This window comes from Centruroides vittatus, unplaced genomic scaffold, assembly GCF_030686945.1.
Source record: "Centruroides vittatus isolate TY-2023 unplaced genomic scaffold, ASM3068694v2 contig_391, whole genome shotgun sequence".
Taxonomy (NCBI): Eukaryota; Metazoa; Arthropoda; class Arachnida; order Scorpiones; family Buthidae; genus Centruroides; species Centruroides vittatus.
The window spans coordinates 23,312-311,669 of NW_027122207.1; the positions used below are offsets into that span (position 1 = coordinate 23,312).

The 288,358-nt window shown below is 29.6% G+C and overlaps 7 protein-coding genes across 8 annotated transcripts; 4 read left to right on the forward strand and 3 right to left on the reverse strand.

Annotated features, from left to right (window-relative positions):
* Window positions 1–7,510: 7,510 nt before the first annotated feature.
* On the forward strand, window positions 7,511–8,590 carry LOC136975914 (uncharacterized). Its single transcript, XM_067271080.1, has one exon. It carries the CDS (start codon window positions 7,511–7,513, stop codon window positions 8,588–8,590), a length of 1,080 nt encoding a protein of 359 aa, XP_067127181.1.
* A 2,528-nt stretch (window positions 8,591–11,118) lies between these two features.
* LOC136975915 (myosin-14-like) lies at window positions 11,119–12,705 on the reverse strand. Its single transcript, XM_067271081.1, has one exon. It carries the CDS (start codon window positions 12,703–12,705, stop codon window positions 11,119–11,121), a length of 1,587 nt encoding a protein of 528 aa, XP_067127182.1.
* Window positions 12,706–68,495: 55,790 nt separating this feature from the next.
* On the reverse strand, window positions 68,496–69,736 carry LOC136975881 (uncharacterized). Its single transcript, XM_067271034.1, has 6 exons — window positions 69,552–69,736; window positions 69,396–69,470; window positions 69,177–69,233; window positions 69,040–69,102; window positions 68,909–68,947; window positions 68,496–68,835 (listed from the first exon to the last, which is right to left on the reverse strand). Exons 1-6 carry the CDS (start codon window positions 69,558–69,560, stop codon window positions 68,578–68,580), a joined length of 501 nt encoding a protein of 166 aa, XP_067127135.1. The 5' UTR covers window positions 69,561–69,736; the 3' UTR covers window positions 68,496–68,577.
* Window positions 69,737–73,912: 4,176 nt separating this feature from the next.
* On the forward strand, window positions 73,913–74,359 carry LOC136975917 (uncharacterized). Its single transcript, XM_067271082.1, has one exon. It carries the CDS (start codon window positions 73,913–73,915, stop codon window positions 74,357–74,359), a length of 447 nt encoding a protein of 148 aa, XP_067127183.1.
* A 30,188-nt stretch (window positions 74,360–104,547) lies between these two features.
* LOC136975872 (guanine nucleotide exchange factor subunit RIC1-like) lies at window positions 104,548–201,642 on the forward strand. Its single transcript, XM_067271017.1, has 33 exons — window positions 104,548–104,816; window positions 118,926–119,033; window positions 131,171–131,250; window positions 135,041–135,148; window positions 137,287–137,429; window positions 137,646–137,779; window positions 139,753–139,844; window positions 145,871–145,959; window positions 147,684–147,828; window positions 147,902–147,947; window positions 151,033–151,179; window positions 152,086–152,313; window positions 157,839–157,877; window positions 158,035–158,145; window positions 158,365–158,454; window positions 162,609–162,774; window positions 164,439–164,546; window positions 166,732–166,844; window positions 166,927–167,061; window positions 167,140–167,242; window positions 168,534–168,637; window positions 168,704–168,750; window positions 168,892–169,016; window positions 169,961–170,103; window positions 184,640–184,774; window positions 186,791–186,827; window positions 187,158–187,428; window positions 188,972–189,130; window positions 192,171–192,292; window positions 197,451–197,687; window positions 198,108–198,282; window positions 200,315–200,503; window positions 200,582–201,642. Exons 1-33 carry the CDS (start codon window positions 104,682–104,684, stop codon window positions 200,829–200,831), a joined length of 4,314 nt encoding a protein of 1,437 aa, XP_067127118.1. The 5' UTR covers window positions 104,548–104,681; the 3' UTR covers window positions 200,832–201,642.
* Window positions 201,643–202,780: 1,138 nt separating this feature from the next.
* LOC136975883 (DNA-binding protein RFX6-like) lies at window positions 202,781–210,961 on the reverse strand. The gene is made up of 19 exons (XM_067271036.1): window positions 210,890–210,961; window positions 207,782–207,917; window positions 207,405–207,528; window positions 207,264–207,325; window positions 207,102–207,179; window positions 206,574–206,601; window positions 205,829–205,936; window positions 205,673–205,750; window positions 205,491–205,604; window positions 205,147–205,196; window positions 204,834–204,993; window positions 204,613–204,748; window positions 204,437–204,531; window positions 204,260–204,371; window positions 204,056–204,178; window positions 203,496–203,765; window positions 203,271–203,423; window positions 203,001–203,162; window positions 202,781–202,938 (listed from the first exon to the last, which is right to left on the reverse strand). The coding sequence occupies exons 2-19, from the start codon at window positions 207,859–207,861 to the stop codon at window positions 202,820–202,822; spliced, it is 2,052 nt and encodes a 683-aa protein (XP_067127137.1). The 5' UTR covers window positions 207,862–207,917; window positions 210,890–210,961; the 3' UTR covers window positions 202,781–202,819.
* A 17,282-nt stretch (window positions 210,962–228,243) lies between these two features.
* Not11 (CCR4-NOT transcription complex subunit 11) lies at window positions 228,244–282,890 on the forward strand. Of its 2 annotated transcripts, none has more exons than XM_067271025.1 (14): window positions 228,244–228,377; window positions 232,897–233,062; window positions 241,562–241,667; window positions 250,087–250,221; window positions 252,602–252,724; window positions 252,796–252,849; window positions 256,373–256,491; window positions 256,583–256,844; window positions 261,977–262,186; window positions 264,981–265,060; window positions 267,389–267,458; window positions 273,702–273,857; window positions 274,834–275,012; window positions 282,620–282,890. In XM_067271025.1, exons 2-13 carry the CDS (start codon window positions 233,025–233,027, stop codon window positions 274,978–274,980), a joined length of 1,500 nt encoding a protein of 499 aa, XP_067127126.1. In that variant the 5' UTR covers window positions 228,244–228,377; window positions 232,897–233,024; the 3' UTR covers window positions 274,981–275,012; window positions 282,620–282,890. The 2 variants fall into 2 exon arrangements, with proteins under 2 accessions (XP_067127126.1, XP_067127127.1); XM_067271026.1 differs by lacking the exon at window positions 228,244–228,377 and adding an exon at window positions 231,713–231,725 and having other exon boundaries at window positions 232,896–233,062.
* The last annotated feature ends 5,468 nt before the right edge of the window (window positions 282,891–288,358 follow it).

Genomic DNA, 288,358 nt, shown 5'->3' on the forward strand with positions numbered 1-288,358 from the left:
ATTTTATTTAAGGCAAATAAACCTTTTTGTAAATTATCTTCACAGTTAGCAATGAGTCATCATCATCTGATCATCAGCAAATAGCATGTATTGAATTTTACGTTGTTTGGAAGCTGAATTCCTAATGTATATTCTTCCTGCCATTGATGTATTATGTTATCTATATAGATGTTAAAAAGTGTTGGTGACAGTGGCTATCCTTGTCTTACTCCTTGATTTATTTTTCTATATTCTGTAGTGGCATTGTTGAACTTAAGTTGCATGGTATTATTTTCATAAATATTGCATATATTTTGAAGTAGAATATTTGGCATGTTTATGTTTTGTAGGATGTCAAAAAGTTTGGGTCATTTTATCGTGTGAAAAGCTTTGGTATAATCTATGGAAGCTAAATGTGTATTCAGATTAAATTCTCTTCATTTCTCCAGTAATAATTTAATGAAGAAAGCTGAGTCTATACAAGATTTACTTCCTCGGAATCCGTTTTGATATTCCAAAAGGAATTTTTCACCTTCTTGTTTTAATCGTTCATTTAGAATTCTAGCATAGATTTTATAACAGGTATTTAACAGGCTAATGCTTCTGTAGTTATCTAATTTTCGTTTATGTCCTTTTTTGTGAATAGGCAGTATAATACTCTTCTTCCATTCAAGTGGTATACAGGCTTGTTCATATATATTATTGAAGAATGTTAATAATCTCTTTTGGAATTTATCACCAGCATATTTGTATAACTCTCCATTTATGCCATCATCTCCTGTTGCTTTTCCATTTTTTGTTTTGGTTAAATTGCAAGCAATAAACTTTGGTTAAATTCGTTTGGTAATTCAGTTCTATTTTGATTGTTGCTTTCAAAAATCTTGTTAGTATATGTAGGATCTGTCCAAAGTGATTGATAATAGTTAAGAAACTGGTCGTTTGTCACACCACAATTAATCTTTATGAGTTCTTTAATTTCTTGATTCATAAATTTTAATATTTTGAAGGCATTTGGTCTTATTTTGTAAAGATCTAATTCTAGTTGTGAAATAAATTTTGTCCATGATTCTCGTTGTCTTTTCTTTATTTTTCTTTTTGCAATTGCTTTGCAGCGTTTGTATTCTATTGCATCTTCAGCTTTTTGGTGCTTAAAAATTTCATTATTTTTATTTAATTATTGGTGTCAAATCGGCACTAGGGTGCGCATTATCTCGGATTTTAATTTTCAAATTTTCCGCCAGTCGTTGTTACTAAAAATAGCCGCAGCGGTGGCACGCGCGCTTCTTTGTTTATAATCGCGTTATTTCAAAGTGAATTACTTCTAATAAACTGAAATTTGACCGGAAATTATTTAAATTTTTTACAATAATATTTTAAAATTATTTTATAAAGTTTTATTACACCATCACAATATTTCCCTGAGTGGAAGTAAACAATTTATTAGCCATTCGACCCTCAGCTGACAGAGAGGGGAGTTTTTGAAATCTGAAGTAATAAAACGATCAGCAGTTTGTTGTATTTTACAGTGGAGGACTAGCGAGTCTATTATTTTCGCTGGAAACAATGATCAAGCTTTATTATTCTGAAATTGAAAAATAATACAATCCTGTGAGATTTAACAAATTTCATGTTAATAAATGAAAGTAGAAATCATTTATAGAAAGTTGATAGTTTATAAGGTTAGTTTCTGCATTTTCATATCAAACTACAAAAAATATAAATAGAAATTTCATTTTTTATTACATCAGCAAGTATTTTATACTGTTAGATAGAAGAGAAAACGTAGAAATCGAGGATGTAATCATAGTCAACTATATACTGTATATAAGCATGACTACGATTACATCCTCGATTTCTACGTTTTCTCTACTATCTAACAGTATAAAATACTTGCTGGTGTAATAAAAAATGAAATTTTTATTTATATTTTTTGTAATTTGATTTGAAAATGCAAAAACTAAACTTATAAAGTTTCAACTGACTATGAATAATTTCAACTTTTATTTATTAACATCAGATTTGTTAAATTTCACGGGATGGTATTATTTTACAACTTCAGAGTAGTAAAGCTTGCTAGTTTTTACCAGCGAATATAATAGACTTGCTAGACCTCCTTTGTGAAAAACAACAAACTGCTAATAGTTTTATTACTTTGTTATAAAAATTGAATTAATTTGCTTTATAAATCCTGCCGTTACATTGCGAGTAGGGATTGCAATCCAGCGGTGTTTTGAATCCAGCTGGATTTTTGTTGGATTGAAATCATTCCAGCTGGATCCAGCGCGGATCCAGCGTAGACAAGGGCGTCGCCAGCCAATGGGCCAGGGGGGGCAAGATGATATAAATTGATAGAGGATATGAATTGTATGTAGGTAAAATAAAAACGATTCATTAATTTTAAGAAGCTTAAGAAGATTATTTTAATTAAAACATAATCTTCTTGGGTTTTTCGCGCTGGAATTATAAATCGGGCAATAAATGACTTAGCATTTAAATAATTTTTTTCGCATGTCTAGGGAGGGGCAACTGCCCCTCTGCCCCCCCTCTGGCGACGCCCTTGAGCGTGGATGTATTATTGGTGCAATAGTGTTATCTGTCTATCTATCTATCCTGCAATTTATGTTTTTTTAATGAAATAAAACATTTTAAAAAAATACTTAAGAAGCTTTTATTATTTAGACTGGTCACTATAAATCAGTAAAACTTCTTACACATTTAGATAGTAAACTTATCTTTGGTTCGGTTTAACACTTGAGATAGAGATAATTAACTTTAAATGTTTAGTTAGATTATAATTATAATGTAATCTATAAGGTAAATAATAGCAAAGGCAATTCTACTGATTAATTTATATTAATATATTATAATAATATAAGGACGGATAATAAGTGGCTAAGTGGCTATCAGTCTTACCAGTTTCATATATAGGCTCTACATATTAGTCTGTAGTTATTTATAAGTATATAAAACTATGTACTGAAAGTAGAATAAGTTAAATAAACTACACCTTTATCAATCCAGCAAAATTTAATAAAATAGTAACGTTTTCAATTGTTTTTAACGATCTTTTTCGGTTACAAAAAAAAAAAAAAAAAAAAAAATAGAACATTAAATATAGAACATAAAATGTGTTCGGAATAAATATAAAAATCAACGGAAAACGCCCAAACGGACAAAATGTAGATAAATAAATAAAATAAATAGCGGAACAAATATATACAGGGTGTTTTTTTAAAACTGACAGTACTCAGAAACATCTGTAGAGCAATCTAACAGCCGGACTGTCGCCAAATTTGGGAGAGTGACTAAGGACGACACGGAAAAGAGATTCCGCGAAGAAAAAAGTAATACCTAAATTCGCCGGTAGAGGAAAATTTGGCGCTGTTGTAGCGAAAAAGCTACCAGCACTTCACTGAAGAAAGGGTCATCAGTCGCTTTTTTCCACTTGCATGGCCGCCTCGCTCCCCGGATCTAACCCCATGTTACTTTTTCCTGTGGGGTTACTTAAAGTCCAAGGTCTATCTTGGTAGTGTCCCAAACTTGATGACTTTGAAGGACAACATTTCTCGAACTGTGATGAACATTCCTGCGGACATGTTACGTTCGGCCATAGAGAACACGGTGTTCAGGATGCAATGCCTTTTCCAGCAGGACGGTGATCACATTGAAGAAGGGAGAAGGTTATTTGCTGATTAATTAAAGTTTCGTTATTACACTGAAACCTCTGTCTGATTATTCATTCGTGTGTTTGTTAATTGCAGCTAGATTTTATGCAGATTCTTAGCTGTTTCGCTACAACAGCGCCAAATCCACCCCTACCGGCAAATTTGGGTACTACTGTTTTCTTTGCAGAATCTCTTTCCCATGTCGTCCTTAGTCACTCTTCCAAATTTGGCGACAGTCCGGCTGTTAGATGGCTCTACAGATGTCTCTGAGTACCGTCAGTTTAAAAAAAACACCCTGTACAGTAATATCTCGACTTACGCTACCCCGACTTACGCGAACCCGGAGTTACGCGATTTTCAAATCTCGACGATTTGTCTTTTGTTTGAGCGCCACGCAACCCTTGATTACTCACTCCCCCCAAACTATTGTTCAGCTTACAGGTTCGGATGTGTCGCGCGGAATTGACGCATAGCTACAATTTATTTTGTCTTATTTATTTCTGTGTTTGTTATATCTACGGAGACTTGAGACTCTACTGTGTCATCCAAACGAAGTAGAACTGATTCTTCTGCATCAAACAAGAAAAGAAAAACTTCATCTTTAATAATGTTAACTTTACATTCCAAAGACTTCGATACAAAAATGAAAATTTGTAAATTGGCAAAACTTGATCCTTTAGACCCAGTTCAATTAGATGATCGAATAACGGTTGGAAACTTGACAGAAGGCCTCAGTTGAATTAAAAAGAGTTTACAAATTTTAGAAAATATAGACTTCAACGAAGAGCGCATTTCTTCTACAAAACGAAAAATAAAAAAATTATTAGCATGCTACGAGGAAATTTTGCGGGAAAAAAAATCTTTGAGCCGTCAGACGAATTTGTTAGATTTTAGGAAGCTTTCTATAACCAAAATAACTTCGATTTACGATTTTAATAATATAATTTGTTATACATATATATTATCTAAGATTTTATTAAACATTTTTTTCTAAATTTTTGTTTTCTTTAGTCTCCGGCTCCAATTAAAAATAATTTGTATGTGTTTATATGCGAAGTTATACCCCGACTTATGGGAATTCGACTTACACGGTTATCGCTCGGTCCCACCTATCGCGTAAGTTCGGGGTATTACTGTATATAAGATATAACAACAAAACCAGCATTGTCCGTTAATAACATTAATTAATGTAAAAGGATCTCCACATGGTAGACAATGAGTCCGCATCTCTATGGTTTATACAACCAGTTGTCATGTGGGCCTTGCAGATTTCCAATCTCTCGAGATGTTTGACCGTTTGCCTATTCGTCGTCGTTTTTATAATTGCCACTTGATCCCATTGGACGATGACATCCTTCTGTCTTGTGTATGATGTCAGCGCAGTGTTGTCAAGGTTCTTACTGATTGTATATTTATGCTCTTGAGCCTTTGTTTTAAACTACGCATCGTTGCACCCACATAAACAAGCTTGGAATTGAAACGTTGATTGTGTAAAGGCACCGAATATATACCCGTTGTTGAATTCCGATCCTCTTTCTTTTTATCGTTTCTTAAAAGTTTGAAAACAGTGGGATTACGTCGGTATACAATACGAAAATTATCAGACCTGGCAGTACATCTATGTATCTTGTTTAAAAAAATAAGATGTAATTAAGCACTATTCTTTTTCTATTTATTCGAAACACATTTTATGTTCTATAGTTAATGTTGTATTTTTTCATAACTGAGAAAGATCGTTAAAAGCGATTGAATACGTTATTATTTTATTAAATTTTGCTGGATTGATTAAGGCAGTGATTCTCAAAGTGGGGGTCGCGACCCCTAAGGGGGTCGTGAAAAATATTTGGGGGGTCGCTAAAAATTGATGCCAAATCAATTTTTTTTCAAATATTTTATAAATTCACTATAGATTCATGTTTAGAAATACAGTATAGCGTCGAAAAGTGGAACCAATTGGGGACTGGGGTCCTTCCAGTTAATGATTTGTTCCAGTTTCCGACTTTGTATGAAAAAATACATTAACCTGTCCGATGTTCAAATTTTTCTCCGTTGCGTATCGCTTCCTGTTGAATTTTTCTCCGTTGCGTGTCGCTTCGTGTTGAATTTTCGTCGATTTTAAGCCTAACGAAAATTTTTATAATAATCATCGAGGCTATCGTATCGTTAAAAATTATTTCTGCATTTTGTACAAACAAAATAAATATATTAAAGAATATAAAAAACATGAAAATTATACTTTAGAAGTAAATTTAGTATCAAAAACATTCGATTCAGCACGACACAGTCCGACTGAAAATCGTTCCACTTTCCGGCCATTCCACTTACCGACGTTCCACTTATTGACGCTCTACTGTAGTAGAAATAAAAAATATATAAAATAATTTTTACTTAAATAAATTGCACATATAAATAATAAAAACAATATAAATATTTAAATACGAGCCTAAATATAATATTCATAAATTTGTGCGCTATTGGAGAATCCCCCGAGTTCCACTCTCCGCCTAAACTATGATAGAACAGCGTTGTCATTTGGAACGATGGTCGCTAGCAGCGTTGCGTCTGTAGGCAAGTCGACTTAGGTAGAGCGTCGATTATCCGAAAACCAATCAACCGAAAGCGTTTCAGTAGGCAAATTTGAATTTCCGCTAGTGCTGTGGTGCTGCAATATTTGGCTGTGTCTTGGGATACTCCGATGTTATTTTAGTTGATATGCGTTTTTAGCTGGCAGCCTGGCGCGACCATGAGAGAATACTTAAGGACGCGCCAGTATTTGAACGAGACTTTTTCCCATCGTGAATGGTAAGTTATGCTTGTTTTTCTGAGGAATGTGTTGTGCTGAATCGGAACGTTTTGAGACTAAATAAACTTCCGAAATATAATGTTTTTTGTTTTTATATTTTTCAATATATTTATTTTGTTTGTGAAAAATAAACAAATAATTTTTTAAAACATTTCGTTAGTCTTAACATTGACAAAAATTCAACGCAAAGCGACACGCGACGGAGAGTAATTTCAACATGGAATAGATTAATTAAACAAAAGAAATTAACTCGTCCTGAATTTAAATTAACCCCCCTCCCTCCGGGATGTTTTTCTACACATACTCATTCTTCGGGGGTCCTTTGAAATTTCAAAGTGCAAAAGGGGGTCGCGGACCAAAAAATTTGAGAAACACTGGATTAAGGTATAGTTTATTTATAAGTAATTTAATTATTAGTGTTAGTAAAGTAGTGAGTAAATAATTAGTGAGTAATTAGTAGCAGTCTAGTAGTTAGCAAAGCAGCAACGCGACAACGTAGACTTTTGCGCAATTATTTAGAAAGTTAATTAAGTATTTGCGGATCCAGCAGGCCGAAGAATGCGCTGGATCCAGCAATCGCAATCCCTAATTGCGAGTAAGCTTTTACAATTGAAATCATAAAATTTCGGTTACAAACGGCCGAGATGCAAAGCACGGTTTATTTTGAAAGTAGAATAGATGGTTAATATTACCTATGGTATCGAAGATGGAGACGGGGAAATTTTTTTCCCTAGCGACTCGTCGGCGATGGGGAAATTTCTCCCCTCTCTACTTTCAAGATGGCCGCGTTTCCGGTAATCTCGAATCAGATTCTCGAGTGATAATCTCTACTGGGGGCGTACCCGTACTATCTGTCGCATTATGCAAATTAATACTAATTTTTCGACAAGAGGAAAGTTTCGACATGCGGAACGTCTATCGAAAACCGAAAATTTATTCGTAAGAGAAGTCTTTTTTTTTTTGTGATTTTGGTTTGTATATTTCGAGATAATTCGCATTTTGTGTGATAATATTATTAACGATAGCTTTGTTATTTAATTTGTAGTTTTTTTTAACTCAAGATATGAGTGATATAGATATTAATTCCGAAGAATTTTGGGCGGGATGTACTTCCCAGACTTTTTTCCAATTGTTGGAACACGATTATACTGAACTTGGACTTGACTCGCGAATAGACAGAGGGTTTAAATTAGCTGTCAAATTGGGGTTACAGCACACTGTAGACATTTGTTCGAAATGTTCCAAACCGTGCAAAGTAGTATATCGCAACGACAGAAAATCGTGTGCGATGAGATGCCACAAATGTTGGAACTTCAGCTCTGCCTTCGACGGTACGTTTAAAGGTAAATGTGGAAACTTACCGTGGAATTCGATTTTGTCGTTTATATGGCATCACCTTGCGCTCGATTGCTCTACAAATATTTCTGCTAATGCCGCCGGAATATCTAACAAAGCTGCAGTCGATTGGTCGAACCATATCAGATTTGTAATGCTAGTAGCACTACATAATATTCTATCGTTCAAAATAGGAGGACCAAATAAAACTGTCGAAATAGACGAGACCGTTATTTGTAAAAGAAAATACGAAAAAGGTAGAAAGCTTAAAAGCACAAAATGGGTCGTCGGAGGCATTTGCCGAGAAGATAAAAGCTGTTTCGTTTGCCAAGTAAACGACAGGTCAGAAAATACTCTGAATTGGATTATATCGAAATTTATTAATTCGGGCACTACTGTATTGACTGACGAATGGAAAGGCTACTACAATATCGACAAATTGGAAGGAATTGAAATATCACACAGGACGGTTAATCACTCTGAAAATTTCGTCGATCCAAAAACGGGAGTCCACACCCAAAATATCGAAAGACTGTGGGGATATTTGAAAAATAAAAAAAAACCTTCCAAAACACTATACAGAAGACCTTTCCGATTCTTACATGTACAGTACGCATTTATGTATAGAAAATACCTGAATTGGCCTTCAAAAAAACTAGGAGATCGTTTTTTTTACCTTCGTTCGACATTTACGGAATATATATCCCGGACGTGGAAAGGAACCAATATGGAAGGAACCCGCGACAGTCCCAGCAGCCCCTATAGCGGAAAAACGTTCGGAAAAAAAGGAATGCGGGGGGGCAACTAAGAAGATTGCAGAGAAAAGTACTACTAAAAAGAAACAGAAAAGAACGACGACATCAAGTATTTCCGAGTCTTCAACATCGATTTCAACAAAGCGTCGAAGGACCGCGAAGGACCAACGCTAATGTAAGTTTATTTATACCATCTATATATATATATATATATATATGTTTAAAATAGTTTAAAATATCTTTTAACATCTAGTTAAGTATAATTTATTGTCGTCGTCGTCGTCGTCGTCGTCGTCGACGACGGTCGCCATCTTGTTTGCACGTTAGCTTGCGTGAAGACAAGACGGCGACCGGAAACGCGGCCATCTCGAACGTAGGGAAAAAAATTTCCCTGTCGGCGTCTAGTATCTAGAGGGAAAAATTTCCCCGTCGCCATCTTCGATACCACGGGTAACATTAACCGAATAGATTTAGAACATTTTAGTATTGTATAAACATATTGTTTTTCTAATACATTTTTGTTCGGTTTTTCTAGTTTTTAAATACAGTCAGTAATATGTATTACTCCTATATAGACTTATTGACTATAATAGACATGCACTATGTCTAAAATTACATTAAAATAACGCTCTGTAATTAATGCATGACATAAAGAAGTAATTGAATCGAGTCCTGTTGCCATCTTAAATAACGAGCGACAGTAATTAATTGATTCGGCGCGCGTCACGATGCAACAATTTAAATAATTTATAAAAATTAAAATAATAAGTACAGTACGTTTACAAAATAACTGACTACATCTGTTCGCAATAATACTGTAAAACACACTGTACTTATAGTTTAGCATTTCCGATAACATTTAATTAATTTTTGAATTTTATTATATTTTATAAATAAAAATCAATATATATATATAAATGGTTTTTTGAGGGGAGTCGTGGACGGTGTTGGTGACTTCATTCGAGGTTAGAAGTGACGTTCTATTGTAGTGTTGTGGAAAGTAATTGAATATGGTGTATCAGAAAGTTCACGAATACGCAAATATTTTAAGAATAAGTTTAATAAGTTGCTTATTGCAAATTGCGGGGATAGAGTCGAACCCTGGGCCTTTGGCTAGATCTCCTCAGGAGATTGATCGTGCAGATATGCAGGATCAGAAGGTAGTGCGAAAGAATTAAAGAGAAGAGATGAGTTATTGAATCTGATGCATGGTGAACAAGAACAAATTCTATAGCTAAAAGTGGGATAGTGAGAGACTAAAACATTCAAGACTACTTTGGATTGGCAGCGGAACGAAACAGAAGAGACTCAATATACTTTAAAAGGAATATGGCACAATTCTAGATGTGTGTGAGGGGGTCTGGACCTTGACAGGGCTGTAGAACATATTAATAGAGTAATGTTCAAAATAACCACTCAGTCGGTTTAACGAAACCCAAAGTCTATATTTATAATACAAATGTACAAAATAATACAAATTAGAGTCACAATTAAATATGCACAAACACTAATCCAACGACAACCCGATTCCCGTACAAATTCGTCGAAAGAACTCCTTACGATCAAACAGACTTGTAATTAACAAAACCTCCGAGTCAGGAACAAGTTCGTACTAAACCACTGGGGTTTACTTTCCCCAGATTTCCGCAGCATCCAACGAGAGCGACAGTTAGAACTTCGATAACGACGATCGATCCGATCCGATCCGATCTTCCCGATACGAACCGATACGAGCTCAGCCGATCCCGATACGAACTCATGTTCCCGCCGAAACTACTGATTAAATAGTGTCCGGCGTTTGAATCGTCACCAATCAAATTTGAATGTTTCCACAACGTCTGGCCAACGGTCATTTCTCGCCAGCCAATCGTCTGTCTGTCATCGACTTGAAACTCAACAGTTCTTCTAACGGTCGTTTCTAACGGCCGTTTCTAACGGTTTTCCGTTCCGAAAGTTCGTTATATTAAAACAGGCGGAAATCGCTTCCCTAGGCGATTCCAAACCCTACACCTCCGCGGCCAAGGATCAAACTGCGCTTAGCTCAAGCCTGTTTGATCCAACAGCACTCAGCAATTTTACAAATGTCCGTTAGTGCAGACTGACCCTTTTCCTCCGGTACAACCGGCAAACCCGCTATAACCCGCGCACAGAGATGCCTCGCGATAGTGTAGGACCCCTGCAATCCCCGAGACCTATCCGCGCGGGTCCCCCTACGAGGAGGTTGTCCCCGTCGCTATTGGCGCGTCATCCGGTTTTGTTGGTCACTGGATGTCGCTCGGCCCTTCTCACGGAATTTGGGTTTCTTACCGCGAGCTCGGTTGTGACCGTTGTCCGTCGTTTTCCGGACCGGCGATATGCCTCCCTCAGAAAATAGCACATGTATGGGTTGTTTCGACTGGCCACTGGCCACGCCCGTCGTGGCCCGAGACCTCCGGGTCTCTTCACCGCTGTGCTTTCCCTGAACCAGTGACGGTCGCCAAGATCACGTCCGTCTGTTGCCTGATCAATCCGGCCAAGTCGTCCGCGGCATGACACTCCTTCGTAGCATCCAGAGGCTCATCCTGTGTCGTATTTGGTAACCCTAGCAGCGGTTCGCTAGTTTCTCCGATTGCACGTCTTTGGTCATCGGCGTGCTGCGCCAACTAAGTCGCGGGTTCCGGCCGATATCTCCCAAGTCGAGTATTTCCCCGACGTCACAATTTTGACCCTGAGGAATTCCAGCTACCCCATTCTTTACTGCTCTGACTTCTGGTCCCCCTTCATCAGCGTCCTCGCACTTCAGTTTCCTGTTCGCGGTGGTCCGTTTGCTTCGGCTATCCAATTCGCTACCAGAATATCTCCTCGCAATCGGAGTCGCGTCCCCTGCTTTATTTTGCTCGGGCTGCGCCCTCCACTCACACTGGGCCGTGCGCTGCCGCTCTTGTGTCTGGTCCAGCGGTCCTATGACCATCCCCCAATTTTTGTCGTCGGGCGGCTCTCGTTTAACCCCTTCGCTTGCTTCTACGAACATCCCCGCTACCGCACTTAATATACTCTGCTCTTCAGCTAATTCCCATTCTCTTGCCTCGGAATCCGCTTTCTCTCTCGCTTCTACCAGCGCTCGGAAGTCCCTTTCCGTTAAGAGAGCGTCTGTCGCTCTCCCTAACCTATTGGTGATCGCACACGTCACTCGTGCCGATCCTGGCGTTTCTTCGCGTCCTTCCTCCCACAATCCAAGCGGTACTGACGCTAAGCCTGTCTCTACCCGGTGACCGAAGGGCCCAATGAGTTGGCTTTTCTCCTTCGTTCCCGTCACCACTTTAGGGACCCATGACTCCCTTAAACCTGATGCTTCCGTTCCCGAAACGTCCTTAGCTGAGGGACCACTTTCGCCGCCTACTATCTCAGTTCCCTTCAGCGACCTTTCGACTTCGAGTTGGGTATTGCGAACTTCCTCCTCTCGTCTTGCCGCGACTCCACTAGACTCTCTAATGTCCCGGTCTCCCTGTGAGTCGCGCCTCCTTTCTACTATTAGCATGGGAACCTTTGCTACCCTGACCCCAGGGGTTTCTGTCCTCGATTCGGCTATGAGCATGGGCCTTCCTTCTCCCCGCCTTGCCTCGACCCGATCCCTTGCTTCCCTGCTGCCCGGTGGCCCAGAGAGTTTGGACGCTCTGACCTCCGCCACCACCTGGTCCACTGCCTTGGGTCGCCTGCGTTCGGCTTCGTCGTCTACCCGCCTATCAGGACACCCTCTTCTCTGCCGGTCAGTTTCCCTTGGCCTATCCAATTCCCCCTGCGGCTTGTTTCCCGACGAGCTAGTTCTATCCCCAAAGTCGCGGTTCCCCTCGACTTTAAGTCCTTCGGATCGTGTTTGCCGTTCCTGCCGCCTCGTATCGTCTAATTTCCCGGTGATCCCCAGCTGTAACTTAAGCCGTTCTAACTCTATCTCTGCCCTCCTCGTCGCTTCCGCCTCTGCTTTTGCTTTGCTCGCCGCCTCAATTTCCGCTCTTCTCGCCTTGCTCGCCGCCTTGATTTCCGCTCTTCTGGTCTCTTCTTTCGCGAGCTCGAGCCGTATCTTAAGCGCTTCGAGGTCGTCTCCCGACCCGCTTGTCCTACGCGACATTCCCGGTTGGTCATTTTCCCAATCTCTAGCCTCTAGCTGCCGCGATTTCGCGTGTCTAGGCATCTCTGTGCTAGCGAGAAACAAATAATTTACCTGGGTCTAATTGCTGGTGATGCTCTGTACGTACGTCTGCTTCTCTGTCGTAGCTCAGTTCTTCTGATTCTTTGGAGTTTAATTTAGAATAATCCGACGTAATCAAACGTAATCCAAGGTATCCTGTCGAGACTGCGCCAATAATGTTCAAAATAACCACTCAGTCGGTTTAACGAAACCCAAAGTTTATATTTATAATACAAATGTACAAAATAATACAAATTAGAGTCACAATTAAATATGCACAAACACTAATTCAACGACAACCGACTATTCCCGTACAAATTCGTCGAAAGAACTCCTTACGATCAAACAGACTTGTAATTAACAAAACCTCCGAGTCAGGAACAAGTTCGTACTAAACCACTGGGGTTTACTTTCCCCAGATTTCCGCAGCATCCAACGAGAGCGACAGTTAGAACTTCGATAACGACGATCGATCCGATCCGATCCGATCTTCCCGATACGAACCGATACGAGCTCAGCCGATCCCGATACGAACTCATGTTCCCGCCGAAACTACTGATTAAATAGTGTCCGGCGTTTGAATCGTCACCAATCAAATTTGAATGTTTCCACAACGTCTGGCCAACGGTCATTTCTCGCCAGCCAATCGTCTGTCTGTCATCGACTTGAAACTCAACAGTTCTTCTAACGGTCGTTTCTAACGGCCGTTTCTAACGGTTTTCTGTCTCGAAAGTTCGTTATATTAAAACAGGGCGGAAATCGCTTCCCTAGGCGATTCCAAACCCTACAAATAGGAACAAAAAAAGTCTAATAAACCATGGGTGTACGGGCGACTCTTTGCGAGGCCCCCCAAAATGACTATCGACGTCAGAACTGACACGCTTTCTCCGCTAAGCCTATCGCGCGTTTAACAGGCAGCAAGCCCTATTGGGTGTACTATAGATTATTCCCTATGGAAGTTCAGGACTTTGATTATATATTTGAACTCAGGGGACCGAGACGAGTTCAACGGTACCCTATTTTTGGACCGGAGACGAAAAATAAATGTTACTTATGGCAGCAAACATGGCCCGACTGACCTCTCGTACGGGTGCCACTACACGCCGCCATGTGCTAAACTAGTGATCGATTCATGGTAGTTCTTGAACGAAGTAAAAAAGGGGGGAAACGTCTTCTAAAGGCAATTTTAACGGCAAGCGACGCGACTCCCGATCGCGATAGCGAGGCCGGAACTGACGTAGGTGCATCTTTCGAGGGCTATATCTCGCGAAGGGTCGCCCGTACACCCATAGTTTATTAGACTTTTTTGTTTCTATTAATATGCTCTACAGCCCTGTCAAGGTCCCGATCCCCTCACAAACATCTAGAATCTTGCTAGGTATATACGATTTGATTCAGGAAAAGTTTACGCAGTTAAGTTCAGATTTAAGTATGATAAAAGCAGAAGTAACGTCACTAAAGAAAGATAATAGAGAATTGAAAGAGGAATTGGATAAAGCCTTCCAGAGAGTGACCGATCTGGACCAGATAGTTAAGTCTGGTAAACAACTGCAAGGTAAGCTGGAGTTTCAAATTGATTCTTTGAGAAACGAGAAGGTAAAGAACAATATTATAGTCCTGAACTTCCCGTTTAAGACAAACGATCTCACAAATGAAATTAATTATTATGTTAAGAACGAACTAGGATTGCCTGATTGTTTGTCTGATAGTTCGGTCAGAGTGTCAGGTGGGAACGATAAATGCATTGTGAAAATTATACTAAACTCTATCTATGAGAGAAACTCGATTTTGCGAGAGTTTTGGGAAAAGAAGTCAAAATGATCAAGTATAGGAAAGGGAAAGTTTTTATTTATAGCAGATCTATGTAAGAGATCCAGGATCAGACGGAAAAAATTAACTTTAAGATAAGTCAAGAAAAGGCAAAGGGACATAAAATAATGGTCAGAGACGATTATTTCATAAAAGATGGTAATATCTTCACGTACAATTTAAATTTGGAAGAAGTAATTCAGATTAATTATTTTTTATGAGTCGCCAGCCTGCTGATACAGATAGTCGTGAGCAGGAAAGGTTGGAAATTAAGGTTAAAAAGCTGACTAATGTTAAGGAAAATTGTAATCTCCACCAGGAGAGTTCATTAAACTCGTTACCTCCAGACCAAGTCGAAGAAAATATTCAGCCTATCCTAAACAAAATAAGCATAAACTTTTGGAATATCCAAGGTCTATTTAAAAAAATCTATAAAGACCCTGTTATACAGTTTTTACAATCGCATGAAGTAATAGGATTTACAGAGACTTGGATATCAGATATAAATAAGATAGGAAAGAGATCCCTAGAAGATACGTTTTGGATTTTATATAGCAATGCTCAAAAGCCACAAAGATTTGGTCGGCCAGCTGGAGGTTTGTTACTATTAATTTGAAAATCGTTTGGTCATCTAGTGCAATCACATACTACTTCCAGTTGTATATTCACCTTGATGGAATTAAACCAGAGTTTACAATTGTTGTGGGGAGAAGCGAGATTGTGTATTGTTATAGTATATATATCCCCATCATCAACTGCTCTAAGGCACATTGAAGAGATACAAGAAAAAATCAACCAATGGTTAATATATTCTGACCTTTTGGGTGTTAGGTGGAGATTTCAATGGCCGTATAGGCGACAAACTGGATACGACATATAAAGGAGAAAGTCTGAGAATTGATGGTAATACGAGGATATCGAAGGATAGTGTCGAACAATAATGGAGAAATACTGTTAAATTTTACACGTGATAATAATTTCTTTATGCTAAATGGGATATTTACCGGAGATATTCCAGCGGAATATACGTTTATAAGTCACACTGGCAAGTCAGTCATAGATTACATCATCTGTTCAGAGGAGTTGCTTTGTATGTGTATAAAGATGTCGATTCTTGACTTTGATCACTCAGATCATTTTCCAGTACAGTTGTTGTTGTAGGGAGATAGTTCGAGAACGGATTTCTGCCAGAACAAACTACAGAAACATAAAGAGGCGGGATCGTTAGGAAGTAAAAGGTTTGATAAACAGAAATTGTCAGAAGATTTGCCAGAAAAATTTGAGGAGATATTATTCCAAGAATCACTCCACAAACCGATTGATAATTATGAGAATCTTATTGCGATAATAGATGCTTGTCGTGTAAAGTATAGGCAGGGATGTGAACCACGGAGATTCAAACAGATCTGGTATGACAATAAATGTTACTACTACAAGATAAGGAAACAAGAGAGTTTAGCTCAGTTTAGGAAAACAAATCAAGAATCAGCCTGGAAGAAATATGTACAGAACAAAAGATGGTACAGGAATTTTGTGAAGGCAAAAAAGGAAAAATATTTATCTGAACTTAATGATAGACTGATAGAAGCTAAGGACTCGAAAGCATTCTGGGATATTATAAATGATTTTCGTCGACCCATTGGTTTTTTACGAGAGTCAAGTCGTGTATCGTTCACTAGTTGGTTCCAGTATTATGAAAGGTTCTCAGCCGATTATCGTAACAAAATGGATCAAGTTTATGTGGAAGAATCTTATACTGAGATAAAAACTAGTGAAGAAGTGTTTAGTGTCCAGGATTTACAACGTAGCATTGCAAAACTCAAAGTGAAATCAGCACCAGGTATAGATAATATTCCTAATAAATTAATGAAAAGTCTACCAGCATCTATACTTAGTTATCTTGCAAGACAATACAATGGCTTTTATACAAGAGTAGTAGTTCCAGTTGACTGGAACAAAGTAATATTCTTCATGTTATACAAGAAAGGGAAAAGGTTAGTACCTGGCAACTACCGTCCCATAGCATTATTACTGACGCTTCGTAAGCTGTTTACACCAGTGCTGCTTTCCAGGTTTATTGCATGAATTGATAGAGAAAATCTTAGGAATCCCACGCAGTTTGACTTTGTCAAAAAATGTGGGACTCAGTTAGCTCTATTTGTGTTAATGGCCATTGTACAAATTCAGTTGTATAAGAAGAGACAGAAAATTTTCGTATTATTCCTAGATATAGAGAAGGCATATGATGCAGTTAATATTAAAGATCTTCAAAATAAAATGTGATACTATCAAGCTGTGACTTTAATGGTAGAAATGATAGGATTGTTATTTGGTAACTATGAAGTGACTATTAAACAAGATGATATGCAGTGGGCGCTGTTTAGGATAGACCGTTGGCTGTTACAGGGTGACTCATGGTCCCCCCACCTTTTTTAATTTTTACACTTTTAATTTAAATAACAGTTTTGAAAGGGAAGAGGATAGGTTCCTGATTGATGATAATATTGTTCACTCCATTGTCTATGCAGACGATATTGTGATAATCGCCCCCACTGCTGCTGCTCTACGGAGGAAAATCCAGCAAACAACGTTATATTTTAATAAATTAAAATTGAATATTAATCCGAAGAAATCGGCTATCATGGTGTTTAGAAATGGTTCTAGGATTTCAAAGAAGAACATGTCATTTTATATTAATAAACAGGAAAAAAAAATGGTCAACGAAATTAAGTTTTTAGGGGTAATCTTAACCCCTATGCTGTCCTTTGAAAAACAAGTCAAGACGTCACTGGTCAAGGCAAATATGTTACTAGGAAGTATAGTAATGCTATTTTCAAAAATTAAATTAAACAATTTAAATTGAATTTGGATGTTTTTTAATTCAATAATTGTTAACGCAACAAGCTATGCAGCCCCAATTTGGTGTTTGCCAAAATATCAGAAGTTAGAGGCGATTCAAAATAAGTTCATGCAAAGAGTATTTTTACTGGACTATAAAATTTCTGGAAGAATTTTAAGACTAGAGTTGAATAGATTCAGAATGACGTCAATGTTGGTTAAGAGATGCGTAAAATTTTTAATGAAGGTGAGAGACAGTGGTCAGCTGTTATTTAGTCTTTTGAACCAATTATATCGGTTCAAAAGACTAAATAACAATCATTACAAACAGAATCGAGAAAGAACTGGGTAAGTCAGCTGACCAGAGTAATTAACAATTTTGGATTTTCGATGGGTTCGTTTATACACCTTCTGGAGATTAGTGAAGAATTATGTAAACAACTAACTAGAAATGTAATGGAGAATTCATTGATACTTAATGTGGAGGATATCCTGACACGAAATCTGCCGAATTGATATAATATAATACTGGACTACCCTAATATTAAAAATTATATGTTGCTTAATCTTCCCTTTGAAGTTAAGAGGTTCTTCATCCAGCTTCGCCTTAATAATGACGTAATAACGATTGAAAACAAGATTTATATCTATTCTAAAATTGTATGTCCAATGTGTCCAGAAAACTTCTCTAAATTTCATCTGGTTTGTGGATGCGAAAAAGCAATATTCCTAAGACAAAGTTTCGATTTAAATATTTTAAACGAGTGTTCCTCGGTAAAAGAAATGTATATTTTTTTCCATGTAGCTAAGTTAAAATCTATTTATAACTTGTATAATTTTGTTTAAAAATTTGTAACTACATGACTGCTTATTTAATGAATGTTGAACAAAACTCCCCTTGTAACAGACCAAGGCATAATACAAATAAAGATGAATTGATTGAAAAAATATATATATATATGCGTAAAACTTAATTTAAAAATACCTGCAACTTCACAACACACATAAATATGAGAATCCATCAAAAAAGATAGTTAATAATAACTGAAATACAGAAAAAAATAAAACTTTCAAGGTAAGGAAATTTCTGTAGTGAAATGTGAGGTCAGCGATTACGTGACGCCCTGTCTCCCCATCTTCTGTAACCAAAACAGACAAGAATGAAATAAAAGCCTAGTCACCAGTAGAAGTAAAAACAAACATCGGCGCGTGTCTAGAAAAATAAACTTGAACGGGAGGAAAGATGAAACACGACACTTTGTAATTTATGCTAATTACCTTCTAATATTAAAAATTAAAATCTTCAATAAATTATAAAGAAATTAAAATTTTTTGACTGAATTCTATTACATACGAATAAACTGGATTTAAGTAAAAATACCCGTTTTCCGACGCTAAATTTTTGTTAATTAATTTTTTAACTTGGTGCCGAATTACCGAGTGCGCGTGATTTCTATTTCACTGCGCACGCGCGTGACGACAGGGTTAAGGATTGTGAGACGAATTGAATTTGTTGTTCCAAATGTTCGAAGGTGAGTTCCGTAACTAGGGTCCAGTGACTCACAGTCATCAAAAAATTTCCTTTGTGGATGAAAATGACTTCTTTCGTGAACTCCATTCGTGCTTGCAGGGATTCCATTGTCATAAGCTTGATGCTTAGGAGAAGAAAGATAATTTGGGGATAATTCATCTTGGGTTCGTTGATGAGGTGTACGTTACAAATAAGGTCGTTTAAGTTCACGATCTACCACCTATGTTAGATTTTTCTGTCACTGCAACAGAAAAATATTCTTTAGTAATGTGTGAGCCCCTCGAATTGATGATGTAAGTTAGGTTCAATAAGAAAATAACTTAGTTTGGTTATAACTCCTCCTATGTCTCCTCTATTAAAAATAACTTAAGAGCAGGATGGCTGACTGGCGGCAGGAAAAATGAATTGCAGTATGCGATTGCAAGTGGGTCAAGACATCACCCAGGGTTTACCAGCAACTAGCCCTTGGCATTGAAGGGCATAAGGAGGAGTGGTCTCTTGTTCTCTCTCAGTTTCCGTTTCGGAAACATCGCTTTCTGACTGTTTTATTACTTGAATTAGGTTGTTCTTCCGATAATGGAGGAAGTATGGAGGACAAAGTGAAGTCATCTTTGGTAGGGGAATAAGCACTCGGTTGTGGCATGTCCATTAATGTGTCTTCTCCCGGTGATATGATAGGTTGCTTGACATCATGTCAGGATTATTCTGCTGTTACCTAGGTCTCTTAACCTTTCTGTGCTGCAGTTTTTCTTCTTGCGCTCCGTTTTTTTTTTTTTTTTTTTTTTTTGTTTCCTCTCTTTTCCTTCTTTTCGAGTTATTCCGTTCGGAGGATGTCTGAGAGGTTTATCTCTCTTTTATTGCAATCTTTCCACCACTTCTTTGTTCTGCGCGGATGGCTGGGTGTGCAAAAATGGATGGTCTTCCTATTAGGTAGAACTATTTGAGCATTCGCAAAGTCTAGGGTTAATCGTGCACCTTTGATGATGTCTTGTGCCAAGATCCCTTCAGAGGGTTTCGTGACTTCGACTCATATGATAGCACATCGCATATCAACTTTCTTTACTCAGAATTTAAATGTAAGTATCGCTGTTCCTATGGCGATGGTTGGCTTCCATATGGAAACATTTCCTAATTTTTGTCTACATCCAAACTTTATAGGAGCTTTTTCCCTTTTAATCTATTTGCTAGTTTATTTGATAAGAGCGCGTGCTCTACTCTAGGGTCAATTTGCATTTTCACAGGAATATTCTTAACATAGACTAATATGATATGGTTAGGTCTTGAAAAGGTTCTCATTAGTCCTATTCTGCCTTTCCACCTCGTCTGGTCCTCATAGGAGGGCGTGGGTTCGAACCCCACTTCTGATACCAATTTGTGAACTGCCGGGGAGGTAGAGGAAGTCATATCTCCCCTTTCCAGCAACAGGTCGTAAACCTGCTCACTTGTCAAGATGGCATGTTTACGTTATTAGTCCCAAGGGGACGGGATTGTTTTGTCCAGTCGAATGGAAGGAGAGAGAGATATCTGTCGATTCGGCACAGGTGATATCTGAGTAAAGGACGACACCATTTAACAATGAAATAACAATTGATTGGTAAACTAAATAGATTTTACAAACATCTAACATCGAGGGAATTGAATATTTCATCACTAAATTAGTACTAATTTACCAATGCGTGGAGGGGCTGAGGGAGAGTTCACAAGATGGTTCCATACCTCTTTGATAATCTGTATATATATTCTGTAGGTAAATAGGCACAAGGGAAAAAAATATAACTCCACTGGGACTCGGTCCTGGTCGACGATTGTCTACCCTGAAGGGAAAGAAAAGCGGCTTTTATAATTTTTTGGTGGGAAAATCGGCCATGTGATCGATTGTTAGACAATAAAGGTTATAGGTGTTCCCAGGACCCGAAACATATAACAAAATTTGGATGTTAACTATATATTATCGTGCGATTCAAGCAGCATGCTCTGTGGGACTGATACAATATTGCTAGTTATTTGAAGAGGGTTTCAATTTGTCCCCACTGAAGAATTTTTTTCTACTGATCCGTTATAAAAGGGAAAGAAAATTAATTAAAATTTCTTTAAAAAATTTTTGGATTTCACAAGATGCACTGTGCATATATATTGCAATACAAAAATAAAAAAATACTTTAAATGATATATATATTTAAAGCTTGTGTGTATAAATTACATTTTATGATGCTCTATAAATGAAATATAATTTATTATTATTGTAGTAATTTTTATTCACCATTTATACTTATAATAGTCTTATAAAGTGACTTTAAATAATTTTCTTGAACAGCTAAAATTAATAATTCGATCAGAAAGATTCATTCAAAACGTTTAATTTATTAAATACATTTTTTAACATTAAAATATTACATATTCATTGTTTAGTTAAAAATTCACAAAACAAAAAGAAGAAATAAACTTTTTTTAAATAAAAACAGACAAAAAACAAAAAACAATGAATTTTCTTAAATAAAAGCAAATAATAAATAAACAAAATATAAACATATCTTTAAATACAAACAAACAATAAATAACAAACATGATTTTTTTTAAATACAAGCAAATAATGAATAACATAAATATAAAATTATTTTTATATACAAACAAACAATAAATAGGAAGATGAGTTTTTAAATACAAGCGAATAATGAATAAAATAAACATAAAATTATTTTTAAATACAAACAAACAATAAATAAAAAACATGATTTTTTTAAATACAAGCGAATAGTGAATAAAATAAACATAAACTTATTTTTAAATACAAACAACAATAAATAAAAAACATGATTTTTTTAAATACAAGCGAATAATGAATAAAATAAATATAAAATTATTTTTATATACAAACAAAATAAATAAAAAACATGATTTTTTTTGAATACAAGCAAATAATGAATAACATAAATATAAAATTATTTTTATATACAAACAAACAATAAATAAAAAACATGATTTTTTTTAAATACAAGCGAATAATGAATAAAATAAACATAAACTTATTTTTAAATACAAACAAACAATAAATAAAAAACATGATTTTTTTAAATACAAGCGAATAATGAATAAAATAAATATAAAATTATTTTTATATACAAACAAAATAAATAAAAAACATGATTTTTTTAAATACAAGCGAATAATGAATAAAATAAATATAAAATTATTTTTATATACAAACAAAATAAATAAAAAACATGATTTTTTTTGAATACAAGCAAATAATGAATAACATAAATATAAAATTATTTTTATATACAAACAAACAATAAATAAAAAACATGATTTTTTTTAAATACAAGCGAATAATGAATAAAATAAACATAAACTTATTTTTAAATACAAACAAACAATAAATAAAAAACATGATTTTTTTAAATACAAGCGAATAATGAATAAAATAAATATAAAATTATTTTTATATACAAACAAAATAAATAAAAAACATGATTTTTTTAAATACAAGCGAATAATGAATAAAATAAATATAAAATTATTTTTATATACAAACAAAATAAATAAAAAACATGATTTTTTTTGAATACAAGCAAATAATGAATAACATAAATATAAACTTATTTTTAAATACAAACAAACAAAAAATAAAAAACAATCATGTTTTTTAAAATACAAGCGAACTATAAATAAGCAAAATATAAACTTATCTTTACTTTCAACAAACAATAAATTTAAACATAAATAAAATTAAAAAACAAAATTCTTTTTTCCTTCGCTATTATAAACGGAAATTGAAATAAATTTGAAGAACAAAAAACTTTTTTTATCCGCTATTACAAACGAAAATTTAAAATAAATTTAAAGAACTAAATCTTTTTTTATCCGCTATTATAAACGGAAATTGAAAATAAATTTGAAGAACAAAAAAATTTTTTTATCCGCTATTACAAACGAAAATTTAAAATAAATTTAAAGAACTAAATCTTTTTTTATCCGCTATTATAAACGGAAATTGAAAATAAATTTGAAGAACAAAAAAATTTTTTTATCCGCTATTACAAACGAAAATTTAAAATAAATTTAAAGAACTAAATCTTTTTTTATCCGCTATTATAAACGGAAATTGAAAATAAATTTGAAGAACAAAAAAATTTTTTTATCCGCTATTACAAACGAAAATTTAAAATAAATTTAAAGAACTAAATCTTTTTTTATCCGCTATTATAAACGGAAATTGAAAATAAATTTGAAGAACAAAAAAATTTTTTTATCCGCTATTACAAACGAAAATTTAAAATAAATTTAAAGAACTAAATCTTTTTTTATCCGCTATTATAAACGGAAATTGAAAATAAATTTGAAGAACAAAAAAATTTTTTTATCCGCTATTACAAACGAAAATTTAAAATAAATTTAAAGAACTAAATCTTTTTTTATCCGCTATTATAAACGGAAATTGAAAATAAATTTGAAGAACAAAAAAATTTTTTTATCCGCTATTACAAACGAAAATTTAAAATAAATTTAAAGAACTAAATCTTTTTTTATCCGCTATTATAAACGGAAATTGAAAATAAATTTGAAGAACAAAAAAATTTTTTTATCCGCTATTACAAACGAAAATTTAAAATAAATTTAAAGAACTAAATCTTTTTTTATCCGCTATTACAAACGGAAATTGAAAATAAATTTAACGAAAAAAGCTTCAGATTTCAGCATGAAGCCACCGATTCAGTCACCGATATGGACTGTTTTGAAGCCACTTTTCTTTTAATCACCGTTATTGTGATCCTCCATCAAATGCCTCCTTTCTAAGTATGTTCCGTGAATGCTCTGATGACGTGTGCATTGAAATATTGCCAAATAAATCCATCAAAATTCTCGTTCAGATTGGTAAAAATAAAATGCAATGATTTTACTCAAAATGTTGAGCAGATTATTCACAAGTATGTGCTCAATGAATATTCAATAATTTTGCAGCAGCAACTTTGACAGAAAAATTTTTACAATGTGCCTGTAACTTATAATAATAAATACAATTAATCCTCAGACTAATGCTGCAATTATTAAAGAAGTAATCTAAAATGTAAGTTTAATTTTTATATGAATAAAAAAATACTATTTAATTGAAACTTTTATAAAATAAATACGAAAATAATCACCTGAATAATTACCAAAAATCCATCTTAAAATCAAATTTTCACAAAATTTATATATAAACAAGAAAAAAAAGCCGCAACTGCTCAATTTCCTCTGTAAAAAAGTTTTAAAAAAGTGTTAAATTTATTTTTAATTACAAGACTTATTATTAGAATCTTAGATGTTTCACATTTGTCCACATTTTAAGTTTATTTAATAAGTACTTTTGCTGCAAATAATAGTCATTCCATAGCAGAAAGACACACATTAATTTAGTAAAATTGCTTCTTATCTAATCTAATATTTTAAGAATCAACGGTGTTTAAAGGGTGGTGATATGAGTTTCTTCTTATAATATATTTTATTTTATTCTGTCTCTTATGCAAAACTTTACACTTTGTTTTTAGAAACTTAGCATAAACGCTTGTATTTACAGACACACAGACTTGTAAATATATACAGAAACATACAAGTCGGGCAACAGAGGAAAGTGAACTTCGTATAAAACAAGAACAGCGCGATAGAGAAGAACCCAGCTATTACACGCAATGATAAAACTGGCATAACTATGTTGTAAGTCACAAACATCAACAAACAAAATGGAAGTTTTGGTTAGAAATAAACATTTTCTCTTGACATATATCTAGTAATAAACAGATGTCTTTTTATTTCTCTGTAGACAGCCCGACATCTTGTACATTCTCGCGAGTGTGAAATTTTGACAACTCTGTTATGACTAGTTCTACTTTCCAGAACTCTCTTGAGTCGATCGCGATTGAACTTCGTTTCAGTCGAGAGAGGTCGCACTACGGCATAGTCGCCGCCCATGATCACAATCTAGATTGAAATACTCAGTGCAAACGGGATATAACAAACTAAGATGACTAAGATGGGGCCTTACCATGAAACCAGTTTTGGTTATAACATAGTTTTTTTTATAATCAAGAGAGTAAAGCCAGTTAAAACTGAAGGCTAAAATATTCTGTTTTCGTATTAACTGTTTTATTAACTTGTCTGGACTTTAGAAGTAACAGCAGTGTGTTGTATTGTGACAGGTACTTCATACACAATGAAAGTACAGTGATAGCAAGATAGAAAAAATTATTTTAGACATAACTGTTATTCAGACGTTGATCCGAACAGACAAACGACGGTTTAAATTGGGATTCACAGCTACGGTATTATATTCTAAGTAAATTATTTACTAGTAGAATGACTTGGTGTTAAAGTAAATTGAATTTTATGTGAATTTTTATTTTTGCATAATTATCGTAACCTTTATTCTTTGTTTCGTTAATTATCATGAGCATGCCTAATCTTACACCGATTAACTTTTATTAAATAAAAGTCATGTTATAATTAAAATTTACGTAATCATTTACCTACCTTCCCGCCTTTGAGCCTTCTACTTCCTTCTTTTCCAACAGGAAAAGATCATGCAAGGAAGTTTGCAAAATAAATATTTAAAAACTCCACACTTTGTTGTTTTCTGCAAAGAGTATAAATATATTTGTTAACTAGCAGATAACAATTAAGATTATTACATTATTTAGTATTTCTGACTTTTCTATTATATTATATAATAGCATTTGATTTATAATTACATAAGTTACGTCAGGTAAAGTTTTATCACACCGAGTGACATTCTACAAAATTGTTTAAATTGTGTACAGTAGGAAAATAAAGAATTTTTATAATGTGTTAAATTGGTCACCCGTTGAATTAAATCCTTACGTAAATATAAAAATCAATCAGAACGATATAATGAACATTAAAATGAAAAACATATATAGAGTAATTATTTTATTTATCCCTGTATTATTAAACACTAGTTCTATAGTTTATTTCGAAAACACTTGGCAAGTTTTTTATCAACTAAATGAAGATAATCGATGAAAAACTTGCCAAGTGTTTTCGAAATGCACTATAAAACCAATGATTAATAATTCAGAATACGGAAAAAGACACGGTTTCATAATATACAATATTTTATTTATTATGCCTATCACAATTTAAAATTTATCTTATATACTATTATTTTTTTTAATCAATTAACAAGAGTCATGATAAGGGAATTATGGATGCAGATATTTAATCTTACAGATTAGAAATAATATATGTTTTCAGGTGAACTAAATAAAAAATATTTCTAATCTTTACAATTAAATATCTGCATCCATAAATCTTGAAATACCAAAATACTATTGAAAGTGAATGTTTAGCAGGGAACGAAAATGGGTTTATAAGTGTAAAGTAAGGAAAATTAGAAAATATTATCTTACTTTATCATTATCGTCATCTTCTGTCGTGGATTCACATTCGCTTGAAAATAAATTATCAACTTTTTTCCTTTTATCAAATTCAATTATTACTCTTGACACTTCCGCTGTGTCGATTAATTCTCCACACCCTTTACTGTTATCATCTAAAACATAACAATTTTATAATTTACATTTCAATTTTTTGTAATTTAATATCATAATGCTGCCATTAACTATTAAAAAGTTTATGGAAAAAATATACAAATTTAAGATTGTAAAATATCTGTGTTACTCTGAAATATTTCCACGTATTCAAATATTCATTTATTGTCACAAATTAAGCCAGGATAAAACGTTTTTTAATATACATACACATATAATGTTTAAAGTATAAAAGAAATGACAAAGCAGTACACATGTGTAAACGGTAAGTTAAAAAAACAATCACTGCGAATATGAATATAAACTCAGGATTTTCCCATTCTGAACGAATCTAAAACTCAAACATATAATAAACGGAATATTAAGAGTAAAGTGCACAGTGTTTTTCTGTTTGTGTTTCACGGATTGTCTTGTGTTTTAAAGTTAATTTCAATGTTTCATTTTATGCTTATATACCGGATGTTACTTTTAATAAGCTCATTGACTTTATATACACGTAATTAAATTGACTTTTCGTTTAACATCGCGTGGAATTGAGATGTCAATATTCAAAAATGGAAATTTTGTCGATAATAAAAAGGCAGAGTTTCTTGTTTCCGGTAATCGAAAACACTCGCGAGTCTTTACGAAAAGTAGAAAAACAAAAGGCTGCACCAAAGAATGTTTATTAGAAATTAGTGTTATTTTTTAAATATTAAACAAGCTAAGTTGTAAGCAGCAAAGATATTGTGATGCCACAATGCCGGACTGCAATTATTCATCATAATCTTTACGTATTTAATTTAAAATATGCGTTATTCATCTCAAATTAGTAGCGTCTTTCCCCAGTACATAATACGTTTCCTAATAACTACAGAATCGTGCCGTTTATCTATGAAATTGCGTTGGGAGGAAAATATTTCAATTGAAATCACTCGATTTCCGGTCTAGACCGGAAGTTTGTGTACTCTTATTAGAGCGTTTGTTAAAACCATAAAAGATTCCAGAACACAACAATTCGATTTTAATTTTCGAGTAACACAAGAGTTTCTTTCATATTTATTCATATTTTCGTGTAAAATCGTCATTAAATCCGACCCTTCTGAAAATCTTATGCACGTACTACGTCTATTTCTCCACCTCTCGACTGTTAGTTACCAAAATTGAATAGTGTCGATTCTCCTTACATAGAAGTTATCGTGCAAAATTTTTCTCTTAATGTTAGCGTATTCTGAGATATTTAACGAAATAGACGTGAACACAGAGGACACGTATTACTGTTTAAGGAACAAAAATAATTATCTAAAGTATGTTTGAGGAAATAAATGAAATCTTTGTAGAAATAAACATTTTAAAATTAATACTATATTTTGAATCGTTTCGAATATAATAAACTACGACATCCAACTCGCCTGAAAGACTGCTGATGGATAATTAATGTTAAGTTACTTAATTTAAACAAATTTGAACACAATAAGTCTAACATAAAATTATTTCTTAATGGTATTAAAACAAATTATTTTTTGAATCGGTAAATTTTTTATAATCTCTCTGCGATCTCACCTTCAAGCAACACGTTTACTGTTTTATTTATTCCCAATGAATCTTGTTCTATGCCGAGTTTCACAGCGGAATTCTGTAAAAAGTGAAAAATTTTGATTCCTGATATAATAATTTTACACTAATCGTAGTGTTTTTTATTAACTCAATGAATATTTTTATAATAATAAATAAACAATTTGCGGTCATTCTATATAACACATTTTATAAGATTGTGCATTGTTGTCAGGGTTTCTCAGTTGTAAAGCTTTAAATGATAAGAATTATGAAACTAGTTTAAATCATTTCCATTGAATTGTAACTTACAGAAGAAGAGGATTTTGCTTCTTCTCTCCTCTTTTGTGCTGCTAGATCTAAAATGATATGTACAATCATATCAACAGAATCCTGCACGGTGTCTCTTTTCCGTTCACAGGAGATATGTTCCATTGAAATATTACTTTCTACTTCTTCCTCACAATCTAGAAAATAAAAGTAAACACAATAAATAAAGAAATTCCTAGCACTTTCTTCTCCTGAGTTGAAAAATTATATAGGAATTTGAAAAAGACAAACAAAGCAAATGACAAACAGTTTATACCAAATAAACGCATGAAATTTTATTCGAGAAAGATATTTGAAAAAAATCAGTTAATTTCTACGTAGAAATTTCTTAATTTAAACGTGATATAAAAGCATAAATTTTGCATTGTGATTTGACTTTATTAATTGCTTAAAAAGTGTAAATTGTTCCAATTTGTAAAGTCAACTGAAAATGTAATATTACTGAAGAGTTACTCTCGGTGGAAGTAAATGAACGGGTATTTATTAGCGTAAACTCAGAAGCGTACTTTATTTTCATTGATACAATTTAATAAAAAGTCTGAGTAGAATGAGTCTTAAATATTCAGTTTGTAGATTAACTTCAAAAATATAAATAATACAATTTATAATTTTATACTCGAGAAACAACGATAAAAAGTAAAGGGAAATCGATGAATAATTTTAACCAATTATAAATAATTGCCACATTTGTTATTCTTTTTTATAAATGAGCATTGTTTTCATTTATCTAGCAGTGAAGATCGATTTATTTGCTGTATCTGTAATCAGTAATATCGATAAATAATGTAACAGATTAAAACATTTTGTAAATATAAAATATAGCCTCGTTCAATGACCAAAACCAGAAATGTACTGGACATCAAGTCGTAAGTATACATTAAACACTAGTACATTAGCTTTTAGATTACAGTTGTGACAACATTTTATAGGTTTATTTTAAATTAACAAGAGAGTTGAATTTTATTTTTGAATAAATTATTTTATTGGAAAAATGTTGTTGTAATTTCGGTATTCATCTTAATGGACCGAATATTTAAATATTAGAAAAGATGCAGAAATAAAATAATAAATTGTTATTCATTTGCCGAAAATATGTTTAAAGCAATAATTGTCTCCAGCAGAAAATGAATGCAAAGTTAAACATCATTTCACCGTATAACATTTTTATTGGGATTTTAAAACATTACGTAGAAAATTACTATTAAATGCATGTCTTTGTATTGATTGACAACCCGTTATTAAAGATTTAATATAATTACACAATAAAAACAATTTAACTTACTCATAAAATCCATTTTTCTCAAAAAAATTCGCATTCGCTAACCTTATTCAATCGAATAAACAACTTCAACAATACTTGAAAAATTATTCTTAAAATTTATTGTTTATGCAACAATAAAAAACGAGCTTGTAAAAAGATAATCACAGCGCATGTCAATCAATTATATTTTGGGTTTTTTTGGGGGGTGTGTAACTATAAAGAATGACCTGTGCAATTATAAATGAGGATGTTTGTTTTCTTGTTATCTATACACTTATAGGCCGTTCGTTCAATTGCTAAGAATCTCGTTACTTAGTTTCAAATACTTCTAACATACATCATGTCGTACATTGCTCTCCGAAATATCGATTGCGTTTCTATACATGAATGAATTTTTGTTTTCGTTTCGATTCGTTTTTGTTTGTTAAGTTATGGCAAGCCACACTTGGGCGATTTCGCTGCGGGTCTTTTAAAGGGAAACTGTTTTTTATTTCGGCGTTACAGATGTGGAGATAACCCGGAAAACTTCACGTAGCTAGCATGTCCGAGCGCGGCCAGAACCCACGACCGAACTCCCAGTTTTCAGGGAATAGTCCATTCAATGTCCGGGGTCCAAGTTTTCTTGGCTACGGGGCGGCCCCCGTTAGAAAAACCCTATTTAAAAGGAACAGAGTCGAGTCCAAAGATGAAGATGGTTTTTTATCGTTCACTGGACACTGCATTCTATGTCCAGTTCTCGAACTGGAAAAGATGTCTGATGAATGCAGCTCGGAATTTCCGAAGTTTCTCTCAACGAAGGTTATACCTTTTGGAGGATATATCGGCAAAGAACGAAGATGAAAGCTTGCGTAAAACACCCTAGCGAGGGTCATAGCCTCGTGGGACGCCGTGGCAAAGTACGCAGTGTCCTTGTAGCTTGGGTTTAAATAGTTTGTGGACTCGAAAGTCGTTACTTTATTGGTTAGTAATTTGTTTTCTCGATCCCAACCGTTCTTTTTTTATTACCAGGTGAAATTAAACCAAATTGGTTCCTGAGAATATCGATTCTTTATTAAGGCAATTCGACATTGTAATTATTTTTACCTATATGCCAAATGCTTTATGTCATTCTCGAATAATTCGAATTAGCGATTTTTTCGTCTTTTTAATTTGGAAATAACGACTAGCTCTTGTGAAAAGGCTTGTAGTTTTTCCTAATTTGTGCTTTTGCAATTTTGAATAATATTTTCGATACATTTCATTTCTTTCGTTACAATTTTATCCTTATAAGCATGAAAGCAATAAAACTAACACAGCTCAATGGGAAACACGAAAGTTTTCCCTGCTCCTCAGTGGCAAAGCGAAAGTCTTAAGTTTGAAATTTTCACTTTCTAGACTCAGTACTTTCTTTTCTACCACAGACTGCACCGCCGGATTAAAAAAAATTAATACAGTTTGTTGGCTATTTTTTCTTTTTTCTGTTGTTTATATTTCGGCAACTGCTTTATAAATTATTTTGAAATTTTTCTCGCTTTGAAAAAAATAAGATATTTTCACCTCTCTGGGTGTGGGATTGTAAACATTATGTGATATACTGAAAACCATCGTTATTCTACGACGCTTTCATACGACTAGAAAACGTTATAGTTAAACAAACATTCAACGATTTTATTAATTTCGTTATGATGAATATTCTGGACTATTGGGAAAAAGTTTGCAGTATATTCGATAATAGTAAAAAACTTTTCGGCGAAAAGTATCAAGGACATTATACGTATTAGGAAAACTTTGTAAGTATTGCCATGTTTTGTCATGTTGATGATGGATTATTTATAATGGGTCATAGTAAAGCTGAAGTGATAAATAAAAGAATATGTAAAACTTCATTATATACGTTAAAGATTACAGTGAACAAAAATTGTATTCTGTATCAACTAAAAAGCTACAATTGTGGCATTCGCCACAACTTCACAACCTGATCTTATAAAACCGTAACACTGTTGTTAGCAAAACAGAGAAAACACAGGAGAAATTTAGTGTAATTGATGTAGACTCTAATTCATTAAATTCTATACCAATCACTCACTACACCGTTCATAAGAAAAACTGGTTTCCTAAGACCTGAATTCAGTGCACCCAAAGTATGAGAAGTAGGGTTTGTGACAAGTCCATGTTATTTATATTTATCAGCTTCACCATACGAAGTAATTTCTTGGAAAGAAACAGTGCAATTATTAGAAAGAAAATGCGCATTTAATCCACAAAGATTTTATTTAAAAAAACTTAACATAGATGCATTTTATGCTTCAAAACATCCAGTGGTAAATGGAACTAAAGAAAACACGCAAATATCATTAGCAAATGCGGAGAAATTTATTTAACTGAGTGTAAATTTCTTTTTTCTAAGACTTATCTAACCAGATCTGTTCAGACATTATATATTTCAATAAGGATTTTTCGTTATAAGTAAATTTAATGTTGTGTAGTTAATACATTAAGTATTGTTTATCTTTGATCATGTCAAAAAGAACTTGAATACATGCACACAAAAAATTTAATAAGTTTTAATGTAATACTTATATATGATTGTTATTTCATCATTAGTTTTATCATATATATTTATTTCAATTTAGTTTAAAGAAATCCTGTATGTACAAACATACAACAAAAAACATATTACAATCACCAAATCAATTATAACATAAAATACAATTATGTTAATAATACAGCACAGAATAACAAGCCTCTTAATGCAATGTAGTGATAATAACAATAACAAACTAAACCGACAACAATTATAATTATAACCAAAAAATATAAAATATACACAAAAGTGGCAACGATCAAAATTTGTGTATACGCCTGTATATATATATATATAAGAAATTCATCGTGTCACAATGTTAGTTACCTTACTCCTCCGAAACGGCTTTACCGATTTTTACCAAATTTCATATGCATATTCAGTAGGTCTGAGAATCGGTTACTATCTATTTTTCATACCCCTACACCATTTCCCCCTTTCAAAAATATATTTATATATGGATTAAGGCTTTTATGTCCAACAGATGGCGCTACCTTCCGACGACCTAAGTTTGCTTTTCTGTGAGAATGGACTGAAGCAGATCATTTTCTATCTATCTATATAAATAAAATATTTAATATAACGTATAATACGTATAATATAAGTATAAATAAAATATAACGTTCGTTTGTTCCTACCGATTCCTTTGAAATTTTGACACAACATTGCATTCTAATACGCACGTGTTTTTATATAATATACATGTCGAAATTCCCCCCAGTGGGGGGAGATGGACGGGATTAAGGCTTACTGTGAAGAACTCGGCTTCTATTTATACTATTTTACATGCGGTTTTTTGCGTTTTTAATTGTGTTTTAATAGGTTACGTCAACAGAATATATACTAAAAAGGGATTTTTCGATATTCCCCAGCGGGAAAAGTGACGGGATTAAGGCTTACTGTGAAGAACTCGGCTTTTATTATACTATTTTAGATGCGTTTTTGATTGCGTTTTAATAGGGTACGTCAAGAGAATGTAGACTAAGAAGGGATTTTTTGAAATTCCCCTCACGGGGAAGTGTTATACATTTATAATAGATACATTTTGAGCCACAACAACGCGTGGCCGGGTCAGCTAGAAATTACCTAGAAATAATTTATATGGCAAAACAACGTTTGCCGGGTCAGCTAGTATATATATATATAAGAAATTAAACAATTAAATTCTTTGATAAATTAAATAAATTGTTAAATTTAATATTTCCAAAAACTGTCAGAAAACGCTGCCAACTCTAAAACACTGAAACGGCCACTAATATACTATATCCCAGTGGCGTGCCGTGACATTTGATGATAGGGAAGCTGTGTTTCTGTAAGAAGCCGACTTACAGGAGCAATCAATTAATTGCGCGTCAGGGCCCGTTCGTATTCGTTTGTTCGATAAGCCAGTAAAACCCGTATACTTCTTTAAATGTATTTTTAATAGATTATCCGACGTACTTAATAAATAAAAAAGTTCAATATAATTACCTCCGTTATTAGATTCAATAAATTCCCTATGCCCTCTAAATGCCAATTCTTGCTTTGAGAAAAAACATATAACGTCTATTAATTTAGATATATCTATTAATCGTAATTATCTTGTTATTATTTTCAATATTTATTTTATATTGTCTACCAGTGTTAAATTCTATTCCGCTTTGATTTCCGAATTGCTTCAATTTTACGAAAGAATCGTCATTCGTCATAAATTTTATCTCAAAATGTCGAAATTTTTTTGTTGACGTATTTATATTTAATTTAGGCATTGGTCTTTCTCTTTTAATAATGTTTTCATTTTCATTATACGATCTTGAACCAAAACTTTTTTAAAATAAATTTTTGAATCACTAGTCACGATATAAGGGCTAAAATTAAAATTATAAAAAAAAACTTACTTGGTAAAACGAAATGTGTGATGAATATACATACCTAGTACAAAAAATTCTTAAATTGTACGAATATACTTTTAAAGAAACTTATAATTAAATATAACTTTGTGAAGAAACGTACATAAAAATAACAAAATATTATTTACTTTTTAAATCTTAAAACAATCCACTTAGTGAAATAGCTCACTACGAGTGGCTAATGAATGGAATCAGAGATGGTCCAGGTAGGCGTGTGCGTGCCAAATCCCGAGGGTGCCGATACCGGTCAATGTCAAATGCCTCTTTTGTCGCATCACTAGTATATCTCAAAGGACGCCACAGGGCTGTTGTAAATTTTAAACGTTTCTCACCATAGATGTAAAAATCTAAATATGTTAAACTTAACAGATTGTTCGTCGTTCGTTTTCTAACTAATTCGTTTTAGAACCAAGTGTTCACGGAAATTTCCAAAATTTACAACTTTTCGGTCACTCTCATTGAACTGGAAAAATTTCTGTCTTTATTACATCTAATATTACGAAGAGATCAGACCCCACTGTACTCGGCAAGAGATTGGTTCAGTTAAGCTTCTGTTTAAGTAAAATTTTGGCTCTTTCATCGGGGTTTTATTTATGTCCCCATTCCCTAATCTCTTAATTATTTAACTACTTCTTAAGCAGAAATAAGTTGAAACCGGGTACTTTGTACTCGAATATCTGTAGTCTTGAATAAGAAGTGAAAAGAAATTTTTATGACAACCAATACATAAATCGTAAATTTAAGGAAAATAAATTCTAGAGCTTTTTTGTACCATTGTACAAAAAAGCTCTAGAATTTATTTTCCTTAAATTTACGATTTAAGTAATTTACGATTTATGTTTAATGAAATGAATGATAATAATTTTAAGAGAATTTAATGAATGAGACGTCTACCAGTACGTCTTATTCATTAAATTTGGTTGTAAATGATGCTGCCAAAGTAACAGTTAATTTTTTAACACTGTACTAGAATTGTACGTGTTTTTTCTCCATCCCCTTACAGCTGGGACATACTGGTAACATAAGGGTAAGAAAGAAAGACTTGCAAAGCTTCAGACATTATATTTACGTCTACAATTAACAGTTGACATCTCAATTTTAATCTTAGTTTCTATACAAGTATTTAATGTTTTGAAGCGTGGAGAATACGGACTGGCAGAATTTGTATTTTGTGATTTTTACATAATGTTTGGTGAAATTTATTTATTTATGCCAATAATTTCGCTACCTATGTTTCTTTCATTTTTTGGTATTTGTATATTTTGGAGATATAAATCATTGTCTGAGGAACTGCAATGTCTTCTCCGTGAACATCAAAATCATGTTCAGTTATATAATAAAATACAGAAGCTGATGTTAAAACACAGAGAATTATTGGAACAAACTGGGCATTTTAACGATGTTTTTCAAGATGTTGTATTCCTGTTTTATAATGCAGAAATTTGGATATTAGCACTGGGATTGTGCATAATATTATACCTTGGACATAACTCGTTATTTACCAGAATTATCAAAATACTAGTTGTCATTGCAATGTTAATAGGTTTAATTTTCAGCATGTTCATGTCCAAAATATCATCAATAGTAAGTAAATAGAGTACAACTAACTTAAAAAGAATTATAGAAAAATCATAATTTATCGAAATTATTACAGAAGTTGCTTTTAGCCCTTGGTATAATTAAATTAATTAAAATATCTACAAACGTGAGGCAGATAATAGTAAGGGCTTATCACACAAATATATTTAATTAATTTAATTATAATTTATGTTTAAATTTTCATTTCTATTTTTATTGATAGCTTTTATTTTTTACAACTGTACATTAGTTTTCTATTATAATTGTAAAAAGTGAAATAAAAATATATTGTAGTTAATTTTTTAAAATTGATTTATATATTAAAAGCAATTTAGTAAAGTAATAAACATTAGATCTTTAAGCAAAGCGTTAATACGTAATAAATTTTTTCTTTTAGGCTTGTGGATCCTATCAAGAGATAAGAATATTTAGTTCTTTAAAGATATGTGTTTTAAAGAAATTAAAAGTAAAGGGAAAATTTATATATTTTTTTGCTATATTGTATACGAATACACATATTTATAAATATATACGTTATTTTTACACCGGTTTTTGTTATTAGATGTTGAATTTCATGAAGAGATTCGGGAAAATTCCAATTGGTATATCTTGTGAAGGATTTTTCGTAATGACTAAGAACATACCCATTAAAGTAGGTATATTTATTTGATTTTATTACGTAAAACAATAAATAGATTCATTGATAAGTTTTGCAGTAGTTTCTAAATATTAATTTAAATAATAATATTTCAGATGGCTGAAGCAATTGAATCAAGTTTTTCTTTGATTCTTCAACTACAAAAAGAAAAGGCAACAAAAAATTGCTTTTCATCTAATTCTACAATTACTTAACTGTATTTAATATAATAGAAATAATTTTCATTACATCGTTCGCCTATTAAGATGTGGTAATGTTTTAATTGTTGTGAATTGTATAATACTGCTAATAACTCTGATTATAGAAGAATTGAAACTGAGACCGGCAAAATTGTAATGTTCCATAATTTTATCGTCTAATATCACCTGCATTAGTATAGATCGAAAAAAAAAAACACTTAACACAGAAGAGCTATAGTTAATTACACTTCGATCTGAAATGCATATGTTATGTTTTTCTGAAAAAAATAAAGATGTTTGGTCAGTTGTGACTAAATTTTTTTTGAGTGATCCGAGTCACCTCACAGACATGCAGAATTTGGCTATTAGAGAATATTACATATAAAATGAAATTTTAAAAAGAAATCGAATGAGCTAGCATGATATTTATAATTGAACTGTTGAGTTCAAAACGGTCCCAAGTCCACAGACCTCTAATTTAATATATTCAGAAATGCTATTTTATTTTAGTATTTTAATTACTGTAACCGAAAGTTGTATTAATATACTATTTTAATACAAAGTTAATTAATTTTTGATGAAATGATAATAAATTGAAAAATAAGCAAAAGGTTATTTTTTTATTACCTAAAATATAATTTTCATATTTTTCTGATAGTCTTTAAAGTTTCTCAAAGTAAAATTTAAATTTATTTTTGCATTTAACTTAATACAGATATATGGATTTGTTATATAATGAATTATTCTCTTGCTGCACTCACATGCTTTTAATTTTATAAATTTCAGAAGTAGAGTAATATTATTTATTTAAATAATACTACTCTACTTCTGAATTTTTATTTAAAAATTTTTCTAAAACAAACATTTTTAAATCGTAAATTTGCTACTTACTTTTTCCCCATCTTTCGGTTACTTTTCCTACTCTTGGACCAGAAACGAAAAATAAAGTTATCATACTACCTATAAATTCAATGGATGTATGGACAAAGTGAATTGCGAGATTCTATACATCAGTGGTTCGAAAAAAATTTGCCTGTATTGTACATAAATTTTACTCCTCTTAAGAACTGCAGTCTTACGATTCACATCTCTCGCCTTTTCATTTACGATAGGCAGCGTCTCCGTAGAAGGTTCGACTTGTGTACTGGTGTACTCGAAGAATTCACACTCAACAACCTTTTTAAAAAAACCAGTAATATGTCAACAACACGTATGATTCCATGTCAACACGAACGCGCAACTGTTCTATTCGAAAATTTGAATACGTTCTGAAAGAGTTTTGAACTTGTAACGAATCTCAATATTTGGAACCTGGGGAATATCGAGTTAACGGTCGAAAACGTTTGTTTTCAATTACTATTACTGGTTTTTTTTAAAAAGGTTGTTGAGTGTGAAGTCTCCATAGAAGATGGCACCTGCGACCCACGGCCACCTAGCCTTCCACGTGTCGTTCACGTTGTCTTTCGAAATCACTATTACATATCCTTGGTTATGACAAATTTAACACGTTTAACATACATTTACACACTTTAAATGCATATTCAAACCACATTTAACACACATTTGCACACTTTTAAACACTTTAAATGAGCGTTTAAACACATTTAAAACATTTACAAAATTTTTACCTCATTTACACACTATTAGCACACTTTTAATACACTATTTTCACATTTAACACACGTTAAACACATTAAGGGCACGTTTAACATGATATTTACCATTAACGTTTTCGAGGAGGAAAGTGTGTCAAAGACTTCGAGTAAATTGTACAAATTTTAAGAAAACACAGACACATTTAAAAAATTAACAATGTGCATAATCCGTCTACATCGTAACCAAAATTCGAAATTCACATTATTCCTCATGTTTCCAGAACGGAATTTTTTGATGGATATTTGCATAAGAAGGCATCATTACTATCAGCGCCATCTGCCTTTATTTTCTAAAACTACTTGCCATCCAGGTTACCGGAAGCGCCGCCATTTTGTACACCTAGGTTCACATTAACCGAAAGAAGATATGAATTTGGCATTTACTTTGAAATATTTAAGCATAAGATCATATTTATACTTAAGAAATCAAATGAATATCCCATTGCCTGCAGTTTCGACACTTCAACCATGGGCTTCAAAAATAAATCTTTTCAAGGCATATTAAATGATGTTATAAACATCATGAAAATTAAAGGCTTTGAACTTTCAGAAGAGAAAAAACTTACAGTTCTTCAGTTTGATGAGATAAAGGTAAATACTGTATATACTGTACTCATATTGATAAAACCACATAATTCAATAATAATTTTAATTTTCTGTTTTAACATTTTAGTGATATTTCAGGTAAAGCATATATATGAATATGATAAAGTGAGGGATAAAGTTATTGGACCCAATAATCAAGCTTTAGTAATGATTGCAAGAGGACTATTTGCATCATGGAAACGACTTGGATTTTGATGTTAAAATGAAAAAGAAACTTTTATATACTGTTATTTCAAAACTTTTTGATGCAGGATATACTGTTGTTGCTGTTGTTAGTGACTGTGGTGGACAACATATAGGATTATGGAAGGAATTATGAGTAAATATATTCAATACTAAATTTATACATCCATCTAGTGGAAATAATATATACTATTTTCCAGATGCACCTGATTTGTTAAAACTCATTAGAAATTGGTTTTTAGATACAGGTTTTCTAACTTCAGATCAAATATTAATAAACAAGGACTCATTATAACAGTGACTTCTAATAGATTCTAATGAAATAAAAGTTTGCCATAAATTAAAAGAAGAGCATATTACGTGTCAAAAATTTCAACGACAAAATGTTAGATTAGCTTGTGAATTATTTTCTCACTCTACAGCTATCGCTATTGAAAGATATATTAAAACTGAAAATGTCTTAGCAGCTTCTGAATTTATATCACCAATTAATGCATGATTTGATGTTATGAATAGTTCAACACCCAATTTTCATTACAAAATTGATTATCCCTCCAAATGTGCTTATGGCATTAACATAACTGAACAAAATAATATACTTGATAATACTTACAGAATAATTGAAAGTATGAGATGTGTATCTAAACAATCACTTCAAACATTTCAAAAAGGAATGCTTATTTCTATTAAATCTATTAAAGAGCACAGAACAGTCAATCACTCCGAGAATTTCGTTAACCCCAGAACAGGAGACCATACGCAAAATATAGAAAGGCTATGGGGGTATTTAAAACACAAAAAAAATCTACCAAAGCATTACACCGAGGATCTGTCAGACTCGTACATGTATTCCTTTATGTATAAAAAGTTTTGTGGTTGGCCTTCAAAAAAACCCAGGGAAAAGTTCTACACATTTGTGAACCATTTAAGTAAAATATATCCCAGTTCAGGACGAATTCCTTTGTGGAAATAACCCGAGACAGTCCCTGAAGCCCCAGTTTCTAATATTAAGAAAAAAGTAAAAAAGGTGGTCGAAGAAAAGGTGAAGAAAAGAGAGGAATGCAATATTACTGATGATGATAACGATAAAAGTAGGAACGAGGGCGGAAAAAAGAACAACAGAAAAACAAGTAGTCAAACGGTATCAATTCCTGTCCAAACCAAGCGTCGGAAAAAAACAGCAGCATGCACAATGACGTAAATAATAACATTATATAATTATCGTTATTTTTTTATTTTTTATTTTTTAATATTTCGAAATAGTAATTATTTTAACAAAATCTTTAAATTCTAAAATCGGGATTTAGTATTTAATAAATCGCGGAGCAAATCACGTGATCACATCTGCTCCATCGTAAATCGCAGTCAAGATGGCCGCCATCTTGACGTCACTAAGTAACCTGGACCGAGATTACGGAAGGTCCGCCATCTTGGCTACCTAGGGTAAGCTTAACCTAAAATAGCATTTCTGAATATATTAAATTACAGGTCTGTGGACTTGGGACCGTTTTGAACTCAACAGTTCAATTATAAATATCATGCTAGCTCATTCGATTTCTTTTTAAAATTTCATTTTTTATGTAATATTCTCTAATAGCCAAATTCAGCGTGTCTGTGAGGTGACTCGGATCACTCAAAAAAAATTTAGTCACAACTGACCAAACATCTTTATTTTTTTCAGAAAAACATAACATATGCATTTCAGATCGAAGTGTAATTAACTATAGCTCTTCTGTGTTAAGTGTTTTTTTTTTTCGATCTATACTAATGCAGGTGATATTAGACGATAAAATTATGGAACATTACAATTTTGCCGGTCTCAGTTTCAATTCTTCTATAATCAGAGTTATTAGCAGTATTATACAATTCACAACAATTAAAACATTACCACATCTTAATAGGCGAACGATGTAATGAAAATTATTTCTATTATATTAAATACAGTTAAGTAATTGTAGAATTAGATGAAAAGCAATTTTTTGTTGCCTTTTCTTTTTGTAGTTGAAGAATCAAAGAAAAACTTGATTCAATTGCTTCAGCCATCTGAAATATTATTATTTAAATTAATATTTAGAAACTACTGCAAAACTTATCAATGAATCTATTTATTGTTTTACGTAATAAAATCAAATAAATATACCTACTTTAATGGGTATGTTCTTAGTCATTACGAAAAATCCTCCACAAGATATACCAATTGGAATTTTCCCAAATCTCTTCATGAAATTCAACATCTAATAACAAAAACCGGTGTAAAAATAACGTATATATTTATAAATATGTGTATTCGTATACAATATAGCAAAAAAATATATAAATTTTCCCTTTACTTTTAATTTCTTTAAAACACATATCTTTAAAGAACTAAATATTCTTATCTCTTGATAGGATCCACAAGCCTAAAAGAAAAAATTTATTACGTATTAACGCTTTGCTTAAAGATCTAATGTTTATTACTTTACTAAATTGCTTTTAATATATAAATCAATTTTAAAAAATTAACTACAATATATTTTTATTTCACTTTTTACAATTATAATAGAAAACTAATGTACAGTTGTAAAAAATAAAAGCTATCAATAAAAATAGAAATGAAAATTTAAACATAAATTATAATTAAATTAATTAAATATATTTGTGTGATAAGCCCTTACTATTATCTGCCTCACGTTTGTAGATATTTTAATTAATTTAATTATACCAAGGGCTAAAAGCAACTTCTGTAATAATTTCGATAAATTATGATTTTTCTATAATTCTTTTTAAGTTAGTTGTACTCTATTTACTTACTATTGATGATATTTTGGACATGAACATGCTGAAAATTAAACCTATTAACATTGCAATGACAACTAGTATTTTGATAATTCTGGTAAATAACGAGTTATGTCCAAGGTATAATATTATGCACAATCCCAATGCCAATATCCAAATTTCTGCATTATAAAACAGGAATACAACATCTTGAAAAACATCGTTAAAATGCCCAGTTTGTTCCAATAATTCTCTGTGTTTTAACATCAGCTTCTGTATTTTATTATATAACTGAACATGATTTTGATGTTCACGGAGAAGACATTGCAGTTCCTCAGACAATGATTTATATCTCCAAAATATACAAATACCAAAAAATGAAAGAAACATAGGTAGCGAAATTATTGGCATAAATAAATAAATTTCACCAAACATTATGTAAAAATCACAAAATACAAATTCTGTCAGTCCGTATTCTCCACGCTTCAAAACATTAAATACTTGTATAGAAACTAAGATTAAAATTGAGATGTCAACTGTTAATTGTAGACGCAAATATAATGTCTGAAGCTTTGCAAGTCTTTCTTTCTCACCCTTATAACTCGACAGATTTAAAGACAATGTTAATTTTTTCTTTCTGATTAGTGACATTACACTCATAAGTGAAAAGGACAAAATAAATTTAGTAAGCGGTCCAAGTTTATTTTCATTTTCAAATCGATTAACCCACGAATAACAAGGCAAATCTATTTCGTTCTTGACAAATATTGTCATTAATGCTGTCAAAACTACATAGATCCAGTCGTGAATTTCTATTATATACACATATATGACGTATAATTTCTCCACAAAATTTCTTCGGTATTTTTTATGAGAGCAATCTTTAATGAAGTCTATTCCCAAGTACTTAAGCATTTGACAAGAAGGATTAATGAAACAAGTTAGACAAGCAATTTCTGAATACTTTTCCATATTTGGATATATCTGCATTTTATTTCAAACTACTGCGTTAATATTTCTTCATTCTACAACACAGTTTAGATAGTTGCTGGTGGAATTATTGATTTAAACAATAATGTAACTGTACGTAGCTTATGCACATTTAAATATGAAAAATATGTTATCTATATATATAAATATGTATAAGCAAGTAAATAATACGTTGTATAAATTATGACTTTATGTTAAACATTAAAATTCCGTAAATGTAAAGAATTTTTAAATAAAAATTCAGAAGTAGAGTAGTATTATTTAAATAAATAATACTACTCTACTTCTGAAATTTGTAAAATTAAAAGCATGTGAGTGCAGCAAGAGAATAATTCATTATATAACAAATCCATATATCTGTATTAAGTTAAATGCAAAAATAAATTTAAATTTTACTTTGAGAAACTTTAAAGACTATCAGAAAAATATGAAAATTATATTTTAGGTAATAAAAAAATAACCTTTTGCTTATTTTTCAATTTATTATCATTTCATCAAAAATTAATTAACTTTATATTAAAATAGTATATTATTACAACTTTCGGTTACAGTAATTAAAATACTAAAATAAAATAGCATTTCTGAATATATTAAATTACAGGTCTGTGGACTTGGGACCGTTTTGAACTCAACAGTTCAATTATAAATATCATGCTAGCTCATTCGATTTCTTTTTAAAATTTCATTTTATATGTAATATTCTCTAATAGCCAAATTCAGCGTGTCTGTGAGGTGACTCGGATCACTCAAAAAAATCCAGTCACAACTGACCAAATATCTTTATTTTTTTTCAGAAAAACATAACATATGCGTTTCGGACCGAAGTGTAATTAACGATAGCTCTTCTGTGTTAAGTGTTTTTTTTTTTCGATCTATACTAATGCAGGTGATATTAGACGATAAAATTATGGAACATTACAATTTTGCCGGTCTCAGTTTCAATTCTTCTACAATCAGAGTTATTAGCAGTATTATACAATTCACAACAATTAAAACATTACTACATCTTAATAGGCGAACGATGTAATAAAAACAGACAAGTACAAAATTACAATACTTAATGAACTATTATAAAATCTCTATTTTTTCTTTTCAGAAAAAAAATAAAGATATTTGATCAGTTGTATCTGGATTTGTCTGAATGTCCAGAGAGACTTTGCAGGCAAGTAGATTTAAGCTTATAGAGGATATTACACATTAATATTACGGTTCTCCATTTATAAGTTTTTCATTTTATGTCATTCAAAATGAATGACATTATAAATGACATATTTTCCTCAGAATAGTAAAAAGATTATTTGTTACCATTCTATGACAAAAAGGAGAAGCCTATTACATGAAGGCATAAATCAATCACTTTGTCATAAACTAGATCTACTTCGTTTATTTTAAATAGTTATTCTATTATTAAGACATATTTTTCTATATTAATATGGATGTCTATTTTATGAAGGAAAGATAAAGATAAACAAGCAATTATTTATTGTGACATCGTCACAATACCGAGATGCAATTTTTACTCGTGTTTTAATTTTAAAAAATCATGTGACTTTCGATCCAGACAGGAATTTCCCTTATATTTAATCGGGATTTTCACCTTTCCCTCTCTGGCCTTGATGTTAGTAATATCTTGCCCCTGTACATCATATCTTTTCTAGAAAAAATTTTTGAATTAAAATTACGTGATTTCCGATCTAAACTGGAACTTCGTATATGGTTTAGATCGTAATCCGATCTAAACTGGAACTTCGTAATTCGGTCTTCCTGTTCCTAATTTTTATATATGTGATCTCGACTTTCATTTATCTAACTCCGTTCTTGATATTTAAGGAAGGACACAGACAACAGACCGATGCCAATGGAAATTCATAGGCTGCAATTTTCAAATTGCACCCCAATAAAATAGACATGTTTCTGTAGATAAGTTAATTTGGTGACATCTAGTTACTTAAACCTTTTATCGCGCATTGATTACCAGCTTGTTTCATTTTATTTGTTTATTTATTGACGTGAATAACGTCTATTATCGAGAATCATTGGGGAAATACGAATACATATTCAATCAGAATCAAAATTTCATCTATGGCACGTAATCTATATTTTTCTAATCATTCAAATCTAACTTAATCTAACTTAATACTTAACAAATCGGAAGTCTAGCTGTTATTTGTTCTCCTTCTTTGAGGATCCTTTTTATTACTTACAGTATATTTTTTAATTCAACAGTTTGTCATAAGCCTCATATATTTTGATAGTTCCGGTAGTTGCATATTTATTAAGTATATCCTAATTAGTTCGTGTTTATACAGTAGATGTATGAGGAAGCGATTCCTATTCCGACAATAATAATGACGGTGCATTTGGTTTCCTTACGACGAGGTTCTATTTTATCTTTACATTTTATTTTCTTAACTTTTTCAAGTAAAGTCCTTCTAATTCAAAATCTGTCAACTCAGATTTCAAATAGCTCGGACAGATTTTTTCGAATACTTGTATAGTAATTTATAATTTCTTGACAGAAGGAAAATAATAATTAACGAATAATTATAATTATAATGAAATAATAATTAATGAGTGTTTTCAATATCTGAAACTCTTTGCGGTTTCATGCATTATACTACTGTAGTCGGCAAATTATTAAAGATTGTACTGTACAGTACATTGCTATGTATTGTACTGTCATAAAATTTCTGAGTTCATTTTCTGTGTTAATAATTCAGTAGTGAATAGACTACTACTAAACCCCAGTAAAGTTCTGTATAGAGCTGAACATAATAAATTACTATACTGTATATTCATTTTCTCGTTTTCTATGTCGTCGGAGTAAATACTCCGATAACTCAGTCCTTCCTAAACCTGAACAACCGTCACCCCTAATAATCTGATTTAGCGAGGGCTTACTAAAATTATTTAATTAAGATTTTTACAATACATAAATAATTTTTCTAAATATCCTACATTGGATATGCTAGAACGAACGTAATTGGTTCCAGAACCTCGTTCGCTATACCATCTATTCGTTGTAGCATACATTGAATACATTGAACAAATGAATTTTAACTGTAATCTGTTCCAAGTCCACAAACTACAGCAAGTTAACATCTAACATAACCATTTAAACAGGAAAAAAAATACAATACAAAGTCAAATCCAAAAAAAAATCAGAAATGTAAAAATAATATAAAATTTATTTAACTTTTATACACTATATATCATAAGTTTCCATCTTTTCCGTGATTACCTGAATTACAACGTGAACTGCTTAATCTAGAGATTCCCTTCGAAACCTGTGCACTTTCTATTTCTTTCTTGGTTTTTTTTTTGTTTTTTAAATCCTAATGATCGTTGATTTAGTCTTACCATATTCATCGCTCAGATCTCTTACACTTTTCCACTTTCTAGCTTGGAAATTATTTCTTTATTAATGTCTCGAGTTAATTAGCTGTCTCGCTCTATTTAGGCAGCTCATAGATAAAATTACACAGCAAAATAATTTTATTGAGAAAGATGCAAATAACAGATATTTTAACCTTGAAAACTATAATAAAGACAATGACTGAGGCTATTATCAAAGCGGAAAAACCTCGACAAGTAATGCCGATACGCTTACTATGTGTGCGTGTGAGTGAGAAACAACGATTTTGTTCATTCTCTTTGAAGCTTAATAAATCTTGTGCTTTTTGTCAAAAATTTCTGAAATTTGCAGAGAGGTTTGATTATTAAGAAAATTGATTAAATTTTGGTGGTTAAAGGTCGAGGGGTGGGGAGATAAAGGGGTCGTGTCATATCTCGAGTAGGGTTGGACTTAATGATAATTTTATTCGTTATTAGTATTTACAATATTTTACAAAACCCATCTGTACCCTCAAAATTAAGCTTTTTGCCATTCTATAATAACTAAAACTATTAAATTTTTAATAATAAAATATCATAAAAGATGGCGCCAAATACGCAGTTTTAAATATTGTCGGGAAAGTTAAGCAACTCGTTACTGGATTTTTTTAAATTTTAGTTTTTATTATTTACTATTCAAATTAAAATAATAATAAATTTTAATATAGCCAAAAATGAAATATTACGGTTATTTTTAATAAATAAATAAAATGTTCGAATTAAAGTACTTGCTACAATAATGTAGTGGAAATAATAATAAGCTTATAACATCTATATCCACACTATCAACGTCTAGAAGTGGTGACGATGTCGAAAAATCAAAATTATCTTGTCCTAGTATTTGGATAGCTGACATGTGAACCGAGGAAAAAAGGACTTTTCCATGGATTACTTACTATTCAGAAAATTAGGATGTTCGATCCGTGCTACGGTAAAAATGTTGGGAGTATCTAAAATACAAGCAATGTTTCAAAACCATGAAGTTCAACATTAATGTCTTATTACGATAAGGATAGAAATGCACAGTTGACATCTTTTCAGAAAATAAAACAAGATTGGACAAGCCAGTCTGATAGCATGCTACACAAAAGCGAATCAAATATTAATTTTGCTTAAAATATATTTTATAAATTCTTGGAATCAAGTAGTTGTTCAGAAGAATTTTTCACTGAATATACAGTAAAGCATGTGGTTTAGAGACGTAAACGTTTAAATATTACGTTCTAAACTAACGGTTTAGAACATAATATTTATACTATAAAGAATTCTATTCAAAGTGTCCGATCCTGACGATGGCTACACAGATAGTCGAAAGCGTTAGATAAAATTAAGAATAGTTGCTGAAATTGGTTTTTGCTTTAATTTACAATAATCCAGTTAAAGTTCAATATATAAAATAAAAGAATTGAATGTGAAGAAATGTTATCATTTATACAAAGACTTTAATTGAGTTATTTTGATTCTTAGAAGAAATACAAGTCTGTTTTTACAGGTGAAGTCATTGCGCACGCGCGGGGAAATTCACAGATAGACAAAAGTCCTAACATAAGCACTTCACCACTACAGTGGAGCGTGCTAAAAATACGAACATTTCAAAACAACAGCACACATTAATGCTAAACAAATTTTTAAAAATCTAGCAACGAGTTCCGTAACTTTTCCGAATAAATAAAATTATTTGTGGCACCATCTGTTACGAAATTTTGTTTTAGGAATTTTATATAATTTTAATTATTATAAAATATCAAAGAAGTTAATTTTCAGAGTAGAAAAGAGTTTTATAAAGATTTGTAAATGCTAACAAGTAAAATCGTCAGTAAGTCCAACCCCAGGCGAGATATCACACATGATACTGTCGTGGTCGGAATCGCAAGACGGGCGATTTCCGCCCTTTTGTGTTATAACTTATAACGTATTTCGGTAAATTCAAATTGATAGCCGTTGGAGAGGAGTCCGTTGGAGAGCGACCGTTGGAACGACGGTTAGGATAACGGCCGTAGATTAAATCGAAGAGCGGCGACTAGTCGACGATATTGTCCGTTGGGCCGGCGAGCCAAAGACTTCGCAGCGCTGATTGGAGGACGGCGATGGACTCCGACCAGTATAAAAGGAGGAACTTTCGGCGGGTAAAAGGGCTCCCGTTTCGAAGACCGTAAAGCGTGGACTCAGGTTAGACTGTGACTTGCTGTTATATAGGGCTCGAGAGTTCTACGATTGATACGTTCGTAAGCAGAAGTCGCAAGGTGCTTTTCCAACGGACCTGTTACGAAATTACTGTCGGTTATAACTTTGATATGGTGCTTACGTGGAAATCTAGTCTGTAAACGTTGTTTTATTTGGTGTCATCGAGTGCTGCTGTATATCTATTTTCTGTATTTTTGTTTTGTCAATATAAACGTTTGTGAATTGTCAACCCGATTTGGTGTTTGAACTTTACGACCACTCTCTATCTCCCCTCTCCCTCGATTTTTCACTATCAAAATTTAATAGCATCAATCCGCATTACATCGAAGATATTGTGCAAAACTTCGTTTTTTGATCTTCACCCCATCCTGAGATATTAAACGAAATAGACGCCAACACATATACACGAAATTTTTTATGCCGTTTATTTGACTTTTTTGGATTCATGGGTCTCAAAACGTTGAGATTTGCAAAAAACTCGGAGGGTCAAATTTAACACGATTTTAATACTTTTCCTTGTTACGTATACATAATAGCCAGGAAAGTAAAACTGAAGAAAAATAACCAATAAGAACATTAATTGTTCTCAATAATTTTTCAGTTTGACAGTACTGTACATGAAAAGTTTTAGCACATCTGATTACGACGCAAAAGATGATCGGTTATTTTCTAATTACTTTGATTTATTATAACTTTGGAAATTGAATGGAACAGCTATTGATCTTGGACTGCAGTCGAGATCAACATGTACTAATATAGTAAATCATATTGCAAAGGTATGAAATTAAGAGCATGTGAAGTAATTACTAAAATCAGTTGAAAATATCAATTCTCATTGATGTCTTCGACACTGAGTAAAAAATTCACTTTAATAATTTTTGTTGAAATACGAGGAAAATAAAATAAAATATTTCCATGTTATCGAATTAGCATATCAAATATCGGTCACCACGACAGAATGCCTTTTAAAAAGCTTTGCAAACTTTGGATTCAATGACAATAATTTAACACATAATTTAATTTCATTTACGAGCGATGGAACAAGCATTATGTTAAAAAAAAATCAAATGTACTAAACAATTGTTAAATAATCGGGGCTAAGGTTTCTACTTCTGGTCTCGACATCCATCTATCTAACTCCTTTCCCGAGATTAAGGAAAGATAGATGTACAGACTTAGGACGAAAGTGGGAATTTATAATATTTTTCAAATTGCAGCTTAATTAATTATAATAGTTGTGAAATTTAACACATTATTCTTAATCTGACATCGTGTTCTTTGTTTAAAAGCTTATTTTATGGCATACAATATTGTGTTAATCAATCAATCAAAAACGTTAATCTCAGTTTATCACACAGAGTTTATTCGTGTTTACTGGCTCGCTTTACAACATTTCTCAAATAATTGCATTTCAAGAAATAGTCAAATCATAAAAGTAAGTTTTTTTCTATAGGCCTAATAATTAGGCCTAATTCTTTCAAAAAGAAAAAAACTTTATTTATAATTATTATATAGCTCAAATCAGTATTACATAAATTAAAATTTTATGAATAGCCATTGTTTATCATTAACATACATGAACGAATTTCAAAATATTCTTCAGAAAACATTCTATATTTCAAAGAGAAAAAAAAAAATTAAAGAAAACTATATTTTTCTACGAATTTAATTATTGTTCACGTTAAATCACGTTGTTTTTAACAAAAAATATAAAATTACGGTTAAGATTATATTTTAATTTCAATATGATGATTATAATAATGATAAAGCAAATAGTTCGCTTTAAAAAACCTTCTAAAAATAATCCTAATATTACAGGTTTATTCACAAGTTTAAATTTTACGAAAAAAATCGAATATCTCAAATATATTTCATTCCTGTATTTTTTTTTTTACTTTAGCTTTCAGCTATAGGCCTGTTATTTAGAATTAATGACTCACGACAGAATTATACTATGAAAATTGTATTTATATTTTTATACCAAATGAACCAGGTCGTTACAATTCTATCAAAAATGTTTAATATATTAAAATATAATTAATATATAAGTTTTCGTTTTCGATACGTTATAATTCACATTGATGACATAAAGCTGTATATTAAATAATAATGATTAATTTATTTTAAATATACATTATACTAGCAAATAAATGAAGTTTTCGTCTAAACATTCAGAACTCACAACATAATTAATGCTTTACATTAAAATTTGTAAAGAACATTAAAATACATTTATTTAAATTTCATTTTATCATATAATATATATATATATATATAAAGCATATATACACATAAAAAACAGTACAGTAGAGCGTCGATAAGTGGAACCAATTGGAGACTGGGGTCCTTCCAGTTAATGATTTGTTCCAGTTTCCGACTTTGTACGAAAAAATACATTAACCTGTCCGATGTTCAAATTTTTCTCCGTTGCGTATCGCTTCCTGTTGAATTTTTCTCCGTTGCGTGTCGCTTCGTGTTGAATTTTCGTCGATTTTAAGCCTAACGAAAATTTTTATAATAATCATCGAGGCTATCGTATCGTTAAAAATTATTTTTGCATTTTGTACAAACAAAATAAATATATTAAAGAATATAAAAAACATGAAATTATACTTTAGAAGTAAATTTAGTATCAAAAACATTCGATTCAGCACGACACAGTCCGACTGAAAATCGTTCCACTTTCCGGCCATTCCACTTACCGACGTTCCACTTATCGACGCTCTACTGTACTTAAATTAATTATCTTTCTTTAACATATCACTTTACTTTAGAACAATATCAATTATTTTAATTATCATATTTCATGTACTTTGCTTGTTGTGTGTCTTATGCTTTGCTCGTCAGTGTTAATACTACGTAACTGATTCACTACCAACGTGTAAGTTACAGCCATACTGATAATAGTCAATATAAGACTGCGATTCACGTGAAACATTTCCCATCCAGTGAATCGAGGCAAATTTTGTATACTGCTAAAATAAAACTGAAATGCAAACGTTCTGACACAGTTATTATATGACTGAGCTTTAGCGTGAATAAGATATGTCGTTTTCTTGGCCGCTTCGGAAATATGCGAAACAGAGAAACAGGCATCTATAAACAACACGAACGGGCAACAAAACACTGATATCATTAAAGTTAAAAACCCTACGAAACGATAAAAGTTTAAGAAATGACTCAAAGCAAAAATCATATTACCAGCAAAGAAAAGTGTCCAAAGAAATAATATTCTCGAATAAATTTTATGTATTTTATTTGCAACTTCTGTAATTTTATTATAATCCGTTGCAATACCAAAAATGTCTTTGCCCGAATCCTGACATTTCACAATTCTGTATTGCAAAGAAAAATAGGCATTTTTTATTTCTTTGCAATTCTCGATGAAAAATAAAAGCAAAAATTCGTGCGGTGTCAAAAAGAAATAATAATATGCGAAGAAAATTAAAAACGAAATTATAATTGAAATGTTTTTGGAAGCAGTTGGACACATGATATAACACGCATCAAAAAATATAGGAACATTTTCCAATTCTATTGTGATGATAAAAAATGATGTTGAATACATCAAAAGATTTAACCAGATAAATATTATTTTCATAAAAAGAAATTTTGATCTGTAACTTCTAATTTTTGTCAATTTTGAAACCGGATATAGTTTATTCATAATTCTAAATATTTTTTGTTTGTTGAAATGAAAATGATACAAAATTATCAAGGATGTCAAAAGAGTAGAGATTGTATATGCTATTAAAAATAAATCGACCATATTTAGTTTTGTTTTGATAAAAACAACAGCTTTTGAGTAAATATTAAAAATAATTAACAATTTAGTACATACAAGGAGGAAAATGTCGTACGAAGTAAATTTCTTTTTTCTTAACTTTAAATTCCAAAGAGACATATTCTTGAACAAAACCATCCATTCGTATTCGAGGAATATGTTCCATTTACCAACTGACTCCTCTTCGCTGGCGGACACGGTCTTCATGTTCAAAATGACTAAAAATACGATGAAATAATATGTTATTGAAATTAGAGCATTATGAAAACATAGTTATATCGTAATGTAGAATAATAACTGAAGCTAAGATACTCACGAACGAACAGCTACGAAATTATGTTACTTCTACTTTCATCAGCTTCAACTGCGGGTGTTAAGAAAACAAACATACTTTAATAACTGTTTGTTTGCTTTTCGTAATTATCAAGAATATCTCAAAAATAACATAATTAGTATGTAAACATTATACACTAAGTTGTTTGCATTAAACTAATTGTTCCTTTTTATTCATAATAATACACTCTAATAACAAATAAAGAATAATCGATGTAAGATTAAAATGAAATATTGCTATTAAAAAAATAATGCGAGTATATTAAAAATAAAAATAGTAATAATTATAATAATAACGTTTATAGTAGATGTGACTCTTAAATTAATCATCCAACAAATGTCACGTTGTCGAAGGCAAAGTTTCCTAATTGGGCTAAAAATTACCGATTTGATATTTTTGATGACGTTACTGTGACCAGGAAATGTTTCGACGATGGTTGCCAATTGGGAGATTTTACTTTATAGTTTTTGTAACAATCTGTAGTACATAATTGCCATTTTATAGGTCAAGTATTTCTGAATATTATCGATCCTTATATACCATCCATGTCTGAAATTTTTGATTGTTTTTATTCATAGTTATTAATACCGATTACTTACAGGGTTCACAATACTGTATCAACCACAGTGTAATAAGAAAAGGTGAAGCAGCTCTGTTTGAAAACTGTCCAAGACTATTATTTGTTCACTTATTAACTACCTGAAGGCTCAATAATCATAGTTGGATATTTTACATATATCGGTGAGTTCTATTAGATTCATATGCATTAAAAAATAGTTGTTTCGTTTATTTATGATTTATGACTATTTAAGAAAAATATTTGGGCACCAATATTTGTTTCATTTGTTAATGGCTAAATGCTTTTCTCAGTGAAATTAGTTCGAAACATGCTGTTTAACGATGGGCAAAACATGTTTTGTGACTGGATGTAATGTTGGATATGCCACATGTTTAGAAAAAGCAAGTTTATATAAAGGACCTAAAGATATGGTATTATTACTGAAGTTGTAGCGAATGATTCTTGAGAAGACAGGCGTTACAAATCAAAATATTTCGTTTGTTAAAGACACTTTGCACCCACTTTATTATTAATGGCTGAAATGCTGCTAACAGAAGTATTTATTTCATGTCAGGCCCTTGATTGCTCCAACTGAATAAAAGATGAATAATTTGCCTAGTGTTTGAAAATTGTCACTACATTGTGTCTGTGTGAACAATAAAAAGATAATTTATTTATTGAAGCTGTTTTACATAGTTTTGTGATGTTTTATTTTACGTGATGCTAAACATTACTTCATGCATCCTTCAAATGACAACAGACGAATTTAAATATTTTCTGATACTCTTCATCTTATAAAAACAGTCATGAATCGGCTTCTTGATGGACATAATTTACATGTAGTTTAATTTTTTACAAACTTATTTAAATGCTACATTTTTGAACAGTAACCCTTTTTATTTACTTGGAATAATTAAATGGGAAAATTATCAAGTTTTGCTTGCCCTGGATTCCAGAATAGAAAGGTTAAAAGTTTGTCCTAAAGTAATCACTAAGCACATTTATCCAAACTTTTTACAAACTTTTTACAAAACAAAAATTTTACCATAAATTTCCAAAATAAATATTTATCATATTTATTTTGGATATTTATGGTAATGATACATAAAAAGTAAATGTAAAAATATACATGTTAAGCTTTATAATTTAGAAAGATATGTTAGAATTAATAATGATGTATTTTAGATGTAATAGCAATTTGTTAACAATTTTGAAATGAAATAATAATTTCAAATTTAACAATTTTCACATATTAAAATGAAGTTGAACAACGTTGAGCGATAGAAATAAAATGAGGCATACCTTCGATTGTATTTGCATCATTAATACAAGATTCATTTTCTCTAGATACGCTGTTTGTATCATCTTTCAATGAATTATTCTCGAATTCGTCTTCTTCATCAATTGTTTCGCTCACCAAAGAATATTTTTCTAAATACAAAAATTGCCATTTCAAAAGCCTGTGAGCATAAGCTTCGAGGAGCACGGCTCGTATTTGTTCTGGAGCCAATCCTAAATAATACTCCTGTCAAAATTATAAAGTATTATATTTACATTTAAAAATTTATTTTCAAATATTTTCTTTTAAAGAATTTACTAGTCTGTTTCGTACAGATGTATTTTAATTAATTAACATTATTTTAGCTGAGAAACAAATTTTAAAAATGAATATTAAGATATATTTTATTCCATATAATTCATTAAAAATTCAATACTATATATTTATTAAAATAATGTGTAATACATTATTTTAAGACTGAAGACATTTAAGTTTATACTCAAATCCCTAATATATCAAACGTTAGAATTTGTAAATTATCGTGTGTTGATTGTATTTTTCATTCATACAATGGGAGAAAGCAAATAACAAATGACAAGTACAACATATAAAAAATATTAAACAATACGTAGTTACAGTTACAAATAAATTAAGAAAAAGGAATATAAGTTAAAAAGAGTCATTTTAGATAAATTGCCAATGTAAACAAAATTAAATATTTCACCTAGAATACTACTTTTTATCTGGGAAAACACGATACCCAAAACGAAAATATGGCTGAATACACACTCAACAGTACTTTTGCAGTAATTTCCATTATTAGAAATATCCGAGCGATGGCCCCTTATCATCATTCGGAATTTATTCAAACGTAACTGAATAATCGCGCTTTTAACAGAATAACCCAAATTATAATTTAGGTATTTTCCCACCCAAATGTTGTATTATAAACAGTTCTTTAATTCTTTAACATGTAAGACGAATCGTAGTTCATTATCTCATTTAAATAAGTTCTCGGTTGTGAGGTGATTGATACCGAAATATAAAGGAATGACCCAATTCATTCAATATTTAATGAAAAAAGTAACCCAGTTTTTCTAAGCAAATTTTTCAGTCTTTAATAATTAATTGAAAACACTACAACGTAACTCTTCAGAAGGTAAAGCTATTGTTTTAGACAAGAATATTAAAATATTTCGTGTAATATTAATTTCCCAATCCAAGACTTAAAATCGGTCCAGGGGTCGATCGTTCTAATTTGTATAGGCGTTTAAAATACCTTAATTGCATTTTTTTTTAAAGTTCTACAAGATCAAGACTCCAAACAGGAATCAAATAACATAAATGGATTTTTTATTAAATTCAGTTTTCATTTTTATTTAATTTCGATATTTTACTTGATTCAGTATTAAATTATCCTGAAGAAAAAAAGTTAAGTCCTAAATATTTTAAGCTAAATGAGAAACAAATTCTTCTTCAGAATTTGTAAATATACAGACAAAAAGAGTATATTAATCTAAAAATTAATGATTTGCCAATAGGATAGTTGTTGTTCACTTTATTAAATATGTAAATGGAGATTGATAACAATTTCTTTATGCATAGTTTCTGAAGGCAAAGTATAATCGATGCATTTCTTTGTATTCGAAAGAATATGTTGACAGTTTAATTTCTCACACTAAAAAGTCAAAATGCATTTGTATAAGCATTAAAATAAATTTTTTTTCTTGTTTTCAAAATGTTTTAAATGTAAGTCTATTAGAACAATATTGTTAATTTATTCATTTTTCTCAAAATCAATACTTTTTCATTTGTATCAAATTTTATTAATAGACAAATTCGTGAACTAATTTAAAGCCAAAAACTGAGAATTGAATGTTAAGGGGGTTGAAGAAATACAGTCTAATCCTTTAAAATATTTGTAGGAAAACAGAATGGCAGTTAATTTTATATGATGTTATGTTTACAAAATGTCTGAATGTTTTTAAAGAAAAGTACCAGCTTTGAAATCATATTTAAGTAAAAAGAAATCTCAAAATGTCGTTACATATTTATCTATATATTTCACTTCTATTCCTATCTGAATATTGTTTGCTCTATTTTAATTAAAACATACATCAGTTTCCTGATAACTACTGGAGGACGCCTGTTTACAATTATTGCGTTCTGTTTTACATTAATAGCATTTTTTTCTTGTCGCTGTTTCATATGACTAGCACAACTAATCCGATCTTCGATCCGTTTTTAACAATGAGGGTTTTTTCTAGTTTCGTTTTAACAATTTTCTAATATAAATAATTAATTTCAACCTGTCTTTGGGACTTCACATAAATGACGTACGGATTTGTAAAGTTATTTTTTATTTTCTTGCATATATATATATATATATATATATATATATATTTCAAATAGAATGATACTACCACTATGGCAATTCTCTGTTGAGACTGGAAGAGTCAAGCCTACAATATAGAGACAAAGATGAAAAATTATAGCAAATTTATTTGACCTCTCTAAAGTACTCGTAAAGTATTCTGCTTGCTCCTTCCTGTTCGGCTGATCAGAGTAGAGCAGTTATTTGAATCACTCACCTTCTGCGATTAGTTGATTACTCTCCGAGTGATGGCGTCAATAATCTACTCGGTAGAGTAGCCAGCCTAATTCGCCATTATACAACGTACTGCAATGACGCAATAGTTTAATTTACTTCCCCCATGCTCATTTTTGATGCCCAATTTTACAGTTTCTAGGTAATCACATGGTGAAAATGGTGAAAATGGGTTGTCAAATTTTTCATTGGTTAGTTGTACAACGTAGTTAAAACCAGCTGTATTCAGTCAAACGTCAAAGCGGTTCTGTATATAATACTTTGAATAGAATGGTTTGTTTTTGATTTGTTTATAAAGATATCTAAAAGTTTTTGAACATGTTTTACAATAGGTAAATATTTTAATTATGACATTTCATTTTTTACGTTTATGTTAATATTTAGCTGTAATATACAGCAAAAAATTCGAAAGTTGTTTAGATCAGTCCTGCATATACTATGTTATTAAAACCAAAACTTACACATACTATTGCATAAATAAATTATATAATTTAATGTAATTTGAATTCACGAAAAGCACAGAAGCTTCAAAGAGGGTGAACAAAATCATGCCCTCCCCACACACAAACTAACATTTATACATACAGAAATAAATCCCGAATTTTTTTGCATTTTTCGACGTTTCAAGGTGTCCTATGTCCAAAAATGTAAAAATCTTTGAGATTCATTTTCGACTGATTGCCATACTTTCCCTCTGTCATATATAAAAGAGACGAGAAAGTAAACTCCTAAAAAGTTTGACTGTTATTTAAATTATCATAATGTGTTACATGTTTGCTATTACATTTTTATTTTTAATTTTGTTTGTTTTCATTGATGTACTTTTATTGAACTGCAATTTGAAAAAAATTGTAGACCTATAAATTCCCACTGTCGTCCGCCTGTCCGTTGTCTTTCCTTAATCTCGAGAACAGAGTTATACAGATAGACGTCAAGGCCAGATATGGAAACGATGGGTGCTAGAGGTCCCGATTAACCATATAATAACTTACGAAAACCAGAAGTTACGTTATTTTAATTTAAAAATTTTTCCCTAAAGCGTGTTAGATAGACCACTGACACGACTCTATTGTTAAATGAAAAGTATGATGTACAGGGGCAAGCCACTACTAATTTGAGGTGGAGAGCATATATTTTAAATTAAATAAATTCAAAATATAATTAAAAATTGCAGCCCGGTATTGTGACGACGTCATAATAAATAATTGTTCGTATTTCTTATTTTGCAATAGTTTACACATTCCACTAGAAATATATGTCTTGATCATTCAAATTCGAGAACGGAGTAAAATCTCCACTCCAGAATAGCCATGAATACAAAAATTACGGGAAAAAATTTTAGCGGGAGCCAGCTAGCTTAAAAGTGATATTAAATTAAATTTATCTATTCATTAAGCTCTGAAAGTCCCCTATATTATTTTTCACACATAGAAAACCTAAATAAATGTATACGATTACTTGTTTACATATACTGTATGTATGTAAATGCTTGTGTTTCGGATTTTGTTTTAAACTTCTTTGATTTTTTAGCAAGGGAAAAACGTGGCTGGGCATATTCAGCAACCCGGTTCCGGAAACTCTACGAAAAAAATGATAATTGTCCATATTCGTTGAATTTAATAGTTAAATTTTAGACTATTTTTCTGCCACTCGTATAGTATAGTGGAATTTAAATGTTCGTAAAGAATAGCATTTTTATCGTCTATGGCTGCTTACTTCTTTCTTAAAAATCTTATCAATACATCTCACTTGAAAATAAAATTATATTGAAATAATATTTACTCAATGTTAATAACAATTTTCTATAGGTACAGTACATTAGAAATATGTTATTCAATATGCTAATTTTGAATGGCATCTGTAATAAATAAAAAGCGAAATGTATATAATTTTCATGTATAAGCGTTAATTTTAAAATTGAATTTTGAAGTGAATTCAACTTTTATATACAGTCAAACCTGTTTTTGTACGGTGGATAGGAACCGCATAAAAAATCGCATAAAAAATCGCACAAATAAAAAATCGCACAAAAAAGACCGCATAAAAACAGGTTTGACTGTATTACATAAAATACTCGATTAATATCGCCAACTCTTTCTCCCGGACTCGCAGGAATATTCCTGAAATTTAGCAAAAAATTTTTGAAGTATAGGATTTTTTGAATTATGACTTATTCTTCCCGTATTTACTCTACCAGATGAGCATCTTTAAAGTTAAAAGTTATATTAAAATAGGCTAAAGAATAGGCGGCACCATTTTGATATCGCTAAGAGTAAGAAACGTCAAATCGCCCGTAATATTTTTCTCCTGGAATGGATTTTCACCAATCAATAATTCGAGAGATAGTAAGCTTATACACGATAAAGAATCATTTAATATCATACATCACAGCATAGATGCCAAACTACGGTACCGAACCAAAACTTGGACCTCAGCGTTGATTCGATCCTCGAACATATTTGACACATCATTTATAAATTACAGAATAGGCCAACTTTAATATATAAAATATATAAAATGTTTGCGGTTCCTCTATCTAAGAATTATGAACAGTTTGGCCCTCCACTCGAAAAGTTTGGTCTATAAAGTATTATATTAATAATAATTTGAAAAATATTGAATTGCATTTACTTTAAATAAATGAATAATATTTATTATAACAATATTTATGGAATAGTTAAATGTTTCATATTGAAATGTCAGTAGTAAATAATTATCATCGGTTTTGAATCGATGTTATCATGATTACATTATATTATTACTAAAATGTTTCTTAAAATTTCATGTTAAAAATAAAATTTATAAAATAAAAATTTTTTGTTATAATAACAAATTTTTTAATAACAAAATTTCGAGGTATTGAGTACAAATTACAAAGTATAAAGAATAAACCATTAAGCTATATATGACAACTTTGTTTTAAAGATGTCTTATCATTTTAACTTAAGAATTCTTTCAAAAAAAACGCATACCAATCAAATCCACATTCCTGTAAGCCTTTATGGTAATACCACAAAATATAATCACGATACCTGCAGCGATAATCACACTATGATTCGTATATAGTTTTAAATACATACGGTTCACTTGAAGATAAAACTGAAAAATTAAAAAAATTATTTTTTGACCTATTAATTGATTCATTTATTATTATTATTATATAAATGGATTAAGTCCATTCCTAAAAATAACAAAAAAATTATAAAAACGGCAAATAATTTAATTGTTCTATAAAGAAATGTTTCACTATTAGATTTATATTAAATTGTATGAAAAATATAAGTTCAGGATTAGAATTTATCAGTTATGTGCGATTATAAGATTTTACTCTAGTACTCACCTAACATAGAAAATAATAAAATGAAAATTAACATTTTCATTTTTAAAAGAACCTGCAAGCAGTAGATTGCATCATTATCAATAAAAATATAAAATAAATAATTTCATCTCTTTCAAAAATTTTATAGGCAAATAAACATAATATTCTTTTTAGTGATATACATGAATTCAAATATTCAATATCTAAAAACTCTAACTTAATAACAAATTTAACATATAATAGAAGCTACAACTTACGTGATGTGTGTGCTTCACTTGCTAGTTTTATGTAAACATACAAAACAGATTATAAATTTAATTTTATAATATCTCCTAAATTACATATCCTATGTAATATTTCAGATGATTCATCAATGACTTTAGTAAAGTAAATTAAAATTTTTATTATCATCTTATCGATAATTTGCTTATTAATCTGTCATACGCATTTTCTGAAATATTTTGAACTTAGAAATTGAATCTCTGGATTCAAAAAAGTCGCAAATCCAATTTTGGGAAAAATGGTTTACTAAAGATTTACAGTAAACTTTTAGGTGCTAATCTAGATGCTGGTAAAAGTCGCCAAAATTCGGTTTTCCAATGTAAAACAGTATAAAAACCTGCTTTTGTTGACTTTAAGAAAGGCAGAAGTCAAAGTGTTGTGTTCACGCATCAACCTAAATAAATATCGTGTCTAGTTTGACTCGTGACCATTATTACAAACCTATAGAAGTGAAATGCAGAACGTTTGCAGATGTTGAAACCTATTCCCGTATTTGAGTCTCAATAGTTTGCCCAGGAGAGAAAAAGGATAATGAAAATTAATTTTCAAATTGACCAATAAAGGGAAGAGAAACTATGATTTCCCTACTAAAGATATTTTCAGTTGTAAGAGATTGAAGAAATCTCAATTAACCTTTCACTGCTCGATTAATTAAGCAGAGTCGTTTACCATTTTGAAAGCCCTCTCCTTCATTCTGGAAAATGCTAGTAAGCTTCGTGGTTTTATCCAGGACTGTTTCGATATCAGCCAAGGTGCGGCACTGTATCCAGATCAACATTTTCTGGATCAGGGGACATAATGGCAGCCCTGGCATGAAAAGGCAAACTTTCTAGCCAAAAAAGCAGCTACATTCTCTTACAAGTCGATACCAAAAACCTGTATACAGGACATCCTCCAGGCCTTCTCAAGTGTAACCTGGCAAAAGGACTGGAATGGTAATAAAATCAGCCGCATCTTTCACAAGTTTATATTCCATTGCAGGCTCGACTTCTATACCACGCACCATCTGTTCCATATGCTAACGGCCCATAGTAACTTTGGGGAATACCTGCTCAGGTTTCTGGATAAGGGGAATGGAATCTGTAGTTGTGATTGCAACGAGGTACAATATCCATGCACTTGCTCTTCACTTGCCCATACCATCTATACTACCGGATCCGGATTATATAGGTTTGTTTCTTTAGTTAAGTTACTGCGACGCAACACATGGGCGATCTATCTAGTGGAATGCATTTCGGGAGGTCTTTTTAAGGGTATTTGGCTCCTATTCAGGTGTTACAGACGTGGAGAAAACCCGGAAAAATGTCTAGTGGCATCATCTAGTGTTTACGTCCTTTACTACATCACACGGACTTCCTGTATATACGTTTTATTTTATGCTCTCATAACGGTTTCCAGCAACCCTTCTCCCTCTCCTTTCTCTTCCAATCTCCCCTCCCCACTTCGCCCACTCTCCCCCTTTTTTCTTAAGGATATGCCTCCGAGTCCATCTTTTATCTTTCCTTCTCATACTTATACATATGTGCTATCATAAATGTACGATCAATAGCTTTATAACTTTTTCTTTTATGACAAGTAAATTTCACAGTTTGAGTAAATGAAGCGTCTTATTTAAATGTAGTACTTTTGGTTGGCCATCTCTGTGTGACATTGTTTAGTTAGAATTCATTCCATAAAAGGTTTGCTGTATAGATAAATCTCAGATTACATTTATAGAGAAATCGGTATTCTAACTCAGTCCAATCTCGATTAAAAAAATTACAATCTCTGTTATCATCACAAATACAGAAAAGAGTATTATTTTCATTCGAACACAATTATCAATTATCACAATTATCAATTATTTGAAAAAATTGTAAACCTATAAATTTCCACTGTCGTTCGTCCGTGCGTCTGCTGTCTTTCCTGAATCTCATGAACGGTATTAGATAAATGAATTTCAAGATGAGAAATCGAAATCTTAGGGGCAGAAGTTCGTTTATAGTTAATCGCCCTGATTAACTATATACGAACTTCTGATGCAAAGCAGAAGTCAAGTTATTTCAATTCAAAAATTTCTCCCTGAAAAGTGTTAGATAGATGAGCGGCACGACTCTATTTCTAGAAAGAAAGTATGATGTACAGAGGCAAATCACTAGTAATTTGAAGTGAATAGGATGTATTTTAAATCAAATAAATTAAAAATGTGATTAAAAATTGCAGCTTGGCATTGTGACAATGTCACAATAAATAATTGCTCGTTAACATTTGAGTTACGATAACTTACAAACTTTCGAAACTATTTCACTTCATTAATTAAATACATTTTTACGTATAAAACCTAATATAGGTAGAATTGAAACACAAATTATCAAATTAAAATTTATGATAATAAAATAAATATAAAATAGAAAGGCTTCTGTTTGGAGCAGTCAATTTTGCAATATTTGATTACTTTATATTTCTCTATCGTATTGGTTTACGAGGTTCCTTTTTTCTTTGCGTTTAGCATGCAGAAAATCAACTTTGTCTACAGGAAGACAGAGGATTCATCAGTTTTTCTGACAAAACTAGATACTCATTAAAAATATGCTACCAAAATGATACAAAATTTTGAACATATTTACTTTCGAAAAGTCAGTTGAATTCATTTCTAACAGCTATTGTTTTCTGGTGTAAATGATTTTTACAGATACTGATAATAGGTTTTCTTCTAATGTCTTAAATATTTATTTAAGCTTTAATGCAATCATTTCGAACTAATTGGAACATGTTGGAATGATATCGTGTTGTCAAGTAGACGTAGCGTTAAAAGGAGAGTCAACTGATACTGGAGAGATATGTTGTTTAATTTAAGAACTTCAGAGTTTTCAATAACTGACAAAATTAATTAGAGCATAGAGTGGTATCCAGGGCCGAATTTACATAAGGGCATTTGGGGCCTGTGCCCAGGGCCCCCACAAAACTAAAACTTTTCTATTACCGCGACAGCCCAGTGTGGCCTAATCATGAGGGCAACAGGCAGAGAGAACCAAACCCGAGAAAAAGTCTATGAAACATCGGAAAATTTCGGGAAAAAATTTCACATAGGTATTTTCAGTTAAATTAAAATAATTAGTTTTACACAATAATATATATGTATGTTTACAATAATCTTATTTTAAAATGAAATTTACAACTTCCTAGTTGAAATCTAATTGAAAGTACAGTATTTTGTGTAAATTTTCTAAATCATCAAATTTGCCTACTCTTAAAGGGGGGATCCCCACCGAATTTGTGCCCAGGGCCCCTGGATTGGTAAATCCGGCCCTGGTGGTATCTACTCTATGCTCTCTATATTATTGTGTTCGTGTGATGACACAAACACAATAATATAAAAGTAAAAAAACGAATGAAAATTTTTAAAAAAAGTACTTCATATCCCTAAAGACTTGTTTAATATCCCTAGAAATCGTGGCTACAATCACTCAATAAAAATGTTAATTTCAGTTTATCACACAGAGTTTATCAGTTTATAGGAAATATAAAGACTCGTTTTACGACAACTCGCTGAATCACGATTTTCCACAAATCTGTTAGATCATGAGAGTAAGAGTATATGGTAATAATTAATTGTTTTAAAAGGAAAAAATTAACTATAATTATTACGTAGCGCAAATCAATATTTCATAGATTAAAACTTTACGGACAGTCATTGTTTTTCATTAAAAAATATGAAAGAATTCCAAATTAGCTTTTAGAAAACATTCAATTTTCTCAAAAACCTTTGTTTTGAAGCGAAATTAAATTACGACAGGTTTTAATTAAATTCTTACTTAAATGTTTTTAATTTAAAATATAAAGTCAATGTTAAGCTTATTTTTCAATTCCAAAATAATGATTATTACAATGACAAGCAAATAGAGCACTTAATAAAGAAAATACTAAAAATATAGTTTCTATAACGCGTGATGAAAGGCCACTAAAAAGGTAAATATCTCCCATTCCTCGTATTTTATTCACAATTAGGTTTATTATTTGGAATTAATAACTCACGACAGAATTATTCTATGTAAATTGTGTTTATAAGTACTGTATATTATTGTAAATAAATTAAGTCGTTTGTAATTTTATCAAAAACTTTAATAAGCAATTAATATATATTTTTGTTTTCGATATGTTATAACTGATATTGATGACATAAAACCGTATATACGTAATAATGATTCATTTATCTCAAACATACGGTAATATACATACATTATACTAGTAAATAAATGAGTTTTTCTCTTAAACATTCATAATATAATTAATGCTTTACATTAACATTTCAAAACAACAAAACATATTTATTTAAATTTTATTATATAATTATACATATGAAAAGCAATAGTTAATTAACTTTATTTAAGATATCACTTTACTTTAAAACAATATCAATTATTTTAATTATTATCATATTTGATGTATCTGTACTGTCTTTATGCTTTGCTCGTCAGTGTTAATACTACGTAACTGATTCATTAACAACGTATAAGTTACAGCCATACTGATAATAGTCAATATAAGACTGCGATTCACGTGAAACATTTCCCATCCAGTGAATCGAGGCAAATTTTGTGTACTGCTAAAATAAAACTGAAATGCAAACGTTCTGACACAGTTATTATATGACTGAGCTTTAGCGTGAATAAGATATGTCGTTTTCTTGGCCGCTTCGGAAATATGCGAAACAGAGAAACAGGCATCTATAAACAACACGAACGGGCAACAAAACACTGATATCATTAAAGTTAAAAACCCTACGAAACGATAAAAGTTTAAGAAATGACTCAGAGCAAAAATCATATTACCAGCAAAGAAAAGTGTCCAAAGAAATAATATTCTCGAATAAATTTTATGTATTTTATTTGCAACTTCTGTAATTTTATTATAATCCGTTGCAATACCAAAAATGTTTTTGCCCGAATCCTGACATTTCACAATTCTGTATTGCAAAGAAAAATAGGCATTTTTTATTTCTTTGCAATTCTCGATGAAAAATAAAAGCAAAAATTCGTGCGGTGTCAAAAAGAAATAATTATATGCGAAGAAAATTAAAAACGAAATTATAATTGAAATGTTTTTGGAAGCAGTTGGACACATGATATAACACGCATCAAAAAATATAGGAACATTTTCCAATTCTATTGTGATGATAAAAAATGATGTTGAATACATCAAAAGATTTAACCAGATAAATATTATTTTCATAAAAAGAAATTTTGATCTGTAACTTCTATTTTTTGTCAATTTTGAAACCGGATATAGTTTATTCATAATTCTAAATATTTTTTGTTTGTTGAAATGAAAATGATACAAAATGATCAAAGATGTCAAAAAAGTAGAGATTGTATATGCTACTAACAATAAATCGACCACATTTACTTTTGTTTTAATAAGAACAACAGCTTTTGAGTAAATATTAAGAATAATTAACAATTTAGTACATACAAGCAGGAAAATGTCGTACGAAGTAAATTTCTTTTTTCTTAACTTTAAATTCCAAAGAGACATATTCTTAAACAAAACCATCCATTTGTATTCGAGGAATATGTTCCATTTACCAATTGACTCCTCTTCGCTAGCGGACACGGTCTTCATGTTCAAAATGACTATTTAAAAATACGATGAGAAAATATGTTATTGAACTTAGAGCATTATGAAAACATAGTTATATGGTAATGTAGAATAATAACTGAAACTAAGATACTCACGAACGAACAGCTACGAAATTATGTTACTTCTACTTTCATCAGCTTCAACTGCGGGTGTTAAGAAAACAAACATACTTTAATAACTGTTTGTTTGCTTTTCGTAATTATCAAGAATATCTCAAAAATAATATAATTAGTATGTAAACATTATACACTAAGTTGTTTGCATTAGACTAATTGTTCCTTTTTATTCATAATAATACACTCTAATAACAAATAAAGAATAATCGATGTAAGAGTAATATGAAATACTGCTATTAGAAACGAGAAAAAGTTATCACAATGCTAGGCTGCCATTTTAAATCATATTTTTATTTACCTTACTTTTCCTTTTTCTGATAATAACAGTGTCATATCGGTCATCTAACTCTGTCCGGGAGAAAATTTTTGAATTCAAATCGCTTGACTTCCGTTTCAGACTGTATGTTCGGTCTGGTCCTCCTGCACTTAATCTTTTCGTATCTGTTCTCATCTTTTATCTATCTAACTCTGTTTTCGAGATTAAGGACGGACAGGTACACAAACGAACGCTGGTGGAAAATTATAAGTCTGCAATTTTAAAATTGCAACCCAATAATGAAAGCAAATTAAAAATAAAAAAACTGGCAACTACTATTAACAGACTTTCCCTGCACTTGAACAGGAGGAAATGGGGTACTTTTCAATTATGCTACGATATAAGATTTAAACGAACAGTTATTTATTGTGAGATCGTCACAATGCCAGGCTTCAATTTTTAATCATAATTTTAATTAATTTAATTTAAAATATATCTCTCCATTTCAAATTAGTAGTATCTTTTTCCTGTACATTATATGTTTCCTTTAACAATAGAGTCATCTATTAACTGCTTTCAGGGAAAACATTTAAATTAAAAGAACGTGACTTGAGGTGAAAAGTGGAATTTCATATATAGGCAATCGCGGCCTCCTGCCCATAAGATTTCGAAACCTTGTCTCGGATTTCATCTATCTAATTCCGTTCTCGAGATTAAGGAACAACAGTTGGACGGACGGACAAACGAACAGATGAGAGTGAGAATTTATAGGTCTAATATTTTTTTTTGAAATTGCAGCTCAATAATAACTAAAGGTTAAGTGGGGTAATTCTGTTGATTTATTATAAATTTTTCTACTTAATAGAATATTTAAGTTAAAAAAAAAACTAAGACATACTTGAAAAAGGAAAATTGTGGGTGGCGCTGTTATGAGATTTTACTTTAAAATAATTTTTGTTATTAATCACTGTATTATAAAAACGCAGAAGGCTTAATTTTGATGGTTCAAATGAGTTTCTAAAAAATTGTAAATGTCAATAACATGTAAAATTTTCATAAGTCTGATCCCACTGGAAATATGACACTCTCCACTCTATTCTCACACCTTGATTTTTAGCCACTAAAATTTAATAGCATCAATGATTCATATGTAGAAATAACTCTGCCAAGTTTCAAGATTAGGATTCATTCTATCCTGAAATATAATGCAAAATTGTGTATATATATTGATATGAAATGAAATTATGATTGAAATGAAAAAATATATATACATATACAGTAAATACATTTGGGGTTTTTTAACAGTCAAAACATAGAGAAATGCAGAAACACCAGGGAGTCAAAATTTGACTGATCATCATACTTTCCCTAAGTTTCCCAGCAAAGTAATAGCAATAATTTTTTTTAATATTTATTAGTATCATAATTATTTATTATAAATTTACCGCTGATATTTATTCCAAATATTTCTCTTTTAATCGTAAAATAAGGTTTAAAATCCATTCACTACACAGGTGAATTGTGACTATATAGTTTAGATTTTTTTTTTCTTTGAACTTCTTTTTTTTAACATTGTAATATTGTTATTACTGATTTGTTCACCTAGTCTACCAGTATAGAATGCATTAAAAAACAATTCGGCAATTATCCAAAACGTCTCTTCCGTCAATATAGATGTAGCAAACTACATATCACCAAACGCCATTTTTGTTGTGACGTATTATTGTGACGTACTATGAATGAGCGCTGGTCTGAGTTAAATGTTCAAGAATTCGGACGCCATCTTTCTGAAAGGTCACGTTACCGCTCAATTTTCGCATAAGCATCTGCTGAAGAAACAAATGCGATTCAATTTCTTTATCGTTGTTTTCTTTTTGCTTTTTGAATTTTAATGAAAAATATATATAAGCGTTTTGTAATCATTTGTTGTATTTGTGTATACTGTATAACTATCAATTTAGTTCAAATTTCCCGCCAGCGGATAAATGTCTGTTCTGATTATCAGCACATGCACAGAATACTCCAGGTGCACACTTAACAAGACTCGATATAGACAGTCACCTAGAGTGGCAAAATCTGAGGAATAGACCAAACAGACATTTTCAAGTTTCCTACTACAAGATGATTGAGATAAACGCAATTTACATTATGACAATTTCTTGCTTAAAAAAATTTATTTTATTTTAATTTTTAACGAGATAACAATCTATGATACAGCAATTAAACCTAATGTTACGTTAATTATTTTGGTGCGCCGTCATTTCCTACTAAAATTTTATGCTTTACGTTATATCCGTGTTCTCTAAATCTCGAAACATTGCGTTTTCCTAAACTTTCATGTAAAGCAGGTTTAACAGGTATAAAGTGATCATCATCGTCGTCATCAGAATCAGTTAATTCTATTTTATAACGAATGAAAGGTAATTTTTCGGGAGGAGGCTCTGGAATAAATTGTTTTTTCTTTGGGCGATGCGCTCTGGGATAAAATACAGTTCCTTCCTGTTATAATAAAAAAAGTATTCAAAATCTTCATAGTATATCAATGAATAAGAATAATGGATGTACTACTTACATCTTCAGATTCAGTTGTGCCATCTGAGCCATATTTGCCCTATTAAATTTTAAGATTTTGTTTTACATTTGTAAGATTATATACATGTGTATGTGTGTATCTATATGCTACTTAAACAATAAAGATCTTACATCGGGAGAATCATCAATGTTGATTGTAGTTCTAACTGACAGCTGCGATGGAGTTTTATGAGGCTAAAATATTTCATAATAAAGATTTAAATTATATGTTTATAACATAATCCTAAACGAAAGTTAGTTTTTCTTACAGTGAAATCTTCAAAATCTTCTTCTTCCATTGGCTCGAATTTAACATTTGGTTTTGACTGAAAAACAATAATTAAATGTATAAGTTGTATGATATTCAGCTTAGACATCCAATTTTATTTCTAAAAACATAAGAGTTAACTATATAAATTTTTCATAAACTTATGAATACTATGATTAAAAGCATAATAAAGTAAATAAATTATAAAGTTTATACAAACTGTTGAATGCTTGATAACAATTGTTGTATCGCCATCTTCAGGAGATGAAGGAGTATTAGGGCTTCTTTTAGAACGCTGAAAAAAAGTATTTTGTTACTACAGTTTATATTGGATTAATTAATTAAAAATACAGAGTCCTGTTGAAAACACATTTACTTTGTACATTTCAATTTAGAAAGTATTTATACAGAAGCAAAGTTTAGAATAAAAATTCCCCTTCGACTGATTTGCAATAATTTTATAAAAATCGGCGATTTATTAAATCGAATTTCCAGGATTATGTTACTATTTATAAGACTGTACCCTACTTGTAAGAAATGATACAGCTTTTCTTTAATAAAAGAACAATAAAAATGTCATTAAGAAATTAATTGTTATTAGTAGTAATAATTCATTTGTTGCATTTGCTAATAAGTTATTGTTTTTCTATATATTTATTCAATGACTACATCAATCAGAGATAATTTAAATTATATGAAATTAAAATTTTTAAAATAAAATTTTAAAATAATAAATTTGGAAAATTTTTATAAACGATCACTTTGATTTTCTCTGATATCTCTGTTATAAAATTTTTTTTAAGATTTATATAAGATAAATTGCAGAAATTAACAGTATATTCATATTATAGTTCCAATGTATTGTTTATAAGTTTTGGTAAATTATTTTACTAAAAATTTACTTAAAATAATTTTCTTATTTATCTTAATTTAGTTTAAGATACAAATAATATTTTAAATTAGAATAATGGAAGTTTCGCACAATATTTTAAAGTACGTTTCAGGTTTTCTGCGATATTATTTGTAATGATTTGTCTAATCTATCATGTACTGCGTATTCTCATTTATTATACCGTAATATTCTGTGTTATTATTATAATAAATATTTACTCGAGAAAACATATTCTCTGTAAAGATTTTCATTATACAAAAGGCAAATATATCGATCATATTATTTCTCGCTATGCATTTACAGAGATGCGCTACATATAAGAGGTCAGAATGTTTTGTTCTTAAATTTAAAAGAAAATATCTACAATTAATTTTAAATTTTCAGGTATGTATTTATAAATTAGGCATTAATTTAAAATTTTGAAAGAACTATATATATGAAAATTTAAGAATGCTGAAGTTTTGAAGCATGAAATAACCACGATGGCAATGTATATGGACTTATACATTTCCGTAAAATGCCATATTTATTTTAATATTAATATTTTAAAATTTCTTAACTAATGCTTAACAATAACGATTAAAATTTATATTATCTTTGAAAAATATGGAATGTTTTTTGTCTCCCTTTTAAATTCGGTATCTGAAGCAGTTACTTCGTGGCCTCATCCATCGAAGTAAATAATCATAATAATAAGTAAATAATTTGAATTTGAAATAGTTTAATACTCTACTTATTTAAATTTAGATAAGTATTATATTGTTGCCAAATTCAAATAATTCATCATAATAATTTTACATATATTTGAAACTAATAAAATGAAAAAAAAATTATTTTTTAATGAAGACCCGATTAATTAAACTGTAAAACTTCTTCTGGTCTACATTAATTACTATTTTTATATATAAATGTTTCACTTTTAACTGATTGCTATATAACGAAAAAATCAGTTAAATTAGTATAATAATTAATATAATAATTTCCAAAATAAATTATCTTATATTTAATGTATAAAAATGTTTTTATTTAAATCAATTAACCATTTTAAAATAAATATTCATTATACAATCTTTACAGAAGTTTTTCTCAGAAAAAAATAAGGATCAAATATCAAGAGAATTCATAGAAGGTATTTTTCCAATTTATCATGACTTATTAATTTCATATTATATACAATTGCTTTTTATAATTTCAGTGGTAATTCTACAATACAGCACAAAAATGATTACAATAGCAAATAATGGTAAACAGACAATCAAGACTAAAGAACAAGAACTACAGCGTATCTTATCGAAAATCTGGAAACCTTTGATAATATCGATGAATTTATTAGGTTTGAAATTTAAGAGCAGGTTTTCTTTTCATATTATTTTAATGTTAATGGCAGCTAAACTTTATTCTCTATTTTTTGTTTGCGAAAGTGTTCTAAGATTGTTGAAACACAAATCGTCTTCACTTGATTGGTTTATATTTGTGTATTTCGAATTTTGTCTTTTCCTATATATATTCTCTATGTATCACTTTCATATCAATAAGAAAGCGCTCCTCAGCAAAATCAACGTCTTAATTGAAATTTCAGAGAATCAAGATGTTACATTTAATCATAAATATTTGTTAATCAAATGTTGCTTAATTTGGATAAATGGCATCCTTTTTAGCATTTCTATGTATTATAATATTACAGCACCAAAATTTCGAACATGGAATCTAAACAATGTTTTTGAAACTAATTTTGTAGGTTACGAAGCAGTTATGTTTTCCTATGTTCCACTTCTCAGTTTTATATGTTTTATTTTCATTCCAAACAATTTTCTATTTCTTTTCTTTATTTCTATCTGCAAAATTATTCAAAATTCATTTGTTAAATTGCATACAAATCTTTCAAGCATTGATCTTTCAGAACAGATTCATTCTATATCATTTAAATATATACAATTACTAGATTATGTAAACATAATTCAAAATATTTATTCGCCGATATTACTTCTATGGTCGGTTTCCGTAGGTGGCAACATGGTTTTCTATATTGGTGTTCTTCTTAGCACTAAAGAATCCATCACGATTATAAACGTTATGAATTTCTTCTGCTTTGCCTGTTTTCCGTTTCTTTTATTTTCAGATATATGTTTTTCTTCTTCAAATATTACCAGAAGATCAAAACATATAGTAAATGACATGTACAAGGCATCTTTATATTATAATAAATCACTTCAGGAATTTGCCTTTCAATTTAGTCTGAAAGCTTTGCAAGATTTGCCTCAATTTTCAGCATGGAACATGTTTCATATTGACAGTAATTTAATTATAGCAGTTTTAAGTGTAGTTTTTACTTATAGTCTAGTGATGTATCAGTTTTCAAATAAAACTAATTATTAATATACATATATCAAAATTTATCAAGTTATAATTATAATTTATCAAAGTTATAATTTATCAAGTTATAATAAGTGAAGTTTTTATAATTTATCAAGTTATAATAAGTTATAAAATGAAACGCTTTTTCGAATTTATCAGTTATAATAAGTTATAAAATGAAACGCTTTTTCGAATATATTTCTTGTGATTTAATAATTATACATTTAAAATCTGTATATTCCAATAATTAAAAACGCATGCTATTCTATTTCACTGCATTGCAGTATATACTTTTAATTCCCTAAAATTATAGAATTGTCTTTTTAAAACAAAACAAAAAGAAAGAACGAAATAAAGAAGAGTTACATATTTTACTAATTATATCTTTTATACAAGGAAACAGTGGCACGTTGTCTTATGGGTAAATAGGACAACTGCCTGGGGCCCCACTAACAGGAGGCACAAATCAATCTTGTATAAGAAATATTTTCCTCCAAAAATTCCCCCAAAGAAATATGTCTGAAGTAAACACTGCGATCACTAATTCAAAACTTCCTGGGCCCTATGAAGCTATAATTGTATATTATGCAAAGCATAATATACAACTATATAGAAGAATTAAATAAGAAAATATCATTTTTTTCATTTTCTTAAAATTATATTTACACCTTCATTGATTTTAATGAATATACAAATGAAGTAAAAAGTCCTTAACGACAAAGTTAACAACCTTTTTGAAGAAAAGTAATTATTATTTAAGCAATTAAAAGATCATAATATAACTATCTACAGAAAAAAAAATGTTAAAATATAAACACATTTACCAGCATCACAGAATTAGAGTTTTGAAAATGTCCAATAATTACTGAAAAATCTTCGATTAAATAAAAGACTCAAAATCATCGTGGAATTTTATTTTATATGTTCTCAAAATAAATTTATTCGAAATGTTACTGTTGATGGTGGAACATTTTTTAGGCAAAGACTATAGTAAATCAATTGTATTTAATATTTTCAAGAAATATGAAATATCTTGAACATGGGAAAGAAGTGGGAAAGTGAAAGTACACAGGTGTTATGAATGCTGAAAATCGAAGAGCATTGCAACACATGTTTGACAACAAACATATAGTTAGTTACCCAGGTGGAGGTAGCTAAAAAGTTCATAAGTAGATAAAATACTTAAGATAGACATAAAGAAAAGAAAGAAGAGGGTTACAGAGTACATTACTGAAAAAATTGCCGAAATCCGAACGAAATGTAGCTGGCTCGTAAGAAATTTAGGAAACAAAACGTTCATTATTCAGACTCCTAGCTCATATAACAAATTCATACTAAATGTATGTTTCAAAAAGAAAAAATGGAAAAATAAAAAGTCTAAGAATGATCATATTTATTTTAAAAAACTGTTTTAAAAAATAGTGTATAAAAAGTAAGAACCTATTCCTTTTTAAGTATAAATTAATCAACAATTACATTTAAGATTTTAAATGATATCTTATAAGGATGGTCTGGAATACATGACAAGAAAAATAAAAGAGGAATATTTTAAAGAAGGTTTATATATAAACATGAGTAAAACAAAATATTTATGCTTAGGAGAGGCTAAAACAGACATGCAACTGGAAGAAGGAGAAAAGATTGACGGATGTATGCGTTACAATTATCTTGGAATACAAATTCATCAAGATAGGAGAGATGCATTAGAAATTAATACAAGGTTAGCACGAGCTAAGAGAGCAGTTAAAAGATTAAATGGAATATGGTGGAGTGAAGAAATAACTAGATCAAGAACAAAAAGAATATATAATGCTATTCTTAAAAGCATTCTATTATACAGAGCGGAAGCATGGAGAATGACTGGAAAAGAAAAAGAAACAACAGTTGAAATGGATTCATTGAGAAGATCGGGCGAATCTCAAAAAGAGAAAGAATAACTAATGAGAGGATCAAAGACCTAATGGGATTGAAGGAGACGGTTATGGAAGAAATACAGAGGAAATAACTTATTTGGTTTGGACATGTGAAAATAATGAGTGATGAGAGACTCCCGAAAATGTAAATGAAATACATTCTACAAAAAAAAAAAAAAAAAAAAAAAAAAAAAAAAAAAAAAACCCAGGCGAACTTGGTACGACCGAGTAAAGTTAGCATGTAGTGAAAACGGGATTAAAGAGGAATGGTGTATGGATAGAGAGGGTTCTTGGAGGTCGGAAGGCGACGTCAGATGCCATAAACCGGATATAGAAATGATATCTCCGCATTAATAACATTAAGTTCGTGTTGGTATCGAACCAACACGAACTCTGACTTTAAATTTGAATACGCATGAGTCTCAGTATTTTTATCGATTCCTCAAACACACTTGATTTTATATTTCTTCTTAAGCTTAATTAAAGACATTTCTACGATGAGAAATATTCCATTACAATAGTTAATAATTTACTTAGTGCAAAGAAAATGTGTCATGAAAATAAATAACAGTATCATAATTATTTAAAGCTGAGGATGAAATCAATAAAACTCTATATTTAAATTCAATATTATTTAGTATATTTGTTAATAGCAAGTGTATATAAACAATATAATTATGCTGATCTGTATCCGGAGTCCTAAACAATTCTCATGAAACAAAAACAAATGTGGAAATGACTATCATTATTTCTGTAAAGACAAGCTAAAGTGGATAAATCATATTAATAATCTTTCAAAACAGCTAGCAAGATGTGCAAGAATATCAAAAATCTTCAAATTATATATAAATCATAAAATCAAAATAAACAACCTACATAAATCTGTAGTGAAATCGAAAATTTCATTACATAATTGTTCAGAGGAATATCTGTAAATACATTATTTTGAAAGCATAGTTATACATAATACAAAATAGCATCTGTATGCGATTCTAGGTATTGAATCCAAAAGGTTTGCTTATATACTGTATGTTTATATAGTAGAAAAGTTGAATAATATATATTTATTGCATGTAAAATAATATTTGTGTCTTTAGTCAAATCATTTGTTATGTCTTCAAGAAAATCTATTAAATTTAAACTCAAACATCACAATATTCCTTCAGAAAAAATAAATAAATAATCTTCAGCTTTCCAGATGTCAACTTGCTGATTGGCTGACACCAGATATCTTGTCAAGCATGGAATTTCACATTACACAAGATAGGTGTAAATATGTATGTATATACTCGTACAGAACAAAAAGTGTTATCATATTTAGTTCTCTTTTATTTTATCACGTTTAGTTATAAGTTTATAATGAATATTCATTAACATACTTTTTTAATTATTGTTTTTTTTATAATTTTAATTTGGTTACAGAAAAGTAATTTTATATTTCAAGATGCAAAATATAATACCATACAGTATGGGGAAAATTCTATTCTCGATACACAATGTATTAATTAAATAAAATTAAATTTTCTGTTGATTAGAAGTTTCAAATTAGATATTTTTATGAGTTAATAAGAAAGAAACATATATGATGATTATGTAAATGTAATAACTATAGTGAAAACATTAGCTTATAAAATAAAATTCAGCTGTATAATATTTTATTTATTATAAACTTTAATAAATTGTTACACTGTAATATAATGTGACAACTATCTTTGCATTGTATTTTATATATCGTCATATTTAATTTAAAAAGCATATTGTATTAATAGCGAAAATTAAACATCTTTTAAAGCAAAATAGAATTTATCTTGATTTTTTTCCTTAAAAAATAATTAAGAATTGTAAATTAATATTTTTAAAGAATAAAATATTGTGCTTGTGCAAATATGGAGAAAGCTTTCCACAGAAACAGTTAACAAATTCAATTAAAATAACAAAAATAATTAAAGCAATTCAAAACAAGCATATAAGAAAACGAATAAAGTTTTGCTTCTACAACGTACGAAGAAAAAAGTCTAGCAACGAATAGCATAACTTTTCCGGCTGTTATGAGATTTTATTTTCAAAGTAACTTTATACTATTAATCATAAATAAATAAAAATTGGGTTAATGTTACCTATGGTAGCGAACATGGCGGCTCGTCTCTGAAACAGTGGGGGCGCACGTTCTAACCTAACCTAACCTATTCTAATAATTTGGTTGGCAATAATTATGGCAATTTATTAGAATAGGTTAGATTAGGTTAGAACGTGCATCCCCACTGTTTCAGAGACGAGCCGCCATGTTCGCTACCATAGGTAACATTAACCAAAAATTGTATGTGGCGCCATCTGTAATGAGATTGTGTTATAAAAAATTTTCTATATTTTTCATTATTATAAAATGACAAAACGCTTAATTTTGAGGATATTATTTTAAAAAGTATGGATAAAGATAGGGGTATTATTTTTAAAAAGTTGTAAATGCTAACAAGTAAAAACTTCATTAAGTCTGGTCCCACTCGAGATATGATACTTGACCACCCTCTATCTCTCTATCCCTTCGACCTTTAATTACCAAACTTTTAATTAATAGTTGACAGAATCAAAGCTCCTTATACACAAGCTGCCGTGTTAAATTTCGTTTCTTAATTCTTAAAAATTTACCCCATCCTGAGATATTAAACGAAATAAGTGCCAATACACACATACACACACACTATATCTATATCTATCTATCTATATCCGGGGATGCATATATATCCCCGAATTTTTTTTTTCTTTTTGTCTTTTCTTTTGGGTTTAGAGGTTCCAAACTGTGAAGATTTGCAAAACACTCGGAGGGTCAAATTTGACGCGATTGCTAATACTTTCCGTTGTTGTTTATGCATAATAGCCAGGAAAGTAAAATGAGAGAATTTATCATGCTTATAAAGATAATACGATAAGATGCAGCAATAAAATTCAAGTTTTAAAATTTATTTCATTTATTTAATTTTAATTTAAAATATTTTGTCTATTTTCTCTATTAAAAATGTTTTAACGATTTTTAGTAATATTAGCTTATGACCTACATTGTTTCATGTTTATTCGGAAAAATCAATTGTCGCTTATATATTTTGTTTTCGTAAACATGTATTACGCTTAAATTTCTTTATGAAAATAAATACGTTTTAAATAAACTACAGTCAACGAATGACTTACAAATTTTAATGTTTTCTGCACTATTATTGATAAATCGAATAAAAGTTAATAAATATGCAATGACAACTTCTACCCGTTTCTGGATGGTGGACAAAGACGGTATTCAGGCCGTTTGTACTTGCCCATGATTAAGTGATCATCTCTGCTGTCTGTCTGGTGTATCCAGAACTTGGGCATCGTATATGTGTACCATCACGTCTCCGCTGCCTTTACAATTCCTGACACTCAAATCATAACGACCCAGGATGGTAAACAATTTGGCAAAAGGACACCCTGCTTCCTTCAGTCTAATTATACGACTTTCGTCAAACTCCGTCAGATGCGCGTAATGTTTTAACTGTCGTACAGAAATACCTGGCATTCAAAGATGTCTAAGCAACAGATGAAAACTGAACAGAGTCTCTGCGAGTCTTTCACTGAATAGTGATGTGTCGATTTTAAGTCGCTCCAACGGAATTACCAGGCATACAATTGGATCACGACAATAATCATTTAAAAAACCAGTCTGACAGCTGCATAGCAAATTTTTCAGTATTTGAACGATTCTCTCTGGGTAATATTTTTGTCACTGAACGTGTAACAATTTTTCTTTAAAAAATTTCGTTATTTATTGCGAATAAAATTAGATTTTTAATAAATAAAACCGCAAAAACTTATAGAAAAAATACGTTCAATATTCTGCAGAATTTAATGAGATATTAAGTTATAAGATGGGATCAATTAAAATATGTTCTATTATTAAACATAGAACTTAATAACCTTTCAAGAAAAATATTTACTAATATCAATTATAATTTATAAAGAAGTTTAAAGAATCGATAATTCATTTTCTAGCTATTCATCTCAGAAAAGAAAATGAAACATTAATGTAAAGATGCAAAACATACAACTTTTCTTTGCCAAATTAAAAAAAAAAAAAAAAAAGAAGTTAAACGAAAGAACAAAAGGAATTGGAGAATACGACGCTTTTCGCACATGCTCAGTATGAACTTGCAAAACTAAAAGCGGTATCTTCCACATAACGTTTCAAAGTGGTTTTGTGATAGTTTCAGTCATCTTTCTGACGAAAAATAATCCATAACTTTTCTCTAAAGGGACATCCAATACCGAGGTTAGTTTCATTTTCTTGAATCTAATTCAAATAAATCAATAAAATTCTAGAATTTACAAATTTTTATTTGATTTAATGTATTTTCATGATAAACAATAAACTCTAGGCCGGGATGTCGAATTTATGTCACGTCAGGATAAATCATCAGGCACATAACTAATTATGTGATTTCGGTTTATCATCTGTCCTTTTTAAGGATCCTTTCAGTTTATCACCCGAGCATCTTTTTTTAATTAGTTTCTATACATTTATTCTAATTAAAGCATATTTATTACCAACCGAATAAAGAATGAAAATTTGCCCAGTGTTTTAAATCTACTGTCACTGCATTATTGATTCTTGTTAAAATAAATATTATACATATTATACACATGCATTCCCGATACCACAAAAGTATCGGTATCGGTGTCGGTGTCGGTGTCGGTATCGGATATCGAAACTGGAAATCTTGCCGGCTGTGATGTTTAGTCTGTAGCTTGATTTTCAAACGTTTTGTGTAATTGGAACTTTTTAAAAATAAGTAGCATGATTTATTCTAATTAGCTATTAATGACAAATTATAAAACTTTAAAATTTATTTAAAATTTTATTATAAAATTTTAGTCTTACAGCTTACTATTTCTAATATAAACTAAATGTTACCAATACTGTATTCATATCAGTAGATTTGAGATTTTAATATACGTTCAATTTTTTCAAATAATTGGTGAGATAATTTAATAATAGAAAACTGAACTCTAAGCACACTGCATATAGATTCCGAAAATAAAATTTGACGTAATAAATTTATTGATTTTTAGTCATTAATACCACGTATTTACTCTATAGGTTTACCTTAACTAAAAATAATATAAGCTTTGATTTCGGTTTCGACCGAAACTGACTTTAAAACTCAAATTCGATTTCGGTTTTGGATTCAGCTGCAAAATCCCATTTCGTTTGGATCTCATCTGTCTGCGAAAAATGGAATGATGCGAGATCCGATACTCGAGGAAAACTATCGATACTGGTATCGGACCAAAAGTATCGAGTATAAAAAGTATTCGGTGTCGAAGGAAAGTATGGATACTGTATCGGTATCGGCAGTATCGGGACGTTCCTAACTACATAGTATAACTATAACATAACAATATAAAACTTAAAGTTCTAATTTGAAGTTTTAAGTTCTGATGTATTCATATAGGGATGAAAAAACTTAGTAATAACCTAAAACTATAATTTTGTATCATCTGTTTCTTTAGTAGAAAAATTGCAATTAATAAATTTTTTGAGAATATCAAAAATATAAATTAGACTTCAAAATAATTCAAATGGAAACAATAATAATTTAAGTTATAATAAAAATTACCTTTACATAAAATTATTATAAAAATAATAATTTTATATAAATGAGCATTACATCTAGACATTCCTATTGTATACAGTTGTTCTTAACAACTACATTTTAATTCACTTGTGCGCTCGCACGCGTATCTGACAGACCGTGGCTGCCATTGAATCTGTTCATTAATAATAATAAGTTTTAATTAAATTTAATATTAAAAAGTTCCAATATATTCATAACTTTTGCTAGGTGAAAATCCGACTAAAATGATTCGTACTATTTTTCGAATTTTTGTATCTTATAGTTTACACTGACACGCCATTATAAATCAAGTTCATACAAATTCTTGTATTCATTTGCTGTTTTGTATTTATACAATAAAGATATTACTATGGCTATTGTTATTATTATTGAGGTAGATTTCCCACCGCTGTTTTCACTTTACTAATCGTCGCTCTTATTTTCAGGTTAATTAACAGAATTATTTGGAAGTAATGAATCATCAATCAAAGATTCAAAATATCGATAACCAAAGCTTGATATTTGAGAGAAATTGGACACCTTTATTCAAAAATATGAATATTTTAGGTTTAAAACGAGGAAAACGATTTTCTATGCACAACATTTTAATGTTAATAGTAGCTAAGATATATGTAATACTTTATCTTTGTCGATGTTTTATAACCTGGAGAAAAGAAAAGCCATCTGCATTTATTTGTTTTATAAATGCGTATTTCTTTGGTTTTCTTTTTGTATTTATATTTTCCGTATATCATTTTCACTTCAATAAGAATAAAATTTTACTTAAGATGAACGAAATATACGAGAACTTACAGTATAGCTCAAATAATGTTATCAACCGTAGAATACTTTTATTTAAGTGTTGTGCAATATGGATAGATTGCTTGATATATAATATTGTTTTATACTTCGATGTTGTAAATCTTGAAAAAGAAAAATCATTACATAATATAAATATCTTATTTGAAACTAATTTCTCAGGTTCTTACGGCTTTATTTTTTCACATTTTCCTAATTCCATGTTTACTTTTTTCATTGTACCCGAATTCAATTTTTTATTGCTTTTCTTTGCTTCTATATGCAAAGAATTTGAGAATTCTTTTGTTCTATTGTATAATAGGATGATTAATGAAACCAAGGAATCTAATCAAGTTATTATGACATCACGTAAATACATGCAATTGATGAATGTCATAAATGAAATACAAGATATTTATTCTTCGATATTGTTTTTGTGGTTAGTTTTTGGAGGTGGATCAATTATTTTCCAAATTGGATTTAGTTTTAATAAGAAAGCTAGCGACACTTCTGTAAGTACTTGTAAATTAATATTTTTCTCTTTTTTTCATTTTTTGATGTTTTGTGATATTTGTGTTTCCTCTTCAAAAATGACTAAAGCAGCGAAGAATATTGGAACTTCCTTATATAAAATATCATTATCTTTCACTGATAAATCTATGCAAGAAGTTGCATTCCGAGTTTATATGAGCATTCTTCAAGATACTCCTAGAATTTCTGCACTGAACGTGTTTTATGTAGATATTAATCTTATTTTGGCTATCTTCAGTATATTTGTTACTTATGGTCTTCTAATGTTTCAGTTTGCAGCTAACAATTAATTTCCGATCTTATTTTTATATACAGCATTTCCTTCATACTATATCGGCCGATATTTAAAGCTGTCTTTTCAAATAGATAAATTTTAACAATTATCTGTTCGTTTTCTCAGCTCACGTAAATTAATTATTTAAAAACATAATAAATTTCTATAGTATCAGAGATTTGTGCAGAACATCCTATTAATGCACTTATTATTCGTGTTATAGGCACAAATGGCACCTTTTGCCATCTTGCTTTTAGACATCATATTTGTAAACAAGATGACGACCGGAAGTAATTACTGCACGTAACAGAGGGTGTCGGTAGCTGGAACACTGCATTACCTTGTACTGTGCCGTTAGCGAGTGCAATCGTTAATTTAATTATTTAATAGAGTAAATGTTGCTATATCGAATAGTTTTTATTGAACACCTAGCCTGCTATTGCCATTTTCATATATGAGAATTCTGAATCATTTACTAATTCTTAGCATTACGATTCCATTAAAACATAAAATCGATTATTCTAATCAATGAATTTTGGATACTGTTACAATTGTTCCAGAACATTTAATTAAGACCATGTTAATTATGTATAAAACAGTGAGAAACAGTATGATTCATTATGAAATTCTTCGGAAAGAAAAATGAATCATTCTGTTACCCAAGGATTGAAATCCTAGTACAATATTACGTAACGTTTCTGTAAACTCTTTCTAGCAGTGTAACCATCATATACCGTATTTTACGGACTATAAGACGCACTTTTTTCTTCGAAAAATTGCCTCCAAAATTCAGGTGCGTCTTATAGTCCGTAAAATACGGTACATACCGCCATATTTACATAACGTAATTTATGGACAGCCATGCGTTTATAAAACAAATAGTAATTTAAAATTAGTTACGTTGATTAGCTATGGGCTGACCATTAATTACCTGTTCAGCGTTTGTCACTTTTGATTTCCTCTCTTCCTGTTATGTATAATGATGTACTTTTGGTGAATCCTTTCCCCTTTAATTATGTGTACAGTAGTTTAAGGATCCCCGACATTGAAGAAATGATCTCAAAAAGTTATAAAATGTTTTCTAACTAATAGTTTATTCACATGACAAGTAAATAAGCTTAAAGGACAAATTACATGCCCCTAATACTACTAAAAATCTCCACGCAAATAATGCCTGGACCGGAATAAAAGTCATTTTCCTTTCACACAACTATAAACACGAAGCAATTAGGAAAATATTTAATAAATATATAATTACTCCCAAAATGCACGCAAATTACAATGAACTTTTAACTCAAAATGATCATAAGTACTTTAAATCTTCGATAAAGTCTTGAATGCACAATAGTAATAACGGCGGCACTTCGGTTTGCTGGAGTACAGTATTATACTTGTATGACTAGTAGAATATAGTTCGTGCTGTAGATGAAACACTGATTCTAATTGGCTATGTGTTATTAATACATTTTTCCATGCTTATTTTTTATATATACTCTCTCAATTTCGGCCATTCCTTGTATAGAGTGATGCCCAATTACTGATAGTGCATGGACCTAAAGACTGTTTAAAGGCAATGAATGATGTTACCTGTCGCTCTACGATACTGATTCTTTTTGGAGGAAGTCAGAAAAATAATACGACGCGTTAATATGTAATACTATACACAGAAATTAAACCCGCATGGAGAGGAAAATAGAATGCATGACATGACAAAAGGACATAAGTTATAACTTATATGATTTTGAGTACCTAGATGTCCTAGCCTTAATTATGAATGTAGGTGAATACAAAATTGAGTATGCATGCGGATGCAAGCCATTTATTTTCGGCTTGTCGTCACCGCACAAAAAACAATAATAAATAAATCATTTGCATACCTGTTCTCAGTTTGATCGTTACTATTGTGATATCTGCTCTTGCCCTAGTTAGTTAATTTATTATTCTTTATAGTTTTTATTTTGTTATTCAAATAACTGGAAAGAATGAAATAGAGTAATGAGATATATTTACAAAAAATGTCTTGTATTATGAGACCTCAAACAATACTTATTACTATTCTAAAAACAAGAGTGACACGTTAAACAAGATCACGAAACATTCGACTGCACAGATAGTGAAATCTAAAAGTTTCTTTTTCTTCTTTGCCGAGTTAATCAGCAGAAAAGCAGCAGCGGCAGCTATAATCATTTCTTTCCATATTTTCACCAAAATAAACACAAATGAATGTGGAACGATGTGAGCATATACAATTTGCCTTCTTGTCAATATAAAAATTAAAATATATTCGCAAAAATACTCGAGCACATGAATTTACAACATGCACGAATGTATGTATGCTCATGCCGTGTGCGCTGAAGTTTATACGCATCTTAATAACGTCTTTCTAGAATGAAAAGAATCTTTATATCTTTGAATAAATCTATAAATTTAATATTTATTTATAAACTATCTATAAATTTTGTTTGATAGAACATTTACCATGAGGTTCTTTTATTAAACTTCGATTTTTTGTTACTTTCTACATAATTTTTTGAAAAATTCTAATAGTTATAGGTTTAATTCTATCATTAAAAATTAATTAACATCATAATCTGTAACCTTCATAAAAGTTAATATAATTATAAAATTATTATGGTTTGGTGCTGTTGGATTGTATCACACTCTGCTTATACTTAATAAGGGTCAAGACGTAAACTACAAGGGTGCATAAACTTTTCGTTTCAGATGGATCGATCTGTAAGATAGGATCAGCCTTTGCCACGTGATACAGATCGCTTGATCTGTATTACGTGACAAAAGCGACATCGTCATGTATATTAGTTGGCGGAAAGTATACAAGTAATATCAAATCACATTTACTTTGTGAACAAAATTGCTCGCAAAATAGCAAAATGGGAAGATGCACGTTATGCATTCTTGCCATACAATCTCTCAAAATTGTCTCTTAATACTTATTTTTTTCATCTCAGTTCCTTCAGTTTATCGGATATTTTAATAATGATGTTTTTACTTACCATTTATAAGTTTTAATATTTTTCATTACTGACAGTTAAACTTATTTCTTTGCTGTCAACTAAAAGATTGACTTTGACCAAGGAGGTCGCCATCTTTAATCTTTTTTATCCGATCCGAACGATCCTACCCTCCGCTCGGATTACTTTGATCGCGATCCAGTTGATCCTAGATGGAGTTTATATACACGGGTAGAGATTGAACAGATCGCTATAGTTCGTTTGTATACACGATTTGAAAGATCATAGTAATCTTGGATCAGTTTGATTCCAAAAGTATATGCATCCCAGAACAAACTATTATGTTTTTATCTGCTGTTCGTGTATGTATCTGTGCTTAAGAATTTTTTGACTGTGTAGCATGTATATTTAATAATTATATTATTAAAAAGTGTAATAATTAAGGATAATTTATTTGAAATTCTCATTATTCAAGTTAAGATTCCAGCAGAATTAATAACAAAATAATCTAATTTAAAATATTTAAATATCATCGATTCTCTGATAATACTGTATATACTTTTTATAACTAAATTTTGTTCTAAATTTATATAAAGTAAAAATATTAACATTTTTATTGAAATTAAAATACAACGTATTAAATATTTGACATTAATTTTTGAACATTTACAAGAAATGTATAAACAGAATCTTGGTTAAATTCTTTCTTCGGTTAAAGAAATAGTTAATAAGTTACGATTAAAATATCATTTCTAATGTGTGAAAAATTAGATTTGGATTTAAAAAATTTGAAATTATAACTCTTTTCATCATATATCGAATCTGATAAAATCTGTGAAATTAATGATATAGAAACAGTTAATTTTATAAACTGCTTCCATATAATCTTGAATGTATTAATATGTCCAAAATCTATTTAAAAATGAAAAAGTTTATTCTAACATAAATAATAAACATATTAATTGCATGAGTTGTAAATTTTGTTGTTAGAAAATTTATTTCTTAAATACTGTAACTTTTTTATACTACGATACGGTAGCATAAAACCTCTTTCTACTCAAAGAGCACTGAGGTTACAGAATATTTATTCTTTTCATTTTATGTCATGATATATTAAAATGACAAACCATTTGTAACAAATTATTACTAATTTAATTAAACTAAATAATAAAAATAACTGTTTGATTTATAAGAAATAATAATTATTGATTTAATAAAATAAGCAATTGTATTTGTATCACTAAAATACCTGTATAAGTCTGTGATCTAGCCAGAAAAATTCATTGAAGTAATGTTCAAAGCAAATTCTTAATCTATAATGTAATTATGACGCATGTATTGATGTATTAGCAAATAAATTAGAATTAATAAATTATTTTTATTTTTGTCTCTAACTAAAACATTTAACATTAAATGACAGTAGGATATAATATATTCTTGTATTAATGTTATATTATTCTTGTATTGTGTATGTATTCTTACTTATTATTGTCGTAATTATTTCTTGTGAAAGATGAGTTTTAAATAAAAATGCTATTCTACATATCTATTTTCTATTTCTATTTAAAACTCATCTTTCATGAGCTATACTTCCTACAATTTTCTCCACGGCGTTGGCCACTGCAATTAATTAAAATGTTCTGAAGTCTTTAATTTTCGGTTAGATTAATTAATTAAAATAAATAACTTAAATTTAATTTTAATAAAATAATGAAAAAATAATGACAAAACTTTGGTCATCGATGATTTAATCTCAAGATTTCTTGATTTCTCACTCAAGATTTAGTCTTGAGTGAGCCACTGTCATCGAGATATAAATATACTGAGTTTTAATGGCCCTTAAAGTACATTTTAGAATGAAGTATTTCAGAATGACAGACATCCAATAGAACACACTTAATTCTCTCAATTAAAAGAATTTGTTAATGTAATCACTTATTTTATTAATTATTTCAAATCGAAATTATAAAAAGAAAACTAAGCATTTTTTATGCTTTTCTTTGTTATTTTAATTATTTAATACTAGGAGTCTGATTAGAGCACATATTTCCTAGTATAGTTTTAATTAAGTGTATATATATATATATATATATATATATATACTTTAAATACTTTAAATCTAAACCTATATATATATATATATATATATATATATATTAGGTTTAGATTTAAAGTATTCATAATAGAAAAGGACTTCTTGTTGATAGCAAGGATTTTTTATATATGAAATTATGTTTAAAAAGCCACAAAAACCTTTTAATATGACAAGTAACTTATTCCTTTCTGGTAGAAAATGTCAATTCATTAGTTATTTTTGTTATTCTGAGACATGAAGAATATAAGTTATATCTATCTTGTATTTTAATAATTTATTTACTTAATATCTTTTATTCTATAATTTTCTGAAAGAAATATTATGAAAGTGAACAGAAAAAAATTCGTTAAATTGAGAAAATTCTAACGTATAATTGATATTTTAAAACATTTAAAATTAAAAAACATAATAAATACGACTCTTCAATTAATAGGATGCTACAATGATAAAACCGATAACGGTTAGTTTCCTTCCTCATATTCCTATTGTGAAATAATTGAAACATCGACTAAGATAATAAATCGCAATTTTAGTGTTAGAGGGAAGTCTATATTTTATTTTATTTTTTATTATTAATTTATGTGAACTTCAGTGCACTCACTCATTCCAACAAAGTTCATTCTGATCCTACCATAATTTCTGACTGCATGAAATCGTACAATGAATTGATAGATTCTGTTCTATAATTTGTAAACTTATGTTTAAATTTTATCATAATTTACGAAATTTAATTGCTTCTGTTTCAAGCCATGACTGTAACAGCTCCGAGCAATTATCAATAATTCGACAAGTATGCCTACTCATATAAGAGGCATACTTACGATTATGAATTCATGACAAAATGAAGGACAAACTTTGCTTTAGGCTTCTGAAATGTTTCTAAATACAGTATTAGAATTTTGAATAAATATTCTTATTTATTAAAAACACCTGTGTCTATCTTTGTAACAATCAAAATCATCATTATTTTTCAACGTACTGTACAGTACATACGTAATTTTTACATAAAATTAATTGTAATTATAAAAATTGTTTTCATTAGAATCTCTTCTTTTATCTCTGATTTTTCTCATAATTATAAAAATTACATTTTAGTTACAGTAATTATACCTGTCTCTAGATTAACAAGCATTTAATCTTGAACTCTACTTAGTGTTAAATAATAATAATTACAAAATCCCATATTAAATTATCCTATACTATTGTTAGATCAATTTTATTGCAATCTCCAAACATTTTTTTGTTTTCAGAAGCTTGGTCTCACTAATATAACCTAATAACGGAAGAAATTTCCGAAAAAAAAGAACGGAAACTATTATAAAAGAAATTAAGAAAGCTGATCCTTAATTTTTGATATTTATAGGCCTATGTAAAGATAATATCTGTTCGGATATGTTTAAGTTAAAATGCATAAATGATAAATTACGATACTACTCAGACACCTTATACCTCTGAGAAATTATTAATTTAATTATGCAAACGTTTTCCACTTGTTCCACAGGTCATCTTCAAGCAATTTCTTACTTCTGGAATGTTATCTCGTGCAGGTTAGAAAAAAGTAGAATTTCTGTCAACTTTTCTCTCTAATTAAAAGAGACAGAAGTTGCAGTGTTCCAGACTAAACCTACTTAGATACTATTCTAAGTCGACAGTTATCTCTGGCTGTCGACTTGAAATAGTAATGTAACTGTTAGTTCCAGATTGATATTCGTAATGTTATCTTTCAATAGGAAACTGGCCATTATTTAAATGTTACACATATGAAGAAAATCCAGAAAACTTCGTGTGGCCAGTCTTTTGATCAGGCGCGAATCCAAAACTAGCATTTAGTGGTTTTATCTACTTGGCTGCTAGTGAGCGATTAGGGAAAAGTAAACCGCGACGTTGAATTACGTTTCATAATAAAAAAGGATTAATGTTATATTAAAAATATACCAGTATAAGGAAAGCTTTCTGTAAATCACAATTTTCAAAATTGAGATTGACAAAAAACTGTTTCAAAATTGATTTAAAAGCATCACAAAAAATGCTAAGAAATGGAAGTTTTGCTCTACTATTTATTACTATTTTGATTTTTGAGTTTTTTATAGAGTATTAATAATGCTCCCAATATCCATTTAAAGTTCAAACATACAGTACGTTCTGTTACGAAATCAAAGTATAAAATGATCAATACAATATGCGATTGGTAACAGTAGTTTAATTTACGATGAATTATTTTCAACATTAATTAAAAATGGTAGTATTTTTAATTAAAAAAAACTTTTATATAAAAAATATTTATTCTTCTTTCGCTTCAAAATACATAATTTATCGTTACTTAAAATATTAAATATTACGAAAATCAAAAATTTTTCTTACTATTTTCCTTAACTTAATTCTGGTAGAAACTGTTATTTCAAAACCAGGATTGGAAAATTACCCAGAACAGGAGCCTGTATGCGATTTTCATCTAAACATCAAAACTTTCTTAATTACCTAATTCAATTTGGATACGTTTCATTTATTTCAAAAAGATTTTCATAAGAAAGAGGTAGCTGGCTCGAAATAGTTTTACGAATTTATAACTATTTTTGTTTTTAGAGGCTGTAATTATTAGAATTAATTATAAATAGTAAATGATTTGTTAATAAAAAATTATTTACATATACTGTATTTCCACATTTAAAAAATCCAGCAACGAGTGTGTAATTTTTCTTGCGAAAAACACTAACAAGTAAGACATATTAACACAAAATTAAAATTGTCTTTGGTGCCATGTTATGAGATTTTGCTTAAAAATAACTTTTATATTATTAATTATTATAAAATGACGAAAAGCTTAATTTTGAGGATAAAGAAATTTTTTTTTTAAGTTGTAAATACTAATGACGATTAAATTTTCATTGAGTGCGAATCCATTCGTGATATGACGCATGACCTCCTCCATCTCCCCATCCCTCGACTTCTAACCATTAAAATTTAATAGCGTCAATATCCCTTATATATAAGGTACCATGACAAATTTCGTTTCTTAAACACATACACATATACTTTTTGGGGAGTTCAGAGGGTCTCAAAGCGTCGAGATTTACAAAAACCCAAGAGGGTAAAATTTGACACAATTCCAATAATTTCTCGTGTTATATTCATAAAAAGCCGGGAAAGTAAGAATGATGAATGAGTAAATAGATCTTAAATAATAAATTTAAATAAATTCATTATTAATTTTTTAAAAAGCATTTGCGATTAAATTAATGGGAAAAGGCAACACAACGCATGGACGATCTTTCAAGGGGTGCTTCTGTGGAGTATTATAAGAGAAACTGGCCGCCATTTAGGTGTTAGAAGGTAAAAAAAGTCCGAAACTCCACGTAATTAGCCTGTTGATCGGGAAATAACCCACGGCCAGTATTCAGTGATTTTATGCACTCGGCTACTAGTAGACCGTTGAAAAAATTATTCTGTCCCAGATATGTCAGACTCTGATTCTTTGTCCGGTCGCTTCATTGTAGGTCTGACCAAATCCACGATGGGCTTGAAAAAAATTCTTTTAGTGTTTACGGGACAGACAGAGTAAGAAAAGCGCTATAACACATCCTATAGTCCTCATTGGTTCACCAGCTGCCGATTTGATAAAATCACTGAATACTAGTACAAGAAATCCTCGTTAATTCGAATAATTCGAAATTCCGTTAATTCGTAAATGTACTTTTGTCTCGGCCGGAGATATAAAGATTTGCATGTTATGGAATTCGGTTAGTTCGAAAAACGGCTACTCTCAGAACTGTGATATGCATATGTTAACTCGTTCGTTTAGATCGAAGTGCCTCCATGCTATAAGAGAACAATAGCCAAAGAACAGTTCTAATCTGGTCAATATAGCTATGCTTTAACAGTAACACATTTTCTGGTGTTACTATACTCATGGACTAACCTTTTTGTCTCTTATCTCATAAATACGGCTGGGTTTCGGAATTGCAAGATACGAGTAACAGATTTAGATATTTGTAGGGCTATAGGCTACTAGATTTTGCCGACTTACTACTTTTTGAGCCATTTTAAAAATAATTTGAGCTACATTTTGAGGAATTCTGTTTTACTTTTTTTATAAAACTTATCTGGCGACCTGTAAGATTCTTACCGGATAAGTGCTGTTTACTTTCAGTTTATATTATTAGTGGCAGATAAGCCCAGCGTTGCCCGAGCAAAAAATGACAACAAACATTAAGATTATTAGATAATTTCGTACTTCTAATCCTTCTATTATATTATATTATATTATAGTATTTGATTTATATAACTACAAAGGTTATCTTACGTAAGGGTTTATCACATTTTAAAAATTCTTTATTCCTCTACTGTACACAATTTAAAAAGACGTTAAAGTGTGTTAGATTGGGTACTTGGTATGATAAACCCTTGCGTAAGATAACTTTTGTAGTTATATAAATAAAATACTATAACAAACATTAAAACGAAAACCATATAAAGAGTTTGGTTATTTTAACCTACCATTGTCACGTTTTTTGCGATACTAAATGACAATTTCATTGGTTTTTTCTTTAATGTTAACTCTAAGAAACTCTACCGTTCACAACCGAATATAAAAGGGTATCTGCCAACGAATCAAATTTTGCGAAAAACAGACCAAATATTTAAACTCGACACCTTCGAAAACCACTTAAAACATATTTTGGGCTCGCCGGTAATCTTGCATTATGTAATTTTCCTATTCGAATGCCACCATACTGCTGGGTCCAATAGAAAGAAGAGACTTACGGGAGTTGAAGTAATTCGATTAAAAGTAGACGTTGTTCTCCTCCTGGAAGAGAGGATGGTCCTAATTAATACCAATTAATACCAGTCTACTATTAATATTTAAAAAGTGTTTGATAGGTTGTGATGGCCCAGCATGTGATCGAACTTGCTAACCTTAACGTCCGAAGAGTTTATATAAAACTTGTCCGAAGGGTTCATATAAAACTTGTTTAATTAAAATACAAATCTTGTAAAAATGCTAAAATAATTCTTTTGGTGTGATAATAGTGTTTAAATTTTGACAACAAACTGCATAAACTGCAGGAAAAGTGTTCTTATTTATAGAAAAATCATTCGGCTACAATTTGAAAAAAATAGCAGACTTATAAATTCTGATTGTCTGCCCTTCCTTAAACTCGAGAAAGGAGTTAGACAGCTGAAAATTGAGACCAGAAGTGGAAAGCTTCAGGAGGCCCAGATTAACTACATACGAACTTCCGGATTAGAATGGAAGTCACGTTACTTCGATTCAACCTCCCCCCTGAACCGAGTTAGATAGATGACCGACACGACTCTATTGTTAACAGGAAGAGAATGATGTACACAGGGCAACACTAAAAGAATTGAAAACATTATGACGAAAAGTTGCAGCCCGGCATTGTGACCAGGCCGGATTTGAGGCGATTGGAGCGATTGGTGCCAATCGGGCCCCGCGCTTGAAGGGGCCCCACATCACATCAAAATTTATATATTTAAAAATAGTACATGTTACAAAAATAAATATCTAGGTATATTATTATTAAAAATAAATCAACATATTTCAATTTGTAAATTAACTGTTAATTAATTTTGTTATTTAAAGTTTGAGGGGCCCCGCAAAAAAAAAAAAAAATTCAATCGGGCCTCGCACCTATTGGATCCGACGCTGATTGTGACAATGTTACAACAAATAATCGCTCTTTAGAATTACAGGTATACCTCGTCTTACGTCGGTAATTGGTTCCAGGAGAGGCGACGTAAGTCGAATTTACTTATGTAGTTACGACGTAAGTCGTAGTTTCGACTTTTGTCGTAACTAAACGCCAATAATGGAGGAAACGCCAATAATGAGCACTTAAAGACCGCTAAATAAGACGACAACACAGAAACACAGATGTTTTCATGGTTCGTTTCCTAGGATTTATGATGATTATATTAACATTTGCTGTAAATGTACATATTTTAATATGATTTTATGTACTTTCAACGCTTTTCTAGTGATATTACGTCTTCAATGTTTATGGCGGACGGATTTAAAGTCGAATAAACTGACTTAAACTTGATTTTTATTTTTCCATATACTTTTTTGACAAACGACGTATAATCGGGAACGACGTAACTCGAGAGCGACGTAACTCGAGGTATACCTGTAGTTTGGTTTATTTGGTTACGGCAACGCAACACGTGAACGATCTGCATCCCGGGAAGACGTTTATGTGTAGCTGGTCCCTATTTAAGTGTCATTAACGTGAAGAAAACCCGGAAAATTCCACGTGCCAGCCCGATGGCCATATCCGAACCCACGACTACCTACCAACTACCAGTGTTCGGTGGTTTTACGCACTCGGCTACTGGAGGGCGCTTATTAGAATTAAGAAAGTACCATTCAGGAATGAAAATATCCGAATCGTTAGGGTCGAGTTATAAACTCCGTAACGTAACCGTATCCGTAGCTGTAAGCGTATCCGTATTGCATGGTTATAAACTCCGTATCGTATCCGTATGGCTGTACCACATACCGTAAGAAAAGTTTGGATAGATCAAACTTTTACGGTAGGGATACGGAAAATTGACCAACTGCGCATGCGCTAAGTCGCCATCGGTCGATATACAATCGGAAGTTGTGCTGGAAGCAACCGACAAAACTTTGACAAATTGGTTGAAACGTAACTTTTGACCGACAACGCCGCTTCTGAATACAGTAGAGAGTCGTTAATCCGAATCAATTGGAGACTGGGGTTGTTCGGATTAGTGATTTGTTCGGATAACCGATTATGTACGAAAAAATATATTAACCTGTCCGATGTTCAAATTTTTCTCCGTTGCGTGTCGCTTCGTGTTGAATTTTCGTCGATTTTAAGCCTAACAAAAATTTTTATAATAATAATCGAGGCTATTGTATCGTTAAAAATTATTTCTTTATTTTGTACAAACAAATATTGAAGAATATAAAAACATGAAAATTATACTTTAGAAGTAAATCTAGTATCAAAAATGTTCGATTCAGTACGACACAGTCCGACTGAAAATCGTTCAGATAACTGGCGATTCGGATTACCAGGGTTCAGATTAACGACTCTCTACTGTAATATAAAATTTTAATATAAGAATTACTTTGGTCATAAAAAAATAATAAAATGAATAAATAATTATAGTGTTAGATCTGGCAATAACTACCGATGATTTTGCGCATGGTCACGATGGACTGCTTCGCAAACCGTAGAAAAGTTTGTTACGGAAAAGGCTTTACGGTAGTTTATAACTATTGCTATAGTTAACCGTCCTCCTTTTGTAAGTTCTGTCCTCCCTCGACACCCGACTGTCAAAAAATAAGTCGCGAAGTAAACCTTGACAACGCGCTTTAACATTAAGTCATGGAAAGTTCGACCGACTCAACAACCCATGACTAAAAAAAAAAAAAAAGTCAACGGATTCACGCTAGTCAATATAGATCTATGTGATGATATCGCTTATTCGATATAGCGTTCAAGTTTGCTCGAGTGCGGGCATATTACAATTCAATAATCCGATACTGTTTTATAAAACAGTTAAGAAGGGTGACACCCACGGTATGACTTGGGGTGACACCACGATATCCGCCCCGGGTGTCACCCATGCTAGCTATGCCAATGCGCATGCAGTAGAGATTATTATAATGTATTATTATTGCAATGAATAAAATATTTCTTTTATTTACAATATTTTTTCTTTCAATTTATGTGTCCTCCTTTTCATTATAAAAAAGTTGGTCACCTTACTATAGATATCCAGTGTAGCAAACTGTTGTAATAAAAAGAAAAAAATATGACAAGGCTCCCTCTGTCGCATAGCAGCAGAGTTAACGTTTTTTTAAATGTAAACAACCCACATGCAAGTCAGCCATGTCGTTTACTCGTGAAGTCCACGTGTAAAGTTATTTATTTCAATAAAAAGTAATACAAACATTTACGAATACGGTTACGTTACGGAGTTTATAACTCGATCTTTAGATGTAGTCATGAAATACTATACTTATATATTTACAATAGACTTTTTACAGAGTAACACTTTCGATTCCACGTCGGCAAGTGCTACCTGTTTCAGTAATGGAGTAATGTAACATTCAAAATATGAAAATTTTTGCAATAAATTTTCTTTCGCACTTTCGAATTATGTTTTTGCTCAGAGCTTACAAAACTTTATTGAAATAGAAAATCACTTTTTAAACTCATTATATATTTTTAAACTCATTTTTTCTCTCGTTCTCAGCAATAGCTGAATGGATAAAGCCACTGAAGACAGGGTTTGCGTCTCACCAACGGGCTAGTCACGTGAAGTTTTTTGGACTTTCTTGGCACAAACATGTAAATACGGACCAGTTTTCTATAGGAAATCTATTGGCAGATATTCATTGTATTTCGTTGCCTTATCCTACAATTTTTCGCCCAGTAGCAACTAATAAAAACTTTCTAATCATACCCATCGCGGGTCCAGCTAGACCCACAATGAAAGCGGCGGGCGGTGTGGAGAGAAGAACGACAAATCCAAGACTGACCGCTCAGAAACATTCTTGGAGAATAGCTCGCCCAGATTCAATTTCGGGTCCTGTAGAGCAGTGATTCTCAAAGTGGGGGTCGTGAAAAATATTTGGGGGGTCGCTGAAAAATTGATGCCAGATCAATTTTTTAAAATATTTTATAAATTTACTATGGATTCATGTTTAGAAATAATAGAAATAAAAGATATATAAAATAATTTTTACTTAAATAAATTGCACATATAAATAATAAAAATAATATAAATATTTAAATACGAGCCTAACCCCTCCCTCCGGGATGTTTTTTGACACATACTTATTCTTCGGGGGTCCTTTGAAATTTTTAAGTGAAGAAGGGGGGTCGCGGTACAAAAAGTTTGAGAAAGTTTGAGAAGTTTGAGTCTGCTGTAGAGTGATATGCCCGGCTCTTACTGCTGTGAGTATGCGACAAATGCACGTCGAAACATCGCCGTTACATGACAACTAGAAGTAGTCGAAATCTTTCCGGACTTGAAACTACTAGAAATCGTTCCATACTGAATGTCGAGACAGTTCTAATCGGAACGGAACTACCGACGCGTTCTTCATTCTGTAGCTTTATGAATGCGGCTTTTCACGGAATAGTGGATTCCTTGTATGGATTTGAGTCGAACTAAATGAAAGTGTTCCACGAGTTTTTAGAGCCCACCAGTAGCTGAGTAAATAAAACCAATGAACTCTAGTAGTTTGCGGAATAGATAAAACCACTGAACTCTGGTCTTGGGTCGTGGGTCGTCGCTTACCAACGGGCTAGCCACGTGGAGTTTTCTATGTTTTCTTTAAGTTTGTAACACCTAAATAGAGGTTAGTTTCTTATAGAAAGTTCTTCTGGGAGGCATCGCAGATTCACAGCAGACCCCCATGGGTCGCGTTGCCGTGTACTAAAAATTAGTGCAGTGCATACTCCACTAATTTTTAGGAATAATAAAATTAGTTTTGAGTATTAAATTTATAAAGATATGTTATATTTTTATTTATAGTTCACAATAGAGAGGTTGCGGCTGTCGTTTTCATCCCAAAACATGAACGTCTGACGTTCGAGAGCCGCCATCTGGCAATTCTATAAAATTGATAATGGCGTTCGCTACGTATAGCATGGCGAGTATCATGGCGAGATCGGTTTAAACTTCATTTTTTTGTGTTTGGGATTAAAATTATGACGTATTTTATTAAAATAATGATTATTTAAGCATTTATGAACAACATTGTAAAGAAACAGAGATTTTACGCCTGAAATTATTTAATTATTCAATTTTTTTGCAAGTGATGTGAAGTGCCTATAGAATTTACGTATTAATTGTCTTCATAATAGCTTATCATCAGGGCCGTTCCGACCCGGGGGTGCAGAGGGTGCGGGGCACCCGGGCGGCAAGCCTAGGGGCGGCGCGAGCCGCCTTAAAAAAAGGGAAAAATTAATTTATCATTAAATTAATATAATACATAAATATTATTCTAAATATTATCATTAAAATACTACTATTCTAATATTATTTGAATATATGTACTATTCTAAATATTATTAATTATATTTCAAATTCAAATTTTATATACACAACTTATTCAGGCCACAACAACTGGCAAGTATAACAGTTTCTTGTTTTAACTCGTCTTAAGCTATTATTCACGTCGGTCGCGAGGAAGATTTTACAGGAAAATACTCGTCTGTGGTCAAAGCATAGAAATGCACGCACCGGGATAATTTCTTTTATTTTAATTTTAAACGTGTAATCGTGTAAATCGCAACAGCTTAAAAAGTTTTTGTTTGATATCGTGGTTAGAGAGACAGTAAAAATTAAAGGTGAGTACATACATTAATTTGATTATATTTTGCTTTTGCGCGGTTAAATAAAATTTAAATAATATTTTGTTAAATTAAATTTATATTGTGTAACAAATTTATAACTTAAATAATAATACCAACATAATAACAATAGTAAAACATTTTTCTTTTTTTTATTAGTAAAATATAGTTTAATTAAAGATTAGCATAATCTTAATATTTTTTTGTTTTGATTAAATTAAATTTACTTTATCTTTTTTATTTGTAAATTTTTAACAACTTTGGGGGAAGGGCGGCAAAATTATTCTCGCACCCGGGCGGCAGATACCCTAGATACACCTGCTTATCATAATTCTGTAGTAGTAGGTTTGTTCTTCCACGGCATCTTCTACCATCAACAGCGTAATGGGTTTGTAAATTTTCTAAAAATAATTTCCCGAGCTGCTTTCGGATTTACATAAGCCACTACTTCCCTCAACAAAAATATGAGGTAGGGTTGATGTGTACCTAGGTAGACCAAGATGGCGGCTCGTCTCCGATTCCAGCAATCAGAACACAGGGAACAGTGGGGACTCACGTTCTAACCTAACCTAACCTGTTCTAATAAATTACCATAATTATTAGCAACCAAATTATTAGAATAGGTTAGGTTAGGTTAGAACGTGCGTCCCCACTGTTTCCTGTCTTCTGATTTCTGGAATCGGAGACGAGCCGCCATCTTGGACTACCTAGGTATACATTAACCTGAGATAGTCCTATCGTCCTATCGTACGGTAGGAGACACGACGCTAATTAAAAATAATTTTTTAGTGTTACCAAACATTCTATAAACACTTTAAAATAGTTAAATTTGTTTATTTACCTTCGCTGGTAACATTCATCGTTGTTAAACGTTTTCGCCATTTTTTAACATTATCCCATGAGCCAGTGCGCGACGTGAACGTATGGTGCAACGTGTTTTACTTTGAGTTCAAACGTCAAACGTGTACTTCTGCTTGCCGTACAAGTTTAACGTTTGAACTTCGGCCGCAACTTCTCTAATTACTTGTTTTTATTAGTAAATAGCAGATATGTGCGGCATTGTCCGGCTAAAAAGTATCCTCTTTGCATCAGGCGAAAAGACTGACGTTGACTATGAGGAAAATCATTCATTTATAGGTAATCAAAAAATTTAACTTATTTTCATTTTTACGAATGCTTTATTCGTAATTTGTATTAGTTAATTATGACCAGAAAATACCACAAATTGGGTCCCGTTATTGGCGCTGTTTGCCGTAGCGGCCTAATTTAGAACTAATGCTCGAATTGGGACTAGACACGTGCGACTAGAGATCCGGATGGCACAACGCGCTGATTGGTCAGCTGAATGACGTCAACCCACTGAAATAGGAAATGCTGGTCGATTAGTCTAGTCCTCATATTGTCGTGACAGGGAACGGCTATTTTTAAATTGGTTTTTCATTTGTGATTTTTCTTTTCAAATATACATATAAATAAGCGTGCATTCGAAATGTTTCCTTGCAACATTTGTGAAAAAGAGTACAAGGCAAAGAAAAGCTTAATTAGACATCAACGTCTTTTACACAACGTTGTGACATGTCAGTTAGGAAAAAATTTGCCTTGTCCATTTTCTTTAAGTGAGGAATGTTTGAACCTGGCATGTGTCTCAATTGAAAGTTTAAGACAGCACTGTATTGAAAAACACGGCTATGAAGAATGTGAAGAACAGCTAACGTTTAATGATATGTCAGGTAAGTTTTAAGTGTCAAACCATAATTTGAGTGTTTTTAAAGTAGTTCTCAGTATAGGCGATTCTTAAATTAATGTTATATCTGAAACATGTAATGTTAAAAGTGTATTTAACAGATAAAGTTTTGTAGTATGACAAGTATTAAGATTAAACACTGTATAACAGTGAATAGAATACTACTTTTTGGTAGAAGTTACTTTTAGTTAATTTTAGTTAATTTATAACTACTTTTTAGTTTTTAGCTGGTTTGGATTTTTATAAGTTGTGTTTTATGTGTAAATGCAAGACTTACTGTAAATTACAGTTCTTACTTGTTTTCCTAAAAGTGAACTTTTTGTGGACAGTCTTTGTTTAATTGGAGTAAATAATAATACAATTTTAATTTTATAAGTTACAATAAGCTGCTTAAGTTACAAAAAAGAAATGTATAAAAGTTACTCATCTGAGAAACTAATTAATATTGTACTTTCTCTCACTAGAATTTTTTGTCTGGAAAGATAAAGAAGAGAAGTTGGTAAAATCATCTTTTATATCACGTAATGGTCCAACAACACTTTCCGATGGCAGAATTAAAAAAATCTATACATGTCATCGATCAGGAAATTATGTTCCAAAAGGATGTGGGAAACGTCAAATAAAATCACAGGGATCTTGCAAAAGTGGAAAGATATGTCTTGCTTCTATTGAGGTTTTCATCACATCAAATTCAATAATAGTTAAATACCATAAAAATCACTGTGGACATGATCTCAGTCTTGCACACATCCATTTGTCTGATAGTGAAAAAGCAGTTATTGCAGGTAAAGTGTATTTTACTGGTTGATTTGCAAAAAGTAATAAATGATTAATTATCAATACTTTACTTTTTAGGAAAACTTGCTAATGGAGTCACCCTGCAGAGAATCTTAGATGATATTCGAGATACTGCAAGTAATGAACTTTCTCGCATTCATCTTGTGACAAGAAAAGATTTGCAAAACATTAAGTGTGCATATAACCTTCAGGAAGAGAAGAAATAGCATCCTGAAGATAAGATCAGTGTGCAGTTATGGGTGGATAAAATGAAATCGTTAGAACAGTCTCCAGTTTTATATTTTAAACAGCAAGGGGAAGTTGATGCTCAACAGAAACTTGGTAATGAAGATTTTATATTGATAATCATGTTACCTATTCAACAAGAATTATTAAAGATGCTAGGACAGCAGATGATCTGTGTGGACTCCACTTATGGCACTACTGCATATGATTTTTATCTTAGTACTGTATTAACAGTTGATGAGTTTGGAAGTGGTCTACCATGTGCATACTGCTTAAGCAATCGAATAGACACAACTTCATATTCTTTGTTTTTTGCTGCCGTCAGAGAAAAGCTTGGAAAACTGGAAACCACTGTTTTTATGTCTGATGATGCCTCTGCGATTTACAATGCGTGGAAAGATATTATGGGTCCTGCTACACATCAGTTATTGTGCACATGGCATGTAGATAGGGCCTGGCGTAAAAAAGTTCTCTCATCTTTCCCTGATAAGGTTACACAAGCTCTTATGTACAAGATGCTAAGAGTTCTTCTTGAAGAACCAAATCCAGAAAAATTTGAAAATCTGATAAAGGAATTCATTCAATCATTAAACCAAAAAGAAACTAAAGAATTTCAAAAGTATTTTGTTCATACTTATGCTTCTCGTCCTAAAGTGTGGGCATACTGTTATAGAAAAGGTCTTGGCATAAACACAAACATGTATTTGGAGGCCATGCATAGAGTTTTAAAACATTGTTATTTGGAAGGTAAAGTGAACAAGAGGGTGGACCATTGTATTGATGTGTTGTTAAAGATGACTCGTGACAAATTGTTTGAACGCATCATAAAGATGTGCAAGGGGACTATTTCACACAGGCAAGCAAAAATACATAAAAGTCACAAAGAAAGTGAAGCAATAGGATTTTGTGATATTACCAAAGCCATTGACAGTATACAATGGCAAGTAAAATCACAAAGCATAACAAATTCTATATATGTGGTGGAGAAAAAAAATGAGAACATTGAAGACCATACTCAATGCAAGTTGTTATGTAACAAATGTAATGTGTGCGTACATGTGTATTCATGTACATGTCCGGATTACGAAGTGAGTTTAAACATGTGTAAGCACATTCATGCTGTAATCAAAATAGAAAAAGAAACTTCTAACAGGAATGCAACAAATGAATTATCTTGTGACATTTTGGCTGATGATCCGAATACACTTTTTAAGAGTGTAGAAAATTATCGTGTATGCATAAGTAAAGAAACTAAAACTATTGATCAATCGTCTGAATATTGTGAATTGGAAAAAAATTTAAATGCAGTTCATGCAATAGTGAAAAAAAGAAAACTCAATAAAATACAAATGTGTGAGCTAAACACTTTCCTTAATGATTGGTTGAGAAAAATTTCAGTGGAATCCTCATTTAACATTAATTCAAGCACTACCTGCAACAATATACCTGCAAATAAAAATATTACAAAGCAAACTAGATACAAATCAACTAAACAGAAATCCAAGAAGAGAGATTCAGCATATTCCATGAAAAAAACCTAGCGAAGCACAAAAGGAAAACATTCAGAAAATGATGCAGAATAAAGGAGAAAGTGTTTTAGAGATCCATACTGATAATGATCATGTATACTAGCACATTTACATTTTGCTTGTATTTACAGATATTAAATTGAACACATTTAATTGGATTTACTACCGTATTTGATTTATTTTATCAAGTAGTTTTAAAGATGGTAGACCTTTTCACTCAATCATATTTTAATAAAGCATTTTTGTACATTTACTGTAATAAAATCATCAAAAACAACAAATTTAAATTGCAAATTAAGTGTTTTGTACATATTTCATTAGACAATATATATTTTTAACCTTACAGAAAACTTTTATGTAATATTTTAAAAAATATTACAACAGAATGTCCTGACTGGAAAGGCAGATTAGTTAACAATTTAATATATATATATTTTCACCTAAACATAATTCATTCTTTTTAATGCATAATTGTTAACTTAATATTTAAAATGTTTTATTTTTTGTACAAATTCTGTAATCCATTGGTTTGCTTTTCAAATCAAATCCTGTGGAAACAAATATAGACACTGGATATCACTTCACTTTATATGTTCCTAGCAACCAGGTATACAGCACATATGAGGCATCTAGAAATAGTTATTCATTAGTATGGTGGTATTATTTTAACAAAAAAAAGGTTAAAACATAGCTTACTATGAAGATATTACAGTACAAATGCAACATTATTTTTTCCTGACATTCATATTGATATGAAATATGGAAATGTAAAATAAATATTATCATGATAATTTAAATATGAAGTATTTTATGGAAATTCTTATTTAGAACATATAACTATTATATTCAAAGAAATTTAAATACAGTATTATTGATTGTTCAACAATTTATACAGGAATACTATACTTTAGTCAAATTTGTATGACCATTTTTCAAATTAAAACATATTTACAGATATTATGGAACTAGATATATGAACTTTCTGTGAATTTAAAATGTGTTTTCTTAACCCACTGATTTTGAACTGACATTCAAAAGCACAAAAATATCTATTGACAAAAGAACTCAATCCTAACTGAAGCATTTCAAAAATTTTCTTTGATATGAGTTATATATGAAGAATAGTCTTTATTCAAAATTCTTCAATAACTTTTACATTTAAACTTTATAATTTGTTAAGCAAGATTTGTGAAAATTTCCTTCTTCAGAGGTATACAAAACTTAGTTAAAATGGCTCGTCTTAATTATAAATTCCATCTTGTTTTGAATTTTTCATGAATAATAACTGTCACAAAGTATAACTTTTCTGTTATTTATTATCTGTGCACGCATACGAGGTATTTAAATTTATAAAAGTAATCACACTATTAAAATGATCTATTATGTATAATTTGGTTGAGAGGTGCATAAAGATCAAGTGTGAAGTTAAAATTCGTTCAAACAGAAATAAATAAACCTTAGTAATTTTTTTAAGTAAAAGTAAGCCATTTTAAAAACATTCCTGTAAATTTGTAAATTTAGCTTGCATGTTTTATTAATCATATAGTTAAAAAATAATAATTTAATGTAGTTTGCCAACTTATAAGTCAACACTTTAATAAAAGTACAAATATATTATTACTTTAAAGAAAATCTATTGATTCTGATATATTTTAAATGTGAACAAAAGATTTCTTTTGTATTTTTATAATGCACGTTATTAATGTTATATGTACTGTATTATACTCGCTCCATACTACAACTAAAGGAAAACAATCTATTCCAGCATGACTTCGTTCTGAGGACCACAAAATATAATCGATCAGCATTTCCCATTTCAGTGGGTTGACGTCATTCAGCTGACCAATCAGCGCGTTGTGCCATCCGGATTTCTAGTCGCACGTGGACTAGACGCTTCTGCAGAAGCGTCACCTGGTAGTCGATGCACTCTAAACGCGATTATTCCGGGCATGCACATTCGTTTGTTTCGGTTTGTTCACTCCATTCGGCGTGGCGTTCACGCCGCTGTCTCTCGACCCTGCTACGTAGGACGTATCTTTAAAATAGGTTTTATATTTCATCAATAATAGCGAGGTTGTGGCCGAAGTTTTAAACGCGAAAACGTGTACGTCGGACGTTCAGCGCCGCTTTCCTGTAAGCCTAGAAGTTTGACAATGGTGTTTGGAAAGTCAGTAGAATCATGCTCAACATTCCAAACGCCATTGTCAAACTTCTAGGCTTACAGGAAAGCGGCGCTGAACGTCCGACGTACACGTTTTCGCGTTTAAAACTTCGACCTCAACCTCGCTATTATAAAAACTATTTACCAATAGAAGTTACCAACTGTAATACCAATGTATTTACCAATCATACGAATAGTAAAACACATTAAAATAAAACAAAATCAACTGAATTCATTTCATACATTTAGTTTATAATAATGTAATTCTTCATAACCGCAGCGCTAATGATTAGAAAATTAAATGAACACATAGCAGGCCTTATATAGAAAGCATTGAATAAAGTGTATTATACTCTGTTTTATTCAATCGTTCACATATAATTTCTCCAATTAATTGATGATGGTTAATACTTTAATATGTAAATTGATCCTCTAACTATAACATTTTTAATTAAATTATTCTTTCTAATAAAATTAAATATATTTTGATATATAAAGTGTCATTCACATATATATTTTTTTTTAATATTAAATTGAAAAGTATTGTGTATTATGTATTGCTATAAAATAACATTTTATCTCGTGCAATCTCTTACAGCAATTGTATATATACAAAAAAACTTAGACATGTCATAGAAATCAGGTTATTCATTAACAATAGCAGTGGCTTTTGATTTCAAACAAACGTATAATTAGAAAGCGTCAAACAGGAAAATAAAATAATAAAAAATATACAATGTATATATACTCCTAATAGCCGACATTTTATGTTATCAGAGCGCATGCGTTATAATATAATAATTAATTTAATTTGATCGCATTAAAGAATTGTTATAAATAATTGTATAAAATAAAAAATAACCTTTACATAATTAATATATTTATTATTTTTATAAAAGCTAAAATTACAAAATATATATATATATATATATTCCCAAAAGGTAAGAATTAACCAAAATTAAATTATAATTAATTTTTAATTTATTTTAATTAAATTTATTTGGTAAAATTAAATTTAGAACCATAAAATATCATTTCTTAAATGATTATTTTTACGGTTAGGTGACTCTGCTTCCGCCTAAGCAGTCGACGTTGATTTGCTGAGAACAGGAAGTAACGTGCTTGACGTCATATTTGCCAGTAAGAATTCTGTCAAGATGGCAGACGTCGAGAGAAGTACAAGGAGAATGATTTTTAAAACAGTGGTGTAAACAAAGACTAAAGAATGTATTTTCCTATCGGATGGCCTAAATACATTCATTTGCAAGACAGTACACGTACAATATACTTATTTAGTAATCGTGATCGTTCCCTTTTTGGTGTACTGACAGAAGATTCTATTGGAATTTGGTTTGCTAAAGTAAGTTCGCTGAAATTCCTGTTTAAAGTGTATTTGTTTTTTTTTTTAAATGTACAGCAACAATATATTTAAAACGTTGGCGTGTCGTATTAAATTTCAGTTGATCAGTTTTTAAATGTGTTACAGATGTTAGAACGTAAACAGTCTATTGGTCAGTATGGTTTAATTATAATCTATTTCGGAAGAAAAATGCTCCATTACTATAAACAAAGAGACTATTATAATTTATTCCTCAAAATACTTTTCACTAATTTACAGTTATTCAATAAATTAACTTCATTTTAATTAATTTAATAAAAAAGCAATATAATTTAATTATATCAGAATTTTGTTAGATTTTATTACTTTAAATTTATTTGCTTATTATTTGATATCAATTACTGATGTTTTTTTTTTTAAATTTATTGTTGTTTAATTAATTTTTTCTGCAATTAAAGTTACATATTTACAATACTTGGCAGACAAAATACATCATAATGCAGGTATTGTTTTAATACTTTATTTACATTAGCAGACTACCTTTATTACTGTACTGATTGTTTCAAACAGTGCCTCAAAATACCAATTTTATTAACCATAACTTAAAAGCACTAGTTTGTTTTGATACTTTTTGTATTAATGGTATTTGTATGAATTTTTTGTAAGAAAATTTGATAAGTATTTTGCATCTGGATAGCTTCGTATGAGTTTAATTGGCTGAAGTTGTCGCGATCTGGATGGTCAGCAGTGAACAAGATTATGATCAAAGTTGCATAGCTAAGCTGCTTGAAAATGAGCTGATTCTATATCTAAGCATTCTGTAGACATAGATATACACCTTATTTTCTAGTATATTCTATGAATAAAATTTATCATAATTCATGTATAGTTAATTTCACTGCTGTATTTTGTATATATTTTTATGTTGTTGTAGACTTGATCCATCTGTTTTCTATTACATGTACTGTACTACTAAAAAATTCTTAAATTTTATTTAACATATTACAAAAATGTTGTTTTCAAAATATTTATTAAATGAAACAAACAGCATAAAAATTACACTAATGATTTTAAATATTGTACACTATGATTGTACACTATTACTACAGTTTGTTTGTACACTATGTAAGTCTCTCTCTAGATTTCTAATGTCGTTGACCTCTAATTCCAAATGCTTTCTACTATTATGTTTCCTTTGCTTTATTAAGTGAAGTACAGATTTAATTTTTTAAAACTATACATAAGATTTTAGTCCAATATTAGATTTTGTCACAAAGTTTAATCTTTATGATTAATACTTAGATTATATTTTAAGAGAAGTAGAAGTTATATAACATTTAAAAATAACTTTTTTTAGAAGCTATATGATATTTGAAACAAATTTTGAGTGTCTTTTTTTTTTTTGTTTGTATAAAATTAAGTACTGTATTTCATAAAAATTAAATAACAGCCTATGTAATTATGAATAAACATTTAGTTTAAATGTAAAAATTTGAAATTTTATAATATATTATTTTGTATAGCTCTTAATTATAAGTTAATCTGTACCAAAAGAAACTGATGTTGTTTTAGGTTATTTTGAAACACTTAAATCAATAGAAATTTAAAGTATAGATAGCTGGATGATTGAAGCATCAGTCTACTATCTCAACCATTTACAAACTCTCATTATTAATTCAGTTACATGATATCTATTGGTTTTTATCTGTAGATTTACAGGGAAAAATTAGTCATAAAGAATTCTGAAAGACTTGATCAAATTCGGGTGAGCAGCCCGAGAATTTTTTGAGTGGTCTATCCAAGATATATTGGATGCTTTGTCACCTGATCACTCCCGTTGTGGGCTTTGTCAACTCCATGATGGGTATGGGAAAAGAGGCACTCTTAGTATCCATAAGGTAGGAGGAGTTAAAAAAAAAAAAAATTATGTATGAAGAAATTTATATTTATTGGACCTGACTTTAAATTGTCAAATCAAAAAAGTTTTGTAGTTTTTAAAATCTATAACAAATAATTGTATAATCTTGTTACCCCTTAGATATTTGTGACACTTAACATCAAAAAGATACAAATAATAAGCAAATCTGTCTATCAATGTTAATATTATTAAGTATATGTTAAAACACAATTTACAAGGGTAATCCCAAAAGTAAGGTTTTCTACTTTTTTAAATACAAAGAAATGTCTATACAAAAATAAAGTTCATATCATTTTAAAGCTTGTATATTTATCTATTTTTCTACATAATCACCATTTCAATTGATGCATTTTTGTAGGCGCCGTAGCAGTTTTTATATGCCCATGTCATACCTGCTCGCTGCCACGTTGCAGGTCCCATCTTGCACACACCTTCCGATATTGCAACTTTTCCACTAAAATCCTATGAATTGTGCTTGGAGAAACAAAATGCAGAGATCATCCAGAGTGATTCGCTGATCTTTTGCTCAACCTTCATGACTGTCTCATCAGAAATTGACGGTCTCTTGATTCTTTCTTCATTGTGAATTTCAGTATGATCAGCTGCAAACTCCCTATACCACTTAAAGATGTTTTTGACATTTATGCACGACTTGCCACACACTTCTGTCAATTGGCAATGAATCAGTTTAACGCGACATGGTGGCGAGCTGGTATGACATGGGCATACAAAAATGCATTGACTGAAATAGCGATTATGAAGAAAAATTGATAAATGTTCAAGCTTTAAAATGATATGAACTTTATTTTTGTATAAACGTTTCTTTATATTTCAAAAAAATTATGAGACCTTACTTTCAGGATTACCCTTGTTAAAACCAGACAAGTACTTTTAACAGTTTTCATATTAGCTTTGGATTTGTAATATACTGTTTAATTTTCAAATTCTTCACTTGAGGATGACAGATATGAAAACTATCAAAGTAGTTTTAAAGTTTTTAAATAGTGTTTTATCATATTGTATATTTGATAAACACATTAACATTGACAGAATTGCTTCTTATAAATAGTTTTTGCTTTTTATATTAAAGTATAGACCTATAGTATTTTCAGATTTTGTCAAAGTCTACTTTTAAATACATTTTAAAAATTAATAAATATAATACCTAAAAAACATTAAAATTAAAATTTTATATTTTATTAGTATGAAATATTAATTTTTCCGAGACTGCATATAACTTAATAGATAAACGCTTACTCGAAAACCTTTAAACGTGCAGCCAAATTTATTAACTTCAAACATTTTCAGTCTTCTTAAAAGACCTTTCTCAATAAGAAAAATACGTTGTAAAATTCGAAGACAGTACGAATACAAAAACGAAATGGCTTTAGAACGTTTTTGTATCGTTTCATATCGTTATATTAGTTATTTATTACGATGATGCGAGTAATTTTGCAACGGAATATCGTTCAAAAACGTTCTAAAGCCGTTTCGTTTTTGTATTCGTACTGTCTTCGAATTTTACAATGTATTTTTCTTCTTGAGAAAGGTCTTTTAACAAGACCAAAAACGTTTGAAGTTAATAAATTTGGCTGCACGTTTAAAGGTTTTCGAGTAAGTGCGTATGAAATATTAAACTTTCTTCTTTCAAATTTCTATAACTGTTCTTATAAATCCAGTTACAAGGCATTTGTTGATTTTATCAGATATACAAGAAGAAATTAGTCATAAAGAATTTTTCATTAATGTCATTAGCATTTAGATTTTAAATTAGCAAAACAAAAAAAAAACTATAGCTGTTGTTAGCAGATGTTACTTACATAAAAACTGCAAACACTTTTAAGGAGAGATTAAGACAGTGGGTCATCGGATAACGAACATTTTCACAAAAGATTTTTATGTTCGGATAATGAACACTTCATAGAACAAACACAAGAAGAAGCAATGTAAAATAATGAATACCGATTGGTCTTCCCTTGTCTTCAGGCAACAATTCCAAACTTTTTGGAGCATGGGAGACGTTGACATCGTCGCTCAACTCAGTATATACTGATCGGATAGTATTCCTCCAACTCTTCTTTTATAGTGTTTGTGAAACTGTCAGGCAGGCACTCGTTAGGTTTTGCTTCAGTTTTTATTTTCAGGGTGAGAGTATAATAGCAAAGGTAGAGTGGGCAGAAGATGTCTGATGTTGCTGGGCAGTATGGCTTGAACATATCTACAGTAGACTGCAGTTCAATCTTATGTAAGAAAGTACAATATAATCAAGAATACTCAAGCAGCTAAAAGAGTAACAAAAATTGCATCTGAGAAATAAAGAACATTGAAGAGTTCATAATGGAATCTGAAACTGATCTGACGACAGAAGAATGCCAATAACTCTTGAATAAAGAACACCAAGAAACTCTGCGAGATATGTTTTCTTTTGAAAAAGAGGATTAATACCGATATCTGCTATTAAAGATCTTTTGAAGAAGTGGGAGGATGTCAGAACAATGGTCTTCGAATGGCATTCAAACCAGGTTGAGGTTAATAGGCTTGGGGATCTCTACAATTACAATGTTATTAATTACTTCTGAAAAATCCTGAAGAGAGAGAAGCAATCAATATTAGACAGATTCTTTAACCCCCACAAATGAAAAAAACCACTGTATATCTAAATGTCAAGAAGACTAACAAAACTGCCAGTAAAGAAATGAAAATATCCTTAATAAAAACAAGATAAAGTATTAAGTTGGTCTAAAAGTTATTAAATATATTTGAGCACTAGTAGAACTGAGATAATTTTAAGTTCATAGTATTATTTTATTTATTTTTTAAAACTTATTTATTCTGAAAGAAATTGGATGCTGAAGCATGTTAAAAGACACAGTTTCATTTTTCTACTTAAGTTTACTTGACCATTGACATTAGAATTCTTTTAAAAATTAAGTAAAAGACATTTATTCATGAAGCTACGGGAAATCCTTCAACTGTCACTGATAAGAAGATAAATCAAGTAGAATGTTATCAAACTCACTGCATAAATCTTATTTTAAACTTAAATAAAATCAATTATAAGAAGTTTTTCAAATTTATCTTAAAAAATCTCATATTTTTAAAGAAAATAAGAATTTGTTTTTAATATATGCAATAAAAATAAGAATGTAAAATTCTATTAAAAGAAAGAAAAGAAAAATAAAACTGTTAAAGGAATACAGTTTTAAGTATTCACGAAAGATGTAAAACAAATGAGAAATAATACAATTATTATTAAATTTTCATTTAATATGATCATAAACTTCTTTCATAATTTTTCTGAAATTAGAATTTATGCACTTTTGTAAATTTCAAATAATAATTTCAAAAACTTTTCTAATTTTTTTCCATCTAAATCTAATAATCTGTTGTTTTGATGTTGCTTTTTCTGTCTGTGCTTTTATCTTACTGGAATTTCTGAGAATATTAAAATCTTATAATACTTTTTGCTTTGTTGTTGCTACTTTCCAGTTTTTTATTATAAAAATGACTATTAAAAATGAATTCTAAGATTTTCAAACTCAGTTTCAGGCAGATTTTTGAACTTAGAAATTTTGCAATAATAATTTTTTTACAAAATCATTACTGTAAATATGTATCAGATTGAATAGTTTTTTTAGTAATAAAATAATATGATTAAGAATTGGGAAAAGATTTATTCCTTTAACTTATAACTATGTTGCTTTAATAAATGATAAATATGAAAGAAAACAAGGAAAAAATTATACTAAATGAAGAATAGAAATGATGAAATCATTAATTAATGATTGCTGCAAAATTATTAATTCTAAATACTAAAATTCACACCTTCCTCTCACTTTCCAGCATTCAAAAACATTGTTTTTAATCAGTGAATGCTGGAAAGTGAAATTTTAGTATTTAGAAGATAGTTCTAGCTTTAGAATTAACAAACTTTTAATTCTATTAAAGGTTCAGCAGAATGAATATTTATTAAGAAAATTAAATAATTTTATGAAAATAACACATACAACAGTGGCGTGCCGTCATTGGAAGCGATGGAAGCGCCGATTCCACCTTCCAATGACCTTCCCTTGAATTTTATAAAATATAAATTTTCATATTTTAACGTACTTTGAATTAATTAAAATTAATATTTTATTATAACTGCATTATGTATCTTTTACAAATTTCTATACTACATGTGAAAAAAAATGATAAGATTGCTATTGTATATTCGAATAATTCGGTGGCGGAAGGAATGTCGAAACCGGGTCAGTCTCCAATCAGCCAGATTATATAGGCATTAGCACATGCGGTTTACAGTGCACCAACCTCACCCGGTTTAGCTGGTAGAAGCGACACACTCGTAAAGAGTACAGCTTTATATCCCGGAGCGGTTGTGGGCTGTTATCCGCCTGCCTGTCAACTTCCAAGCAGCCAGATTATAGGCATTGGCGCATGCGCTTTACATAGCACAAACGTCACGGTTTAGCTGGTAGAAGCGACACACGCGTAAAGAGTACGCGACTTTATATCCCGGAGCGGTTGTGGGCTGTTAGCCGCCTGCTAGATATTCGGCCACCCTCGCTCGATTATGTGAATCACGAGCAGACTAGATCAACGGCGGGCAACCCGCGGGCCAGCTACGGCTGGCGAAAAGTTTCTATCCGGCCCGCGAGATCTTTAATAGATTATTAAATTGGAAAAATAACTAATTAATAGTTATTTTTCCAATTCTTTGTAATTTTCGAAAACGATAAGAGAAATAAATGTAGTAATTAACTTTTTATATATTTATTTCATATTTGCAGACTAAAAAAATTACGAGTCACAAGAAGGCGTCAATTAACTACTATGGCGCGGAAAAAAACGTAAAATTTATTCTGGCCCATGTTATAAAAAGGGTTGCCCACCCTAGACTAGATTTATAACAACCCAACCGATAGGAGTTTACTGGCACGTTTTTATGATAGTTCTGTATAGTTGACAGGAGTTTAAAAAAACTCCATTAAAATATTTGATATATTTATTCTGCGTTTATTCCGCTCTCCCATCTTATATTACTTACGGATTTCGATGTTAAACCGGTGATATTACGATTTAGTATGTCTCATCTGTAAGGGGATGCAGAAAAAACGTGTACAATTCTAGTACAGTGTTAAAAATTAACTGTTACTTTGGCAGCATCATTTACAACCAAATTCAATGAATGAGACGTACAGTACATACAATGGTACAAAAAAAAGCTCTAGAATTTATTTTTCTTAAATTTACGATTTATATATCCGTTGTCATAAAAATTTGTCTTTCCACTGTTTTCCCAAGACTACAGATATTCAGGTACAAAGTAACTGGTTTCGACTTATTTCTACTTAAGAAGTGACTAAATAATTAAGAGATTAGGGAATGGGGACATAAATAAAACCCTGTTGAAAGAGCCAGAATTTTACTTCAACAAAAGCTTAACAGAACCAATCACTCGCTCAGTACAGTGGGAAACTGATTTCCGTGTACACCTGGTATTAAAACGAATTAGTTAGAAAACGAATGACTATTAAGTTTAACATAGTTAGATTTTTACAGCTACGGTGAGAAACGTTTAAAATTTACAACAGCCCTGTGGCGTCCTTTGAGATATACTAGTGATGCGACAAAAGAGGCATTTGACATTGACCGGTATCGGCACCCTCGGGATTTGGCACGCACACACTCACTACACAACTACCTGGACCGGCACTAGTTCCATCCAATAGCTACTCGTATCAAGATATTTGACTAAGTGGATTGTTTTAAGATTTAAAAAGTAAAGACTATTTTATGTTATTTTTATGTACGTTTCTTTACAAAGCTATATTTTAATTATAATTTTCTTTAAAAGTATATTAATACAATCGAACAATACATTGTACCAGGTATGTATATCCACCGCACATTTTATTTCACCGAGTAAGTTTTTATAATTTATTTTTAATTTTAGCCCTTATATCGTGGCTAGCGATTCAGAATGTAATTGTGATATTAAAAATACATTTAGAGAAGTCTACAGTTTTTACTGGCTTATCGAACAAATGAATACAAATGGACCCTAGACCAGTGATTCTTAACAGGGGGCCGCGGCCCCTGGGGGTCCATAAGAAGTTTGCCGGGGGCCGCCAAATTATGCAAAATTTCCTTCAGAATATAATAAAAAGAAAATTGATGTATAATCCGAATATCGTATTGAAAAGTGAAATAAGAAAGATAAAGTTTTCCTATTTAGTTTTTATTTATTTATTTTGTATTTCTTCCTACATACAACTTTGTTAGTACAGAAGAAATAAATGTAAATATGCTACTTACACCGCAGTATTTACTTCTTTTATTCCAAAGCAATTTTAAGAAACTATTAATGCTTGGAATTTTAAAAATAATTAGGAAAAATAGTAGGCTTTGAAAATTTAAATATTTTTGCAAAAGATATGCAAAATCCTTACGACAAGTGGGCGTTTTAGTTTTAGTTTAGTTTTAGCATCGACATTGGATCGATTTATCGACATGTTTCTTATTTTATTTTCTGTTAAAAATTAATGAATTTTCATGTTTAATTGTGAAGTTTGAATGTTATTTAAATAGATAATGAAATAATAAAGTTATGATTTACATTTATTATATAAAAAATAGAGCAATAATAAAAAAATCAATTTATTATAGATAAATTATCAAATTATCAAATATAAATTATTATTAAAAAATGGGGGTCACAAAAAAATTATGAAATATTTGGTGGGCGGCGAGTATAAAAAGGTTAAGAACCACTGCCCTAGACCATCACTGACGCGCAATTAACTGATTGCCCCTGGAAGTCGGCTTCTTACAGAAACACAGCTTCCCTGTCATCAAATGTCACGGCACGCCACTGACATACAACAGGAAAATATTGTACATATTAATACAAAAATTGATTCATTAAAAACATTTTCAAAATAAACATTTCTAACAAAATGATATACAGGTATTTGCTTGAAAGTACCCAATTTGATTTGGCTACAAAAGAAGTAACAGTTAAAGATACAAGTTCACCAAAAATTTTATATGAGAAAAACTTACCAAATTTTATTGAAAAAAATCACATTTTTATGTGTGCTCCAACAGTCAGTAACATCAAGACAGAAGGCAATTTCCTGCTATGTACTCTGCAGCATTTTAAGAATTGCAAAGAACATTTTAATTGCTAGAACTTAAAATTTTTTTTAATATTAATTTATTTGTTGGTTTATGTTCATTGGGATTTAAAATTTGTAGATTTGTAACTTACCTTAAATAGAATATTTATGTTTTAAATTACAAGTTCTTATTTATTAAATAGAGACTGGTATATTTGGGTTAATATTTTAAAAAGAGACTTGGAAAAAATCATAAACAAAACAAATTTTAATTATTGTTTATGAGATAACATAAAGAACATGATCTTTTGAAAGAACATGATAAAAACTATCATGTTATCATGTTTGAAAGAATAAACTAATGTTGTTAACTTAATTTTCTGTAAATGAGAATTTTTAATTTTGTAAATTTGTTTTTTGTATATGTTAAAAAGCTATATTGAAAAATATTAAATATAAATTCAGATCTAATATTAAATATATTAAAAGAAAGCCAGTCTTACATACTTTAGTCAAATAATAATTTTAGGAATAAATTTAAAACAAATGAATTATGCCAATTATAAATTTCATAATGAAAAAATTTATTAATTGAAAAGAAAAATAAATATAATATTTTGACTATACTGCAGATTTTATAGTGAGATGAAATTTTCATTTTATTTGTGTTTTAGTTTTCATTTAACTTAATTTTTTCAGTACTCAAATCTTGAAAACCAACATTTTCCAATTTGTAATTTATATTTTAATGCTATTTTGCTCTGCATATATTTCTATTTCATTTTTAAAACTTGACTTTCAAAATAACAAAGTAAATAGTACAAAGTGTTTAAAATTTTCATTTTTATTTAAAACATAAAAAACTTCAGTTTAATATATTATGTAGTCAAGATTTTCTGATATTGAAATGTAATCTGATATAAACCGAGTTTTTTATTTTCACTAGTTAAAACTGCTACAATAATAAATAACTGTTGTGCAGATGGCAAATGAGTTACTATTATAAAATCATTGATCAATAACAATAATTAATCTCTTAAATTTTCTTATTTTTAATAAACATGCTTTGTTACAATAATACTATTATTTTCTTAATTCTTTTTTTATACTATCAAAAAACATTTCCTATCTATTTCTTTTACTTTAATATATTATTCCTTTTCACAACTTATCTTATGCTTCATAAGAATTACACACAAACTATTCATTAATTTGAAGTTTATTGAATATATAAATAAAATTAACATGTTTCAGATTAATTTAAAATATTTGTTCTTTATGAATCTTCATGAATAATATAATAAAAAGATTAAGCTCTGTAAATATTTAAATTGTTTATTAACTTCTCATATTTTTGAAATATATCATATTTATATAGAAAATTATAGTAAATAAATACTGTATTATTGTTAAGTTTTATAGTAGATATATGTCATTTCTGATAAATTATTTAAAAACTTTACAAAAAAAGGTTTTAAACAAGTTTCATGTAAATATTTTTGAACATTTGCATGTTTCTTTTTAGAAATTATTTAAATAATTGAATAGAGTGAAAACCAAAAACTTGAACATCAAAATGAAAATATTTAAATGAATAAAAATATGTCTATATTTTAGCTTAAGAAGCTAAATAAGTATAAAAATACTTAAATGATAATCTGTAATAGTTATTATTAAATATATAATTTTCTTCATAAAAAATTTAATTTTCCAATATGAAAAAATTTAGTTTTAAGTATTTTATATTCTTATTTTAATACACATAATTAATTTTTTTTTAAATATAATAAATACTAATTCTCAGAGGCATAAGGTGTTTGAGTCAAAAAAAAAAAAAAACACATAATTAATGTTAAAACATTTATAAATATACTGTTATTAAATTTTCACATGAAAGAACAGAGCAGATGTGATGATTAATTATAAGTTTAAAAATTCATTTAATAAAATTAACTTCAATTAAAAGAAGCAACGTATAAAAATTGAAAATATTATTCTGTTATATGCTTGATAGGTAACAGTAATAATTATAATTAAAGCATTTTCTATGCTATCTATTTTCTGCTGAATTATATAAAATTGCTTTTTTTTTTAAATAATGCGATCATAAAAATTAAATTATTTTATTTAAAATTTTTTGTATAAACTGACACTAAAATTTATTTATGTTAAAAATATTTTTTTTATATGAAAACTAAATTATTTTATAGCTTTTGTATATGAAATTAAAATAACAATTTATTTATAAAGTGTTGGATTAATAAGATAGAATGATGTAATCTATTTTAACATTATCTATCTTTTTATCATATTAATCATATTCTTTTAATCTATATAATTATTGTTTTATTTTTCATATATCTATATTTTTAATAACTTTTTATTAACCTTTTATATTGTAATATGGACTAAGCTTGGAATCTATGAATCTATACAAAAATATTGAACAATCTTAAAAGATTTCTTGTATTTGGTGTTTGAGGGTTGATTGATAAATAAGATATCCTACTGCAGTATTTCAAAAAGTAGGAATAGATCCTGTTATCATCATGTTCTGTCATTGCATAACGTTTAAACATGAATTCATCTTCTGTATTTGGTACAAAACAGCAATCAAATATTTAAATTAGAAGATTCATGCAAAAGAGAAAAAATCAATTTAGTAAAGTATTGTGAAACCTTACAAAGACTTAACAGGGTAAGGCTACAAAAGAGTATTTTTCTTGATATGACAATGCAAAACCATTCTTCAGTAAGGATAATGAAGGCACTTATGAACCTAAAGTTACTCTCCTTACTGCCAAGATCTGACACTATCAGATTTTTGATTGCCCTAAAATTGAAAGGGATAAGCCAACAACTACCAGATTATATTGGGCTATTATAATGTGATTATTTTAAATTAATTACTAAATAATTTGTTTCATTGTGTTATAAGAGTCCAATATAATCCAATAGTTATTGCTTATTATGTATGTACATCAGGTTTGTAGATGTTGGTCTATTAAAAAGGATGTTGAAAGATCAGTGCTTTTTGTCAGATGCCAAAATCAAGTTGCTTTGTTGGAATGGATCAAGTAAAATTAAATCTTTTTAATGCGCATAATACAAAAACATGTTGAATGTTTAGAAAAATGCTATTCTAAATGGTAATTATCTTTAAATATGTATGGTTAGAATGAATGATTTTTAGTACTTTATAAAAACTGATTATATTATTCTATCTCTTTCCAAGCTAATTTTATTAAAAAGATACATTATTTATCAACAACTATGCTTTGTTTTATTTACTACTTTACACCATTTATCTCATTGTTAGATTGGCAGTGAAGTTTTAAGATATAGTTTCTCATGTATGAATGCCACTTTGCTTACGGATATCTATGTATTAAAGCTAAATGATTGCCAGATTATATTGGACTATATTACTATTATTATTATTATTTCTTTGTCATAGACTTCCACCACCAATTATTTCAATCAGTTAGTGACAGCTGCTTTCATCTCATCTGTCCAAAATGTTTCAAATCCACCCAAAACTCTTTCAGCTTGAGAAAAGTGGTGAAAGTCACTGAGGGGCCAGGTTGTGACTATGGTAGGTGGTTGATAACATTCCAACCAAATTTCTGAAGCACAGCTTGAGTGGCTATAGCAAACAGTGTAGTCACATGTTATCTTTCTTGATCAAACATTACAGACCAAATTCTCATATTTGCTTCATTTATAATGTGATTACCATACACTTTCGTGATTTGAATATGAATATCTTTAGGCCATCTTTTTTTTGTTTTTTTTTGCATTTGACAGGATTTTCAAATTTTGTACATACTTTAATCCTTGACAAAACTAACAATAAATCTGCCATTGTCAAAATTCCACATGTGTAGCTAACTAACACATCAGAATACAAATTGAACCTGAATCAATGGCAGTCATTTACCTGTGCGGAGTGCTATGTGCAAATATTCTTTATTTTCTGGACACCCCTAATATTTCAGTTATAGTTTAGCTATGCTACTTATAAATTAAAGTCTATTTAATTAGCTTTTACCAATAATCTGATTAAAATAAAATAAATAATAAATTTGTTGTAGTAATTTTCAAAAAGTATGAAGCAGCTTATGTAATATTTTACTGTAATAAAATGTTTTTTTTTGTCAAAATTTTTCAAATTAATGTAATTAATCTGAAATTAACAATTAAAATATGTATTTTGTTTAAAAACTGTATATTTCTAAAATCTAACACTGACAGTTCTCTAAATTAATTTATAATTACAATTGAGAAAATAATAAAATAGTTACAAAGTGATTACTTTAGCAATATAAAAGAGCAATTTTCTATTAAATTTTCTTTAAATTTACAGCTTAATAATTGGATGTCAATAATCATTATGTTCATTATTTACAGTGATAATTGCATTTATTTATCCTTTCCTCTTTTTTCAAAATAATGATAGAAATCAAATTCTTCTTATTCACAAATTGTTTCTTATTCTGTTTTTATAAAATTCAATTATATAAATACTAACATGTGATTTGTGTTAGTAATGCTTTATGTTCTAGAAATATAATTGTTTTATAAAAAATTTTTAATTAATAGTTCAGTAAATTTTTTAAAAGTAAACATAAACATTTAAATTATTATTATTTGTAACCACTTTATTTGAATGTAATAAATTTTTTCAGCTTCAGTCTTTAAATTATGAAAATTATCTTATTTGTGGTATGGTAATTGTTAAAAATGTTTTTTGATTAATATGTAGCTTCTATTTAAATTCATTTGAAATTTTTTGTTTCAAAGGTTACTTTTAACCTAAGATTTAGAATGCATAATAGATGAGATTATTTCTATGTCAAGGTCTTAGAAAGATTTATTGTATGTTTAGTTTTTACAAACTGTATAATAAATAATACAGCTTGTTTATGACATAATTTTTAATTTATACATTATTATGTAATTAAGTAATACTACAATTAATTATATTAATTAAAATTAAATAATAATTTAATCTTTTTAAAGTATTTTAAAAAATATTTTATGAATGCATAACAATTAACTGTGTAATTAATTATGAAATATCTTTTATAGCCCTGTGTTCAAATTGTTTGCCATAAACGTTCACATGAATCATTGCTGTCATTGGGTATTAATAAAATAGCAGAATGGAAACCAGACAACAGAGCCATTGTTGTGGCCGTAAGTATAATAAATATTCACTACATTTAATTTCTTATTGATAGACAAATTCTTACAAATATTAGAATTTCTCAGTTAAAACTATTTGTATTTTATGTTAATAAATTTTAAAACTAAAAAATTTACTGTTACTATCTGATTTGTACACTTAGATTTGTTAGTAATCAAAAAGACTTGCCACTACATCAGTGTTTATAATGCATTATATTATTATTTTATAAATGAAACAAAGGGGATATATCTGATCAAAATGCGAAAATGAAATATTCTTAATTTATATTTTGATAAATAAAATAAAATTTGATTAAAAACTTTATTCAATTTTAATAATTTAAAATAATAAATAGATTAATAGGATTGTTATCTTATTATCATATTCTTAAAATAAAGAAACTGGTCTGAAATTTAATGTAAATTTTAAATAAATATGAAATTAATATAAATTTAATTCTTCAAGCAAACATTGTTTCACTGCAGATGTATCCCTGAGAATCTATTTTATAGTTCATAATTACATATGATGAAATAGAAACCAGATGTATAAATATACTCATAAACAGACTTATTTCTTTTGCTAATCATAAAGTAAAACAGAGTACTATATACAATAAAAATGTCTTTATTTTATTCAAAATAATAATTTTAGAAAACAGAGCAAAGAAAAATATTATCTGTAATGAATGAATATATGTACAGAATATCATTTGTGTTACTGTACAAAGTAATTTTATTAGATTTTTTACATAGTTTCTTACTGATTCCATTTTTTATACAACAGATGTACATTTATATTTTACTATCCTTTTATTTTACTCTATGACCAATAATATTGAATGAGTTAGTATTTATGAATAACTATCCTTTATGTTTGAGATAAAGTTTTAAAGTAAGATGATAAACTTTTTATTCATGATGAAAAATTTAGTATTTTCAGAAATTTTGAATTTACAGTATTTAGTATTTTATGCAATACAGTTCATTATTAAAATAAAATTCAATCACTTATTGGTTTTCATTATAAAAATAAATTGTAGACTTATTCAATTATTTTCAGTTTATGCAAGAAGATGGGCATGATTTTAATAATTTACAGTTTTAAAATCATAAATTTATTTTCTAACAAAATGAAAAATTTGTTTACTAAAGAATTAAAATTAAAAACAAAAAGTTTTGTATAAGAGTTTTTTTAGAAAGAAAATCCATATTTAAAATACTTAAATATAATTATTTAAGTATTTTAAATATAAATTTGAAACATTTCTATTGAATTTAATTTTTAACTTCTAATCATAACATTTAGTGATTTAAAATGGTATATTCAATATTTCAAATTGGGCTAGATAAATAAAATAACATAAAGATTAATTAGAGTATTATTATTATTTTTAATTAAAGTTTCTTATTATTTTTGGATATTAATTGCATGTAAACAGTATAAAAAGAACTTTGATACCATTTGAAAAAAAATAATATTAATATTTCATTTCTGTTTAATATTTTAGTATATGATTTCACTTTTGTACACTCATTTAGTTTCTATTACATTAAAGAATATCAGAGATAAATGAAATTCTGGCTTAATAATTACATGACTATGTAACAAAATAATCAATACATTATGTTATATTTATAATAATTAAATAAGTTCTGATTAATAAGATTAACAATTTTTTGTTCTATTGAATTTACCTTACTTCCAGTAGTAGGTTGAACAATGTTTCAGTTCCATATATGTCAAATTACCAAAATTGTACTGCAATGATTACAGTACAGTTTAAGTATTTTGACATATATGGTACTGGAATAGTGTTGGATTATTAGAAGTAAAATGAATTCAATAGCACATAAACAAATTTGACAGCATGGAGTCAACTGTTAACAATGTGGCAAAACACAAGTTGGGGTACTGATCACAACATTAGAGTGCACTAATGTCATTGGTAATCAGTATTATCAAGTTGGTGGATTCTGCTAAATTTAGTGAGAGGGTATTTTTGCTGGGAAACTTTGAGGTAATGATTTTTATATTATACAGTATTTGGGTTGCAATATGAAAAAATTGAAGTCTTATAAATTCCATCTGTCAATAAGTAAACTAGCTACTGGAAAATAAACTATTAAAAAACAAAAACCTTAAATTTCCAGCAATAAAAAACATTTAATAATAACGTTTTCGACTGTTTTAAACAGCCATCATCAGTTAAAACGAACTTAAAAAACAAAAGAATGCAGAAAAAAGAACCCAAGCAATACAAATATTTAAAATTCAAAATAATTCCAAAGCAAAAATGACGTCGTATATTAGAAACGAACAAACAGTGCATGCGCTAAATATCGTAGTAAGAATAAAAAATAAAAATAAAATACAATAACAAAAAATACTGCCACAAAAATATTTCTATTACAAGAAAGAACGTTATGCATTTCGGTAAAACGACTTCCATGCCGTGGATAAACCGTCTGCGTCTCTATGGTTAATGCAACCCGTGTTAACGTGGGCTTTGTAGATTTCAAGCTTTTCTAGATGTTTCAGCATTTGTTTGTTGGTCGTGGCCCTAATAATAGACGCTTTGTCCCAATGAACGTCGACCTCCTGATGCTTAGCGAAAGCTGCTAGCACAGTAGTATCCAAGCTCTTATTGATGGAGTATCTATGCTCCTTAAGCCTCTGCTTTAAATGTCTCATAGTTGCACCAACGTATACCAGATCTGTATTAAATCGACGATCCTTTAAAGGTATAGAATATACCCCTGTCTTAAAACTCTGGTTCTCTTTTTTCTTGTCGTTTCTCAACAATCGATATATTGTAGGATTACGTCGATACAACAAGCTTATGTTGTTATTTCTGGCTACTTTCTTAATCATCGTGTGTAAGAAAGGAAAATAATTGAGAATCACTTTTCTTCCTTGATTCATAGGAGGAAGCTGCCGATTTTTTGTCTTCCGATATTTGTCGATAAGCCTATCAATCTCCTTACTCCGATATCCATGTTGTAATGCTGCCGTGCGAATGTAACTTAATTCCTTATAGGTGTCAATAACACTGGTGCAATGTGTGTGAGCACGCTTGATCCAGGCATGAAAAGCTGCATATTTAAAATTCATTAGATTTCGAATTTGAAGATAAAACATATTTGCAAGAAAGAGGGGTGCCTATGGGGAGCCCTATGTCCTCTATTTTATATGAGCTTGTATTACGTCGGTTGGAAAACAAGGTCATACCCATCTTTCAACATCAAATCATTTTATATACAAGATATGTTGATAATGTTTTCATCTTTTGGAAAAATGATACTACGGCTCTGCATTTCCTTCAAGAAATCAACAAAAACCCATATGGTTTGACTTTAGGGCTTGACCAAGAAAGTGCTTCTAATGTAAATTTCCTTGATCTTTCAATCACATGCAAGGAGGGTCAAATATGGACGGACATTTATAGAAAACCCAGCTATCAGCCCATTATTATACCAAAAAATTCTTTCGATCCGATGAATTTTAAATATGCAGCTTTTCATGCCTGGATCAAGCGTGCTCACACACATTGCACCAGTGTTATTGACACCTATAAGGAATTAAGTTACATTCGCACGGCAGCATTACAACATGGATATCGGAGTAAGGAGATTGATAGGCTTATCGACAAATATCGGAAGACAAAAAATCGGCAGCTTCCTCCTATGAATCAAGGAAGAAAAGTGATTCTCAATTATTTTCCTTTCTTACACACGATGATTAAGAAAGTAGCCAGAAATAACAACATAAGCTTGTTGTATCGACGTAATCCTGCAATATATCGATTGTTGAGAAACGACAAGAAAAAAGAGAACCAGAGTTTTAAGACGGGTATATTCTATACCTTTAAAGGATCGTCGATTTAATACAGATCTGGTATACGTTGGTGCAACTATGAGACATTTAAAGCAGAGGCTTAAGGAGCATAGATACTCCATCAATAAGAGCTTGGATACTACTGTGCTAGCAGCTTTCGCTAAGCATCAGGAGGTCGACGTTCATTGGGACAAAGCATCTATTATTAGGGCCACGACCAACAAACAAATGCTGAAACATCTAGAAAAGCTTGAAATCTACAAAGCCCACGTTAACACGGGTTGCATTAACCATAGAGACGCAGACGGTTTATCCATGGCATGGAAGTCGTTTTACCGAAATGCATAACGTTCTTTCTTGTAATAGAAATATTTTTGTGGCAGTATTTTTTGTTATTGTATTTTATTTTTATTTTTTATTCTTACTACGATATTTAGCGCATGCGCTGTTTGTTCGTTTCTAATATACGACGTCATTTTTGCTTTGGAATTATTTTGAATTTTAAATATTTGTATTGCTTGGGTTCTTTTTTCTGCATTCTTTTGTTTTTTAAGTTCGTTTTAACTGATGATGGCTGTTTAAAACAGTCGAAAACGTTATTATTAAATGTTATTTATTGCTGGAAATTTAAGGTTTTTGTTTTTTAATTCCGTCTGTCTTTCCTCAATCTTGAGAGCAGAGTTAGATAGATGAAAGCTGAGACCAGATATGGAAATCTTAGGGGCTGGATTCCCCAATTAACTGTATATGAACTTCTGGTGCAAACCAGAAGTCATGTTATTTCAATTCAAAAATTTTCCCCTGAAGGGAGTTAAATAAATGACCTGCACGACTCTATTGCTAATGATTGCTAAAGTATGATATGCAAGAGCAAGACTCTACTAATTTGAGGTGGAGATCATATATTTTAAATTTAAAAATTATTAAAAATATGATAAAAAATGTAGCCTGGCATTGTTATGATGTTGCAAATAATTGCTCATTTGTTATAATGTATTGTACCTTTCTTGAACAACCTAAGATGACAAGCCTAACAATCTGTAATATTGTGCTCAAGCTCAGGTTCAATATCATGTTATGTTTAGTGGGAAGATGTTCAAATTTAGTAGAAACTGGAGTATGAACTAGTGGGAAGCTTGTCTACAACTTGGAAACATGCTGGTAGTATGCAAGAGTTGACTTGTGTCAGATTAATGTATATGTTGAACTAGTGAACTACCTGATTACCAATATTGTACTGTATATCAATTTTTTCAATTAGATATATAATATCCAATTGAAAAAAATTGAGAATTAAGATATTACGAGGGTAGTCCCAAAAGTACCCAACCTAACAAAGAAGACACAAAAAATTTGGGAAAACATATCTTTATTTTTCAACATAGTCTCCTTTTAGCTCGATACACTTTTCCCAGCAATGTTCAATAGCTTCAATCCCCTGTTTATAGTGAGAACTGCCGAGCTTCTCAAAATACCCATCAACCGCAGACTCCACCTCTTCATTGTTGGCAAACCTTTTACCACCAAGCCATTTTTTCAAGTTTGGAAAGAGAAAATAATCTGAGGGGGCTAAATCTGGCGAATAGGGTGCGTGAGGAAGCAATTCAAACCTTAACTCATGGATTTTTGCCATTGCAATAACGGATGTGTGAACTGGTGCGTTGTCTTGATGAAACAACACTTTCTTTTTTGCCAAATGTGGCCGCTTTTTCTTGATTTCATCACTCAAGTGCTGCAATAAGTTCACATAATACTCGCCGTTGGTTGTTTTTCCTTTTTGAAGATAATCAATGAAAATTATCCCACACACATTCCGAAAAACTGATGCCATGACCTTGCCAGCTGATGGAACTATTTTCACCTTCTTTGGAGCTGATTCTCCTCTTTCAGTCCATTGTTTTGACTGTTCTTTCATCTCAGATGTGAAGTGATGGACCCATGTTTCATCCATGGTTATGAATCGACGCAAAAACTCAGCTTTGTTGCTGCAAAACATTGCCAAACACTCGATTGAAACATCCTCACGATGCTGTTTTTGTCCTAATGTGAGCAATATGCATAAGCTTTAATCTATAATTTAACATAACATCTACTTAATGCCTAACTAATGTAAAATCAATATTTAATTTTAACAAACATCCAACTCAGTATTGAATTTTAAGCCTAACTCAGAATTTATTCTATTTCACTTGATATTAATTAAATAACAAAATTAAAAAAAATTACATTATTCAATTAATACAAGAAAATGATGCCATGATAATTGCAGATTAGAAACAATAATGAAGTAACTTACTAATTAAACAAAAATATACTGTATATTAAGTCATGTTTTTAGTTTTAATACTGATTATTCAATTAATACTCTTATTCAAAAAATAATATGTAATAATGACATATTATCTGTTCCTGGTGAATTGTATTAATTTGTTTAAATGTTAAACTATTAGTCAGCAGTGACAAACATCCTCTGTGTCCCAAATGTAGAAATGATATTTACATTATTACAGTAAGGAATGAAAATATTGTATAGCTTCATTACACTTTTAATTATTTCACTAAATTTTTTAACTCTAAAATGTATAAATCTGTTTTAAATAAATAAACATCATTAGGAAGTATAAAATATCATATAAATTATAAATTTTCAGTAAATAGATACTTTCTGTAAATTAAGAAATCATACTAAGTGTTTGAATGCTTTTATTTAAACACCCCATATGGTTTCTTAATTTACAGAATATTATCCATTTACTGAGAATTTACAAATATACAGGAAGTGCATTAAATTAAATTTATATTATCACTGAGTAATTTTTAAAAAAGAAAATACTAAAATAATCTTTGCCTAATGTTTTCAAAGCTGCAATGCAATGAATTAAACAAATTGGTATTTTATTGGAAAATATAAAATACTAATTTCACAAAATAGGCAGTAAAAATTTGCCATTTTATGAATTAAAGCAGAAAATTTGTGCAAATTCAAGAAATTGACAGTTAATCTGCAGATTTTACAAATTATGCAAATTTATGCTTATTTCATGAAATAAGCAACATTTATGGATTAAGTGTAACATATATATCATATGATCTACCTATTTTCATTTTTTATTTATATTTTAAATAAAATTAAATTGGCAAGTTTCAAATTTTTTTAATCTCATATGTTAATAAGTTACTTGTGTTTCAAATAACATACAGTAGAATCTATATTAGATTTATTTGGATACATATTACTTATCAAAAATAAATATTCAATATATTTGACTATATACAATTCTAAACTGCATTTTTTACACTTCTAATAATTTAAAGATTTGATGTATCAGTTTCTCCATATTATTATAAATATATATTTTTAATAAATTATTAATATTTGGATTTTAACAAAGTGCATTTATGTAAAATATTTTTATAACAATTTAATAAGAAAATTTTTGATTTAAAAATGGTTAAATGAATTATTTGTATTTATACTAAAGTGACTTAAATTATGTATTCAATAAAGCAGTCAAATATCTATATCCTTTTTACTTTTGCAAACTTAATAGTTTTTTTCAACCTGTATTTTAAAGTTTGTTTTTTTGTTTTTGATTGTTAACATCTGCTTATTATTTATTAATCAGCAGTTTTCAATTATTAAATAATAAAAGTAACAAAACATTTAAGTAATTACTGTAATAGAAAATTTATAAACATATATTATAAATTTATAAACATAAATTTATAAAATAAACATAAATTTATAAACATATATGTATATATGCTTAAAACTTTGTTACAGTAGTTACTTAAATGTTTTGTTGTTTTTATTACTTAATAATTTAAAACAGCTGATTAATAAATACTTACAAAAATTTAAGTAAGAAAATATAATGGATTTGTTGTTATTTTAAATGAAAAAAACTTTATTTATTAGTATTATTGGATTTATATTGTTCATTGATATTTGCTCTATATTTTGTCATTAAAAACTTCTAATATTTATAAAAATGCAAAGAAAAAATGCTCCTTTACATTTTATATTTAGTTTTTAATGCATAAAAATAATAAAACAATCTGAACAAGATTGTTTAATGCTGAATAACTTTGTTTTAGTTTTTTATTATTATTTTTGGTCATTCGTGTTAGTGTGTAACACATTACATATATACATAAGAAAGTTATTCAAATAATCATAAAAAATTATAGAACTTAATTGTTTTCATTCAGTTTTTGTTATTTCTGGACAAAAATAATTGAAAATGAATGAAAATAAATTGACCAAAAGTAATATGAAGTTGAATATTGTGAGGAAAATAAAAAATACTTTAATACATTATAAATTTCAAAGAAGTATTTTTTAAAAAACTTTTCGTTATTTAAAATAAATAAATAACTTTGTTAATAATTTTTACTTAATCACTTATTTAACACACATTTTTTCCGTGATTATTTAAATTCAAACTTTGAATGGTAAAATATGATTAAAAAAAATTTAATTTAGAAATGATTAATATAATATGCAGTTCTCTTAAACTAAATACATCAGAATATACTAATTTTTAAACAAAATAAGAAATCAGTTTAAGATTACAAATTAACATAAAACTAATTAATTTAAAATAAAACAACAACAAAATAATAAGCCTTGATATAACAGTTATATAAGATTATGTCGTTAGAACAGTAGGCTCATCTTGGCCATCTCGTTCTCTCTTTGCGACTTTATTAATGTATACTTCTAGATATTGCATTGTAGAAATTAGATCTGTTCAATAAACATCATTTTAAAGGTTAAATATAGATTTATATATGATAGGTAATAATTGGTATTATTCTAGTTTTTAAAAATACAAAGATGTATGAAGAAATAAATAAATTTTTTTCATACAAAACACATTTAGATTTTAAAAAAAGTCATAACTATTAATTTTCTGTTATTTTATTATAAAAATTACTATAAATTAGTTGTGCCTGTGAATAAGTGCAAATAACTTTCACATTATTTGCACATATATGAAACAAAATATTGAATGCAAAAAGATAAGTTATTACTGTATTTGGGAAATTATTGTGATCAGAAACTGGAACATGGAATCTTTCAGACTGGGTTAATTGCAAATATAGATGATTTTTGTGATTCTCCTAAATTTCAATGAGAGTTCACTTTTATTTTTTCAGATTAGATTGATGTAATAAGCCAACTCAAAACCTGGGCAATCTGCCAAGAGAGGTATCTTCTGGCAGGGTTCTCAGGAGAAACTAGTCCTATTTAGATGTTAGACACACAAAGAAAACTAGGAAAAGTTCATGCATCCTGCCTGTTGGTTAGACACAAACCCATGACCAACTACCAATTTCAGTGATTTTATCCACTATTTATTTATTTTTTTACATTTAATTTTAGTAGTTTTACTTCCCAGAAATTGCTGCATTAACAGAATTAATTTAACAATAATCATTAATTTTTGTCATTTGAATAATAAAAAAAACAAATGATTATATAGTGAAGAACATATACATTCTTTCAAAACAAAGCATTCACTGTAGAAAATGAGTGTTACAAAATCATTTTGAGAACTTCATGAATTATATTTTTTATATATATCTTCAATAAATTAAATTGTCTTTTGTGATGGCTATGAATTAATTAATTAAAAATATATCCCATACTGGCATTAAACTGTAAAAGAACCCCTTAAATACCTTAATTCTTCAGTACAAAACAAAACTGGCTAATGTTTTCGATCTAAGACTTAAGATACCAAATACAAATACAAAGACAAATACCAGTTTTCATTAGTTGACAAAACCATTATACTGGCATTAAAAGTAATTTGTAAAGTTTCTAAGAATATATTTTTGTGAAAAGACACACAGTAATTGAAGTTGATGGTTTAAGTGGAGAGCAAGAGAAGCAAAAACATATTTTTTTGATAATGAATTAATAAAAGTAAGGGTCAAGGTTACAATCTAAAATCATATACTTTGTAGAAATGTGTAAATTGTAAAGATCAGTACAGTAGTTTATTAGATTCAAGGAGTGTTTCAGACATTACTGTATTTACATATATGAAATACAGAAAAAATGAGAGGAACTTTTGCCAGACATAGTCATTGACCTAAATTGGTTCTAAGATTTATAACACATGATTCTGTCATAAGTAATCATTTTTAACTTCTCTGATGGTTTTTCTTGTTGTAAATAAATTTTTAGGATTATTATAAAGGATAAATTAAGCAAAAATTATTAAATAATTTGCATAAATTATGTACTGAATTCAGTTATGAAAATAGAATGTCATTATTCTGTATGAAATTGAAATTTATTTCTGATTTAAACAAAAATAGTGAAATTTTGTTAGATTTAAGTAATTTTAAGTCTTCTGTTAAGAAAATTTTGATTGTACTTAGTAAAAAAAATGAAATTTTTATAATAGATATATTTAATAGTTTACTAATTAATATCTTAAATTATACTTTAATTAAATGACATGTATGTATATATATATATATATGCGTGTGTGTGTCATTCATTTGCACAAGATATTAACTTTTGCTTATTTATATAAACATCTATACTGCCTGAAACCCAATGCTTTGCAATGATACATTAACAAATGCCATAAATCATCTCACTATAATTTGGTAATAATAATAATTATTTCCAAATTATAGCCTGATGATTTATGGCAGTTGTTGGTGTATCATTTTTGCTTATTTATCAATAATAAATATAAATTTTCATTTTAATTGCATAAGATTATATATAAAAAATAAATAATTTAGAATAAATCAAGATTTTTCAGAATGTTTTATATTATCATTGTTTGTGTATTATCTTATCTTTCTTTATTTATGGAATAAAGTAGGTAAAATAAAATATCTTATTTCATAACAATAAAATCTCAAAAATTATGATGATAAAATTTATAAAACTTTTCAATGTTAGAGTTAAATTCAATAAGTTATTAGTATTTAATTTCATTATTTAAAAAATTTTTTATGTTTATATGTTTTGGTTAGCAAAATCTGAAATATTCAATATTTTCATGTTTTATAAAATTATTTATGAAAATTAAGATTAAATTTACAAACATGTATAAATAATGTTGTTTTAATCTTACTCTATATCTATTAGACACATACATGAGGATTTATCACTGAGAGAAAAAAAGCTGTACCTTATTGTAGATAATCATTAAAGGTTTTGTAATTTAATTCTCGTTCACCGGTATGATAAGCCCTCATGTATATATGGTCTAATTGGTATAAACTAAGATTAAAAAATAAAAAGTATCTGAAAAACATAATTATTCAATTCAAATTATCAATATTAATAAATAAAGATTTATCATTTTAAGGATGATGATAAAGATTAATATATCTCAGTTTACATATGTAAGATTATTTTAGTTATAATTTTTTTGTTTCAGAAAGGAATCACAGATTATTTTCTTAAAATTAATCTGTATTACATATACAAATAAACAACTACTAGCCCGTTATAGATAACGATCAACTACTGCCGAATTATTGGGCTAGCAAATGGCTATAGTAATATTAATAATTTAAGTAATTTGGTACTAGAGTTAGGCATTAGGTGCCATCTCTTGCTAAATTTAATAATTAGAATTTTTAATTAAATAATTTAAATAAATTTAGGCCTAACTGGAAGAAAAGAAACAGCCCGAAGCAGGACTCGAACCCGCAACTTCTGCTATCCGTGCAGACACGTTACCAGTTACGCTACCCGGACCTCTGATCCACTCTCCTCTTCCAGCTGATATAAGATTACCGTACGACCATCGACGGTCATTACAATGCCGGCTGGGGACACATTAATTGCTCATGTCCTCCCAAAGGCACTCAACTAGCCCGATAATTCGGCAGTAGTTGATCATTATGTATTACATATTTTAAAGCATGTACTGTACTACTACATTTAGTACATGTAACATTCTAAAATATGTGTATATTTGTCTGCAACTGTTTTTGACTTCTTTTCTTTATGTTTAATCCTGTTATTCTAAACTTTTCACTAGTTCAAATAGCCTGTGTAATAAATAGCTTTAGTAGGTGTGTACTGATTTTATTTAAGAAAATTACTTCAATGTTGCTAAAATGTATTTTGTAATATTAAGATGTACTATGAAACTTTATACACATTGAAATTTACATACTTTAAATATATTTGAGTATAAGAATATTGAAATAAAATTTATTAATTTATTATAGGTTTAAATGATTCAGTAATATTGAATGCAGAGTATTTAATATAAATAAAAATCTGAAATTTATTTATGTGATTTTTTTTTTTGTCTAGACTTCTCAAAATCATTTATTGTTTTACCAACTGGATATGGATGATTCTACTCGTGGTCTCTATGAACAGCAAGACAGCAAGTAAATTTATGTTGATTTATTAATAAAATAATTTAACTAACTTTATTTTATTAAAAAAAATAAATAAAAACTATAGAAATTAAATATGTAATGCTTATCAAAATATTCTAATTTAATCATATATTTGAAATAATAATTATAATGATAAATTTCAATACTGTAAAACTTCTCAAATGTCTGTAACTCGAATATTTCTTTAACTTGTAGAAAATGAAGCACTTGGTAGGTCTCAATGGAACAGCATAGAGATTTAATATCTCCAGCTTGAATTTCCTTAACTTGAATTTTCTCCAAGTTGAAGATTTTCATAGTCACCTGATACCAATTTATATTACTTTCAATTTCCCTGACTCAAATTTTAATATTTATTCTATCCAAAGTGATCCTAATTATCGGATTTCCATGAAATTTTTACACAGTTTTATCTAAGGTCTAACACCCATTTGCAGATAATATTCCAGTCCGAAATAAAAGAACCTCTTGCTTTATCTCAATGAAATGTACCTGCAAAACTGTTTGATTTCATTGAACATTTTGCTGAAAGGCATTACACAGGCTGTTTAAAACAAAAAACTATCAAAGATTCTTTCTACGTAATTTAACAGAGGTAAAAATACAAATCTATTCAGAAATGGCATTTTTACTCTATAACTTGAATCTTCTGTAGCCCCATTTAAGTAAGTTGCTTTTAAACAAATCTCATATAATGAGACATTAGCGTAGCTAGCATGGGTGACACCCGGTGCGGATATCGTGGTGTCACCCCAAGTCACACCGTAGTGTCACCCTTTTTAACTCTTTTATAAAACACTTGAATTGTAATATCTTCGCACTCGAGCAAGTTGAACGCTATATCGAATATGCGACGTCGCGACGTATAAGTATAGATTTAGAAAATAAATCATAACCATCCATACATCAGTACTACCACGAGACGCGGCCCTAGGAATATTTCTAGATGGTGCGAGAGATCCCGTGGCGTACTGTACATTACTTCTGATGCACGGGTGGCTGTTGACCCTTTTTTTTTTTTCTTTTTTAGGTAATGGCCAGTCGAGTGAAGCTTAGTAACAATTGTTAAATACAGCCTTTTCTGTCCTATTTCTTAAATAATTTTTAACTCGTTTTCAGACAGAGAAATCTTCTGCACTGAAGCCGGGCCCCTCCGGATTACGGGCCCTAGACATTTGTCTACTTTGCCTATTCGATAATCCGGCCCTGACATAATGTAACAGAGGTAAAAATACAAATCTATTCAGAAATGGCATTTTTACTCTATAACTTGAATCTTCTGTAGCTCAAAGTTTTTCCTGCTTTCTTGGAGCTTCAAGTTAGAGAAGTTTTACTGTATATATAATTAATAATTTATTTTACACAGGTTATTTTTTCTGTAAAAATCTTTTCCAATAAGTTATTATTATTTAATTTATATAAAGTAATTAAAATTAGCAATATAAAATTATTCATTTTGCACTTTTACCTTATGTTATTACTTTAAGTTTGAGATGTTTTATAAAGTTTTTAACCACCATAGTTGGATTTGACAGATTAGTAATGGAAGATAAGAAGAGTTTATATGAAATAATAATCTAAAATAACTATCATATTTATCATGATCATATTTACAGGAAAACGATAGTATGAACCTCTGTGACTTCAGTAACATTATGTTGCAAATATCTATTGAAATCAATATGACTGCATAAAATTTTAAATTAGTAATGTGAATAAACTATTACAACATTTAATGCCACAATAACTAAAAATCATGTTATGAAAATACTAAAATAGAAAATATACCAGTAGGGCAATAATGTAATATTCCTTTTATCAAATTTATTTAAAATTATTACATAAATTAGAACATCTTTTAGCTAATTAAATTTGAAATACAGTGGTTCTTCATACTTCAAATTTAATTCCTTTCAGGAGGCCATTTGAAGTCTGAATTACTACCGTGGAAATAATAATTTGTAATTCCTGCAGAAGGAAATAGTTTTAAGTTTATTACAAAATTTTCACTAGTGAGGGGAGAGGATTAATTATGTAAAATTTTAAAATTATTCAATAAATCATTCAGGACATATGATATCCTGTTGGTTTGAACAGTAATATAATTTTGAAAAAAATATTTTATAGTAAAATTAATATGAAATTTGTTAAAATGAATGGATACTTAACTTTCATCAAGTGTCAACAATTATTAGAAATAAAATATTATCAGTATATGGATCTTCATTTTAAATGGAAACTCTAACTTATTCAGAGAATTTTATTTCCTGAATAAAAATGTTTTGAAATTCTGAATGTTTACTTTGAATTTTGTTCCAGATCTACTTATATAATACTTCTAGACTTCTGCTTATATAATACAGGTATCCCTTGTATAATACATGTTCAGAAAAAGTGTCATATTATGCAAAATCTGTGCTATACGAAACAAAGGACTAATACTAAACATTGGGGTTAGATTCCAAAATTTAACAAAGTATACTATTCTTTTTCATTACTAAGAGAAATATGTTTATTAAGGCAATCAATAATTTATTTCCAATTAATAATTAACTAACAATCAAAATTAAAATTACTGTATTATGCATCATTATTGATTTTAGTAAATGAGGATTTTTTTTTTTTTTTTACAAAGTATTTTCAACGTCTGAGCTTTTTTGTTGGTTTTAATAAGAAATATCAGCAACATTTTCAATGTTTTAAATTTTTATCATAAAGAATTTTTATGGGTGATGAAATGAAAATATGTTATTAATCAAAAATTTGTTTTAGCGAGTCACATTTGTTAAGTACAAGTGAATTTTTCCCAGAATTTGTGTTCAAATACCAAATTGTTTGAGTACTGAAATACTATTTTATTTTGTTAGTCGTTTTTACAAATGATTTCTTAATTATAGTTAAAAACAGTTGAATAACTCTTACCTAAAAATGTTTAAATAAACTTTACTAAATACAAAGATTAATCTATAAAACTAAAACACAGTGACAGTCTTAAATGCTCACGTCTGAAAGTAATGACAATGACACCTGAACTGAATTTGAACAATGACACCATCTAGACTGAATTTTTACTTAAAAATTGTGAAATTTTGTATGGAGGATTTTCAAAATTCTTGGACTGTGTTAGAGCAAAACCAGAAGTCGTGTTGTACAGGAATATCCCCAAGTTTTGAATCATGTTGTAGAAGTGCTATTTTGTATGAGAGATACCTATATATCATTCTAAACTATTAAATAGAATTATTCTGAGAATGGTCAGATATTTAAAAGGCCAAAAATGTTCCTTTTGCTTAATAAAAAGTATTGCCTTCTTTAAATAAGCAGTGATTTGTATTTTATTTATTTATTATATAAAATGCCAGGCTAATAATTTTCTTATTTTATAACTGTTTTCTTATTCTTATTTATGTTTTTTATTAATATAAAATGTTATTGATTTTATAAAATATTTTGTTTTAACTCTTTCTGCTCTGTTTCCCATGCCCATCATGCATTTGGTAAGACCAACAATGGGTTTGACAGGGTAGTGAGGGATGGAGCCAACATATCCAGGACCAATAAAAAAATTCCTGGGACTTGCTTTCTCAGATTCAGTCCTGGGTACTCAGAGTGTTAGGCTGACACCTTAACTGCCTCAGTTGTCTAATAAAATTTAAAAAAATATTTTACTTTTATTAAATTATAATTGTTTTAATCCAGAAAAAATATAATTTTTATCAATTTTAATTCAAATTGAAATAATTGTAAAATAACTAAAATCTTAATATTATTTTCTTAGAGTTGCTAGTTTGAAGCGAGAAAGTGCAGAGCTTTTTATTAAAGAGAAAATTCCGCCCCTTTTATTTATTCAAGCCTTTTCTGCTAATGTACCAGGAAATATAACAAGGTAATATAAACATTTAAAAATAGTAGATAAAAAGATTTACTGTCATATAAATTGTAAAATTAAAAGTTATCTTCATTACATATTAAATCATTTTAAATGTTTTTGTATGTGCCTATTCAAATTTATTCTCTAATCTCGTATTATATTAAATGTAATATAAAAACCAATATGTTACATCTAACATTTTGTCCTTAACTATTTAAATGAATTTAAATGACATAGGCTATATTTATTTAAATCTGATAATTAGATTACTTCTTAAGTTTAACCTTTCAGCAGTGGGTTAGTCAGGTATGGTGCTATCCCTTAATAGTGGAGAATATACCTGGGAAATTTTTAAAGTATTTTTTCACACGATTTTTCTCATTACCGTTTTGGAAAAAGATTTTGTAAACAGTTATGTGTAGTAAAGAAGTCTTTTTTTATTGTTACATAATTCATTTTTTATATAAATTTTTTTTTTGCAGTAGTTTTTGGCTAGTTTTTGGTGATACCTCCAAAAGAATTTAGCGGATATATACGTCCCTTACCACTGCCACATGATTGCCCTCGACGTATATATACGTCCCTCACTGCTGAGTGGGTAAATTTCTGTAATATAAACATCAATCATAGTGAAAACAAATGTTTTTATAGAAAACAGTTAATATCCAATAAAAAATACTATAATTCTGTTTACAATAGAATATTGTACTGAAATTACAAAATAAATACCAATGACTGTGTCTTTTGTCAGTTCAGCAATACAATATTATTTTACTTCAAAAAAGTAGTCTTTTATTTATTTATTTATAAAATTATATTGCAATGTCCACTGGATGAAAAGAGACATTCTCAGCATTACAATAAAAAATTATCCAAATAAAAACTATCAAATAACAATCAGAATCATCTGATAATCTTAGAAAAAGAAATTAATATCAAATTTTCAGATTTTTCTTTTTATATATTGAAGTTAGATGTGAATTACATACTTATATTCAAGAAATTCTAATTATTTTAAATTTTTAAAATTATTGCTTTTAGAAATTAAATATATGAATATGTCTATCTTGATATATAGATGATGTAAGTATAAAAGAAAAGTACAGTCAAACCTGTTTTTATGCGCTCCTTTTATGTGCGATTTTTATTTGTGCGATTTTTTTAATGCGAATTTTTAATTTGTGCGGTATAGTTGGCGACTAGTCTCGTGCGATTCGTCATGTCTCACGTTGACTTATTATAGCTAAATAAACTTATTATAGCATAAATGCACTTATTATAGTAATATTATTGCATGAATATGCGAAAAATGAAATAATTTACTTTTTAAGTCAACAAAACACCACCTGGACAAAAATATGTAAAACAGACGATAGACCAGACGATGCAGTCAAGTGCTGACATCTGTTGTCAATAAATTCTATTTCGTACGGTTTTGAGTTATTTTCTATGTGAGACTTTTTTTATGCGGTCCCTGTTGACCGCATAAAAAAATTATTTTTTTAATTGTGTTGCGAAAACTATTATTTACAGCCATTCGTGAAGTTTCGTGAGATTTTTTTTAATGCGTTTTTTTTAATGCGGTCCCTATCCCCCGCATAAAAACAGGTTTGACTGTATATGATGATGATGATGATCTAGAAATAAAAGGAAATTAAAATTATAATTAATTTGTTTTCCTGTCTTTGATATAATTTTCAATCTACATATATAGTATATAATAATTTTTATATGTGCAATCTATGAGTTTACTGTATCTAAATCAATGAAACTAAATACGTAATTTTTTCCCTCATTATCTGTTAATTTTCCTGTTATGTTAATTCTCTTATTCAGTAGAATTTAGTACGAGTTTTGGACTTTGTTTGCTAGAATTATATTTTAATGTATTTACATTTCTAGTTAGTTATCTCACTACTCATATAATGTTACTGTCATCTGTCATTAAAAACTAAAATAATTTTTAAATTTTATAAGTAGTATTTCATAATATAGCTATGAAAATGTTTGTATGAGGAAACTTAGTATTGATTCTTAATGCTTCATTCACTACTGCTTTATGAACTGTTACTAATTATTACATTATTAGTTAAATATTGCAATATATAATTTTCATAATATGGATATTTTAAAACTTTTATTTTCTCTTAAAGCTTAGTGTGTATACGCGATGAATTAATGGTTTCTACTACAAATGGACATATTTGGAGGGTTCATTGGGATGGGACATTGAATCGTGATTACTGTTTAAATCTTCTTAGGATTCCTTTTTGTGCTGATCAACAACTTTCAAGAGGTAATTCACTTTCTGTAAATTATGTTTGTTTATACAATAAGGAAAAATAATTTTATGATTTTTGTAATTATAAAAAACTTTCAATTCAAAATTCATTTATACAGTAATGTGTTGAAATATAAACTTTTAGAAAGTAACTATCATCATAGACATTTCATTATCTTAATCATATTTTTTAATAGTATTTACTTAATTTAAAATTTTTTTTTTCTTTAGCATTACCATTAGAAGAAACTGGTTTATTTATAAAAACATTTGAATACTCACCATTAATAGGTGGATTTTCAATAGTACTTTCTAATGGTAAAGCAGCATTTATAACTGCTCCAACTTTGAAATTTGATCCAAATGTAAGTGTAGAATAAAAATAATAATTATGCTATTTTTCTTATGTTAGATTATTATTAATCTTATATTGTAAATCTAAATTATAAAATAAACATACATAAGTATAAAATTTTCATATTTATCTAGTAGTAATAAGTATAAATAATTTATATATAAATTAATTTACTTATGTCTGCAGTTATCTTATATATTATTTTTGATTATTTCTCTTTTTATTATTACAAAATATTAAAATTTTTCATTTATTAATAATCTTAGAAATTTTTTTTAGATATTATCACATTTGTGAAATGCAAAAAACAAAAATTGCAAACCTGAAATAGATTTTCTACACTGATTATTTGCTTGATTCTTTTTGGTTAACAGGACACCAGAAGACTATTGTGTTTAACAATTTAGCTCATGCGACTGCCAGTTTCAAGTAGCCCACTTGACTGTTCATAGAGTACTTGATGTTATATAGTTTATGGGGTGGGGGCTTGTCCCACCTGGACACTGAGGTGCAAGCACCGAGGAAACATCTACATAAATGAAGCATGTAGAAAAGGTGGTAGATTGATATGTGTTAAAAACTGATCTTTGGAGATGAATGTCTCGCAAAGGATCAACAATTCTGGGGTGGTGTGAAATCCTTTATTCACAGCTTGAATCTTACCCTTTGCTGTACATATAGTCAGTGTCCCATTAACCAAAAAGTGTCTTTTGCTTGATATTTAAGTATGGAAAGATTGAGTATTAAATTTCATGGATAAAATAAAAGTATCTGCACAATATAATATATAGCAATAATAAGAACATTTTAGTTTTATAGATATGTTTTTAAATATCATTAAATTACTTTTAAAAATTAAGTTTTAGAAGAAATAAATGAATAAGTTTCATGACCAATAACTTATCAAAATTTTATCAGTCTTACTCGAAAATGTTTAATAGGGAATAATTTGTTACTTAATTCTTTCTAACATTCTCATTTCCAGAAAAACTGATACTAAGTTTTGAAATGATCAAAATGTAATTTTTTACAATTCTTTTATAATTTTTTTTAATAAAGAGTTTTTCTTATGGTTCTAACTATAAATATTAAGTTTTAAAGTAACTAGTAATCATTCTGATTCTGTAAACTTAAAACATAGAATTTTCATTAAAGGAAAAAGAAAATTTAAAAAACTTGTACAATAAAGAAAAAAATATTTTTTCATTTTTTTGTGTAAAATTAAAGCTAATGACTGTAATAAAAACTCTATTCAGTAGAAAACTAAAAGCTATAAAAATTTTCCTCGAAAAAAAGATACTTGGCTCAGTATCAAAATTTTGTATACAAATAAATATTTATGATTTATAGAATAGTGCTGTTTTGTCAATGGATAAAATGACAAATCTTGACAGTAATCATACAAACTGGAAGCAAACAATATAAGAAATACCATAAAATTTCAGTAAAACATATGTAATTCAAATTAAGTTATGGTCATGTTGAATATCATGTAATAATATGCATATAATTTAAATAAATTTACAAAAGGATGTGAAAATTTAAATACTTTTGATTAACTAACTTAAGAATTAATTAATTTTTTACTGTGAATTTCTTAAAAAATTCATTCCAAATATTGTTTTCTTTTCAATAAATTCGTTTTTATTTATTAAAAAAATAATAGAATAATTCTAATTTTTACGAAATCAGTTTGTAAAATTTATTTTTATTCAGTTGTTGAAATGTTGTTGTAAACACATCACAATGAATGAATTTAAATTTAAATTGCTATTATTTTATAGAAAATTTAAATGCGTAACTCAAAAATGGCTATGGAAGCAAAAACAAAAACTTGTTCTTTAGATCCTTTGCTTAGCAGTTAAGATTGATGTTAATTAAAAATAATATTTACTTCAAGCATGGTTATAATTATTGTATTGAAATTTTTTATATAATCATCAATAATATTGACAAACTAAGTAAAATCTTTTTAATTTTTAGCAAGTTGTAGGAATTTGGGCTCAAGAACTAACTACTGTAACTTGTACAGCTCTTAATCATAGGTATCGACTCATTGCTTATGGATTAAAAAGGTAAATATCACTAAATTTGAATTATTACATACAAATTACAACAAGTATCACAAGATACAAAGATATATATATACATACAGGTAATCCCCGTATAACACGGCACTTCCATAGCACGGATTCACTCTAACACAGTTCGAGTATTGGGTAAAACCCTCATACAACATGAAATGTAATAAAATCTATTAAAAGTGAACCTTGTCTAATTTGAAATTAGGGAAATCCTCGTACAACAGTTCAATAAACGTGATAAAGCTTTTAAGTGCGAAAGATACCTCATTTGACATTTTTCATTTGAGTGCATATGTACTATCAGATTTTCCTGCATAATTTTTGTGAACTATTAGTACTTAAGTACAGTATGTAAATTTTCTTTTCCTCCCTTCTGTCAATACACGTGGTCCTTCTCAAAACTTGTTTCATGTTGCCAGGTCTTGACGCTTCTGCTTTTGGTGTTGTTTAATTTATATTAATATGTATCACTTCTTAAGAAAATTTTAATAAAGATATTTATCTTAATTATGAAAATATAATAGCATGTTTTTTTAATTTTTGGAACCTAACCCACATAATTCCCATGTTGTACGGGGGGTTACCTGTATATTATTTTAGTGTGTGTGTATACATATACATACATACACTACATGTGTTCAAAAGAAGCTGATTGTTTTTCAGATAACCTCCCCATAAGACCCTATAATCTGGTGGTATCAACTCCAATAGTATTTGGGAACAAAATATTGCCATTGGAAAATACATAAAAATTTGAATAATGTTTATTCTGGGGCAATTTTTGATTACTTTCACTGTTATTGGGTAAAGTAAACATAAATGTGTAAGTTAGGAAAGACAAGTAGATGAGCATTATAATGGATGCAACTGCTGTTAGCACATGTTTGCACCTTGCACCTTGTTTTGACATAATTCGTCTGATTCTCCTATCTTTAGTCATTTCTAAGTCATGGGACTGATTCATTTCATTTAACACTGTATAATTTTTAATGAGATTATTTATTCATTTATAATCTTTTTTTTATAATCATTTATAATTTTTTTAATTTCTGATCTGAAGTCTTATTTTTATACAGTTTTTAGCATATATTTTTAAAATCAATTAATTAATAAGATATATAAGAAAATCTTAAATAACATTTGGTTATTACATGATTAAATTTATACATATATAAATGACTTATCAAAGTTAATATATATTATAGTATTTATATCATGTATAATAATTTGAACATTTTAAGAAATAATTTTTGAGTTGGTTCTTGTTGCTCATCTTTCCATCTTTAAGGGATGAAAGAATTTCTTATGATTACATATATACTCCCTTGGGTTTCATTTTGTCTTGAAAAGGGTCTGTGGATGTTGTAGGAACCAAGGATAGGCAAATTCATTTCCTACTGCTTATCCGGTTATCCGTTAGATCCGCTGCAGGTGCTCATTAAAACCCATCCGGTGCATAGGATGGGTTTTAATGAGTTAAATTGAGAATACAGATGTTTGTAAGGAACCCCTGTAAGTTATTTTTCTTGACACCAGGTAGGGAAGATAATCATGTCCTACCACGCATTAAATAAAATGATAACTCTTTTGAGTGGGAGGGTACATGGATAAATCTGAGTCATAGTGGATATGTAGTTCGAACTTAGCAATAAATGGAATCTATGAGTAAACAGAACAATTAGTGTTTAATAGATAAAAGAAATATACTATATACATTGCTCCAAATCGAATACAAGTTAGCATACTCAAACTTGGCTGAAAAGATAGATATATTATTATGCTGAATGTATACAGTTAATCTATAATGAGAAAGTAACAATTTCTATCCTATCCTCAAGAGAAAGAGTTTATAAGTATATTAAAAATCACACTACTTTACGATGTAAGTCAGTAGGTAGTCTTCTTCTGGTCAGCTATGAAGCGTTGATATTCTGGACGACAGCAGTGAAGTTCGATGGGAGAATGAAAATCTTGGTGGGAACTTATAGTGCATAAGTTAAATATGAAGCAAGACTTGTTATGTCAGACGATCGTCTTCTATGGCATGTTTGACTTCTCATGAACTGCTCTGGTGACTGCTTGGTGACTGTCCCGCAAGAAGGGAAAATCAACCTTCTTACCGCACTCTCTAGCCAATAGCATCCCAGGGGGACTGCGATTTCTTTGTGATGTGTGACGAGTACAGAGAGGGTAAACAGACATATGGCCATCCAAATTACAGATAAAGCCGTGTGAGAAAGGACGTTGATTTCCCTTTTCTCCAAAAATGATGAATGTTAATACCCCTCTTGTAAACAATATTTAGAGAAATAATATATTTTCTTACATTAATTGACCTAATAAGTCCAATTCTTACAATGTCATTAATTTAGTTAATTACATCAGCATTATTACTTCTATTAAATATTTATATTTATTAAAAATTCTTGATTACAAATTAAGAAAAACAAATAGATGTATTGTCTTATCAATCTCCCCTATACTCCCAATCTCCCAATCTCCCAATCCCACACTAAGATGAACCCAACTCTGGTTGTCAACCACACCTTGATCCAGTCTTTGTGTAATTAGAATTAGATTTTAATCTTATTTATTTTCTGTGAAAATACTAAAAAAATATATTTTGTATTTTAATATTAATTTATTTTTAAAATTTCATTGCTGATTTTACTTAAAAACACAACTCAGGAAAAAAAAATTAAATATTTAATATTTGATTCAAAGTTAACAAATTATAAAGAATATCCAAATGAATACTTTTTTATATTTTCATTACACCAAAAGACATTCAATAGCATTAGAAACATATTCAAAATTCATATGTTTCAACTTGTTTGCCCTCATGAGATGAATGGAAATAAGGCAAATATTGTAATCAATGTCTGTTACAAAAAAAGTAGCATTTCAGTGTTTTAGTTAAAAGTTATACATTTCTCACAAAAGGTTTCCACCATGAAATATTCTTTTATATCATAATTGTTTCAATTATAGTTGCATAACATTCATTAATTTTAAAAATACTGTAATCCATGTAAAGACACTGAAAGAAATATTTCTAAGATGATAACTTCAATTTTTAACAAGCGCACTTGTTAGAAATGTACATATTGGAGATATTAGAGAACAGTATTGAATTTAATATTGAAAATATAACACCATAAACATTGCAAATTGTAATAGAAAAATGCTATAAAATAAAGATCCAACTTCATATCAATCTCAAGGTAAACATGTCAGATGCCATATTCCACATGTAATATTTACTATTATTCTTATTACTGTCATTACATGCAACACACATTGAGTGTAATATGATGACCAGTTGAGAAATATATCAACAAAAAAGAATAACACTTAATTATAGCATGAAAGGCTAATTAAGTACTGTTATAAGAAGCTTTTTCATAAAAGACAGGAAAATAAGGAATGTATTTGGGTCTGTAAGATGCAAGGCTAATTTACATTTATGGTATGCAGTTCCAGCCAAAACAGTAATCTTTCTGTTGCATAGATTGGACAACAGTAGATTAGATGTATTTGCTCCTGTCTCTGATTTACATGTGCAAAAAACTGTATAAGTATCAGTGGGATTATATTGATATTTTGCCAGATAGCTATGAAAGTTTCCATGACCTATGAATATTTGAATTGTAATGTTGGGTTGAGACAATGCTTAATCTACTGAAGGGAATAAATCTTATTATTTTTTCTGTATGTGTATTATTCTAATAAATGTTTCAGTTCTCCAAAGTTTGTTGATATAAATATGAGTTTAGGTAGTGTCTAGAGTATGGTATATTTTAATATTCAGGTTATTGTTAGAAGTAGCTGATTTGATCTATTAATTAATTTCCAGCTCTTGTGTGACCAGGAATGAATAAAAATAGAGGCAAAGTCCAGACGTTGTTGTATGATTTTGATTTTGTTATTTTGTGTATTCCTATTTTTCATTTTCATTAAAGCTAATATGAAGTTTATAAAAATATCTAGTTTGCTCAGTATTGTAGTTTGGAGGTTTATAGGATTACCTTGTAGATGGCATTGAGGTTTGCTTGAAAAAACAGTTGTATAGCATGGGTATTTGTATTGAATAACATGCAAAAATGTGAAGTTTTTATTATTGTAAATACATATACTAGATCCCACCATGTTGTCTTTTTTTTTTTTTTTTTAGCCATCTATATAGATAATAATGTTTGCAGTTTTGCAGATGAACATTCAAGAGTGATTTGCAGATTTTTCCATTTATATGTAGGGAACTCCTTGGTAGCAATTCCATCATCTCTAGGCAGCATATGTGGTAAACTGGCTAATAGTAAGTTTGAATTTAATTTCTTTACATAAGAGGTTCATAAATAGAACTTTAGTGTTTCTTGGTTTTCTACTAGAGGCCACAGAGCAAGTTTTAACAGTACAAGTGGGGTATCTGTAGAAACTGTTCTATAATCTCTAGTAATTTTTGAGCAAAGATTCTTTGTTTAGCTTAAGAATCTTGCAGCAATGTACTTCTTTCAAAGGACATGTCCCCATGATGAAACCATATAGAATAACATAGGCTAAAAGGCAAAATCGCTTGAATCAAAATTCTCATATTTTTGAATCTAGATCACAAATATTCCTGCATATTTAACCAGTTTATTTTTCACAAGAACCTCAAGAATACCTCCACTACTAATTGCAGATTTAATTTTATCATTCTGAGACAAAATGTATTTAATGGCTTTCATCATTATTATGAAGTCTGAGAAAGGAGAAGCCACCTTGTAGGGTAGGTTTATATTTATATAATTAGTTCTGACACTTTCTGAACATTTCTGGCATCAAGAACTTCTAATTTAATGTTTCCATTATTTAAAATAACATACTTTTCAACAAATACTGTTGTTTCTTTACTGTTGAAGGATTTTATCAATAGTTTCTTTATCTCTTTAGAGCATTTTTGTGTCATCTGAAGTCAGTTTTAAGATCACAGTTAGTGTCTTAAGAGATAAACTTCAGTTCTAGGGGAAGTTTTCCTTGCTATTGAGACAATCACATATGTTTGGAGTCTAGTTTGGTAAGACATACCTTTTTATTAGAGTTGGATGAGTTTTTCTTGTGTTTCATACTTTTCTAAAAGGTGGGAATAGTCTTCTCTGAGTTTGGTGAATAGTATGTCTAACTTGTAATGTTTCAGTTTGATTTATCAGTCTTTTATTTGTAGTTGGATCAATTTTGTACACATGCTAATGTCTCTAAAAATGTTTTTTCAGTTATCCTGACTGAGAACGAAGACCTCTTTGAGTGGAAAGCAATTTAGATGATCTGTTGAGTATCCTGTTAGGCTTAACAGTGTATCTGCTAATAAACTTAAAATAAGCAGATTAGTTAAGAAAGCACAATAAAGTAACAGGCTGCAGCAATGATTACTAAGTTGATTAAGTATCTATAATCTTTTTGGTGAGATCAAAACTTAAAAAAACTTACTATAGAATTGGATGTATTGTTGTAAGGCATGTTTCCTCAAGCACTAACCTGCCATCTTCCACATGTAATATGAAAAAATTTTATGCTTCAAATAAAAAATTCATTTTGAGATTCATAACAAAGAAAATTGTATGATTTATTTTGCTCCACCCTGTCTAAGAAAGAAGCAGTAATGATTTAAATGATAATAATTAATAATGGATTGGACTTTTTCATAAATTAACATAAAATTTTTAGTTGTCAAGTTAAAAAAATCTTTTAAACATAGTTACAGGTATAATGAAGATATTTATTTTAAAGTTAAGAATGCATGTATCTAAATACAGTATTATATCATAAGACTTTTTATTACAAATTTTAAACTTAAAAATTGATTTTATAATGTTTTTAACGGCTTAAAAATATTCAAGGTTTAATTGAAAGAATTATTTTATAATGTCATTTATATAATAAATTAGTAAAGTTATGAAATTTAGTTATAATAATCTGAAAAATAGATTAACAGTTTTATAATCTTTATAATAGAAACAATATTTTTGTTTTGTTTATAGTGCAGATGGTGCTGTTTATTGCTTTGATGATTTAACGGGTGCATTAGTTTTAACTCATAAACTTGTTTTATCTCCAAAAGATTTTCCAGGTAATTTGATTAAATTATAGAAGAAATTGAATTTTATATTTTAAAATTATGTTGATTTAGAATATACTTTATGTAAAATGTTTTAATGTTGTTTGTTATAAAATTCAAATGATATTTTCTAAATTAAACTTTTTTGAACCCAAACCTAATTATCAAAGCACAAGATGAAATAAAAATTTTTAATTTAGGAAAAGTCTTTCAAGATATAAAATTAAATAAGAATTCTGAAATTGTATTTGATAACATGAAAAAATTTAAGGATATTCAATCTACTAAAAGTTAATTTTTCAGTTTAATTAGACATACTCCCACAAAGTCAAATAAAATTTTCATTAAAATTTTAGGAAATTGTTGTTTTTCATCACAGATTTTTCAGAAACTATAAATGCATTAATCCTTGGCATGTATTGATGCCACAAAATATTTTATTTCATATATAGTCATAGAAGAATAATCAATATATTTTAAGAATGACTTTTATACTTGATTACATATCTGATATATAATACAACAGTCATTGAGAATTTATAGCAACATTCAATTAATAACTTTCAGTTTTATATTAATTTTCATAAATAATAATATACCATATTGCATGGATTGGTATCGTAAAATTGTAATGCAGTTGATAAAAGGATATTGTTTGTACACAGTTTATTGAAATAACTTATATTTTATTGGGCAAAAATTATTATTATACTACTTTTAATTGTTATGTACAAGTTTCTATTCAATACATAAATATTAGGAAATTCTCTGAAGTGTGGAATCATAAAAATATACATACAGAGGGGATAATAATTAAAATTATAAGATATTATAAAATCAAAAATAACCAGTGGAGCATAATAAAGAAATGGACAGTTATGAGTAAATTGCAAATTTTTAAATACATTCATTATAATGATATGAGATGCTTTGAAAGTTTTGGCAAAAATCTGTTTTTTTGGAAGAAGATTTAAAAATTTAAAAGTCTCTTTTTAGTAGATTTGGTAGCAACATTTATAATTTATGAATATTGAAATAGTATAGATTTTGAAGACATTTTTTTCCTAGATGTTTATAATACTTCATATCATAATAAGTTCAAAAATAGTCAAATTAGAAACGTTTGTGGCAAATCATAGAAAAGTAAATGTCCTTTTTTTGTCTTTCACAAATAGATTTTATAAGTTGATTTCATAATTAAATTCTCTTTGTAATTTCTAGAATTGAATGATCAAATTTGTACAGGTTACAGATAAAAATATATTGTAATTTTTCAAACCTAAAACCTTATTTAAAAATGAAAATATATCTAATGTTTTGTATAATATAATATTAATTAAAATTTCTAACTAAAATAAATAATAAATTTAAAAAATTAAGATTATTCTGTTTGAATAAATTATTCATTTCAAAATTTACAGGTTAATTATTAACACAAATTGTTCTGATAGTTATTTATAACTTAATTGAATAATATGAAAGAATAAATATTTAAGTATGATTAAATAAATATTTTGGAATGAGTTTATGTTAAAATTACTTTTCTGTATATTTTTCCATATTGTCAATAAATTTTTATTGTATTTATAATCATCTTACTTATTTGAATTTGATAAATATCATTAATTCATTCATTCATTAAATTCATTAGTATTTTTATATTTAAATAAAATCAGAACTAATAAGTGTATAAAAGTATTATATATAAACAATTTTAATTGAATTGAATATTTTAGATTCTACTACAGCAGCAGGTGCAGTTACTTACCTTAAATGGAGTCCTGATGGGATGGCATTAGCTATGGCATGGGAAAAAGGTGGTTTAGCAGTTTGGAGTGTGTTTGGATCTTTACTAATGTGCACTTTGGGATGGGAATATGGGTAAAATTATTATACTAAAATCTCTTGAAAATATATCTTTGTGATTAAAAATTTAAACATTTTTCCATTTTAGCTCTGTAGAAAGTCTAAAGAATAATCCTTTCAGAATCAGTTCTCTGGTAAGTTATTATACTTAAATTGATCAGTTATTATTAAAAATGTACACAGTCAAAACTTGTTAATGTGAACATGGTTACCAAGAATTATTGTTACTACAAATTGTTTCCCAATTCCTCATTAAATTCAATATGGATTAAAATACTTTTTATTAATATTTTCATACTAGATACATTTAACATGAAATTCTGTTTAAAATGAACTGATGATTTTTCTGAGAAAGAATTTCCTTGTGTGGAGGACCATAGGAAAACTTTTTCTTAACATGATCTAAAACTTATTTTTTTCATATTTTCTCAATTATTGTGAATGTGAATTGGATATTTTAGTGAAGGAAGTCTTTCAGCTCTTATATTTGCATTGTTTAAAAGTATACCAGTATAAGATAAGGACTACTTTGACTGGAAATATTTGCTTAGATATCGAATAGATAAAAGATGAATTTCAGTCTTTGTTCTTTTAAAAGCATGAATCTCTTTACTTGCAGAAGAGAGATCCATAACTGATTGATTTTATGACTATGACTAGGATTGAACAAAAAGTTGCAATTGGGTTACTGTTTTAACTTATTTTATCACTTTGGCACAGATATTGTATGCATTTTGGCAACTTATGATGACTTGTTTTTATTTCTCTTTTTAATGTTGTGCTACTTTTAAAAATCATTTGGTGATAAGTACTGTATATAACTTAAATGTCATTCACAGTGCTTACTATCTTACTATATCTCTTGCACAAAAATAAATCATAAAAGCTTAACAAGCTTTTCTTTGGAAAAAAATAAATTTTGAACAAAGTGGATAATTTAAAGTTAAAAAAAAAGCAGAAATCGTGAAAACTTACTTTTTGTTATTCCATATTTTATTTTATCGAAAATTGAAGAATTGAGAAAATATTGAAGCATTTTACATGAGTAACCAATTTGAGTGTGCCCAAAAATGGATGCAAAAGGTAAAAAATGAAAAAATGCTAATATACTCTTTTGACATGTTAGTAAATTCTAACAAAGCCAAAACTTATATATATTTTTAATCTTTGTTATTATTATTTATGTATATGATGTGACTTCTAGCACAAAATCAACATTATGATTTATTTTCACTAGTATGGCTGTATATACAGGGTGTATCAGTACAGTGGTTACAAACTTTCAGGAGAGATAGAGTACACCTAGATGATGGAAAATCACATAGCAATGCATGGTTGGAAACGTTTTCCTGGTGCAGTAGTGACGACACAAAACATGAACAGGGTGAGAAAACATGTTTATTATTCTTAGTACAGCAAAAATGCTGGGACGTCTTTGGCTGGTGTAGCGACATCTATCACATACACCAGCCAAAGACGTCCAGCATTTTTGCTGTACTAAGAATAATAAACATGTTTTCTTACCCTGTTTGTGTCCTTCCTTTCTTGTGTTTTGTGTCAGGAAAGCATTTCCAACCATGCATTGCTATGTGATTTCCCATTGTATAGGTGTACTCTGTCTCTCCTGAAAGTTTGTAACCACTGTACTGATACACCCTGTAGAGAATAACAGGAAAATTTTCTTGAAGATGAAAAAATATAGTTTACATGTATTCATTCTATAATCAGTTTAAAATGATTTGTGTTCAAGGCTGCTCTCTATCCTGTATCACTATTTGTGGCATAAGGTTTTTATAGTTTTCAGTAGTTTAGTTTTTTCTATATAATTTATAAATTCTTTTTTATGTCATATTATTGTTAATTGTCTACTTGGACTTTACTTATTAATAGGACTTTATACTGGTGTTTAAAGATTGGCACAATAATGAGAGTTAGTTCAGGAAAGAACAAAATTTCTTTATTATATCACCTGTAGTAATAATTTCTGTACACATATTATACGTGTTTTGGGCTAGCATGCTCCTCATCAGCAGTATTACTACCGAACACTAAAAAGTAACAATAACAAAACAAATAAGTTACTGTATAACTTAAAATTTCTTATCAATCAAATACAATTTTAAAACTTACTGTAAATACATATTCCAATCCTGTGTATAACTGGATAATATTTCTTGTTTTACAATTAAACACTTCACTGTATAATTAAAATTAAATAAATAAAGTAAATAAAGACTGTAAATTATTAAAATCTAACATCATGTAAAAATTTCATTAAAAACTTACATCAAGGTTTTGTTTGCCACCATTCAACAGCGTTATGATAAGGAGCCTATTAACTATGCTTTTTTATAAACATCATCAGGTATGGTGCTCCAGGATTGGTGGATTATACGACCCAAATTATTGTTTATTCTATTTCTTTCTTTCTTTATATTTAAATGTTCGTATAATCGACGTTTGTAATTATTTGATTCTTTTTTCTTAATTTTTATAGTATTTTTGTCGATTTGGCACCCATAACTATTGCAGTGTTCTGCAACTGCAGAATTTGCATAATTACCCCTTATTGCACATATGTGCTCTTTTATTCTTGTGCTTAATTTTCTTTTGGTTTCTCCTCTATAAGTTTTGGCCAGATCACATCTTTTTTATGTCGTTCATTTTTTTTTTATTGTTATGATTATACCTTCACTGCTAAAAGTGTCTTTTGTCAATTTTATCATTATTATTTATATATTATGAATTTACCTAAAGCTTTTGAAATTTATAAAATTTTACAATATTGTACTCACAATGATAATATTAGTGATAAATATTAATTTATTAAAACCATTGTTTGTAATTAATATCTATATGGAATGAAAATCCGATAAGATTGTGCAAATTAACTAATAAACAAGAAGCATTGCAATAGATGATGAGATTTAAACTGTAAAACTTTGGATAATGAAATAAAAACAAATAATGTATTAACTAAATACAGCTATAAAGAAAAATTCTTATGCTATTTTTTCATTTATACAATTGATATCATTAAAATATTATTTTAATATCATTACATGTCACTGGAATAAAATATTGAAAATCAACATTTTTTGATAATTTATTATTGTCATTGAGATATTGTAAACATACAGATTTGATATTGACTTATAGATATCAAAATAAAAATTATTATTTGCTATAAAATTTTACTTTGTATTATTAACTTTATAGGAATGGGGAGCTGAAGGCTATCATCTATGGATGCTAACAAGACAAAGCAATGATTCCAATAATAGTTCTGTATTAAATAATGAACAGAATACAAAAGTTGCAATTATGCAATTTGCCAAGAGTGCTTTAACTGTTAATGCTGGAATGGTATATATTTTAATAATTATTGATTTGATTATTTATTTTAATATATATTTATTGCATAAAGTTTCATATTTATATTAAATAATTTTTAATTAAGTTATTATAATTATAAAACAAGAAAATTTAGAAAATTAGACTCAGTTTGAATGAAAATACAATACTTTTGGTTGATTGTTTTCATTACTAGTTTCTTTTGATTTTATAAGCCTAAATTTTGTCTTATTTTTTAGTAACATCAATCACACAGAGATACATTAATTGAATATGTAGCCTTTAATATTGTATTCAGAAATGCATTTTGGGTTCTATTAATAGAACCTGAAATGCAATTCCAAATACAATAATAATCTACATATCCAATTATTGTATCCCTGTGTGATATTGAAGTTACAAAAAAAAAAAAAAAAAATTAGGCTTAGTAAATCAAAAGCAAATACAATATTTTATAGAGAATATTTTATATAAAATAAAAAGTGTTGGACGATACAGTTCAAATCATTAACTTAGTATATATCAATATTTTCTATTGCTGTAAAATAAAGTTCATTAAAAATATAATTTTGTCATTTTTACATGAAGTAAAACATTTGGCTACCCCCCAAAAAAAACAGTGTGGATTTCTATTTTTACAATATGGTGTAAAGAATTTTGCAATTTAGAAAAATAATTTTATTACTTAACCTTTCAAATAAATAAAATAATCAATTCTTATATTCACTTAATTCAGATTAATTATTCCATTTTTTTCATATAATACTTTTTATTTCATATGCTTTTGTAGAATTCTTATAACAGTCTTATATTTTTTTAATTTTAGAAAGATGCCCCTAAAATAGACTAATATGGTAATAATATTTATTGAAGGCTCTGTAACAATCAATTATTTAGTATTAAAAAAATATTTTTCAGACTGGAAAAGAACATGTTTTTTTACAAGCTGAAGATAGATTGTTTATTAGTGCTGGAGCTGACATTGTACATCAGCTTCATTCCCCTCCCTACCATTCATTTGTTGATTATCATTCCAAGTTTAATGAATTTATTGATATTGAAAATGGATATCAAGAGGGAAGGTCAGAAAATATATGGAATAACACTCAGATGACTATAGGAAACAAACAATGGATAATAGTGCCAGTAAGTTTTTGGATAAGGATAAATTGTTCTTGTACATTTTATAAGTGTATTAGTATTTTATAAAAATGTACTTTTAGAATAATTCAACTTATTTTATTACATTTAATACTTTGATAATTAAGTCTACATATACAATGTGTAAAAAATATATATATACTAAATCAGTACAGTAAAATCTGTCCAAAACAGAAACCTGCATGAATGGAAAAATTTCTAACAGAGCAATTTTCTAGTTAAATTTTACTATAAGCTTTAAACCTGTTCACCAGGAAAATGGAAAAATTTTTGATTATGAAGAATATAATTCAACCTGAATAAAGAAGAAAATTAAAATTCCATTTGTAGACAAAATCATCTCCAGGTATAATTGTCACAATAGAACAGTAAAAACTGTATTCCAAGAATGTGTTTAAATCTTTTCAGAAAAATGAAGATAATATGATGAAGGATATACAGATTAAAGCTATCTGTTAATTTTAGTCTTTACTGGAATTAACCAAGAGGGGTTTTTCTTTTTTATTGACCCTTTCTTTCACGTGGACACTAAGAGGGTCTTTTTTCTGTACCCACAATGGAAATGACTGGGTGTCGAGGGATGAGGTTGACATATCTAGGACAGATCACCTATGAAAAATTTCTGGATAGTTGCTCACCTGGATTCAATCCCTATTTCCCAGAGTAGTATACTGATGCTTTACTGCTTTTACCATCCAGCAGTAACACTAGTTCTTGGTTTTCAAATCAGTTTTCTCAAATGTGTTCCTTATGAGCTCACACAAAACATTGTGTGAGCTCATAAGGAACACATTTGAGAACTCAATCTAGATATTCAAATATTCAAATCCAAGTATTTGAAAACTTAGATGAAGTTCTCAGGAACAACATGAACTTTTTAGAATCAAATAATTCTTAACTTTCAAATACTTTCAACTTTATTTGGAATCACTTTGGATTCATTTGAGTAAATGGAATATAAAATGTATAAATTAATAAATTGTTTTTTATGTTTGTAACAAAAGTGATTTTATTGTAAAAATGAAGATAACTGTGTGATTTTATCTGATAAAGTTTAAAGATAAAAAAAACATACCTGTTCAAAATGGAAAAATCATTTTGTGAGATTCTGGTCTACACAGGTTTTACTGTCTTCACTTCATTGATAGTGTATTCAATTAAATTATTTTCTCTGGATAATTGTTTTAGGAATTTTTTTTTTTCTTGTTTATACAAAAATAAATGTACAAATGTATAAAAGTTTTTATACATTTATAGGTTTCTTATTCTAGAAAAATGCAGATTCCTCCTAAAAAGTCACGACAGATCAATTTCTTCACTTTTTCCAGCAAATTTTTTATTTTAAAACAAATGTTTTTGTCCTTTAGTGACCTGCCTCAAGTTATTGAATGGAAAAATGAAAAACATTAGAAGATTAAAAAAAATAAGCATTCTAAATTATAACTTGTTTTTCCATTTGATAACCTGCCTCAGGCCGCTAAAGAAGGCTGAAAACATTTGTTTTGAAATAAAAAAAATTTGTGGGGAAAAAGTGAAGAAGGTGATCTGTTGTGGCTTATTATTGTAGATCATTTATAATAATATAAATAATAGTGACTTGATTAAAACAAATTATTGTATAATGATAACTTTAGAAGCATGAAACTTTATTTTAAAGTAAAATATATTTTTTCAATAAAATCTGTTAAAATTAATATTTATTTTATACTGGAGGCTAATTTTTTTTATAAAGTCTATTAAGATTGCTACTTAATTTTAAAGATTTAATATAACTTAAGGATTTAAATTATAATTCTGAGTGATAATTTTTATTTTAGAATCAGTAATGTATTCCAGAACAAAATGAAAATTAAAATATTTTTTAAACATTTTAGACATTAAAACATTTTTTTAAAATTTCATAAAATAAGATTTAGATATGATATGATTGAAACAATTTAGATTTTGCAATGTAGATTTTGAGACTATGTAATCATTTTAGTGATATAATTTTGTAATGCATTATCATATATTCAATTTTTTTTTTATTTCTACATAAATTTATATTTAAAACAATTAATTTTAAATAGATTGGAAGAAAACTGAACTATATTTGAAGAAATATTAAAAATCAGATATCTTTAGGAATTGAAAATATTTTAAAAACTGAAAAATTAAAGAATTTGTTGGTTTAATTGAAGTGGAATGTTAGTGAAGCTTCTATGTGGCTTCTTAATTGTGTTCATTCTTAAAATCTGTTCAATCGATTTTGATTAAACTTTGCCATTTTCCATTAATTGTGATGAGGAATCCAGAAATGTAATAAAAAATTGGGATCTATGACTTTATTTTTGAGATATAGGGTTGTTTCACAATCACACACGACAAAGCTAAATCTCATGAATTGTACAACTTTGTCATGCAACATTTCACAGTTGCAAGCACATCTTCAAAATTTAATAGGCTAATTTTGATAAAACTTTTCCATTTTCCATTAATTGAGATGAGAGGAGTATGTAAGGTAGTAGAAGTGTAAGGTCCATCTAAATGTGAAAACTTCAGCAACAAGTTAATTAACTTTCCTGACATTTAAAATTTTAGTGGAGCCATCTGTTATGATATTTCATTTTTTAAAAAAATTTATATTTTTAATTATTATAAAATGGCAAAAAGCTTAATTTTCAGGGTAGGAATGGGTTTCATAAAAAATTGTAAATGCAAATAATGGGTAAAATCATCCTTAAATCCTACTGTACTTGAGATATAACACATGACTTTTTATTTTCCCACCCCATCAACTTTAAATGACCAAAATTTAATAGCATCAATCTCTCTAATACACAAACCTCCCTACAAAATTTCAGAAATTTTAGATAAAAAGCACAGGAGTTATTAAGCTTCAAAGAGGATGAACAAAACGGTACCAAACACACACAAGTACACATACATAGGAAAAAAATCACTGAATGTTTTTGTGTTTCTCAACATTTCAAGGTCCCCTGAATCGAAAAATATAAAAATCTTGAGGTGGATCATTTTATGACTGATTGCCATACTTTTCCACTATTATATATAACAGAACCAGCAAGGTAAAAATAGGAGTCCATGAATAACTACAAACCTCATTGGCTTTTCCATTAGAATTACAGATTCATCACCACTTTTTTTATTTTTTTATTCAATTGTTGCAAAATTTCCCAGAATGCATTTTGGCTTGTTTGAAACACCTTCCTCAGCCAGGTAACTATTATATGAACCAAAAGTAAGTGGACAGTAAATTGACAACATTTATTCAGGGATACACAACCTTTTCTGAAGAAGAGCCAAGTTAGGATTAAGTTTACTGACCAGGGGAGCCGGACCATTTTACAACCTTCTTTGTTGACACAAGGTCTAATTACTTTAGTCGTGGGCAGTGTTGACAATCACGGAAAGTTTATAGCTTGACATGGTTTGGAATAATTATTAAATCCAAAACTGTTTAGTGCAATCAGCTTCCTTTAATAGTTGGAATAGAGTCATAAAATTAAATTTTCTTGGTTCAATGTAATAATTAAAAATGTCTGCCCAAAAAAATTTTTTCTATTTTTAGTTTATGAAGAGACATTGTTGTAAATAATTGGTTGTTATAGCATTTGTACATTGCTTTCTGAACTCTGGTTGGTTTTTTCTAGTTTGAATGACATTAGGTTGGCGAATAAGTTTCTTTTCAGAAAAGATTGTTTCAAATTTCTCAGGAAGTACCACACCCTCTGCGACTATACCAATAAGAATCTAGAATGTAAACAAATGCAAAAAATCATTATTTTCATGGTTTTTAGCTCTATTTTCACTTATTTTTATGTTATTCATTTTTATGTCATTCATGTTATATTTATGTCATTCATTTTTATGTTATTACATAGTGAAGTGAGTTTCCTCAAGAAAAATTTTATGGCTAAATGTTTCAGATAAAACATTAATGGCTTTATTAAATAGTCTATCAACATAAAAATTAGAGCTAAAAAACAGAAAATATAGCTACTTTAGTTCATTTGTTTACAAGCACACTTCAATGAAAGAGCTCGAGTGGGCATGGTTTTGGCAGCAATTTTTCCAGGCGTCAGATTCTTGGTTACTTTTATTGGGTAAAGCCAAGTCTTTCAAGCCTAAAAGTGCCAATCTGAGCTTAAAAGAAATGTAAGCAATAATTTTATCATCCAATGAAGTGGAAAAAGTTCTCCATAGACTTAACATAGGAAGGGTTTGTTTCACTGTATTAAGGTAACAGGACCCATATTGCAACAGAGCAAATAATTCATAGACACACTTGAAAGAAGGGATTTGGCCTGTACCTTCTGTGGGCTGCATAAACATTGAAAGGGGGTTGTAGGTTGTGCATCCCTGATTTATTGAAATTACATATACAATTATATTTACTAATACAATACAATACAATTTTATCAATGTGGTGCTCAAACTACTGCCCATCACAATTTAAACAGCTTTGAAATCTACATTTAACCATTTCATGCTTCCACGAGCATTTTTGCACAAGTACCTTCATGTATTAATTTCTTGAAATGCATCTCTGATGTAATTTTTTAACCATAACCAAGTTAAATATACACAATTGTTATAGTATAACCCTAACACAAACCCTATTTCACCTACTGTCTGCTTACTTTTGGTTTACCCTGTACATTTGACATTATAGTGTTATAAACATCTATAAAAGAATCTGATAAAGTAAAAATACAATATTCATAAAAACCGACAATTATCATACATTTTTGCCATATTCAACAATAACATGGTAAAAATGTATGGTAATTGTCGGTTTTTATGAATATTGATTTTTTACTTTATCAGATTCTTTTATAGGTTTTTATTTATAACATCATAATGTCAAATGTATATGTAAGTTACCCAGCTGAGGAGGGGCTTTTTGAACAGGTTGAAATGCATTGTAGGAAATTTTGCATTGATTGAATAAAAAAATCACAAAGGTGTGTGATGAATCTAACTATAATGGAAAAGCCAATGAGGTTCATAGTTATTTATTGCAAATTAATTGATAATACAGATTAGAAGCCTATATTGAAGAGTTCATGACTATTTTTCAATATACAAAGATATATTAAAGTGACAATGTCCATGCTCTCTGATGCAACTGAGCACTCCTAATGGAATTTATGCCTAGCGGACAAAAATAAAAACAGCATTTTGTGCACTTAAAGGAAAATAGATGTGAAAATTGAACAAAATACGAGAACACAGTAATTGTTGGTGATTGCTTTGTTATTGGATTATGTTATGACAGCCATGCAATGTCCTAGTAACATTTATTTTTATAAGATTAACTTTAGTTTTTAATATGAAATTCCTTTGGTCATTGTTGTATATGTATTGATGTATTTCTTTCATTGGTTAAATGTACCTAATAATAATTATTAATTTTACTATAAATCCAATTTATTATATTTCTTCCTAATTTATAAGTATAAATTTTTAGCCAGGCATAATTAAATTTCCAACATTGATATTTTTAGATTCCTTATTCATATCTGGGAAATAACTGGCCCATAAGAGTAAGTTCTATATATTTTTAATAATTAACAATTTTTGCTTTAAAAAAAATTTGATAATTTATATAAATGTTTATTAAAAGTATTAGAAATTAACTTGTTTGTATACATATAATTATCATTATTAATTTTCCTAATTATTAACATTGCAATATTTTAGCATGCATGCATTGATCCATCTGGTCAGCATGTTGCTGTTGCAGGTAGAAGTGGGTTAGCTCATTATTCTCTTATATATAGAAGGTGGAAACTGTTTGGAAATGAAACACAAGTTAGTATTATTTATACTTTTTAGTATTGAAAATGAACTATTCAAGTAGACTTTTTATCAAAAATAAATAAAATTAAAGCTTTATAAAAAAAAAACTTATTTAACTTATTTATTCAAATAGCTTTTATTCAAAAGCTTTAATTAAAATTTAATAATTAGAATAGAAATATACAAAATTTATTTTATTATTAATATATTATATTTCATAACATTTTTAAGGAACAGGATTTTGTTGTGATGGGAGGTTTACTCTGGTGGGAAGATTATCTTATACTTGGATGTTATAATTTGAGAGATATGAGAGATGAGGTATTATTCATTATTCTTATTTTAAAGAAATATAAAGCTTAATAAATCTAATTTGTTATGCACAAACTCTTTATATTTAAGAAAGTTTTTAATTTAATTAATCACTCCAAATAGAATAGAGTTTCTGAAAGTTTATGCTGTGTATTGTGTCTACTATAAATAATATTTTTTTTTTCTTTTCCATTTATCTGAATTTTTGTCTTTAATCATTATTTATTATTTAAAGTTTTATATGATAATTTATTCAGTGTAAACTTCCAAAAATAAAGAGATATTTGTTTTATTGCATTAATTAAAATTGAATTATTAGAAAATAATCGTATAAAAAAATCAAAAGAATAATCTATTAACTCATGTAATACTTCTATGAATTTGTAAATAAACAATTCCACACTTCTTTCTTTAGGAGTACAGAAAAATTCAAAAATACCTGATCTTCAGAAGCAGTACAAAAAATCTAAATTCAAACGAATGAAATTTTGTGGATGTCTATCTACTATCTCCTTCTCAGCACTGTTTAAATCATTTAATAAATACACACACCTGTTTTATATTCGCTGAGCTTATTGTTTTATTTCGAACGTTTTCAGCCTACTATAATAGGCCATAGGCCAACGAACAAAAATGTAAAGCCTGAAGATGGCCTATTATAGTAGGCTGAAAATGTTCGGAATAAAACAATAAGCTCAGTGAATATAAAACAGGTGTGTGCATTTATTAAATGTTTTGTGGATGTGTTCAAATCTAGTTTTCATGCTGACTTTGAAGATGAACTGTTTAGCTCAAAAGTACTAAGGCATTTTTTTGAAATTTTTTGTATTTCTAAAGAAAGCAGTGTGGAATCAGATTTTTTTAAAATATGTATTCTATTGATGTACTATTAATAACTTGCCAACTAAGCTAATTATATTTAATATCTATTGGTTTATCATACAGAATGGTTATGTAATAAAAAGTTTAGACACAGCATTATATGAAAAAATACACAGTGAAAATTGCCATCAACACATATTGACTGTGTGATTCATATTTAACTGTTATACTAGCATGTTTAACTATGAATTAGATTTCTAAAGCATTGAGCAGGACAGGATTTTCATATGAAAATGAAAAAAAAAAAAAAAAAATTCAAATGATTGAATAATTAACAAACCAAATTTTATTGTGAAATTTAAATTATTACATATTCTGAAGTAAACAATACATATTATATTCTAATCATAATTAAAACTTTCAAAACTAACTTTTTATTAATTAAAGCAAATAGTTTTGTTTTCATAAATAATTAACACAATTTTCAATTTCTTAAAGTAGTAAGAAAAATCATCATTATTAGAGCTTGCTCACATTGATTTATAAACTGTTACTTAATTTAAATAATTTCCAATAAAACAGATTTTGTTCTTGGTTTAGTTTTGTGTATGCAATAAAAATTAGGCCTATGTTAAAAGTTAGTAATTTGTCTTAAATTTAAATCTATTTTAAATAATAGTTAATATAAGCAAGGAAGAAATAAAACTTTATGTTTTAAAAAAGAGCAGGAAAAAATTATTTTGAATTTTCTGAAAGTAATATTATGACTAGATGAACATAAGAAGGGTGTAAAGAGATAAATAGTCTTTTCTTAAAATAACGATAATAGATTTTTATCATCATCATTTATTATTTATTTTGGGAAATAGAATAATTAAACTAAAGATAAAAAGAACAATTTGTTTAACTTTGTTTTCAAAGACTTTATAAATTAACATAATATGCTTTTAAAAATGAATTTTTAAACAATTTCATCAAATAACATTCAGAGTATATAATATAGAAAATTTGATTACTTCTTAATAAACCTAAAATGATGATGACTAATTCTGTAAACTTTGACAAATAAAAGATGATTTCTATAAAATTAGCAAAGGTTGCATATTTTTTGTTCTTCAATACAGTAAAACTTCTCTAACTCTAAACTCCAAGGGATAGGAAAAACTTTGAGTTAGAGAACAATAGAACGAAAAATGCTGATTCTGAATCGATTTCTATTATCCCTCTTGTATTATAAAGAATCTTTGATAGTTTTTTTGTTTTAAACAGCTTGTGTAATGCCTTTCAGCAAAATATTCAATGTAACTAATGGAATCAGACAGTTTTGCAAGTACATCTTGTTGAGAAGTGAAAGGCTGTGTAAATTTGGATGAAATGCAAACTGAAACATGAAATGTTGAAATTTCATTATTGTAATAATAGCATTATTTTTTCTGTATTTAAATAGTATAAGGAATTTATAAAACATTAAGATAGTTAAAATGTTTTAAGAAGCACTATTCCTTTATATCTTTTATTGTGGATGCCGTTGTACAAGTTCGTGAAATTGTAATAAGAGATTACTAAATATATCTCAGAATACTAACTGATGAAGTGAATATAATGAACATAACAGAATAGATTATTCTGCATAAAAATTTAAGAAAAGAAAATCTGTAACGTTTTTCCTGAATGAGCAGAATCCAAGAAGAGTTACATTGTATAAAGATTTCATGCACATTTGTCAAGATTTTCTGAATTTTCTCAATTAACATTTTTACTGAAGATGAGTTATGGATATTTCAAAATAATTCAGAAATAAAATAGAAGAGCATGCAATGTAAATTTTAAAATCTTTATTAAAGTTCAGAAAGCGTTATTTGTAAAAATCCATGATCGGTTGAATGGACCATATTTTTCCAACAAACTAGGAGTGATCCAAAATTTATTTGTATGTGAAGAAAAGAAAATCAATAGGGCTTTATATCTTGTAGATGTTTCAAAAATTATTGATGTATATTTGTTAGATGAAGCCACAGCTTCAAAGAAAAGATGCATGCTTTTTGCTGAAGGATAATGCTCTCATCCAAATTTGTTACCAGTTAAATTTAACATAAAAATTATCCATAAAGAGAAGATATTTCAGAATATCAAAGATCAAAAGAAGTATAAATTGCTAAATGAAATATTTTTCCTTTTAAACATTTTCATTGTTTCTCTTAAAAACTTTTAGAATGCTACAGTTAATGTATCCAGGTAGAGAGAGAGACTGTATCATTAACATTTTTCTCTTTATTTGTGCTAGTGTAAAAATTTTGTCGTCACCCTTTAAACCATATTTTCACAGAATTACTGGCATGCCAGTCTGTTGAAGGAGACCAGAAAATCAAATATTTCCATATGGTGAAAACCAGCATGCCAGTTTAAGTGATAAAAGTCTTTTAGTTTTTTATCACTTCAGTTTTTTAAAATCCCTCTCTAGTGGGATTTAAAAAAAAAACTAGAGTTAATTAAGGTAAAAATGAATGCATTTTTTTCTAAAACTGTGAAACTGTTAGCATTACATCAAAAATTACAATTATACATTTAATTTCACGTTGCTTTTTTTTCTAATAACAAAAAATACTTGTGGAATTCCGAAAGTGCTTTTTTTTATGTTTATTTTATGGTAATTTCATTCACATTTAATAAACATATTAAATTTAAGAAACTGGCCCTAAATTATTCTCCATTAACATTTACTTTGTGAAATTTGAGAGGAAGGTGTTATTTTGAAGGTTGGAGTGAATGGTCAATGTAGCCCACACTGGCTATGTAGTAGTAGTGTCAATAAGTTGTTAATTCTTTTATGGTCTTGTAAATGAAAACTCTCTTCCTGATTTTAAGTCAGTCAAATTATAATATTATATTGTACTCCAAAGAATTTTTTTTAACATTTGTTTAACAACTAGATTTGTTACATCTGATTAATTTTATTTTTTAGTCAATTTAGCTGGCATGCCAGTAACTTGGGATTTCTGGCATGTTGGTCTCCCTCATTTATATGTGACATGCTGGTCATTCTGCAAAAATACAGTATAACATAATAATACATCAAAGACAAAGGTTACATTTAAGAATTGTTTGCATTATCCATTATCATTATATCTATCTAAAAATTTTTATTCATTTCTAAAATTATTTCAAAATTTTTAATTTTATATATTTAGACAAATTGTATATAATCTTTAACAAATTAATTTTCAATAATTTTATCATAAAATGAATGGAAATTATAAATAATATATCATTAAATATAAAATTATTTTGATGAATATGAAATGTTAGTTAATCAGTTATTATGTTATGCTTTTATTTTTCAGATTCGTTTGTATCCTGAAGAAACAAAATTAGATAATCAGTTTGTTAGAGTTATCAAAGTATCAACACAAGTTCTTCAGTTATCTGTTCTTGGTGATCGTCTACTTAGTTTTTGTGCAGATTCTCATCTGACATTATATCATTTACAAAAAAAAGATTCATCTTCCAGTAAGTAATAAAATAGAATCTATTTACATTTATCTTGTTGTTGGTAATTAATCTTGAAATTATATAAATTGTAATTGAAATAAATATAAAAATGATTATTTCTTAGATGTTACCAAATAATATATACACAGTGCGGCAATTATATTCCGGGACTGGATCTATAAAAATGAAACAAAATTTTATTTAAATCTTTTTATTAAATTATTCAAAATACTCTCCTCCTGCTTCAATACACTTTTTACAGTGATTCAATAGTGATTCAAATGCCTGCTCAAGCTCAATTTTTGGTATTGCCTCTAATATGCGCGTAGACTCTCTTTGGATGGTTTCAATATCATTAAAAATGCGTCCTTTCAACTTCATTTTCATTTTTGGAAATAAAGAGAAGTCACATGGTGCTAAATCGGGGGAATACGGCGAATGATTCAACACACAGACTTGATTTCATGCCAAAAATTGACGAACAATCAATGATGTGTGACTCGGTGCATTATCGTGTAACAAACACCAGTCATCAGAATTGCGATATTCTGGTCGAATTCGACGAATTCTTCCCATTAATCGTTGTAAAACTCCCAAGTAGAAAGCAGCAGTAACTGTTTGACCCTGTGGGACAAACTCACGGTGGATGATGCCTTTGCTATCGAAGAAAACAATGAACATCATTTTGATTTTTGATGGAACTTTTCGTGTTTTCTTGGCTTGAGGTGATGATTTTGACTTCCATTCGGCACTTTTTGTTTTGTTTGTGGGTCATATTGAAAACACCAGGTCTCGTCACCAGTAACAATTGATTTGAGGAAGGTTGAGCTGTTATTTGCTGCTCGTACAATCTCTCTGGAATGTTCCAGTCTCATCAATTTTTGCTCTTGGGTTAGTGTGTGCGGAACCAATTTAGCACAGACCTTTGTTTTGCCCAAATCTTTTTTAAGAATTTGTCGTATTGTCTCTTTGTTGATGTTTAATGCTTGTTCCATCATTCTCAGTGTCGCATTGCGATCGTTGGATACAAATTCTTGCACTTTTTGAATCGAATCTGCTGTTTGAATTGTTATTGGCCTTCCCACACGTTTGTCGTCCTCCAGTGATTGTCTGCTTTCCAAAAATCGCTTGTGCCACTCAAAAGTCTTTGGCCGTGATAAACACTCACTTCCATACACTTTTTGCATCATTTTGAATGTTTCTGTGGCACTTATGCCAAGTTTAGCGTGAAATTTAATAACAGCACGTTGTTCCATTATTGTTTTCCGACCTGTAACAAAATAAACTGATAAACAAAATATCAAAAACAATGATAAATGTCAACCGATTTAAATAAAAGTTTTAGGTTATGTTCATATATGTCCAAACTTCATATGACATAAAATTTAAACAGATGTCGCTACTGGTTGCTGAGATATAGCTTCAGTCCCGGAATTTAATTGCCGCACTGTGTATATAATAAGAAATTCTATTTAAAAGTAATTACTTAACAATTACATAGAATGAAAATTGTATGAATTAAATTGAATTTGTTGTTTTAAAGAAAATAGTTTGTTTATCACTGAGTGCATTTGAATTAAATAAATTAAATTTTAACATTTTATAGAAAATTATTTAGAAATATGATAAATATGTCATATAAATTAAAATATAATTCTAATATATCTAAAATATAATTTTAGATTCAACTTTGCATATTGTTCGTCTACACGAGTTAGATGTTTCAAATTTAGTTGTTCATCCTGCCTGTGTTGTCTCTGCAATACTGACATCATTAAGAACTGAAATAGGTAATTATAAAACATTATATCATTATTTTAATTATTTAAAACATTTGATTGAAATATATATATATATATATAGTTTTTCTCAAATTATATTTACAATAAATTATGAATAATCATGTTGTGTTGTGGCAAAGAAAACAATTTATATATATATATATAGTATTTATTTAAATTATAGAATTGTTGATACATTCTTTTTATTTAAATTTCTACATTTATATATATATTTTTGAAAATTATTAAAAATGTAGACTCATACTGCCAGTTACAGAAAGTCTAAGTCATTGGCCAGCTTTCTTAAAATTTGCTTTCAGAAATAAGCTTTCTACTAGAGGCAGTCAAACCTATTGATCAAAAACCATTGATAAAAGTTATGAAAAAGACTCTGTTACAGGCAAGTCTAAACCATGCTTCAAATTGTCAAATGCATAATTTAGGACTAGTTATTATCACTGCCAAGGTCAAATTTAGCCCATGAACATATTTGACCTATCACTTATAAATGACTAAAAAAAAATAAGACTGTTTTTTAGTATATATATATGTGTGTGTGTGTGTGGAATACACAAAATTAATTGTCATTGATACAATAATGAATTTGGCTACTAGCTTTTCACTTGGCTGTAATCATATAAAAAATACATTTTTTGTAAAAAATGTTAAGAACTAAACGATGTTTAGCATTATAGACAATTGCAAAAACAACTTTTATATAGAATTTCTTCTTAAACTTCCAGTGAACTTTTAAAAACAATGACACAAATCAATCTTTTATTGTAGGCTACGACTTACATTAAAATATGTAAAGAAGGAACAGTGTCCTCTCCTCTGTCAGTGGTGTTACTTTAAAAATTCCAACAACGAAAATTGACTATACTTTGTGTTTAAGAATAATTTGAAAAAATTTTTAATTATTACTGGCAGAAAACACTTTCATTTTTTACATATTACATACTTTATTCAAAACAATATAGTTTGATCTTCATGCCAAATATTAGATAAGAGTAAGTAAAGACATGCTTTACTTTTTCTTGCTTTATTCAAACAAAAATAAACTATATGAGGATATTAGTATTTCTGCAAAAATTTTATTATCTGAACATGTAAAAAAAAATAGAAAATAGTTTCAGAAAATGTTTTGTTTTCTGTTTTGTCTACATTTATCTGTATTTTATACCTTTATTTTTCTGGCTTAAATCAGAATTGATGAAGTTTCATATGGCACTGGCATGTCATTTTTGTGAATATTCTCCAATCTGAAAAATACACTTTTTCAGAAATAAAATGAAAGAAATATTTTTACTTTTACATAACCTCTCAAACATGTTTATATTACCTTAATCATAAAATCTTTTAATTTTGTCTTTTATTTTTTTAAGCTAAATATTTTAAAAATTGATATACGTATAAGCAAAAATTAAATTGCTAAATTTTAAATAAATTTTATTTTTATGAATTGAACCAAAATTTCCAGGCTGTTTTATAAATTGCTAAGTTTTTCTATAAAAAAAAGCAGATTTCAGTCTGCAGCAGATTATATGCAGTATATATGTATTGTATGCATATATAGATATATGTAGACATATAAATATAAATAGGGATTACAAAAACTGGTTTTGGATTATAAATTTTTATCATCTTGCAACCTAAAATAAACATTTTTTTTTTTTTTTTTTCTATCAGATATTAGCTATTACATTGATATATAATATATATGTATGTATTGTAGTATATGCACTTATATATAGTAGAGTACTGTTTACAAATATTACACCACATAGATATTCAATTTACAGAACTGATTATCTGTATGTTGTATTGCTGATGATGGAAGAAAATTAGAAAATTTTACTCAAAAACATTACTGAAAATAAACATTGGTTTCAGTAAGGTTTGAATTTTTTGTTGAATTTAGTAACAAATTGGTGTTTACTTTGATTTGAAATTATTCAATTAATATAATGTATAATATATGTATATAACATGATATTAAAATGATGAAATAGTTATTATTATAATTACATAACAATGTTTGTCATCAAAAATTGTTTTGTTTAAATATTTTTATTCAAATTTTTTACATAATATTCATTCTCTAAAAATTTGCATAAATTGTTGAATAAACTGCATGATCATAATTACTGTTGGCATTTATTTAAAATTTTTTTAAATAAATATAAAATTAAAGTCAGGTGGCCAAAGAAAGGTGATGAAAGTATACTTCTAAATGTATGTGGGCGTTTATTTTTACTTCAGCAAGATCCAGCTCATCGAAAGGTAGACACAATTAATAATAATCAGGTATTGACTCCAAAAATTACTTGATTTGTGTTTAAAATAAAAATATAGCAAACTATAAATAGTTTTATTATATCATAAATAGGGTGTGCCTCAATTTAGTGCACCTACAGTATTAGCATCCAGTGTTGAATGTGTCTGGGTATCTTCCCGTATCAGCCAGAAAACTCCACATTTAACAGAAGCTTTATGGATTACTTGTGGCTCACATGGAATGAGAGTAAATAAAAAACAATTGTTTTAAAGTTTTTTTGGTATAGCTTTTAAAAAATTCTAAGAAAAAATATTTTTTTTTAAGGTATGGCTTCCACTATTCCCCAGAGATGGGGAAAAACCTCTTGCTCATAATTTCATGTCAAAAAGGATTATGCTTCCTATTGATATATGTATATATCCTTTGGGTAAGAGTATTTCATTTTTATAATTATATAAATAATGATATTAATATATGAAGTTCATATAATTGATGATAGTAACAGTTTTTAAATAAATCAGTTTTGTTAATATTAAACTATATGCCTACAATGTTGATACTACAGAAAGCAGTCATTCATACTTAATTTATCAATAAGCTGGAACAGTTCAAAATTGACATCAACACAAACACCATACATACATGCATACATACTTCAACAGATAGCATTTGATGGAATTACAAACATTTTCAGTAGCCTTGAGAGTGCTTTCTCAGATAAAAAAACCATTTCACAAATAGAATTTGTAATTTCATTAATGCCATCTGCTGGAGTAAGTACATATGGTGTTTGTGTTTATATTGGTATTAATTTATTCACACTTTTTTAATCATTGTTGAGTCCATGTATATTTGTCACTAGATTTAATTCTTTTAACAATTTGCTATTGTGCATGAACTAAGCAATTTTTTTGATGAATCTAAATAGATAAACTGTAGATTATCATAAATGGTTAACCTATACATAACAAAAAAGTAATGCTACATGTCATTCCATATGTGACAAAAATGCAAAACTAGATGCTAACAAAGATTGGAATCAAAGTTGGAAACATGAAGCAAAAAACAATGCTAAAAATGTAATATTAGAAGTGGAAATGTTACTCAATTGATAGCCAACTTCTTAATTCTAAATTTAACATTCCACTGTTCCAATAGAGAAAAACCTCTATTATTATATGAGGTACCACTAGAGTGAAATGAAAATGCCCAATTTTTGTGAAAATGGAATTTGCGAAAATATGTGAAGACTAATTTTTCCCCAATTTGAGGGTGTATAGTAATTCTAGTCACAGACAGACTAAAAACTGTTAGAAATTAAATGAATATCATTCTTTTTCTAATCCAGTACTTTTTTCAAGTAATTGATTTTACAAAATAAAAGAATATTAATAGATTTTAATATAGATTTTCATATATTGGAGTAGATTTAAGCAATAGAGAGTGATATAAACAGTGACTGATGCTTGATCTGAAAATTCATGATTTTTTTTTTAATTTGTATTTGTTATTCATACAGTTTTGGACATATATAATTTTTTAATATTAAGAATTTTTTGTTTATTCTTGATATTATAATTACTTACTTAAATTTAAACTATAGAAATATCATAATATATTTAAATGTAAATATTTTATATAAAATATTTTGAAATTATAAAAATTTAATAAAATTTGAAAATAACATATTTTTTTAATAAAAGTCATTTTTATTTCAGCATTATTATTTGAAGATGCTGTGATATTAGGAGCTGAAAATGATACTGTATTGTGTTCTGCCAATAGCTCAACCACCCATTCTTTATGCATTGTTTCTCGAACAGTATGTATCTGATTATATAATATAATATTTTTTTTAATAATAATAACTAAAATTATATTTTTACAGAGTCAAGTTTATTTACATCATATATTAAGACAGTTATTAAAGAGGAAGTAAGTCTCTTTATATATATATATATATATATATATATTAATAATTATAATTAAAAAAAATTTTATATATATATATATATAATTTTCTTTAATAAAAGAAATTTTTATGGCATTTTGATTTTATGCTATTTTTTCAAAAAGTTTAGGATATCATGCTTGGGAAATAGCAAAAAGTTGTGCAACATTACCATATTTTCCTCATTCTCTTGAACTTTTATTACATGAAGTACTTGAAGAAGAAGCTACATCTTCTGAACCTATTCCTGGTCAGTTATTTTTAATATTTTATATAATTTGATGAAAATCATTATTTATTTTAAATTTAAAAACCTCCAAAATTGAAAAATAAATTAGAAATAATTTATTTTTCTTTGGAATATAAAATGCAACTATTATGAATTAATATGTAGAAAGATTTTTTTTTAGAAAATAATCATGATAGTTTTTGTTATTTATTGTAAAAAATATAATTAAATTTTTAAAATTTATTATTTCTTTTTCTGTATGCATTAAATTTTAGTTTTTTTCCCCTTTTTATCCTGTGGTCATTAAGATGGCCTTTTTTCCAGGCCCATCATAGGGCTTGAAAAAGAGGTTTGGCTATGCTCACAATGGGACTGCCAGATGGTGAGTGACAGGTCTAACATACTCAGGACAGACCATCCTCTGAAAAATTTGATTTGCTCAGATTCAATCCTGAAGTCCCCTAGAGCAGTAGGCAGATGTCTTAACTGTCTTTGCCATCCAGCCAGTTAAATTTAGCTTTGTTGTATTGCATTATATTTTTAACTTTTGCTTAAATGTTAATAGAAAAATTTTCTGAATTTAAGCAAAATTCATAAAAACGTGGCACTAGAAATTTTTTTGTATTAACTTAAAAATTAAATCTTATTTAATCTTATGAGACAGATGATAAAGTAATTTATAACCACAATAATAATACCATTAAAATAGAGATAGTTATAATGTATAAGAAATAAATTGTATTTAAGTTTTATTGAACATGAATGAATTTCAAATGTAATTTATTTTTAACATATAATGTATATCATTCAAGTGTTGAATTTGATCAATATTGAGACTATCAGTTTTTAATTAGGCTTATATATAAACTATTTTCTTAAGTTTAAAAGAATTGTATAGTTTTATTCTTATGATTCTTACATAAAGTAAATTATTAAAATATTTTATCATCATTTTTATTTTGTAGATGCTCTTTTACCAAGAATTATAGATTTTATTAGAGAATTTCCTGTGTTCCTCCAAACTGTAGTACAGTGTGCAAGAAAAACTGAATTAGCTTTATGGTCTTATCTTTTTTCAGCTGTTGGAAATCCTAGGAATTTATTTCAGGTATATATACTATATTTTAAAAGTTATATTATTAGTGGAACTTAATAGAATTAAGTTTCATTAATAATATAACATAAACTTTCTATGGCATTGAACTGTTTTTTGAAAGTATTTGATTGCAAATTACAAAAATTTTGAAAATAATTCTCTCATGAATTGAGTAAAGGAAAACAATCAATGTGCAACTTTATTATCTTGTTGACATTGTACTGTACTTAATTTTAAATGAAATGTTATTGGAGATTAAAAGAAAAAACAAATTTGTTAATGACATCAAATGTCATTAGTGAGGGATAGATAATGATTAAATATCAAAACCTAATTCTGTAAAGTAGGTAATGTGATATTATGGATTTAAGAAAGATATCATGCATTAGATCAGTGGTTCTCAAAGCGGGTGCCACAAGTACCCCACAAGGGTGCCGCGAAATTTTTAAATAATTAAATTAAAATTACTTAAAATAATGGAATTAAAGTATTAAATTAAATAAATAATTAAAACAATTATAAAAAATGAATATTGGCTTTTTCTACTAATTTTGTTACGTCACCACTTGTCTCAGTGACTCGGTAATTGGCGATACGTAAATACTAGAAAAAAAAAACGAACTAGTTACTAGTTGTCTGTTCTTCTGTTCCTGCAGCGAGTAGAAGTGCAATATAAATGCGTTGAATGCAGTAAGTAGTTGTTTTTATTATTGTTATATGTTCAGACAATAACAAAAAAGCATCATATAAAAATATTTTTCTTCTTTACAACAAGAAAAAATAAATTATTAACTTGTAATTAAATTTTATAATAAAATATTGAAGTTAATTATGTCATTCAATATCATGAATAATTTTTTCATTAAAAAAAGAAAATGTGAAGATTCTAATGATCAAGAAGTGGTTACTGGTTTTGCGGAATGAGCAAAGCTAAGGAATCAATTAGCACTAGTAAATCATAAAAAATTGAGAGCTCATTTCATCACCAGATACCTTTATAATAATAACTTTTGTTTTGAATGTTTTTGTGATGTTTGGAAATAAACTTACTTACTTTAAAAAACTTTTATTTTTTTCAAAGACTTTTCATCCTTCATATCTTTACTAACCGTAAAAAAGCAAAAAAAAAAAAAAATAATAATAATAGGGGTGCCATGAATTTTGTTTAATAATTTCAGTGTGCCACCAGACAAAAAAGTTTGAGAAACACTGCATTAGATGGAAGATGAAAAAATATTGTTTTGAGTTTTAACCACTCAAGATAAAACAATTGATGAAATCTATATCCAATAATTTAATTATTTTATTAAGCTTTGTTTAAAAAGGAAGCACTTTTATTTAACCAAAAAGAAATTATTCCTTAACATATGCATTTATTTATATGCATTAAGTTATAAAAGTAACAGTAAACAAGCATAGATGAGAAATTCTTTCACATCTATCTTATTCACTTGATATTACTCCTACCAACTATTATTTTTTATTAGTCATATTAGGCCATAGCCTGTTATTACATAGTATTCACATTAATCATAACAATAATAATATCATTTGGTATCATCAGTCCATCTTATTACATTCATTAGTTGAATCAGATCAAGTACTTATAACTTTAAAGAGGTTGATTACAAAAAGTTTTTGCATAATTGTATAGTTTGTAAATCATTACAGAATTTGCATCATGAAATAAACTATACATTTGATTTTCTTCTTTAAAGAAATTTAGTTGGTTTAAATTTGCTGTTTCTTAGTTCGTGTCCCTTTTTACACTCATAAAACATGTGATATTTGGTAAATAAATCTTGGCATCTTGGGCAGGTTATTTTAGAAAATTCATAAATTCTGTTGTTAACTATAATCATTTTAGTATTTAATCTAAGTCGAATAAAAAATTTCTTGATTGTAAATGGCATATTAGATAACATAATTATTATTAAAAGAGTAGTCCAACATAATATTATATCATTTAGGTTCTTTTCTCCTATGCATTTCTTCAATATCTTGAGCTAAAGTAATTTCTAGGGTATTTTGGATTAGTTTCTTCCTTATTAAATTGCTAATTTCTGAATTTTCTAACAATGGAGTTATAGAAACTCCATATTCATTGACAATATTTCTCATTTGACTAATCCAGGAACTTTTTTGGGGATTTTGACAAGATTTTTTATACAGTAAGTGTAACAACTTTGTTGGTAGATTGCCATTGTCTCTGATCTTATAAAGAAAGTTAAAATAAATCTTTTTACAAAGAAGGGAGTTAATTTGAATTTATTGAGTTCAATTCTAAGAGCATATCTAGCTATGTTATAGTCCAGAGTAAAAATTTTTTGAATGAATATATTTGGATTATTTCAAATTTTTTATATTTTGTTAGACTCCAAATTGGTGAGGCATAGGCTATCACATTAAGAATTATAGAAGTAAATAATCTAAAATGGCTGTATATATTTTTTAGCTTAATTTGAGAGAAAGTTTCACCATGTTATTAATCAGTCGATTATATTTGTGAATGGCTTCTTTACATTGCTTTCGAAGGTTAGAGTGGGTGGGAGTCAGTAAAATTGCCAGAAATTTGACTTCTTGTGTTATCTTACATTGTACTTTATTTAAATAGAATGATGTACTTTTTTTACCAAGTCTGGAACCATTTCGAAATATCATAATTGAGGATTTGCTTGGGTTAATAATTAATTTTAATCTATCAAAATATTCTTGAACTTTTCTGATTTTCCTACAGCTGTGGGTGTGACTATTATGATATCATCAGCATATGATATAGAGTGAATTACTTGTCCATCTATATAGAAACCATCATCTTCTATTTCAAAACATTCATTTATATCAGATAGAAAAAAATTTAAAAGATGTGAGGACCATGGGTAGTCTTCTGTCCACTTGTAATGCTGGCCTTTTTTGTCAAATTGTTTTATTATTACTTCATAGTGTCCAAACAATTGGTCAATTATTCTAATCATACAGGTATCTGCTCTATATTTACTTAACTTATCTAGCAACACTGCAATAACCACAGAGTCATACACTTTTCTAATGTCCAAAAGTAAGGTGTAGACTTTCTCTCTTTTTATATAATTGCAATTGTACTAGTTCCATCAATGTGAATAATGCAATTTGAGTACCTCTGTTTTTTGTGAATGCAAACTGTGTATAATGGAGGAATTTATTAGTATCAGTCCACTCATTAAACTTTTCCATTAATACTGCTGTAAAGAGTTTGTGGAACCCAGACAGAAGAGCGATAGGCCGATAATTGGCTGGGCAGTTTCATACACCTTTTTTAAATATCATTTGAAAAATGACTTTATTTCAATTTTTAGGTATTGTACCCATGTAATAAAAATTATTATAAGGTTAGCAAATACATGAATACCTTCTATCGAAAAATTTTTGATTATCAAGTTGGTAATAGAGTCAACACCAGCAGTTTTTCTCTCTCAATTTTTTAATACATCTATGTAAATTTTCTATATTGAATATTTCTGTTATTGGTTGAATCATAGTCATAATACATTGTAGTTTCTGCTCTTTGTATTTATTTTTATAGGTAATAGAAAATTCCACTAGATATTGCTTCCACTTATCATATGTCACATAGCACTTAGGCTCTGTAGTTTGCGATTTATTACGGTCTTGATTAATAAATTTCCAAAATTTTTTGGTATCTCTGGCCTTCAATAATTGGTCACTCATTTCAGAATAATATTTCTTTTTTTTTGTTTTAATTAAATTTTGATAAATTTTTTAATTCCTTATATATTCCTTCAACACTGACTCTGAGTTCATTTTTCTAAAATACTGTAAGCTACGATGTTCTTTAATCTTATGAAGGTAACAACTCTTATCAAACCTAGCTTGTTTGAATTGTATTATTTTATTGTTCCTGGAGATTTTATAACTGAACTGGTCTATTATTTTCATAAGTTATCATATTTCTGTATTACCGTAGTATTACTATCACAGTTTAGTATCTCTGACAATCTATTACTGAATTCATTTTTAAATTTATCAAATTAAATCTTTTCATCTCTTTTTTTTATAGGTTTGACTGTTGTTTTTTTTTTTTTTTAGTTTGGTCTTCCTTATTTTTGTGTGGAAATCCAACTAATTCTAGTTGCATTGGGAAGTGGTCAGAAATATCATTATTTAAAACCTTAAATTTCTTGATCTTATTTAGAACAAATTCTGAACAAATAATATAATCAATTATGGATTTGCCAACATGAGACAGAAAGGTGTATTCTGCAGGGCAATTGTTATGGAGTCTTCCATTCAATATATATAACCCATTTCTTGTACAAATTCTAGTAATAATTTTTCTCCTAAGTTGATTTCTTTATCTTTAGATATTCTAATATTATCAATTATTCCATTACTATTTTTATTTTTTGTGTTCATTTTTTCACCTATTTGACTATTAGCGTCTCCACCTATCATCCACAGATCTGTAATATTAGTTCTCTGTATTATCATATTTTGGATTTCTAGTAAGATATTTTTATCGGTGGTTAGTGTTAAGTATATAAGTATGAGTCCTAAACGTGTTTCTTTTCAGAGTGTACATAAACATTGACAAAGTTCTAATTCAGCTAGGATGTAATTGTTGTCAACATACCAAAACTTCAATTCACCTAAATTTTTTTAAATTAACAGCAATAGACCTCCAGAGGGATGACTGAATTTACTATTTCTTTGACCTTTACTTTCTAATACTAAGAATGTTCATTTCAAGTAAGTTTTATCTTTTGTTTTTAGTTGCACCAATCAAGTTTCAGAAAGACCAATAACTATATTAGATTCTAAGTAATTGTGAAATATGTCCATGTATAGTTTTCTAGGGAGTCCTTGAATATTCCAAAAACCAATGAAAATTTTTGAATTATTGCTTTTAGTATTGAATCTAACTTCTAGTGGCATGTCTATAACTATATTCGTCTGGTCTAATCTATGCCTCTTTTGATTATTATTTTCTTTGGTTTGTGATATCATCTGTACTCCAAGAATTCATAGTAATGTAAGATTTTGTTGCATGCATATACGATAAACCATTTAACTTAGTCCTAAAAACTCTTTAGTTGTATAACTTTTTCTAAGTTGAGATCATATGTGGTACTATCCAAAAGTTCGGGGACTGCAGTAATCTATGACAACAAAAGCATGTATTTGAAGTTACAGCGTATGAAATGGATTCTACCAAACCATCTCTACGTGTTCAGGTTAATTTCACCCATGTCATGTGATTAAACCGTGAGCGCTGCTGTTTTTTTCCGGAGATAGTTACCTTTGTTCTGCGACGTAATAAAAGTGGAGTTTCAAGAACAACCTCCAACATTAAATTTTGTCAGCGTTTAGGTAAAACACCTATGGAGACTTTAAAATTGCTAAGAAAGGTGTACAGTGATTCTACCATGGCAAAGTCGAAATGTTGGTGGTTGTTCTTGAAACTCCACTTTTATTACGTCGCAGAACAAAGGTAACTATCTCCGGAAGAAAACAGCAGCGCTTGCGGTTTAATCACATGACATGGGTGAAATTAACCTGAACACGTAGAGATGGTTTGGTAGAATCCATTTCATACACTGTAACTTCAAATACATGCTTTTGTTGTCATAGATTACTGCAGTCCCTGAACTTTTGGATCGTACCACGTATGTGTAGATAGTCTCTTTATTTATATAATAATCGTCTCTTATTATTATTTGATGCCTTTGGCTTTTCCTTGATGAGCTATTGAAATCAACTTTTTTCTCTTCAGCCTTGATCTTCTGCACAGATCTGTTTTGAATATTATTTTTTTCCATTCTTCTAAATTAATTTTAGGTTTCTTAGACCAAAATTCTTTAAGTATTAAATTTCTATCATATGTTGAGGATAATACAATTTTCACCACAGGCTTATATTCATTATTAGTTAATTTAATTAAACTATCTATAGGACTATTTGTTATGCCTAGTTCTATTATAATAAACTGTTCTATTTCATTTATTTATTCAGAAGTTTTAAAAGGAAAATTTATAATTACTAAGTTTTTGTTCATGTTTTTCATTTAATAATTGATCTATTTCAAATTCTAGCATACCTTTAGTGTGGGAATTATCTTTAGTGCATCAATTTCTTCCAGTTTTTGTGCAATTTTTTTGGATTCCAGTTGATAAGTTATATTTTCTTCTTTCAGTATATTAACTTCTGTTTTGATATTTTGTAATTTGGTATTTAATTGAGTGAATTTTTCTTGAATTAATTCTTACATGGATTTCAACGAATATCTTTGTTCTTCTGCTGTTGAAGTGTCTATTCCTCGGACAGTGTGGAAATAATCTTGTAATTTTGGAGATCTCACGTCAATTAGTTCGCCTCTATCATAATCTTGTTTTTCTGGATGAATTTCCTGTGACTGGGCATATAGGTAGGTGGAAAGTTTAGAAGGCATTACTCAATGGTATTTCCTGTAAAGGGGATGAAAAGGATTGAGAAGGTGTTAGACAGAAGGGGAAGTTATTTGTGGCAGAGGCCTAAGGGGATGAAAATGTGAAAGAGAAGTGAGAAGGGGAAGGGGAGGTCACCAGCCGCACCAGGATTTTATTTAAAACAATAAGTTACATAGTAAGAAAATAAATTTGACTACACAAGAAAATGGTTACACGGGTGCAAATGGAAGCGGCTATACAGTGGATATACAGTGCTACAGTGGTATAACATTAAGTAATAAACAATACATACAAGAACAAGCAGGAACGTGCGATAACGATGAACCGTAGTGTGATGAACGAAGCCCATACCTGAACATGTGTGGGGCTAAGAAATGGAATGAATAAACTGTAACACAAGGTGACAAACGCGTTAAGCGAAGTCCATTAGAAGGGGAACTCAGTTGTTGTTTGTTTGATGCTGGACATGGGGTGGGTCGAGAGCTGCCGTCGTCTTCAGGAAGGTATTCACTGCATTGAGAATGTCTTGGTCCTGCAGAAGCCTGTTGTGAGGGCAAGGCCAACTGTAGTTAGATTTGAGGATGTGGCCCATTAGTATGATCCTCTGTTGCGCGTAGAGCTTGCAGTCCCAAATAAGATGGTCGTGTCCTGTGGAGAGGTGTTGTCGCACGAACAGGTGTCAATTGTCTTGATGTGAAAGCGCTTCAGGTACACGTTGAAATTGCCGTGCCCAGTGATTAACTGGGTTAGACGATAGTTTGGGGTGAAGAATTTCCACTTAAGTCTCTCACTAATATTGGGGATGAAACGGTGTGTTGTCCTTCCAGTAGCACCGTTGTCCCACTCTTTCTGCCAGAGGGATAAGGCCTGGTTGAAAGCCCAGAGCCTGATTTTCGAAATGGGTATCTTGCTGTAGTCGTAACCTAACGTGGAGCTGGCGGCCTGCTTTGCCAGCTGATCGGCAGCCTCATTGCCGGGAACACCGGAATGGCCACGGACCCATTTGAAGTGAACAGTGTGGTGGTGGGTGTTGGCAGAAAGCAGACGATGGATCTTAGCGACGTTCTCGCCCCTTTTGAATGGGGTATAGATTGAGTGGAGGGCAGTCAAACTGTCCGTGTAAACACAAATGTTCAGCTGCTGAGGGAACCATTCCTCGTGTATGTGCTCCATGGCTTTAGTGATTGCTAGGATCTCAGCCTGCGGAACCGAGCAGTGGGGCCCAAGCTTATAAGCAGACCTATGATTTAAATTATTTCTGTGATTGTAAAGGATGAAGGCTGCCCCAACACCACCGCTATGCAGTGAGCCGTCGGTGTAGATGGAAATGTCAATTTTCTCAACTTGAGAGGAATGGTCTTGGAGCCATGGGTACTCCTGACTATTGCTAAGTTCGTAGGAATTACTTTCTATTGTGTAGTGTTTCAGGTCCTCTTTAGTTTGCTGGTCAAGAATGGAAAGAAAGTCTTTGCAGCTGTTGCAGGAGCTTGTTGAGTGGTTGCAGGCATGCCACAGCCACATAGCCATCCTCGCCTTAATGTGTGCCGGCATGAGATCAGCAGTCACCAGCAAGGCCGATGTTGGAGCAGTGCGGTAGGCCCTACAGATACGCAGGGCGGCGATCCGTTGAGCTTTTAGGAGTTTTCGCTGAATATACACTTTTTTCGCTGCTGAGGCCCAGATTGGGGAAGCGTATAGAAGGATCGGCTTCGATAGCGCCAAGATAGATATAGCAAGCTGCCTTGTAACCAACACCCCAGGTGTTTTTAGCAATGCTCAAAAGAGCATTTGAGACCCGAGCAGCCTTTGCACTAACTGATTCAATATGTCTAGTCCACTGGAGTTGTTGCTCTAGGACAACACCAAGGTAGGTAAATTCAGTCACTCTTGGTATGCGGTTCCCATCAATGAGTATCCTTGGGCTTTTTTGTAGAGGAGTGTTTTTAGAGAAAATGATGTAAGAACATTTGCTATAGTTGATTGGGAGCTTTACACGCTTGCTCCAGTTCGAGACTTTGTTGAGAATATCATTACCAAGGATTGGGAGATTATTACTGTTTTTGTTTGACACTAAGATGACAGTGCCGTTCTAACGACGTTCGCATAGTCCTGTATGAGAACGTCGTTAGAGCCATTAAGGGAAATCAACAGATCGTTGTTGACGATTGTCCAGAGACCGGGACCCGCAATGGAGCCCTGTGGACAACCCTTTGTGACGTGGTGAACATGGTGGTAAGTGGTGGTGTACATGCCTGCCTGGCGGTCTTCTAGGAAGCTGCTACAGATCAGGAAAAGATTCCTTGGGCAACGGTAGGCACGAAGCTGATGGAGAATCATAGGCCACCATAAATTGTCAAAGGCACCCTGGAAGTCAATCGAGATAAGAAGTGTGTGTTTCCCATCCTCCTTTGCCTGCTGAATGTGATCAACAATTTTAGTTAATGAAGTAATAGTCGACTTTCCAGGGGTAAAGCCATGCTGATGAGGACTTAGAATGTTATTTGTCCTTAGATGATGTAGAATCCTATTATTGACGAGTCTGTCAAGAACCTTCCCCATGACGGGAAGGAGACTAATTGGCCTGTAGTCCCTAGGGTAAGTAGGCACGACATCAGGGCGCTTGCTGATAAATATTACAGAGGCACTCTTCCACTCTGTAGGGAAGTAACCCAGTGAAAGACAACGATTGAAGATGGTGATAAAAGTCGTGGGGATTGCTTTATAAGCCTCCTTAATCATTTTTCCGGTGATATTGTCAATTCCTGGAGCTTTTTTGATTTTGATTAGCCTTATCGCATGGGAGACTTCATTATAGCTAAAGGGGTTGTCATCCCCTTCATCTCGGGGGGGCTCTGAAGCTGGTGCGAATGGGATAATGGTGGTCGTTGTCCGAGTCCTGGATGTCATGTGGGAAATGATAACTAAAGAGCTCCCTCATGGTGTCAGGAAGAGAATTTGTAAAGTTACCATCAGTGGTTAAGACTGCTGCAGGCGTGTTCGCCTTGCCTTTCTTCTTAAAGGCGATATAGTAAGGCTCACTCCAAGGTGTATTAAAACGGCTACAGTAACTCTGCCAAGCCTGATGACGTTTGTGGTTTATCATGGTTTTATATGCGTTAAATTTCTCGATGTAGCGGGTTTTAAGAACCTCCTTTAAGCGTATGTCGTTCTGCCGACGGTATAGCTTTCTAAGCCTGTGAACCTCTGTACGTTGAGTAGACAGTTCGCTGTCCCACCAAGGGGCCATGGACTTTTTATTGGTGATTTTCTTACTTGCCATTTGATGGCTATGGAGGATGACCCTGTTCAGTCGAGTAATACAGTTGTCAATTTCACTTTTGGTCATATTTATAATTGGAGTGTCGATAATCCAATTGTCCCGGATTAAGTCTTGAAAAAGTGGCCACCGAGTGTGGTAGCCGTTAGTAGACGGCTTACTGCTATCCACATTGATGTTAAGGTGCGTCTCAATATACCTGTGGTCACTTGCACTAGGGATATCAAGCGTGGAGCAAAAGCTGACCATCGGTGCCATCGGGGTGTTGGCCAGTGCAACGTCGATCCAACTCTCTCCCCTTGGTGAGAAGTATGTGGGAAGGGTACTGGTGTTGCAAGAGGTAAGGTGAAGGACTGCAACAAGCTCTTGAAAAAGATAGCCTCTAGGATCTTCCGAGGGACTATGCCAAAGAAAGGATTTGGCGTTTGCGTCACCACAAATGGCCCATGGCCGGTCAGCCACAGTGTTGCTGATTCTGTCTAAGTCGTGGAGAAGTGGTTCAATACGCTCAAGGGGAGAGCAGTATATTGACGAGATAAATATGATGGTGTTTTGGATGTAAATAGACCCAGTAGTAACGAAATTGGTTGAGAGGTGGGGCATAAATTGCACAATCAAGTTAGTGTTCCTGATCAGAATAGCAGTTTTAGTCGTTGGAGTGGTTTTAGGAGGAATGGCAGTCCAGCCACTGAAGCGAGAAAGCTTGCCACTGTAAAGGTAAGGCTCTTGGATAGCTATAATGTCAGAGTTGTGCTCTTCGGCGATCTTGATCAGGAGGGAAGATGGGGCCTTGCCCCTTTGCAGGTTGATTTGTAGAATCTTCAATTGATTGTTTGTCTGAGTTGTGATGGAGTGGGAGCTACTGGCCATAATTGGTTCTACTTACTGTGTTAAATTTTATTCTGTTAGTTGTAGGACAGGCAGGATCAAAAGCATTATGATCTGTCCTAAATTTCCTCTCATCTGGAAGCTCACTATTTGCTTTTTTGCAGTTAATGCAGCAAGGAGTCTTCTCGAGCCGGCGGCAGTCCGCAAAGCGATGCTGTTTGGCGCAGTGACTGCACCTCAGGTCCTCGGACAACCACTAGCTTGATGGTTGTAGCCACAGCAGTTGTAACAGCGGACGACTGGGATATAGTCGTCTGCTTTTATGTTGGCCCAGGCCAAAGATAAATGTTTATTTGTCACAATAATTTTTCTGATAGAGGGTGGTACAGCAATAATTACATGCCGGCAGTTTTCTCTTATTCTTCCTTTGCGTATAGTAGTACTTATTCTGCTGTTACTAAGGAACTCCTCCTTGCTAACTTTTTGTAGGCATTTATTTTGTTCATAAGCCACTGTGAGGACATCGTTGTCCTCGATCGCGTTTGGTACATTCAGTAAGATAACTCTAGGCTGTCTGCCAGTAGAAACAGTACATTTTACTTTGCCCCTGATGCTATCTATGCTGTTGATAGCATTCATAAGTGTCTCACCCTCTTCATGTGTACCAACGCGCACACAGATCCCTTCGTTCTTGATATCCCTAACAGATTTTACCCCAACTTTAATCTGCTGCGGCTTGATGGTTTTCATGATGGTAGCCTTTACTTTCTTGATATCAAGCCTGGGTTCTGAGTCGCTGTCTCCCTTTGCGTAGACTAGAACAGCATGACTGCTGCTTGTTCCCTCTTTATTCAGCTTTTGGCCGAGGGTCTGGTTTATCACCTTCGTTGTATAGCTTGGACGTATGCAGTTGCTTTTTTGCACCACCGCAGAGTAGGACATCTCTCCACTGTTAGTGCTGGAATTAGTAGCGGGCTCCCGAGACGAGCGTAGTTCACGTAGGATCCCAAACATTTGGGCTACGCATGAATGTAACCGTGTCACCCTCATTCTAACTTCCTTTTTCTCTTTTGTTCTAAGGTTTCTGCTGTAAGTTTCAGGCAGAATGTTCATTATCCTCCCCAGCTGGCTACTAGCCTCCTCAAGGATTGACTCCTCGAGCGAACCAATGACAACACTAGGTTCAAGAGGCACACTCATCTTCACTGACTCCGAATCAATTTGCGGTTGTTGATCGGCTGGCTCCATTACCACAAGAAACTTGAATTAATCCGAAACAACGATATATGACAAGCACACCAGCTACCAGAAGTAGGGCGACATACACCAAAACAAGAGACCAGATTAGGGTCAGTTGGGGGAACAGAAAATAACGAAGTGGAACAAAAACAGCGAATTCAGTAGATAGAGCAATTAATACTGAATACAACGGTGTACTACACGACCAGAACGACCTGAGGGCAGCGAACGAACGAACGAAACGAAAAAAGAGATCGAATTAGGGTCGTGTAGGGGAGTAGGTCAACCACGTGGCGAGCTCAGTGACCTTTGATCCTTTGTTCGTTATTGTCACTATAACTCAAGAAATAGTTAATAAAATTAAACGAAATTACCACAGTACTAGTACTATGACACTGTCTAAGCATTAACCAACTAGCAGCACCAACAGCCTAATAAATCAGCCAGGTAGCCGGCCGAAATTTGGCCAACAACGGTCGCGATAACGAATGATCTAAGAAACGAAAAATAACATTTAATATATCCAACAGGACGGTATATAGAGGCATACAACGGTGCATACAGCGAATAAGTACGACGAGGAGTAAACGAGACAAATACGACCGTTTTCCAACCACGTGGTTGCAACCAAAAAAAAAAAAAGAAAAGGCCGTAACTCCCGAAAAATATACCGATTTTAAAAAATAAAACGGCGTTTGAAAGCGCACGTCTTAAGCAGTAAAATAATATGCGAATCACTCACCAGTGACAAAAATTCGCAGAGAAATCGCTTTCAAATTCGGAGCACATAGGAAGCACACTATCCACTCCGTTTACCACTAGGGGGCTCCTGTAACTGGGCACAATTTCAGATATATTTGTTTTATCTGTAACTTTAGGATTAACATTGCGAGGCCTTCCCGTCCCTTCTTTTGCATATCTGTATGGCCATCATATTGAGGTGATCTAGACAACAGACCTGGATTAGTTTCTATCCCCGAAATAAACAATAGATATACCATATATTTCTGCAGATAAGATGACCTTCAGATAAGACAAGGTATAAATTTTTATCAAAGTTTTATAGTTTTAGCACATATCTATCCCATAAGACGACCCCCAAACTATCAATGGCCTATGAATTTAGTTTAGATCAGTGATCATCATCTGGATAATAATACTGTATAGCGTATACGGAATTATGTCCTATTTGTAATTTTTCGAACAAACAAATTTTATTTTCTGCCTTGCTATTGTTGCAAACGTTCGCACTGATTCGGGCATTCGGGTAATGACCTTGACTATTCACAAAAACGTCGCATGGGTTATTCTATTTTGTGGACATGCCCTACTCTCTACTAGTAAATAATTACGGTTTGTCTGTTTTTTTTTTTTATAATGGTTTTAATTTATATAAATTTCAATCTAATTTTTTTGTATCTGTCCTGTAAGAAAACCCCGGATTTTGGGGGCTTTTTTTTGTGATTCAACTAACGTCTTATCTGTGAAAATATACAGTAATATCAATAGTAGGGATAGTCTATTTTTGTAGATCCATTTCAATTGAGGTTGCATATTCAGCCAAAAAGAAACCACTATCACACAAAGTAGTATCGATATTCTCTTGAGATAAACGCCGCCAACACCTTCGAGGACACCCCATAGTCGAGAGAGCACCCCCAAATTTATATATGAAAAAAATCAAAAAATGAAAAGGTCTTAAAATCAAGTTTTTTTTTATTTTACATCATAAAACTTTATGCTAGCAGCATTTTTGCAAAAACTGATAATAGCTTCAAACTTCTTGACACTACATAATTGATTTATGTTCTTTATGTTCTTACTTAGTAAAATATGCTTTTAAATCTGAAGTCTAAAAATTTAATTATTTCCAGTTCTGGTATATTTTACAGTAATTCTTTCATATTAAGAAATTTTAAATCTCTTTTAAAATTTTTAATTTAAAAGTATTATTGGAATAATATTAAAGTCATTTTATTACTTTTAATGATGTCTATATACCAAAATCAAGTAGGTAGAAATTTTACAATTAATTTTATGAAAAGGAAGAGAAAGAAATTTTTGATATCTGTGAGTAACAACATTAACAAGTTAACATTTTTTTCCATGTTAACTTACTATGGTTTATGGATTTATTGTAATAATCATCAAAACTAATTTGTGTTAAAGAAGTTTACATCATTTTCAATATGCTAAACATCATCAAAGCAGTATAATGTGAACATTTATCTTAGATAGCATTATTTTAAGGTCATTTATGTTAATAGTCTTTAATAATTTTTGTTAATGCTTTAATGTAATGACAGACTATTAGTATAAAATCTGATTTCATTCATTTAATATCTAAGTTTTTATGAATTTTCTGCCTATTGAAAACATTTAAAATTGCTTTTTTTTTAGTTGAATGCATATGCTATTTAATATATTGCCTATATACTAATATTAACTTTTCCTATAATACTGAGTAATTAAACAAACAAAGAACTCGTGAGGAGTTTACATCATCAGTCAGTCAGAGAAGTGCTATGAGCGTGAACTGGCCATGCTTGTAATTTTCTTGCTATGTACTGCAAGAAATGCTTAAATGATGAAAATTTACTTACTACAGACATTGATTTAATCCATATCGTGTGTGTTAATATAGACTAATTATTTAATTATAAACTAATTATTATTTAATTAATAAATTGATTATATATATATTTTAATTTTTGTATATTAATGAACTTTCAGTTTTAATAATAATAATAATTTCTTATAGAAATGTCTCAGTCAAGGCCATTTAGAAACTGCAGCATCATATTTAATTATACTTCAAAACTTGGAAGTAGCTTCAGTAAGCCGACAGCATGCAACATTACTATTTGATTCTGCATTAAATGCAAACAAGTGGGAGGTATTTAGATTTTATTTTATTATAACAAAACGGTAAAATGAAAATTTTAAAAGCAGAAATTATACAAAACTATTTTTATAAAAGAATTTGGAAGCGACTTATGTAAAATTTCATTGAAAAATTTTGTATATTTTTCAAAAATTGCATTCATCTAGTACAGTTGAACTTAATTGCAATGATCATGGTTATTGTGAACAGATATTCATTTTGTTTTTAATTAAGAAATATTTTTAAGTAAATATTCATGGTTATAACAGTTTATTTCATGGATATAATGTGCAAATTTTTTTTTTATGTAGTATTTAATGAGTAGGAAAATTATTGTCTGAGTGAACTGTCTATTGAGTTGTCAAAATTATGTTGTATCACTAATTTTTACATTTACCCTTCAGTTTTTAGTCTTATTTCATAAAAATGATATTTATTTAATTAAAAAAAATGCTTCTCATTTCTTGAAAGAATTGAAATTAGCCAAGAATTAGAATGCAGACTAAAAAATGTGGAAGTATGCAGATAATTTTGGAGTTGAGTATTTTTTCCAGTTTGACACGTTTCTGTTTTGAACATGTTTCATTTTAACAATAATAACAATAAATTTATAAAAAAATTGCTATTTTCCAAAGAATTTTTTCCATTTAGGAAGGTTTTGTTTTATTCAGGTTCTGCTTTAGACTGACTTTATTGACTTTTCTGATACATAAGCATATTTATAAATAATGTGAAAGTTGGCCAGATTATCAAGTAATTTTTATTGATATTCTTTGAATAGCATATTCAGAATTACCACTATTATGATTTTTTGACATTAACATGTAAAGAGTTAAAAATTAAACTGTGGGGAAAATGAAAAGATTATTTGCTTCAACTTTAACTGTGGAATATTTGATAAATAAATTATTTATTTATTTGATTTTAATTTCATATATTTGATAACAACTTAAAACTTTTCTTAACATTTAAGTTAGTAATGATAACTTTATCATAACATATACAATAAAATTTTTAAAATAAAAAATATTTCAAAATTTAAAAAATAGCTATTATTATATTAATCTTTATAAAATATTCATCATATGAATGTCTTTACCTCAGATAATTTGAATTTTGTTCTTAGTTAGAGGTAAAGACATTCATATAATGAATATTTTATAAAGATTAATATAATTATTTTTTAGATTTTAAAATATTTCTAAGATTTAAACATTTTGTCTTTGAATTGAATTGAATTAAATTTAAAAATTGAATGTCTTTACCTCTAATTAAGAATAAAATTCAAAGATAGCTAATTGTTTGTTTTTAAAGCATACAATTTTTATAAGATTAACTTATATGCATTTACATTGCAAAAAGTTAATATTTATAGTTCAAAATTGATTGAATTTGAAAATAACTATAAAATATTAGTTCATTCATATAACAATTAATTTAAACTTGATTAAATCATCAATTTCCTTTTCACTGTAATCCCTTTTCAATAAATAACATAATAATAACCAACAAAGCTATCAACTTATAATTAAGATTACAATTGAGTTTTACAGTTAATTACATTTACAATTAAAATTAGCACAAGCTGATAGCCTAGCTACATGTTCTTAGAATTGCTTTATACAGATTAATAATAATTAGTTTAGTTAAGTTATAGTCTGAAATTAATCGGAAGTTTAATGATTTATCATAAAGTTTAGGCTTGATTGTTTATGCTGTAGAATCCATTTAATGTTATCAGAATTAGCAAGTTCCAAAATATATAAGTTAAAATACACTTGTAAAACTTTATTGCAAAATATATTTATTGTAATCAAAGTTTCAGTTATAGTTATCACAATCTTCAGTTAAATAGGTATTTTAAGCTATATTTCCACACTGTTAGCCTCAACATATGGCTGAACATGCAGTCATTATGTCTAAAACATTGGATTTTTCTCATTTTAATCTTTATTTGCAGTATAATAGTTTTCTATATTTTATGTTACTTTAAAAGTAGTGATAAATTTTTTATTTATAACATTCCAGCTTTCAAAAGAGCTTGTAAGATTTTTAAGAGCAATAGGTGAGTTATTTTTATAAAATAATAACAATAAATATCTTTAAGATTTTACATATAAATCAATAAACTCAGTTGTTATGAATTTTATTAGCATCTATAAAATTTTAAAGAGATTTTATAGAAAATTAAATCTTAATATGATACTTCTTATGATGATATGTAAGATTTAATTGAATATAATTAATAAACTTTGTTAATAAGACCAAAAATATTTTTGATAAGCAATGAAACATCTACTTTTCTTAATTTGTAAGAGTTGACTTTAATACCAAAATAATCAATTTATATTAAAAAATACATAAATTTTGCATTTATATATTTTACTTTATTTAGATCCAAGTGATGTCGAATCTCCACCACGTGCATCTCTGTCAATGCTCCCTCCACATAAGTTTTCATTTTCTCATCCAACACCACCTGTTAGTCCAACGGAAGATGATCTTTCATTTGTTTTGGGAACAGTGTCACTTACAAGACGTCGAGCCTACAGTAGCAGTAGTGTGATTCATCAAATGACTCCATCCTTTAATGAAAATTCTGCTAGTCACATTCAAACTCAAGATTTGAAGCAAGCAAGTGAACCCAGAAATATTCCTGATAAAAAAGTATTAAGAATTTTTTTGTTTAATATTTATATTTAGCTATATTAGATTTGGAATATTTTTCTCTTATCTGAAATTCAATGTGAATATTTAGTGTGGGAATCTTTTTTCAAATATTAAAGTGTATTAAAATGAGAATATTAAACAAATTCTTACCCAAAACCTAATATCATGTGTTAGAAAAACACACTTTACAAACATTTTTAGGCTCCTGCAGAGTCCTGCTTCAGGTAACTGTTGCCCTTTCTTTGACAGAATACCAATTTAAAATAAAAATAAAAAATTCAAATGTTTCAAAAAATATTGAATCATCAGTATGTGTTAGGAATGGAATGGGTTTAAAAATGGAATGCGTGGAGCATCTACCTAAACATTTCAAAAAACATTTTAAAATTTTCAATGTATCCTATTTTTAAATCCCTTCCATTCCCAACAGATACTGAGATGATTCGATATTTTTTGAAATATTTGAATTTTTTATTTTTATTTTAAATTGGTGTTCCGTCAAAGAAAGGGCAACAGTCAACTGAAGCAGGATTCTAGAAGAGCCTGAAAATGAAGTGCATTTTTTCCTACACTGGTCATTAGGTTTTGGGTAAGAATTTGTTCAATACCCAGTGTGAAGTATTCTCTATAGAGAATATTAAAATTCTCACAAATGCCAATTAGTGATAATTTTAAAATATTTTATTTATTTAATAATTTTATACTTTAGAAAAAACTAAACTTTTATTATTTTAAGAAAAATGGTGGTTTGTTTTAACTTCGAGTGGTTATAAAATTAATTAATTCTATTGAAAGACATTTAATTTTGTACCATATTCCTGTTATCTTAAATATGATTTGAAGTGTTAATTTTTATTTGTATATTTCTGTAGATTATTCTATGAAATATCTGAGTTTTTTTTATTTTTGATTAATTTATAAAATTATTTGTAAACCAGCACTTTTCTTTTAGTATTATCTGTATTAAAAATAAATTTGATTAGATTGAGAAAGATTTATTCTGATTTACAATAATAAATCAGACAGAATATTTGATATTTTAAATAAAAATTTCAGTTAATCAATAAATTGCATTCAGTTAAACAAAATTTAATAATTGCATAAATAAATTAAGGCTTTATTAAATTGTATGATATAAATTTTCATATCTGATATTATGTATACTTTAAAAAGATTCAAGTTCATTGAAGAAAGCACTGTTATCATAAATTAACTTTCATAATCTTAGCAAATTGAAAATGTTCTTGTTATTAAATTAATCTAGATTAATTAATAGATCATCATCCCTTATATCAGTTTGCTGGAATTAAAAAAAGATGGTTTTCCTTTTGTTACCTATTCTTGTGTTTTTCTGTTATTGTGTTTTATAAATTATCTTTCAAATAAAATAACATTTATTTCAAGATTCTCTGAAGAAGTCTTTTGCAAAAAACAAATGAAAAGAGAAAGTTGTTTTATGATTTATTACATGTCCTATGATTATGACTTATAAATGTATTTTATGTTCATTTTATTTATTATTTAATTTATATTTCTTAGAGCAATGATCAAAGATAAAGATACAGCTGAAGAATTTTTTATTGACACAATTCTTACAAGACATGCTCGAAAACTTTTATCAGCTGGAAGATTAAAGGATCTAGGATATTTATCTGCTCATTTAGATTTTCATTTGGTATCATTTTTGAAGAAAGAAAGGTAATAATAATAATAATATATGTTTAATAGATTATTTTTATAATTAATATTTTTTATATAAGAATGTTTGTTATAAACAAACAATTTTAATTAATGTTAAATTATTTAACATATGGTGTAAAATTATAAGTATAATACAAATCTAATCAGATTTTCTTTTTTAAACACGAAAATTGTTACATTGTAATTTTTATAATAATAGTAATAATAATAATATGCAAAATATTATTGCTTACTGTAATGTTATAAGTAGAATACCATATTTACTCGCGTATAAAACGATCTTGCATGTAGGATGAGGTGAGACTTTAAAGATCAAAATAAAGAAAATCAGATTTATAATATTACTCTAATTTTATTTTGTTTAATCACAAATAAAGTATCAAATGAATGTAAATGAACACATTGTCCCACAAAAATTACTGGCATTTTAAACTTTAAGGAAAAATCTTGTAAAATCAACAACATAATTTGTTCATGTAAAGCTGGACAATCAGAAACCTTTTTTGCCAATTTTTAACAAATGAATCCACTCTCCGTCATTTAATAGGTATATTCTGTTTTTACTTTTATTATTGCAAGGATATCCTGCCACTAAAGAGAGGATATCCTTTTAAGAAAAATATTTTTATGGTTTAGTTTGTTTTAGTAATTTTTTGATGATGATGATAATGAAAAATCGGATTATAAAAATTATTAATGATAAAAACTCCTATTTTTTATTTTTTGACGTAACTTTGTTAAAATACTTTTATATCTAAATATATAAAATTAAAATTACTTGTCCTGACTGACTGACTGAGTCACTGATTCATCACTGCCCAGAGCAAACCGCTGAACCTAGAGGTGAAATTTGGTACACAATCATGAGAATGCACACTAAGAAGAGATTTTTTGAAATTTTCCCCATGGGGAAAGAGAGCATTAAGGCTTAACCTGAAGAACGGCTTCTACTGTACTATTTTAGATGTGATTTTTTGTTTCTGGTGGTAATAACTTAATTTCCAAACGTACAATATTTACGTATTACGATTTTTTAACCAAATGTTCAAACCATTTTAAATTTGAATTTGTTACTACATATTTGTTCGATTATAGAACGATTGCTAACGTTCTAGAAAATTGATCAAATTGAAAATGTTCAATTGCATTAGATTCTCAGTAATAAGGGGTATGTGTAACGCAAGTAATTTTATATATTTGGGGCTCAACTGAGGGTTATTTCTATGAAATTGCAAAATCTTCGCGGGCAAAGCTGCGGGTAACAGCTAGTCTTATATAAGCTGACTGTAGGTTAAATTTGCTATTCATTCATTTATTACTTTGAATATTGTTTTTTTTTCCCCCTAACAAAAAAAAATCATTGGAATTGATAGCATAAGATCATTTTTATGCAATGATTACATCTGTTGGCTTTTTCTTAATTTTATTCTGTTATGATAAAATAATATGAAATATATCAATATATGTGCAGTAGAAGGTCTGCATTATCTGATATACTCTGTAAATGAATACATTACTTTTCATAACTTTAAAGGCCTTTTTTTAAAGAAAGTTTAAAATAATTTTATGTAAAATGTAGTTTTTAAACTCTAATATAATTGGATGCTTTTATTTTCTAATCTGTATATATTTGAAACCTCCAAGGTGTATGGAGGTTTCAAATATATATAGATTAATATAATTGGATACTATTTTATAATTTAGGATGTAGATAATAGGAAGCATTCTGTTTTTATAAAGAAAAATTATTATTGATTGATGCATTATGATGCACTTTAAATTAATTTTGGTTATTATCTCTTTCTATGGCCAATTTCTTGCAACCAAATAATTATGTAGACACTATTTCATCCTGCCAGATAAAAATGGTTTTGATACTAAAAGTAACAGTAATAATTGTTTATTGAATAATTATGGCAAATTCTATAGAAATAGAGGATGTGTACTATAATAAAATTTGTTACAAAAGAAAAATAAATGTATCGTATGGTCTTGCTTTATGCAGGGCGGTGGGTTATCAGATACAGGTAGAATATCAATACCTTTCTCATTCTAAGTTATCAAATATCAAGTATTTAATCAAATTTTAATATAATTTTAATATTCATAGCTGTCTCTAGCTTAAAACATCATATTCAGAGAAAACTGACTTAAGTTTCATAAAACATAGTAGAATTTTTAAATTAGATTTATTTCTTTAAAATTAACAATATTTTTTACGTTAATGCTTAGATTATTAATAAAACAATATTCATAAACAAAAACGCACTGAACACATGGACAAAAATGAGCTATTAATACTAAATTGTCATTAAAAGGCAATAAGAAAATATAATTGTATCTCGTTGTACAAAATATGAAGATTGAAAAATAGTATTAATAAAAAAATGAACAAATAACTGCTAATTAGATTTTTTGTATGTTTGAAGACTATAAGGAATTCATAATATAAATTATTTTTAAAATATTGACACTGACATTATAAGATTGCAATTTATAAGGAGGACATTGCTAATATAATCAAAAGTAGATCATATGTTAATGAAGAAAACTTATTGTTATTTTGAGAAAGATGAGAATCAATAAGGACATTGAAGATTAAAAGATTGAGTCTCAACTGAATCAATACTCAACAAAAAGAATAATTCATCAATAAACACCTTGGCTGTTGAGAAGCATTTATCATCATCATGATTGAGATGGGCTTAAAGATATAAATACATAAGTATTTCTAGTGATATGTAGATTATTTTATTGTTGAAAAGATTTTTGCTGAGAATTGGAGATTTTTATCAGTAATTCAGTAAAAAGAAATTACTATATAGCAAAAATCTAGAAGTGTTTTTGTTTATTCATTTTATGAATTGATGAAAAACAAACTAATATTTTAAAATCTCATAACCATTTTTAGTGTAAATAGGACATAGAATGAAAACTACTCAGAATCCTTTTAGTTTTGTTTTATTTTAATAAATGAATAACACCAAATATCCAAACATGTAAAGATGAATTACATACATTTTTATTTATTATTTAGAACCAGAGTGGCAAAAGTTGATGATTTTATCACATCACTTCAAACAATTCATCGAGAATTTAACTGGCCCTTTCCTATTTATGCAGCTTCTTCAAATTTAAGTTTACCTAGAAGGAGTTCAGGTAATTTATGTTGAATGATGATATATATATTTTTATTATAGGTTTTATTTTGACAACTGAAAGATTATTTTTAAAATAAAAATTTAAGATTGTTTTAAATATCAAACCACATATGATATTATTACAATATTAAAATATTTTTTGAAGACTTTTATAAAATGATATAAAAGATTTATATTTGTTTAATTAATAAGCACCAAAATTCTTTAAATTTTTAGCACTTATTAAAAAAATTTAATACTACTAAATTCAAATTCATCAAATTTATTTTTATAAAAATAATTTTAAAACAATATAAAAATATTTAAATAATTTTTAGATAAAATATCAATATCTTTCTCATTCTAAGTTATCAATATCAAGTATTTAATCAAATTTTAATATAGTGTAATTCTGTTAAAAATATATCAAGTTATAAATGTATGTATTAAATTTCATACTAGCACATTAATTTTATCTTTGTTTTCTCAACTGTATAAAGAATTCCACTTCAAAATCTACAATTAAAAAATTAATAAATAAATAACAAAACAGATTTTAAACAGTGTTTAAAAAAATGATTCTTACATTAAGAATGTAATTTAAAAACTACAAGATTATAAATTTAATAAATATCTTATTAAAACAAACTTTAAAAAAAATTGACTTTTTTAAAAAATTTTTAAAAATTTGTTGTGACACTTTCACAAATTCAGACTGCAATTTTCAATTATATTTTTTAATTTATTTAATTTAAAATATATGCTCTCCACCTCAAATTAGTAGTGTCTTGCCATACATTATACTTTTCCTTTAGCAATTGAGTCGTGCCAATCATCTATCTAAAATTTTTCAGGGAAAAATTTTTGAATTGAAATAACATGATTTTCAGTTTTCATCAGAAGTTCATATATAGTTAATCAGGGCCTCCTACCCCTAAGGTTTCCATATCTGGTCTCATCTTTAATCTATATAACTTCATTCTGGAGATTAAAAAAGAAAGACAGACTGACTGACAACAGTAGGAATTCATAGATCTACAATTTATTCAAAATGCAGCCCAATCAGATCAAGAACAAGTCTACACATTGAGTATTGTCAAGGCATTGATAATAGTCAATATGTAGACTTGACTATATTCATGTCTATGCAGAAAGAACAAGACATTGACTTGACCTAATAATCAAGCATATGCATTTTTTGATATTCTGCATGAAGATATTTTTAACAAGTTGTGTAAAGCTTCTAAACTTTAATCAACTTTTTTAGATATATCTTTGTTATGCTATTACATATTACATTATTTATTTTCTTTTTTGTTATAAATTTTAAATAATTTGTGATAAAAATATTCCAATAAATAGTGCTAAAGTATTTTAAAGAATATTTAATAAATTTATAGAAAATATTATTAAAAGGCTCTATTTTTAAAAAGATGTACAAGTTTCACTAACTGTTTGAAAGTAGAGTGTTCCTGTGAAATGTTTCATAAGCCAAAATGGCGTAAAGTAAAGAAGCAATTACAGGAAATCCTTATTAGTTTGAAATTCAACAGACAAAATAATCACGACTTCAAATTATCGAGATTTACACATTTCTGTACGATATGCCAAATATCTTGTAGCTAATGTAATTTAGTAGGCAAATGGAATACTGATACATATACAGAATGCTACTTTCTTTAATTAATAATTAATTAATATTATTATAAATACTGTATAATTCAATATTGACAATGTTATGCATACTCTATTACTGTACTATATAGACTTACCATGGTATCTGTCTTTTCTTCATCTGGTAAGAAAGTTCTAAAATAGAATGTTAGAAAGGAACATATGACAGTTTTTAAAAGTTCTGTAAAAAATATCATATGTTCCTTTTATGCATTCCATTTTAGAATTCAACGATCTGATGAAGATCTATTTAGACTGAAAACATTATTCTGTGTTTTCACTGAACATGTAGCATCATCTCCCTTGCTGGATGAAAGAATTCCTTAAGTCTGGACTGCTTCACTGTTTGTTTGTATTGTTTATGTGCAAAGGAGTACAGCTTCTCAAGGGCAAGACAAATATTCTTGTTAGCACTCACAGCAGTATCTTCAAGCATCATCTTAATTGTAGATAAGTTTGCAGAAATTTCCTTGCAATTGATAGGATTTCAAGATGCTGCCGCATCATCATCATCACTACTATGAACATCTAATATTTGTGCTGGTATTATAGTTGCATTCAAGTTTGGAGTTGTCTCATCATAGTCAATAGCATAGGTTGTTGCAATATCATTATCCACAGTCCTACGATGTGGAAATTCACAAAATAATCAATGTTTATTGTTAAGTCTTTCCAATCGTGGGCACTTCAATTTCTTTGTTTTGTTGGCTATTTTTAATGTGATCAGCATCTGCATGCCGTTGAACAAAACCTGATTTTGCAAAACAGTTTCTGGTGCTTTTGGCCAGAATTTCTTGCCAGGAGGCCACAACATTCTACAGGGCATCCAAGACATTCCATTTTTGATTTCTTTAGCATGTATACTTCAAGAAATCACGCCAAGCATTTACAGCCCCAAACACTTCCTGTACCCAGCTTTTACTTGTGAAATTATACCTTGATCTAAGGGCTGGATAACACTGATGGTGTTTGCTGGTAAAAATAGCACATGCACATTGGAAAGGTGTAGGCCTTCAATATTGTGGGATGACACTCGATCCATCAGCAACAGGACCTTTATTTTTTATGTTGCCATTTTGCTTTGAAAGTGTAGCAGCCAATCTCAAAATATTTTTGCAGTGATCCAAGAGTTTTTATTTGACTCAAATGAGCAATGTGCAAATGAGCAACTGCAGCTGCCCTTATACAATCGCCTACCTCGTGCAAGGAAGGTTGGCAAACTTCCCAATTATTACAGATAGAAATTTCTGTATGCCATCTGCATTGCAACACAGCATGGCTGTAATCTGCTCATTACTGTGTTTCATTATAGCAGATTTCACCTTTCAGTGCTAAAGTCTTCAAATTGTAGAACACATCTGTTTGATCTAAGTTGAAGATGTCATGTTCAGCATATTCTTGCAGTATTGGACAAACAGTTTCTAGCCATGATTCAGCAGTGTTGGTGTTTACTGATGCAGATTTGTCACAGGTATTCAGAGATAAGATATTGTGGCAGCTTTGATATTGGTACAACTATGCATTGGAAAACTTAAGTCATCAATTCTGATGTATGTTGCCAACATAACACTTTTTTTTTTATCAGAGGTCCTGATGGGAATGTTTTTTGTGTGTCCAAAATCACAAAACCACTGGAAAACAACCTCTTCTAATTTCTTATGTTTAGCAGTCTGCAGACATTTCCATTTACCTGTTTTGATATCAGATTCAGCCAATTGTTCAAGTTTGTCATGGTTTTATAGTCATGTTAATAGAGTTGAAAAAGAATATTGAAAGTGCTTGCAATCTCACTTTTCAAACATTCATTCTTGTTCATCTCTTGGAGAATTTCCAGTTTTTTTCCCCATTCAAGTTTTTATTGTAGCTTCTCTTGGAACCTTTTCCTGATGCCATATTACTTTCACAAATAAAAAATGTTCACTTTCTAACCACTTGTTATGTACTTTTTGGTTGTAAAATGGACATTAGCTAGTTTTAGCAAAATGATATCATGTACTGTACTAGCACTGAAGGTAAACAGCATGTATCTAGGGAGAACCTCACGAACATACCAAAATGAAAGCAACATCAAGAACTGAACAACACACAACAGTATACGTGAGGTAGGTAACATTAATAGTGTTTGGTAAATTTACATCAATTTTACTAAGGATTTTTTATAAGTATCGTTGTAATGTACAGTACCAGTTGCCAGATAAGTTTCATAAAAAAAAAAATAATAAATCAAAATTCTCAAAATGTAGTCCAAATTATATTTAAAGTAGCCCAAAAAAGTAGTGTCACTTAAGCATAGAGCCCTACAAATTTCTCAATCTACTACTTGTAGTCCAATCTTGCAACCTGAAAGCCAGTCAAATTTTAAAAGATAAGAGGAAAAAGTAGTTGATGGTTAAGATGAGTCATAGCTAACATGAAAATGTGTTACTATAAAAATATTGACCAGATTAGAGTTGTTCTTGGTTTATTGTTCTCTTATAACATGGAGGCACTTCAATCTAAACTTATGAGTTAACATTCACATATTACATTTTGGACAGAATTTTTACTTTGAATTTTGAAGTAGCTGTATTTCAAACAAACTGAATTCCTTAACGTGTAAATCCCTATACCCGTAGCCAGGAAAAATAGTACAGTTACAAACTAACAAAATTTCAAACTATTCAAGTTTGAATTTACAAGGATTTTCTGTACCATTAATTTATATGGGAAAGAGTTTTGTGCATTTACAGACTCAAAATTAACTTACTAAATTAAACTATACATAATTATACTAACCACATAGTAAAAGCAGTAATAATATGATAAATACATAGTCTATATAAAGTAGACAGAGTACTTCTGGTGTAGTTTCACTAACCAGAAGTACTCTCTCTGATAATTAATATTTAAGCTTTGAAACTGCCTTTGTCTTAAAAAATGATTAAACCATCCATGACTACATTTAAATTGAATTTTTTCAATACTTTCCTTGCCAATATCCATTATTTCCATTTTAGTTTATTGAAAAGATGCTGATTTCTTCTTAAGTAAAGATAACAAGACATCACACTCTGTGCACTCAATAATTTACTCAAGCAGTAAACTTTTTATTTTATTATTTTATTTTTGCTAAAGGATGTACAAAATAATATTTTGATAATTGACATAAATCACAGATACTCAGACACAGTTCAAAGCTATGGTGGCTTAGTCTAGGATGCATTTTCCTGGGAAAGAGCTTGGAGACACCTCTTGCTATTTGTTGCTTAGAGTGCACAGTTCCTCTAAAACAGGTCTCTGCAAGACAAATGCTAAATGCTATTTTTGCTTCCACTGTTTTTTAAAAGCAAATGTCCTCTTCAGATTTCTTTCAGTTAGTGAAAACATGTACTAATATAGGTCTTTTGTAAAAGTGAAGTGGTGTAAAGCAAGGGAGGTATCCCTCACTTTACTAAACTTCAATAGTACTAAAGTTTGCTATGTATGAATCTATTGTTCAAAATTCATTAAAATTTGTTGTTTAGGTTCTTCAATTCAGTCAAGTGCTAATGTGAGTTTAACTGGGATAATGGAAGATAAACTGAAAGCTACAACAGTTAATACTACCAAGAAGAAATCTTCAATTACTCACGAGATTGGTGATAGTGGATACTTAAGTAATTCTTGTCAGGATATTCAAAATAATGAAAATAATAACATTCTGGCTGATGCTGCAGATATTCAACCAATTGAAGCACAGCTTCTGCCTAGAACACAACATGGTAAGAAATTAGAGTTTGATATAATGTTGATGATTTTTTTACTGGTGATTATTTGTAATGATTTTTCATGTGTCTTATATTAAATATGATATTTAAATTTTTACAACAACATTTCAATGCTAAATATGTAAATTATGATTAATTAAAATGGCTTACACATTTTATTAAGATTTTTTTAACTTAACAAATCCTTTATTTGCAAGTTTTAATGTTTCAGATATAAAAACATTAAATCTTATAATTTTTTTTAAAAAATCATATATTATTTAAAATAACTTTTTAATATTTAATCAGTTATCTGTTTATTTATTTATTTATGCTGTTTCAATCTGTAGCCATTCATATACTCATTTACATTCAACATTATAATAAATTCTTACATATTTCATAAACTGATTTTAATTTTATAACATTGAACAGCCGAAGATGAAAGTTTATTAACACTTGACATGTCAGAAGATAGTTCTTTATGGGGAGAAGAAATGCATAATACAATTGAAAATGGTTGGTCTGGAATTTCATTATCAGCTGAGTTAGAAGTAATGACCCAAGAATTAGCAAGCAGAGGTCCACCACAATCAGAAGTACAGTTAAGGTATAAAATTTTCTAAAAATAAATTTAGACTTGTAATTTAATTTGTATTAATTAAATAGTCTATGGTTAATTTTTAATCAGAAATGAAATTTATTGAGAGGTTTTAATTATAAACAAGATTTTGTGCTTTAAACTCCATTTTATCATTCAAGTATACTGTATATACAATAAAAATAAAAAAAAGTCCATGATTAAATGTCTGAATCTGAAATATTGGCACAACTAAGGCTACATCCTAACATGTCAGCATCCAGTGAATGTGCTTCCAAGCAGAGCAGACAAACTGATTCAAGCTAATGTGCGCATCCAGAGTAACCGTGTTTAGCATGCAGTGACCACCAGATGATGCTTCTACACGCACGTGCAGGAAGCAGCTATGAAGCAAGTTTGATCACTGCTTCCACTGCTCATGCTTCCAAAGAAGAAAATGGCTGATTTTGTAGATAGATAAAAACAGAATGACAAACTGTGTATACGAGGTCTGTTCAAAAAATACGCGGACTGTTTGAATTACACAGCTCCAGTTGGTTCCAGGGGAATCCGATTGGTGTCACTAGGTTTGTACAGATCTTCTGATGATAAAGCCGTTTCCCGATTACAGATATCTTTATTTGTTGATTAGCTATGCGATTTTTTCGTTTGTTGGATTTCAGAATGAATGACATGAAGGAGCAACAACTTGCTGTGAAATTTGTGTTAAACTTGGAAACAAAGGTCTAATCGTCCCAGTGGGTGGATGAAACGTCCACCAGACTCAAAAAAGCTCGCCAAATTCGATCCAATGTCAAGGTGATGCTGACTGATGCTAAGGGTGTTGTTCATCATGAGTACCTCCTCAAGGCTCCATAGTGAACCAGACTTACTACATTGATGTTCTGAAACGTCTGAGGGATGCCGTCTGTCGCAAAAGTCAAGAAATGTGGAGGAGTGGCAACTGGTTTCTCCATCATGACAATGCTCCAGCCCATTCAGCCCTCAGAACTCGTGAGTTTTTGGCCAAACACTCGATCACTGTTCTTCCCCCCACCCCCACTCACCTGATCTTGCTCCTTGTGACTTTTTCTTGTTCCCAAACTCAAAAGACCCTTGAAAGGAAGATTTGAGAGGATTCCCGAGATTAAGGCAAATGTGATGAAGGCGCTGAAGGACATTACAAAAGAAGCATACCAGGACTGTTTCAACAAGTGGAAACACTGTTGGGATAAGTGTGTGTGTTGGGAAGGAGAGTACTTTGAAGGGAACCCAGACATGTAAATTCTACACACAGTACATTTTGTTTTATGGCGTCAGTCTGCGTATTTTTTGAACAGATCTCGTGTATGTACTTTAATTAATAATCTTTTACGTAATTTAATAATTTCTGATTTTGTATAAATGTAATGTTTTAAAAATAAAACTTTTTTTAACTTATTATTCTATATTCTTTATATTTGCCATGTATCTACTTCGTGATAACATTTACCTTTCAAATTTACCGTTTTAATGCTTGTCATATTTTCCATAGTAGCATTCGACGAAGTCTTCTCACCCCCATCTTGTAAACAATACGTGTCCACTCTGGACAGAAGTCGTTCGCATGTACAAAGATTCTTTCTGCCCGCAGTCACTGGATACTGCCACGTAGGATGTAGCCTAACAATTCAAGATCGAATTTAGTTCAGATCTTCACTGTACTTTTATAAGTACATATGTACATTTACTTTCTCCCATGAGACTACTCATAAAAAAATAATGCAATCTAATTATAATGGAGGAAGTTAGCTCAGTTGAAATAAAAATTTCAACTGAACTAACTTCATTCTCATCTGGTTTTTCTCAGATATCTGTTATGATAAATAACTTCTTTCTTTTGTAAAGCTGCAGAAGTTTATTTTATTCTCCATTCAACCAATATTCTCTATTTAATCCAGCTTTTTCATTTGTCTTATGCTTTTCTACTTTTAAATTGTTCATTTTCTCTTTAGTTAATTTGTTGTTATTCAATATTTTATAATTATATAAACTCACTCATTGTACTTCTATTTTTTTTTAGATATCTTTTACAACTGATGTTAGAAGCAGGTTGTTTGGATTGGTCATTATTAATTGCTTTTGTGTTAAGGGATGCCATGGCCATAATAAGGGTGGTCAATGCCACACGTCAACCAGAATTTTCTCAGGAAATAGCTCAACACTTGACGGATGGATTAACTAAATTGGAAAATTGGATAGATACTCATTGGTAATTTTAAAGTATTCTATTTACCATCTTTCAATATTTTGATTGTCTTATAACTTCAGTTTTATTTTTCACTTTCAGTCTTGGATATAAACCATTCATGTTAGCAATACGTAATCAAGTCAAAGCACTGACAAAAATAATTACTTCCAGACCTCAAGTACTCAAACTTCAAGGACAGTTTTCTTTAAATAACACGCAAGAAAATTCATTTAATCAAGAAGACGAAGGAAATTATCATTCCCTGCCCAACTGTAAAAAAATTCCATTCAGGAAACCAATACTAAAATGGAGAATTTATTCAATGAAGAAAGCAAAGTTCAGACTTTAGGAAAGGCTAATGATGTAGAAAGAGATAATATATCGGATAAGAGTGAGAAAAGTAGTGATTGCAACATTTCATAGCCAAATTTATGATCAAGTTTTTCTTTTAAAGTCATTGCATTTTCTGAAGTGCATACAAATTTCATTTCAATTCCCAGGATCATTTTATCTGTAAAAATTTAACTGCAGACAAACAATGGAGTAATTAATCATGTATATTATATATTGTCCAACGAGACTCTACGGCAGCTTGAAAAGAATACTTCCACATGTATAAAGGAATGTCGGGTCCAAACGTAGTGCAAAAAAAGAAAGTTATCACTCTGTTTTATCCCTTCTCAGTTATATAGTACAATGATGATGCCATGACTTCTATTTGGGTGTTTATTATTTTGAGAGAATGTGACATATTTGTTTATATAAATTTTTCTGAAGTAGATCTGACAAATAACATTCAGCCAAAAATTTTTTTGGAAGCCTCATTATGAACGATATATAAAATTGAAAATTTTATATTCGTTTCTTTGAATTTGCGCGTTCATAAAATGGTGCAATTGTGTGTAAGATAAGAGAAATTTTATATGTTTAATCCCTGATCATGGAAATTATGTAAATTCCAGATCTTCCCATTCAAGAAGGAAAAAAATATGGCCTGATTTTAATATAATATCTGTTTTTCTTGAAAAATAAATTATTTTTTCAATAACCATTGTAGTAGATGTTGGTAATCAGATTGTTTTTGTGAAACTTTATAAGAAGTTTTTAAAATTGAATCATTGTTCATATTTTTCACACAATAAAAGAAACTTGTATTTGTATATCAATATTTTTTTATTAGCAAATCAGAATGTTTTATATAAAATTATATAAAAAATGTTTTGTAGCAAAAGTTTATTTTGTATAAATTACATTTTAAAAAATTTTGAGAAAATAATTTAGGTTACTAGATATACATAAGTTATAGCCAGGTATTTCAGTATGAATCAATAGAAATGTCATCAGTTTCAAACATTTGTTTGCATTTACAAGAAAGTTAATTTAAAATTAATGGGAAAATATTTATAATTTTGAATTTTATTGAGAATTAAGAAATTAGTATTTTTTTTTTATATATACAGTACATACAAGTATAACTATTAATTGTAAATTTATGCATAAGTGAAAATGGGTAGTAAAAACAAGTTGATAAATTTGTATCATCTATTAGAAACATATTTTAAACCCAAATTTTATAATTAAAATAGTAAATACTCTGTTTCGATTATAAAATTCCATTGAGAATATGTAACTAAACTGAGCTTCATGGTGTCTGTCCCAATTCAGATTCAGTTTAGAGTTTGGGGAAGATTGTAGTTTTATTAGAATTTTTGTTTTTTAATCAAAACTTAAAGAAATCACCATTTGGTTTAAAAAAACAAAAATCATATACAAATACATATTTGTAAATAATTTTATTAAATGTACAAAATGCACATTTAATAATCTTAAATTTCATACTTTCTAAAGAGTTATTCAATAATTTACATATTGATGGTAAATGATAACCAGTCACTATACGAAACTTTGCTAATTAAGTTCTAGTATATCGATTTTTATGAATTAAAAAGTTTAACTTTTTAGTTAAATTATTTATGAAACTTAAATGTCCAAATATTTGATAGGCTGATACATAAAAATAATTATAAAGGATGCATCGGAAATTTTGGGCATATGAAAACAAAATTGAAATGAGCAAAAACGAATTTCAGTAAAGTTTCGCGTGAAAATGCAAAAAATTAAATAAATTCTCTCATTTCCTCCTGTCTACCGATTTTATTGAGATTGTCGAATTCTTCCCTCGCTGATTTCACCGATAATTTGAATAAGTTATAAATAAAAGTAGTAAATTTGGCACAGAAATTTAAAAATTTTTATTTGAAGATATTATTTAAATAAATAAATAAGAATCATTATATTATCAACTGTACAAATCTATCCAAATGGTAAAAAGCATTATCATTGAACAAACATTGTTCCAATGGACGGCAAATCGGGTGTAATATAGGATAATTCATTCCTGTAGCAAGCATCTGCATTGGAAACGAACTGCTGATGATTGTAATAATTGCCATGAACTGTAAAAGTAATAAGTTAAGAAATTTATTTCTATGCAAAGTGTATTCGTCACTTATCTTACCAAGGTGATGTTTACTTTCGGATGCATAATCTCCGTAATTCTGAGTTCCAAATAATGGATAATCATGAGCCATTCTGGTTGCAGCCATATTATCACCGTTCGTAATTTGTTTTCCGTAATCATCCGGTGGAAAATAATTTATTGCTGAATGCATACAGCTATCTGAAATTTGAGTTTAATGCAAAGATGATAATCAATTTTAAGAAAAATTTGTCATTTTGCTCGTAAAATTGAATGTTATCAACGTTTTTTTTTTTTTTTGTTTTTTACCTTGTTGAATCTGGGTAGAATTATACATTTCTTCAGGCAGTTGCTGATAATACATGGAATATGATTGAGAACTTATCTGTCTGGTGGTTGCATTGTGAAAATGTTGTAATGGTAAACTTTGGCTAATTTCTCCTCCGTAATTCTGGCCATGGTCTAAGGAATAAATGGCATATAAATTCTAAAAGAAAAAGATATATACAAAGAATGACAACGAATAATTCTTACTTGCATAGCAGTGCGAATCTTTGAAATACCATGTGGAATGATTCTCTGATTGACTTGTTCGATTATTGTAGCGCCTTGTATCTGATGTAACACTATCATCTATCAAGCGATTGATGATTCGAGTAGGTCTGACAGTTGCTACAGGTTGTCGTCTTTCTTTCTTACCTTCTTGATTTTTCTGCCAATGATTGGTAACTCCAGGTGACAGCTGATGTCGTTGAACCAAGTAACAAGATGTTGGAGCCGAAAATAATTGGTTTCCATTGTTATCTGGAATATCGAAATCATTTGAACTGAAATTTTTGTTATACAGTTTAATACAAAAAAAGTTCTTGAATCGTATGTTGGCTTATCTTTTCAACACCGATAAAATTCTTTGTTAGAATAACTTATCTCTTAAAGTCAAGTAGGTCGATGTAAAATTTTATCTCGTTATCGTGTTTTTAGCTTTATAACGTTATTCTGTCTATTTTTACCAAAATCTTTTGTAAAGAAACATTAAATTATAAATCATTGTTACATTAAAAACAATGATTGTTAAATATACAAAACAGACTTGCCAGGATTTTTTAAATAACTCTGAAGAAGCGCTTGTAGTTCTGTTTCTTTTTCGTACTCGAACTGAGACTCCATTGTTAGTAATAAGTATTCATCAAGCAGCAATCGAAGCAAATGAAAAGAAGCTGTATACAAATGAACAGAAGTTTATCACAATAATTAGAAAGGAAATTTGAAAAGTCAATTTTAGTAATAAATTCACTTGCCAAAATTTTCAGCGTTATTCATGGTCATACTATACATAATTTGTACACCAAAAAAGGACCATTTTAAAAGAAAATCTTGGGCTCTCTGTCGAAAATTTTCTTGCTTTCCTAGCTTAAATACGTAATAAAAGATTTATAACGCTATAATTTTGCTAAACATTTTAAAAATGTAACTACCTTCAATACTTTCTTTTCAACTAATTCGTCCATCCACTCGATAAATCCTTCTATTGTTGCTTGTCGCCTAAGTTGATCTTTAAACTGACGAAAAACTAAAATTAAATAACAGATTTATATATATTTAAACATGTAAACAATTAAGAAAAACGTTTTGACGTTTACAGATCTCTTACATTCAGTGTTAAAACAGATTTCGCTGTCGCAATCTCCGGATGTATATAAAGTACTAATTGTAGATAACTCAACATTTTCTACATCTTCTGTTATGGCCTTGATGTGTCTCTGGTCATATAAAATGGGACGCGTAATCTGTAAAATTTTGAGTACATTGAAAATTGTCTTTGCCTCAAATAATATAAATGCCATTCGATTTTTATGTTTAATGATTTTTTACTTGAGCCAGGTGGAGAAATGATACTTGTCTCTTCAAAGACACCGAAAAAAGATTCGCTACCGGTAGTTTAGCTTTGGATAGTCCTTCTGGAAGTTTTTCTAACGAGGAAGTCAACCATGTTTTCCAGTGATGAGCCAAATTTCTGATCTCGCACAATAACCTAATTTAGAATACGACGATGAATCGAATTAATCAAATCATAACTGTAAATTCTGTGGATTGAAGAATAAGGATCAATGTCGATTTCTTTAGCCCATGACATTGGCCTTATTCTTCCAAGCCACAAAATTAACCAAAGGCTACACAAACTTACGTTTCTGGCATCTCTTGTAATGTAGAAGGAATTAATACGTCTATTAGAGTCTAAAGTAAAATTAAACATTTACAATAAAATTAGTAAAATTTACAAAAATGATCTTAATTCAAGCAATTATATCAAAACTTAATAGCATAGTGAATTATTGGTTGGTGATTTGCTTTATACAGTATTACTATAATTGAATACGTGAGCGCTAAGTTTTGTCTGGATGCTTCAATAGTGTGATAAGTCCTCCATATACCCAAAACTTAGCGCTCACATTTTCAATTATAGTGAATTATATTGTTAAATATTGATACAGAAAAGTATACAAAGTAAAAAAAGAAAGGAAAAGATACTTTATACAAGATCCAGTCGCATACTGCAACAATATCATTGACAAATTGGTGTTTGACTAGAGGAAGCAAATGATCTGGAAGGCCTTGCCAAAAATGCAATAAGTAGCTTCTTATCTGTGAAAAATAAATTTATACGAATCTGCTAATTGATCAGAGAACAAAGAACATCACTTTATACCAACTTCTTCGAAATTTCCGCCTATAGTCGTATCCAATACGCATTGGCAATGAGTCTTGTACATGGTTAAAAATATCTGCAACTAACATAAACGGAATAGAAAGAATCATTAAATGTTAATGGTAAATAATTCCTTAAATATTAATCGATTAATATTTACCAATTCCGGTTGTATAGTTTCGGGGATTTTCAAATGAGAAGCTACCGGAAACTCGGGAAGAAGAGTTCCGGTTCGAGTACTTAATGTATACTTTCTAGTAAATCCGCCCTAAATATAACAAGGTAATAATTAGATCAAAAATATCCGACGAAAGATCATTGTTTGTCTTTAATCGTGTTTAGATGTTTCCGGCGATAAACATACTCCACATTTTAAAGAATTGAGAATTCACTTAGAAAAATAAATAAAAGTTTATCTGGGTCAATATTAAGTTACTGATTTCATTTTTAAAACAGAAATGTGTCGTTTAATAAAATATAGGTTATCAGCATTTGTTTGTAGTATAAATTAGTCAGAATATATAAATAATGAAAAGTTATTTTAATCGGTTATTGATTATTCTTGAAATTCAAAATAATTTTGACAAACAATAGGGCAAAATTTCATTTTCGTGCATTAATTAAGTTAACATTCTTGCCCCTATTTTGATAATTTTACTAAACTTATAAATAAAAGACTATTATAAAAAAAAACTCCAAAGTATCAGGTGTTATCAGTCGAGCCAGACTGCTTGGCACCAGCGAGGAATGACGTCAGAGACCTGATTCCCACCTTGACGCGTTCAAGGGTCGGATAAATGGCAATCGCGAACAAACATCCGGTTTAATATCTACAGATTAGTTGAAAAGGTGACAAGTTCCTACTGTTTAACAAAAAAATTACCTCTCCTTTCATCCAATCTTACCTCGTTTTTCATCTTACAACCGGAAAACCTAAAAGAGAAAAGTGAAAATTATTGAAGTTCTCAATTACTTGTTCATTTAAGAAAATACTTATATAATATATCGTTCTTGGCATTGTTTAATTTTAGTAGGATAATTGAAGTTTTAGCACCTTTTAAACCAATTCAGGCGCTTATCTCGCGACTCGAACGCGCTATTGGGTCATAAATTTCTTTCTTATCTCGGACTGTCATCGAGGTATATGATAATTAACGAAGTAAGCCAATTCAGCTTAATACCCGGCGCTAAACAATAGGTAAAATACCAAAATTGTTAGCCGATGTGAGTAATTAGTGATAACGAAAAATCCCGTTCTGTATTTTAAACAAATCAAAACTAAACAATAAAAAGAAAAAGAAAACCCTATCGATGATGCAGATTATTAAATTATCATTACATTTATGTTGAAATTTGTTTACCAGACTTAAATAGATAATAGTAAAAGAAGATATTTTTATTATTAAGACGATGATAAAATAGAAATTTTTTACCTGGTTAGACCTCTATTAGTGTATACTGTTTCATAATATTCGCTGTTTTCTCGAATACCGATTCCATGATAATGATACCTAAAATTTAAAAAATTTTCATGTTATTCTCTTTTGTATTCATGGAAATCAATGTTTTGCCAACATAGTTTTTCTTTTTCTAACTTGGAGTGTCCTCTGGCTCCTAATCTCTTAGAAGTCACATTAGGAAATTTAATTCTGATTATCTGATAATAATAAAAATTTCATTTAGAAAATGTTTTTAAGTGAAAATTTTATTTTACAATCAAATACGAGTTTAAATACCTTTCCAAAGGTTGCCTTGCAAGTGGGTTGCAGCTTTTCTTTGCGACAAAAATCTAAATAATGTTCGTAAACGATTCCTCGTGGTAAGCATACACCTTCGTAAGAACAATAATTCTCTCCTAACCTGAGAAAAATGTGTGAAAATTTTAATTAATTATGTATTTTTTTTTAATTTAACTTATTTGACAATATTTATATAGACGACATTAAAAGCTGAATAGTTCTTTATATTCTTTATTCTCTGTTACAATAAAGTCATTAGGACTGGTGATAACTGTCCCCAATTTAACAAGGAATAGTTTCTAAATTATTAAATTACTTATTACAGGGAAATATTTAAATATTAATGAAAATACTAATTTCATTTTATAGTTTACCATTTTAAAGTGATATCATTTTGTCTCTTCTTATTTTTAAAGGATTGAGATAATTGTCGTTTAGACCCAATATCTTCCATATTCTTAACAGAAAATACAGCAAGAGCGACGAGTATAAAAAGCACAAAAATGATTTCTATAAAGAAAAAGTTCAAAAAATACTTATGATAAAAACAGATAATATATATTCTGTATTAATTCAAAAAAAAAAAAAATTGTTAAGGAATATTGTAATACAAACTTAAATTAGCAGACAAATGTGTTAGTAAAACTTAGCATACTTTCAATCAAGTTTGCAAGTTTTAATATTCTATATTATTAAATTTAAATTTGTCAATTGAATTTATAGATTAAACAATATTTCTTTCTATAAGGTTTTATAATAAAGATATTTAATTAAAAATCTTATTTTACTCCACTTGACAGAGTTTGACATGAAGAATAATATAGGCCTATTCTGAGAAAAAATTTTCACCTTAGGCCTACTCTAAGCAAAATTCAAAAACATTTCATATTCAATATAAATGTTTATGAATTTACTCAATAATTACTAATAATTACAGTAATTCTTAAATTAAAAACAAAATTTTTAATTTAAGAATTACAGTAAGACCCCGCTTAACGCTGATTCGATATAACGCGGTCTGTTCGAAACCTTAAAAAAAGCCCAAAATTTACGCCGATTGAAATTATCGCATTCAGGGCCGGCCTTCTCGATAAAGGGGCCCGGGTGCAAGAAACTATTTGGGCCCAAATGTTTTTCTAAAATAAAAAAATTTAGCAAACAGGCTGTACTTTCTTTAAATCTATGTTTGTTTGGTGCAATTTTGAAAAAAAAAAAATAAATATATATATATATATATATATATATATATATAATATATATAAATAATATAATATAAAATAAATAATATAAAATAATATTTATATATATATAATATATGTTATATATATATATATATATATCATGCTTGCCATAGGAAATATTGACTTGGCAAGAATTAACTGATAAATGCATGAACAGTGTGGAAGAAGTTATGGCCGAAGGTATCGAAGATTTCTCAACGAGAAGAGCCTATTATTGTATCGTTAGGTTGACCAAATTGTCAACCTAAACCTAATCGATACAGCAGGACTAGATGTAGACGAGCAGGATATTGAGGAGTTACCGCAGGATTCTGGTGAGAGCCTTACCACCGACGACCTCCAAGAACTGACAGAACAAGGAATTCGTGTAGAACTGGAAAATAGTGATTCTGAAAACGAAGAACCCAAAAAATTTCTCTACAGATTTCCTTAGTAAAGTTTGGGTAACGATAACCGAAATCGTTGATCAAATTGTAGCGAAAGATCCAGATTTTGAAATTACTGCAAAAGCAAAACGAGGCGTTTTGGATGCGATCTTCTGATACCGACATTTGCTTAAGGAAAGAAAAAAGCGACAAATGAAACTTCACGACTTTATTGCAAAAAAACAAGAATTTCAGAAAAGTCAGGACCTTCGTCACAAAAAATGAACTTTACATTTCTGTGTGCATATGTTTACGTGTTATGTTTAACATATATTATTATACAAATTAATATAAAAATAACTTAAAATGATAGTAAAATCTGTTTATTTTTGGTCGCGTGTTCCCCTATCCCTATTTACTCTGTGTTAAAATGACCTCGTTTAACGCTTTGTTGTCTAGGAACGTATCCCCCGCGTTAAGCGGGGTCTTACTGTATAATTATTTTAAACGAGCAATTATTTATTGTAACATCGTTACAATTCTGGGCTGCAATTTTTAATCATAATTTTAATTAATTTAATTTAAAATATAGACCTTGATTTTAGTAATGTCTTGCCCCTGTACGTCATACTTTTCTTCTTAACAAGAGTCATGCCGATCATCTATCTAACTCTGTTTAGAGGAAATTTTTGAATTGAAATAACGTGATTTTCGGTGCAAACTGGAAGTTCGTATTATAGTTAATCGGGGCTTGTTGCCCCTAAGCTTTCCAAATCTGGTCTCAAGTTTTATTTATCTAACACTGTTCTCGAGATTAAGGAAGAGCAGTCAGACGGACGACAGCGGGAATTTATAGGTCTACAAGTTTTTTTTAAATTGTAGCCCAATAAAATAATAATTAGGCTATATAAAATCATATTCCAATAGGATAGTTTTAATTATTTTATATAGGCTTTATATTTAAAACATAGAAATGAAAAGTAAAGTGAATTTAAAGCTTTGATTTTAACTTATATATTTTATAGAATAATATGTTTAACAAGAATAAAGAATGCAATTATACAAACAAAGATAACAAATGCCCGCGAGTAAATTTTAAACAGAAATGAATTAAATGAAAACAAAATTTACCTTTTATCCGATAATCTTTTTTGATCAATAATAATTTACGAGGTTCATAGAAATGGAATAAAGGAGGGAATCGAAACCGAAATCTCTTAAATGAAAATTTCATTTGTTTTTATGTTCAGAATAGAAAACGATCGCATAGACAATAATGTTTTTTTTTTTTTTTTTTCAATTGACTAAATCTAAAATTTTTAAAGTAGGCCTACATTCTATTTGGTAAAACTTAATTTATTATAAAAATACTTGTAGTCTATCTTAGAATAATTTCTTAATTTTAACTCTCTTCATATAGCAGGAATTAGAGAACCTTTTACCATTCCCATCGTAGGTTTGGCCAGGCACATAATGGATCGTCCGGTAGTGAGAGACGAGACCTGACTTATCAAGGCGACCCACCAATAAAAAGTTATATTTTTGAGATGATTCAGACTCGCATCCGATTTCTCAAACTAAAAGACTGACACCTTTACTATCGCCACCATTTTTATTTTTATATTACTCACAACTTAGTAGTGAAATTATCGTATAGTTACATTTTACAAGTTATATGAATATAACTTCTTTGAATATTGCATTCATATTTTCCATTTTATAATGCATTTTCTTTATAAGCAACTAAAACTGCGAATCAAAAATGTATAAAATGTATTGAAATGTCTTTTTGGTTCATAAAAGTATTTAGCGCTTACAAATACAAATAATAGCAGTTAGAACAATAATTCATAAAGTTATTCGTTCGATAATTTACTAATATTTCAGAAATGACAACAAATACGCTTTCTGAATTACAATCTTACTACAACATTTGAACATTTTGATGAGAGAATTCTTTATTAACGAACGTTTTCAACCTACTGCCATAGGCCATCATCAGGTTTTAAATAAGTTTAAGAAAATGTTCCACAAATAGAACATTCAGTTTAAAGTATTCTAAATTAAATTATTTAGTAATTTTAAATTTGTACTCAAAATTACTAAATATTTTATTTGAATCAGGTTTTAAACTTACTTAAAACCTGCTTCAAACTACTGTCATAGATAAATCTCTGACAGTAGTTTGAAAACGTTTGTGAATAAAGAATTCTCTCACAAAATGCTCAGATATTTTAGTAAGATTGTATTCTCTCTGTGCTAAATACACATTGTATGAATTTTAATGGCTTTCTGGATTATTTTTTAAAAAGTTTTCAAATATATTCATAGATTCTTATCTCTTTTCTATTAAAACTCGGCCGCATGCCGAGGCAGACTAACACTCTGGGGGACCCGAAATCGTGCCGAAAAGTCTGAAAAAACCCTATGGAAATTTTTCGGAGATGGTCCATTCCGAATATTTGGACTTCATCTTTACTAACCAGCAGTCCCATTGCGAGCCAGACCAAACCCACTATGGGTCTGATTGTTCCGACCTTCCTGACTCCCCTTCCCGTGGGCTCAATATCTGAAGGACGGAAAGAATCAAATAATAATAATAAAGCAATATAGCTATTAAAATTCTGTTGTAGTATAATTGACAATTATTATGCAATTGAAATTTTGAAATATTGTTAAAACATTTGTCTGAAATTATAACAAAATCAGAGCATCAAGTTCACAGAAATAGAAACTTTCTCAACAATTCAATTGGTCTATGTTATACAACTTTTGAGAGATTCTATTGATACTTTTCAGAATAAAAAGTTAAGTTTAATTGTATAATTAATTCAATAGACAATCTAAAATAACTAAAGTTGAGTTTTGACTTTTAATATAAAAATCAATGACATAGTTGCTTTTTTATGCAACAGTTTCTAAATATTACAGATTTTTATACTGTATTTATTTCGGGATAAATGTTATTAATTAATTAAAATAGACAAAGTATTTATTTAACTGATATATGATATTGTATTGAAATTTCGGGAAATGAAATTATTTGTTATGACGAAAAGTGATGATTTCTAGATTTGCGTGTATTCCTTTAAGTTGGTTATACCGTTATACTGTACAGCCTACTTTTAGACATACGGACATAATTGCATAGACAAACAATTATGTAAAATATTTTACAAGATACTAAAGAGAAACCGAATACAATCCGAAATGCATATTGCAACAGAACGAAGCGTGGAAAATGTATTAGATACATAAAATAAAAATATTTTACAAGAGATGACATTTTATTAAAAACAGTTTGCAAAAATAATATATATCGAATCAGTAATTATTCGTGATTCTACCGATTCAAATATTTTAAAGAACGATTAAGTACAAAATAATATACATAATTGAATTGAAATAGACGGAAAAATAAATAAATAAATAAATAAAACTTAATTCAATATAGGAAATAGTTCAAAAATACGTTATATTTAGAAATTTCTAAAATAAGTAAAATAATTGCCGAATCAATAAGTTTATTCAATTATAAAAAGTTTTAATATAAAAAGTAACAATAAATTTTATCCAAATTCCTTATTGCCTTACTATAAAGTGTAATTAATTTTTCACAAACACTGTCTTAATAAACCCTTCTGATCTGACTACAAAGTATATCTAGGCCTTGTTCATAGAGTATATTCCATCACACGTTTCGTCTCGTCTTTTACATAATATGTTTGTTTCTTTCAGATTTTAACGAAGATTGGTGGGATCATTACAACCATTGTTATGTTTATATATTTATTATGAATTAATAGAAAAGAAAAGTATTTGCAAATATGAAAAATTAATTTTTATCCTTTTAAGATGCTTAATCTGTCCAATATTTATATGCAGCTGATCATTACAATATGGATTAAGTGAATCATTTTTCGGGGTTTATGGAATTCATTTCTTATGTCGCGGGAAATTATCATTAATTTTTAACGAGAGTGTGAAATCCGATAGAGTTACTGTTTAATTCATGTTATATCTTGAATGCTAATTTTACGTTTAAACTATGATGATCTCTATTCAAAATAGAAAAAATTTGCTTTGGTTGATTAAATGTTAAATCGATGCTAGAATGCCGTAACCAAATAATTGGTTTGTTTACGGTGCCGAGAGAAATGCCTCCCGGGGGATTTTTATGGGAAACTGGCCCTTATTTAGGTGTTGCAAACGCGAAGAAACTCCAGAAAACTCCACGTGGCCAGGCGTGAACGCATTACCAGTATTCATTGATTTTATCCACTCGACCACTGGTGGTGCAATGCTAGAGTGCAATTTTAAATAATAGACATGCAAATATTTTTAATCAGTACCTTTTAAAATTGTATGTAGAGTAGCCACCTCTCTGAATTTTGAAAGTAGGTGAAGAAATTAAAACTCCAGGTTCCAGGTTTAATTAGCCTATAATTTCTCCGGGTTTGGAAATATTACTTAGTTTAAAAGATATTCGAATTTTCGGTTAATCGAAGAGGGTGTTAGCGAAGCCTCTTCTACGTAGCTTACAGAATTGTGTTCATTCTCAAAATTTGATCGATCGATTTCGATTAAACTTCGCCATTTTTCATCATTACATTTTTGGAATCCAAAAATGTAATAAAAAATGGAGATCTATGACTTCGTTTTTCGAGATACAGTGATCAAAGTAGCAATGAACTGTACAGCTTAACTTTTTAAAACTTTTTTTTAAGAGTTAAAAAAAGCATCGCGCATGCCTAACGGAAAATGGATGCCAAAACAAACACACAAGAATAAAAAACAATCGACTCCGAGCGAATGTAAAGATCGTTTCTTCGTGGCCTACAATTGTAAAGATTGCCCTTACTCGCGTGACCAGCGACCGTTTTCTTCTGATCACATACACACACCTCAAATGCACATTCAAACAAGTGTCGGCGCTCAGGTTAGATGAAACGAAAGATAATTTATATGTACTAATACTGATTTAAAAACTTTTTAATTACAAAAACACAATGTCTCGCCTCAATTCTATCGCGATACAAAGTCGTTCTAGTTTTTAAACTATTTGATTAAGAAATTCGACACAGATCTGTCGGTTCAATTTAATTTCTAGAATTATTTTCCAAACTCAATTTTGACATAAATGCAATAAACTTGAACAAATTGAACTCCTTAAAATTGCAATATTTTACGGTAGGCTAAATATTCCTAGAATAATGTTTGACTGGTTATTTCTTAGAAATAACAATAAAAATAAATATTTTTTCTGATTGTTTTATAACTAATGAAAAAATGTAAAATTATTTTGATGTTATTTACGTTATGTAGTTAACTATTATCCTTTATTTCCCATTTATCACGGAATCACACTAAGTTTTAAATAGTTTTTAATTACTAGTCTTAATTTATTTTAAATTTTACTAGTTTTAATTACATGTAAAGCATTTTTAAAGCATTAAATTTAATTTTATATCAACTCGATAAAAATAATATTTACACAGAATTGTTGCAATTATTTTCTTTTTACAAGTTTTTAGCATTTTATCTAAATCAACACAAACACCTTTCACTGTAATTCAATTACCAAAAAACAAAAGAAAATATACAATATCTCCATATAGACGGCCGCTTGTCAGAGGAGATTAGGACGCCAGCCTAACCGCCCTAAAGGAGCTGGAATCGAATCCGGGCAACTCCCCAGGAATTTTTCAAGAGGATATGTAAGATCCCGTTGCTCACCATCCAGCTCTCTCATTGTGGGACTAGTTGCCCACACAATGGGTATATAAAAACAGAGTTTTTTTAAAACTCCGCTCCTTCCTCATAACTGTTCCATCAATCCAATCCAATTTACGTTCATAGCTTGATTTCTTTTGTTCAAAATGATTTCATAAAAAACGAAAAATCTAAAAACTAACAGATATCATTATTAAACAAATTATAAAATCGTATGTTTCTTTTTTATATTTTAGTTTTGAATGCTTACAACGATTTTTTCGTAAAGTTAATCATTTTTATTTTCTTGAGAGAATTTAACTTTATTTATTCCGTATTCAAAAAAATCTTATCGTCTTAATACATCTTATAATATTAATATTATCCGGTACAATGATCCGTTTTTAATTAGCGTTAAAAACATTCATGAAACATTTAGAGAGAGGTAAAGAAACGTGATGAAACTTAAATTATTTTTTATACATTTTTTCAGGTAGACACTTTCTCTAATTGTAATTAACCAGGAAAGTAAAAAATTATTTTGATATTACTGTTACATATTATACTATTACAGGGTATATTATGATATTGTTTTTCTCAATGGCAAGTTTTCTAAGGTGACAACTATATATGTATTATGCACAGTATGTAACTATTTCCTTATTTCAAATTCTTGTAAATAGTTTCTCTCTTCTCTTAAATAAATAAAAGTATATTTTTATTCATGTTTTTTTCCTATTAATAAGATAAATTATGAATATAAACTGTTCAAAAAGAGATTTTTATGTCCTATACATGCAATGATTTATGTGGACTATAGTTCTAAGAATATTTTATCATCATTTGTCGTATAAACAGATAATAATGCTAAATTATATTGACTTTCGACGTAATTATTTCAACTTCATCAATCAGATTTCATAACATCATTTTTAATCTTTATTTTTAAAACGAAATTACTTTAATTTTATTTTGAAATTAGTCATTTCATTTTGAAAATATTCAACATTTTATTGCTCTATTATTCATTATAACATCTATTTTCTCTATTAACTTGTTTAAACCCGGATTTTTATACGTTTACATTTCATTTCGCATTTAAAAAAATATTAAATTATTTTAAGGTTTTACACAGATAAAAGCATTGAAATTTAAATAAGAACTGTGTAAACATAAATTAAAAATAAAAAAATAATAGAGAAAATCCTTATATTATTATTATATTTGTCTTATAAATTGAAAATGTGGGTTTTATGCTGTTATAGTTAGTGTACGAAACCAATATAAGTGTTAAGCTTATTTAACAATTTGTATTTTGTAATTTTCAGTTAAAATTTATCAAAAATTATATAAAGTTGCTATCTTTATAGCAAACGTTTGATCTGCTACTTTTATTAAGGTAATGATGTATTATTCAAACTGTTGCAAATATTTTATTAGTCTTCTTTAATGTGTTTTACATAACGTTTTATAGAAATGTTTCTTTTTTAATATGATGGGGATAATATAGAATGAAATGCATATAATTGTGCATATTATTTTAAAAAATTATTTATTACTTTTCATATTGGCTAATATAAAGTTTTCTTCCGTTTAAAACTAAATATAAATTAAAAATAATTAAATTACTTATAAAAGAAGAAATCTGTCATCATAAACAATATACATATTTTTTAGTTTAAAATGTAAAAATAAAAAGTCAGAAGCCAAACTTATATGATCTATCTTACGGCAGATAAATAATATTATTTTGTTAATTTAATTGTCGATTTAATATTCTTTGTTGTTTATATTATATTCTACCCATTTTTTTCAGTGTACGATTATTAGCATATTAAAAATTTAGTCTGTTAACACCGAAATTATTTTTTATTATCAATATAATTAATACAGAGTTTAATCAAACATTTATACACACGTGCTGTTTGGATAAAAGTCGTTCAAACTGGAAAAAACATTAGTGAATTTCACAGAAAACTACTGCTAAATAGTACATTTTGTATGTTCTCTTATTTGATACTTTTGTCATTTTTATTTGTAGCATAATATATTGAAATAATGATATATTATAAACAATCAGAGGAGGAACAAGGGGTAAGTGTTCTCCCTAAAGAAAATTTTTAAAAGAATTATAAAAAAACACAGTAAAATAATCAACATTAAATTAACATAAAGCCTTTCTATATATGCCAGTTATTTTTAATATAAAAATTTTTTGCCCTTCTATTTCTGTTTCTGATTACGCCACTGATTATAATAAAGAATATAAATTCGATTTTTTTGTCTTCGGGCCTGATAACTTATATGTTAAACTGTTTCTACATAATTTTATAACATTTAATTTCATGTAGAATCAACATAATTATAGAGAGTATGAAATCTACAGTAAGGATATCTTCCGGGGAATATAAAAATCTCTTTGGAGAAAATAATTAATAAATTATTTAGTAAATTTTAGCAGTTGACAATATTTTAACCATATTAATGTAAGTACAGTACTTGCATCAAGTATTTTCCTCGGTAGGAACTTATAGATTCAACATTGATTGCAAATTCATAAAAAAAAAAAATTAACTTATACGCGAAATATCATCAGATTATTCTTGTTGAATTGATAGAAGTAGCCTCTACTATAAAATATTAAAAGGCTTATGTTAATTTAATCTAGTTTAATATTTTAAAAAAATAAATAAAGTTGCAGGTTTTAATAAAGAGGCTTCACGTGGATTTAATATTGTAGTTTATTTAAGATTATAATAATAAGTTTAAGTTTATTACGTTATATATACCTATGCAAAGTCTTATGTTACATTTCAAAATGCATCAAAATTCATAATGATAATTTGGTAATTTGACAAAAATAAATTATATAAAAATAATTCTTTACATCATGATCTTCTTTTTACATTTACTACTTAGTTTATTACATAGGCCTATAAGTTATCATAATTTTCATGAATTAGTTCTATACATTAAATTCATTCATTTAGATTTAATTTACAGAATTTTAATAAATTTCTTAGATTTATTAGATTGACCTAAATGTCAAGACCTAATATCTTTTCCTTCAGAGTATTTAATTATTATAATTTTTTTATATTTTCTGTCATTTCTATTTTGTTAGTGTAATATTGAGACAATTCTAATAACGATGATTCAAATTGTTCTTTCATCCAAAAAATTATTTTTAAAAATATAAAAATCTACTATGTTTATAGCCTATATAGTATATATAGTTATCTAGTATAATAACTATATACTGTATAATATAATATTATATATAATATTATATATATATATGTGTGTGTGTGTATATAATGATTATATAGTAATTAATTATATACTATAATTACAGTATATAGTAATTAATATATAGTATATATAATTATCTAGTTGTGTGTTTATACTTTAATTTATTTACTAATTATAATCTATCGATTTCCCAATAATTCTAAAACAGAAACTAACATTTTCAATTTAAAATTGTAATACAAATAATATAATTTATAATGATTTCTCTGTCGTTAAAAAAGATCATACTGTTTTTAAATACGCTTTTGTTGAAAAATAAAGAAAAATAATTGAAGAAAGACTTTTGTTTTGTTATTTTTTAAGCACTTTCCGCATAGTTTAGGAAAATTTCGAAATTTAGTCTTATAAATGAAGACTATTGCTACTACAACACGAAATATTAAATTATTATAGAAATCTCTACATTAAATTTTTTTATTATTTAACATTCTATACTCGCCTGAGTTTTTTTGCAACTTGTAGACAAAATGCTAGATTTTGCGTCACCAAGTTTTTCTGGAATATCAGAAAGATCACAATGACCAACTTTCTCGATATTAGTCGACTTTCCGTAGACATCAATCATTTCAACACTTCAGCCAATCATTTAGAGTAATAGAGTGATTTTCGGTTACGTCACGGGCACGAGCTCGGAAACTCTAGTAAATGAACAGACGTTTAGCTGTCAATCGAACGTATGGTCCGTCCCTGGGTGGAGCTTGATAGAAATGATGCGAAAGAAACATTGTAAACAATAGATAATGCTCGTCTCTATCTTTAGTTGTTACATTTAAAATTTATCCACGAATGGAAAAAACCTGACAATATTTGCTCTTTTTTGTTAGTTTTTCTAGTAAAACCATTAAAAATGAATCATATTTTGATCCAAACATGTAGATCTATAATTTCAGCTCTTTCTAATATTGTTAAAACTTACTGTAAAATAAAATATAATTATTTTATTGCAACTTTTAACAGATATACCGGTAATATTTTTATTGACATTAGTAAACAACATGGCATTGACAATTTTGCTGTCGTATCTCTTTGATTTAATTTACTTAAGGTAAAATGTCTTGTTAAGAACACACTAAGATTACGTAGACATATATAACTACAGATTAGGCAATTCATAGCCTTACATGCTTAGACTTTTACAGCTTAAATTAAATAAACCTTAATTTAACTGTAGAAATTAAAATTATATGTGTAATTTTATTCAAAAATTTAAATTCGTATAATTATATCAAAATTAATACATTATATTAAATTGTAAATATGCCTACAAATTTGAAGCATAGATGGAAATATACAGAATATATTGCTAAAATAAAAATATTCATAATATTCTATTAATCGAGCTATTTTAAAAGTCCTATAAATACTGTACACATGTATTTATTTTTAAATATTCAAGCCATTATAGATAATTAATTTTTATATTTCGAGCAGTTTAAAACTAACAACATAACATCCCTTGCACGAACTGTAAAGGCCTGGATAAAGACGAAGTTCATAAGAAACTTTTAGTCAAAGTGATTAATTTATTTAATTCATAATATTGAAAAAATAATAAATAATGATAGACAAATTCAATAACAATATTTTTATTATGTCGTTCAAATTCTACAGGGTATTGAAAATTATAAAATCTATTTTTAAATATTAGATTTAAAGAAAAAATTAAAATATATATAATAAATATTCATGTATATCGGAATTTTGACTGAAACAATGAAAAAGAATTTTAATTAACGTGAAATATAATTACATATGTTATGTATTAATTTATTTATTTACTATTCATAACAAATATAGTACGAATATATAGTACATTTAATATGAATAGTAATGTAACATTATTTTATTTACTAGATTTTCGAAATAAATGTATCGTTATTTTCATCAATTCTGGCTCATCTGGTTAAAATTTAATGTTAATATTTAATTAAGTCATAATTAAAATTCATTTCTGATTGGAGTTTAAACTAAATAAGCCTAGATCAACGTAAAAAAGAAGAGGGTGGGACGAGGCAAAAGTTTAAAAGGATGTCAACAATTTCTATTTGGTAATTTAATGGAAAGACCAAATTGCTTTACCTTGTTCAATTTAGATAAACAATATCCTGGCTAAATTAATTCGTAATCTTCATTAGATTGATAATGATGTTTGTCTTTATGTTAGGTTTATTCGTCGGCGATATCGCCTTCTTTCACTCTAATTCTAACAGTAACGAAATAAAAACTTAAATGAAAATATCGTTAATTATTTCGAATTAGTATCAGAATGTAAATAAATAAAATTGTAAAAGACGTATCATTTAATATGCTTTTTACAATTTCATTACATTTCGAATCGGTATTAAAGACTTTTTAATATGTACTGATTATCTGGCATTATATTTGTATATATTACAAAACGTAGTTTAATCGGTGATGAGCAACCTTTTGTAGATGAGGGCCGCAAATGAACACCGCTTCCTGCAGGCCGCCTGCATTTTTTTTTTTTTTTTTTCCTTACAGAGCTGTAGGCTTTAAGCCTTATGAAGATTCGCTCTTAATATTTATGATGATGATAATGATGTGACGGCTGTCTCATCATTATCACCATAATAAACATCAAGAAAAGGAAAAAGAAAAATATTCCCAACTTTGTAGAAGAGAGGATTTTTCGCTTCTCACTTTTTAAAGTTGTTTTTACACACTGTACTCGGAATTTTTTACTCTGAAAGTCGGAAAATCTGTTTTAAATAATTTATAATTGTTAATTTCAAAAAATCCGTAACTTATAATGTAAAATAATATCAGTAACATGGAACGTCAATAACGATATTAAACAGTATTCCTTTTTTCGATGTAGATATTGGAAAATACAGTATCGCATCGACATTCGGTTATTCGATAATATCAATATCGACAAATTTATGATAAGATTTGAATTGTAGATATTAGGTCTATATTCCTAATATTTACATAATAATTGTTATAAAATTGTGCATGGAAAAAAAAGAATAAACTTAGAAACCACAAAATATAAATTAACGGGTTTAGGCTACGGAAAAAATCCGCACAAAATATTTCAGGCTTTACAAACGGCCAAGAATTTTTAATTATGCTATAAGTACTATTATATGAAAGCATGCGAAATGCTGTAGGATCTTATAGAATTCTAGAATTTTTTTCTGCTTCTTTCAAAATGGCAACTAAAGAAGATGCTTTACGTCTAAGAATGTACAATTTTTACACATTAAATAAAATATTACGAAAAAAGTTTACTGAAAGCCATTTTGCAAATGAGGAAATTTCAAAACTAACTATATATTGCATTTCAAACGTTTCGAAAGTGGATTATCACCAAAGAGAAGAAAGGAGTCTGATGGAAAAGCGAAAGTTCTAACGCAAGCCAAATTAGAAAGGATTGAAGAGGATCTTTGAAGACAGCGACAGGATTTCAATTCAATCTGTAGCCCTGAAACTGAAAATTTCACGTAGTTGGTTCCATGAGGTATTGAAAACAAAAACGTGTATTAAATATCGAAAGGAAATTCCAGGCAGAAATATTTAAATGAAGCTAAACGACGTCGCCAGATTCCTTACATTCTAAAGAACTATTCTCAGGCAGAATGTGTATTCTGCTTAGATCAAGAGTGTTCCCACTAGCCAAAATTGTACTGAAGAAAATATCACCTACGTCGAAAAGGACGACTCTGCTAATGTGCCAGAAATTAGGCCAATCAAACATTTGTGGACAATTCTTGAGGCAGACGTTTACGAAAACGGATGGAAGACAAAAATATGGATCAGTCGATCAATTGCATAATGGCTGCTGTCTGAAAAATGTGAACCCCAGTCTTGTACAGAAACTTGCACTGTACACTCGAAGTCCAATCGACCGCGTTTGTTGGCGGGACTTGTAGAATTGCAAAAACAAAAGATAAAAGTAATTTAAAAGGTGATGAAAAACTGTACATTAGTTCATTTGAGTTCTTTTTCCAGGTAAAATCTACGTTACAAAACTTGTACGGATTTTTTTCCGGACAACAGTTACACAATTATGAAAAATAATAATACAGTACTCTGTTATTTATTATATTCTCTTTGTCACACTATATTTTATTTCATTATATTTAGGCTAATGAAATGTGTCATTAGAAATACTTAACTTTTTTTAATATCATTTTTTCTTTTCATTTTTGCCTCTTTCCGTCCCATGGACACGGAAAGAGACAAATGACGCAACACATAAATTAGTGTCGATTTATAAAGGATAATAGGATCTACAATATTATTTACAAATAATAACTGATAAAAACAAAATTTGTAAAGGTATAAGCCGATAAGTGTGCTGAGTTGAAGAAAATTTTCATAAAAAATGTAATAAATGTATATTATTGGAAATGAAAAATGAAAAAGAAATCAGGAAAAGCCAAATTGACTGATATCAAATGATGCAGATTGTATAGAAAGAAAAAAGGCTGAGCCCGTCAACGCTGACGCGAGTACTTCGAGGACGCCACCCATAAACCGATTAATATTGAACGATAATGATAAGCGATTGGTTGAGTTCTGTGTAGAAAGAGACCTACGGGTGTCAACACCTTTTTTCCACACAAGACCATTCACCAATATATATGTGAAAATCGTACGACAGGTCAAACAAGTATAATAGATTTTGTTGTGTATGATGATAGACTGAGAGTTGTAGTGGAGGATACAAGAGGTTTTTTTTTTTTAAACTCTTTCCGCCCAGTGGACACTAAGAGGGCCTCTTATAGCAAGCCCATTATGGGTTCGGCCAGGCCCACAATGGGGCGACCGGGTGGTGAGGGACGGGGACCGACATATCTGGACGGACCACCTCCGAAAAATTCCTGGGATTTTTCGACCCGTCTGGATTCGATCCCGGGTCCCCCAGGGCGGCAGGTTGCTAACCTTGACCGCTCGGCCATCCGGCCAGGATACAAGAGTTATGAAAGGAGCTGACTGTAGCTCGGACAATTACTTAGTGGTATTAATGGTGCAACTGAAAATTAGGTGGCAGAACAAAATAAGGAAAACAGTGGTTCTGCAGCGAGTGAAAACAGTGCTGATGACTGGAAAAGATGAGTATAGAGAGCATGTTGAGTTGAAACTGGGGAAAATTGATGAAGATTGAGTGTTGTGAAGGAGATCTGGAAGCATTTTCAATCTTGTGTGGCAGAAGTAGCAAAAGAATGTAACGAGAATTTACCATAAGAGAAAGACTGCTTGGTGGAATGACAGAGTTGAGCAAGCAGTGAAAGAGAAAAAGGCTGCATACATGGGCCGACTGAACGGCAGTATGAGTGAAAAGGAGTACAGAAAAACGAGAAGCTGCACGAATGATTAAAGGAAAGTAAGGGACAATGAAGAAAGAATGAAGTGAGTGTTTACAAGAGGGTATTTGAACAAAAAAATAGTAAACGGTTTTGGAACTTATAAAGAATATACGCAGGAACAAAAAAAAAATATCCTGTGTACGAAATGCAAATGATGAGTTGCTGTAGGATGAATATGAGGTGTAGGCGCCGTGAATATGTTGAGAGCCAGTTGAGGAGCAGTGGAGCTAGCACGAATACAGTAACAGTTGGGGAGATAAATGAATATAGTGATAGATGTGGCCCTAAGGTGCGTTCTTTTATTCCTCCGCGTAACTCCGCGAGTGGCATCCTTTTAAACAATCAGAGGAACGCGTTCCTGTATTCCGGCTGGAGTGTGCATCGTGGAATGACAAAAATAGCCGCTCATAGTATTAGTTTACGGTGGAAAGCGACATGGCGTCCTCCATGACTCAGATTGTTTCGTTTCAGTGTCTATTATGTGGTTTTTTATGAATGAAAATTTAGAAGTTGTGAAAGCGCGCATTAGTGCACACGGTGATATTAGACACTTATATCATCGTGTGCACTAATTTTTCAACTTCAACGTGTCATTGAATTTTTTTCGAACGGTAGCCGGCATTCTAATCTTTTTCGTGTTTACTTCGAATGCTCTATTGGCGAGACAACCCATTTTATGGATAAATTTTACAATTGGAACCTTTTTAACTTTTGTCTCTAAAAACGGATACTTTAAAATCATAGATCCCTCCACTACAGTACTTTCATTAGTACAGGCGCTGCCAACTTTTTCTTTCTTTCACCGTCGTTCCTAAATGCCTACAAATAGCAGCGCATTCCCGTAGCGGAGATGCAGAGCGACCGCTATTAACAAACGTACCCTAGTCAACTGAATGAGGTTAAAAATACAACAAGGTGTACAGTTTTTGCGACAAAGATAATAAAGTCGTTTCGCGCTAGTTGTTGTTCTTTCGTTTAACCTTGTCTCTCGAGTTATTACTCGCAGCGACGAAGTAAGAAAGTCGTTGTGGAATAATCACAATAGGATATTCGGGAAGCAATTTCAAAACATTCCGGTTGCATTATCTGTGTGCAATCAGACAACAACTTTGATCATTTACATATCGGTTTGAGGCAAAGGTACAGTACTGTACTGTACATGCCGAGTATTGCAGTAAGAAAAGGGGTTGATGAGAATTATACACATTTAATTATGGAAATATATAGAAATGTTTAACCATGTGTTAAGATAGGGTAGATTTAAAGTGTTGCAGAAAAGGGGATTTAGGATGGTTTGGAGTTTATCAAGATTAAGCCCATATCTTTTTTTATTAAGTGAATTATTGTAGTTGCAGTGAGAAAAAGCTATGATATATGTTATTCACAATTTATGTTGTGTTTATTAATGAGATAGCGAGAGATTAAAGTTAAGCCAAAAAAAGTTTGGAACAGGTTAGAGAAGAAGATTAAAAGTCAGTAGATTTAGTTCTTGGATTTCAAATAAAGGATGTTAGAGGAAAAAAGGAAATTCCAACTATTTAGACAACATATGCAACATATTTACAGGCACATAATAACTTAGATATGATTAGAGGATGATGAGTTAGAAGTTGACAAATAACATAGGTAAATGTAGGATGGCAAGAGTTTAGACAGTATTATTAAATATTGACAGTGATGGTGATTAGTGATGACATGAGTCTAAAAGAAAGACATGTTAGTAAGAATGTTTTAGACCTATATAACAAAGAACAGGTATAGTAGGCCACCAATAAATCTTCATTCACATTCTGCTTTTGATAGTGCAGAATATTATATAAATTACCAAAATATATAGATCCAATGTGAGTGTCATAAAAAAGTAATTTCTCGTGACAAAAATACAAAACTATTTCATCCCAATAAGTAAAATTGTATGGCACACTTTATGTAGTGTTAAAGTTAATAAATTATTTAAAAAGTAGTTTGTCTGTATCTGGATTAAATTTCTATTTAAATGTATCAGAAGATAAGCTATGGTTTTCCTAACTATATTGTCATACAGATGTAATAAATTAAAAAAAAAAACAGTAAAATGCAAATTTATTTACTTACTTTACTATTAGCTATCAGTGGCGTGCGGTCCATGGAAGCTACGGAAGCGCGCCCTTGTATTTCCTAAAATATAAATACATATTGTGCGATTATTTTCATTTTTTAACGTACTTTGAATTAATTAAAATTAATATTTTATTATAACCGCATTATGTATCTTATTACAAATTTCTATATTACAGGTAAATACAATGATAAGATTGCTATTGTATATTTGAATATAAATTCGTATATGCATACACCCAATGGAAGCGCTATTGTGTCGAATACGGGACAGCTTCCACGGCGAAAATATTTGAATCTTCTAAAGCAGCCAGATTATACGCATTCGCGAATGTCCTTACAGAGCCCCAACCTCACGCTGTTTAGCTCGTGGATGCTACACACCAAAATATCGTAAAATGCTTCAATAATTCTATCAATGGCCGATGCTTTCCTATCATCAAATGTCACCGCCCGCCACCGTTACCTACGTATTGAACAGATATGTTATACTCAGAACATTACGTGTAAAACTTTCATTCACAATATGTAGCAATATAACAGTTTAAACCAGGTGTGTCAAACTCATTTAAAAAACGCGACTGGTATCTATGAGCAAAGTACGAATTGGCAGGAAAAGGTAATAAGCTCTACACTTATTGATTTACTCGATTTAAGTCGCCGAAAAATATATTTTTCAGCTCCTTGCTAAAGTTTTGGACAAGTCCAACGATGCCTTTGCTGTTTTTAACAGTTCAGTAAATTTTTCGTCTAGTTTAGAAACTGATGTCGTTGCCATTGTTGAGTAGCGAACACGCGTACCCGTAGCCGACGAATTCCGATATTTTAATTTAGAATTAAATTCGAAAACTAATTTCAATACTTTTTTAAAACTAATTGGAAGTTAATGCGACTGGTAAGATTCACGCGGGCCGCATCACATTTACAAATTTTTTTTTAAATTAGAATTTAAAGTGAGAATGTGGGAATATAGATAGGGCAATTAAAACACATTATGTAGTTCAGTGAATTCAACTCAATAATATATAATTGCTATAGTATTTCTTTTATTTAAACATTTATTTTATTTAATGTACATATTTATAAAACTAAAATTGTTTTCACTGGAAACTTGCCAGCGCTATCTTCCTCCCCCTAGTTTTCCAATATCTAGATTCAAAGACTGAGAACAAACAATCTTCATTATGGCAGATAGATGTTTATCAGTTAATCTTGATTTGTAAACTATTCAGTGGCGTAGCGTGGGTGTCAGCCGCCCGGGGCGGAGGAAAATTTCGCCGCCCCCTTATTTAGGTATTTTTACAAAATATTATTATTTACTGTAAAATTTTGCCGCCCCCTATAAGTGTCGCCCGGGGTGGGTCGCCCCTGTCGCCCCCACTACGCTACGCCACTGAAACTATTTTATTTAATTTCAGAGCACGAAAAATCACATCAGGGGGCCGCATGCACGACCCGCAGACCGCCAATTTGTCACCCCTGGTTTAAACAGATCTCTATTTAAAACATAGATAAATAAAATCGAAAATTTAATTATTTCCGATTTACTACATCCTCATCTGTAATTTAAAATTATCATCTTATTAATTTTTTTATAAACCAAATATACTTTTTTACCTTTATATATGATATAAAATTAAAATATGTAATTACGAATAAAATTGTTTTGACAGAACAATTAAAAAAAGTTACTTGAAAATGCTTGAAAACTGTAAAACTACCTACTAACCAAATAGATAGACCCAACAACTTCTCGACGTAATGCGATTCTAGCCCCAGCTATCGGCAACCTGACTCATTAACGCTACTTGAGAGCATAGCGCAAGGACCAATATGGGTACTGTACATACGTTCGTAAAGTCGAACGAGTGAAACGTGTTAGTAAGGAATCGGTCAGAAAGTAGTAGTCTCGCTCAGTGCGCGTGCTCTGCGGTGATGGCGTTTCGAACGAAACTCTAACGAAGTTCACGGAGGAAAGAATTCACTTCGTTAAGAAAATGGCGCCCGACTAGTGTTACCACTCGTCCGGTTTTCGCCCGGACAGTCCGGGAATTGACTCACTGTCCGGGTGAACTATTAATTTTGTCCGGGAATTTCGTAGAAATTGTGAAATTACGATGAAACAAAGTTCTTGTAAATATTGTTATGAATTTACACATTTGAACAACGAGAAACCTCACACTCAATGAAACTCATCTGCCATTCCGCCATGTTACTCTGTTTATGCTGACGTGTGACGCGCAACCTGCCTCTCAACCTCCTTTTTTTTTTTTTTTTTTTTTTTCTTTCTTTTGCTTATACGTTACTCCTACGCAAGTCCCTAGTCCTTAAGTGTAACTGATTTAGAACCAGCATGCACGTTATTCTTCGCATTGTAAAATGACATAACCTAACCTGCCGTCCGGGTCAGCAATTTTGTAAAGGTGGCAACTCTACGCCTGACAAAACCTGTTTCTAAATCTATTCAAGTGTTTAAACTGTGAATTAAAAGGTGAAATGATAGAAATAACTTTCCACCCGAAGCAATCTAAGAAAAATATTTCGGATAAGGCTGCACTAGCAACTTTCATATTTTCGATTTTAGAAACAGCCATTTAGTTATAAATGAATCGGTCGAAAAGTCTAACGAAATAAGAATAACGATGACGTCATTCTCGTTTAATTCATTCGACTTTACGAACGTACCCTATATCTATCGATTCTGATAAAAGATATGTAATAGTTTAGAAGAACGATTAAGATTTTGTGATGTTGCATTAATAATTTATAAATCATTTAACTTTATATTTTAAAATAATAATATATCATTTATCAATAACTTTGGCGTTTTTTTATTATAAAAGCAGACGATAACTTTTAAGAAAATAATTTTTAACGTTAGAAGGCGTTGATGTTTAAGATGTTATGGTGAGTTTTGACTAGAGTTTAAATTTCTATTTCATTTTACTTTCATTGAAATATAAAATTTGTATTGTTTATGATGAAAATGGAAAATTTATTTGTTCTTTGTCGTGTTCTACAGAGGGGAGGAACTCTTGTCTGATTCTCAAAGATGACAGAATTACAGGGAATCTTTATATCATATCATTTGCAGTTTTAAGTCTAATTAGTACTGAAAAACAACAAAACAAATAAATTGGCTGCTGTCACATTATTTGTAAAAGTGTTAGCTTTGTGAGAGACCCGAAAAATGTCATAACGTACTGTAGTACATGCTTCTATTATATGTAGGTGTGAAGCTTGCATAGTCAGTGAAAGCAATTACTCTGAGCATCTCTTGTAAATTGAATTTTTATTTAAGTGCTAGTTAACTAAGTGTAACTTGTTTCTAAATAAATGGTGGTTTGTATTAGTTAATTCTTAAATAGTAAAATGTTTTGAAATAGAGATTCTTCTGTTACTGGGTTATCTTTGAGAATCAGACAGGTGAACATCAACAGTTTTTACTGTAAATTGAATAATTTATCACCTTTATGAAGTTTTATCCACTATTTTGGAAGCACCTGGAGTATATTTCATATGCAAAATTATTCATTTATAGATTTTTATAAACAGTAAAATACAATTTGTATATATATATGTATGTAATATCAACTAATTTTCAGTTTTTAATTCTAAAATTTAAAGTTGTGTTTTAGGAAAAAGTGCAACAATCACTAAAAATAGTGTTTATAATACCATTACTTATTTATTTTTTTCTTTATAAATGTAAACATTTATATTGTATTTTATTTTATTGTATTGTATTTATATTATTTTCCAGATTTATTGTATATCTCTGTCTGCACTTTCTTATTTCTTGTTTTGGATTCAATATCAGTTGTTAAATGGTGTCTATTTAGTAACTATGGTTATATTTTTCCTTCCAAAATATTATCATTGACATTTCTCCATACCTTGTTTTTTGACAAGAGCAATGGGGACAGCAATGTTACCAGACAATGTGTCTGTTCATTGAGAGATTGTTTCCAACAAAAGGAAGAGCCCCATCCTATTTGTCTTTTACATCAATTTCAATAGGCCATGGTATTCATTGTGGCTGATAGTGGCCCAGTTGTTTTCTTTTTATCATACCATTCACTAAACTTCTCACCTAAATATATAGAAAATTTACTACAGAGCAACTACTGGTAATATGTACTGTCTATCGATACTTTTTATGTTATCTGTGGGTATGGCATTCTAACTCAAAAATGCTTCTGTGTATATTGCACATAAAAATTGAATTTGTTGGTAATAAAACAAGATGAAAATATAACATAATTATAAAGTTCATTAACAATATATTAAAATATAGATATTTAATATAAATTTAGTAAATCCTGATTTTCCAAACCCCAATTAACTGAGGTTCTCTATTATTTCAAATCAACCTGTAAATAAATACCTTACTTTTCTTAAACTGTAATTCTTAACAGAAAGTCTTAAAGTGATAACATGTATTACAAAGTACAGTAATCATTTACTTAAATGTAAAACACATCATTTACATTAAAATATAACTACCATAATAATCATTTTTATTCGTTAAATTGTATATATTAGCTTATTAGCTGTGTAATAAATGTACAATTTAAGACATTCATTTCAAATTTATTAAAATGCAGAGAAAGAATCATATTCTTTTTCCTTCTATTACAAGCATTGCATTTATGTACCATACTTTACAAGTGTTGACAATAAATGAAAATCTGAAATTGCATTGGTTTAGGGAATAATTATTTTGTTCACTAACCAATTAAATTCAAATATACAGAAATAAAAGTTTACAAGTGATTTTAAGAGCTCCTTTCAGATCTGGGCCCTAGGCAATTGTAATTGTCTAGTTTGTCTAGGCCAGACTCCAGCCTTGTTTTTAGGAAAAAATTTGAATAAACTGTATAAATTTATAATAATATAAGAAAATCACCAAATTAAAAAAATTGTTGCCAAAATTGCCAACAGACTTGAAATATCATCAGACCTGGCAACATACCTGCACATTGCCTGTCCATTGTTAAAAATTTATTTGGTTTCTCACAAAGCCAGTTCCATACCAATTTGGCACTCACTTAAAGCAACAACCATATGTTATGTGACCATCATTGCAAATCACTTACAAGACACTGTCTACAAAGGGTTAGTTTACAGCATGTATATCTCCATTGCTGTAAACTGATTCATGGCAAAATGATGTAAAAGATGCACATAAAAACAGATTAGCATATTAGTTTGTAAAACAAACTAATTCTGATATATCAGAAGCATTGGCTATGTTCACAAGAGTCAGCAGTTGTGTAACTGAGCAAAGGTGTTTCAATCAGTAGCTGTTATGTAGTTACATCTGCTGAACAAAGTGACAAATGCATTGGAACAGGAAGCAGCCATTATTGGTCAGTTTCAGCTAGCAATAGGTAGCATAAATGAAATATGCTACTAAGTGTGATGTTAAAACACCAAACATGTTCTTAAACAGCACTACTGTAGAGGGCATTCAGCAGAACAATACTCAACAGCTCCAGAACTGTTGAGTCTTCTGAACACAACCATTCTAATATATCAGTACTGGTTACATCTCTAATATACAGTATATATATTATATATACATACATATATATATACTGTTCAAAATCACAGATATACTGTATACAGGGTGGTTACAGTGGTTACAAACTTTCAGGAGATAAGAGTACCACCTAGACAATGGGAAATCACATAGCAGTGCATGGTCAGAAATGCTTTCCTGGCGCAGTAGTGATGATACAAGACATAAGAAAGGAAAGACACAAACAGGATGAGAAAACATGTTCATTATTCTTAGTACAGAAAAATGCTGGGACGTCTTTGGCTGGTGTACAAAAACTCCTGTTAACAGTGCTGAGGAACTTGTTGCATGCATCGTGGCAACTGCTGGGGAAGTCCGAGACACACCCAGTATTTTTGACAATGTTAGATCTTTAATGTGCTGGAGATATGAGGTCTGCAACACAGCACGGAGTTGTAATTTCGAACACCTTCTTTGATTTTTGCTGTACTAAAAATAATAAACATATTTACTCACCCCGTTCGTGTCCTTTCTTTCTTGTGTTTTGTATTGTCACAACCGCGCCAGGAAAGTGTTTCTGACCATTCCTGTCGTCTAGGTGTACTCTCTCTCTCCTGAAAGTTTGTAACTGCTGTACTGATACACCCTGTATATGTTGATTCTAAAAACAGTGAGTCATACTCTGTCATAGTCTGTCCAGAAGGTTTAATATAATATTTTAAAAATGTTATGATAATAAATGATGATTTAACATACAATTTTACATACAGTTGATCTGAATAATAAAAATTAAACATTTAAAGCATGCATGATTAAATTTTTTGCATGAATTTCTCATTAATAATAAATTATGAAAAATTAGCAATTATTTATCATGACATCATTACAATGCTGAGTTGCAGTTTAATCACATTTTTAATTTGTTTATTTTAAAATATATGCTCTCCACCTCAAATTAGTAGTGTCTTCCCTGTACATCATACTTTCCTACTAACAATAGAGTCGTGTCGGTCATCTATCTAACTCCTGTCAGGGAAAAGTTTTTTAATTGAAATAACATGACTTACAGTGTAAACTGCAAGTTCGATATAGTTAATTGGTGTCTCCTGCCTCTAAGCTTTCCATATGTTCTTGACTTTCATCTATCTTTGTTCTCGATTATTAAAAAAGGACAGACAGAATTTAGAGGTCTACAATTTTTTCAAATTGTAGCCCAATATTCAGAATGTTACTTATCAGCTACGACTTCTACTTTTGTTTGTTCTTTCTTGGAATATTTTAAAATCTGTCTTAAATATTAATTAAAGACAATTTGAATTTAAGTTTTCAAAACAAATGGTGAAGAAAAAGATATTACATAAATTTTTTCTTTATCTTTTAATTTGAAAAAAGTCTATTACTCTAACTTCTAATACAAATAGTTTATATTATATCAATTTTCTGTTCAAATTATTACAGGTATCCCTTGCTTAATGTGGAATTTGATTAATGCACAAAATTATTTGCTCAATCCCTTTATAGACATGGCAGAAATTTTAATTAATGCAGCTTTACCAGCTCTTTACTCAATATAGATACCATTTTTGATATACATGATAATGCCATGGGATTAATTAACCACATTAATCAAGGGATATCTGTATTTTCAGTTTATTTAATAAATTGATTTATGTACACTGTTGTTTTATTTTTGAAAACTTTATAAGTAGGTCTAGTCATATTGTAAATGTCTTATATTGAATATTTATATTTTCTGATTTCTCTTATTTTTGAAGTTATATTAATTGATATAATATAAATTAAAAGATGTAATTTAATTTTTATTTAATAAAAACAAGTTTTCTGAATAAATTTCTATCATTCATAGTAATTTATTTATTAAATATTTAAATTAATTTTTAGGTTTACTGCAACCTTGAAAAGTTTCAAGAATTAGTAGCGATGAAAATCTGTAGTTTCTTCATCTCTATCTCGTATGTTACTCCAAATTTATTTTATCATGCAGGAATTTATTAAATAAATAATTTACTATGGCATTAACTATTAAAGAATTATCACAGTTGTTAAAGTAAGTAAGAATGTTATATTAATATATAAAAGAATATTTTAAATTGGATTTTGTTCATAATTATTTTAACTAAGATATTTAATTAGTTATAATATTTTAACTTACTATATATAAATTACTGAATTATATTAAAAATATGTAAACATTAATATAGATGGCTTTATTGCACATTATGTTTTTAAATGTAAAATTAAATTTTGAATACTGTTTTCTGTTGAACAGACTACAGAATATTTTCAGTTATATGGAGATATTATCACTTAAGATAAATTATTCAAAAGTTTTTATCATTTTTCTATTTAAATGCAGAATTGTTCATTTAAAATTGCCAGATGATTCATTTATGATTTCATTTGATCCTTAAAGTAATGACCACTGTGTAATTGAAACATCATTAATGTAGAGAAAAACATAGACTATAAAAGATGTAGCCATATTAAGAGTGTTTGTAATTTTCAAGTAAACCATACATTATTAATCAATTTTCAGTCAAATTTGAAAGATATTTTTCCCCTCATCAAAAATTATCTGTATCCATGTTAACATAAGTTACAAGATATAATAACTTATTTGTATTAACTTAAGTTACAATATGACTGTCCAGAAAGTGAAATAAAACATTAATGATTAATTTTTAGTTCATAATTTTTTAAGTGAATTTTGCTATGATAATTTTCACGTCAAATACAGTATAAACATTGCAAAAAGTTCACTGAGTTCACCTGATGACGACAACAGTAAGGTTCGTCGAAAGTACTTGCGACAAGTAAATGTGGATATAACGCTGAACTCAGTGAACTTTTTGCAATGTTTATGTGAATTTTTTTACATATTGGAAGTTTATACAAATACTATTTGTTAGTTTCTAAAAAACAGGGATCATCATTACGTTGCACCTACATAATGAGAACTGTTACAGATCAATGTGACAGTCTTTATGTAAGTGCAGGAAAAACAAATATTACAGAAATTGCTTATCAATGAGGATTTGCTCAAAAGATTTTGTCATCCTTAACCTAAATAACAATTTTCTGCTAAAAGCAAAACAGATATACTATATTGCCCTGAATATTAGTCAAATTTCTCCCCCAGTTTTAAAGAAACAAAAAATTGCTCTTGACCTATATTTGGATCCGATTAAATTACCTCCAGTTTAGATAACTGTATGTGGTACACATTGTACAGGGTTAAATTGATGTTAAAATGTGGTGTATTGATTGTTTAGCAATGCTAAAACTCATCTAACTTGTGATCCATCTGATGCAATCAGTAAAAATAGGTTTGGTAAGTAAGTGTTTAGCATGATTGTAAATAATTTGTTAGTTGATTGTTTTTGAATGATCAACCAAACTAAGCCAATTTGTTCGTATTGTATTCAACAGAATCAGAACTTGTACAGAAATTTTAATTTGGTAACCTCTTTATTTTACTGTTAGTCTTTACTAATGAAACAATTGTCAGAAATTGGGAGAAGCTTGTTGAAAATTTATTCTGTTATAGAGTATAAATTTCTCTTATAACCTTATTGAATACATAAATTTAAAATCACTTGTTTTAGACAATTATAGAAAAATAAGAAAAATGAAAAATAATGTTTCAGTTTGTTTTTCTTATTTTTCTATAAATCTCAACAGTTACTCATAAAATTGAAAGTATACTTCAGAATACATATGCAAGGAAACCTGCTTCTCTGGCATCATGTATGGGCAGCCCACTATTAGGTACATAAAACATTGTTTTAATTTTGGTCCATAATTTTTATTGATGTTGACAAGAAACAATAACTTACAATTTTTCACTTGTATGCCTCAGACACCTATATTATATTTCTATAAAGTGTAAACTGTTTGAGTACAGTTTTCTAATCAATTAGAAATAATTTAAATTGAATTTCTAAAAGTTTCTAAGAAAACAATCAAATATTCATTTATGCTGATTGTGTATACAAATATTTGAAAATCAAATTAATGAAATAAGAAACAGGAATGATGACAATAAAAGTTCTGATGAAGATGAAAGTGAAGAAGTGTTGTTTCAATGATTTTCCAAATTTTTTAATGCAAATTGCTAATTTTTTATATGCAAATAAAACTAATAATAAAAAGTTGACTTATATCATCATCAATCTTTATTAGTATAAACGGTGGAAGCCCTGTTAGTTTTGGGCTAAGTAATTACAATTATCAAAAAGAAAATATACATGTTACAAACAATAAATCGAAAATTTACATCAATAATTATTTTCTTACAAGTTCATAAAAGGTTGACTTATATTCAAGTTCTAATTTTTTTCCAAAAGCAAGGATTCTGAAATTTGGAGTTCATTTATATTCAGGCCAATATTGGTATGTTAAAAAATTCAATTAAAAAAAAGAATTCTGTTATAAAAAAATATACAGTTTTTTGTATATTGATTACAGTTTTAAAAATCGTGTCAAGAATCACTTGGTAAAATTCTTTTTAATAGGTACAAATACTGATAACTAATTGGATATTGATTAAAATTTATTATTCACTACTGCATATAAGTAAAATGAAAATATAAATGATTTCTCAGGTGTTTTGCTTTAATGATTAATAGGTTTTGTAAATAACAGTATCTATTGTTTTCTGTACTTAAAACACAGTCTGGTTTGCTCAATTTGGAATGTAAATAAAAACTTGTCTACTTCAGAAAAATTATCAGTTCTGATGAAACTGAGCTCTTATATATTTTACTTTATGTAAAACCAAAACAAAATTTTTTAATATCATGAAATATTAATCTTAAAAGATGTAGTTTTAATTTAGTAATATGTTTTAGAAAATATTTTATTTTAGTTTGAATTGAATATATAATTTAAATACAACAGAGAGTAAAATTAATGAATACAAGACAATATAACAAATAGATCTATTATTGATCTATAATTGTCTTGGGCCATCACAAACTATAAAACTACATTTAAAGGTGATACGAGTAGATTTGCCATTCTAGACTGAAACAAACAATGAAATAATTTATGTACCAGAAATGTAGCAAGTCAAATTTTTGTGGCTCAAAAGTAGCCGATGCACCAAATGATTTTTCGTTTTCTAAACTAAAAATGGTAGCCCATTTTGGTGCAAACTAGCCAAATCTTTTCATTTGAGATACAGTACATAATATGCATATAATTTATGGTAGGCAGCCATCTTCTGTCTTTAGCACTTAACCTCACTGCACTAGCACTACAGCGACTAACATAAAGTGGAAGTAGTTTTAATAGGAAATACACCCAATCTATATTTTTAAAGAGTTTTGTAAGTGTATATTAATGGCATCTTGTGACAATTTTTTTAATAAAAAGTATTACAACACTGCATAAATTTCAAAAACTTAAAGAGTAACTACATTCTCAATGTTTTAAGAAAGTTTACAATTTTATGTTGGGCCACAGGTTAGGTTGGACAGCTTTTTGAAACACCCTGTGTATAATGATTTGATTCCAAACTTTTTTGCATTTTTTGTTTGAAAGTTAAATATTGATGAATATTGCTTTATAATATAGCAGCAATTGATGTTTCCTTGTAAGATATTAACACTTGTTATGTCTGTCCAAGACCCTAAATTTTCCCTGAACATGCATAAAATTTCCTTGAAAATTATTGCACACTAATGCACAAAATAAAACAATAATTTATGAACCATTTAGTAATTATTACTATATAGTTTAGAAAATTCCGATTAAATCATACAAATAATTTGCCACATAGCACTACACTGAAATTTAATGTAAATTTTTAAATTAAAAGAACATTTTATTTTAAGCATATGTCATCATCATCAGAATGGCATATACAATACATTGATTCACAGAAATAAAATTGAAGTCATCACTGATATTATGAATAATTATCATCCAATGCTAAAAATAATCAATGAACTTTTTGATGTCCAAAAATGCAAAATGTGTTCATGAAACAATGATTGTACAATTTCTTTCTTAAAAAATTATTTAAAAATGAACCAGTTTTTTTGCAAAAGAGCTTTTTAGAGTTTTTGATTGACTTTTTCATTATTTTATTTATTTATTTTTTGAAAACATGACCATATTTCTAAGATGCTTTAAAACATATTTTGGCATCAATATTTTTTGTTAAATGTTTGAAAAAAATATGAAAAATAAAGGAAAGTAATGTTTATAAAATGATGAAAAAATCTTGTTTAGTTGTTTATTTAATGAGAATAACCCATAAAAGTTTTTAAACACAGTTTATTAATCTGCAAATTTTCCATGTAGGGAACAAGTGAATATTTCAGTTCAAGCTGACATGATATTTTACTCATTAAATAGTGCCAAAAAGAGTTTTGAAATAAAAATGGATTTTATTTTTTGGTTCAAAACTCTTTTTGGCACTATTTAATGGGCAAAATATCATGTCAGCTCAAATTAAAATAAAATATTCACTTGTTTCCTCACTTGTACTGCTTTAATTTCCCCCATAACTTGGTCTTGCAATTGGTATCTGTGTCCTGTGTCTGTCATATTGATCTATAAACTTCACAACCATCTTTATTTTCTATTGGTAATTGCCTTCCCACCTACACTAACAGAAGTTAAAGGATCAGAAAATCAAGTTAAGAAAATATTTTGTGTTACAGAGAAAGTATTTCTGATTTTTGTTTTTATATTATTTTTTTCATAGATGAGAACAGAAATTAAATTTGTAAGAATCATTTTGCTATGTCAGAGCACCCAGCCAAAAGGGTTTGGAGAGAATTGTGTATACAGTAATTATAATACGTAATAATAATAATAAGTTTGTGTATACATGAATTTCAGACAACTTAAATTTGAACAAATGTAGTTAAAATATTATTCATTATTTTTCTTGACAGTTTTGAAGCATCAGTACTATTAAGTGCTATCAACGTTTAAAATATATAAATATTTATTATCATAAAAAATTTAGATTTGATGTTTAATAATTTAATACACTAAAAGTCAGAATTAATGTACTTGAATTAAACATATATATCTTTATTAATTTTTTTATTTGTTAATGAAAATTTTATAGGTTATAGTGTATATACTTTCCTATAACAATGATCTATATAGTCATTGAGATTAATTTGAATAATAATTTTAATCAAATATTGTTTTTCTTTGTTTTGGCTTCTAATGTTTGGAATTACAGTGGTGCCTCTTATTTTGAATTTAATTCATATCTGGAAGCTATTAAAACTCTTAATTGCTCTGAATCGTTTGAAGTCCAAATTAATTTCCTCATTAGAAATAATGGAAAGTGAATTAATCTGTTCCCAGATTCTAAACAATGCCATTTTGATAAACTTGAACAGCAAATACATATAATTTAAGGTTACAATTAGGGATTGCAATCCAGCAGTGTTTTGAATCCAGCTGGATTTTTGCTGGATTGAAATCATCCCAGCTGGATCCAGCGTCGGATGTATTTTTGGTGCAATAAAGTGTTATCTTGTCTATCTATCTATCCTGCAATTTATGTTTTTTTTTTTTTTTAAATGAAATAAAACATTTTTAAAAAATACTTAAGAAACTTTTATTATTTAGACTGGTCACTATAAATCAGTAAAACTTCTTACACATTTAGGTAGTAAACTTAACTTTGGTTCGGTTTAACACTTGAGATAGAGATAATTAACTTTAAATGTTTAGTTAAATTATAATTATAATGTAATCTTTAAGTTAAATAATAGCAAAGGTAATTCTACTAATTAATTTAATATTAATATATTATAATAATGTAAGGACGGATAATCAGTGGCTAAGTGGTTATCAGTCTTACCAGCAATGGCGTAGCGTAGTGGGGGAGGCAGGGGCGGCCCACCCCGGCGGCACTTTTAGGGGGTGGCAAAATTTCACATTAAATAATAATATCTTGTAAAAATACCTAAATAAGGGAGCGGAAAAATTTTCCTCCGACCTGGGTGGCTGACACCCACGCTGCGCCACTGCTTACCAGTTTTCATATATAGGATCTACATATTAGTCTGTAGTTATTTATAAGTATATAAAACTATGTACTGGAAGTAGAATAAGTTAAATAAACTACACCTTTATCAATCCAGCAAAATTTAATAAAATAATAACGTTTCCAATTGTTTTCAACGATCTTCCTCGGTTACAAAAAAAATAGAACATTAAATATAGAACATAAAATGTGTTCGGAATAAATATAAAAATTAATGGAAAACGCCCAAACGGACAAAATATAGATAAACAAAATAAATAGCGGAAAAAATATATACAGTGTTTTTTTTTTTTTTTTTAAACTGACTGTACTCAGAAACATCTGTAGAGCAATCCACCCCTACCTGCAAATTTGGGTACTATTTTTTTCTTCGCGGAATCTCTTTCCCATGTCGTCCTTAGTCACTCTTCCAAATTTGGCGACAGTCCGGCTGTTAGATTGCTCTACAGATGTCTCTGAGTACCGTCAGTTTAAAAAAAAAAAACACCCTGTATCCACCAAGATCACCAAGATCCAACGAAACCAGCGTTGTCCGTTAATAACATTAATTAATGTAAAAGGATCTCCACACGGTAGACAATGAGTCTGCCTCTCTATGGTTTATACAACCAGTTGTCATGTGCGCCTTGCAGATTTCCAATCTCTCAAGACGTTTGACCTTTGCCTATTCGTCGTCGTTTTTATAATTGCCGCTTGATCCTATTGGACGTTAACATCCTTCTGTCTTGCGTATGATGCCAGCGCAGTGTTGTCAAGGTTCTTACTGATTGTATATTTGTGCTCTTGAGCCTTTGTTTTAAACTGCGCATCGTTGCACCCACATAAACAAGCTTGGAATTGAAACGTTGGTTGTGTAAAGGCACCAAATATATACCCGTTATTGAATTCCGATCCTCTTTCTTTTTATCGTTTCTTAAAAGTTTGAAAACAGTGGGATTACGTCGGTATACAATACGAAAATTATCAAACCTAAGAGTACATCTATGTATCTTGTTTTAAAAAAATGGGATGTAATTACAAACTATTATTTTTATATTTATTCCAAACACATTTTATGTTCTATAGTTAATGTTGTATTTTTTGTATTATTTTATTAAATTTTGCTGGATTGATTACGGTATAGTTTATTTATAATTATTAGTTTTAGTAAAGCAGTGAGTAAGTAATTAGTAGCAGTCTAGTAGTAAGCAAAGCGGTAACGCGACGACGTAGACTTTTGCGCAATTATTTAGAAAGTTAATTGAGTATTTGCGGATCCAGCAGGCCGAAGAATGCGCTGGATCCAGCTGGATTGCTGGATGAGGGATCCAGCAATTGCAATCCCTAGTTACAATAACATAAATAAATGCTCTAAATAATAAATTAAAACATAAAACAAATAAATACTGTATAATAAAATGAAAATTATATTTACTGGACATACATTGTTGACTTCAGCATCCTAAATATGGCTGCTAGATTCACCACACTTTAACTGCTTTCATGCTCTGCAATAAGTTCTTTTTTAATCTCAATTGTTGATACTACAACCTTCCTCTTAGGCTTCATTGCTTCCACACACTTCTTGGATGTCATGATTTATAGGTAAGAGTTATATATATAACCAAACACATGATCATAATACAAGAGATGTTTTCAGAGTGATACCAGGAGACAACTGGCCACACAACAGATCACATGTATGCAGTAAGCACATTTTTTTCACTATCTGCAGTTTGAATATAGAAGCATTTTTAAATCCAGATCAAACTTCTCTCAAATTTAACATTAACTCTGGAACATTTAAATTTAGTGAATTGTTTGAAGTATGAGATACCACTGTATTGTAGACCTTGTAATAAACCTTATAGAAACAAATTAATTTTTGACCCAGGTTTGAATCAGAGTCAGCTCAGAAGTATTTTACAAATGGGTTAATCCAAATATGTTAGGCCCAACCTGACTGCTCAATTGTTGGCTAGTTGAACCATAATGAGTTTGAAACAATCTCTTAGTGCCCACACAGGCCTGTCTTTGGTACATGCAAGGCCCTGGGCCAAGAAAAGCTTGGAGGCCCCCTTAAGGAATTCGTAATGGAGGGTTAATGTTCATAAATTTTTTTCAATTGGCTTTCTCTGCTAAACATATTGTTATGTTTATGTTTAATAAAATTTATCAAACATATCTTTTGATTGTTTACTGTTTATAATAATTTTATTATTTGTTGCTCTATTCAATTTTGCATATTTTCAAGGTCTCGAATGTTAGGAGGCTCCTGGGCCCAGCCCAGTAGGCCTACACCTAAAGACAGGTCTGTGCTTGTCTTTAGGTGTGAGCCTATTGGGCCTGGGCATTGGGTGTGCCCACAGAGTGGAAAGATTCAATAGTAGAAAGAAAAAGATATGATCTAAAATCTTTTATTTTTACCTAGGATTACATATTTAAAAATAAAATCTTTTTAATAGATTTTTTTGTGATAAAATTTTCTTATTAATAGTTTAGTTTATATAATTTTTAATTTTTAAAAATGCTTTTTAAATGTAGTGTTTTGCAAGAAGAAGCTACTGAGCACCAGAGTTTTGAAACTTTGGCTTCTACTCTTCATCATCATTTTGGAAAATCTGATTATTTTCATGTAGGATGTGCCATTGTAAGTATTTTAAACATTTACATTGGTTGATATAAAATTAGTTCACTATATAGTTTAACAATATATGTACTCAGATATACTCAAATTACAGTATTCTCTTGCTAATCTGGTCTCTCAGTTATCCATCATCTCCAGTGTTATGGCCTATTCACTTCCATTTTCATGAAAATGTTAGTCATGTCTCACATTGTGTTTTCCTGTTTATTTGGGCTTCATTTCTTTGTACACTGTTGCACATCAGCACACCATAATATTTGCTTCAAAAAGAATTAGTACTGAAGGGCAAGAATTGATCTGTACTGAAGAATTAGTACAGGTTATTCATTGCCTTTAGGTCTATACAAACTCAGTAATATGGTACCCTAATGTGCAAGGATTGGCCAAATTAGCAAGAATCTACTGTATAAACAAGTGTAATATATAAGCTGTATAATGAATACATGATAGTATTTCTACTAGAAGGTTCAAAATTTAAATCTTGGTGTAGAGTCAATAGTTTTTCTTGATGCTTTAAAGTGAAATGTGTTGTGTGCTTAAAACATATGAAACCTATATTATTGTTTTGTATAAATATCTAGTTAAAAGATATCACAGCATATATTAAAGAAATTTCATATTTTTTCTCTATAGTATCAGGTCAATTGGAAAGTCATTGTAGCAAAAAAAAAAAGCATTTGCAAAATGCCGTAGTGGCATTAGGGTCAAAATTTCTTAAACAGTTTTTTCGGCTGGTATTTCAAAACATAAACTTCTGAAAGAATTGTAACCAAACTATTCTGAGTCTGTGTAAACTTCAAAAAGTTTGTAAAAATGTTAGTCAAAATCAATGAAAAAAGATACAGTTTGAGTTTGAACTCAGATCCTCTGTAAAGCAGATTGTCAAAAATATGACAAAAGTTTATGGTGACAGTGGACCATCTGAGCATACTGTCAGAAATGTAGCTACACACTGGATGACCACAGGATGATGATCTGATGAGACAGCAGGCCATTGAGTATGCCTGGATCACACAGAAAAAGCTTTTGAACTGGGCTTTACTCAATTTGCATGGGACCTGAAGTAGCTAAGCATCAAGTACACAGGTGGAAAGTGGGTGCCACATATTCTCACTGAACAGAACAGGCATGATGAATTTTCAAGTGTATCAATACATCACCTCTGAATCAGTACTAGAACTGCTATTTCTTTGATTGCTTTTAGACCTGTCACAGTAAATCCACTTCTTATCACAACAAGAAATGGATTTACTGTGTATGTTCTGGTATTGTTAAAGTATCATTTATCATCACTACATGCTGTTGAACAAAACAATTGACAGTGACAGCTACTATGATATGCTTGATAACCTGGCTGCAAGGATTGCCAAAACTCACTTATCGTTAATCAACTGGAAGGGTGTTTTATTTCATCAAGATAATGCTAAACCACATACCAGTAAGAAGACAATCTGCTACCTGCATCACTTGGGCTGAGAACTTTTCAATCACCCATCATATTCATTAGATCTTTCTCCACCCCTCGATGTGGGTTCCTGTCCGTGGTGAGGGGACCTCCCAGAGATGGTTTAGTAACTCTTCTTTACCATCCCTGGGATCTGAACGCCCACCCACGTGTTTGCCGTGCGTGGTGGCCCGTATGCCGGAAAGGGGGATCCTGGTAGTTGAGGGGCAACATAACGTCCCCAACACACTGCTTTGGCCCCTGCTTCGGATAAACGGGAGGCTCAAATCAGGCTCCGTTTGAGTCAATCGGCTGGTCGTTGAGTCATTCTGGACCTCGGCTTGGAGTCAACCGATCGATGCAGACCGGGCAGACACGTCAGACAAGATGTGCTCTTCTTGACTGCATTGTGAGGGTATAGCTCCTGGGAAACCCTGGTGTGACGGTCTATGGGAGTCTCCCATGTGACGGCATCCCCTTGTTGGACCCCATGGTGGGTGGGGTCACCGGGAGCTGAATATTACTTTTTCAATATGGATTCACTACAATCTAAAACATTAGGTACCAAAGCATCACCACCAAGTGACTTTACTTTCGTTAACCAACCAGCCTACCTTATTGTTCATGCTACGGGAGAAACATCTCTGTCTAAACGTTCCCCCTTTTTGATTCAAAAATTATTTGAATCAACCATTGGGCATCTTAAAAAAATCCAAAAATTGAGGTCAGGAGATTTACTCGTTGAGGCAGCCTCTCCTCAACAATCAGCAAAGCTTTTAAAGACTAAATCTCTAGGAGACATAAATGTCACAATCACACCACACACAAGTTTGAACTCGTCACGTGGTGTGATATCTGAGGTCGATCTGATGTCTGAAGATGAAGCAGACATCCAGATCGGTCTTGCAGATCAAGGTGTCACTGCCGTTCGACGCATCTCCATTCGTCGTGATGGCAAGCTGATACCGACTAAACATTTGATTCTCACTTTCGGAAAGCCAACATTGCCATCATTCGTTACTGCGGGATATCTTCGATGCCCAGTTCGACCATACGTTCCAAATCCGCTGCGTTGTTTCAAATGCCAGCGATTTGGACATTCCCAGACCTCCTGCCGAGGCAAAAGCTTATGTGCACAGTGTGGAACTGAAGGCCACAACAGTACTGAATGTAAAAGTACTCCACACTGTGTGAACTGCCAGGATGCCCATCCAGCCTATTCTCGGAAATGCCCTGCATGGCAAAGAGAAAAAGAAATTCAACGCCTAAAAACAGTTAACAACATACCTTACCCAGAGGCTCGGCGCATGGTCACTCAAAGTGCATCATTACAACAAAAGACATTTGCTTCTGTTTTGAAGTCCACAAAGACATGTGCGGTTCAGACAGAAATTTCCGTTTCACCAAATGAATCTTTTACTCGCCATGCTAGATGCTTGTTAACTCAATCTACAGATACAGAAGTAAAAGAGAATATAAAGAAAAAAACACCCCTACCTAAAGCAGGGATAGTAACCAGAAATGTGGGTTCTAAAAAAGCTAATAAGAACCCACTGAACAAACAAAAATTAAAATCAGCCCTCTCTAAATCTAAAAGATCAGAGACTCAGTCTATGAGTGAGTTCTCTGACTTCTCAGATGAGGAGACTAATAAGGTGGTTACACCACCAAACTCGCCTCCAAAAGGCAAATCGGCTGTAAAACTAAAGAGGGATACTTTTACAAAGAATGCTGCCTCAACCACATAATGGATTATAAAATAATCCAATGGAACTGTCGTGGTTTCCGCAACAACTTTTCTGACGTTAAACATTTGACATCATCTACCACATCTCTCTGCGTGGCACTCCAGGAAACACATCTAAAACCTGGAGAAAAAATTACTTTAAAAGGATTTAATCTTTACCGTAAGGATGATGATAGCCACACTCGCGCCAGTGGAGGTGTGGCTGTACTGGTTTCAAATTGCATCCCTTCCTTACCGGTACAAATAAGAACAGAGCTGCAAGCTGTGGCAGTCAGAATTTCAATTGGAGTAACTGTCACAGTTTGTTCCATATACTTGCCACCAGATGTCAGAGTCAATGAGGATGAATTGGATGACTTGGTTGAACAACTGCCGACTCCGTTTATACTACTTGGTGATTTCAATGGCCACAATCCAATGTGGGGCAGTCACGACATCAATTGTCGAGGCAGAGCCATTGAAAGATTCATAGGTAATCACCAACTGTATTTATTTAATACTGGAGAAGTGACATACTTCCACGCCCCAACAAGAACATTCACTGCCATTGATTTGACATTAGCTAGTCCAAATCTGTTTTCAGCGTTTACATGGGAGGTTGGATCTAATCCACTTTTCAGTGACCACTTCCCAATATTTTTAAAATATAGAGGCAGAGGAAGCTGTGAAACAGCCCGTCCACCACGCTGGAAATTTGAAACGGCAGATTGGCCTGCATTTTCCTCTTTGGCTAACATCACTGAGGAAATGGTCAATACTGCCGATATCAATGATGCAGTAGAAGTTGTCACTTCCAGTATTATTCAGGCAGCCGAAAAAACAATGGGGAAAACGTCAACCAGATATCCAAAACATCCGAAACCATGGTGGGATCAGAATTGTGAGGCAGCATTTAAAAAACAAAAGAAAGCATGGGGGATTTTCAGAAGATACCCCACTGCTGAGAATTTGATAGCTTTTAAAAAAGCAAAGGCAAATGCCAGAAAAATAAGGAGGCAAAGCCAAAGGGATTCCTGGAGAAAGTATGTTTCTAGCATAACATCTTCCACCAGCTCAAAAGCAGTCTGGGATAAAATCCATAAAATTAACGGGAAATATGCTTCTCACTCTCTGTCCATGCTGGAAAATAATGGCACAATAATCAGTGACATAAAAGGTATTGCTGATTTGTTGGGTGAAACATTTTCGTCTTCATCCAGCAATATTATGTATACAACAAATTTCCAGGCTTATAAAGTCCAAAGTGAAAAACAATATCTAAACTTTCACTCTCCATCTAATGAGGAATATAATGTGCCATTCAGCAGAATAGAACTATGTACAGCAATCTCTCGCTCGGGGAATACTGCTGTAGGGCCGGATAAAATTCATTACAGCATGATTAAAAATCTGTCAGACAATTCCCTTAGTAACCTTCTGAATCTGTTCAACAGAATATGGACAGAACATACTTTTCCTGACTCTTGGAGGCTATCTATCATAATTCCCATTCCCAAGCCAGGTAAAGACTGCAAGAATCCCTCTAATTATAGACCAATTTCTCTGACTAGTTGTCTCTGCAAACTTTTCGAGAGAATGGTAAACAGACGCCTGATGTTCCTCCTAGAGGAAAAGAACTACTTTTCACCACATCAGAGTGGATTTCGTAGGAACAGAAGTACCACAGACAATCTAGTAAACCTTGAAACATCTATACGCGAAGCGTTTGTAAGACGACAGCACTTAGTGTCTGTGTTTTTTGATATAGAGAAGGCCTATGATCGCTGCTGGCGATACGGGATACTCCGTGATCTGCACAAATTTGGATTGCGGGGTAATTTGCCAATTTTTATAAAAAACTTCCTACAGAATCGAAGATTCCAAGTCAGGATGGGCAACACTTTGTCTAGGCCTTTCACACAAGAAGAGGGTGTCCCTCAAGGTTCTATTTTGAGTGTAACTCTGTTCCTAATAAAAATTAACAGTATAACTAACTGTCTCCCTCCCAGTGTGAAACACTCTCTGTATGTGGATGACTTTCAGATTTCCTGTCAGTCTAGTAACATGGGTTTTATTGAGAGACAACTGCAAACCTCCTTAAATCGAATAGACAATTGGTCCAAGACCAACGGTTTCAGTTTTAACGTAGAGAAGACCTCGTGCATCCACTTTTGCCGAAGGCGTGGTTTGCACCTGGACCCTGAAATTCACCTAAATGGGGTTAAAATCCCAATGGTCAACGAAGCAAAATTTTTGGGTGTCGTGTTTGACCATAAATTGACGTTCTTACCACACTTGCGCAATTTGAAGAGTAGATGTTTAAAAGCTTTAAACCTATTAAAGGTATTGTGCTGCTCATCCTGGGGAGCAGACAAATGTTCTATGCTCAGGATTTATAGGGCCCTTGTTCGCTCTAAGCTGGACTATGGATGCATTGTGTATGGCTCTACACGAGAATCTACTCTTCGGATGCTGGATCCAATCCACCATCAAGCATTGCGTTTGTGCACTGGTGCATTTCGAACTTCTCCTGTACAAAGTTTGTATGTGGATGCTCATGAGCCTCCACTATCTCTTAGGAGAGAACAGTTGTCTCTTTTTTATTACATTAAACAGAGATCTCAAAATAAACTTTTAGCTGATTGTTCAGATAGTCAGCTGAGGAGATTATTTGCAGCTCGCCCAAGTAGTGTCCCTACATTTGACATAAGAATGGAGAATGTAAGCAGCACGATTGACCTGGACACAAGCAACATTTCGCAGGTCGAGGTCGATAATATATCACCTTGGTCAATTCCTGTGATAAACGTTGATTTAAGCTTAAAGCAGTTTCTAAAAGAAACCACCCCAGACTACGTTTATAGACAGCACTTCGCAGAAATTCAACATCGTGACAGGAATTTAATTCCTATATACACCGATGGATCTAAATCGGATGACTATGTTGGCTTAGCCTTTGTTTGCCAGGATGAAATTGTGGCAGAACAAATAGCACCGAATTCTTCCATTTTTACTGCGGAGTTGCAGGCTATTCATTTAGCCCTAAAGTATATAAATAGGAAAGGTCATCGTTGCTGCGTGATTTACACTGACTCAGTTAGTGCACTTCAGGCTTTGATCTCGTATGAACCTAGTTTTCACTCCATAGTGATTAAAATTCGTAAGCTGATTTGCCATCTTTTTGCGAGGAATTTCTCTATAAAATTTTGTTGGGTCCCAGGCCATGTAGGTATAAGAGGGAATGAAGAAGCTGATGCAGCTGCAAAGTCAGCAAGTCCTTCTCAGCATACAATGCATATTGAAGGAGGTGACTTGAAGCTAGTTGTTAAAAAACGACTAGAGGAGAGATGGCAAAATGTGTGGAATGAACAAGTCCACAATAAACTACACGAGATCAAACCTGTGATAGAAAATTGGACACAGAAGAAACCTTATGACAGGAGATCTGAGGTCATTCTTACTCGTTTGAGAATTGGACATACTCGACTGACTCATCAATACCTTTTGAAGGGTGATGACCAGCCTGTATGTCAGTATTGCAACTGTGCTGTAAGTGTTAAGCACATACTGAGCAATTGCATCGCCTCTGAACGGATTCGTAGGCAGCATTTTGGAAATGCAAGTTTTAACGAGATTTTGGGCCAGAGGCCAAGTGTTGATAAATTATTGAACTTTCTAAAAGTTACAAATATTTATAAAGAAATCTAATTATTTATTTATTTATATCCATATACATGTTGTTGTTATACACAGTTTAACTGTTGTATATTTTTGTTATTGGTTTTTTGTTTTTTGTTTTGTTCATTTTTATTGTTATTTATGTACATATATATACCGTATGTTGTGGCGCAGCTTGGCCTATGTGGCCCTTGTGCCAATAAACTTTAACCAACCAACCAACCAACCTAGATCTTTCTCCATCAGACTTTTACCTTTTTCAATGCTTACAAAATAATCTTTATGTGCATATGCTGTCTGGACAGCTGTTAGAAAAGAAGGTGAATGACTTCCAAGCAGTAATCTTTCTTCAAGCTGGGCATTCAAAAGCTGGTTGAACACTGGTCTTGGATCATAGCTAACAGTGAGGAATATTATCCTGATTAAGTTTTTTGTATTGTCTTTCAGTAAAATCATCTTTTCTGCATCCTAATTTTCAGCAATAATGCTTCAATTTTCCTGATATATAAAATTTAACATTTAGAAAATTATCTACATAGATTATACATAGATCTATCATTCTATTTTTAGATATTTTATTAATGATTAGTTTAGTTGACAAAAGTGCTAGAAATATATAATTAATATCATATGAAGTGTGGTGTTGTGTATACAGTATTTTAGGTGATTATCAATTTAGGAAACTAATTCCAGCTAATGTTAAAAGATCATGTTCAAAATATTATTAATAGAAACAAAAATATTATTAGCAAAAGCAACAATGAAATAATCTGTTTTTCTATTTAAAATTTTCCATTTTTAAAAAATGCATAATGATAAGTATAAAACTGCAGGAATATAATAAAATAAATGAAAGTATCTAGTACCAATTTGAAAGTTGCCATTTATTCTTTGGGCAACTAGAACAAACTGAATTTAAAAATAAATTACAGAAATCCTAAATTACTTTGAAAGTTAAGGATACAACTTTATATCTGAGAATTGTTTTAACATAATGACTAGACAGCCTGTTTCCCACAAATAGTATATAAAAATTTTTATTTTTATCATTAATAGTTTTTAGATAAAGTTCGTTAAATGTTATATGGTTATATGTTGTGCAGTAATTAGTGTTTTCTTCAAATGATCTCAGAATATTAATATTATTTATTAAAAGCCTACTTACCTTTGAGGTGAATTTTATATTCCTACTTTAAATACAAAATATTTCACTTCAGAAAATTTCTTTGAAATTACTGATATTAAGAGTTGTCATTTTTTATGAAATTTTTGTTGATTTTATGTGAAATGATTTAATGATTACATTAACAGAAAAACATTGCAGAATGAAATTACCATTTTAAGAAATTATAGAAAATTATGCATTTAATAAATCATAAAATTAATTCATACTACGTATTTAATAATCAGCAATTTTTATAATAAGAAAATTCATAACTGTTAATTATTATAATTATGATATTTCTATTAATTATTTGGTAAAATTGTTTTTATTTTTTTAATTACTTTACACAGTATTTTTATATAAACATCTATATAAATTTGTGTTTGTAATGCTAAATTTATTTCTTTAGGTAATGTTATTACAGCAAGCAGATTTATTGCCCAGTCCTTATCAACGTCTTACAGCCATATTTCTTTTGTATGAAATGTATCGTACAGAACCAATTACTGCAAATCCTTTTGCCTCAGTTTTTGTACATTTATTGGTAAGTTGCTTTAGTCTGTTCATGTTCATAAAACTTAATATTATTTTTTACAATATATATTTTTGTTTCTCAGATGCAGATGTTTCTAATTTGAATTGCTTTTTCTGTAATTCTGTAATTTTCTTTTTATTTATAAATTTTTTAAAAAATTAAAATTTCCATTTTAATAATACATATATAGTACAACAGTGTGTGTGTATATACGTGGTACGATCCAAAAGTTCAGGGACTGCAGTAATCTATATACAGTAGAGACTTTACTTGCACTAAGTACGTTACTCACCGCTCTCATCTGAGGCAACTGGTGGAAAAAGACGGGCACCACTGGCCCTGTAAACTAAACACCTTCATCGACAATAGGAAAATCTTCTGTGCCTTTACAAACTTTGTTCACAACCTCAATCTTATGAACTATCAACAGACCTTCTAAAAGCAACTCATATTTCCACATCCTCGTTGCAGTGTTACCATGCTCCTATTCAGCCTAGTGTGTTGTATCCTGTTTAACTTTGGCATCATCGAGCTCTTTCTCATCATGTTTAACCATTATATTTTATTTATCCTTTATCATAAGGCTACCATTGTATAATGTACTGTACATTCTTTGCTTATTGTATAACCACTGTATTTCGTCTCCCCCCGTATTATGTACAATCTCCGCATCCTGTACCATTCATCCTCTGTTACATTTTTATCCACTGGTCTTTGTATTTCTGCTGTTTTATGTTCAACATCCGTTCTATGTAACTTCCTTGCCATACCCTGTATCTTGGTGCATCATTTTCCGACACCTATCCCTTACTAACCTCTACCTCCTCTCTCCGGCTCCCTGCTGCTATGGTTACTCCTGTAGCTCGCTCCCCCTAATCGGTTACCGTCGCGTCTTACCCCCTTTTTGTTTACTTTCTTCTTGCGGTCCCTTCTGTTTCAATTGCATCCTCCTCAGTTCCCGGCAGACGCCCTACAGCCCTCCTTTCCTCCTCTTTTTCCCCCCCTCCTCATCCCACCCACCCCACTCTCTACCACCTTACCTATCCCCCTTTCTTTCCCAAGGCTATACCATTGAGTCAGGCCTTTCCTTTAACATCCTATCCTATATACAGTAGAGAGTCGTTAATCGGAATCAGTTGGGGACTGGGGTTGTTCAGATTAGTGATTTGTTCCGATTACTGATTATGTACGAAAAAATACATTAACCTGTCCGATGTTCAAATTTTTCTCCGTTGCGTGTCGCTTCATGTTGAATTTTCGTCGATTTTAAGCCTAACAAAAATTTTTATAATAATAATCGAGGCTATCATATCGTTAAAAATTATTTCTACATTTTGTACAAACAAAATAATTATATTGAAGAATATAAAAACATGAAAATTATACTTTAGAAGTAAATCTAGTATCAAAAACGTTCGATTCAGCACGACACAGTCCGACTGAAAATCGTTCAGATTTCCGGCGATTCTGATTACCGGGGTTCCAATTAACAACTCTCTACTGTATATATGTTTTATGAAGCAAGCAATGATATATATCATTGCTTCAGATCCAGAGTATTCTAACTACATTTCATGTAATTTTGAATTTGATGAAATTTTTTTAAAGGAAAGGGTACTGGATAAAATGAATGATTACAGAATTATTTCTATATAGTTCACTAAAATTTTAAGTGACTTTTCATCACAATTTGACTTAAAATATGAAATTGGAAAGTGAGTGGATCATTCAGCACGCACTTCCTGAGAAATTTTGGAATGTACAGGTAGCTAGATTTACTTGTATATGGTGCAGGACTGCTAACTTAAACTAGCCTATTTTCACATAACGGAAGCATTTAAAATACAAAGATAAGTGAGAAAGTACTCAGTAGATCTAGTAAGTTTTAATCTTGCCAGAATTTCTTACAACACATTTATGAACTATAGACAGGTAATATTAATAACAGTATCAGATCAATACTAAACAAATATTAATAACAGTATCAAATCAGTGCCAACTACAAATATTTTCAGAGTGAAGATATGTCACTTCAATGGCACTAGGTAACTGGCACTCAGATTCCTACATATTATGAAATAAGATGACCTTGTAAAATATAGTTAATAGCAATAAACATGGCTGTTCTTTGAAAAATTATAGGATTTCTTAGAAAAATGTGAATTTATTGGTTCATACTTCAGCCATAATTGTATTAAACTTTAATATTGCTATTGAATTTCAAGTATTATGAAATTAAGTAAATTGTGTGTCATTTTCTTTATATGTAAATTTTAAATGAAAAATATTTTTAGGATCAGATTTTCATTGACTTATTTAAATTTATTTCATAATTAATTTTATTATTTATGCAATGTATTTTAGTGATGTTGAATTTATATTTTTTTAGAACCCTCCTGAAGAAACTATGAAGGGAATAAATAAGAAGTTAGAATTTATTGGTGCTCTTCCTAAACTCAATAAAGCTGAAAAATATTTTATTTCCCAGTTAATTTCTATGCCACCAAAAGAGGTAAATGAAATACAAAATTTTATTATTATTATTATTTTACTATTTTGATTATATATTAAAATTTTTTCTAGTTATTCAAAAAAACTCCAAAACATATTGTGAACATGGATGCAGCTATGTTGCAAGTAATAATTTTTTTTTATTAAACAAAATTAATTAAATATTTTATTTGTAAATTTTAAAAATAAACTATTATAATTTTATCTTTTTCCTGATATACTTACTACACATGTATAATGTTTTTCTTATGTGATTTTTTATTTAATTCTTATTTTATTCTTATTACAGATGTAATTAATTGAAAATTTTAATTCATAAATTTCTAATGATAATAGATTAAGGAGTTTACTTGGCACATCAACTATATTTATATTTACTTTAACATTTTCAAGTTATCCATCAATCTAGCTTCTAAAATATATGAAATCAAATACCAGAATAGAAAAGTTATGCAGTGATTTTAATTTTGAATAGATGTTCTGATTTATTATTATAATTGTATTGAGCGTCATGTATTTCTGAATAATCAAAAAGAACAGAACAGTTAAGAAAATAAGTTCCTATATAAATGTATTGGTATGATTTCATTAATGGTTTATACTTTACATGGAATTAAATTTAGGTCAAAATTACCTTACTTGATATCAATTAATCATGACTATAAATTAATTCAAATTAAGAATTTATGATTTATGCATATTTTATAATCTATATTTGCTTTACTAATAATTTTATCTACTCTGATGTAAATAAAATTAGTAGTAAAGCAAATATTAGTTGAAATTGATATTCAGATATTTTTTTATAAAATATTTGTTTCATTATTAGTTGGCATGGTAATCCAATTTTTAAATTATCTCATGTTAAATGAAATATTTCTTGCATGTTTTGATGGTCTGTTTGAGATTACTTTTTGAATTTTAAAATGAGAATATATAATTTTGTATGAAGATTGACAATCATAAATTTCACTTACTGCTCTCATATCAATCATTCAAAAATACAAAATAAGATTTGAAATATTGTATCATAATTAAATTACATAATATATCTAAATTGTTATCAGGGGGAAAATATTTTCACATCTTTGGATCTTGCTAAGAACACAAATATGATATAAGATTGTAACTGTTTAAGATGGATTTAGTAATATGAGAATGTTATTTACTTTCCAAAGCCTAATAATTTCATTTTCATTCTTTAAAGTTTTGTTTAAGAAATTTTCAACAGAAAATACTGTGAGTAATTTACTTTTACAGATACATGTTTAAATGTTTTGTAATTGTTGAAGATAAGAAATTTGTTTCTGTAAAGAGAACTATTTGAAATAATATAAATTTTCAGCTACATGCAACAATTTACTTTTAAAAAAAACAAATTTATTTTTAAAAATGAATATTTATTTAAATAAAACTTTTATATCTATAATTAATAATAACAACTTTACCAAATAGTTATCATTTGAAAAAAAATAAACCAATAAAAATTTTTAAGATAATTGCCAAAAAGCATAAGGTGGTCCTCTATTTTTGTACAATTTGCTATTTCATACTTTCGGTTTTTATCTATATATATGACAAAATGCGCATACTTTCATGTAATGATTTGCCCTTCTCATAAACTACTAGTCACTAGTCCAGTGTTTTTCAACCAGGGTGTCGCAAAGTTTAACACCTTTAGGCATTTTCTTGGAAATTTACTTAAGTGTAGTTCAAGATAACTCATTGTTAGTATTTCAAGAAAATTCAATGGACTTAAATTTTGATTTTGAACACGTAGAAACATTATTTTTGCATTAAAATGCTACTTAAAACTGTCAATTTTTAAAATTTTTCTTCCCGGGGAGGGAGTCTCCTCTGTGGACTTCACCCCAGCATTGTGCATAATATTCATTTTTGCAAAAGATTCATCTGTCCCCCCCCTGTTAAAGCCCCCTTTTTCAGATTCTAGATCTGCTGCCGGTCAAGGGTGCCACGACTTTTTATTTTTCAACCAGGGGTGCCACTCAATGAAAAAGGTTGAAAAACACTGCACTAGTCCCTCTCCAACATTAATGATATCCATTTTTGGCATCACAGATTTAGTCTTGAGCTGGTCTTGATTTTTACATATGTATTTTGTACTTTTCTTTCACCCATTTTGTATAAATATTTTAAAGTTTTAAGTAATAATAATGATTTATATTTATTTACTTTTTAATTTTAGAATTATGATATTGAGCGTCTTGAGTTAGTGTTTGTATTGATAAGTTGTATTTTGTCAGTTTATGTTAAGATGTGGGCTATCACTTTATACACATTTTTGTTTTGGTGAAAAATTTGCCTTTATTAATGCATAAAAATGAATGAAATGGAAAGAACAGCAGTGTTGATACTGACAAAAAGAAATCAAGGTCTCATAACCTCCATATGATCGAGAGCATATATCTCATGTATGAAGGGCAATAGAAAAAGACAAAGCATGTTACAGAATTCTTTATCAAGAAAAGAAAAAGAAGAGTACAATTCAATCATCTCTTGGCAAATTTATAAAGAAAACACCAGATACTAATCAATAAAAAAATAAATATTTTGAAAACCCTTTTTGATGTTTTTCTTACATTGCCTACTTTTCTACATTTCAACTTTCTTACACATTTCAGGAACCAGTTAGGTATGAAAGTAGAGGACCGTCTTATTATTTTCAGAAAAAAGATGAAAAGTGATTTTGATCATTAAAAAGTTGATGTGGTAAAATATTCTTTACATATTGAAAACACTTTAAATTAAAATTGAAAAATAATATTATACATTGGTTCAGAATATTTTTTCATGTTATAAAGCTGCTTAGCATAACTGAAATATGGAAAAAATTAATCATATTATAAGAGAGATGGTTATGTACTAAGCTAAGTTTGTTGTCAAACTCACAACAAACCATAAAATTTTAGTAAAAGTTTGTTTAATTACTAATATTCTTGACCTTGTTCAAAGGTCATAATTGCTAACTTTATTATTCTTTTCTATTATTATTTATTTTTATTTTTTAACCTTAGTAAACTTTAAAATATTCTAAGAATGCTGTATTATCCAATATTTTTCAAATTTTTGTTTTTTTTTTTTTTGTTTACAAATGCCATTTAAAAGTTCTAAAATTTAATACATTGTAGCTTGATGATCTTTGAACAAGGTTGAAAATGTTAAAATTCCAGCAAAACTTTGTTTAATTACTAAAGTTTGTATTGAATTTGACTTCTTGATTACTTGGTTTATGCTGTTACCGTATCATTTACTATTTCTGAAGGATTAAGTTTGAATTTGAATCTTTACAGGGAGTTTGGATTAGATGAGAACATTGTTACCATCTCTCATCCATGAGATGTTATATAAACTGTTATATGTACTGTTATTTTGCAAATCACTTGGTTTAACAGAACATATTTTTTTTTAATCAGTGTAAGATAAATGTTCTGTTTTGCATCTATTATGTATATTCAATTATTTAGTTTAAAATAATTATATAATAATAGAAATTAGACTTTCTAAAATATATTTCACAAAAATTGATTTTACATATGTATTTTGTACTTTTCTTTCACCCATTTTGTATAAATATTTTAAAGTTTTAAGTAATAATAATGATTTATATTTATTTACTTTTTAATTTTAGAATTATGATATTAGTGGCTTGCAAGTGTCATTAGCTGAACAACATTCTGAAATGCCTCAGACTAGTAAATCAGCTATACCAATTGTGATACCTGATCCTGTTGATATAAATAATCCAGGGTAAAATTTGAATTGCATTTTATATTATTGTTGAATTGTTTAAGTAAAAATAAAATAATTATATATTTTATATGATTTCTTTCTATTTTAGGAAATATACCCCTCTCTCTTATGTAATTGAACAAAAATGTTCAAATAAATCTGATTTATTGGACATAGTTGATGCATTACATAGCCATGAAAATAATAATAGTAATAATAACAATAATAATAAAAATAAATTTACTTATGATTCTACTGATACTTCCAAAATTATGGAAGCTTTGTTGATAGGTCAACAACCACCAGTTGAGCAATACTTTAGACCTGAATTCATTCGTCTTGCTCCTCCTCTTTATACTTGTGAAGATGAGGTAAGCTCAGTTTTTTCTTATTATTATTTATTATTATTATTATTATTATTTGCATTATTTCAATCTTAAGTTGTCATAATTTAATTTTCTGTATTACTAGTGGCAGTTTTCTGAAATCATTATCTTATAATGAGTTTGTGTATGTTTTATAAGCAACAAAATTAAAATTTATATATTTTGTAATAATTTTAACCTATATAATTTTAATTTTTAGAAATATTATTTCTTCTGCTTACACAGTTAATTAATTTAACTTGGATATTAACTATATCTCTTTATCACTTTATTAATCCTCAGTATTTCTGCAAACAAATATTTATTATCCTTAAATTTGAATTATTGTAATAATAAAATAAAATATTATATATAATAGTTTTGTCATTATACAAAATTAATTTTAAAAAAGTAATGAGCAAGCTATTTACAAATAATTAAAACATTTCAAATTTGAATCTGTTCTTAAATGACAACATAAAGACAGACATTAATGATCTGAAAAATTTTGATTAATAATTTTCAAATAACATTTTATAAGCATATAAAGGGACTTCTATAATATAAAAATAAAAAATGAGCTATATAGCAATTAAAATTGGTAATTTAAATTTGACATTGTTTACATTTTAAAAATAGCTATTTCTGAAATGCTGAATAAAACATTTTATTTTTCACAATATCATCTAGATCAGTGTTTCCCAACATTTTTGGATTAATGACACACTTTGAACTTAGATTCCTGCATCACATCATAATTTTTAAAATAAATTATGGTTGATTTTAAAAAATATTTATAATACAGAAGTTTAAATTATCAAAACAAAAATTCACAATTTTACAAATACAGTAAAACCTGCGTAAACTGGACTTTCGTGGCATTGAATAATTTTTCTGATTTGGCAGATTTCTGTTTTGAATAGATTTTATAAAAATAAAAAGACTATTTGAATTAATGCTTAGAGATAGTATTGGTATTTAAGCTAGTAAGCTGGAACCCTAGATCACTAAACATTTGTCTAATAGTCTACCAACTCTGACCACTTTTGCAAATTTGACTCGTTCTTATAAAACTGCCACCATGCCATTCACAGTACTTTCCTAATTATCTAAATAAGGCATCCAAGAGTGGTAACTCAAGAGTACATTTGTTACTTTCTGAGGTTTTGCATAATTGTTATCTAACAAGCAAATGTTTAGTGACAATGTGCAGAAGTTTTTGTCAAGTTATGTATTGTCTATTTTTGTGATTTCACAGTTATTCCTAAACAAGTCAATAGTTTAACTTTTATGCTATAAATACAATACTAGGGTATGATTTATTTATGCTTGCAATAAAATTCTGACAAAATATATATGTTACTATTGTAATAAGGCTATTTGCATGTAGTGTACTACATGCAAATAGCCTTATTGTTAACATCTGCAAAGAATGCAAAAGTAAATTTTATATGTTTTTTCCATTTTTTAATTAAAAACTAATAATACATCTCTCAAGTTTTCATACTTTGTTTATAATAAATAAAGGAGATTTATAAAATACAGTATATATTTTTTCAATTCATAGTTTGAATCAAATGATTAGTGACGGAGTAACATTGATTTAAGTTTAGTGATCTACAGTTATTAAAGAAGCTTCAAAGACTCACAAATGCATGCAACTTTCATAATTGGGGAATGCTGATGCAGCATATTTTATAACAATTGGCATTTTATAAATGCAGAAAAATCTACAGATGTTTCAATTAAGATTCTGTATATGATATAAAGTCTGCCACAGTGATTCAGTTTCTATATTGTTGCATAAATTAGCATTTTTATAAATATTCTTTTCTCCCTTCATTTGGCCAATGGTAAAAAGATGAAAGATAAATGAAATTTTAAAAAAGAGCTTGTTCAAAATTCTAAAAAATTTTATATATCTGCAACACACCTGAGGCATAGTCCTGTGTGGCTGGTACATAGGACTGTGCTTCAGTTTGGCCGTGGCACACAAGTTGGAAAACACTAATCTAGACAATCATAATAATCAGTATTTATAAAAAGTAATTGTAATGTGATTATTATTGAAATAACAATACACATTTCTTTTAGCAAGCAAGTTTCTATCAATGGTGTAAAATATTTTTATAGTAATAGATGGATAAGGATGTTTAGAATACTTTGTCATATTTTTTGTTTATGTATGTATGATGTCATTTACAATATTTTTGCTTTTATTTTTGGTAAAATTAAAATATATTTGCTAAAATTTTGACAGATTTTATTTTGAAATTGTTTTAATGCATGTAATGAATTTCTTATCCATCTTAAATTGTCATTCAAAAAATAATTTAATAGATAAATACAAATTTTTAGCATCTCTTGCTAAATGTATAATGTCATTTACTTTATTTTATAGTGCTAAATAAAAAGTAAATTAACATAATTTTATTTTGGCACAAGCATTTCATTCAAATGTTATTTGCTTGGTTTAAATTGATAATGTTTGAAATAAAAATTTTCTTTTGAAAATAGTTATAAAATGTAACATCAATTTTCTATTTTTAATTCTATAAAAAAATTATATATTTTAAAATAAAGTTTTAAAGAATATACGTGATACGATCCAAAAGTTCAGGGACTGCAGTAATCTATGACAACAAAAGCATGTATTTGAAGTTACAGCATATGAAATGGATTCTACCAAACCACATCTACGTGTTCAGGTTAATTTCACCCATGTCATGTGATTAAACCGCGAGCGCTGCTGTTTTTTTCTGGAGATAGTTACCTTTGTTCTGCGACGTAATAAAAATGGAGTTTCAAGAACAACCACCAACATTTCGACTTTGCCATGGTAGAATCACTGTACACCTTTTTTAGCTATTTTAAAGTCCCCCGTAGGTGTCTTACCTAAATGCTGACAAATGTTGTCTTTAATGTTGGAGGTTGTTCTTGAAACTCCACTTTTATTACGTCGCAGAACAAAGGTAACTATCTCCAGAAAAAAACAGTAGCGCTTGCAGTTTAATCACATGACATGGGTGAAATTAACCTGAACATGTAGAGATGGTTTGGTAGAATCCATTTCATATGCTGTAACTTCAAATACATGCTTTTGTTGTCATAGATTACTGCAGTCCCCAAACTTTTGGATTGTGCCACATATTAAGCAGTATACTTGATAAAAATTAATTAAAATTTTATCATAAAATTTGAGACATTATGCATATATCTTAAATCATTAAAATCTCTAAGAATAAGTTAATATATATAAATAAAATGACTTGATAAAATTTTGATTGAAATGCAAATGACTTTTTAAAGAAGTGAATTTATTAAAATTTAAATGTTTTTGAAATAACTTTTAAGATTCAGCATTAAAATTTAAAAAAATTGATACTAAAGCTTAAAATTATTTCAAAAATGTTTAAAATTTGATAAATTGTCTTTTTGAAAAGGCTATTTACAGTTTTGTTTTTATAAATTTACTGGTAATAATTGTTCAAAATGATCTCTCTAAAACTAATTAATAATTATTTTAAGTAATTTGTGTTATGCTTATATCTTTATAATTCTTATGGAAAGTCAGTTTTTAATTCTAAATTTGTAACTATTTATATTGCTTAATATTGACAAAGTGAATATATTATTTATCACATTTGATTATTTTTTGAATCTGTTTATATATTAGAGTTACATATTTATATTTGAATAATTAAATTTTAATGACATATTTCATTCATTTGCAAAGTTTCATATTTTGTTTTCTAATTGAAATGAGTATACTTAGAATACTAGTATTTTTATATGTTTTAACTATTTGTTTGAATATTAAAAGATTGAAAATTTTGTAAATATAAACATCACTAAGCTTGATTAATAATAAACCAAATGATTGCCATAATTAATTGGGCTATTTTTTACCACTATTAATAAATACCTCTAATACCAAATTACTTAATATCTAATTATTTATAGTAGCAAAAATTATCTCAATTAATTATGATGATCATTTGGTTTATTGAAAATTTTGTTTTCATAAAAATATTGAAAGTAAATAAATAATTTTAAATTTAGGTATCCCTCATATAACATGGTAGTTACATTCAGAAAAAGTGTATTGTTTTGTGCTATACAAAACAAATGACTAATGCAAAACTTAGGGTTACATTCCAGAAGTTAGCAAAAGTATACTATTCTTTTTCATTACTAAGAGAAATATGTTTATTAAAGCAATTGATAATTTATTTTCAATCAATAATTAATTAACAATTACAATTAAAAGTATGTATTATGCATCAATATTAATTTTAGTTAAACAAAGGCATTTTCTTTTTACAAAGTATCATTGTCATCTCAGCTTTTTTGTTGATCTTGATCAGAAGTATCAGCAACACTTTTATATTTTTTATTTTTATCATAAAAAATTATTATGAATGACAAAATAAAAATGTTATTAATCAAAAATTTGTTTTAGTGAGTTGCATTTTTTTTAATTGAGTACTGCTATACTGCTGTATTTTGTTTGTCATTTTATGAAAGATTACTTACCTACAGTTTTAAAAAAAGTTTAGTTATACACTTACCTAAAAATGTTTAAATAAACTTTACTAAATATAAAGATTAATCTATAAAAAGAAACACCATGACAATCTTAAGGGCTAAAGTTTGAAAGCAATGACGACAACACTTGGTTGATAGGAAAGTTAGTGCAATTCTTTACTTTCTTGTCCTATCAGTTTTCATGAAAGTAAACCTGAGAAAAAGCACAAAATAATTGAAAATTTCAATATTCAAAAATCCATGGGCAAATTTGAGACATGCATGCATTCATAGTTGAATAAAAAAGAAATTATTGAATAATGAAGTTTACATTTAAAAACAAACTTTGTACAGAGGATTTCCAAAACCATGTTAGAATGAAACCAGAAGTCATGTTGTATGGGAATATTTCTAATTTTCAAACCGTGTTGTAGAAATATCATGTTGTACAAAGGGTACCTGTATTTGGATTAGAGATTTTATTGTTCTGTTTAATGTAATTGCATTAAAATTATATAATTACAATATTTATGAATCTACAGTATCTTATGAATCTATAGAATATTTAATCTATATTATTAAAATTTTTATAATTTTTCATTTTATTTTAGTTAGCCTGGATGAATCCTACAGAACCAGGTGAACATAAAGTGGCATGGGATATGTCTATGTGTGTTAGTAACACAGCAGGAGTAGAAGCTAAAAAATTAATGGCTAAAGCATTTAAAGGACCTTTAACCATTCAGCAACAACAACAATTATTATCAGAATTAGAGCAAGATTCTAAATTAGTATATCATATTGGATTGACTCCAACAAAGGTTATATATATACATTATAAATTTTTATTTAATATTTATTGTATTGAATATTATCATTTCTGCTCTTAAAATCAGGCACATATAATAATGTCAAATTGAAATCAGTTATTATTATAGACATAAGAAAAATATTCTAGAATAATAGTAAAATATAATTTTAGTAATATAATACAATTACTTAAAGTTTTTCATTTATAACTAGTGTTATATAAATTTATCTTTAATCAATGATTTAGTTTGAAGTTTTAGGAACTCAAAACCAGACAGAATTGTTGGGCTGCAATTTGAAAAAATTGTAGCCCAACAAATTCCCATTGTTGTCTGTCCGTCTTGCCTTATTCTTGAGAATGGAGTTAGATAGATGAAATTTGAGATCAGATATGGAAACCTTAAGGGCAGGAGGGTCCGATTAACTATACAGGATGGTTTTTTTTATCTTGAGACAATGAAATAACTTACCTTTTTCTTAAAATAATGAGATCCAAGTATCTAGAAAAGTTGTAGGGTTTCAAAGGCCCAATCAATTGGTGACCTTGGATGTGACCTTTACTTTGACCTTCGGGATCATTTGAGGGTCAAGTCTGTTTTTTCAATGGGAACACGCATTTTTTATCCTGGCAATGGAAAGAGTGGGAAATTTCACAACCAGATATACCTTTGACCTTATGGTCTAGGTCAAAGGTCATGATTATTTTAAGGTTTAAATTATATGCTTTTTCTAATGGGAAACCATACTTTTTATTACTGGAATGAGCAGGGAGGTAAAAGTTACATTTACATCGAAAGAGCGGGAAATTTCACAATCAGCCATGATCTTGAGTACCCCAAATTTGACCTCTGAAGGTCATCCCCAACGTGATAATTTTAAGCATGGCTCAACAAATGCATCGAAGTGGAAGGACATTATTTTGAACATTTGTTATAAAATTTTTTCTGAAACCAACATCTCAAGCAATGGCAAGAAGTAAGGTGACTCACAAAAAACAAGCACCACGATAGTGAGAGGCAAAGGGACTCACTGAAAATAAGCACCTTAAAGGGAGCAGAAAACTACTACTTTCACATTGTTACTTCTGGATAGTGCTAAAAGTAGTGAATGCTTTTAAAGGTCAAAGTAATAAGGTCATGAAAAAATGTAACTTTTACTTCCTGCCCATTCCAGTAATGAAAAGTGTGGTTTCCCATTAGAAAAAGCTTATAATTTAAACCTTAAAATAATCATAACCGTTGACCTAGACCATAAGGTCAAAAGTATATTTGGTTGTGAAATTTCTCCCTCTTTCCATTGCTGGGGTCAAAAATGTGTGTTCCCATTGAAAAAAACAAACTTGACCCTCAAATGACCTTGGAGATCAAGGTCACCAATTGGGCCTTTGAAACCCTACAACTTTTCTAGGTACCTTTTTCTCAAAATAATGAGATCCAAGTAAGTTATTTCATTGTCTCAAGATAAAAAACCCTGTATATGAACTTCTGATGTAAACCAGACATCACATTATATCAATTCAAAACTTTCCCTGAAAGCAATTAATAGATGACCAGCATCACTCCATTGTTAAAGGAAAAGTATGACTTACAAGGGGAAGCCACTACTAATTTGAGGTGGAGAGCATGTATTTTAAATTAAATAAATTAAAAAGATGATTAAAAATTGCAGCTTAGCATTGTGATGATGTCACAATAAATAATTACTCATTAGTATTGTGATCGTTTTGTGTACCTGCTCTAGGTCTTGCTTTTATAACTGTTATTTTATAAATTATTTTTGAGAAGTGACTATTGAAACATAAAATCTCATTAACAGAAGTGTTATGATTTCTGTTAACAAGCCTGTGTACTTGCAAATCACTTTTTTATTTTTTAAAAATAATAAATTTTTTTTTGCATGATGATCGGAAGTCGCGTTGCTCTCTCCGCTCTCGTATCGCGTGTTTAACGCTCCGGGAGATGACCGTAGTCCGATGTCACGGTTTGCAGACTTTACCGCAAGATGGCAATACTAGCAACTACGGTGCCGTCTGCGTGAGAGCATTGAAAAAGTATGGTAACTTAAAAAGTGTGATAACTTTTTTATTTTTCGTCTCCGGTCCAAAAATAGGGTACTGTTGAACTCGTCTCAATCTCCTGAGTTCAAATATATAATCAAAGTCCTGAAATTCCATAGGGAGTAATCTATAGTACACTCCTATAAAACTTTGACAAAAATTTATATCTCGTTTTATCTGAAGGTTGTCTTATCTGTGGAAATATACGGTAAATCCCATTAACAATATATAACATGAGTATATCAATATGAATAAAAAAGCTTATAACACATTTACAATAAATGTCTAATATTTATAATTTTCTTTTGATATAAATGCAGAATTTTTTCTATCTTGCCATATATGTGCATGCAAATATGTATTAATGTGAAGAAAAGATCCTTTACAATTTACTAATTAGTAATTAGTGTTTTTTTCTATATTTAATAAAAATTTAGATTTATAACTTTTACATATTACAAAGTAGATATGATAAAAGTTGTTCAAATCAAAAATCTGTATTTAACATGTTTTTTTTATTTACATTTTTATTGAAAACCCGTAGTATGCATGTTGTAAGTTATAATCTTATACAAAAAAGTATAGGATGCTGTTTCATGTAGTGATTGCAAATACAGTATTTTTCTTACTTTACAAATGAAAAAACAAATAAGAATTTCTTAAAATATTATTGTTAGTTTTTAAAATATAATTAAAAGATTACAATTAATAAATTAATCCCATATTAATCCAATTCTAAAAATTTTCAGCTTCCTGATTTAGTGGAAAATAATCCATTAATTGCAATTGAAGTTCTGTTAAAATTGATGCAATCAAGTCAGATTACTGAGTAAGGCAATTTTTTGATATAATTCTCAAATAAATGTAAAAGTAATATATAATAAAATTCTGCTTAATTGAAAAATAGCAATTATTTTATTATTTTAATTATAGTCTAAATTTTCAACAAAGCAAAACTCTATTATAGAACTCATAAAAATTTTACTTCATATTCAGAATTTTGTAATGAATTAAAAGAACAAAAATTTTTTAAACATTTTTCAATTGGAAATTTTTTAGTTTTAATTTGTATATACTGTCAGAGTACTTCAATATATTTAATAGCATAATCTTTCTTTGAGTGAAATATGATTTACAGAAATATTCTATTTATAAATTTAAACAATATTTTGTATGTGTTGTGATTTTATTTTTTTAACTAAAACAGGAACTATTATGAATGAAAGTTTTTTATATCTAAAGTTTGCTATATTATACTATATGAAACAAACATTTTTGAACATTCAGGCCTTCAGGAGAGTTATGGAACAGTTATGGAGAGTTACATAATATTTTACAACAGTTTTCTGATTTGCATCAGAAAATTAAAGTAAAAAAATTAAATGCTGCTGTATACAGTATTCTTGAAAAGAAACAAATTAGTTTATATAAATAAATGCTGCTAATATTAATGACAAATTTGCATAAAAACTTTTATCATTTTATAGCCATAACCCATTATTAAATCATATAACAATTACAAAAATAAAAGGACGATAAAATATATTATTAATATATTTGTTATTTGATATTATTAGTTAAAGTACATATAAAATGGAAAAGAAGCATTATTAATTAACAAACTTGAGTGAAAATAACACAAACAAAAATATCTGGAATTTTTTGAATATTAAATTTTCTTAACTGTTTATATTTTTTGAGATTTTTACATTTCTGGTTTTGCATTATTCTAAGAATAATAATATAAAGTTAGAAATAATAGGAATAAATTCTGAAAACTGTAGTAATTATGTTATCTTGTTTGTATGTAAAATGATATTTTACTAAAGAAATTTATTAATACTTTTAATCAATCCATTCTTTTCTTTATTTACTATTATTTTGTTGCTTTTATTTACAAATTATGATATCAAAAATTAGTCATTTTTATATATCTGTTAATGAGTTTGATTAAAAAGAAAAATGCATCGAAGTTGTTTTCTTAAATCAACAGCTGTTTCTGAAATATTTCTTCTACAGTTCTATAAATGTTTATATAAAAGTTTTTGCTCTTAAAATGGATTAATTTTTTATTTTCTAAGTAATGCTTTCTTTTTTGGTGGTGATGATGTGAAATTGTGTAATATACAGTGGTGTGTCTGAAAAGTTATTGTACAGGGAGAAATTTGTAATGACATTAAATTTAATAGTACATATTGCACACTGGATCTGTATGTTATGTGCAATACCATGCAGTCAACTGGTACCAAGTGATCAAGTTACAAGTCTCATATGCAGGGCTGGTCAGAGGATGGTGTGAACAGTACAACCACCCATAATCCCGCATGATCCAACTCTTGCAAAATTTTAAAATTAATCATTTCATTATTCACTAATTTAACTAATTTCCACTGATCTATTTAACAGATGGTATGATTACCATTAAAATTTTATTTTGTTGTTTGAAACTGGTTTCTTTTATTATTATTATTATAAAAGGCCCACACTACTAATTTGCACCAGGCCCAGCTTTTTCTTGGGCTGGCCCTACTCATAATGCAATACCATATATATAACTTTAATGTCATTACAAATTTCTTATTGCATAATAACTTTTTTGATTTCTAGGATTTGGACAAGATTTTTATAGTAACTTTTTTTGTAGACTAGGATTTGGACAAGATTTTTTTTTTTATATATATTCCAAATTATTTTCTCAGGGTGATATTTTGCATAATAAAATCTCTTATTATTAGAAATAAATTCCAGGATTTTTATTACTCCAAGATTTGTTAACAAATAAAAAATTTGCATACAAAATTCTAAATATCAGAATTCTGTAATGTATCCAGTTTTGAAACTTTTTAAAACATTGTAATAGTTTAATTATATAAAAAATCATCTTTTATAAGAAAATATTAATTGAAAAACTTATATTAACTCAATTATAAACTTAGCACAAAACCATTTTCAAAGCATTTTAATTTTACAAGCAACACAAAACCATTTTCAAAGCATTTTAATTTTAAACAGTCGTCCAATTTTAATAAAAAAACTTTTGTTATATTTCACTAATAAAATTTATTCACATTAATAAATGTTATGAATTAAGTATTTTTATATTATAATTTGTTGAATTTGTTTTCATAATAATTTTTTAAAATATTTTTTAATTTAGGTATTTTTCAGTATTAGTAAATATGGAAATGTCTTTACATTCAATGGAAGTTGTGAATAGGTTAACAACAGTAAGTATTAATGATTCTTTTATTAATTAAGTTTATAATTGAGTTAATATAAATAAAATTAATAAATTTTACTTTTGTTAACTTAATAATTAAATATTAATTAGTATATCAATAAAATTTATACACTAAAAGTTTAAGCTGGCATCCAATAATCCAGAATTGTCTAATAATGACCTTTCATGTTCCAGTATTTCATACATCAGAATTTGTTTGGCTACATGATACACTAAAGATTCCATATGGAAATCAAGGCAAATGCAAGCACCCATCCATCTCAATCTCATGGTTACTGCTTCCACCTTGCAAAGATGGAAGCAATGACCATGAGATTGAGATGGATATGATTGAGAGAAAGTACTCATTTGTTAACACTGTCTTGTTTGTGTTGGGTCATGCTTTCACTGGTGCTTTCCTGTGCCTATTATGTGCATCACAATTGCCAAACAAGTTGGTGCAAACATCTTGGTAATTTATGTATACTGTAAAGTCCTGCTAGTCTGAACTAATTGGGACCAAGCCCTGTTCGGATTAGCAGAATAATTGAAATGATGCAGAAGCAAGTAGTTAAAACAGATCTGGCTTATATAGATCCAACACCATCAACAAATTCAGCACCCAGTACTTTTTAATTATAGAAAAGAAAAATTTTAATTTGAAAATCTCAAGAATATATCTTATTTCCTCAATTGTAAGATGCACTATTTTAACCTATTTTTACTTGTCAAAGAAGAGATTCTTTGTAGAATCAATGACATTTCACATTCACAGACCAAAATACTAATTAATAGTTATTGCAGACATGTGATACATTTTGTATTAATAATGTTTTTTTGGCCAAACTGATCAACATTCACATCATTTTAAATGAGGTTTTCTGGTAATGAGGGTTTAAACTAAACTTCTTGTTAATGTTTAAAATATATTCAAGAGAACAAATATTTTAAGACATAGCATTAAAATGAATGGTTATTTAATTTAATTCTGCATCAGAACATGGAAATGGAACTGCTAAACATTATCTATTTTATTGTATTGTCTTTCTAACTTGTTACTTAAGAAAACTGAATAAAATGGATTATTTAAAAATTTTCTATGAAAGAAGAAAATTTTTAAATTTAATTTGATATTCATGGTGCATCTTAGAATTGAGATGAAATATGATATTTTAATTAATGTTTAAAAGCTTAATACAGTGGAACCTCGGTATAGAACTTTAATCCATTTCTGATGTTTGGACTTATACCAAATAGGAACGTATACCAAACTAACCTTTCCCATAAGAAGTAATGTAAAAATGATTAATCCATTCTCATGTAAAAAAAAAACTCCTCTTGATATGGTATATTAATGGGGTTGTAAAATAATTGAAACACTGTTTGAGCACATTAATAAAAAAATAAATTTTATTATAGATTTTTAAAGTTATTACAGTAATAATCGCAAATAATTGCTTCTGATACGCTGTCGCCAGCACATTGTTTTTCAGTTATCGAAAGCAAAAGCAATTTCTCAACATGATCTAATGTCTCCAATCTCTGTTTAGAAATTGATTTAACCCCTTTCGCAACGTTAGCAGATTTAATAATGTCTTTATTTTTCACGATTGTCGATATCGTCGTTCTCAGAATACGGTATGCAACAGTTAAATCTTGAACATGCCTGCCACCTTCATATTTCTTAACAATCTCTTTTTTCAGTTCCATTGTGATTCTAGTCATTTTTTTAGTTTTCTGTTGCTTTTCATTTGCCTTTTTGCAATTCATGATTAATAAAAATAATAAAGTTTTACTTACAAATTAAAATCAGAAGAAATTTAACAAAGCTATAGACTGTGGCACCATGAATGTCTAGTCTGGTCTAGTACACCGATAGTACTACTTGTTCATAGATGGTGTGTATAATTGAATTAAGTCATATACTGAACAAAAGTCATATACCAAGCAAAATTTGTTCCGTCCAAACAGGATGTATTCCGAATTGGACGTATTCTAAAGCAGACATGTGCCGAGGTATCACTGTATTGAAAAAATTTCTTAACTATATTATAATGAACAGAAAATTCTTTTGTAATAATAATAATAATAACAACAACAACAACAACAATAACAACAACTCTCCCGTGGTCACCACCTGCTTGTGGTGGGAGAGCCCAGTAATTTTACTGATCCATAGGGCAATGCAGGCTGGAGCACAAGCTCTTGGTAGGGACACCCATGCCAGTAAGGTTTATGGGGAGAAATGAAGCTAAGAGTGACCACACCCACATTCTGTGGTGATATTTATTATGGTAATAACTAGATCAAAGTGTGATACTGGCTCGGACGTCGCCCGGGTTAACAAGGTCCGCGTTCGTGGGTTAGGCAGAGGCTCACGTTCGAAAAATAGGTCACAGTCTTCCTTGGTTACCGGTGGCAAAAGCAGCATCAGCCTAAGCATGGCTACTGCAATGCCCTCAACAGATGTGAGGAACCAACCCAGCCTTGGTGTTTCTGTGGAAATGCATCCACAGACCACAAACGCTGAAAAACCACGCCAACAGATGAAATGGACAGTAGAAATGAATGAGTTTATCATCCGTACCTTACTTACACCATCACAAAACTTGAAACAAACATGACAGCATACAGACAACAACTACACCATAAATTCACACAACAGTATCCTCATCTCACTGCCACCGAACAAAGGGTTGTTGATCAAAAAAGAACAATTATACACAACAACCTTATTCCACAAACAACACTTGAACTTATCAAACAACAGGTTGCTGATCAAATACATCAACAGACAGAAACATCTAACATTAATGAAGATCATGTAACCTGTCAGGATAATCCAGCAACAAGCATTGATAATAACACACATACAACAATTACCACTAATGATACTACAGACACTTCCTCATCCATCACTGATAACATAGACATGGATTTAGTTAATACGCTCTCACTTATATTTCAGGAAACACTCACTGAATATACAGGCACAGATCCCACACAACGACCACGAATACCAAAAATCAACACGTCAAAGGAAGTAGGAAAAACACTAAATTATGTAAACACTCACTTACTACCACACTACATTCATTCAATTTCTACACTCGCAGACATTCATACATTAGTTTATGCTGGGATAGTCACAGTAGTGACACACCATGGACTGAAAGTACAATAACAGACAAATACACAGAAAACACAATTCTATCACAAGCCTGCCTGGCAGAGAAGAATAGAAACACAAATAAATGACATTAGACAGCAATTAGGCAGGCTGACACAATACACTAAAAACAACAAAACACCCAAATTAAGGAAACAGCTCAAAAACATTTTCAAGAAAATAAAAACACACACAAAACATGAACATCACAACACACGCATTACAGAATACATTGATACACTAAAACAAAAACTTGCTGCCAAAGCACGTAGACTCAAACGATACAAAACATGTACACTACGAAAACAACAAAATAAATTATTTACAAACAATGAAAAACTCTTTTACAGACAAATTAATAACAAAGCAAACACTGATACACAGCACAGTGGCACACCAACAGAAGAAGAACTCACAACATATTGGTCTTCTCTTTGGTCCAGTGCTGTCATGCACAATGCTGATGCAGGCTGGATCGAGGAGGAGAACAGAAACTTGCATAACATACCAACTATGCCCTGTGCTGAAATAAACATACATGATTTCCAATACACTGTTAACAGAACACACAACTGGAAGACACCTGGTGTAGACAACATTCACAATTTCTGGTACAAAAAGTTTACATCACTGCACCAGGAACTAGCTAAACACCTAACACACATCATCATCAATCCACAAGACATGCCAAATTTTCTTACTCAGGGCATCACCTACATGAAACCTAAAAACAACAATACCACAGACCCCACGCAATACAGACCAATTACATGTCTTCCAACACTCTACAAATTATTGACATCCTGTATCGCAAACAAAATATACAAACATGTTGAAGAACATGACATTCTAACAGAACAACAAAAAGGTTGCCGTAGAAATCACATGGGATGCAAAGAACAGTTACTCATAGATTCAGTCATTCTACGGCAAGCACACAAACAACACAGAAACATACACATGGCATATATAGACTACAGAAAAGCATTCGACAGTGTTCCACACAGTTGGCTGCTACATATTCTACACATGTACAAAATACATCCATCACTCATTACATTCTTCCAAAACACTATGCAGCACTGGAAAACATCACTACATCTCAGGGTTAGTAACACTTCCATACAAACAAACCAAATTTTTATTAGGCGAGGAATTTTTCAAGGAGATTCCTTGAGTCCTCTCTGGTTCTGCTTAGCCCTGAATCCATTATCCAACATGTTAAACAACACGCAATATGGTTACAATATCAGACACGAAAAAACAACACAGTTTACACTGTCACATCTCATGTATATGGATGACATAAAACTTTATGCATCTACACAAAAACAACTTCATCAACTCCTACAAATCACACATTCATACACCAAGGACATACAAATGGAATTTGGCCTAGATAAATGCAAAAAACTTCACATAGAAAAAGGAATCCTGAAGAAAGAAGATTTTGCACTTGGAAATGGAGACATTATTGAATCCATGGAAGAGGGCGAGTTCTACAAGTATTTAGGATTCCAACAGGCCAAACTAACAGAACATGCACAAATAAAGCAAAGATTAATTAAAGAATACCAAAGTAGGTTAAATGCTATTCTCAGAACACAGTTAAATGCAAAACACACAGTTAAAGCAATAAACACATATGTCATCCCAGTACTCACATATTCTTTTGGAGTTATACATTGGACTCACACAGATCTTGAGCAACTCCAAAGGAAAATAAGAACAACACTTACTAAGCATAAACAACATCATCCTAAATCTGCCACAGAAAGATTAACCCTTCCACGTAAAGATGGCGGACGTGGCCTGATTGACATAGTTAACCTTCACTACAAACAAATACAGTCACTGTGAGAGGTTTTCTACAAAAAACAAGAAACATCACAGTTACATAAAGCAGTAACTCTAGCAGACTCAAATAACACACCATTAAACTTACACTCACATCATATGGACACAACACAACATATAAAAAGCATAGACACCATTAAGCAATCGTGGGCTCGAAAGGCACTCCATGGCAGGCATCCTTATGATCTGGCCCAGGATTTTGTTGACAAAACTGTGTCAAACAGCTGGTTAGCTCGGGGATGCCTCTTTGGGGAGACGGAAGGATTTATGATTGCCATACAGGATCAGGTCATAAATACTAAAAACTACAGAAAACACATACTCAAAGATGCAACACTCACAAATGACACGTGCAGAAAATGTCGCATCATGCCAGAAACTATACAACACATCACTTCTGGTTGCAAGCTTTTGGCACAGACAGATTATTTACACAGACATAATCAAGTAGCAAATATAATACACCAAGAGCTTGCAAAGAAACACAAATTAGTAGACATCCACGAACCATACTACAAATACATTCCACAGACAGTATTGGAAAACAACACGCACAAAATGTACTACGACAGAGCCATAATCACAGATAAAACAATTTACCACAACAGACCAGACATCACACTCATTGACAAACACAATAAAATCACATACATTATAGACATATCCATTCCAAACACTCACAATATACAAAACACATGCACTGAAAAAATTAGCAAGTACACAGAACTCGCCCAGGAAATAAGGCGTCTATGGAGGATGGATAGGGTGCTTATTGTACCTGTTGTTCTCTCCTGTACAGGTGTCATACCACACACACTACACAGAAGCCTGGGCACATTACAATTGAATAGAAATACATACATCACACTACAGAAGGCCACTATATTGAATACATGTCATATTGTGAGAAAATTCCTGAATACAGACACACACACTGATACACTTCTTTAATTTCTGTTTTGGTTACTATGCCTTGACTTTGGTCCGGCATAGTACACAGCCACCGGTGTTAACCGAGTATATCTCACTTAACCCAACATAATAATAATAATGCTTTTTTTATAATATATTTCAACACATATTTAACAATATTAATATTTATATATTTATAATTATTAATAGTGAAATATTGTAAATTAATATAATAATTATTAATCTTATAAAATATATTAATAAAAATTCAGAAAAATATATAAAAATTAAATATCAATTAAACCTTTTTAGGCTGTTGATCTACCTACGGAATTTGTACATTTATATATATCTAATTGTATTTCTACATGTGAAACAATCAAAGATCGTTACATGCAAAATCGTTTAGTACGATTAGTTTGTGTTTTTCTACAATCATTAATTCGTAATAAAATCATAAATGTTCAGGTTTGTATTGTTGCTTTCTTCTCTATAAATAATGTAAATAAGTTTAAAATATATTACTTTAATACAATAATGTAATTTTAGAATTTTTAATTAAACTTTGATCATTTTAATTTTGCTATTTAAGTTAAAATATTCTTTCTGTTTTTGATGAAAAAATTATCTTATTATTTAAAATTATTTTGAATACAAGTTAATACTCTGGAAACTGGTTTATGGACAGTCATTTATGCAGTCTATGTAACAACCTGTTTCTGAAAATACCAATTTTTCTCCATTGACTTCAATGAAAACATTTGGCAATTAAACACTCAACTAATATAGTCGGAAATCAGCATTCCGTTGCACATTCAAGTTATACAATAATTTAATGGTTAATTAATATAAAGAGAAAATTTAAAATATTTCTAAAATATTGAAAGACTTTGGGTAATTCAGCATATGTCAAGGAAACAAAAACAATTACAACAAGTTCTTATTTCAGACATAAAAATTTACTGTTAAATTTTAATGTATAATAGCAAGTTTTAGTGATTTAAAATGCTATATAATTAAATAATAAATTTAATTAATTTTAAAAATATCAATATGAATAAAATCTGTTTTTGATTATTAACATATGTCCCTCCCTCACACTTTTTGTAGAAATTTATTGCTGCATTGTTTATGAACTTGAAAAATCTTCAAACGTTTTAAAAATAACAATTAAATTTAAAAATTTGATTTACGAATTAATATAAAATGTGAATTTTGTGAAATTTGTTAGAATGACTATTTTAGTTTTAAGTGAAATGCATGTAAATTCAAACCTTATAAGTTGATTCACTTTATATTTATTTACTTGTGGAATGTGTATGTCACGATATTAATGAGAATATAATAGAAATTTTTAAAATATACTTTTGTAAAACTAAAAAAAAATTATGTTAAATTTACTGAAATACATTCTTTATGAAAATAATTTTATATATTATTTTAGGATTTGTTTATTGAAGTTCAAGCATTTTGTATAGAATTTAGTCGAATTCGCGAAGCAGCAGCTTTATTTCGTTTACTAAAACAGTTGGATAACAGTGATCAAGCAGTCACGCAAACTCAAACTCCTACACCATCTGGAGGAAAATAAAAATTATACCATATATAATAAGGTTTAAAAATGTAAGTCTATTTTTAATTGAAAATAATTAACATTTGGACCTGGTTAATATATTTACTTATGATTATTAAAATTAAAAGAAAATATTTCCTTATCAAAGAGAGAAAATAATAATTTAATCCTTCATATTTGTATAGATTTTCCATATGTAAGCACACTGAGGCTAACTATTCAACTATTTGATTCATGCAAGTTCCTACATAAAATTTAAATAGTTGTAACAAACTGCATGTATTTCTTATGAGAGTAAATAGCTTTTAACCAGTTTTCTAAATAATTTTTGATGTCTTAAAGCACCTTTTATTATTTTCTGTTTACAATAAAGAATTTATTTTTTTTAAAAATATTTAAATATTTTTTAATTTTTAAATTTTTTTTTCAATTAATAAATAGCATTTGTTATGAAACGTATTATTTTATGTAGAAGTTTTGTAATTAAAAAGTTGGAACTTTCTACATATTTATATGAATATAAAAATTGAGTTTTAGTATGTTATGTTTCATTATTGAAATTTAAACAAATCTCTTGTAAGTTATGTAGATGTTTTTCAATTATTGCAGTTTGTTAATGAGTTTCTTGATTTACTGCTATTTTCACTATCGTAAAGAAATTTTGAAACAGCTAGTAAAGCTGAAATTTTTAATAATCAATAAATTAAATAAATATATACTTATTTATTTTTTAATAAAATATGTAAAAGGGTTAATTTCTTTATAAATCATAAAGGAAGTTATATATATATATATACAGTCGACTCCGCATAAGTCGACACCCCAAGGGGAAGTGAAAATGTGTAGAGTTATCCAATGTGATGACTAAAGCGAAGTCGGAAAATAAACCATAAACCAGAAAACTACAACTAATAAAATACAGTAGTGTGTTATACAGTAGTATAGGCTTACAATACATTGTGTTCTCCATTTACAATTACTCTGAAGATGAAAAACTGAAAAATTCGTTTAGTGTTGTTTGTTTCGAGCATTTAACTGTCTCGACTTTCTTTTTCAACGATCAGGAATGACTTGAAACCATCATCTTTGCAATTGTCAATTGTTGACAAGTAATGTCTAAGGATTCTTAATGCCTCTAGCGTGAAAAAATGCAAAATTAGATTCTGGTGTGATGTTGTTGTAGATTGTATATTTTCATTTTTATTAATATGTATATATATATATATATTAATAATAATAATAATATATTATTATATTATTAAATATATTAATTACATATTAATAAATAGATCGACTCCCCCTCCTGAAAAAAATGAGTTTGCACCAAACGTGCAGAGTGAATTCATTTTTTCAGGAGGGGTGATGACTTATTGGAGTGTGGGACAGCAAAAGTATGTCTACTTATCCAGTGGTAATGACTTAAACGGTGTCGAGTAAACTAGAGTTTTTTAACATTAATGCCTATGTAAGTCGGCCAGGACCACAGAAACTGACTACTTAACCGTTGGTGTTGAGTTATCCAGGTGTCAACTTATGCAGACTCGACTGTATATATTACATATTTTGATGTACATTTTTACATATATTCTGTATAAATCCTACAGAATTTACTTAGATACAAACAAGAATCAATAAAATCAAATATAGTGAAATTCAGTTATGAACACTTTGGGACTTGCAACTTTTGATAATGATAACCAACTGATAATATTAAATAGAGGATAAAAAAATTTTTATTATTGAACTCAATTTATTGCAAGCAATTACAGTATAAACATTGTGTTTAATTTGTATTTATCACAATCTATACACTTAATATGACATTACACATTTATATATGCTACATTTCTTATAAACAACTGTTTTTAACTCAACAAATCACAAAATTAAACTAGAGAAATTGTAACAGAAATGGTAATCTGCAAAGCTATGTTTTAAGTAAAGATCTACAGTACACGTTTTCTATGAATTCTTGTCACACACTTACAGTATGTTAAAGGTAAAAAGTATGCTCCACTTCAAAGTAAGTCTTGAAGAAAATATCCATTTAGTATGAATTCTTATTGTTTGTTTCTAAAGTAATTATCACAATTGATAACAATAGCTGAAGTGTGATTATAATAGGTGGATTATTTTTAACTGATTTTATACACAGTGTTTTGGGATCTACAGATTATGATAACAATAGCTGATTGATAATATTATCTGTAATGTAATAATCAGATTCCACTGTGTAATAAATATTCCTAACTCATTTTACAAGTTCCTCCATTTTGGTTTCTCAGAGATGTGTTAGGAAAAAATATCATAAATATCATATTTTCACATTTACACAATTTGAAAAAATCCAAAGTTGTTATCCTTGATCCAGTCAACTTGTTCCTAATTTATGTTATGGTATTATTAAGTCCTAAATTAGACATTTTATTTTCTTTTGGATATTTTCAAATTAAATATACTGCAAGTAATATTTTAAATAAATGTTATTTTAAAATATTTTTGGCTTACAGATAGTTTTATAATTTCAGTTATTATAGTTCTGTGGAGTTATTTTGTATAAGTAAAATACTAAGTACTAATCATTCACTAGCAAATTCCTCTTGAAATCCAACAGGAAATACTGAAAATTGTAAACAAAAATATGATGTGTGTGTCATCTCTCCTTTATCTATATTTTCTTGTTTTTATCTCTTCATTCCTATTTAGTAAATATAGTTAATATATTGTGAGATAAACAAAAAATTAGTAACAAAAGATTAATTGCTTTACAAGCCAATCTAAATAAATTTCATCTTACTCTGTAACATTGATAATTTTCTAAACAATTTTTATATGTAATGTTATTTAAATTTACATTTAGATATGATACAGTATATAATTATGAAAAAACTATTTAGTCTTAAAATGTCAAAAAATCAAATAGAAGGTTAATATTTTGTATCAAAATTGAGAGGAAAAAAAATGTTATGATTGAAAATTACTGATTATTACTTAGCATATTCTGTAATTTATGTCTATTTTTTTTACATAGTCTTTTTACTTTAAACAATCAATTTGAATATTATTTAAATAATCAAAAATTCTATCCAGAACATTTTCTTGATAACTTAAACCATTTCTTATAGTTTTGAATGTATCAAACTCTTCTCGGGGACAGATACTTCAATCTCATTATGAGTACAGTCAATAACTGTAACATTCGTAATGTACTCATAACAGCCTTCAGGTGGAAGCATTTGCAGAAATGATTCAAAATTATAACCAATTTAACATCTATCAATATAAAAAATAATAATTTTTTTACTTATTTAAATTATTTAATCTTAGAAATTAAACTTCTTTAAATAGAAACATTTTAAAAATGCAAAAACGACATATTTTCAACACTCTACAGAAAAATTCAAAATATAAAGTTTATTATAAGACTATTTGACTGTTTGACAGGATGTCTTACTTAGACATATAATAAAACAGAAATTTGCAACATACTAAGTGTTAGTTCTAATGACAGAAGGTAAGCACTAGTGTAAATAGCAGCTCTAAAATTTATAAACCCAACAAATTACAACCTTGGAGTGACAGTATAAGTTCCAACTTACATATTCATTATGAAACAAGACAAGAAACTCAGTGAAATGGGATGCTTGTTACGGATGGTTCATAAACAAGCCAAGGACAGAAGAAAAATTGAACAAATTTGACTGTTAATTCAGAGAAACTCAATGAAATTCATCTAAGCTGCACAAGATAGTGAGATTTGTAGCAACACACTAACAGCAGTGCCTATGGTACACCATAGATAGAACATGTATTTACATGAAAACAAGATTCAAATGAAGCTAGAAGACAGAACAGCATGGAAAAAACAGTACAAACAATGTTTCAAAAGTTGATGCCAACAATACTTTCCTAGATTTGTAAAGTACTATTTTTAGTATCTCAGGAAACCGACACTAACTGCGGTCGGTAAAACTTCCGTTAACCTAACAGGTACTTTATGAGGATTCGAGATTAGTTTGCCAGGCCTGAGCTTTTATGCGTGCACCGAAAAAATTAGTAAGAATAATGACAAATATCAAGTCAAAGAAAAAGTCTCAAATATATTTAATTAGTAAATCGATTTTAACTATGTACAAATGTCTGTAATCCAAAACAAAATTTATTAACGAAAATCAACAAGTCAACCCAACAATAAAACTCAGCTACTTAGCTTAACTTAATCTTAATTCTCCTTTGAAAATTTGAGAAATCAATACTTAAGAACTATGAACAAAATCTCTTATGAACTAAACATCTGTCACCTCACTATACTAGGAACCTGTTTCCTCAATCCTTTCGCTATCGTCAAATCGAATTCCTCGTTAAACCTCTTGGATTGCCTAATTCTCAATCTGGACTTTGCCTTGGATTTTTCACTCAGTAGTACACCTCGATCAGGAATCACCTCTATCATCTTCGGTTAGCATGCTGGTTTTATGCTGTGAGGTGACGTCACAATTCAACTAGGTTACTCCCCTTATTTACATACTTAATTTTTCTAACATCAAATTTCTTTCTGGCAGCTTCAATTCTCCGACAAAATCTTATAAACTGTTTACAAAGCATTCAGCACAATTTTCTGGGATGTTTTATGACGGTTTAGTAAGTATTTCTTTTCTAGTGAGTGTGGGGATTCCCCCCTCCATTTTTTTTTTCTGCGGACTGTTCATTTCCGCTGGGCAGCGCAAGTGTGCGTGATTTTTCCTACAATGAGTTGGTTTATTATCTTCTTTTTTGGTTACTAAGAGAGTGGTGGGAAACCTTCGTCCTAACTATACATAAGCCCCAAACAAAATATAATAAAACAAAAAATAATAATAAAATAAAAATAACGCTCAGACTCGGTTCCTTACAGATTTTGTAGCATCTCAATACAACATTCCACCTGTCTGGAAAAATAAACAGACATAACTACCACATCTGTCTGTCTGAAAATCCACCTGCTGTATATGACATTGTGGTTTGAATAATCATGCTCACTATTTGATGTGGAGTCATGAGGAACAAAATCAACAGCCTCTTTTTTCTTGAGAGGCCATGATAACTGGACTAATATATCTGAATGTATTATAGGAATATTCTGTCTCTCAGTTTCCTGAAGAGACAATTTTCCAACAAGATGGGACTCCCTTCACTTTGCTAATGTCAGCACATTCTTGGATGACTGCTTCACTCCAGATGTCTAGTCTCCAATTATGTGAGTAGCAACATGAACCTATTGAGAATATCACATGGTACTAATTTATTTAGCAACACAATTTGCTGAATGACTTTATGATAAGTTCTGTACCAAAGAGGGTAATTCGCTATTTACAATTGTTGATTTAAAAATATGCAAATGATTTTAATAATTACAAAATAGTATTTTTGGACTAATATATATTTTTAATTCACTGGATTTCACACTTCAGAAAAAATTGTGAAAAAAAAGCAGGACAAACCTGTGACAACAAGCTTTTCAACTTCATGCCTTACTTACTCATGCCTATTTGTTATGATTCTTTTATAGAACTCAATGTGTAATACACATGGAAAAGTTTAAACAATGATTTCTTGTAAACTACTGCTCATTGGTATAAGTTATGTTACCATGCATTAGTGGAAGGGATATACTAAAATGTATTAAAATTTCAGGAAAATCCAGGATGTCAAAGTTTGGATGTCCCCTTATAAGTGGAACACTGTATATAAAAAACCATTATAAATTTAGAAATAAAATTTTTATAAATTTATAATGGTTTTTATATAACTTTTTAATTTGTACATTATACAGTGGAACCTTACTTAACGAGCACCTTACATAATGAGTGTTTTGCATAACAAGCAAAATAAATTGTGAAAAAATGACTTGCTTAACAAGCGAATTTTCGCATAACGAGTGGCTAGGAGAGGGGAAATCCTGGCTTGTGCGCACGCTCCATCTAGCACTTGTTCAGCTAGCATCATAGTGTTGCTTGTGATCACACATTTTTCCAAACTTTTTCCAACACATATTACGTATAAACATCAACAACCATAGCCCATTATATGATAAACATGCCAAACGATATGCCAAATTCTTGGGCTACGTAAAGACTAATTAAATATTAGAAATTAATTAATTTGACTAGAAGTAAGCAGTTATGCTGCCATCTTGTATTAAATTTAATGACCAATTCCAAATTTTAGAAATGTCTGCATTAAAAATTAACTATTTATAATTATTAAATTTAATACGAGATGGAAGCATAACTGCCTACCTCTAGTTAGATTAATTAATTTCTATTATTTAAGTATAGCCTTTACATAGCCCAAGAATTTGGCATATCATTTGGTGTGTTTATCAAACATATTATGTTTTTTTTTTTTTTTTTTTTGTTTTCCGCAAATTGAATTTGCATTTCAGGTTGGTTCATTCTGCACTAGAAGAAAAGATGATGATTCATTCTCCTTAACAATGTTTTTTGTATAATTTTCTTTGAATAAACATTATACATAAAATATTTGAGTATATTTTTCGGCATGGAATGCATTATTGTATTTTACATTAATTTCTATGGGAAAAATTGTTTTGCTTAATGAGTGTTTTGCATTATGAGTAAGACTCTGGAATGAATTATGCTTGTTAAATGAGGTTCCACTGTACTTATTTTAATTGTTACAAATAGACATTGAATTTTCAAATTTTTAGTTTGTCTTTATCCATTTTTAGAACTAGTTTTTTTAATCTATAGATAACTTTATTATGCTGTTATTTTTATTGCTTTTTATTATCTACTATTGTTTTAAACAAATTTAAATATTTGAAATTTATTAAAAATCAGAAATGAAACATGGTATATTTTAACTATTTAAATAATACAGTAGACTCCCCTATAATACGGGTTCGTATATAAGACGGATTTGTATAACATGGTGGAAAAATTGTGATCGTGTTCATATTACACACTAAAAGAGGCTCATATAACACGGTAAAAGAATGAGACAGATTGTCATGGCTGACTCATATCTCGACAGGATTGGTCGAATATGGACCAATAGTGGACAAGCAGCGGACCTACTTGAGAGCTACCAGCATAGCGAGGATACTGATTGGATGACTGCTGTCCAGTGGAACACGTATATATGGACAGTTCAGGCGGAAAAGTTGAGTTTTCTTGTGAAAAAAAAAAAGAACAATTATTATTCAACAGCCATAAAAATTGTTGTCATGTAGTGCTTTAAGCCTGATTTCTAAAGAAAGTTATTTTAAATATAACAAGTAAGTTAATCACTTTGGGCTGTGAACGGCTTAAATATTTGTAAAATCCAAGTGACTCGTACAACACGGATAACATGGAACGTATCTACTGTGTTATAGGGGAGTCTACTGTAGTAACATTTTTGTCATTATTTATTATTCTTATATTTCAGTTATGATTGATTTGATTTTAGTGAATAGCAAGTAAATTTATTAGTAAATACTTGAACTTATTATAATATAAGTCAAGTTTAATAATGAAAATAAAATAGAATAGGAATTTACTAAAAAGTTGAGTTTAATGTATTAAATATAGATTGGTAGAGATTTGCTGTTAGTTTTATAATTAAAGTTTATTTTGAAAAATATAATAATAATTTCCTTTTTTTTTCTTTCCAGAATATCATTCGTCTGCCATGAATTAACATCATAAATTAATCAATTATTTTAAAGTTCATTTATAATTTTATACCTTGTTTTACAGTTTAATTTTATCAAATTCTCTATTGCATAGAATTACAGAAAGTTTTTGAAAATCTAAAATTGTTCATAAGCTTATGAATTTTCATTTTTAAACTGTATAACAGTAATACTTGATTCATACTTAAAAAAAAATTATTTATCAATAAAAATAACTTTTAATAAAATTTGAAATAAAATTTACATTAAACACATAGGTAATTTTATGAAATACAGTAGAGCGTCGATAAGTGGAACGTCGGTAAGTGGAATGGCCGGAAAGTGGAACGATTTTCAGTCGGCTGTGTCGTGCTGAATTGAATGTTTTTGATACTAAATTTACTTCTAAAGTATAATTTTCATGTTTTTTATATTCTTTAATATATTTATTTTGTTTGTACAAAATGCAGAAATAATTTTTAACGATACGATAGCCTCGATGATTATTATAAAAATTTTCGTTAGGCTTAAAATCGACGAAAATTCAACACGAAGCGACACGCAACGGAGAAAAATTCAACAGGAAGCGATACGCAACGGAGAAAAATTTGAACATCGGACAGGTTAATGTATTTTTTCGTACAAAGTCGGAAACTGGAACAAATCATTAACTGGAAGGACCCCAGTCCCCAATTGGTTCCACTTATCGACGCTCTACTGTATATCATTATTTTATAGTGAGGAATTTATTATCCTGACTTATTTTACAAGTTAATTTTTTCATGAAGCATGCAATTGTATTTACTACAAATATCTATTTTTAAAAAGCTATAAATTTGCTTCACACTTATTAATAAACATAAAAAGTAATTTTCAGCATACTTCATTATTTAAAATGTAAACATTTTTTTGGACTACTCTACTATTACAGATTATGCCTGTATTCAGTCATCGCAATTTATTTCTGATTTTTCACATGCAAATTGAATGCATTGTCATATTCCATATAAATAGAAAATCATTGATCCAAAACCTTAGATCATATAATAATTTATTTAAAAAAAAACATCATCTTCAATCATCATGTTGTTAATGTAAAACATCATTTAAAACATACAGAGAGCAAAGAATGATAAAATGTAGTATTCTTATCTTATAATATAATCGAGATGTGTTGATAATAATAATAATAATAAGCACAGAGTCCAAATGGTTAGGAGTTGAAAGTTGAAATTTGGTACGTGGTTAGGGTATGTCATGAGAACATACACTAAGAAGGGATTTTTCGAAATTCCCTCTGCAGGGGAGAGTGACAGTATTAAGGCTTACTGTGAAGAACTCTGCTTCTATTATACTATTTTAGATGCAGTTTTTTGCGTTTTAATAGGGTATGCCATGAGAATGCACATTAAGAAAGGATTTTTCAAAATTTCCACCACGGGGGTGTTAAGGATTACCCTGAAGAACTCTGCTTCTACTGTACTATTTTAGATGCCTTTTTTGCATTTATGTGGGAAATTGAACATATTTTTAGACCCTTCTAAAAATTCTCAGCAATATTTAGTGTTCCATTGTATATAAACTTGACTCAGGGAGTGCTTGCGCATAATTTCACTTTATTCGAACTCTTTGTCTTAATGTTTGATTTTATGTTTGAATTTGTATTTAGGAATGATTCTGGAAGCTCCAGCTTATTTTTCGAATTTATTAAACCTGAAGAAGAACCCAGAAAGAGTTACGAAACAAAAACATTTATTATTTATCACTTAGTGGTACTATGCACCGGTTAGTGGTTGCAGTGAGTCTTATTTATCATTATCCCAGTGTGGTAAGCAGATACCTAAAAATTCTCTAATTAGTCTTGGAAGAGGGGGTACCTAATTCTTGCACTCGGTGAAAACAAGTAAGATTGGCTATAATCTAATAATCTTAATTTTTGTTATCATTACTTTTTGTCCAAGCAATGCTGGGCTCATTTGCTAGTTTTCTTATATTACTCAAAAAATACTTAAACTTTTTCCAGAAATGAATTTTAATTTGCTTAAAATTTTTAACTGCTCTTATGAATGTCATCTAGGTACTTGAGGGATACAAGATTAATTAAAAATAAGTTTGTTTTTTAATGTTAAAAGCTGCATTATATATATGTATAGAGGTACCACTATAACCACTATATATATATAGTGGCATCTCGATACAGGAGTCCAAACTCGAACAATTTGGTATTAACTCTAGTTTTTACAGGTCATGCCAGAGTACACCACCCATTTCAACCATCTAAATGAAATTTTTTTTTGGGTTAGTAAGTACAGGAAATCTTTGTTAATTCAAACTCAGATAGTTTGAAATTTTGTTAGTTTGTAATTGTACTTTTGACCCTGCCATGGATATAGAGATTTACATGTTAAGGAATTCAGTTAGTTCAAAATATGACTACTTCAAAATTCAAATTGAAAATTCTGTCTGAGCTGCCTGAGCTGTGATATGTGTACATTAATTCATTCATTTAGATCAAAGTGCCTCCATACTATAAGAGAACGATAGACCAACAACAACACTAAACTGGTCAATATGGTTTTGCTTTTACAGTAACACATTTTCGGGTGTCACCTTACACGTGGACTACCCTTTTTCTTCCTCTTATCTCTTAAAATACAGCTGATTTTTGGGATTGGAATTGAGAATAAGAGAGTGAGGTATTTTTAAGATTCTAGACTATTACATTTGGGCAACTTACTACTAGGGATTGCAATCCAGCAGTGTTTTCAATCCAGCTGGATTTTTGCTGGACCAACATCATTCCAGTTGGATCCAGCACGGATGTATTTTTGGTGCAATAAAGTGTTATCTATCTATCTATCCAGCAATTTATGTTTTTTTAAAGAAATAAAACCTTTTTTTTAAATACTTAAGAAACTTTTATTATTTAGACTGGTCAGTAATCAGTAAAACGTCTTACACATATAGGTAGTAAACTTAACTTTGGTTCAGTTTAACACTTGAGATAGAGATAATTAACTTTAAATGTTTAGTTAAATTATAATTATAATGTAATCTTTAAGTTAAATAATAGCAAAGGTAATACTACTAATTAATTTATATTAATATAATTATAATAATGTAAGGACAGATAATCAGTGGCTAAGTGGTTATCAGTTTTACCAGTTTTCTTATATAGGCTCTACATATCAGTCTGTAGTTATTTATAAGTAATTTAATTATTAGTGTTAGTAATTAGTAGTAGTCAGTTGTTATTATCACAATCATGAATCACATACATTCATATCATCATATATCTAAGATACTGATACTCATTAATTTAATTAACTATTTAACTAACTAGGTAGTCTGAGTTCCTCACTAATTTTCACAATAAAATTGCCTAGCCTAGCCCACTAACCACTTATAGAATAAAAGTTAAAAACTCTTACTTAGTAGAATTAGAGTAGAAGTTATAAAATATTAGTCTTGTCTTGAATAAAGTATTTTAAAGGATTAAATAAAATTAAATCAATCACTTCTGTTATTTTATTTTATTTTTTTTTTTTACTTTTCTGGAAGTAGGATCTCAAGAAACAAATGGTATTGAGGGTGTTGTCTCCCAACCTACTTCTTAATGAATTGCATATATATCCCATTGCAGAGAAGGTCCTTTCTGCCTCTACACTAGTTGGTTTCAGGGTCACCAAATAATCATAAATTGTTCTGTCACGTGATTCATTGAAGTCACAATTGACCGTAAATTAGAATTATGCACCAGGACTAGGAGAGGAGTTACTTATTTTATTTAGTGCAAAGACACTTTATTTAGCAAGAGCAAAAAGTCAACAGGCAATTAGATCAGCAGAGGTAAAAGGGTGAGCAGTGCATTATAGAGAGGGGTGTAGCATGTGCCACACTGAATGGCAACGTCACTCTCACCGCCAAGCAATAGCGCATGTAGCAAAGCGGCAACACCAACTACGTAGACTTTTGTGCCATTATTTAGAAAGTTACTTGAGTATTTGTGGATCCACAGCGCTGGATCCAGCAGGCCGAAGAATGTGCTGAATCCAGCTGGATTGCTGGATGAGGGATCCAGCAATTGCAATCCCTACTTACTACTTTTTGAGCCACTTTAAAGATAGTTTGGGCTATATTTCAAGGAATTCTGCTTTACTTTTTATAAAACCTATCTGTCAGCCTGTGAGGTTCTCGCTGGTTAGATGCTGTTTATCTGCAGTTTATTTATATTATTTACTAGCAGATGAGCTTGAGCTATGATTGAGCATTGATTGGGCAAAAAATAACAACAAACATTAATAATATGATATTTTTTCACACTTCTAACTCTTATATTTATTGATTTATATATAACTACAAATGTTATCTTATGTAAGGGTTTAAAATACTAAGCACCTAATGCCACACATTTTAAAAATTCTTCAAATTTTGTACAGTAGAGGAATAAAGAATATTGAAAATGTGTTAGGTAAGGGTTTATCATACCAAGTGAACAATCTAAGAAAACCTCTACAGTTGCATAAGTCAAATACTATAGTATGATAAATATTAAGATGAAAACCATTTAAAGAGTTTGGTTATTTTAGCCTACCATTGTCACGTTTATCACGATTCCCGAACGACACAAAATGGCACAATTTCATTGGTTACATAGACACCATTTGAAAGTATGGTATCTTAGTTTTTTTCAAATATCATAATTTTTTCTCTACCTCTAAGAATGTTACATGTAAGAAACTGTTCTATTCACAGCCAAATATCAAATGGTCATCTGACAACAATTCAAATTTTGCAAAAAACAGTCTGAATATTTAAACTCTGCACCCTTGAAAACCATTTAAATCATATTTTGTGCAGGCCAATAACCTCATATTTTGAATTTTCCAGTTCTAATGCTATCCTACTGCTAGTCCAATAGAAAGAAGGGTCTGTTGCAGAAGGGAGTTGAAGTAATTCAAGGAAAAGTAGAAGTTGATCTCCCAGAAGAGGGGATGGTCAACTACTACTAATTAATACTGCTCTACTATTAATATTTGAATTAGACAGGTTGTGATGGCTCCACATATGATCAAGTTGCTAACCTTAATGTCCAAAAGACTTTGTATGATTTGTTTAAATAAGCTGCTCTTCTAAGTTTTACAAGATTTTTTTTTTATGTTATACCTAAGCAAAACACCCTATCTCACTGAGAATTATTTATTAACCATAACAAACATTTTCAAGCTTTTTTTAAATCTATTTTATTATTTCCTGTATATCTTTTTGATATTCTTTTTTCCATGTCCAATTAAGATCAATTTCTTTTATTCATTTTTGTCATTCACGGTTGTAATTTTTGTTTTGTATACATTAAATTTCCACTTCTGACAACTCTGGACAAGGCAGATGTAAAGACATTAAGAAGTGGCTCTTTTGTTACTTGTTTAATACACTTTGCCACAGCTTTGTCAAAACTATTCTTTTATACTTACCAGAAGAGTTTTTCTTTTTGATGTGGTGATTTTTAATGCCATTCTTATCCACTTGAAAATCTATGATTGTGCCTTGAGATTGACATAACATTTTAGCAGTTGATCTCACTGATTTGCCACAACCTTTCTAAACTGTAATGTAACATTTCCAAATTCACTCAACAATTTTCCTTGGCACACAAAAAAAGCCATCCAGATGACCTCTTTTATTGTTGAAGTAATTTGCATAAATCATGGTGATAAGAAAACATCACAAGTTAACTAC

What these genes read in the sequence shown, in the direction of transcription:
- LOC136975917 (XM_067271082.1), top strand. Translation starts at nt 73,913, where the DNA reads ATGATATCTTATAAGGATGGTCTGGAATACATGACAAGAAAAATAAAA.
- LOC136975914 (XM_067271080.1), top strand. Translation starts at nt 7,511, where the DNA reads ATGAGTGATATAGATATTAATTCCGAAGAATTTTGGGCGGGATGTACT.
- LOC136975883 (XM_067271036.1), bottom strand. Translation starts at nt 207,861, where the DNA reads ATGGAAGATATTGGGTCTAAACGACAATTATCTCAATCCTTTAAAAAT. An exon ending in GAATAACGCTGAAAATTTTG is followed by an intron (nt 204,179 to 204,259) that starts GCAAGTGAATTT and finishes ATTTGTATACAG; the next exon opens with CTTCTTTTCATTTGCTTCGA. An exon ending in CGAAAGTAAACATCACCTTG is followed by an intron (nt 202,939 to 203,000) that starts GTAAGATAAGTG and finishes TTACTTTTACAG; the next exon opens with TTCATGGCAATTATTACAAT.
- Not11 (XM_067271025.1), top strand. Translation starts at nt 233,025, where the DNA reads ATGGCATTAACTATTAAAGAATTATCACAGTTGTTAAA. An exon ending in GAATTATCACAGTTGTTAAA is followed by an intron (nt 233,063 to 241,561) that starts GTAAGTAAGAAT and finishes TTTTAAATGTAG; the next exon opens with TGTTTTGCAAGAAGAAGCTA. An exon ending in CAGTTTTTGTACATTTATTG is followed by an intron (nt 250,222 to 252,601) that starts GTAAGTTGCTTT and finishes ATATTTTTTTAG; the next exon opens with AACCCTCCTGAAGAAACTAT.
- LOC136975915 (XM_067271081.1), bottom strand. Translation starts at nt 12,705, where the DNA reads ATGCCTAGACACGCGAAATCGCGGCAGCTAGAGGCTAGAGATTGGGAA.
- LOC136975872 (XM_067271017.1), top strand. Translation starts at nt 104,682, where the DNA reads ATGTATTTTCCTATCGGATGGCCTAAATACATTCATTTGCAAGACAGT. An exon ending in TGTTTGGAAATGAAACACAA is followed by an intron (nt 158,146 to 158,364) that starts GTTAGTATTATT and finishes AACATTTTTAAG; the next exon opens with GAACAGGATTTTGTTGTGAT. An exon ending in ATCATTAAGAACTGAAATAG is followed by an intron (nt 164,547 to 166,731) that starts GTAATTATAAAA and finishes ATAAAATTAAAG; the next exon opens with TCAGGTGGCCAAAGAAAGGT.
- LOC136975881 (XM_067271034.1), bottom strand. An exon ending in ACATTGATGATTCTCCCGAT is followed by an intron (nt 68,948 to 69,039) that starts GTAAGATCTTTA and finishes AAAATTTAATAG; the next exon opens with GGCAAATATGGCTCAGATGG. An exon ending in GCACAACTGAATCTGAAGAT is followed by an intron (nt 68,836 to 68,908) that starts GTAAGTAGTACA and finishes TTATTATAACAG; the next exon opens with GAAGGAACTGTATTTTATCC.